The 258,712-nt window shown below is 33.1% G+C and overlaps 17 protein-coding genes across 35 annotated transcripts; 8 read left to right on the top strand and 9 right to left on the bottom strand.

Moving 5' to 3' along the window:
* Positions 1-7,118: 7,118 nt before the first annotated feature.
* LOC130612433 (phosphatidylserine lipase ABHD16A-like) lies at positions 7,119-15,923 on the top strand. Of its 2 annotated transcripts, none has more exons than XM_057433742.1 (20): positions 7,119-7,137; positions 9,373-9,429; positions 9,638-9,704; positions 9,894-9,983; positions 10,181-10,260; positions 10,367-10,524; positions 10,856-10,929; positions 11,013-11,053; positions 11,274-11,375; positions 11,515-11,578; positions 11,649-11,698; positions 12,218-12,382; positions 12,517-12,580; positions 12,676-12,739; positions 13,160-13,216; positions 13,338-13,397; positions 13,834-13,910; positions 14,651-14,746; positions 15,185-15,231; positions 15,558-15,923. In XM_057433742.1, exons 4-20 carry the CDS (start codon positions 9,929-9,931, stop codon positions 15,648-15,650), a joined length of 1,347 nt encoding a protein of 448 aa, XP_057289725.1. In that variant the 5' UTR covers positions 7,119-7,137; positions 9,373-9,429; positions 9,638-9,704; positions 9,894-9,928; the 3' UTR covers positions 15,651-15,923. The 2 variants fall into 2 exon arrangements, with proteins under 2 accessions (XP_057289725.1, XP_057289724.1); XM_057433741.1 differs by lacking the exon at positions 7,119-7,137 and adding an exon at positions 7,179-7,399.
* Positions 15,924-18,964: 3,041 nt separating this feature from the next.
* LOC130612435 (uncharacterized) lies at positions 18,965-21,681 on the bottom strand. Its single transcript, XM_057433744.1, has one exon. It carries the CDS (start codon positions 20,835-20,837, stop codon positions 20,076-20,078), a length of 762 nt encoding a protein of 253 aa, XP_057289727.1. The 5' UTR covers positions 20,838-21,681; the 3' UTR covers positions 18,965-20,075.
* Positions 21,682-22,221: 540 nt separating this feature from the next.
* LOC130612437 (uncharacterized) lies at positions 22,222-29,521 on the bottom strand. 5 transcript variants are annotated; one of them, XM_057433749.1, is made up of 5 exons: positions 27,874-29,277; positions 26,305-26,413; positions 25,506-25,780; positions 24,544-24,628; positions 22,222-22,554 (listed from the first exon to the last, which is right to left on the bottom strand). In XM_057433749.1, exons 2-5 carry the CDS (start codon positions 26,354-26,356, stop codon positions 22,547-22,549), a joined length of 420 nt encoding a protein of 139 aa, XP_057289732.1. In that variant the 5' UTR covers positions 26,357-26,413; positions 27,874-29,277; the 3' UTR covers positions 22,222-22,546. The 5 variants fall into 5 exon arrangements, with proteins under 5 accessions (XP_057289732.1, XP_057289729.1, XP_057289730.1 ...); XM_057433746.1 differs by lacking the exons at positions 22,222-22,554; positions 27,874-29,277 and adding exons at positions 22,655-23,482; positions 29,383-29,521; XM_057433747.1 differs by lacking the exon at positions 22,222-22,554 and adding an exon at positions 22,655-23,109 and having other exon boundaries at positions 27,874-29,293.
* A 6,737-nt stretch (positions 29,522-36,258) lies between these two features.
* On the bottom strand, positions 36,259-45,754 carry LOC130612430 (deoxynucleoside triphosphate triphosphohydrolase SAMHD1-like). Of its 6 annotated transcripts, none has more exons than XM_057433738.1 (5): positions 42,887-43,062; positions 40,399-40,520; positions 39,184-39,407; positions 37,520-38,851; positions 36,259-36,432 (listed from the first exon to the last, which is right to left on the bottom strand). In XM_057433738.1, exons 3-4 carry the CDS (start codon positions 39,389-39,391, stop codon positions 37,542-37,544), a joined length of 1,518 nt encoding a protein of 505 aa, XP_057289721.1. In that variant the 5' UTR covers positions 39,392-39,407; positions 40,399-40,520; positions 42,887-43,062; the 3' UTR covers positions 36,259-36,432; positions 37,520-37,541. The 6 variants fall into 6 exon arrangements, with proteins under 6 accessions (XP_057289721.1, XP_057289722.1, XP_057289717.1 ...); XM_057433739.1 differs by lacking the exon at positions 36,259-36,432 and adding an exon at positions 36,560-37,131; XM_057433734.1 differs by lacking the exon at positions 36,259-36,432 and having other exon boundaries at positions 36,560-38,851; positions 42,887-43,059.
* A 5,730-nt stretch (positions 45,755-51,484) lies between these two features.
* Positions 51,485-55,779, top strand: LOC130612512 (deoxynucleoside triphosphate triphosphohydrolase SAMHD1-like). The gene is made up of 3 exons (XM_057433831.1): positions 51,485-51,592; positions 53,305-53,521; positions 53,931-55,779. The coding sequence occupies exons 2-3, from the start codon at positions 53,326-53,328 to the stop codon at positions 55,313-55,315; spliced, it is 1,581 nt and encodes a 526-aa protein (XP_057289814.1). The 5' UTR covers positions 51,485-51,592; positions 53,305-53,325; the 3' UTR covers positions 55,316-55,779.
* A 1,646-nt stretch (positions 55,780-57,425) lies between these two features.
* Positions 57,426-71,385, top strand: LOC130662774 (potassium voltage-gated channel subfamily A member 1-like). Of its 4 annotated transcripts, none has more exons than XM_057461702.1 (2): positions 57,426-57,589; positions 69,178-71,385. In XM_057461702.1, exons 1-2 carry the CDS (start codon positions 57,523-57,525, stop codon positions 70,548-70,550), a joined length of 1,440 nt encoding a protein of 479 aa, XP_057317685.1. In that variant the 5' UTR covers positions 57,426-57,522; the 3' UTR covers positions 70,551-71,385. The 4 variants fall into 4 exon arrangements, with proteins under 4 accessions (XP_057317685.1, XP_057317688.1, XP_057317687.1 ...); XM_057461705.1 differs by lacking the exon at positions 57,426-57,589 and adding an exon at positions 62,942-63,134; XM_057461704.1 differs by lacking the exon at positions 57,426-57,589 and adding an exon at positions 65,894-65,981.
* A 275-nt stretch (positions 71,386-71,660) lies between these two features.
* Positions 71,661-83,461, bottom strand: LOC130662775 (mitotic checkpoint protein BUB3-like). The gene is made up of 11 exons (XM_057461706.1): positions 83,302-83,461; positions 77,547-77,677; positions 77,114-77,196; positions 76,926-77,017; positions 76,753-76,797; positions 76,266-76,304; positions 76,102-76,177; positions 74,008-74,164; positions 73,400-73,478; positions 72,865-72,965; positions 71,661-71,887 (listed from the first exon to the last, which is right to left on the bottom strand). The coding sequence occupies exons 1-11, from the start codon at positions 83,416-83,418 to the stop codon at positions 71,827-71,829; spliced, it is 981 nt and encodes a 326-aa protein (XP_057317689.1). The 5' UTR covers positions 83,419-83,461; the 3' UTR covers positions 71,661-71,826.
* Positions 83,462-88,175: 4,714 nt separating this feature from the next.
* Positions 88,176-90,483, top strand: LOC130612726 (uncharacterized). The gene has a single exon (XM_057434075.1). The coding sequence runs from the start codon at positions 88,233-88,235 to the stop codon at positions 89,745-89,747; it is 1,515 nt and encodes a 504-aa protein (XP_057290058.1). The 5' UTR covers positions 88,176-88,232; the 3' UTR covers positions 89,748-90,483.
* Positions 90,484-92,346: 1,863 nt separating this feature from the next.
* LOC130612725 (E3 ubiquitin-protein ligase UBR4-like) lies at positions 92,347-160,032 on the top strand. 2 transcript variants are annotated; one of them, XM_057434073.1, is made up of 97 exons: positions 92,347-92,531; positions 98,545-98,648; positions 99,126-99,226; positions 99,349-99,560; positions 99,651-99,824; positions 100,256-100,502; positions 100,673-100,845; positions 100,931-101,165; positions 101,350-101,443; positions 101,891-102,024; positions 102,630-102,857; positions 103,555-103,765; positions 104,380-104,594; positions 105,124-105,312; positions 106,395-106,616; positions 107,047-107,133; positions 110,390-110,715; positions 111,068-111,216; positions 111,372-111,563; positions 112,652-112,961; positions 114,339-114,544; positions 114,739-114,904; positions 115,138-115,341; positions 115,603-115,834; positions 116,587-116,802; positions 116,992-117,186; positions 117,404-117,610; positions 117,827-118,009; positions 118,338-118,649; positions 121,094-121,400; positions 121,804-121,997; positions 122,274-122,476; positions 122,855-123,080; positions 123,586-123,808; positions 124,435-124,621; positions 124,914-125,127; positions 125,533-125,695; positions 125,864-125,965; positions 126,090-126,211; positions 126,533-126,655; positions 127,006-127,192; positions 127,825-128,010; positions 128,140-128,378; positions 128,597-128,701; positions 128,809-128,943; positions 129,365-129,481; positions 129,744-129,845; positions 130,009-130,080; positions 130,993-131,064; positions 131,226-131,273; positions 131,422-131,507; positions 141,680-141,764; positions 141,927-142,005; positions 142,115-142,255; positions 142,551-142,692; positions 142,807-142,957; positions 143,278-143,363; positions 144,127-144,214; positions 144,433-144,561; positions 144,922-144,986; positions 145,074-145,134; positions 145,231-145,302; positions 145,386-145,492; positions 145,676-145,940; positions 146,197-146,691; positions 146,850-147,032; positions 147,343-147,427; positions 147,600-147,721; positions 148,347-148,661; positions 148,846-148,886; positions 149,014-149,155; positions 149,372-149,453; positions 149,565-149,661; positions 149,882-149,958; positions 150,037-150,085; positions 150,415-150,481; positions 150,777-150,930; positions 151,148-151,366; positions 151,631-151,712; positions 151,827-152,100; positions 152,308-152,376; positions 152,577-152,695; positions 152,772-152,844; positions 153,159-153,262; positions 153,399-153,510; positions 153,908-154,039; positions 154,637-154,726; positions 154,965-155,168; positions 156,060-156,212; positions 156,347-156,381; positions 156,677-156,871; positions 157,276-157,360; positions 157,459-157,598; positions 157,992-158,082; positions 158,404-158,496; positions 158,813-158,879; positions 159,315-160,032. In XM_057434073.1, the coding sequence occupies exons 1-97, from the start codon at positions 92,362-92,364 to the stop codon at positions 159,401-159,403; spliced, it is 14,913 nt and encodes a 4,970-aa protein (XP_057290056.1). In that variant the 5' UTR covers positions 92,347-92,361; the 3' UTR covers positions 159,404-160,032. The 2 variants fall into 2 exon arrangements, with proteins under 2 accessions (XP_057290056.1, XP_057290057.1); XM_057434074.1 differs by lacking the exons at positions 92,347-92,531; positions 98,545-98,648; positions 99,126-99,226; ... (4 more) ...; positions 100,931-101,165; positions 101,350-101,443 and adding an exon at positions 101,526-101,582.
* A 1,822-nt stretch (positions 160,033-161,854) lies between these two features.
* LOC130613284 (cytochrome c-like) lies at positions 161,855-164,355 on the bottom strand. The gene is made up of 3 exons (XM_057434633.1): positions 164,199-164,355; positions 162,448-162,768; positions 161,855-162,008 (listed from the first exon to the last, which is right to left on the bottom strand). The coding sequence occupies exons 2-3, from the start codon at positions 162,758-162,760 to the stop codon at positions 161,971-161,973; spliced, it is 351 nt and encodes a 116-aa protein (XP_057290616.1). The 5' UTR covers positions 162,761-162,768; positions 164,199-164,355; the 3' UTR covers positions 161,855-161,970.
* A 2,523-nt stretch (positions 164,356-166,878) lies between these two features.
* On the top strand, positions 166,879-194,335 carry LOC130613277 (centrosome-associated protein 350-like). Its single transcript, XM_057434622.1, has 34 exons — positions 166,879-167,104; positions 167,701-167,744; positions 167,827-167,982; positions 168,462-168,546; positions 170,474-170,662; positions 170,920-170,985; positions 171,660-171,788; positions 177,275-177,439; positions 177,625-177,822; positions 177,915-178,187; positions 178,332-178,448; positions 178,595-178,650; positions 178,719-178,817; positions 178,901-179,008; positions 179,181-179,208; positions 179,319-179,459; positions 180,333-180,467; positions 180,700-180,909; positions 180,984-181,027; positions 181,248-181,637; positions 181,872-181,908; positions 182,875-182,962; positions 183,040-183,107; positions 183,372-183,511; positions 183,587-184,994; positions 185,083-185,267; positions 185,491-185,523; positions 185,797-186,081; positions 186,442-186,597; positions 187,043-187,386; positions 187,744-187,925; positions 188,112-188,555; positions 190,343-190,494; positions 190,834-194,335. Exons 1-34 carry the CDS (start codon positions 167,008-167,010, stop codon positions 193,912-193,914), a joined length of 9,333 nt encoding a protein of 3,110 aa, XP_057290605.1. The 5' UTR covers positions 166,879-167,007; the 3' UTR covers positions 193,915-194,335.
* Positions 194,336-195,640: 1,305 nt separating this feature from the next.
* Positions 195,641-203,627, bottom strand: LOC130613279 (AP-3 complex subunit mu-1-like). The gene is made up of 19 exons (XM_057434624.1): positions 203,349-203,627; positions 201,734-201,812; positions 201,533-201,638; positions 200,636-200,748; positions 200,228-200,349; positions 200,020-200,098; positions 199,896-199,943; positions 199,591-199,623; positions 199,251-199,284; positions 199,090-199,169; positions 198,928-198,998; positions 198,772-198,820; positions 198,628-198,684; positions 198,430-198,496; positions 198,266-198,312; positions 197,731-197,778; positions 197,599-197,649; positions 197,094-197,162; positions 195,641-196,790 (listed from the first exon to the last, which is right to left on the bottom strand). The coding sequence occupies exons 1-19, from the start codon at positions 203,381-203,383 to the stop codon at positions 196,725-196,727; spliced, it is 1,254 nt and encodes a 417-aa protein (XP_057290607.1). The 5' UTR covers positions 203,384-203,627; the 3' UTR covers positions 195,641-196,724.
* A 3,538-nt stretch (positions 203,628-207,165) lies between these two features.
* Positions 207,166-214,459, top strand: LOC130613278 (cell division cycle 7-related protein kinase-like). The gene is made up of 10 exons (XM_057434623.1): positions 207,166-208,050; positions 208,195-208,287; positions 209,432-209,561; positions 210,204-210,297; positions 211,530-211,672; positions 212,275-212,339; positions 212,472-212,595; positions 212,772-212,854; positions 213,147-213,296; positions 213,633-214,459. The coding sequence occupies exons 1-10, from the start codon at positions 207,879-207,881 to the stop codon at positions 214,124-214,126; spliced, it is 1,548 nt and encodes a 515-aa protein (XP_057290606.1). The 5' UTR covers positions 207,166-207,878; the 3' UTR covers positions 214,127-214,459.
* Positions 214,460-215,799: 1,340 nt separating this feature from the next.
* On the top strand, positions 215,800-237,049 carry LOC130613280 (uncharacterized). Of its 5 annotated transcripts, none has more exons than XM_057434627.1 (7): positions 215,800-216,189; positions 234,327-234,465; positions 234,542-234,581; positions 234,728-235,247; positions 235,449-235,651; positions 235,740-235,794; positions 235,933-237,049. In XM_057434627.1, the coding sequence occupies exons 1-7, from the start codon at positions 216,154-216,156 to the stop codon at positions 236,053-236,055; spliced, it is 1,116 nt and encodes a 371-aa protein (XP_057290610.1). In that variant the 5' UTR covers positions 215,800-216,153; the 3' UTR covers positions 236,056-237,049. The 5 variants fall into 5 exon arrangements, with proteins under 5 accessions (XP_057290610.1, XP_057290612.1, XP_057290609.1 ...); XM_057434629.1 differs by lacking the exon at positions 215,800-216,189 and adding an exon at positions 219,137-219,160; XM_057434626.1 differs by lacking the exon at positions 215,800-216,189 and adding an exon at positions 225,105-225,266.
* Positions 237,050-239,153: 2,104 nt separating this feature from the next.
* Positions 239,154-241,607, bottom strand: LOC130613285 (uncharacterized). Its single transcript, XM_057434634.1, has 3 exons — positions 241,448-241,607; positions 240,910-240,999; positions 239,154-239,713 (listed from the first exon to the last, which is right to left on the bottom strand). The coding sequence occupies exons 2-3, from the start codon at positions 240,992-240,994 to the stop codon at positions 239,520-239,522; spliced, it is 279 nt and encodes a 92-aa protein (XP_057290617.1). The 5' UTR covers positions 240,995-240,999; positions 241,448-241,607; the 3' UTR covers positions 239,154-239,519.
* An 896-nt stretch (positions 241,608-242,503) lies between these two features.
* Positions 242,504-242,926, bottom strand: LOC130612840 (uncharacterized). Its single transcript, XM_057434185.1, has one exon. The coding sequence runs from the start codon at positions 242,924-242,926 to the stop codon at positions 242,504-242,506; it is 423 nt and encodes a 140-aa protein (XP_057290168.1).
* Positions 242,927-244,106: 1,180 nt separating this feature from the next.
* Positions 244,107-249,456, bottom strand: LOC130613283 (uncharacterized). Its single transcript, XM_057434632.1, has one exon. The coding sequence runs from the start codon at positions 247,291-247,293 to the stop codon at positions 246,784-246,786; it is 510 nt and encodes a 169-aa protein (XP_057290615.1). The 5' UTR covers positions 247,294-249,456; the 3' UTR covers positions 244,107-246,783.
* Positions 249,457-258,712: the final 9,256 nt, after the last annotated feature.

Here is a 258,712-nt window from a genome sequence, read left to right as displayed (position 1 = left end):
AGTGAAAGTGTTCGTGTATATGTGGTCTTGATACTTGGGTCATAGGCGGAAGCAAAAAAGTCCTTGCTCGGTTTTGGCGCAGACAACTATACAATGAGACAAATCCTGCTACAAAAGTTTGAAAGTATGGTGCTGCGAAGAGAGAATGTAGGGGAAGATATAACACGTTTCCAAAAAGTGCTTTAATACGCTAGAACCCCAGTCAATTTTGCTGTGATGCCCAGCGTGTACATGTTGCCATCAGATATGAATCATCGTATTGGTAAAATTGAGGGTTATAAAAATAATGTCTTGATTGCACCTGCAAATGTAAACGTTGGGGTTCAAGTCGATCTGAATAAGGTGAAGGCTATTGTGAAACCTAGGGCACTCCCGAAGTATCGCCTATCGACTAGTAGCTCCGCAGGAGCACCACAGCTAAGCCATGTAATCCCTAAACATGAGGTAAAGTCGAAGATCGCCTTGAGGTTCCACGGGAGCACTGCGCTAGAAATAGAGGTGGAGCAACACGATAACACTAAGGCTGCGTTGATTTCAACAGAAATAGGTGTTATTTTGCTTTATATGTGGTTCAAAAAGCGTTAGCATAACATGTAGTCTAGTGTGTTTGATCAACAAATTAGACTCTCTCTACTTCTTCCCAACATATGACACAACAATCGCAAGTTTTTTCGCCAGAGATTTGTCATCTCCCTCGATTTGCACCAGCGTGTCTTTAATTGCCTTCAGTTGACCTTGAATCATGGATGATAGTTCACCATAAGCCTCCCATGTTGCTGCTTTTCTATCCTTTAAGTTTTCAATCTCTTCCTTTGCCTTTGCAATGTCATTGTTCCAAATCTCTTGTTGTTCTACAGTCATCTCAGGCAGTGCTTTCTTCCCCTCTAGGCTCTTCACATTAGCTTCAAGCCCCTCTATCTCACTATCATATGAGATTATTTTACTTTTTAATGATTTTAAATTCCCCTCTATGGTTTGGAGTTCATGGTCGAACCCTCTTTTTTCACGTTTCGTAAAGACCTCCCCCTCCCCTTCCCCATTAACGGACGTCTCGGCCATGAGACTTTTTGCTTCATCAACAACAGTCTCATCCGCCTTGTTAGTCTTAGTTAGCTTCTCGATCTTGCTCGATATGTTTTTGGCCATGGCCATGATCCTGTTAGTGGGTGTAGGATTAAACCCTTTACCAGGTGTAGCATAGTCGGTGAACCCTTCATTAGGTGTATTATTGTCGGTAAACCCCATGGCTTTCAGACGAAATTTGACTAACTTCTTATTATTGCACTAGTTTTAAGAAACTCGAGCTCGCCGTATCTGTTTCGTATAAACACTTTGTTTGTTATATCTTCGTCGTTAAGTTTAAACTGACCTTGTTCCATTCCAAAATTATGATATTGTTTGTTGTTTGACATCATTCTCGGGCTTCTTCCTCAGTGCCTCCTCAAGACGTATGCAAAGAGAGTCGATCTCTGATATCTTTACTTCCCCTCCCTGACTTAGTTTGATGTCATTCATCCGGCGCTCTTCCGGTGTTGGCGTTGAGCTGGTGCCAGGCTGGGCCAGGTCGTCACTCCTAGTAAAATCATTATTATCATCAACATCATCAATATTTTTGTAATAGGCAAAATCAACATTATCCATTTTATTTTAACGAAAAACAACTAATAATAAATTATGACTAACATATTTGAAAAAACGCTCGATCCACATACTGAACTTAAAACAATGTTCGCTATAAAAAAAGCAGCGTGTAAAGGTGAGTCATGTCCAATCTACGATCAATCAGAATGACGACTTGTATGTGGATGTTCCCAACATGGGGCAGAATGATATAATTTTTCCAGGGAGCGTTCGGTTATTATTTCATCTGGAGTTGACCGGCACCAATACGAAACGTATTATCTTTCAAATATTGGCAAGAGTCTGGTAGAGAACCTGAAAAAATCACGCTAAATGGAAACGCGATTCAGAGTATCAACGACTACAGAGTATTCGCTATCTATCGCGATATCTGGCTTTCGAAATTTAAACGTGGGAACAACTTCATTATCAATCCCAAGGATGGTACGATCCGTGCCTTGCAACTAGCGATTATGTGGGTACTGATAAAGAAAAGGCGGTTGCAGCACTGTATGGAAACACTTTCTGTATCCCTCTGGGAGAAATGTTTGAACTGACAAGAGATTTACCTTTCTACCAACCAGGATTACACGATCGGTTACAATTCGTGATACATTTTGCATCGTATGGAGATGTTATCAAAGGTTCAGGTACAGCAATATTGCACTAGAGTTTGATAAAGTAAGCCACGACGAGCTTGCAGGTGCTATGGTATCACGCTATAGTCGTTTAGCACCACCCTTTGAGATAGTACTTCGAAGCAAGGTGATAACCATAAAGAAAAAAGATACCAGCTATGATCTTCAAATTAATACGGCTGCGAAAATTTTGAAAGGTGTCCTATTGTTGTTCATAGACCCATCGAAAGTTAATCATTATAGCGGTATTAATGAAAATTTTTATAATCCTAATATTAAAAAATATCAATACCACTGTCGAGGGTGAACCAAATGAACTCTATTCTCATGATATGCTTGGAAAAGATCAATATGAACAAATTGTAAATCTCTTCGGTAAACATGACTTGACAGTCACGATACAGAATTCGCGACTGAAAAATACGCACTTTTTGTAGAATTTCGTTGATCTCTTGGTTATAGTCTTCATGGTTCCGGAAGACCTTTGTAGAGATTGAGTGACGGTATAACTCTGCATATGACGAAGAAAGCTGACGAAACTTGTGATATCCACTGCTACGTCTATCTTCTCGGTAGTGCTCAATTGAACATCTTAGATGGGCGTTTCCATAGCTTAGAGTATTCGCAAATCGCTTTCAAATAATTGACTCTAGATATAGTGAAAGAGCCCCATACGGAAATCTTCACAGGACTGACAAACTGCGGAAAAACACAGCGTGTTCTAGACTTTCTAGAAGGTGAATAAAAGAAACATTTTCACAACATTATTATCCTCTGTCCAACTATACAATGGAATAGCACCTACCTCAAAAGATCCTCGCTTTGGCAAGATGATTATATTTTCTTGATTAATCCCGATTCTCAACTTTTTGTATTGATAGAAAAATTATCGTCGCGACAAGCCGGTCAAGGCACACTCTTTATCGTCGATGATGTGATAGCAAATGAATCTCTCGATAAAAAAGACAACCTTTGTTTGAACTAGCTGTCTCTGGTAGACATCGAGAGCATAGTCTGTGGCTGTTAACACAATCCTATACAGCTTTACCAAAAAATCTTCGAAAACAAAAAAGCAGTTGTTTATGTGGTATCAGACTGCTATACCACATTGATAAAGGCGTGTTATACTCACTTTTCTTTTGCCTTGTTCTATTTCGTAGGCATCGCCAATTTCTTCCTAATCTTCAAAAAATGCCGATCTCAAAGCTTCGTCTACCTTTTTTCATCCATTGTAAAAATTATGTTAGAATGCTGCTCAAGTGACACAATCATTTTACCGTAAAAGTTGTTGGCTTTTAATTTTGACGTATCACCAGCCATCTTTTTATCAAGATCTTGATCTGCTTGCCTTGCTCAGCTACTTCTGCGGGATACCTAGCAAAAGGTCTACCGCGCTTATATTTTAAAAATTGGTGTAAGCCCGTCACTTTTAAACCATGCTCGAGGTACCATTTTAACAGAGGTGTATAAAGTCATATTTTTCCAGCTTTCAATACCCCTAAAAGCTTCCTTCCATCTTTGTTCACTTTGCGTCCTGTCGCTGTAAGGTACTTTTTCATATGCTACGGTACCTTGTCGACAACAAATAGTGGTGCCATTTCGCTAAATTTTTCACGCAGATTTTCAAGCACCTCAATATCCACCTGCGCAAACCTAAATATTGAACCATTTTGAACCCGTCTTGTCAATGAATCAATATTTTGTTGCTGATTTTTTTGATTCTAGTATTTGATCAATTTTCCCTTACCGCATGGAAAGTCATACACCAGGGTAGAAGGGTACAGCATATTAGCATCATACCCTAGTAAAGTCCTCATTATTTTAGATTTTTTACCGTAAATATGTGATCTGATTTGAGTCCTCCCACGTTTGTTGTATCTATAAAATACAGTTGCTGGACCACCTACCATACCTGTTTTTAACAGATCGTAAGCTTAATTTTTGCAACATTTTACGCATTCATTTTTGATTGTTTTACATTGTTTGCATGCCTTGTCCTTGCACTTTTTTTCACATGTGTGTATACACGGGTCACCAGGTGCATACAATTCACATTCAGGGCTCTTCTCTAATGCTTTGTTCAACACGTACCGCATCAAAACCCCAGGGATACTCACCGCATCTTTTAAAATATGAATTTCATCATCGTAGTATTGCTCTCTAGTTTTGTCAAGTGCTTCAATAAAGAGTTCAACGTCGGTAAGATTGTACTGGCGTAGCCAATTCATTATCGTCACGCAGCCACGTTTAAAAAACTTTTTTCTAAAATTTTGATATTCGGTGTGTGAGATGGATTTTTTCTAAGACTGCTGTAAAAGTCACAGTGCTTCACAGTTCTTGCGTGGTTTAACTTAACATAGCTCGTTTACCATTCGTAAGGAATTACTAATTTCTTCTGTCTGCAATCAAGTGATTTACATCACCTATCATAACTCAAGTCTGGTACAGGAAAATTTTTAATATCAAGAAATTTAAACCTTAATGTTGTCAACAACATATAATTATTCGCCTTTGGTGCAACAAAAATATTATCGCTCACTTGCTCATGTTCTTCGTTTTTTTCGGCGATTTTCTCCACAAAGTGTTTTTTTACCAGGTTAAGGTCATATTTTCCAGAATTAAATCCAAATACAGGCACCTGATTTAACCATTCACCCCATGTTTTTTGAACTTCATTTGGTAAAATGTCAAAATCATCAGACTTTGGATAAATTTTTTTCAATTCTGCTAAATCAATTGTTGCCTGCGTTCAAGATCGTCGACAAATTGACCGATCAAGATATTTAGATAATTCATGCATTTCAAGATCATTTATGCATTCCAAGGTTGATTGTATCTAATCCTTGTCGGTGTTGGTTTTGCCCATATATCAACCTCCATGGTGCCTTTTCTGAGCTTGTTTTGGGCTCGTAAATCCTAATGTTGATATTGAATTTTCTAGAAATACCTTCAATATCTACTAACCGCGTTGCACGCACGTTTTTTCTTTTCAACCTGGCCAGTTTCAGTGCATCCTTTGTAACTAGCTTCTTGTAACCTAGATAGTGTAGTGCAAGACATACATAGGTTGTCGGTGCATTCATCTTCTCTATCGATCGCGTAAATGCATCGCTTTTTTCTTAACCAATCTTTTAAAGGCCCGCACCCTAACAGAGGGACATTCGTTATTTTAAGGGCCATTATTTTAATTTGAACATGAATAAAAACGACCTTTCCGCCGTAAGAGTCTGCTGTGTGGATGGTTTCTTCTGCTGAAAGGTGGGCATTGCCCCCAAACTAATAATCATCCAAGTCTAACCGCTGCGTCTCGCATCCTTCAATAAAATCTTCGATCTCCTTGATGGTTGATAGCGACTTTGAGCTCTTGGTCTTATATTAGGTCGCTATTTCGCCTCCTCCTTTGTGTACGACGCATTCAAAACTATAAACTACATTGGTTCTCATGTTAATGTATGGTGTAATTTTTCCCGTTCAAATTCTTGTTGATTCTCTAAGTTTTGATTCGAATTCCATCTTCCAACATCTTCATGTCGTGCCCGTCTTAGATATCTTCGAGATCTTCTTCGGTGTTTACAGTCTTTTCCTGCGAAAATAGATGCTTTTCTTGGTTGTCTTCGGCATCATAATAGTCTTTCTGTGCTTCATATCCAATCTCATCATGTAGTGTTGGATGAATTCGTTTTTTTTTATTGCTTCCTTTATTTTGTTGTAATAATTGGTAACAGTATCCCGCACCAACTGCAATCGAGCGTTAAGAGCATTGGTGGTTGATGCTACTGGAGCTGATACAGCGTTGTATAATTGTGCCATTGCATTTCTGAACCAACTTTTCTCTTTTATTATATTTTTTTAGATTTTTTTTTAAATGGACAGTTTTTGGAATAATGGGATTTCACTTATTCAAACATACACAATGTCCCGATACACCCAGTCGAAATAGTTCTGCTTTTGACCATTTTTTGTTGACGATCCTATACTCAAAGTCAAATTTAAGTTCCTTGCACAGGGACACACTATACCATTGTAATATTTTTCCCGATGTTTTTCTAAGGCATCAGCTTGTAGAATATTAAGGTATTTGATGCACATTTTAGTAGGTTGTCCGTTTTGTTTGATCATGAAATTGTCCATAGATAAAAAGTGCTTACATTTTGAGCATTCCATTCTTCTTTTACACATCTGGAGTAGACAACCTCGAATAAGCGGTCACATTTTGAATAGTGAAATCTCCCTTACTCCACTTGCGCAGGATGCTTTCGTCAGATTCTGTCCGATATCGTTGATATCGATTTATTTTACACAGACGGTTTTGATCCACTGGTTAGAGTATCTGCTAGTACACCCTAACCAGTGCATCAAATTACCGTCAAAAGGAGGTTCCAAGTTGTACTAGGAGAGTAAATAGAGTGGATAACTTTTTTTCCTGGAGGGGGTTCTCAGGCGGACCTTTTTAGCGAACACTTGTACCATTTGAACCCCACAACTGACTGTCACGACACTATAAGCTAGCTAATATAGAAAACGAGGATATTCTTCGAGGATTCAGCTATTCCGATTTTCCAATGGAAAGAGAAATTATGTTGGGTCTTCTGGCTATTTATTTACGTTTTCTCTTTATCATGTTTACGTTTGCAAAATGGTCTGGTCTTCGTTATATATTTTAAATTCAAATATTTGCCTTGCGTTCCGGGTCCCGTGTTCCACCCTCTAAGTTCCCAGGATCTCGGGTCCCACTTTTCCCGTGCGCCAAGTTTTCGCAGAAAGCAATACACCCTCCTACGGTGTTCCTTTGTTTTATTCTCACTGAGATTTAAGGGTATTTATTTCACGAAGTACTACAATTTCGATAGTATTTAATTTTGAAAACTGAAGTAGTCAGGTAAATCTAACTTAAGGATATTGTCATTAGCAATTATCGGAAACAAAACAAAAAATGCATAATTTTTCCCCGTAAAATTTGATACATAAATCAGTACTAAAGAGGCGAGGGAGAACAGTTTAGCTGACTGCTTCTTAGGAAGAAAATGGCCGCGTCTGGGACATTCCTACTTTCAAAGTTTGCTGATATTGGGCAGTATATCTTTGGTCCAAGGCTCTATCGTTTGTATCAACTAAATACACAGACAGCAAGAAGAGTTTTAGTAAGTTAAACAATCAGGGAAAAGTTGTGAACCAGAATACCCAGATTCGGGTGGAGTACTTAGTTTTCGCATGATATATATGCATGAAGGATGGTATCCAGCCAGATAAAGTGTTCGAACACACCATTTTTTATCTACCTTCCTGGTCTTATCAACTATTTTTTTACATCTCAAATTATTTATAGATAGATAGATGTGCATATTTTACATGGCTAGCCTCACAAATATCGAGGGATATACCCTGTCTATTATTTCCAGGAGGGGCCATGGCTTAGATAGAGAGTCCTAGAGTATTTAATGCTCATTTTGAGCGACGCAGACCCAATTAGGGCCCGCGCTCTACTAGACAACTCCGGGCAACATCCAACGGCCCACACAGTGTGCCATTTTCCCAATTTCCCTCACATGGCTTGGGTTAACCCGGGGCTATGGTAACATTCACTCGCCCATGTTGAATCGCTGTCAAGAGGAATCGAACAGTAAGGCAATATGATTGTTTGCTTTCCCTTAAAGGGCTTAAAATAAGTATTTATGGTGCTGTAGCTAACTTTTAGAGACCTTTCAATACACTCAATCATAGTGCTGTGTTTTTCTTGTGCGCACAGAAATGGAGGTAACTTCTCTGCTTAGTTTGTTTACATTTTTACCTCCATTTCTGCACGCTCATCGGGCATTACTTAATCACTTAGATGCATGCGCAAGTAAATATCGGGACTGTGATTCCATGTATTCCCCTTTTGGTAGCAATTTAATATGGGTGAGTGAATGTTACCGTAGCCCTTATTTAACCCAAGCCATGTGAGGGAAATTGGGAAGATAGCACACTGTGTGTGCTATGTTGAGTGTCACAGGGAGTGTCTATAGAGCACTGACCCTGACTGGGTCTGCTTAGTTTAAAATGAGCATTCAATACTCTAGAACACATGGCCCCTCCTGGAAAAAATAGACAAGGTATATCCCTCAATATTTGTCAGGCTAGCTATGTTAAATATGCACATCCATCTTTATTCATGAGAAGGTGATAACTTACAAAGAACTGCTCTATAAGGTTGGGCTCTTAAGGTTTTTTCACAATTTAATTTTCTATCGAGCTTTCTTTCGGGCTACCCTCTTGATAAACAATGTTATTTTTTTTATTGCGTACATTTCAGAAATGTCTTTTTGATTATGGAAGGCATGATATGTTGCCAGTCAATTTGACCTTTCCTTTTTGTATCCAGAGTTTAAAGATGTCAAATTTCAGCGGTCAGCAAGCGTTGACTGGCCGTTATTTTCCAAAAGTTTTGCTGTTTAACGACAAATGATTGGTGCTTCACCCTGTTGAGTATTTGGTTCTTGTATAAATGCTTCTTGCAGAACAACTCTATCCATACAAAATAAAGCATTCCACTAAACACTTCCTTGCTAAGAAATTTATTTATTGGATTATTTGGTTCAAAAATTAAACATGATTTGAGAAAATTGTCTCAATTATTTCGTAAAAATATTTAAAAAAATTCTCTATAAACCTGATCAATTTTGCTATCACATGCCACTTACGAGGTATTAGTTTGACAAATGCTAACTACCCAACATTGTTTGATAGTGTCCAGTTACCCCAATTAATCATTGCAAAATGTTTATGGAGAGTACAAATGCGTGACCATGCCACACTCCTTTTCTGGGTTTTAGTTCTTTAAGTAATTTTTTTTTATCTGTGGCACTTTTGTTAAAGATTATACATGTTAATAGAAAAGACAAACCAACTGCAAAACAAATTTACAGAACAGATTATTTTTCTTCGTATAAAATTATGTGGAGTAACTGCAATCTAAAATTGACCTTTATCTCAGCTTTTCCCTCGGACTGTTAAAGATTATGCTTAAATTTACTTGCTTTTATCTCAACAAAATCATTTCGGTGTAGCTAAATAAAATGCCTTTAAAATACATCAACAGTCAATGTTTATAATCGTAATTATTATTTCATGTTAGGGACGACAATATGTGCTAACAACCCATGAATGGTTGGGAGAATCATTTATCCGAACTGTAAGTGTACAATCCCTTTCATTTTTGTAAATTTTTCTCAGAAGATGCAAGTTATAGCACATGCACATCCCTCCACACCCACACAAATTTATTCAGGTATGCTATTGATAGCGAATGCAAAATGTCAAGTCACCTAAGTCATCTTGAAAAATCCTGAGGCCAGTTTTATGTTTTAAACTGTTATAACAACAATTTTATGTTTTTTTAGGTATCGTATGCATTATCAGTTACTTATTATTTTTCTCCATTCATTGCATATTATGTTTATCAAAAAGGTTTGAACATAATTTATTTCAACTGTTTATTATTTACATTTTTCACATATAATGAATTTGTTATCTCATAGACTCTTATAGTTTAACTGTTAGTCATTTTTTGTATTTGTACAAAATTGTCTCCTGCAAATTTAAAATTATTTCTTTTTTTACCAAGTTTAGATGGTGGCATAAGCGATTTTTTTTTAGGAATTTTCAGCTCAACGGAACAGTTATTATATTACATGAAATTTTGCACTGGTGTAGTTTGTGGGCTGGCCATTGCATATGTTATACGAGGTATATATATATATGCTTTTTACATTACATTCCGGGCTGATCAAACTATTGTGTACTCTAATTTGTTTCTAATTTATGCCATTGTGAGAAAAATAACTATAATGAAAATGTAATAATGCTTTTATGTCTTAAGTGCCCCTTAATGGTGGTTTTTAACATTTTAAGACCTCACGTTTTTACATGTTCTCAATCAAAAGGTTATGGAAGATGGTGCAATAATGACTATAGAATATTCCATGGCATTTTAACACAAGCTCTACGAAATAAGAATGAAAGGGTTAGTGAATTTTCCAATAATAGCAATTCTATATTTAGTATCACTAGATTCACTTCACTCCTATTTACTAAACACATTTTTTGTTTACTTATTTTTTTGCTTATAGGGTATGCTTCAACTGTATGATTTTGAATTCTCAGCATGGCCTGTTGATTTTCGCTATGATGAAAGTGTTATAACAAGCCAAGTCAAATGCAGTGATACAGACGTTTTAAAGTCATCTTTATTTTCAAAATTATTTAAACTACCATATAACGCATTTGAGTAAGTGTAGCGTGAAGGTTTTACCCATTTCTTGTTGATATTTTTTTCTTGCTGATGCTGATGCTCAATGATGCTAAAGAAGCTGAGTTTCTTACAGAGAAGGATTTATGTTATATTTAACAAGAATATGCAATATTGCTTCTACTGCAAGCCAAGAAAACACATTTTGTATTGTAATCGTAATTTTGTTCAAAACATGAGGTTGTTCTGATAATATAATTTTTTTACAAAAAATTTTTCATTGCAATGGTATAATATATGCACACATGCAATGTTTAAATGCTCACAAAGAATATTCAAATTTATGGACTACGGAAATATGTTATTGCAGGTACTTTCTTGCACATGCATTGGCACGACCAATGGCTTTTCCTGGTTCGATTAAGTTGTTACAAGCTGCTATGGGTATGTAATGATTCATCTTGTATAAAAGACCAGTTTTTAATAAAGGTTGAATTACAGCTATATTTTTGTATTTGTGCTTTTAGGTCCTGCTTTATCGCAAGGCCGATGGGCTTTAATAGAAAAGGTACAAGATTTGTCAGTAACTAATTTTGCGATTACAATAGTTACAACCTTTATAGGCATAGTATACTTCATATGTTTAATATTTCATACTAAATTTTTATTCGAACTAACAAGCTGAGCCCAAAGAATTCAAAATCTGAAAACTGAGGTCCTGTTGAGCTACTTAGTCTCTTGGTTAATTTTGCATAGATTTATCATCATGGTCATTTTTTGGTTTATAGAATGGACTGCGTGCAAAGTTGTTGACAAAAGATGGCAATGAAATAGATACAATGTTTATTGATCGGCGAAGTGAACGCAATGACGATGAAGGAAATACGCTGGTAAATAACAGCAATATTTTTCTTTTTTCTTTCAACATATATGTCTTTTGCCTTTAACAAAGTTATCGGTATTAATAAACGCAAAAATAATAGTATTCCTCAAAACAATACCTCAGAAATACCAGCTACTTTTTTTAAGGTGATATGCTGTGAAGGAAACGCAGCATTTTATGAGGTTGGATGCATGGGAACTCCATTAAAAGGTATTGTAATAATAAATTACATTGCATTAAGCGTTTATAACAATATGCTAAGAAACAATTCTGATTATAGGCGGATATTCTGTGCTTGGGTGGAACCATCCTGGTTTTCTAGGAAGCACTGTAAGCATTTTTTGATGTTATCATTTTTTATTTATTTGTTTTCTTCACTTTATTGAACTACACTAGACTCTATAATTCAAATGCTTTGGGAAACAAAAATGGATATAGTTCGAATTATAGAAAGTAAATCCAAGTTTGTAATTTTTGTTAGAGCCAAGGTTCTAGTTTCTATGCATTCAATTCTGTTAACTTGGACTTCTAGTTTGAAAGGGACTTTAAAAATATGAAAATGTTCAAATATTCTCTTCTCAGATTTTTTTATTATCATTCATGTTTTATTTCCTGCAATGTTAGAATTAAATGGAAAAAATACAGAAAAATACTCCTAGAAACAGTAAAAAACGTTCAAAAAGGTGTCCGTATTGTGAAGGTTTAAGTTATAAAAATTCACTTATGAGAGTTTCCTAAAATATTTTCACCATGCCAGAAAAGTTGTTTGAATTAAGTGAAGTCGAATTAGGGAGTTTATTGTAAGAAAAACAAAATACTGGTATTAGTGACGTATACTGTTTATGTTAGGGGCTCCCATTTCCAAACTCTGAAGAGCATGCAATCGATGTTGTTGTACAATATGCCGTGACAAGACTTGGATTTCGTGTTGACAATATTATTATGTTTGCTTGGTCTATTGGTGGCTACACAGCGGCATATGCTGCCATGATGTATCCAGATATTAAAGCTTTGGTAATACTAGTTAATTAAGTTTTTGTTGTGTTCAAATTTCTTGTGACTTTGTTATAGCATTTTCGTTTTGAGGACGGAATTATATATTTGTAAAAACTGTTGAACAGGAATTATATATATATAAATGTTTTTAGATATTAGATGCGACTTTCGATGACATCAATCAGTTAGCTTTAACCAGAATGCCAGCGTTTGCAGGTATAAATCAACTTGTTGCACCTGTTTGTGAATTTCTAGAAGTTACCTATTGTAGATCTTCAGTGTTGTGTAAGTTTTTATTTTATTTTTTTCAGGTGGTATAGTGAAAAGTATTATCCGAAACTACATGTCGTTAAATAACACTAAACATGTTATCAAGTAAGTGTTTGAGAAGTTCTAACAAACACAAAAAATCCAGAAAATGATTTCACTTTTTTTTTAAAGCATGCATAGTCATTATTGGATTGGCTTTAAAATATGTTTATTTGGACGAAACATACAGTGGACGAAACTACACAGTAAAAAAGAATTAAAAGCATAAATGCTGTTAATATCAAGAGTAGATTTGTGCGCGTTTCTTTATCTGTGATCAGCATCCTGAACAACAAAATACTTTGTTGTTGAACACTCGGTGAATGTTAGAGAAACTGCTGAAAACTATTAGAAAAATACCCCAAAATTATATCCTGCTAACCATCTGTTCTTTTTAAAGTTGCACTATTTCAATGTGAAGGGGGAAATTTTGTGGGGGAACGTAAATTGCTTTAATTCAATTACAGAGGAAATAATTGTATATAGGTTTCCTGGTCCCATTCGATTGATACGAAGACAAAGAGAAGAAATTATCACAACTACGTGAGTTCGAAAAATAGTTTTATCAGTCGAGCAATTTGTATTATCTTAATATAAGAATTCAATAGAGATAAATATAAAAAACACGTGAAACTTTCGCTTCTAGCGTGCCACTTTCATTTAGACCAAACGATCCTGGAACTAATCGTGGTAATTTCTTACTGGTAAAATTGTTGATGTACAGGTATCTAATGTGAAAATATTATCATACAATCCAGGGTGCCCAGTCGGTTAGGAAAATTGTAAAAATTAGGCCGTTTTTCTACTCATCTATTAATCTTGATAAATAATATGAGTTCTGCTTTCAAACATCTTCAACACAGTATCAATATGACCAACAAAACTGTCTGCTTTGATTCATGCAAATGTTTTTTTGGTATGCTATTTTAAAACCGTTGCCAATTAAATGATGTTATGCTTAACTTTCACCAAGTAATGAAAATATCTCCTGCCAAAGATTTTATTAAATATCCTAATTCTTTTATATTACTTATATTAATTTACATTTCCTTCCCTTCCCCTAACTTGAAATTTCTGAAATAATATACAGAAGGGAGCGGCTTGTTGAAAGTGAGAGTAAGTAAGAAAAAAATATTTTAAGGAAAGTTATTTGCTTTTAGATATCCACTTATCATTTCAAAAGAAGGCTTAAAAGTATTGTGGCAATATCTTTGCGCAGCTGATGAACCCATGCAAGGTAGATGTGATTTTTATTCAAACGAGTAAATATGTTTTAAAAGAAGATAGACAGTGAATGTTTAAAACTGCTTCTTTGCCTTTACCATACATAAGTAACAATATGATCATTCTTTATATGAAGTCCAGCATAGCAAACTCAAGCATAGTAAAACTACACACATCATAAAAATTCACCTTTGAAAGCAATAAAACATTTGTACTTTTTCAACTCATTCCATATAATGTTGTAGACAAGCATTATGTGGAGCATTGGTGTACAAAGAGTATCTACTACGAAAGTAATTTGTCTTAGCTTTAAATGACCAAGGTTGCTTAGATGTACTATTCTAACCCACGCTTGTCCCGTGTTCTCTTTTAGTTGCGCTAATTTTTATGAACTTCGTTCTGTGCTAAGTTTTGTAAGCAGAACAAGCCGTGTTTAGTTTTTCATATAGAACAAACCGCGTTGAGTTTGGCATATAAAACAAACCGTGTTGAGTTTTGCATAACAAACCGTGTTGAGTTTTGCATATAAAGCAAACCGTGTTGAGTTTTGCATATAGATCAAACCGTGTTGAGTTTTGCATATAGATCAAACCGTGTTAAGTTTTGCATATAGAACAAACCGTGTTGAGTTGCATATAGAACAAACCGTGTTGAGTTTGGCATATAGAACAAACTGTGTTGAGTTTGGCATACAGAACAAACCGTGTTAAGACAATTAGTTACAGATCAAGTCAACATGTTTTCTGTTTCTAGTTGGCATAATACAAAGCATTGGTGGTATAAATGAAGAAGAATGCGAAGCAAAGTTAGCCGTAAAAGATGGCCAAACGTATTACCCTTCAACATTAGGTAGGTCTGCATACTACTGCAAAGTCTCAAAGTGAAATTTGATATTGAAATTATGTTGTAGAACTTAGAAGTTGTTTCATTAAGTTCAACTTAAGTATAGATAAACAAATAGACCCTACACAAATGTACCAACAGAATTATATCCCAAGCTGACTTGCAGTTATGTGCGTGTCATTTTATATATGCGTGGCCTGCATCTTGACCCCTGTAGTATCTACATATGATAAAGCATATCCCTTAGCAGGCCCCGCTTACCGATGACAAAGCATGTCAAAGTTTAATATCGTTTGTCTCACGATTAACAGTTTCGAGATTGTTTAACTGATTCTACACCGCAAAATTGCGCATGATAATAAAAGACAAAATGATTAAAAAAGGAGGAAGAGAATCAAAGTTTAACTAGAAAGTTTAAAAATGTGCAATCGAATTTTGTTTTAGGTCAAGATTGGTCAGAAGAAGAAAAAATAAAAGTCACATTATATTTAGTAAGTACAACCATACACCGATCTCCAGTTATGAATGTGTTCACATTTAATAGTAACGCGGAATTTCTATACAATAACAAACTCATTGAGTAGTGAAATAACGACGTTATGTTCTAAATACTTACAGAATGCAGAGCTGGAACATAAACAAGCTTTACTGTAGTCATAATATTAGGGGAGTGCAAATCCTTTCAAAAAGTTTATCCCCAATGTGTTCGTTCTAATAAGTGCATGGTGTATCAGAATTAGTCTCGTGGACAAAATTGTTTTTTTTTTTTTTTTGCTGAATACGAATTCATCAAAAAAGTTTCATTATTTTTTTTTAGGCAATGAAATATATGGATCACTTTGACGCTACGCATTGCATGCCGCTTCCATATTCTTACTTTCAGTTACCATGGCAACACAGTAACCTGTAAGAAGTCAAAATAATGACACTCACCGTGAAGGTTGATTTCCACGAGATTCTGTGGTTAATTTTTATTTTAACGCGAATTTTTTTCAAGTAAAGTCAAATAAAAAACGCTGCACATTTGGCGGGCAAATTTGTCTTGTGGAGGTCTACCTTGATTGTTTAGAACTAACTTTCGAATTCGAATGTATCTAAACTTATGTCAATTGCATCTGTAAATATTTTTAGGAATAAAATAAATTTTTTGTGAAAGTTTAGAATGAAGAAGTGTGTCAAATTAGGGTACAACTTTTTGCTTATAGTATGTAGCTTATAGTACGTAATAGCCAGCTGAAATATATGATGACAGTGTTGCGAGGGAGGAATAAAAAAAAGGATTTTTGACGAAACTTAAACTTAAAAAAAGGCGGATTTTGTTTGCAAGGTCTTTATAATAATTCCCGTCGCATGTTAAAAAACTGCGTATTTCGGAGTAATTTATTATGCTGACGGGCAAACCCATGAATTACAATGTAACCTCACAGCTTGGGTAAAATGTAATGGATGCCAATTCCCGTGTCACATGGCTTTATGTTGAACAAGCCATGTGTTGTGTTTCAGTGTATGAACAGATAGCTTCATTCTAGAGGTCTGTATGATATTTATCTTTAACACCGTATTTAGTGATACTTGCCATTTTTGCGCTGTGGATATAACTTCAGATACTTTTGACGAAGTCGTAATTAATTTTAAACAGGTTTTTTTAAAATATTATGTACAACCGTGTTTCAGATAGCTTTCGTGCTTGTTTTGCAACATGTCTTTCTAAACGCAACCACCACCGCAAACAATATTACATGAATTCAATAAGAACATTGTGAAAACGTTATTGAGTGTGCAACTTACCAACAACATGGTTGTTTTCCACTTTTTGTTTTTTGTTTTAGTCATCAGTAAAATTTCAGCCGTGAATTTCTAATTTTATTACAATAGGCGCTCGGTATTACGAACCCCCCCGGTATAGCGGCTATCTCTGTATTACAAACTAAAGTCCGTTTCTAACAAAAAGCCTTTGACACGCACCTCGCAAGCTGGGTCTGTGCTTTTGACATCGGGCTTTGTATTTCACAGTACAATATTAAACCGCGCTTGTAAAATTGTGCAGAAAGAAATGACGTAATTATTAAAGAAAAACGTTAATAACAAGAAAGATGGCGCATGAAGTAAAAATAAACTCCGATCTCCATACCGCCTTATCCAAGAGCTGTAACATCTGATAGCATTTTCGTTTCTCTTCAAAATTTTAACAAGAGCTTTGTAAATCATACAGCTTTAAAAAGGTGTGCGGGATTTTTTTTGTTTTTAATTTTTTTTTTGACAGTGGTTAAATGCAGGGTGATATACTGGTGAAATTTCTTTCAAAACAAACACAAGGCTATTGTGAGAAAATATAGAAAAGCAAAAGTTTTCCGCATAATCTTTTGATACGACCAATCCAAGGTTTGTTTTAAAACAGAAGTCAAAAAAATTATGAGGTTGTAAAAAGTTGAACTCGTGAAAGTTACTTTTTTCTTCTTTATTGTGTTTTCATAAATGAGTATAGTAGACTCTCGATATAACAAACCCCCGATATAACGAACACCTCGATTTAAAAAACTAAAGTTCGTTCCTCTTGGATTCTGCCTTAAGATGATAGAAACTCTTATAAATTCCCTCTATATAACGAAACCCCGATATAACGAACCCTCGATTTAGCGAGCCAAATTTTCCGTCCCATGAACTAATAAAACCTCTATATAACGCACTTAAAGTATCAAATGCTACAAAATACGACAAAAAAACCGCTGCAGAAAATTGCACCACGGCAAAAGTACAAACAAAAGCATCGCTGAGGAATATTGTGTCAAGAAAAACACTGTCTCTACCTGGATTGCAAATAAAAAAAAAAAATAACCGAAGCTAAAATATAGTCTTGGCAAAACGCCCTGATCTTTTCTTTTTCAAATGTCCAACTAATTTATCATCTTCTGTTTTGACACAAGCAGCATATTTCTCCACTGGATTTTGAGGCCCTCATTGGATTTTCTCAATTTTTTAACCAATTTTGGCCACCAAATGTTGCTATAAACATGATGTCCTTGTCTTAAATGACATTTCGATCCTCTGCAATTATATAAATACATGCGCAACATCATTTTACTTTGCCTGATGATGGGAGATGGATCTCCCGAAACGTCGCCTATTAAACTGTCATGTTCAAAAAATGATAAACTTTCCACAGTAATCATTATTATTATTGAAATTATTTACCTAGGATACCCTCTTCGGGGTTCCTATTGGTACTGTTAGCAACGAGGGTCTTGCAAAGGGGGTCCTAACGCATTTAAAGGTCCCATTTGAGCTACGAAAGCAGAAAGGATAGATTCATCATCATCATCATCATCATCATCATCATCATCATCATCATCATCATCATCATCATCATCATCATCATCATCATCATCATCATCATCATCATCATCATCATCATCATCATCATCATCATCATCATCATCATCATCATCATCATCATCATCATCATCATCATCATCATCATCATCATCATCATCATCATCATCATCATCATCATCATCATCATCATCATCATCATCATCATCATCATCATCATCATCATCATCATCATCATCATCATCATCATCATCATCATCATCATCATCATCATCATCATCATCATCATCATCATCATCATCATCATCATCATCATCATCATCATCATCATCATCATCATCATCATCATCATCATCATCATCATCATCATCATCATCATCATCATCATCATCATCATCATCATCATCATCATCATCATCATCATCATCATCATCATCATCATCATCATCATCATCATCATCATCATCATCATCATCATCATCATCATCATCATCATCATCATCATCATCATCATCATCATCATCATCATCATCATCATCATCATCATCATCATCATCATCATCATCATCATCATCATCATCATCATCATCATCATCATCATCATCATCATCATCATCATCATCATCATCATCATCATCATCATCATCATCATCATCATCATCATCATCATCATCATCATCATCATCATCATCATCATCATCATCATCATCATCATCATCATCATCATCATCATCATCATCATCATCATCATCATCATCATCATCATCATCATCATCATCATCATCATCATCATCATCATCATCATCATCATCATCATCATCATCATCATCATCATCATCATCATCATCATCATCATCATCATCATCATCATCATCATCATCATCATCATCATCATCATCATCATCATCATCATCATCATCATCATCATCATCATCATCATCATCATCATCATCATCATCATCATCATCATCATCATCATCATCATCATCATCATCATCATCATCATCATCATCATCATCATCATAATCATCATCATCATCATCATCATCATCATCATCATCATCATCATCATCATCATCATCATCATCACCATCACCATCATCACCACCACCATCACTACCACCACCACCACCATCATCATCACCACCACCACCACCACCACCACCATCATCATCATCATTATTATTTAACCATTTTTAGCCTTACTGTTCATATAAAGTTACTAAAGTATGCATTGCTACGCGAAAATGTAAATCTAGAAGAAAAAAAAACACTATAAATTTATTTCACTATATATTTTTGTGGAGCAGCTACCAACTGAAAGTTTATTTACAAAATTGAACTCGCTAATTATATAAACACAGAAACAGGAATTAATTTTTAAACGCAAGCTTTTTAAGAATATCACAATTCCAACCAGGCTGGTCATTATTCATATTTTTTTATTTCTCTATTTTTCTAAACAATAAACCTGTTGTTTTTAATCTGAAATTCCAGCCTGGTGTTCTTATAAAAGTAAAAGCGTGTACTTACATTCTTAACCCCAACCTCGATCACAGAGCCTGTTGTCTTTTTTGTAAGCTCCGGGAAAGGGGTTGTCTTAACACTATATATATTTTTGTTGATTTTGATTTTTTTCCTGACCATCTGTTAACCGATTAGTCACCTTTTAGCAACAGAAGTCACGTCATATCATAATTTTTAGACATATAAAATGGTTTGCTTCCGAAGTTATTACCCCCTCCCCCGCCCCTCCGCTCTCGCGAAAAAGGCTGAATCACGGATGACGTTCGAGGCACATATGAAGTGCTGGAGCTTCGTTTGGCAACGCGTTAGAACTCAATCTATCCAAAGAAACACAAATTTGGGGTTATATCTGACTGGTGATAAAAATCACAAATTCGATCCAAATTTTTTTTAAAGAACAACGCTCTGGTGGTTGATTTTAGAAAACAAAAGCTGGGAACGAGGTTAGCGTTTTTAAGAAAACATGTAAGATTTTGTTTTATTCTGTTAGAAAAATTTTAACAAATTGAGCTGTATTTGCCGTATCTATATCACTAAAACTTAGCAGAGATTTTGTTAACTGTTCATTAGTTAGAATTTTGTGTTCTCTCAAAAATGGTGTTATTCTATGCTTCATAACATCTGTAGTGAATTCTGGATGCCCTTGAGTTGATATGACTCGATTATTCCATAACACCACTTCGTACAAACAAGTTTCAGACCATCCTATAACTTCAGCATCGTCTGGTACATCAAGCACACTTTCACCATGACCTTGCATTATTTTAAAGGCTTGTCTTTCCCCAAAGCATTTCCTAAAGGAAGCAGTTTCGGAAAAATATTTCGAGACATATATCGTCCCTGTTCCAAACACATCATGCCCAATCAAATTTCTGCCAACTTTCCCACCCAGAGCTTTTCCGATAATCTGATGACCAAAACAAATTCCAAATAACTTTGGTCCACATTGCAAATTCATAATGTTCTTAACAAAGTTAATTAAATTTTTAATCCAATCAAAATCATCGTTTACAGAATAATTAGAGCCAGTGATAATAAAGCCTCGATATGATTTCACTTCATTCATATCTGGAAGTTTTTCAGTGATCGCGTATATAGGTTCAAGTAGCATTTCTTCTTTATAATGCTCAAATCTTTTTTTATAAAACCTCCACAAACCAAGTGATCCACCCCAAAGATCTGCATCTTCAACAATGACCACACCCACTTTAGGTGAGGTGTGTGTTGCACCTCTTTCCATATTTGTTTGCAATCTCCGTTAGTCTGAATGATTACGACTGTTTTTATATCGTTTGTTTTTATGAGGGCTTTTTCACTTCTGACAAAGTAGCAGGGTAGTGATTACTAAAGATGTTTTTTATTTCACAAAAAAGCGTAAATTTGTTTCTTCTTTCACTTCGTATATGTGAAAAGCTTCTTATTTTTTACAGGGTTTTTTTCGTTTGTATTTCTTTCTGTTCAATGTTGTAACACTTCCTTCGCTTTGCTATGAAACTTAAAAATATTTGCACAAATTGTTTTAAATTAATTAAACTATTAAATTAGCAATAAAAGTTATATCCATGTGACAGACAGACTGATTTAATTTCCCTCGTGATGACAAGTTCTTGTACATTTCTTAAAAACACCGATACAAAAAATTAGCGATGTTGTGTAAATTTTTATCTATAATAGTTAAAGATATTCGTCTTTATCGAAAGGGAAACATCTAAACTTAGAATCATAGTGCTTAATTAATACACTATTAATAGCAGTATTCCGCATTCCTTGACAAAGCTTTCGGTAAAGCATACTCAATTTTGACTATGGACAGATATACCGTTTTCCATAAATATAACTCTTATTTATTATTCTTAATAAAGTAAAACATTTCAAAATTTAAAAGTGAGAGCTTAAGAACATTTGGGCGTTTCCGCATTAACAGGTAAATTTGGTAACTCGACCCAGTCTACTGTCTTCTAACAGTTTTACAGTGACTAATGAAACTTCAAATTGTTATTATTTGGTCAGATTTCAATAATATCGTCTCATGCATATGTTGAGTTAATTAGGTTAATTATTTTTCATGCATTGTATCCTTATCGTAAATAATTTAGCGCCCGTTCAATCGAATATAATTTGAATTTGAATTCGACTAAGCATAATTAAACTAAACAGTAATTCATTGCGAAGCTAATAAGAACGTGTTTTACGTGTTTTTTTTAATAGTCGCTGCAGTTGCATTGTTTTACATTTAACTATACATTAGTACAAATCAGACTGGTGAACAAGAATCATATTACCAGAAGAGCATAAATACTGCATGCTTGCTGACTATGCTCACGATTCATGTTTGTAGCCAAAATCTTGAAATTAGTTTGTTTAACATTTTTACATGGCTAAAACACGTGATAATTTTTTTTGTCAAAGAGGTAAAGAAGAGACCTCCAAACCTTAACATCACATTGTTTCGTGTTCCTTCGTCAGGATATCGCACCGTGTAAAGCATGCTGTCGTCAGGATACCGGCCTACGTAAAGCCTGCTGTCGTCAGTATACCGGCCCGCGTAAAGCATGCTGATTGGTTATTCGTAAAATCAGGTTTCGTGATTGTTTACTACGCGCGGGTGATGACAACAAATTCAATCAAAACATATCGTATTTGTTATTTCATGCAAATATAAAAATTACGTGTGTGCCCGACACTGCCTTTTTCACACACAGACAGAATACGGATATTAAAAAAGAGGAAATAAACTAATCCATTAAAAGTTATATTCACAGGTTGTCAATATTTTCTCGAAAAAGTGCTCTCTTCATTCTAAAAAAGATGCCAATTCTCGGTTTCTTGGAAAGGTCCTCATTTGAGTAATATTTAATAAACCTAAAATGATACAACCAAGCAACACGGCCAAACTAATTTTATTTTGTAATGAGTGGTTTCGGACGAGTACGTATTTTTTTTGCTCCTTCATTTCGCTAAAAAATATTAAAATTATATCAATGTTAATTGATATAGTTAACGAGCGCCTTCCTGAGTCGCCAATTTAAAGGAGGACTTATTTAAGTGAAAACAGTATGAACACAAAGGAATTTTGTTGCTATAAAATTTAGCTATAACTAAAAAACTTACAATACGTTCACAAAAATTATCAAAATATCTACCGTAAATAATCCATGATACCCTAGGGCTTCAGATCCTTTAAAGGAGGTCGTAACACTAGGCAACTTGGGAACCTTTATAAGTATTTTAAATGTCACTAGAAATAACGTTATTCCAAACGGAATTTAAAACAACGTTTTTGATAAACTACTGTCTGTATCCAGTACAGTATGAGAGTTTCATTGTTTTTTAAGTATAGCACCGTCTAGGATCACTTTTGTTTAAATAAGCATATTATCGAGCTTGATTTTATCATTTTACAGTCGACTATTTATGTCGTAATCTGGTTAGTTCAAATGAAGATGAAGAGGGAACAAACATAGATGTCTCTAATAGCATTTGCACGTTGATTATTTTTTTATTACATAGGTCTAGAAAAAGAAGATATATCATTTTTTTACTTGTTTACACCCTACTGTATAATCGCTTAATGAGTAAGGAGCTTTGAAAATATACTTCTGCATTTTTTGCATCAGCCTATATTAGGGATTTTATGAATGCTTTTTTTTAACTAAGTATTTTAATTCGCTTATGGAAAGTCCTATTAAACTAATTCGGAAGTAAAGACTTATTTGGCAGAAATTAATTAAAAAGTGGGGCCTAATTTAAACGAGTAGGCAGGAGGACTTATTCAGCTTTAACAACAACAACAATAACAACAACATAAAAATATTATTATTATTGGTGCAGCGATGATAGCAAATCTTACACCAACACTTTGAGATTCCCACCAATTCTTCACATCTAAAGAAGTTGAAAAATTCGGCAATACAAAATGAATTCCCCAAATCACAATTATCCACTTAATCATAAATATTTTCCAGAATTTTATCCACTGATTTTTTTACAGTTAAATTAGTGAAGATTAATTTTTTGCGGAATAGGCCTCTTTCCCCAACTTGGTCTGCAAAATAAAAAGTGCGCGAATTCGGTGATACAATTGAATTTTCCTAAAACGGACACGTGTAAGACAACCATTTTGTTTCAGAGAAATTTCGATCTAAAATCTCTTCATAGTCACTAGTAAGAGAGTTACTTAAATTATTTTTTAGTATTGAATTGTACGTTACAGCTTGAAGGAAAAATCCCAGTTAGTCGTAAAAACTATTTCGGAAAGTCGTATGTAATAAAAAAACGTGATAAATTTGATTAACAAATGTTATTTTAACCAAGATTTCACATTGGATAAAGTAAAACATGAAAGCTTTGAAGTTTTAACAGTCATACTCTTTCTAAAACTTACCAAACACAGTAGTAAAGTTAAGTCAATTTAACGTCTCCAGCATCTGAATCACGGAAAATCAAAAAAAAATTTCCCTAGTAAATATTTAACTTAAAGCCTGCTCTCTTGCAAAAAAAAAAATAATAAAATAAATCAAGATTGAAATTTTGTAGACACAAGACAATAAATATCAGAGTTTTTTTATGTAAAAACCGTGAAGGTTAAAGTATAGAAATTATTAAGTAGAAACTAACAAGCTTTTTGCATATTTATAACATAACCATTTAACTTGAAACTTTGGCTGCATCTTTTTTCTGCAGCGAAACTGCAAATAGATTTTATAGCCAAAGGTAAATAGCATTCCAATAGCCATATATTTGCGTCTTTTGCATAACCTGATAACATAAATGTCATTTTTACGCCCTTTTTTTGACAAATATGTATTTTTACCAACGGCGGGTTATTCCATCAGTAACACGCCGTCATTTGTTTTATTTATATTTACTTAAAATATTGCCATTTTCATTTTTGCTGCCTAAACAAACGCATATTTTGCTTCGCAGTATGACTGGAAAATCTATACCTTCGTAGAATGCTGTCTTTTTGACATCACTATCAAAAATTGTTACTCGGAATCTTGTAACCTTCAAATTTGCCACAAGTTGAATCTAAAAAACAATTTTAGGATGACGTTTTAGTCGAGCGTTTGAACCTTATTCACACGATAATTGTTTTAGTGGGTTCTGTAACTTATCAACTACTTTGTTAACAGAAATGTTTGCGGAAAGAAAATTTTGCGGTGTTTAAAAACTTGAAAAAAGATTTCTAGCTCCAAACACCACACATGTTCTAGCACTGCTCCAAAATTTTACAGCTCCACATAGGAGTAATCTCTTCATTAGGGGGTAGTTGCACACCTTTTTTTTCAGTTTTTATTTTTTGACTGTTTTATGACTTATAGTAAATATGTTCATTATTATTTAACTTTTGTTGCAACAAATTATTGTGCGACAAAGCTTTTAAAAGTCGAGGAATCTTTCCCTGCTACTTCGCTGTACACACTGATTCATCACAAGCTTTTAAGCGACAAATCTTTCGACTCTAAGTTGTTTAAGTTTCCTATTTTAAAGGTTAAACCTTTGCTTAGCTTTTTGACTATCCATTTTGAAAGAACAAATTCACGTTGCATGCTTGCTCAGTTAGCTGGCGCGCCAAAATCAAAATTTAATTTCCGCTTACATTACGTTTGTTTTCGTATGACACTTTCTGACTTTTATGGTAAGGAAAGTCTCAGAAACTTTTGTTTTGTTTCTAATCCCTGTTTGTTGTTTTGTTTCGGTTGAAGCTGCCCGTTGATTAGAAGTTGCTGAAGTTTTGAGTCTCATGTTCCTTAGAAGGTGTTGATTATAAGAAAGGAGTATAGGCACTTAAGCAACATGTAAACTTGGAGAATTCAAAAATGTATGTAATACCATACACTAAGTTCAGTGAAATTTAAGCAAGCTGAGGAAGAACTGGAGCGTTTCATGTCTGTTTTATACGTACCTTTAAATGTAATTTCGATTTATCGCTGCTAGGATTCAATTCTACATTCAAGAAAAATCTAACGCCATCGATCACCAATCCAGGAATGAAAATTTCACCTGACACATCAAAACGGTTAACAAAGCTCTTCCCAAATGCAGACAAGGAGATTTTCACAGATGGTGGCACCCGGTTTGGATTAATTTCAATATCGAAACTTAATTTTTCGCCAGAAATTTCGATGGAACATTCATATGAAAATCCATCTTTTTTCGTTACACAATTCGTTGCTACTCCTGCAGATATAAAAGGATTATATGAATCATAACTTTAGCTTGCTTATTTTGTTGAGACATTCTTAGACGTAACTGAAAAAGTATTAAGGCCACGATAAACCTGCAGCGTATATAAGCCATTCATACGGTGATAATTTCCAGACTTTTAAACACATCCAAAACGTAAAAAAAGAAGAAAAAAGTAAAATCTTGATTGCAAATTTAAAAATAATTACTTTTTATAAGTGTGGAATGCTATAAAAACAATCGAAATAACCACAAGATAATTGCTAATATTCACATTAATCCAAAGCTAAAAAAATATCTTATCCTATAGTAAAAAAAACCTATTATTATCAAAATCTTCTTTGAAGCAAACAAATTTGAAATATTGGAAAGAGTTTTTTTTTCCGGCGAGAGATTTTACTGCCTCGTTTTCTGATCTTTTTGTAACTAAGCGGCACTTGGATCAATGTTTGAATGACTTAATTAACATCCTTAAGATCGTCTTTCAATTTTATTGTTTACTATTAGCAACTTCTTACCTGTCAATAAGGTCAGTATAATTACAACAACAATAGCATTTTTGGACGTCATTATTTAGCTTCCTTGTTAGTGATCCAGATAAAAAAACAATGTGATGTTTTATCAAATCTATAAAAGAAATATTAGTTCATAGAATCAAATAATAATCGTGAAATGATCGTCTTTTCAACGTTGATACGACCGACGTTAATTCAACGTCATCTCAACGTTGGGTTCGCAACATCGACTCGACCGACAAAAATCCAACGTCTTTTCAACGTTGGGTTTGCAACGTTGATCCGACCTATGTTAATCTAACGTCTTTTTAACATTTCTCCCGGCCGTGAATTCAACGGTTGCATCATCAACATCTTTTTAACATCGTTTTCTCTCTGTTGTTTCAACCTGAAGTGGTATCAACGTTGATACAGTTAAATACAAGACGTTGTTTTAACGATCATAAAAGATGTTTATTTAACATCGCGTCTGCGAAGATAATTCCACACATCTCTTTAACAGACGATTATAGACTATTCGTATCGCCGTCCCGGAATCAGGAAAAGATACAAGAATCCCTGGGGACGAGGTTGGCGCCAAAGCTGGGGGCGGTAAAGGGCGGTGACCCAAGGTGCAAAACGCCCTCCAAACCCTCAGTTGTCTCTGATGGAACTTATAAGCAATATTTTACACCAGTCAAAAAAAGTCCTGAATCCGCTCCTGCTTGTAAAAGAATATACAATTTTGTATAATTATTTGTGTATAATACATTATAGCGGTGGAAACTACAACCTTGGACCCAGGCCAGGGAGTCTTTTACTTTTTTGACATAGGCACCAAACCCTGGGAACGAGGATGTCGAAGCTACCATTTAGACAGCAAAACCACTGCCCAAGACAGAAAAATAGTTTGTTATAACCAACATGTTCTTATATTGAATGAAAAAGGTGAGTCTAACCTTTTTCTTGGGATACTTATAATGTTTAGGCCTTTTCCGGCCTTAGAAACTATGCTCTTAGAAATATTGTGCCTTTTTAATTGTTTTTTAGGTCTTATCTATACAATGATACGCTAGTTCCGTGTTTCTGAAACAGGCAAAGCGTCGTATAGATCTTGAAAAGCTGATCAAGAAAATGTATAGGATCATGTATTTTTGACAAACGGTATTGGGGTTCAAAGGTTTTTTGATGACGTCATCAACCCGTCCATTCCGAAACGGATTCGGGGACCCAGGTATTTAACAGATATTCAATTTCTAAAAAAAAATCTGTGTTTTGGCGGGTCTTTGCTGACGTCAGCAAAACATCTAAAACAACCTATTTTTCCATTGTCCATCTGCCTAAGTGAATATTTATACGGCCTTATCCACTAGCATATATTATAATATGAAAATATGATAAACCGTGACAAAGCAAAGATAGTATGTTGGCAGTATAATAAAATTTTGATAGAAGGGTGAGAATGTGAGAAAAAACTAAGGAACTACAATAATACCTGTTATAATAGTACAGGAACTGTGTGTGTGTGTCTGTCTGTAACAGGCAAAGAAATTCCATAAAAACAATACATATAAGAAAAAACTTTATTCATACCTTCATTCTTTCATATACCAGGATAAACGCTTCGCATTGGTAAATACCCGTTAATGTCAACTAACTTTGAACTTCACGCAATCTTTAAAAATACTCCAGCAAAAATACAACTTTAAAATTAAAATGGTTGAAAATAATACAACTCATAAATCTTACTGTTGCTTTTGCATACAAAGAGACTGCTCAATCCCCGGTCAGCAAGCATCCGAAGGAAAACAATGCTTCAATAAAAAGCAACTACAAACAGTTTTTTTTAAGCTATGAAAGATCATACATCATCTCTTGACGATTTTAGTATACTCTCTAGGGGTAACAACCGGTATTTGCTAGAGATTAAAGAGAGTTTGTTCATAATGCGGGATAGTCCCCAGTTGAATAACAACATTAGATCTGCTCCATTGTATTTATACAATTAGTATTTAATATGTAACTATGGTTGCTGTTAAACTTGTATATATTTAGGAGAACATTGTACGTTTTTGATTGCTTGAAAATGGGTGTGTGAACATCCGAAACGTCGCGAATAATGTAGTTTCTTTGTTATGAAAGGATTGTATATATAGGTTTAACAAAGCGTTATTTCAATGCAAGAGAAAGAATTTAATTAACACATAAAAGTAATTAACATTTTTTTTTTTTTTTGATAATAAACTAATCTTTTCCAAGTTAATAACTTCAGTTCATATAAATACATCTTTTAGTATTTTTCTCATATCTGATTAAAAATTAATTTTAAAAGACTTAATTTTAAAGCAGTAAATTCGTTCGGGTTATACACATAATCATAATCATATAATGATACACATAATCATATACATTTTCTTGACCAGCGCTTTAAGCTCTACACACAATAGAGGCAACGTGAAAACAAGGTTCTAATTTTTTTGTGTTGATGGGTTGCTGACGTCATCAAAATTAAAAATAAAATGACATATTGGCTTCTTTTTCATTTTATCCTGCCTCAGTGAATTTTTGCCACGGGCTTTATCGACTAGTATATATATTTCCTTAAAAGCGTCTATAATACATCCCCTATAAAAATGTTCTTTGTTTTATAAACATTTTTTTTTACGATTTTGATTGGCTAGAATGTGATAAAATAAAGTCATTTCATTAGTTGGGAATTTATTGCATGATAATTCAAATTCACCGTGACGAGTGCCTTGTTATAAATTATTGTACCAGTAAAGTCACAGTCATTCAACGTGTTATTGTAGTTGTCAATTTCGTTCAAACGTTTTAGTTGATTGTCTGTTTCTTTTAAATGAAATTGACTTGTCTGTTTCTTTTATGATAAAGAAACATGACATAAATTTTATAAGTTCTTAAGTGGACACCTTCACGGGATTTCGTTTATAATGTTTTTTCAGCCTTTTTAACGAAATTATTGACAAACCTTTTGTGATAAAAGCAGAATAAATTTAAGGGGATTTTCCACGGGCTTAAATAACTAGTTTTAAATATTAATATAATATCTCAAATAAAAAATAATTTTGCATAAATACTTACTACAGAGTCTTGTTCCAGCACGCCACAAAATTTTTCTAGCAAAGAATTTTTTGTATAATAAGTATGACCTATGTAACTATTAACTGTGTAGCGATTAACCAATCAGATAAAAGCCTTTTGTCTCTTTCTCAGAAGCGTGTTTATGTGTTTATATATGCTATATTACGCAATGTGTCAATATCCAGTTGTTAAGAGAAATTGTTTATTTTGGCTTTAAGATTGCTCTTTCTTCTTTAATGTTGTTACTTGTTAGGAAAACACGATTGTTTTTGTAGGCGATGTATTTAAAACAGAAACTTTTAATAAATACCATTTTATCATTCTCGTCTGCAGAGCTCTTTTTTCTTCGAGTTTATCTCAAGGATCTCTGAGGTCGAGAAGGGCATTTTATAAAAACTTAACGCGATTCTAGCATAGTCATAAGAAAAAGAGATTTATGATTATAGTAACGGCGGATACTTTTGGGTCTTTCGCGTTTTTTGGTCATTTTCGTCAAAGTTTATGCCTTATAATATTTGTGTTTTTTTCATTCTTTTTTGGTGCTATGAGCATTTTTGGGACATTCCTTTTCCTTGACACAGTAATGGATGCAGACATTTTATCTATCTATTATATTAATGCGAAGAGTGTGTGTTTCTGTCAACCTCGTTCCACCTCCGTCCGGATATAAAAAGTGTTTTATGTTGTTAACTCTTTAAAATGACATGTTCACGCAAGGTTCACGTGAACGTATGTTAATACTTTAAAGAAACATATACATGGTCGTTCAGCATATATATTTTTATGGTAATATTTCGACCTCGGTATTGGAGGCCTTCATCAGACTATCTTTATGTTCTTATAGTGGTCTATTTTTTCCCTACAGCTAGTTGAACTTGTTAAAACGTCTATGCGAGGTTGTGAAGCTCAATCAAGACTTCTAACAAGCCTTTTAATCTACAATAACGTTTACCAGATTCGTTTTCATGATCTAACTTTTGACTTACCAAAAAAGCAAAAATGTTATGAATTTCATTACTATTTAACATCATATATGTAATTTTAACAATGCTTTTACAGATAAGCCGTTTTATAAAGCTACACGATAAATTATTATATACAAGAACATATAAAAATGTACGATAAAAACACACGAAGTTTTTCGTAAGTAAAAATCTTACATCGTCAGGTAAGTAACATTGCTGGACAATAAAACCACTATATATATTATAAAATTTTTGCTGAAACTCTCTAAGTACTGTGAATAATGAGAGGAGGAGAATAGAAAATAAAAATACATTAACGTCGTAATAAGAAAACATATTTTTACGTCATGCTGTTATGAAAAAGCAATCTTTTAGATTCAACTTGTTCGTTAAGAACAGGCCTTAACAACTTTATAAAGAATGTCTCCAAATTTTCTTCTTTAAACAGTTTTTGAAGCGCAACTTAAAATTTTCCAGCTAAAAAAGAGTCCATCATTCGCGACAACATAATTAGCTGGTTCGGACTTCGAAGACAATTTGTTAAGTTCAGACCATTGTGTTTGCGCATTCCGTACTGTTTCACCGATGTAGTTCACACCGCATAAACAGGTACCTTTGTAGATAACGTAAACTCAGTGCTTTATTTTGTCTTTCAAAGGAAAGAGAGACTGAATTGTCTTAGTGTTCCAGAGACAATGGAAATGAAATTATCATTTGTCCAACGATTTATGTTTTAATAAACTTTCTTACGTCTTTTTCATTTCGTTCGCCGTAAGGTAAGGTAATTGTGCTTAGGTTCATTGTGCAGCTAACCAATTCGGGATCAAAAACTCTTCCTTATCTTTATTGAAATCTCTTATCACACTATAGACAAAACCCAGCCTTCGTATACTTACTTTTATATATCAAATTTCTTCTTCTTTTATAGGCTTTGTGTAAACCACCTAGAATCGAATTACGTTTGTAGCGTTTCGGTACAACTGATTTCCAGTGTATAAGTAGTTTGTTCTCTTTTCTATGAACTTTTGTTTTGAAACCGTTGCCAAAGTGAATAATCTCAGTGTCCAGGAAACGAAGGGGGTCTATCTCCATTGTCAGCTTTATGTTTGGGTGATAATTATTAAGAGACTCAAAGAGAGTATCGGGTACATCTTTTTTACTTTTCGCACAAGTGTCGTCTACACAGCGTTTGTAGAGAGCTGGTTTTACTTGATTAACCACATCTTTTTCCATCTTATTCATGTATATATTGGGAAATACAACAGATATAGGGCCATCCAAAGGACAACCATCAATTTGTTTAATTAAACGGTTGTTGAATGCATGAGAGCTTTCGGAGCAGTTTACGAAAAATGTTTTCTTTGCACAACGGTCGTAAGACTTTATTGTGATAAATCTCTTGGCATATGTAGCTGATAGTATCATCAATAGGTATACTTGTAAACAACGATTGAACGTCATATGACACCATTCCTCATCTTCTTAATGACATCTGGGAATTTCATACAATCGTAATCGTAAACAGCTTTGAAAGCTCTCATCTGACTGACAATTTTAAACTGCATAGACTGTAAATGTATAACCACAAGTAAATGCAAATACATTTTCATGTCTCGTATTTGACAGACTTTTCCTGACGTCAGCGATTTTTTATGTCCTATATTGCTAAAAATAGCTTCCGTATCAAAGATAATGTTTATTATTGTTGTTCACCCAGGGTAGTCTAACGATAACGATTCGCACTTTTATAATCTATGGCACGACTCGGCCTGGGTTTGAACCCAAGACCTTCTGTACTGGAGAAGCTACCACAAAGCCACCGGTTAAGATATGCATAACGCAAATAAATATATGCCCAGATTAAAGCTGAAGTCAATTTTTCCCTAGACAAGAGACCCAGCATAACTTTACTTACCACCGGAAAATCAAAATAGTTAAAGTGGAAGAAATTACGCTGCGGCGCAAACAAATTTTCTACGTCAGAATTTTTGATTTGTTACTTCTATTGTCCTTTGCTTACGGGGTCAATATTGAGAAATCCTTTCTCCTTTAATGTTTTAAGCGAGATGGTCTCACTCACCCAAACAAACATAATTTACTGCAGTACTACAGTAGACTCTCGATTTAACGTTCGTTAAATTAAAGTTTGAAAAAATTGCGAATATTTTTACCCAAATATTTATATCCTGTATAAAACCGATGTTTTAAGTTTATAATGTTTTAAGGTTTGGTGTTTTAAGGTGTTTTAAAATGGCTAAGTGTTAAAAATCAAAAAAGTCAGAAATGAGAGATTGCTGCTTCTGGTTGAGAAATGAAATTAAAGTTTGGAAGTAAAAAAGGATCTTGTTGAGAAATTCAGAGAAATTGAGAATTACCAATAGTGACAATAAGTAGTAAAACAGTCAATTTAAGCACTGGTGATGGAATTTAATTTCCTTTTTAATTAAAGTTAACAGGAAGAAACAAATTTGTAAATATTTTAAATAACTTTTCAAAATTAACAAGACGTATGATATACGCAAACAACCTCGCCAAAAAAGTGTATAAAAAGCTGAAGTTAGACACGACATATTTTGCTATTCGGATAGGTAATAATATTGATAAAAAATTTCTCGAATTTTCAACTTTCGTTAGGTCAGTCTGTAAACACGTCCTCGCGGGCGAGATAGTAAAAAGAAAAAAAAAGTAAAAATAGTTACCAAGATGAGATTCGAACACACGACTACTTCCGTGTCGGTGCTCAGAGAGGCAAAAATTTCCATTCTTGTAGGACACATTTGCGTTTTAATACAAGCTCACGAGCTTGTAAAAAACAATTTACACCTGCGTTTCCTTTAGTTCTAATTTACAGCGCTTTTTTTGCTTTGTAGCAAACTTTCTAATCTTTAACTTGTTTTCTGTTGTGTTTAGTGCTTTGAGTTCGTTATGTCGAGGTATTATAGACTCGCTGAAAAAAAAATTAGTTCCTTAAATCAGAAGTTATATATCTATAATTATATCGGGGATTCGTTACCTAGAAGGAATTTAAAAGAATGTCTTAAGGTAACATCCGAGGAGAACGGACTTTGGTTCGTTATATTGTGTTGTTTACTATACATTGGGGTTCGTTATGTCGAGAGTATACTGTATTTAAGAGGCTAAGATGTGGCCATGTTAGCTTTTGGTTTACTCGTTGTTTTAGTTCCGGGTTTACTCTGAGAAAGTATTTTGGGTGCATTGGCGCATTTGAATTGGGAATTCCTCTGACATATTCGTTTGCTTATAAGCTTTCGTATGAAAAGAACTAAATTTTGATATTCTTGATGGAGCTTATTTTACTAAGCTAATTTTACTGATCCTTATAAATATGTAAAATTTACAAAATCGTCCTTGCCCTTTTGTATCTATCAGGAACGTTGTAAAACAGGAAAAAAACATTTTTTCTAATATATGGAACATTCACATGGTTAATGGAGTTAGGAGTTAAATTCATTTTTACGTGTTGACGTATTCCCTTTTATTCCAAACATCGTTGTTCTCCCTCTGATGAGATAAAAATTTATACTGTATTTGCTTTATTTTAATTACAAGAGAATTAATGACGAGAAACTCCCCGTTGGTTTAACACCACAAGAACATCTTGCGGGAGTTATGTTCATGAATCTTTAACTCTTTGAATAGACAAGTTGCACTACTTAACATATAATATATTTGTCCGCAATTCGCAACTGTGCTTGTCAATATATACCACAATCCTTCGCGCCTTATTATCGGAGATGGGAAGGAGATTTTGTCGCAAGAAGGGACAACTCAAAGTGATGATAACCTTACGATTTCCTTCTATGCTTTGAGTACTGTGTTATTGCAAGGACGTTTAAAATTTGCTGCAGATGTGAAGCAGGTATGGTTAGCAGATTATGCAACTGGTGCCGGTAAAATTATCGGCCTGAAAAAGTGGTGGAACGGTGTGATTAAAGACGGAAAAACTACGGTTATTACGTCAGCGAAAGTAAATCATGGATGATTTGTAAAAGTGAAGCGATTGAACTTGAAGCCAGAAAAAAAATTTAGCGATTCGTCAATACAATTTACGACAACAGGAAATCGACGAATTGTTAATTAACAATCAGCTGAATAGGAGTGAGATACGGGCAATGGAACAGAATAGTGAAAAAGGTGCCTCAACCTGGCTTAACGTTTTACCATTAAAGGAACAATGTTTCAATCTTACAAAGAAAGAGTGTCAAGATGCACATGCGCTAAGATACAATCATTTAGTGAAAAATCTTCCAACAAAATGTTATCGCGGAGATGATTTCAATGCCACCCATGCCATGTGCTGCAAAAAAGGTGGTTTTGTGACCATGCGTCACAACAACGTAAGTGATTCCAAAGCGAATTTGAGTTTGTAATGATGTGAAAATCGAGCCAAAGCTACAACAACGATGAATCAAGGCTTGATGTAAAAGCCAAGGGTTTTTGGCGTCCAGGACAATCAGCTTACTTCAATGTACGTTTGACCAATGTAAATGCCCCATCGCAAATTGAAACGTCAATTAGTAAGATATATAAGAAGCATGAAGCTGGAAAGAAACGTAAATACACTTAGCGTGTATTAGATAACGAACATGGCACATTCACTCCACTTGTCTTTTCCATAAACAGGGGAATGAGCAAAGAATGTTCTGTATTTCAGAAATTTCCTTGCAGTAAAAAATTCACAGAAATCCGGCGAACAAAACGATAAAATAATGACTTGGATGAGATATAAACTCTCCTTCGTAATAATGAGATTTCATTATTATGCTTTGCTTTGCCTTAGAGGTTCCAGATCCTTGAATACCAAGTTGCACACAGAGGTGGTCAATGATTTTGATCTTGCCTGTGTAGATGCCAGAATATAAAGTTTTTATTTTATTTAGTCACCAATGCGCACTTCTCTTCTATTCAGTCAAACACTCGCGTGGTTCATAGACTTTGACAATAAAGTTTGACTCTTAACGGTCCTTTCTTTATCAATTTTTATTTTATTTAACCTTAGTTTATTTATATTTCAATTAAAATTTTAATTATTTTTAATGAATATATATATATTATATATATATATATATATATATTCAAAGTCGGTGTATTTAATTAAAGATAATTAAAGAAACGTTAATTAAGAATGGTAAAACAGTTACCGGAAAATTCAGCAGCCGTTAGAAATATAACGTCCTACTTGCTTTTACGGGACTAGCTGCTATAGTTTCTACAGGTAGTGCTACTGCCCGCACGCTAGTAAAGGTTAATTTTGGTAATACTTGGAAGCACCTGTCGGGTGTAGCACTACTTAATGGCTTATAAACCGTTCATTAGGGCGCTGCGGGAAAATAGCGACCGAGTTTGTAACGTCAGAGACGAACACAGGTCCATGCAAATAACTGAGGTTGTTGTTTTCCACGTAGCACTCGACTAGCCGAATTATAAGCTATTTAGTACCTGGTAGCCTGATAAAAATATAGAAATTAAAGTGATCTATAGCCAAAGAAAATCTAACAAAACATTAGCATTTGGATAAAACTAAAATACAATATTTTTTTTTATATAGAAACCAATAGACACGTTCGATCAACTGAAGAAACAGAGTTTTTTTTTGGACACAATGCAAACATTGCTATATTTTTATTCTGAAATAAAAGTCCTATAATTTGGTGTTGCTGTAAAATTGACGAGCAATTTCAGATTGACGTCATAATTTTTAAAAGGTGAAAAGCTTCTGTATTTTAAGTGAAGAGAGTGCAGAGCTAGACACGTTTCGAAGTTTTAAGAACAATGTTACAAATTTGAGCAAAGATAATTTTTTTTGAGCAAAATCTTGATAGCTAAGCATCATTTCCGGACAGATTTTTATTGTGGTTACCTTTCGTTAACTAATTATACTTCTATTTTCACATTTTTTTAGCATTCTTTTCATCTATGAACTAGGTTTGTTTTCACCCAGCAAAAATTTAAAAATGGCGGATGTACCTCAAATATGATTCGTTAATTAAACCAAAGGTCAATCATCACTACGGCAACAACCTGAACTAAATCGTCGAATTGTTGAAATCACCAGAAAAGAAACCTAAAAAAATGTAGAGGCATTAAATTAAACTTGTTTTATTTAAAAGATAATTGAGGATTTGGTATGGTGCTAAGCGGATTTATTATATTGTATATTTCAGCGTGTGTAGGAAGAAGAAGACTAAATATTACAAACAAAAATTATTACGACAAGTATCAACATAAATTAGTACGGCATAAATTAGTACAACATAAATTAATGCGTTATAAATTAGTGTGACAAAATGATTACGACATAAAAATAATGACATAAATTAGTCAATATAAATTATTAATAGTACTTCCAATCTTGTTCCAGGGCTTCTTTTTCGCTTTCTGATATGTGTCTTCTTTCGCACCAGCATGCATATCCAGAAAGCGAAAAAAGCGCTTGGAAACGAGATTGGTAGTACTTCAAGTACACTATTTAAGTTAATCCTTTCAAAATATTGAAGAAAAAATCTCACAACATTTTTAACTTTGATCTCATTTAGTTTCTAAGCAAAATGATGACATGAAAAAAGCAAAGCACAGCTTGAAAACAACTTTTCTCATCTTTTATTTTGTGGGAACAATGCTGCCTTCTTTCTACTTGGAAACACGGCACTTTCCAGCACTTTACTATATGGCTACCGTGGTATTGAAGAGTTAACGGGACTACAAATGGACTGTTGGTGTTTCAGGAATAACCAACGAGCCAGTTTCTCGCGGTGTCGACATGCTAACGAAAGAACAAAAAACGATCTTAATTAGAATGACGAAAACTATTTTAAAAGTCGTGGTGTTGTGGTTTGTAAGTCACTCATTAGTTACTGGAGATAATATCCAAGCGTAAATGTTTCGACTTGAGTATTTGTAGGCTTAAAAACCGATTCTCAGCGAAAAAAGCTCTTTATCACTCCGTTAACGACGACTTATGAAAATTAAAAAGAAAAGTTCTGGTCTTAAAAGAAGACATCCGACTTTAGGTATAGTAAAAAAAATTCCACTTGGTCTACACTTAAAAGTTAAAAAAAAGATAAGACTTCATATAACGTTAGTTTTCCTTTTTTATTAAGATCTGAGAAAATTATCATCCTTAGAATTCTTTCATATATAATTAACAGTACCTCTTTCTACGCTATTGACAGACTATTTTTTCTTCATAAAAATCGCAGAATCTTTACTTTTGCATACGTTAGTAAAATAACCAGCTGTATCACCTTCCAAAGTATTTGGAATTAAGTAACCCTTCTTTCGGCACCACGACTCAAAATTATTTTTAACTTCTTGCTTCTTCTCACGTTTTGTGCAATACACTCGAATGAGCTTTTCAAAAAATGAATTTGGCAATATATCGCTAAGATATTCGCGTCGCAATTTTATTGGTTTTCCATCTTTGGTGAAGAAAATCACTTCTTCGACTGGATTTTGATCTTTCATCCCATATCCAATTGAAATGATATCTACAAACAGATCCTCCCTTTCCAAAGCACCATAACTTGTATCTATGATTGCTTGTGCAATCATATCTTCTTGTAATTCATCAGATTCACGTTTAGTGGAGCTGGAATTAATGCGAGCGCAAAAATACATCATAAAATCTCTTTTCTGTATTCTCTTGATAAGTTCTTGCGCATCCTTTAAATCTTGATCATCATCATTAGATCTCAGAATGTCGTATATTATGGAGTCCGTTAAGTTTGTGTAACTCTCCATATTATCAATCGCAGCCGAGATACCATATTTGTTGTCAACTTTCAGCATCGCTTCACATATCATTTCTTCAATGATTCTTGTTGTCTTGTGTTGATATACTTGGTGATGCAGGGCCCAACGAACGTGAAATAATTCATACAAACTAAACATCTCTTTGTCACGAACACATACTTGTAGCTGTCCGTCTACGGATAAAATGCGTATATTGTGAAAAAAGCGTTGAATGTTGAACGTATTTTTCATTCCAAGATGGTGTGTATCGCGGGCAAAGTAATCAAGTTTATCACAATCGATACCAGTCCTTTTGTTTGACACAATCTCGTAAAGAAATCCTTTTTCAGTGCTTAAGATTTGTTCTCCCTTTATCATCCGCTTAATCAATTCACATTCATTTTCTCTAATACCTCTCTCCGTCAACATTTCTCGTAAACCTTCGTTTACAGCCAACATGTAATCAAATAAATCACACGATCCTTGTTCGTGCGTCCATTTTGTGTCTGGTCGCACACGTTTTATGAATGATCTATCGAACGTGTGCGAAAATGGACCATGTCCTAGATCGTGACACAAGCCAGCAATTTTCACGCAAAGAATTTCTGTCTCTGTTATTTCGACAGCATTATCATACTCGGTGTTGTGAAGTTCTTTTAATGTTTCCAACATGAGACCACACAAGTAAGATGTTCCAATGCAATGTTCGAATCGATTGTGGCATGCTCCTGGAAACACCCAGTAGACTCCAGCTAAACAAAGGAAAAATCAATAAACTAGATATTTGAACACAAAAACAATTGCTTGTTCAAGTTAGAAACAACAAAACCGTACGGTACCATATGACAGCAGAGCTATACCCCATGTACTAAAAATTAATCCATTGTTGATTAAATACGAAGTCATTATTTTATGGGCCTGAAAAATTTTTCATCGCCTAGTAATAGTGAAAATCTGCAAAGGTAAAATACATAGACTCGCGATTCGCATTTTTCTTTCCATTATGGCGCCCGTGAACATTTGATTTAAAGTGTGCCCGCTTTAACTCTTCGACGACCAACACATACGGAATCAAATTTCTTACCGAGTTGTTTTAAGTCTCGCAATCTTTGAAACTGAGGCGTATCGGTAATAGCTACCAACAATGGGTCAATCTTAATGGCTCCGTGTACCGAATCTTGAAACAGACGCGACTTCTGCTCTATATGAGAGTTTCGTCTTTTGTAAGATTTCTGTTGCAGATTTTGAAATACATCTGTATTCTCGTGAGATGGGCTAATATCTTTTGACATGCTTTAACAATGTTATCTAAATGGACAGAGAATTTAAACTTGAAAGGATAGTACACAATCTTTTTACAGTTAGGAGCAAACATTGTTTCCGAACTAGACTCTGACTTTGTCTCTCATATACGTTATTAATATTATTTATATTATTATTAAGAATTACATAGAAGTACACCAAAATTAGGCTTTTTAATTATTTTAAAGGCCATGTTGATAACAAGCGTACTAAAAAGTTTTAGATTTGATGTTGTTGTTTGTCGAACCGTAAGCAAAAACGTGCAGGCATCTTCTTGTGAAACTTTGACGTCATATAATTGCCAAGGTCTAATATGCTCGAACTGACTTAAACTGTTTGAACAATTACGACCAAACACTGACTTGTTTGTTTGTATTCAGTTGTATTTATATCATGATCAAAAGCATACACAACCTCGTCCCTAGGGCATCTTGTATCTTTTCTGACACTCCGATTCGCCGTCCCGATAAAAAAAACAGACGTTGGGAACAAGGTTGAAGCGAACAGATTTAAGCTTGATCGTTTACACTAAAGTCTATTGAGATAGGATTCCACATTTGCTGGCCATGTTCATAGTTTTTGTTGGGCATAAATTTAATTTTGTCTTTGTGTAAAAGGTTTTCTTTAGTGGTAACTTGGTTTCTTCTAATCTTCTCAGCTATACATTAACCAGTATACATACGCACTTTACGTCACATTTCTTCGAAAAGGTCCTGAATAACCTTATAAACATAGATTTTGAATGTTTTTAATCGATATCCTTCCACAGTATGTCGTTATTAAAAATTGTCATATTCTTTTATTATGTCTCTTAATATAAAATGAATGAACCTTACCGATTAAATTTTCGCTAGGTGATGGTGATGATGAAGATTTCACTTAAGTAGCTATGGTAGCAAAAACCTAATGTACGCTTAATAACGCATTGCATTGTGAATCACAACGATTCTTTTGACAACGGTGAGTTGAGAAAAAGAAAGAAAATTATCTTACTCACCGATGAGAATACTTAAACCAAGGTATGGCTCACTATCACGGGGAGTTATTGATTAGTCCGTGCTATGACTGGGCCGAAAACTCTGATGTCGGTAGCAATCAACTGACGATCTTATTATTCAGCTAAATGTTTTAAAGAAAACACAAATATCAATATATTATCATCAATATTTATATATTGGTAGATCACGAGAGTGAGCAATAACAACATGTTCGCTCAAACAAATTGAAATGAAATCTTGAAAGCACTTACATATTAACTAAAACATATTACAGTAAAGCATCAATCAATGAACCAATTTGAGTGTACGATGGAGAAATGGGAGGGAATAGCACATTGATTATTACACACAAAACACGAAAAACATGCTTGTATCGGTCTCTGCACTCATATTCTTTCTAAATAACCTTTTAAATGAGCGTAGCAGAGGAAAATAAGAGTCGAGGAGAAAAGAACGAAGCAGAAGTTGAGGACGAGAGCAGATAAAATCTTCAACTAAAAATTATTGAGGTTTTTGGGAAGAAAATCTTCGAAAGCTCAAATATTTGTGGTCATTTTAGATCTGGAAATTAGTCAAAAGTGACTAAACTATGTCAAAGCTCTCCTCCTAGGTCAAAGTAACCAAGTTTTTTGCCGATTTTTTTTTGTTGCTGATTTTGACGCTTTTTCTATGTAAGTAACATGCACTACGAAATTCTAACAGTTTACTTTTCAATAAAATTTTAAAGTGAGCTAATTTGTGTTGACAGCACGTCCGATTTACACGGACCTTTGTGGGTCGTGGAGCGGGTTGTTCCATAATGTGGGCATTGTGGAAAGTGCAGCTGGCTCATTTTCCCCTGCCAAAGTTAAACTTTTAAAATCTACGGACTGTTGAGTACAAGTTTTGCGATTTCGGAAAATGGTTTAAAAACAGCTTTTGCTAAAATTAATATTTTGTCCGCGATTGTAGCGCTGCTAAAATTACTCTTGTGTAAAATGGACTCCGACAAATTAGGTAGCTTTGGTTGCATTAGCTTTGCGATGACAAGGGCAAGATAAAATGGTGGATTGGAGAGATTTCCAGAAAGCGTAAGCAATACTATGTCAACAAATTTGATGAGTGAATTTCAACTTACTCACAAATTCTGGTGATCAACCATTTAATTCGCATCTATCTTTTTGTAACAAAAGTTTTCTGCAAACCATAAAAAATAACAGATTTTGCGTCATTTTTGACTAAAACAGGATTGTTGAATATCAAAGAATTTTAATATATAGCGCGGGTCGTAAATAGTATTTGCTACATCTCACGCGATGCGAATAATTGTGAAACAAGCTGGTACTTGGTAGGGAGCCGTGCTGTGCACGCGAAACGCAAGTTTGATTATAAAACTTACAATAAATTCTTTTTCTACAGGAGTGAGTTTAATGGCTTCGTAACTGATGAAAATGAAACTCTTGCATTGAAGGTTTAATATACAGAGAAAAAATGGCGCGAATAGATGAGGTGAGTCTTATAATCTTACTTAAAATTGAAACAAAGCTAAATTTTTTAACCTATCAAAGAAATAAGTGCCTTCCTCTGTACTGGAGGCCTCGAAAGTTAGTTCTGAGACGAAATCAGTTTTAGATTGTGTATTTTTGACTTGAAAGAGCATAAGGTAAAGTGATTAAATTACTCGAAAACAACATTTTCTGCATGAGTGAACCTGAGATCGAAAAAAATCGATGAAAAATATACCAATATGCATTCTCGTCCCCAGAGCTCTTTGAGATTAAAACATTGAAAGTAGGTTTATCTCAAAGAGCTCTGGGGTCGAGAATGACCAATATGCCATTGGTGTTTTAATTAAGCAAAGCAACGCGTATGATTTTAACAAGCTAGTAAAAACACATAATGGTATAGAAATTCATTTTGTTTTTATGCATTTTTCAATGTTAAATATCAGAATTTGTCAGAGTCAACATTTAATTCAGGTTAAAAATGTATACATATTATGTTAATCTTAAAAGAAAAGTAATAAAAATTAATGGAATGAGCTTATAGGCTCGGGTACATCTTTTTCATGAATTTTCACCCAATACGGTTAAATGGGTGACGCACAAACAGAAATAGAAAGAATGTCAGCGACAAAATTTTTTTAGATAAACAAAATAATAAAGAAATGTCTCAACCTCTATTCAAGGAGTCTTACTTTTACTCTTTCTTATATCAACGGAGACTGGATAAGTCACGAGTTGTGAATTACGAGTTGCTCGTTACGGCTCGTGTTTTAAAAACTAAAAAATAACTCGCGCAACTCGAACTTGAAACTTGAAAGTTAATAAAACTCTATCACGGTGTCGAGTCGTCGGATTTTTTTTTGATTGCTTCAAATGACTTAAAATAACTCTCCTGAACGTGCTGACAAAAAAATCTTTGCTGGTGAATTAGACTTATCATAGAAGTAATTCTGGTGGAAAAAACATAAAAATCATGTTAGTAAAAAAACTAGCCTTAGCTTACCTGCTAGTTTGTATATCCTTCGTCGATTTAAACTGTTTTTTGCTTTTCTTATTTGAAACATCTGTTAAAAAAAAATTTCCTTTGGTATATGCAATTTTGAATTTCCAAGAAATACAGGATGTTTTGCTTGAGTAAACATAAACAATAACACAAATAAAATAATTTAACTTCCCGATTACTCGTATTTTTGAAAATAATTTTTAAACTTTAAAAAAAAAAATTTTTTGTAAAAAATAAATTTATAAGAATGATCAAATCGCAGTTTCTGAAACACCTGCCAATAAACCTTCCTTTTATAGCTGATATGTCATTGCTATGTTTTTATTAGCTTGCAATTTTAAATTCTAAGAAAAGCAATCTATTTTGAATCGCTTGAATAAACAAAAGCAAAAAAGCTCTGTAGACAATTCTTCTGTATCCTTCAAATAAACGTATGTTTTAGGATCAAATACTATGAGAACATAACTGAAAACTTTCAAAAAGCTTCAGAAATCAGCTGACCTTCGCATGGATTTTTATCTGTAAAATAAAAACATGAATTTCTTTTTTATGAACTATTTACTTGCCAATGTAACGCTTGTAAAAGATTGCAAAAGATAAACTAATCGGATAACAATCTTAAAATACTTAACGTCAATCTCGCTCGATAACATTTAAATCTCCTTTTCTTTAATACATTCAGTAAGAATGCTGGAGAGGAAAGGAAAACAACATTCGATTTATTTTTCTAAATATCAAAATATGCAAAAGTGCAGGAAATGATCGACGAAGGTATTCGAAACGGAAAATATAAGGTTACGAATGAGACTATTTTCAAAGACCTTTCCAGTTTCCCATGTTTTCTTCTTCGTCAATTCAAGGATAATCCACAGTATAAGGACATGCGTCCTTCGAGTAATGAACCTGCGAAGTTTTTTGCTCAAAGATCCATGAGTTTATTCAATTTTCTGAAGTCAACCTTATTCTAAAACTACGTCCATTCATCAACCAAGCTGGTATTGATTTCATAAAGTTAGTAAAGAAATTGCAGGCTAATTAAAACCAATGTCGGAAAACGAATATATCACCCAGGATACTCAAACGTTCCCAAGTTTTTCAAAGGAGTTACCTTCATTAAAACTAAATGAAGAGGAATTGAATTACGAATGTTAAATCTCTTTTGACACGTATTCCTGTTTCCTATACCATAGATTATGTTCCAAAGTTTACGACAATCATAAAGTAAGACCTATACGCCCCAGAGTTACCTTCCGGAAGTCACTGTACAAATTGACCACACAATGTATATTCACTGCTAATGGCAAGTTATTTAAACAAATGATGTTTCGGTGGGTGTCGTGTCTCTCAGTCGTGTTTACTGGTTGCTTCATGAGCAAAGTATAGTTAAGCCATTAGCTCCTTCTCTCTAGAAACGTTATCTTATACAAGACGAAACAAAGATGTCCATGACGAGTTGAATATTAAACTAACTGTAGAAAATAATCCTAAACGTTTTCTTGAAAATTGATCTACTAGAAAATGGTTCTTCTTCGTTTGTGTCCCTCACAAAATTACCGTTTCATTGGTCGTCGAAAGTACCATTGCAATAAAAGAAATTTTATCAACGCAAATCTGAACAGATCTTTCAGAATTGGAAGTTACTTTGACATTGAAGCTGAGAAGATTAAATAAATGTATAGCTATAAAGGCAGGTTATCCAAGTTGTTTCATTGACGCAAAAATTAGCGATTTAAGGTCAGTTAAAGAAGACCAAATTATACCTTCTTGGTTATTTGAAGGTGATGTTCAAATTACCACTTTGCATGAAAAAATGATAAATGTTATGCCCCACTTTGTAATTATGTGGCCCCACTTTGTAATAATACCTACCCCACTTGGTAATAACTGCGTTACTTTTATTACCTGCCCCACTTGGTAATAACTGCCCCACTTTGTAATACCTGCCCCACTTTGTAATAACTTTTACCCAACTTTGTAATTTTGAAGCTGTCCCACTTTGTGATTCATTGTTGCTCCACTTTGTAGTTTTTAAAGTTGCCCCACTTTGAAATACCTGCCCCACTTTGTAATACTGTCTTGTCCTACTTTGTAATACCTGCCCCACTTTGTAATTTTTGGTTTTTTGCATGCTGACCAGTATGCAATTTTTATGACGTCATCTTTTGTTATGTTATCGGTGTTCTGGATGCTCTGTTTTGTTTATTGCGATGAAACGCCTGTCACGTTGTAACGTTCCATGCACTGGCTTTCTTTTTGTGAAAAAATGTACTAGCTGAAGTGTGTTTACATCATATCATAACATAACATATTACAACCGCGTTTCAATAAGATACAAAATATACAGTATAGCTAATGTGTTTTTCGTACTATAACATAACATAAGAAATATAACTTGTGGCAATCTTTAACCTGTTTAACATAACATACACACAAACCGGTTCAAGGTTTTTTACATAACCTCTTTTACTGCAAGGAACGTGACAAAAAGGTTTAGATACATTTAGAGATATACTTCGGGTATTTCTACAAATCAAACTCAGATATTGTAAATCAATACTTCAGCAACCTTAATCACAGTCTTCTCAAGTTTTGATGATAATAAAGACGGACCCGACGTCAGAAATCAACCCGAGGACATTTAATTTACATGATCACAGTATAAATAGAACGTACCTCATTTGCAGTGACTGGTTTAGAAACTGCTTTGCTGTTACTACTTTAATCAGATCACCTTTTTTTCAGAACTCGTTTACCTTGAAAAAAAATTAATCCATTTGAATTTAATGTCAACTCATTCTTTAAACTCCAGTATTTGATGTACGCGCTTTTGTGAGTGACAGTCCTGACTTTCATTAGGATTTTGGATTCACCGTCGTTCCTTATCAACTCCGTTATTATGTCATGCTCATCTTCTCACATGAGACAAATATAACTCAACAATACGACAATGAAATCTCATAATATCAGAATAAGAAATTGCAAAACATGTTTTAATATCTTTTAATGTCAATTCCGGCCTCACAAAAGATAAATATAAAAACGTGTCCGGTCTAAAAACTATTCACAAAATCAAAATCCGGTAAAGCGAGTATAATGTCAATGTCCACAAGGTTATCCTATCCAGTTTAGTTCAAAAAACCAAGTGTATTTGATGTAACTACTTGAATTCTCTTTATGCTGATATTATGCTATCAACTTCTCTTAATCCTGCTGCAACCCAACTAACTTTATCAAAATTCACAGCAGCTTGATTATTTAGAAGTTATTTCATTGTTTCGACTCCTTGAATAATAGAGACACGTCTCGTTGCATAACTCGTAAGAGAATACTAGCTGGTGGTAAGAAATTTTCAAAGAAATACAAACACTTCTACTCCGTTTTCTTTAAGGGGCTACGAAACGGCTGTTGATTTTCGACTTCACTAACTTACACGAAAGTCGAACTAATGGTGGTGGAAAAGTTTATGATCACTGAGGACAAAAACAACAACTGCAATCATCTTGAATATCACATTGGGCATTTAAATATAACTGAAAATGACAGGAAAGTTTCCTACATATATTGGATATCCATGATTTATTTGATATAAGTACATACCTTGCTTTTAACTCAAACTTTTGTAATAAAATAAACTTTAAACCTTAAAATAGCTAGCTAGTTATCTCCTTTGAAATTTTGCATAGAAACATATAAATCTGTTGTACATATGGCCGATCTAAGCAACCACAATAACTTTTTAAAATCTTTTTAGATGTATAATTTACTTTCTTAAAGCTTGTAAAGCATTTTTTAACAAATAACAGCTCCTCCTCTTGTCTCTGTTCCCTCGTCAAAATAAACCTTCGAAAAGCGGACACCATTGGTGCAAAAAAGTGTCCGTCTTATAGAGGTGTCCGCTTTATTATTCATACGCTCTACTTTTATACAAACAAAAGCAAATACGAACTAACAAACACATTGTATTTTATAATCTACTCGCAGAAATCTCGGATTAAAGTTTACTTTATTTTGGATATTTAGAGATCATCCACTTTTTTAGTAACTGATGACAGCATGTCTTGATTTATCTCGTCAATAATAGGGCTGCGACAAATTCTATTTTCACGTGTCCACTTTACACAGAGCTTTTTCACGGGAAATTGTCATTTGCTGCAAGTGTCCGTTTTATAAGGTGTCCGCCTTATAACTGTCCGTCTTATAGAGAGTTTCTTGTGAGAGTTTGACCTGAAATCAGTCCGTTTCAAGGAATGAGATTCCACTGTATTTAACATATTTTATAGACCGTGCCTTATTTTGCCGCAAAAAAGAATACTGAAGGAAAATTTTTCTTTTTTTAAAAAATAAAAATAAACTAGATGCAAAAGTTGTATAAACTATCTTGCGTCGTTTACACAGTTATTAAAATGTCTCCCTTGAAGACCCATCCTCCCATATATGGCGCTAAAAGAACAGATGCAACAAAAAGTTAAGAGTATGAACAACATTGTTAAAAAGGAACCTGCAGAGCTAGTCGCGAAAGGGCGGCAAGAGGGTAAGAACGAGGTTCTGAATAAAATACAATGTGTTCAGCCTGCCAACAGTACATATAGATGATCCGCCTCATTATTCATTTTTGCAGGTTGTGTATTCCTGCAAAACCTTATCTTTACCAATGACCTCTCCCGTATCTTGATCTATCTATGTTTCCTCCAACATAACCGATAATCTCAATTTTCATGTTTGTTTTCGTGGCTGTTCTTCCAACTAGCGTCGGGTAATAGACATACCTATATTATGGCATACGCAACTTCCTGCGTTATACGTGATATATTCTTGATAGATGTATAAATACAGCATTCTACCTTTCCACCAAAGTCTCTGCCATTTACATTCATCATACCGATCAAGTATGCGTTCACAGTCATCGCTTTACTCCATGGACTTTACTGTATGGACTACTTGATAGTCCTGGAAATGTCCACCCAGCTCCACAATTTATCTAGATCCTTCTTCTCATCTTCCGAATAGCACCAGTGTATAACTTTGTCCCAATGCCACGATGCCACGATGCTAACGTCCGATTCTCGGGAAGACCTTGTTGTGCATGCGTAAGTATTTAACGATCTGTGCTAGAAAGTATCAAAACTGTTGTCAACATCGATGTCCGCAGGGTATACATGTTATTAACACTCATATTAGAGCCAATGAATATTGAGTTCCAGGTAGGTGTGTTTTGTTGTTGATATAAGTGTGTTAAGGCTGCCGGTGTGTGGGGTATGGGATAAGTATTGGCCCGGTATACTGGTGAGATTCAGATTAGCCTTAGATTAGAAAGCTCGTCACATTCTCCAAATGTTATCAGTGCTAACTAAGCAGGTAATTTTAACGCACCCTAAAAATTAAAAATGACAAGATGACACAAATACTGGAATAAAAATAGGTATGGCTGTCTGGCACGCTCATTTGTACGCCCATTTGTACGCCCATTTTAGCGCCTATTTTTACGCCTATTCACTACTTGATGATTTTAGAGACAAAGTATACTATTTCAAAATCCAAATTTTTCTGTACGGGAAATAATTTTTTTGCACATGACTCCAATCAATAAATGATATTCAAATATTTACTGGTACATGACTGGTATAACCAGCAATCGACGATCTTAACGGACCATACATCATTTTAGAATAAAAGACGAAAAAAGACATATTTTATATATAGATATTTTATGTTGATGGAAGTCTCTTTGTTGTGTTATAATCATGTTTTTATTATTCATAGTTTAATTAACTTTTACTAATTAGCTGTTTGCTTGTTTTCTTATAAAAAATTGAGTAAAACTGGAAAACCTGTTATATTTATTCACTAGAATTCAACTTTCTCTTGAAGAAAATTAATTTATTGTTTAGTTTATAAAAGATTTATTCGTATAAAGGCTGAAATACACGGTCAGTTTAAAATGATCATTTTAAAATTGACTGGTGTTTTTCGTCATTTTAAAATGATGGAACACCTGAATACACAAGTCATTTTAAAATGATAGAATTTGTAAATAAAAGTTCTTTACACTATGGACTCTGAAGAGGAATGTGCTGCAGCAGTTGTTATAATTGCTAGTACTTTTAGCCTTTGCATCTTTGTTTTTATAAACTGTCAAAGTTACGTTCCACAGACTTTCTTCTTCTCTCCATGCACTTAAAAAATTCTCAGTTGATTCCGTTTTCTGCGCTTTAGTTCCCATCTTGAAAATTATTCTTGTAATATATTAAATTTGTACTCGAAAAAAATTGAAAATGTTTACTATCTTCTATACTCCTTCTGTTTATACAGAATAACTGAAATATACTCAAAAAACTCAATGGCGTCATAGTAAAACAATTCCGTCTAGCAATTTCTATGCAGAAGTTCATCATTTTAAAATGATAAACTTCAAACATATTTAAATGATCATTTTAAAATGATCATTTAAAATGACTGGTATTTTTCGTCATTTTTTGTGAAATACACGGTCAGTTTAAAATGATCATTTTAAAATGATCATTTTAAACTGACCGTGTATTTCAGCCTTAAGAAATAGCTATGGTTCGTTATTAAAATACAGCTACCTACTTTGTCACCTGACCCGAGGCTTTGTAAAATAAAATGAGCTAGCTGCTAGCTAGGTACATTTTCAAAAGTGAACTACGCGGTCTCATGAATTTGTTACAGTTTGCGTGTTGTACAGTCTTGACAATGTGAAAAAACATGACTAATGTAAGTGGTAATGTGAAATCTGTGGACGACAACTTCTAGCAGTGGTTTAGCAGAAGAAGTAAACAAAAAAGTTCTAGAATAATGACAAAATGTACCTACAACGCTATTGTTAGTTACTTTTATGTAGTAACACCATCAAGCATTTTTTGACGCAAAAAAGGAAATAATTATGCGATAAAGTCTTTACACAACTTAAAAGAGCACCACAAAAACCTTTTTGCAGAGAATACAGGAATTGCTGAAATTCTCAGCCAGTTTATTTTGTAAACCTTTTTTATTATAATGGTAAAAATGTAATTTACAGATTGATCTTATTGACAGTCGAAACCGGATCGTAGTTTCCGGTATATTTGTCATATTTGTTGATCATTTTTTTAAGTTTCATGTCCTGTTTCCATTTGTACGCACAACAGCAGAGGAAACTGAAGAAAGGTTTGAGGGTAGTTTTTTTTTCAGAGAATGGCGAAGAGTTCGAACATGGTGTGATGAATTGTGTTGCTGCATTATGACCCGAAAAACCCCACGTTCGTACAACCTTTATCGGGTTCTGTTGTAATTTTGTTCACAGTGCGTTTACTTTTTTCATATATATAAGGCTAAGACTATATATTAAAGAAATGTGTAACTGGCATAATTTATCTCATTTTTATGTGTTTGAAACTTTTCGCGTATTAAAGAGTCCTGAAAATATGGGACAAGCCTTTTTGACCGTTCTGTACTGTATAGAGGAGACACAACAATATGGGACAAGCTTTTATGACCGTCCAGTGTTGTTTAAAAGAGCCACGACAATATGGAACAGTGCCCAACAATATGGGACGGAACAAATTTTAAGACAATATGGAACAGTCAGACAAAATGGGACGAAACACTACGTAGGTTTAGGCGGCGTTTAAGACTTTTAGTGAAATTAACCCGTAGTGAGACTTCAAACTTGGGTGAACGTCGTGCCTGTTTACATGGTAGGGCGTAGTGAGATTTCAACATGGGGCGAAGTATATGCCTGTTTAAATGATGCGCCGTACTGAAAATTCGACGCGCTAAAATTTAAAAATAAAAATTATCAAAATGGCGGCAATAGACGGCTGCAGAAGAAGAAACAATTATGTAGAAAAGGGTTTAATGCAAACTGCTTTTCTTATTACAATGAGTGAAGAGTTAACAGTAGTTTAAGTACAAATGATGAATTTACTCTTGAAAATTCGAAACACGCAACTTAAAGCATTTTCTGCAGCAATTAAAGACAAAGATTTTGCCCTGAAGAAGTACATTACAGAAGTACAATCAAACGGTACATAGCCTGTACACACTAGATAGCTACTCTTCCTTCACTGCCTGTTTGCTTTACTATCTTCATCTTTTATGAAGGTTTGACCTAAAAACACCTTCCCTTTTATTGATTTTGGGAAAATTTTTGGAACGGCTTTTGTAAGACCACCAGCCCTGGAATGGAGATTGCACGATGGGAGGTGGTCTGCAATAAGTATTTTCTAAAGCAGAAAATCTCGATCGGAATGTTATTATGGTCAGCCAAATTCACCGTTAAGAACGATCTTTCTAACATAAGTAATTTTCATCTTGACGACAATTTTTAAAATTTAACAATTAATGGTCTTTAGGGACAGCTGTTGTATCAGACACTTGAAAAAATTTGAACACACTAAACTAGATTTTCACTTGCAATTACTGCGATTTTATTGTTCTGCGAACTCTTGTTTCCGCCCCACTCTGGCCTCACTCTTTTTAAAAATATTTATTTCTAATAAGATTTGAATGAACAACTCTTTCACTGTTGCACAGATTGTTTAAAGTATTTTTTACTATCATCTGGTGTAAGCTGGGCTTAAGTTATGTTTATTAACGAAAAAATAGAACTGATAAATAATTCAATAGATACTGCGGAATAGCCAGCATGTAATATCACTAGCAAAAATTTGAACACCAATACAGTTATACGTTTCTAGAAAACACCATGTGAGTATATTTTAATAGTGCGTATAAAACATTGTTTTTTATTTCAAATAAATTTTAAATTTGTAACTGTATGTAGTAATCCTTTTTATTGTTGTTAAATACAAATACATTTTCTACATTTTTTATAAGCTTTACAAATGTTTAGTCGGCGAGTTTAAAACTTACCGACTATTTTTTGTTGCCAATTTACCCCCACCGACATTTCGTTTATAAACTGGTAATTTTGTATTTAAAAAATGCGACTATAGGTTTGATAAAACCATGGTAAAAGCAAAGAGACTTTCATGTCAAATATATACTTCATCGGTGAAACCTCCAAGTAGTCAGGAGACCCAGTATAATTTTTCTTACCCCGGGAAATCGCAATTGCTAGGGTTGGAAAAATTACGCCGAATTTTTCTGTGGTCAGAATACTGACTGCGCTTTTTAATTGGTTAATTCTATTGGTCTTTGCTGACGTGGTCAATATCTGGAAATCCTTTGTTTTAAGCGCAAATAGCCTCACTAACCTGAACAAATATAATAAATTTTGGAATTATTTAAGAGGGTAAGATGTGACCACGCTGATTTGTGCTGATTGGTAGATTGTAATTCGGGGTTTGAAATGAGGTGGATTTGAATTTTAGGGATTTGTTTCGACATTTGTTTGCGTTTAAGCTTTTGTATGAGAGAAACTGAATTTGATATCCTCGAAGATAGCTTAGTTAACTAGGCTATCCTCCTAAATGAAAATAAGAGAGTGGATTTCGAACCTTTGATTTCGATAGGGGGCGCCATGAACTTCATTTTGGTTTCTTCTCTAGTATTCCCACAAAACATATTTCAATGTTGATTTCATTTCCGTCTAAAAGACACGTTTTTTTCCTATTTTAGAAATTTTGGACGAGGTTTGCCTTTTTCAGTTGTCCTTTTCCCTTTTCCTTTCGCCCAATTCATACCATTCAAAACATATTAGGCTTAGCTTTCACTGTGTTCAGACTACTATCACCATTTGTCTAGAAATTGCTGAACAGGCTGGACGTGATCCTTTTGCACTTTATACAAAGGAGTAAAGGTCTTTTTTCATTATGCAATTTTCTTTCCGTCTATAAACAGTTGTTCTCTGTAGCGTAAATAACGATGATTTTCAAGGGGGATTTCCACTAAGCAAATTAGCTTTTTGGTTTCTTGACGATGCTTTCTTTTTGCTGTTCTTTTAACGTAATATTTGTCATTTTCATTGTCATGAAAATTTTAATCTTGAATTCAATGCTTTTCACTATTTCCCTCGATGTTTATACACGTGATGTATTTCTCGCAATTTTGTTTGGCTGGAAAAATCAAATATATTTCCGTATGAACGCGTCAAAGCTGGTTTTATGGTAAAAAGTAGTTTAAAAAACCCACGCGAATGAATTTTTTAAATCTTTAAATGTATGACTATTTCTACGTAAGCGAAAACTGAAAAGGTTTGACAAAATAAATTAACAAATTTTCTGAGTACACGCGTTGTCGCATCTATAGTTTAATTAAACATTAATCGGCCATATAAATGCACACACTCTTGCGTGTTTTAAAAGCATTTTCCATGTAAAAACCTCTGCCAAGGAGCTCCATAAAGACAACATTCAGTTTCCTTCTTCCCTATTTATTTTTCCTGCAAAAAGCCTTTTTCAAAACACTGGTTTGTAGTACTTAAACATCTTTTTATATATATCTATATATATTTGCAGTTTTAGGGAGACCACGTGAAAATGTCGAAACGATTTGCATCGGACTTAAATTATGGAGATTCAAAGCAAAGAAAAATTGAGAATATTTTCAGTGTTAAAACGAAGAATATTCGTATATTCCAAGATTCTGTGCATGGAGCAGTAAAGATGGATCCACTTCTGGTAGCCATTATTGATACACCTCAGTTTCAAAGATTAAGAGACATCAAACAATTAGGTGATTAGCATTTTTTTAAGGTCGTTAACAAATGATACCGCCATTTTTCTTTCTTGCAAGCTTGATGTAAAAGACGAAATTGGCATCCACGATCATTAAAATCTTTAGTACAATGTATTCTGTCAACATCGCATTTTACGCTTCCGTATCTGCTTGACAGATCCTCTTAGTAGAGACTTGCATCAGTACTTTTTTGCAGACTTTTGGCTGGCTACGTTAGCAACAACTTGATTATTGTACATAACGAAAAACCGATACCTAAAACAGAATACGCACATCGAAAAGCAGTCTCAAATATACCTTGTTCTCTCTAATTATCGGTCTTTTAACCTAAAGAGAAGGAAAATTTCAGTAAAAATGCTGTGAGAAGGTATTAAAATTTTATTGTAACTTTCCTTTCTTTGTGTAGGTTCAAGTTACTGGGTGTTTCCGGGAGCATGCCACAATCGATTCGAACATTGCATTGGAACATCTTACTTGTGTGGTCTCATGTTGGAAACATTAAAAGAACTTCACAACACCGAGTATGATAATGCTGTCGAAATAACAGAGACAGAAATTCTTTGCGTGAAAATTGCTGGCTTGTGTCACGATCTAGGACATGGTCCATTTTCGCACACGTTCGATGGAACATTCATAAAACGTGCACGACTAGACACAAGATGGACGCACGAACAAGGATCGTGTGATTTATTTGATTACATGTTGGATGTAAACGAAGGTTTACGAGAAATATTGACGGAGAGAGGTATTGGGGAAAATGAATGTGAATTGATTAAGCGGATGATAAAGGGAAGAGATCCGAAACAAGACTTCATCGTGGAGACTTGCAACTGTGGAGGAAGAACTGCAGAAAAATGGTTTCTTTACGAGATTGTGTCCAACAAAAGGACTGGTATCGATTGTGATAAACTTGATTACTTTGCCCGTGATACGCATCATCTTGGAATGAAAAACACGTTTGATATTCAACGATATCTTCAAAATATACGCATTTTATCCGTGGACGGACAGCTACAAATATGTGTTCGTGACAAAGAGATGTTTAATTTGTATGAATTATTTCACGTTCGTTGGGCCCTGCATCACCAAGTATATCAACACAAGACAACAAGAATCATTGAAGAAATGATATGTGAAGCGATGCTGAAAGTTGACAACAAATATGGTATCTCAGCTGCGATTGATAATATGGAGAGTTACACAAACCTAACAGACTCCATAATATACGACATTTTGAGATCTAATGATGATGATCAAGATTTAAAGGATGCGCAAGAACTTATCAAGAGAATACAGAAAAGAGATTTTATGATGTATTTTTGCGCTCGCATTAATTCCAGCTCCACTAAACGTGAATCTGATGAATTACAAGAAGATATGATTGCACAAGCAATCATAGATACAAGTTATGGTGCTTTGGAAAGGGAGGATCTGTTTGTAGATATCATTTCAATTGGATATGGGATGAAAGATCAAAATCCAGTCGAAGAAGTGATTTTCTTCACCAAAGATGGAAAACCAATAAAATTACGACGCGAATATCTTAGCGATATATTGCCAAATTCATTTCTTGAAAAGCTCATTCGAGTGTATTGCACAAAACGTGAAAAAAGATTAGCAGTTAAGAATTCCTTTAAGCTTTGGTGCGAAGAAAACGGTTATTTAATACCAAATACGATGGAAGGCGATACGTCTGGCTATTTCACCAATATTTCAAACTCAGAAGCATCAGAAAGTTTTTCAAATATCAGTACAAGTACACCGTGCGATGTGAATAATAATACGAAGTGAACTCAATGGCTAAGAGATATTGCATATTTTTTATGTTTTGTTAAACTTGTTGTATTTTCTCAAATTATCAGTTTCTTTTATATAGCCACGCCCTGAAAACGTGGTAAGAGTCCTACAAGTACCCTATCTACACTGAATAAAACAAATAAAGAAATATCAATAGACCGTAAAGGACGAACATCCATGAACATGAACATCCACCTTGCTTTTTTTTTAGCATCTGTGAAATCCAATTGGTTCTGCTTCTGTTCCTAAATTATTAGACTGAAGTGCTGCTTAGATGATCCTCATTCATACATTTTCTCTTTACTTTATCTAAACATAACACTGAGAAAAATGTGGCTAGCTTCGACCTCTAATAAAGCGACAACGTTTCCTCCTAGGTTTGGGAGACGATATAAAAAACATACCGTATATTATATACTTTATTTTTTTTATTTATTACAATAAATTATTTTATATAATTTAATCGTGTTTATATTTCAAAGCAAATTGTTTTTGTTTTACCGACCGATTCCACGAGGTTTAAAGTATCGGGATGATTTATTGCGTTTTTTTGCTGCGTTTGCAAAAATAAATCTTTGCAAATATGGCAATAGTCACTATTTGCGAAAATAAATATTTGCAGAAAATTTACAAAATTACCCCCTGCTCTTTTTACGCCGCCCCTAAATTAACGCTGGCCTTTCTTTAGGTGGAACAAAAACTACTTTTATTGCATATCTCAAGAAGTAATTCTTTTTAACTCGAGAAAAAATAAAACCTGTACCTTTTCCCCCCAAGATGTATTTAAAGGTCAGACAACAAATACCTTAAAGGAAATCACCTTCATGAAAAATAGATATGTAGTTGAATCTCGTCGCAGGTTTCAGAAATTATTTAAGGCTGCTTCGCAACGTTAGTCAATCTTTGCGAAATATCAGGTTTTTTAGGTGATTCGTAATTATATTGATTGAGAAGATGTTTATTTTCGTTGAGTATGTTTGGCCAAAGTGGTTTGGAACCCTGTATTTTCACTCTTTCCTGACAAAAGACTTGTTCATAACAACGGCCATAGCAAATATTTTCACCGTTTTTGAGTAGCTTTCCAACTACTCTACCTGTATGTAAATGTTTTTCAATCCATACACGGCACTGTCAATGTTCCTGGCATAACCTTTTAGCAACAAGAATATAAATTTAACCAAGCCACGGGTACTCACAAAGACTTATCCTGAAAAATGAACTCCTCGAAGTTTGCAGAGCTATGACTTGGAAATTTAGGTGTAGAGCAAATTGACGAGATTGAACTTGTCCGTTTGCCCGTATCAAGTCGTTCCATCCTTTAAAATGTTTATTTGCGTTTTTCTCAAGATTGCATTTCTACCTTCCTGGTCATAATAACTCGAAAAATATCAATTTGATATGAAATTTTATGGGATTGTTTAGGCAAAGAAGTACTTGTGATATTAAAATTATTTTTTATGATAGGCTTCAAATGAAACGATGTAATATTGCTTACTAGATACTGGATCGAGCTTGGGATTGGCGTGATTTTGGTAATGACGTAACAAGCATAACTTTTTCGCTCGGATGTTCAATTTTTTTTCTCACGTGGTTTTAATATTTTATAGGTAAGGAAATTCAGGCATTTTTGGGATTTTAAATTTATTTTTGTTGTTGTGTTTCCTCTTCTTAATTATTTTTCTTAATCATTCAATTTTTTAGATTTTTAGCTTTTCACTAAAACCAAGTGTTAACCTTTACAAGTTTTTATTTGCGCCTAAATAAATTCATAAATCGAAAATTGTAAAATCATGTTTACAAAAACTGTCACTTTTTTGTATACATAAGTCTTCACCTGCGTTAATTTTTTTACCACTTGAATTTTTTTTCACTCTTTTTAAAATTATTTTTTTGTTTATAGTTTTTATTTAGGGCTGGGAGTCTTTTCTCTCCCCTGAAAGGTTGCACTATACATGATAAGGATAAAAACACTATCAACAACACAGCTTCCCCCAAATAAAAATTATTCTGCATTTTCAAATATCGTATTTCGCTGCCAGATGGTGATTTGTTCTTTCAGAAAACCCGCGCCATCTGCGTGTTGTAGAAAATCTAGAGAATAAAATTTGTTTCACACAATGCCAGCCTTGTGTAGATGCGAAAGATGAAATTAAAAAAATATGAAAAACTAACTAAGGAAGAAACAGTGAAAATTTGTCGATATGTTGATCAGTGGTCGTTCTTCTATGACGCCAAATTGTCTCACTCCGCCCCCACACCACTACAATAGTGAGTAACTTATGTATTTTTTATTTATAACATGTATTCAATGCAACGCAAGGATATTTCTTAAAAGAGAAAAGCAGTTAGATGTAGAAAGTATGCGTTATACATGAGACTCAGTATCTGACTCTTTTTTTCTTTTTTACGAAAAGCGAAACTGACTGTATTGCTTTAAGACTTTCAAATTTAAAATCCGTTTCTGGTTTTTGTGCATGTCTCCAATTTTCATTTGACAGCATTTCCCGCTGGTTGTTTGCGTGTGCACGGTTAGAGCAAATTAGAGATTTTGTCCAAGTGCGCGTGCGCTAACAAAAAAGCGAGTGAACATTTTGCGCTGTAGCGGAAAATGAAAACGAGAGTTCATAACAAGGCAATCTGGTGTGCAGGACGTTTTTTCGTAGTAGAAAAGAGAAGAAGAAAGCGGAAGAAGGAGTTGCCCTATTCATAATGTATACGTATTTTGCAATTTTTATCTCCGTGGAGGATTGGGTATGAATTGCTTAAATTAAAAAAAAAACTCAATAATTTAACAATGAAATCAATCACTTAATATTTTAACAGGAATTCTGACTTGTTTCGCTGTTCTGACTTGTCTCGTTGTTCTGACTTGTCTCGTTGTTCTGACTTGTCTCGTTGTTCTGACTTGTCTCGTTGTTCTGACTTGTCTCGTTGTTCTGACTTGTCTCGTTGTTCTGACTTGTCTCGTTGTTCTGACTTGTCTCGTTGTTCTGACTTGTCTCGTTGTTCTGACTTGTCTCGTTGTTCTGACTTGTCTCGTTGTTCTGACTTGTCTCGTTGTTCTGACTTGTCTCGTTGTTCTGACTTGTCTCGTTGTTCTGACTTGTCTCGTTGTTCTGACTTGTCTCGTTGTTCTGACTTGTTTCACTGTTCTGACTTGTCTCGTTGTTCTGACTTGTCTCGTGCTCTGATTTGGCTTGTTGTTATCACTTGATATAAGCGTACAAATCATTTTTTTTCAGTAAATTATGAATGATGTCCTGTTTTTAATATTTAAAGCTAAATCTTGAAATGGAAATTTTTGAATTTTGTCTGTAGAGAGTTACAGGCCTCGTTTGGAAAGCAGTTTTTTAACTGAAATGACGTTCTGAATAAATATTTCACAAATAAACAAATAAATAATGAATAAATAAATAAATACTCATTCAGTGTTGATGCAAGAGAGACAACTGTCAAGATATCAACTTACCTAAACATTTGGAACACAACACACCATTTGAAAATATATTATTTTATTATAAGAGTACTAGTCATCAAACAACAAAAAATCCCACGGGTTCTTCAGTTCTTAAATTACTGGCCTTTGTAGAATCACTGTTTCGTGCGTTTTTAGCATGGCACCACTTGGTGTGACAGACTGAATAAGGGTAGTTTTAATATAGAGATAGAATGCCTGTAGGACCTGTGTTTTGGGATAAAGATGAAAGTGTACATGTTTCATCCTCATATCCAAAATTGCAGACCCTGGGAAGGAGAGGATTAGGACAAAACGTGACGACTTAAGATGTTTCTTGGAAAGAAATATAATGAGTAAAACCGTTGTTGCGGATTGAACTGACTGCGTGTTTCGTGCATGTTAAAAAGAAACCAAGAAAGCTCTACGAGGTTTTTTCACGTTTTTCCGATAATGCGGTGCTCATAGCGTTTTTTGACGCACACTTCTTCATCTTCTCAATGCCATATATTATATACCTGGGGACGAAACTGCAGCTGTTTGTATTTCAGCTTTCTCGTCGACAAATAGAGTACTATTTGTGAGAAAATAACTCTGCACAATTACTGCTGCTGTAAAATTATTGTCAGCAGATTTTTTTAAGTGTAACTTTCTCTTAAAAAATATACGTATTTACAAGTAAATTGCTCTCCTACATATCCTATGTTGGCCAAGTTTCCAATATATCTGCTCTTCGTAGCAGGTGTTTTTAAAAAAATTTTTACATCGTATTTCAATGACTGCGTATTTTTGTGAAATAAATAAATAAAGTCGTGGAAAAGTTAAATAGAGAGAATGACATTGTGCGTACAACAAGTAATTTCAACAGTTGGTTTGTTCAGGTATAACTTTGCTAATTTTTCTCTTCTTTCGTTAAAGAGACTTCATTTATTATCTGGTAGAGCGTGTTGTTATAATTAGTATTATAAATATAAAATGGCGCTAATACACTATCATTCCAATTTCCACTAACCAAACTTTGTGATCCTTTTTGTTTGTTTGTTTGTTTGTTTGTTTGTTTGTTTGTTTGTTTTTCTTTATTCTTATTTTTATTTCTACTTTATCAACAAACACAGAAATGCCACTGCAAGTAAGTTTTAATAAAGAAATGCTAACATCTAGTAGTCCGGTATTCAATTCGGTTTACGAATAAGTTCCACTATATGGAGAGTCTCGTTTTCCCGCTTAAAAGCAACAGAAAAACGGGTTTCTCCAACTAGGTTGTTGTTACCATTGTTACGTCAGCTTAGTTCAAGAGCATGGGCAACAGCTAATTAACAGACAGAAAATAAAATATTTAAAATATTTAAACACTAAAAAGAAATTATTCATATTATAATACCCGCATGCGTTTGTCCGTCCGTCCGTCCGTCTGTCTGTCACGCAAAATGGTAGCTTAGCTGCGCAGGTATCGAGACGCATGCAATGCGGTATAAAAAGGACGGGCGAACCCGTGGATTTTTCCACGGGCTAACGACTAGTAGTGGAAAAATAGTTAAGGTAACACGTCACATGAAAAATAAAAAAAAAATTTGTAATTTTTTTCTTGACCTTGAAGTACATTTTATACAATTCTCTCCTTTATCACCTATCTCTATGGTAACATTTGTACCTAGACAAAATAAATTTGAACTGAATTTTGGCACAGCTTTTATTCATGAATCGCCAAAATTAATCACTGAAACATTTTTAAAACCAAAATTACAAAAAAAACCCAAGTCGAAAAAAGGGTCTAAAACCGTTTCTTTTTTTTGAAAACACGTGTTTTAGGGTTCATTTGAAAGATACTGAATAGTTTATTAAATAGAAACAAGATCGAAAAAACCATTAAGGGTCAGATGAGTTTTAAAGGTAGTGCAATGATTCTTTTTAAAAACATCTTGTTCATTGTTTAAACAAATCAAATGCATTTCTATCGACCATGTCGTTATTAGAATGCTCTAATGATGGATTCAGCTATTGAACAACCTAAAAAAAGTTTCAACCTGTTTAAAGCAGTTTTTAAAAATTTAAAAGCAGTTCTCACACATTGGTAAAAGTAGGTCTGAAGAAATTTAAATTTATGTTCCCGGAACTAATAAAACCGATAGTTTATCTTAAAGAGTTTTGGTGAAGGAAATGAATTTCTTTTTTTCAAATGAGAATATATGTTTTTTGATTTAGGATTCAAGCTTTACATACTTTTCTTAGTTCTGTCTATGCTGAACTCATACCGGTACAAATCTGATACCGGTCGAAAGGAAAGGTATGAGATTTCGTACCGGTTCTAAATTTTTATGTAAACACGATTTACCCGAATTAAAACTTATTGCGCATGTGCAATTTCCACAAACTCGATAGGGAATACTAGTAGAAACAAAATGTTGATTGTGAAATTACCTTCAGTAAAAATTAGAAACTGGAAAAGGCGGACTCTTTTCTACTGGTGGTAGTTTGTACAATTTATTGCTGTTAGAAATAAGACAAGAAGCCCTGCGGCTTAAAGATTTCCGCCATTAGCAATAATCTGAAAAAAAGATATAAAATCGTGACATACATGTCACGATTTTATAGCTATAATACATTATCTTTCACCAAAAATATCCAGCCTCAACAATTCCTCTTTAAATTAAAATTCATTGATAATTAATTAGTTCTGCTGAATATAGCTTTAGTCTACGTGCTTACAAAATTGTAATACAGAAGGAAATGACGTAATTATATAACATCAAAGATGGCGCATTATAAGACGATCTTCATTATGCTACTCAGCACGGGCTTTAAATTTCGATTATAAACTTTAAAATAAAGTAATTTTCATTGGATAATAAAACAATTTGTTGCACTGTTAGGATTCTTATTGGCTTAAAACTCAATTTAGCCTCGTTTTCAGAAAAAAATCTGTCAAAATGAGGATTTAAGCCTTAGCCTGGATAAGTTTTAGGCGTCCAGGCTCTGGGCTGTCTCTATCTCTCTATCTCTCTATCTGCCCAGGCGATATTAAAGATTCCGCCTTTGCCGACGGAAATCAAAAAATCCAAGGAACAGCTTTTGGCTTTTTAAAATATTCATTTTAGACTTTATTTTAACCTTTTTTTTTCTTTATGACTTATGATATTATTAATTGGCTTATAATACTAATAATATTAGCTTTTGTTTAAACAGGACAAAAATTAAAACATTCCCAAGTTATTGGGTCATCGGAAATAAATTAAGAGGCCTGGAACGAGCACACAAGTGTGATTTTGGAAAACACTTTAAGGTAATTATTCACCTTAGTAATATCTATGCATTGATAAAATTTGAATGCACATCCCTTAGGTCTAAAATAACTGATGACAGAAAATGTCAAATTTGCTATTACTTAAATATATGACATAATAATTTATGCAGCATAATTAATTCTAAAATATGAATACGAAAAAAGCTTTTTAAAAAAATTGAAAAGACTTATTAACTAACTTTTGAAGCTCTACTTTAAGGGCAGAAATTTTCGCGAGGATGAAAAATCGCGAAATTTCGCGAAGTTAATTTTCGCAAATTCTACTTCTGGAAGAAATTTTAAAGAAAAAATTTTCGCGAATTTTCCAAAATCTTCATTTTTGGGAACAAAAACTTTCGCGAATGACAATGAATTTTAATGAAAAAAAAATTATTGTCTGACTCTTCTTTTCGTTTTTTGTCTTGAAATTTGACATTTCTGATACAAAGATATTCAAACCCTTCCGTTTTTCGATTTTTAGCTGAGTCATGCTGCATGCAAACGCCACCTTACGTGATGAAGAAGTAAGAAGCTCCGCCCTTTCTAATTAAAATGGAGAGCTACAAACGCACGCCCCGCTTGCTCAAATATTATAATTTACGACTTTTGTTAAAAATAATCAATGAAAAAAGAAACAATGATGTGAAAATCAAAGACTTTATCAATTTGTGAAAAGATTATAATATTTTTTCCCTTATTCTATTTGAAGTAAAAGTTAGGAAAACAAAGTCTTTCTTGATTTTTTCCTTCAAACATTGATTTTATCTTTTAAAAGGAGAAAACAATAGCATTAATAGAATCGATTCATAAAATACAAACTGATTCCCAGATTACCTGCCCTCAATAAAATGAACACTTCATACAGTAGACCAGAAAGTACTGGTCACTAACTTGCAAGGTTTAATAATTCTTTTTATCGGGGAAAATCGTTATCGAATATTACTACGCCATATTGTTTCTTGATTTTCTAAGAGAATAAATGAGAAGGCTGTTTAAGTTATAAGCAGGTTTAGGAAAAGATCGCGTAAAACAAAGAAGATATTAACATCCAACTTGCAAAATGATATCAAGATCAGGGGGTGAGCGAGTTTGTCTCTTTATTAGTCTTGTGAAGCAGAAAATGATATCGAAAGGGAGCGTTGTTTGTCTAAAAAAAAGCATATTCGTGAACCGAGGTTGGATACCTGCTATCTACAATCAGTGAAAAAAAAGTTGGAACAACGACAGTTTTTTGGGGCATTTTCTCCACTTTTTGACATGCTATAATTACGGAATAATTTGAGTCAGGTGCCACGAAATTTCGAAATATGAGAAAAAAGGGACCATGCTGACGTCAGCAACAACTTGCACAGCTTAAATGTTTTAGGTCCCCTTTAAACATTGATAAATGAACTTTCACTTGATTAAATTGTGTAAATCGAATACAAAAATAGTCTAACTTGCTGCTGGTAAGAACAGAGTCTAAAATTTGTGGTCATGTTTCAAAAAGAAAATAAGAACGTCCCGGATTTTCTTGAATTTCCCATAAAAATAACGTATATATAAATTGCACATTGGTATCTTGAAACGCGACACATGCAATTCTGTAATAGGAAGTACTTATTACTACAATAGTGTGTTCCGAAAAAAAAAATTCTGGTAAAAGAAATGTATTAAACTTAAGAGCTTTGTAAAAATAATTAGCGAGAAACGTCATGAGTGCATTTAATTCCGTACTTTGCTTCTTCTTTTAATGAAAGCTCTGAGAACAAGACGAAGGGAGTTCCCTATTTTGTTGCTTCTTCTTTTAATGAAAGCTCTGAGAACAAAACGAAGGGAGTTCCCTCTTTTGTTGCTTCTTCTTTTAATGAAAGCTCTGAGAACAAGGCGGGATACTAATAATTAGCGAGGAACGTCATGAGTGCATTTAATTCCGTACTTTTAAAAATTTTAAATAAAATTTCTGGCCTTTAAACTAAAGTTGATTTTGGGTAAGCGAGAACACTACATATCTTAAATATAGGGATTAGGGTAAGGAAAAAATGGGAAAAGCAAGTTAAGCGAAGATTTAGTGACTTTTCTTTGGCTGGAATTTTAAAGATTTATTAAAGTTTAATTTATAATAGTCTTAAGGTGGTTCTCCTAAAAAAATGTCTAAATTTCAAGAATTGTCTTTTACCTGTTTTCTGACCACAAATTCATCTTAGAATACGGTGGTAAGTAGCGCTAATTATAAATTTCGGTTTAAAATAATCTTTAAACAAGTTTTTTGCCGTTTAAGTTCGAAATCCACGCGAAACACGAATTCGCAAGACCGAAGCACACACACTTTACAATTTCTTCTGTCGTTGGAGGCATTAGTACCACCTAGTGTTTAAATGAAACCAATATTCAATTCGAAGTTTTGCATTTCAGTCATTTGGTCGAGGTATTGCCAGTTTCGCCTTGTTTTAGCTTTTCTTTCGTCCAAGAAATACCGCATCAGTTCTCCGGAAGACGAGTCAGGCTTACGAAAATGCGTTTCACTTAATCCATACACGTGACCCTTAAAGGAACATGCGGGGCCAAAAAGGCGCTTAAAATAGCGCATATTCACTTATTTGGTTAGGCGTCGAGCAGCACAATGTCATACTTTGCACATACTTTTCCTAGCAACAGGTAACCGTGGCAACCAATCAATTAAATTTTCGACTTAATTTTGTCGCACTGTCACATACTATGACATCCTCATCAAGTATCTTAAGAAATGACAATTCTCTGTGATATACAAAAATGATTAAATAGGCAGTACTGAGGCACCCCTGTTCCTTATCCCTATTAAGAATGTTGAAGCAGCACTCACTTTAGGAGCCAACTTTCTCGGCTGTTGAAGGAGTCGCTCACGTTAGAGGTCTTTTATTGTTAGGGAGAAAAGGGAAGAAGGCAAAGTAAACTAATATGTCTAACCTTGTGAAATTCCAATAGCTTTGCTTTGAGCGTAGCATCAATATAGCGAGGTTTTAAGATGTTAACATACTCAAGCACGGAAGGACGAGAGGGGGGAGGGGGGAGTGCGATAATCTTCTTCATGCCATACTTTTGTAAATAACATAAGAAAGATTATGCCAATGTCCCTTAAACCTTTGGTACCTGATGTTTTGTCCTTTTAAAATAGAAAGACTAAAATATTTTTTGGAAAAATTTTAAGCACTTTTTTTGAATTTCTTGATATATTAAATAGCCTTTTCTCAGAGGGGCCTGGGCCATTTTTCTACTTTTTGATATTTAAAAGGCGTTTCAATATTTTTTTTTTAACTTTTTGTCCAGGTAATCAGTAAATTGATAAATTATGTTTAAATCGTTATGGAAGTAGAGCATTGCCCTCCACCCCCCCCTGAGGTTATCCGGCTTCATTTACCAATACCCGAAAAACGAAAAAAAGAAACATATTAGTGTTTTTTGGGGGAAAGGGGGGGGGGGGGGGAAATAGAACAAATGATCGAATGACGTGATTCTCAAATAAAAATGGTCAAGGTGTTGAAAAAGTTCTAATTAGAGAAAATTAAAGTGTGAAAAAAAATTCGTCACTTTCGAAAACTTTTTATTATTATCCTAAGATAAGTTATTCTGACAACATGTGGAGACTAAGCCTTAAAAAAAAGTCTGCCTCTGCAATGAAGTCTTCCTAAATTGCTTTTTAAATTTTAATAATCCATCTTTTGTTCTTTTACCCCGTGGTTTAATGTAGGCACCTTTGTGAAGAAATACACATCTGCTTATTTTCCTTTTCTTTGTTTTCTTTTTCCTACTACGACATAGCATGATATAGGCACCCTTGTAAATTGAAAACATAAAAAAATGAAGTGAGCCACACGAACGCTGGAGAATGTGTGAAGAATAACGAAGAAGTAGGAAAAATAAAGTTAAATATTGGGGAATAATGGAAGGATTAAATCTTGATAGAGATGGTAATACTGAAAGAAATAATGAATTAATTTTTTTCTTGTTATTTTACATTTTCTCAAATTTTGCATTTTTTGGGACATTGGATTTACAAACTTCGTTCCTAGGGAATTTTGTATAACAAAAATACTCTGAGTACGAAGCTACGTGGAGTTTTATTTGTTTTATCGCCGGGACTAGAGCGAAGTGGATGTTTTGTCACAGCTAACGTAGTCACCTATGTGATCAAAGGTGAGGGGAAGGGGAAGAAGGTGGATTGTAGCGGGGTTAGGGGGTTGTTGTCTTTTATATATGACAAACATAATGGAGGTGGATTCAAATGAAATTATCATAAATTGTGTTTTCCAAAAACTAAAGAATATGAAAAATTAACATCATAAACAATCAAATAAAATAGAAATTAGGAATTAGTTTTATAAAACAAACTTGCACTGTCTTGTTGTTTGTGCACCATGAAGACACTTTGATAGTCGCTATTTCTTCCATGTTGCACGCAAGAGTGTATTAATGCTATTTTCCTAAAAATGAATTGATAAGATTTTATCACAGTGTAAACAAGTACAACGGAGAAGCGACATTTCAGTACTTATGTGGAGTAGATTTAAATAGCTCGATTTTTATGCAATAATCTTTAAATGCCTGCACTTTTTAGACTCGAGAATTGACAACTCGAAAAACATGTCTGATAATTTGTTACGTCTCCCAAGTTTATTATTCTATGTCAAAAATAACACCATAAATATAGCAAAATAACTTACAAGTCTCCTCCCCAGCGCTTTTTTCTCTTTCTGTCGTCGCCCAAGACTGTCAGAAAGGGAAAAACAGCATTGGGGACGAGGTTGACTTATTGTAATTGCAATGTTAAATTTTTTATATAAATATGAAAAATGAAAAATGACAACAGAGAATTTTGAAAGCGTACATTTCTGTGAACATGTGTAATGTGAGGTGCAAATTAAATATCACAACTGATTTCACTAATTTAATTATTCCTTTTACAAAGATTTTAAACAACAATAATTCTTCTTAAATGCTTAGAAAAAAGCGCGCATGCGCATCCGACATATTTCCATTCCGAGATTCTCAAAACAGAGTGTGTTGTAAAAAGACCATAGCTGCCATATGGACATGAATAAATGGGTTAAATAAAGATTTGGTTGGCTGTGTTCTCGTTTAAGTGATCAAAGGGACCATATATATTTTGTTCGAGACAGTATATAAATATAAGAACGTAATAAGATAACACCTGATATTACATTCATGTGCGCTTCTTTCCCTAAGAATCCTAAAAAAATTCACACATTCGCAAATTTTTGTAAGATAATGAAGTAATATTATTGAAAGAAATTAGATTTTTTTATTTATTTTTTATTCCTATAACTTTCTTTAAGATTCTAATTTTTTCGAAACACCTGATTTATATTTCTTATTTCTTTCTAAAATTTATATCTCTAAAACACCTGATTTACCAATCTTGTTTCTAGAGTGTTTCAACTCGTGAAATCAGCTCTTTTACAGAAGACTCCTGGGAAGGAGGTTGCTAATTTTCTACAAGAATAAAAAACTAGATGACATTATCGTGACGTCATTAAAGTTAAGAGCAAGTTGAGAAAATCTTAAGCTTCGCTTGGCTTAAGAACTTTTTTATTCTTAATTCTCCTCAAACGTACATCTTCTCATTCATATTTTCTTTTCCTTTTTTAAAGAAGAAACGTATTATTTATATCATGCGAGACCTTTGCGAGACGTTTAAGGGCGGCACATGCCCAACACTTTTTCTTATTTCCAGATATACGTTTTTATATTTATGAATTAATATATGAACTATAAGAAAATCCCTTATGTAGTGTTCCCAACATTGTAGTGTTCAATTTTTATAAAAAGAACTGACTTGAAGGTTAAAATTTAAAATATATTCCTAGATAACAAGAATATAATGATTTTTTCATATGTTTGCACGAGTTTGCAGTTGGTAGCGCAGATGGTTGAGGGAAAAATCAGAAGACTGTGATAAATATGAAGTGCACGAAAGAATCTTACCGAAAGAATCTTCTCTTTTTGAATACACAGCCTCGTTTATACGAATTTATTTTCAAAGCGAGGTCCAACGAATTTGCAGAGACAGAGACTAAGTTTCAAATTGTTTGTCAAATTAATGCAATGATAAAACAATGAAATGCATTCTTGTTTCTTCATTAATGCAATCTTTGAATGTTTTGATTTTAATTTATATTATCATCTTTTCTATTCATGATATTTCCTATCAATTCTATACTCACTTGATATAGGCATATGCAACCTCGTCCCCAGGGCTTGTTAGGCTTTTTATATTTGGACGGCCGTCCAAATATAAAAAGCCTAACAAGCCCTGGGGACGAGGTTGAGGCATATGTTAATCTATCTATATAAATATCTATGTCTATATAATTTCATATAATACGCGAAGGAAATCGTTTAAAACTAAATTGATACAGAAATATTGTATGCTTCGTGTTTTTAGTAGTTGCTCTTTGAATTGCAACACAGCATGGAAAAAGATTTCGATTAAAACAATCATGAAAAACTGAAGATGTATAATGAACTTCTTTTGAAAGGAGTAAAATCTTATTTGGGGAATGTAAAAGGTTCATTTGTAGTGAAGACCAAGAAATAGTCCTTTATTGCTAGGATTATGGAAAAGCTTGATTTTTTACGGGATGGTATGAAGTTTATATTTTCTTTTGAAGGAAAAAAAAAGTATTTTGAAATGTTTTTCCGATTATTTTTTTTAAATCTTCGAACAACAATCCTGCATGCGCCCAGACTGGCAAAGTATTTATCGTGTTTATGATTGCTTGAGTTATTGAGTTTAAATACATAGACTAGTTAGCATCTGCCTTCTGGAACCGTGACTTATTCATTCATTGGAAACAAAACTTTTTAAAAACTTGACAATGCATAACATTTTTCCTCTTATTGAGACGTCACAGACAGCGCTGTGCTCAAACGTTTCTGAGTTTAACAACTTCACACAAAGTTCATCATTACAACAGCCTTCTTTTTTATGGAAGTTATTTCTGTTTTGTTTTGATTTCTTACAGAAAGCTTCTGCAGGTGCAACCTATATAAAGAAGAAGAAAACGTTTGAAAAACCTTTCTACCGCAAATATGTTTATTTCACTACATTTTCGCTTCAATGATTTATTTTTTTAATTTTAATAGGACCACCATGGAATCCAGGAGTTTTGTTGACATCGCATCTCGCACCAAACGTGCAAACAAGACAGTTAATTAGCTTAAGCACGCAAGACTTGCGTAACGGAAATATGCTTCGATACGCCGAAAGTCCGCGTGTAGCTTACGAGAAAGCATCACCTATCAAAGAGGCAGATCTAGTGTCGATAAATGTATGCGGCATGGTTTACGAGACTCTACAAAGTACGTTGCAAAAATTTCCTAATACATTACTTGGCGATGAAAAAAGGCGCGAAAAGCATTTTGTTAATTCACGAAATATGTATTTCTTCGATCGAAATCGTCAATCATTCGAAGCTATCTTGTATTACTATCAAACTGGTGGGATTTTGATAAGACCGCCGAATGTTCCCATGGTGCTTTTCTCTGAAGAAATCTCCTTCTTTGACCTTGGAGAAGTTGCTTTCATGAAACTACAAGAGGAGGAAGGATACATACCAGACAAGGAGCGTCTTTTACCCAAAAAAGAATGGCAACGAAAAATTTGGGAACTGTTTGAGTTCCCTGACACAAGTACAGCCGCGCGAATATTAGCTGGGTGGTCTATTTTTGTGATCGTGCTTTCTATAACCGTTTTTTGTGTTGAAACTTTGCCTGAATTTTCGAAAGAAGACAGTGAAAATACCACAAGTACTGAGAATAACAGCCGAAATAAATTCACTCAACCGTGGTTTTCATTAGAGCTCGGCTGCATAGTTTGGTTCACTTTTGAATACATTATGCGCTTAATATCTTCTCCACAAAAATGGAAATTCTTAAAATCATTTTTAAATGTTATAGATTTGCTCGCCATTGCTCCATATTTTATAACGTTGTCATTAAGTAATGGCGACACCACACCGTTATCGGTGTTACGTGTCGTACGGCTAGTCAGAGTATTTCGTATATTCAAATTATCAAGACATTCCTTGGGGTTACGTATACTTGGACACACGCTGAAGGCAAGTGTTAGTGAACTAGGTATGTTGATATTCTTTCTGATATTAGGTGTGATTTTATTTTCAAGCGCTATCTTCTACGCCGAGCAAGGCCAGAACGACGAGTTTCAAAGTATACCTGATACTTTTTGGTATTGTCTGGTCACTATGACAACAGTTGGATATGGCGATAAAGTACCGGCAACTTTAATTGGTAAATTAGTCGGCAGTTTGTGTGCAATTGTTGGCGTACTAATGATTGCGTTACCCGTCCCTGTCATTGTCTCAAATTTTGAATTCTTCTACAAACGCGATCGTATGTCATACGATAATCGCACGATCACCGGTGAACCCTTTCGACCGGCATCTGGAACACCAGAAAAGTCCTCCGAGCCGTTACTCAAATGTGAGACAGGCATGTAACAGAGATATTATTTGATCTGAATATATATGCATAGGACTAATGCTTAGTTCAAAAATAAGTCGTTAATAATAAAATAAAATTAATTCATTACTTTAGCATTAGATATACGAGCTTAGGAATGTAGTTTTCATTCTAGACCCCAGAGCGCTTCAAGATAAACCTCGGTTTTAACCTCAAAGAGCTATGGGGACGAGAATTGTAGTGTTCTTTCTCTTGTAAATAAAATATGCTATTTTTTTACGTATTAATATAGAAATGGTGAGTACAATAAAAAGTGTGATAAAACCCTCCTCTTTTGTTGTCATACCAACCTCGTTCCAAGGGCTTGGTAGGTGTTTTTGTATTGGACTGGAATCTGCTATACAACTAACAGGCCCTGGGGGAGGTCGTTAGTATGTAATTTCTATGTAATTATATATGAACAGCAGGGCAGGGATCCTGTCGACATTGTTTTGCAGGAGGAGAAACATGTCGAATGAAAGGTAAAATGTTATAATTGCAAACAGAGAGGCCATATTTTGAATTTGTGATAAGAAAACAAAATTATCTCCAGGCCTTGTTCGTTGCACTATAAAAAAACCCTAAGAAATCCTGGACTGGACACGAAGTTCATAAGATGGTCGTGGGCTTCTATTTTTGACTTAAACCTGCAACAAAGTTCTGGCATTTCATCTTGTTATCAGATTATAATGTGAAGGATAACTTTTTTAACTGCGATGCTAAATTTTACAGCACTTTTATTTTCTCAATTTGACCCTAATCACGAAGTTAAATCTGTGGAAAACGTAAAATTTGCATAAAAAACTCTTCTTAAAAAAAAAGAAAATAAGAAAATGACTTCCATGGCCCTTTAAAACAAACCCATTGACATGATTTGATTGAATTTTATGCATTTTTCCAGCATTTTTCCAGGTGCTTATTTTCAAAATCTTATAACTGAGAAGACTAACTTTCAGTCCTTCCCCCTCACACTAATTTTTTTTTTTTTGCTTTTCACAGCACTGTAATATGGTCTGTAAAATAGACTTAAGCCTTGAAATCACAAAGAAGTTTAGCGATGACTGTGACAAAAATATATGGAAAGAATGGGTGATTAGATGGAAGTGAAGTACAAAACAAAGAACATTTATATTATTTTCAACACGAAATTTACTTACCAAAAAAAATACATATTTACAATAAAAAAATGTTCGTTGCCATTGATGTACTGTTCAGAATTTAGAAGTGACACTACGTCAACCAAGCACGAAATTATTCGTGATGTTTTTTTGAACTTCACTTCGGCTTTGTTTCTGCATCTGATACTTGACGGATATATATTGCATCGTCAGGATGCCTAAAGGAAATTATAAAATGTTTAATGTATAAAAAAATACGTTCTTTTGTAAAAAATAACAAAGCTATGTCCTTTGGAATACCATCTTAACGGTTGGCTCTTCCTTCGACGTTAACTATGTTACAATATTGCCAGAGATACGTATAGCATTGCTCTAACTTGCTTGTCTGCTACACTAGCCTATTAGACAGCTCCAAATGGACAGACAGCAGTGCATTGAAAGTTTATCAGACTCGAACCTGAAGCCTTATGATAACAAGTCGAATGCCAGCACACGATCTCAACTTACCACAAAACTTGCTGAATTGCGACATTATTCATTTGCCAAGAAATACCTTATTCGCTCCATTTCCTTCGCGTATAATGTGTATGCGCCAAAATCAATTTGGATTAAAGTTTTGTAAATAAAATGCCGTAAAATTATCCTAAAATTACCAGACTTATCATACGGAAGAAACATTGCAGGTAAAAGATTCATGACCAAAAATTATGCAGAAATCCCTAAAATTTTCAAAATGCATTTTTATAACATTGCTTGATACAATACACCTTTCCCGAGACTTATTCTTTTGATGTGCCGCAACTTTTTCTGTTGAGTTTTATGATTAACGGACAACAGATTTGAATTCCTTATCAAAAATGTCATAAACAAAGAAAATTTCGAAACAATGCAGCAAGTTAACAACCTGCTATTCTAATTTAAAGATTTGTGGCATGTCCAACCTCTTTTTGAAAACGAGGCGGGACATGGTAACTTGAGCATTAAGAAGACTTTAACTGTGATATATATCTCCTCAAAATAGCACTTTCTGTTGGCATATCAAGTTAAACTTTTACACATAAATTAAACAAACTATGCTGAATTCAAACATTGTATTCATATTATACGAGTTTAAAAAAAGTATGACTCATGGTCTCGGGAAAGGTGTATTCTACAACAAAAATAAACGATTTAAAATGGTATCAAAGACACTTACTCTTTCTCGCCTTCCTCGTTCAAGTACGAGACAGCGATTGCTAAAATACTTCCATCGTTGGAAAAGCTAAGCGACGATATACTACTTGGATAACGGTGAAACTAAAAAACAAAAAAAGTACATTAATAGACGTGCGTTTTTGTCAATTAACCTTCAGGGCCATCTTCATCATAGTCAAACAAATTTTCCGTAACTTAGAAATAGATTTACACATTTACACAAACTAGGATTTGAATTTCTGCTTTATATTAACAAAAGCAGATTCCCCACAATGAGAATTATACAACTATCGCTTGTCATGTGTATGCATCAAACACGATAAAAACACGATAAAAAAAACTGTAAAAAAACATCAGGTCTTTTGGTTTATTGATAAAAAGGAGCTTGATCACACTAACCATCTGATGACAATAAAATTCTCAACGAATGACCTCACTTGAAAACATTGGGCTGTATTTCTTATCATAAGTAATCAACGCATTCAAATTCAAGTTCACTGCGATAAGAGGGACAACAGAGATAAGTTTAAACAAACCTGGCATAATCTTTTTTTATTGAAGCCATCCCATACATTGACAAATCCGTCTGAGCCACCAGTAGCAAAAGTATTGTAACTATAACAGACATGAATGTAAAACGTAAGAACTTGCAAGAAGTAGGCAATGTTTACCTACATGTCACAAAGTGTATAGCAAGTATAGAAATCATCATTTTTATGAAAGCAGTATCTCGATTTTGATACCGCTGATCGACAGGTACACGCTTTTTTTTTTATATAAGATTACCGAAATTTTAACCAGGCTGGTCATTATTTCTCTATTGTTCTAAACAATAGACCTATTGTTTCTAAACCGAAATTCCACCCTGATATTCTTATATAGCAGTTACACGTATAAAACACGTGTAATATAACAAACTAGTCCGTAGTCTGTGGAAAAATCCATTGTGTCAATATTTCGAGAATATTTGACACATTTGGTTTGTACTGTAGCACAGCTTGGTTTTGACGCAAGACAGGAAAAATATAATAAAACATACGATAAAGAAAAAAACGGAAAAATTAAATATTTTAGAACTTAATTGAGACGTGGTTCATGCGGTAGCAAGAGTAAAAGATTTCTAAATGACAAAAAAATGTCTTACCCACTATGGAACGCGATGGCATTCACTGGATAGATATATTCAACTCCCTCTGTTTTTACTCGATGGCATTTAAACGCGTATTTTCGTTTTTGTGCTTCTGGGCTAGGATCAAAATATTCAACTGCGACACGCCCTTCAATCGAACTAAGAACGTAGCCTGAAAAGTTACATATAGTTAAATATAAAAAGTAAGTTTCGCTTTAACAGAATAACAAGAAGCCCTGGAGGCTCTAAGAATTTACGCGCGCTACAAAAATATTTGATGAAAACCTGCTAATTTGTTGTGTTATTGTGCCAAACATTCGAGGGGGTTTGGTGCATGAACCTCTGATGATAAAGCACACTAGTGACATTATATCTTACAACAAACGCAAACAAAACGAAACGTGTCATAGTAAACTCACATTTTAAAAGAAATTGCTAACAAAAAATACAGGCTATCATTCATGGTTGAAAGTCTTGCGATTGAAACGTTTATGGTCTTAAACAGCATTATTTGACAAAAAATCAAAATTTTGATGTGACCATCATTTTCAGCATACTTTTTTTATTAACTGTGTCAATTTTTGTCGAAAATAAAGCAGTTTTAATTTTTGGATAAATTTTGACCTGAAATGACATTTAGGTGACAAAAAATCAAACTTTTGTACCATCATCATTTTCAGCATACTTTATTTGTTAACTGTGCCAGATTTAGCCGAAAATGAAGTGGTTTTAATTTTTGGACCAATTTTGGCCTAAAATGGTATTTAGATGACAAAAATCAAAATTTTGATGTCACAATTATGTTCAGCATACTTTTTTTGTTAACTTTGCCAATTTTTGTTGAAAATGAAGTAGTTTTAATTTTTGGACCAATTTTGGCCTAAAATGACATTTAAGGTTGCAAAAATCAAAATTTTGAGGTCACCATCATGTTCACCATACTTTTTTTGTTAATTGTGCCAAAATTTGTCAAAAATAAAGTAGTTTTAATTTTTGGACCAATTTTGGCCTAAAATGACATTTAGGTAACAAGAAATCAAAATATGATGTCACCATCATGTTCAGCATACTTTATTTGTTTACTGTGCCAAATTTTGTTAAAAATAAAGTAGTTTTAATTTTTGGACCAATTTTGGCCTGAAATGACATTTAGGTAAGAAGAAATCAAAATTTTGATGTCACCATCATTTCAGCATACTTTATTTGTTAACTGTTTCAAATTTTGTTGAAATAAAGTAATTCTAAATTTTTGACCAATTTTGGCCTAAAATGACATTTAGGTGACAAAAATCAAAATTATTATGTCACCATTATGTTCAGCATACTTTTTTTGTTAACTGTGCCAAATTTTGTCGAAAACAAATACCAATTTTGGCCTGAAGCGTCAATACTAGACTTCCCAGTAGTTAAGGAGCTTGGGTACGAAGTTTACATCTGTGACGGACCAACGTGAAATCCCAGGGTCAATTTTTTCTCAAAAAAATGCTCCGAAAGAAAAAAACGACGGTTTTAAAGAATTTCCTACGCCTTCGGGCGCGGAAATTCAATAATATCTAACATAACCCCTACTACTTTACTCCCTTACCCACTCATGTCCCTCGCTTTTATTGCTTTTGACTCAACTTTAATTTAAAAAAAGGAATATTTAACAATTCCTAATATCCTTACGTTTACCAAGTAAGATAAAAAACATTCATGAAAACACTGACATAACATTAAGAAGCAGGCAATAAAGTTGAGAATCACATCAGACAAAAATCAGCACAAAAATATGCACAATGGAAGCAATTGTGTTTAATCGACTTTTGTCTATTTTTTTTATTTCGTGCACCCTGCACACCTTTTGATATTTTGTTCTGGCGTTGAAAATAAAAATTTGGCATACAACTGGAAGAATAGGTAAAAAACAAGGGATGGAAGTAGCTCCACACTATAATTACAATGAAATTACGAAAACTCATTATACTAAAGAAATAATAAAATATTTATTTATTCGTACTAATTTCCGCGCAAGCAGTGTAATTTCACGTTTAATAATTTTCGCGCAATAAGCATTAAGTGTAATTTTGTTTCGCTAATAAGTGTAAATGCCATTTAAGGATCACATACCTTGTTTATTGGGGAAGGTTCGAATACATCTCGTTTGAAATTTCAGGCTGGATTCCCTTCGCTGTTGAACAACATTCTGCAACATAAAAAAACAGAAGCTTTATTGCACAAAAAAATCATCTCACCTATCGCAATGAAAATATATAATAAATACATAACCATACCATATTTCTTAGATCCCATACCATAATTTTACGTCCAGCCTAAAATGGTAACGATGACAGTAAGGTAGGAAGGGTTTATTATGATAAATAAATAAGTTGAGCCTTGTCAATGAAACTTGATAGGAATATTTGCTGAAATCAGCACTTCTCGTATGAAAACATAATTTCTGTAAGAACATGTTTTTGCAGCAGAAAATTCAAACTACAATATATAAGACATTGTGAGAGAGAACAACACGCATGCTATCAATTTAGTGAAAAATATATAGACAATGTCAGCTGATTATGAGATTGGTGTTATGTACCTACACTAACAACAATAGGAAAAAACAGCTTCTTTATATTCCATGTTGAATAAACATTACCAATGTAACTGGAAAGAAATGCTCTGCACAACATGGGGAAAGAAATATCAATGACTACATTGTAATTCTGCGTAAGTGGAAAATTAAAGAAACACATCAATTAACAGTAATCAATAACTTACTGTTCCAACTACAAGTCTTTCTTCAGACAACGCCATTGTGTACACCTTTAAAAGAAGGAGTAAGACCACAGTCATTAAAATTATCAAATACAATGACTTGCTAGAAACACATGTATATGTCATATACACAAGAACATTTAGCTACTCTTCCTTCACAATAATTTACTACTTACCCTTTCATTTTGATCGTATGTACCAATACATTTCTTTGATCGAGGATCCCATAATTTAGCTGTTTGATCCCAACTACCAGTCACTAATATCCCTATCATAAACCAACATGAATAAAACAAATAATGTGGACAAGATAATTTAGGAACAGAAGATTAGTAGCTCTGGTAAGAACTCAGAGAAAACATACCTAGCTCAGGACAGAATTCTACACATTTGATTGGTGCTTGATGTAAACCAATAACAGATTCTTCTGATGTATTAAAATCATACCTGTAAAAGTATCTAGCATTCAAGGCTATCTAGTTTTTTTATTGTTATTTAAATATTTAAACAGAAAACCAAGAATCAGGGGATATATAGATAATTCACAAAAAATGTAACTTAAGCCACATAAATAAAATTTGTATGAGAAAGTTTATCTGTTTTAATGCACTCAAAAATCCTGAGTGCGGGCACTCTCTTAGGATTTTTGAGTGCATTTTTTAAGCCACACAAAACAGATAATCAAATTTTCTTAGCCTTTAAGTTTATATTGCAAAATTACAAAAAAATAAACTTTAACTGAATTGCGTAACAGCTTGAAAAAATTAAAAAATATGAAAAGCTAGCTAAAAAAATACCATTTTAAATTTTTGTTAAGACCACCTGAGTAACCATGCGTTGAGTCAGTAAAACAACAATCCAGAACAGCTGATTCTTGCTCAAAACATAGTCGTTGGCTATTGTTATTGACGTCATACAAACGTGATGTCTATAAAACAAAACAATGTGAAAAATGTTACATTTTCTAACTGCAAACAATTCCTTAGTTTTTTTGTCGTCATATAATTAAAGATTTAATATTCTCAAGTAGCTGTTGGCTGGCTCGTGTATACCAGGTTTATCAATAAGGGGTAGATATCTGGAAACAAAATCTTAAGATCGTAATTATACACATCTTAAAAATGTTGGTTTAAACCGCTAATATTAACGCTTTAGCGCAACATTTAACACTATAACGTTAATAACGCTAATACAAATTTTTTTGTAATGATAATAACGTTAAGACGATCGCACACTTTTAGATCTCAGCATTATTGAATAGTCCTGGTCCATTTAATCCACGAGCAAGCCTATTTATAGCCAACCTGACCATGCTAGCTAATTCACCAACTCCTGACTTAGTTAAAAGAACTACGTAGACATAAATCTCTTTTGCCTGGCCCCTTCGTCGTTGGTAACCAGGTCTTACATAAGAAATCCAGCCATACGGTTCTTAACTAATGTGGAGGTGAACGCTGACGGGGCACGGATGAAGCAAGTCTGCAAATCTTTGATAATAATGGAATTTTTTTTAAGTTTAATGATCTGTCGTTAGCGTTGTCATTATGAGCCGCCGTTAAACTTTCCCTAATTTAATTTATATATAAAAATATTGTAGTCCCAAAGTTTTACATGAGCGTGAAAATAGCCAGAACTTGTATCATGCTTTTTCCCATGGCAAAACAGCAACCTATGTGGTGTACATGAGCAAAGGAATTTTGTTACTTCACTTTTTTATACAAAATAGGAAAAATTTCCACAGATCCTCTTTGTTAATTCACTTCACCAAGTTTTCCCAATGATGTGTTTACTTTTGGAGCAATAGAAAGATATACATCCAGGGATCTGATTTTTTATAAAGTTTGTCCTAATTAGGCGATTTTTTATCTTTTTTCAAAGATACATCTTGACTACCACCAATTTCAGACAGGTGTCCAAAAAATGTTTTACTAAAATATTGACAATTTATCTGAGATTATAATATAAAAAAGAACATATAAAAGTTACAATAAAATACATGAAGCTTTTCGTAAATAAAACTTTACATCTTCAGGGAAGTAATACTGCTAATACAATAAAGCCACTATATATATACTAAATTTTTGCTGAAACTCTCAAAGGACTGTGAATAATGAGATGAGTAGAATAGAAAATAAAATACATTAACATTAATAAGAAATTATATTTTTACGTCACGTCGTTATGGAAAAGTAATAATCTTTTAGATTCAATTTGTTCGTTAAGAACAGGCCTTAACGACTTTATATGGAATGCCTCCAAAATTCTCCGCCTTAAACAGTTTTTAGGAGCGCAACTTAAAATTTTCCAACAAATAGAGTGTCCATCATTCGTGACAACATGATTAGCTGGTTCGGACAAGACATTTTTTTATGTTCAGACCATCGTGTTTGCGCATTTCGTACTGTTTCACCAATGTAGTTCACACCGCATGAACAAGTACCTTCGTAGATAACGCATGCTAAGTGCTTTATTTTGTCTTTCAATGATAAAAGAGAGACTGGATTTTCTTAGTGCTCCAGAACACAATGAAAATGAATTTCTTATTTGTCCAACAATTTAAGTTATTAATAAAACATTTTACGTCTTCTTCATTTCGTTGGCAGTAAGGTAAGGTGAAATAAATCTTTTTTCTTTCAAATAACCAATCCGGGATTAAAAACTCTTCCTTATCTTTGTTGCAATCTCTTATCACACTATAGACAAAACCATGAGGATACCCAGCTTTCTTATACTCAAATTTAATGTATTCAATTTCTTCTTGAAAATAATCAAAAATTTTTTAGGCTCTCTGTAAGTCACCTAGAATCGAATTACGTTTATAGCGTTTCGGTACAGCGATTTCCAGTGTATAGTTTGTTTTCTTTTCTATGAACTTTCGTTTTGAAACCGTTGCCAAAGTGAATAATTTAAGTGTCCAGGAAACGAAGGGGGTCTATCTCCATTGTCAGCTTTATGTTTGGGTGATAATTATTAAGAGACTCAAAAAGAGTATCGGGCACATCTTTTTTACGTTTCGCACGTGTCGTCTACATAGCGTTTGTAGAGAGCTGGTTTTACAAGATCAACCACATCTTTTTCCATCTTATTCATGTATATATTGGGAAATACAACAGACATAGGGCCACATAGGACAACCATCAATTTGTTTAATTAAACGGTTGTTGACAGAAAAAATGCAGTCAGATGAGAGCTTTCGAAGCAGTTTACGAAAAATGCTTTCTTTGCACAACGGTGGTAAAACTTTACTTTGATAAATCTCTTGGCATATGTAGCTGATAGTATCATCAATAGGTATGCTCGTAAACAATGATTCAACATGACAGCAATTCCTCATCTTCTTCTTTTCAATTTCATACTATCGTCTATAACGTAATCATTTTTAGTTAATGGTTGCAGATATTTTGATATAACTTTAGACGCATTATATGTCACTGTACCAGTTTGATCAATTATTGGTCTCAGTTTCAGTGTATCTAATTTGATCTCTTGAACAGTTTGGAACTTGTGAGGTTTAGCAGTGGCAAAAAATCGAGCTGGTTGATTTGATTGTGGACCCATGTTGTCAAACTCAGGATGCTTTTTAAAATGTCTATAAAGGAAATTTTGAAAACTTGCTAAGTCCTTGTGTAGTATCTGCTGTTTGTTCGTAAACTCCTTTTGAAATACCTTCATTAATCATTTGTTATTTCTCAGTTTAATTAGTTTCATGAACATGTCGTCTTTGGTGTGATAAATATTATTAGTAAAACAGGTACTCCAAGACCTTAAGTATTCATGAATATTTTCTCTGTTTCGAGAATCGATGGACGAAGCTATTTTTAATGCAATGGTCTCCATTTCTAATGAAAGGTTTCTCTTAATAAACTTGTTTTTATCGGTAAAACAATGGTTTAAACCATAACTCAAGGGTCAAGTGTTTAAGAAAAAATTCGGATAAATTGACAACAGGGACATACGGTAAAAAATGATTTCTGTTAACAGCCAATTTTGCTACTTTCTTGTTTTTATTAGCGAGTTGTTGAATATTGTTTCTGCGTATCAAATTAACCGTTGAATCTATTATGAACTTCGTCAGTAAATTACCACACCTTGAATTTATTTCATTGAGTAAATTATTCAATTGCGTAATAATGATCTTTTGTTGATATTCATGATTCCATAAACTAGATGACAAAATTAATCTAACAGCTTTCCACTCAACTTTGTTATTCTGGAATTGTCCTTTAACTTTAGCAAAAGTTGGTATAAGTCTGTGATATACCTTATTACACGAAATTAACGCTGTGTGGTTATTAACGCGGTTGATTTCCAACCGCGTTAATAAAAACCGCCCTTAATTTCTGGTCAAACCGACCTTAATTTCTGGTCCGTGTTAATTAAACCATCCTTAATTTGTGATCTAAAAAAACGAAAAAAGATTAAAAACTGCCTAGTGTATACATACATTATCATATACATCATATACATACAATTTTTTTCCTCAATTAAAATTTGTTTCCTCGCATCAATTAAATTTCAAGGCTATTTCTCGCAGAGGTATGGTAACCTGAAAAGAACAAGAGGGATACTAGATGTTCAATCAAAGTAGATTTAAAGTTGTCTACGTTGAAACCGTATCATGCCAAAGTGATGGTTGAGGCGTACGAGTTCCTCCAACCAAAAAAAGGAGTTAGTATTATAAAGAATGGTTGGCGCTGTTGAAAATACTCGGGAAATAGGTACAAATTATATTCATTTGAACCCATTCGATGCCATGGAGTAGACATTTCTACTAACTTTTGCATTGAATTGTTGTTGAATAAAAAATGTTTAGTCACATGAAAATTGTTAAAACTTGTCTCTAACCGCGTTAATTTCCACACACTTAAACTAGGTCTTCTCAAGCAACCGTGTTAATTAATGACCTGTCATTTTTAACCGCGTTAATATCCACATAGCGTTAATTTCGTGTAATAAGGTAGTGCTTGTTTAACAAAGCCGATGTCTGATGATGTTTTTTGTAGCTTTTGTCGCTTTACGTCTTTAGCAGTGGTGGTGATTTGTTCTGGTAAAATCTTTAAAATTGTTTTCTTCTGAGATTAATATTCTTTTTACAGAATACAAAAATCTTATTTCGTTCTTGAGATATCCTGTTTCAACTGAGAGGGAACATATAACAAATTGTATTTTCCTAACATTTTTTTCTGCCACAAAACAGCTGTATGGTGAAATTTAGATTGATTAATTACTTGATCATGTGGAAATTGTGGCCTTGTTTACTTTATTTTTGCTTAGTTGTCATAAGGGAAGTTGTACAGTCAAAATCATCAAGTTACGTAGCAAGCGCAGTTGCCATATCAAAACCAAGCCATTTGTTAATATAATCACGTAAAGGAAGGTATACACTTAGCTATAACTAGCTCAAATACACCTCTTCACAGTTTAAGTTGTTTGCTCATTTTCTGTACTGAAAAGCAGAGTGAATGTAATAAGGCTTTGACCATGGGTATAATGAACATTTCTCATTTTTTGAAGAAATAATTAGTCTCGAGGCATGAGAATTAAAACATATGTTGCGTACGGTCGTATAAGTTCACCAAGCAGGTAAGTTCACCAGCTATCTATATGATAGCAGTTGGATTTCTAGGTAAGTTTCTCTGAAATTGTGGCAAACTTATACGACCGTACACTAAAGGAAATGTAACTTTTCTATTCAAAATATTTAAAAAAAAATATTTCACTTTTAGTCATGGTAAAAGTCTTCTCAATTCATAACAGTTTACTCCATTTCTTTCAATTCTTAATAAGAGCATCAAAATAAATGAAAGATTTATTTCAACAATAGACCTTTTTGAATGATGAGGGTACTGACTCGCCAGAAACGGTGCAAAAACCACGGGGCTGTCGAACAACTTCCGGCGTATTAGAAACCTGAATCAACCCAAAACAACATTTTTTAAACATTTATTTCCATGTATAATTTATCATAGATACTAAAAGTAGGAACTAGCAGTAAGCAACAGTAACCAGCAGTATTTTGAAGTAACCAGACGGGTCCAGGCATTTCCGGGCAGTTACAAACCAAAAAAAACGAAAAAACATCTGTGGCCTCCCTCCCATATAGGGTGTTTTCGGCGAGTCGGCCCTCTTATTTTGAATGTTTACATTTTCTGCGGTAAGCCCTTCTAACTCTAATAACTGCGTGGCAGGCAGAAAGATGCGAAAGCTTGCTTAAGAAGGATATTTTTCAGCCCATTTCTTTCTACTGAAACATTTTTGAGGCTTTAAACTATAATCGAATATATTTGATGGTGGCGGCTGTTTCATAGCGGACAAAAATGCTATGAAAAAATAATTTGATTTACACTCTTGACATATATTCAAAGTGGTAATGATACCTTCGTGCGAAGAAACAGACAAACAGCAATTGTTAAAGCCCAAAAGGCTTACCGCTGAAAATGTAAACATTCAAAAAGGTCTATGGTTTAGAGCTGAAATTGTGAACTCGTGTATTATAGAAAGGCTTAACCGCAGATAAAAATCTTTCTTAAAAAGCAATAAAAAAATACCTACACAATCCCAAGATGTCACGAACAAGAAATTTGATGATGCAGGACTAAATTTAACAGACGAGATAGTGTCTTTTGGTGGTTCTTTTAATACAGTTTCGTTCGCATGATCGGAAGCCATTTTAATATTTTTAAAGAGCGAGCGGGAAATGGATATATTTTGCATAACAATGTCAACCTTTAAGTCCGTAACTTCCACGGCAAGTTTGCCGATATAATGTCCCTAATTTCCCCCAACTAACCTCAGTTGTAAAGTGCATTTTTGTAATGGAAATCCTTTAAAAATGAAATTTAGGTTCTAGAATTTATAATACACGTTTTTTAAACTTGTAAGCAACATCCAGTCTAACTAGGTAGATAGATGTGCATATTTTGCATGGCTAGCCTCACAAATATCGAGGGATATACCTTGTCTATTATTTCCAGGAGTGGCCATGGTTTAGATAGAGAGTCCTAGAGTATTTTTAATGCTCCTTTTGAGCTACGCAAACCCAATTAGGGCCCACCCTCTCTACTAGACAACTCCCGGCAACATCAAACGGCCCACATAGTGTGCAACCTCCCCAATTTACCACACATGGCTTGGCTTAACCCCGGGCTATGGTTACTCGCCCATGTTGAATCGCCGTTAAAGAGGAATCGAACACCGGTCTCCCGGACAGAGTACGAGAGCTATAACCACGGCGGCGCCATTAACTGAATACAAAAACAAATAACAGGAATTAAAGACAAAGAAAAATTGCTTTCTTATTCATTTCCAATAAAATGGCTCCTAATCCAAATAAAATTAATTACAAATAAAATACAAATAACTAGTAAATAAAATATAATAAAAGAAATAGAACAGGAGAGTCAAAAGAAAATCACAACAGATAATTCATCAGCATGAAATGAGCTGCACGAGAAACTAGCACACAAGACAAGGGGCAAAATGCATAGGCAGAAAAAATAAACAAACAAAAGAAGTATTTATATCAATTTCCGTTGCAAGGTATCTTGTCGTTGCAAGGTAGGTTTTTGCAAAGTTGAGTTGAACGTCTTTTAGTCTTGATGGTAGTTCATTATAAGAATTATTGGCCAAGTCTTGAAACGATCCTGATACAGTTGGACGGTTCCACCCTGATATCGATGTTACCTAATAATCTTGTTACATTTTAACACCTATAACTGACATGTAGAAGGCCAGTATGTAGTTTTTAACAAGTTAAAAGTTCTACACTTTTTAATTGGTAGCCATTTTAATATAATATTATCCTCCAGTTTACAAAATCTTCCAAAAACTAATCTACATGCTGCTTTCTGAAAAAAACGCTGTTACATACATAGTCGTTGTAATCTATTTTTGACATGACTAAGCTTCCATTCAGTTGTTTTCGAAGAACTAAGTATGTGTAGTTCTTCAATTTACGTAGGGCTGACATGACAGAAAAAAATTCTTCAAATGACTCTCCCATGCTAGGTGGTCGTCAATTGTAAATCAAGTTTGTTCTCTTTGTAAAGTTGAATTGTTAAACAATATGTTGGATGAGTATTCATCTAAATTGTGCAATGAAGATAATCTACTTGATGAACACACTATGTATTTAGTTTTGGCAAAATTAAAACGTAGTTTATTTGCCGTTAACCATATCAAATAATCATGAAGATGTGTATTGATTTCACCTTCATTTTTATTAACTGAGCAGGATTTATAAATTGTTATTTATGTTTTGCGATTTGTTTACATACAAGAGGCCCGGTCCTAAGGGAACTCCGTTTTCAATGTGGAATGTTTCTACCTAGACGATAATTGACTTGTACAAATTATCTTCGCTGTGAAGAATTTAAAGAAACTGTTTTGAGAATTACTTATTTTTTTTATTTTCTTAATTAATATATTATGACATATGATGTCAAATACTTTGAGAAGTCAACCCTAACCAATAGCGTTACTTCACCTGCTTGATTTAGTTTGTATTTTTTCCGATCCAGGAAAATTTTTCAATCAGTACATTATTGTTTAATTATCTTATTTAACATAATAAAAGTTCTAAAACAATTATTCCAATAATATTTGTTATAGTAAAGATTTTCAGAAAAGTTAAACAAATGTAATATTTTTTCCTCGAAAAATTTGTTTTTATTTCGAAAAAAATGTTCAACATATTATTTTTGTATAAAAATTACCAATTCTTTTGATTTTTTTTTGTTTTATTATTTTATAAAATTGCTTTAAACTTGAAAAGATTGTATATTTAAAACAAAGTTAGTCAGGCTACATGACTTTGTAAGATGGTGACGTAGGTTATACTAATATTTTAAGTATGCTTTTTTAATTGACTGTATTAACCCGAAACGTTGTATTTCGTAGTGCAGACTGTTTGATTTCGACACCTAATAGATCAAATATTTTAGGGAATTAGGTCTCTTTAAAAATGGTATTTGTTATTATTTTTTTTGACTTAAAAGTGTCAAACGTCGCACTTTTTTGAGAATGGCTCTTTCATCGCTTTTTTTTATCATCTCTGAGTTTGGGTGAAGCAGTGACAGTACTATAATTTTTGTTTAACCCAATTTATAGTCTCTTTATAGATAGTATTATTTTCAGTGAAGACAGAAGTTGTTATAATATAATCTTTTCATAGATTTTTCATAGACAAGGCAATATAGAAATAGGTCGATAATCTGGACAAACTACTTGGATTTTGGACTTTGTTGACCGGTTGTATATTCGAGCCGACTTCCATTATGCACAAAAATGATTGTGTTTGTGCAACTGTTGAAGATGTGCGTAAGTGGAGAAGAAATATACTGAACAGCTTTTTTCAAATACTTCTGGAGTTTTATCGGGACCGGTAGATATGTCATTTCGTAATCATGTGATAATCCTCTACACTTGTGCATATTTTGTAAGTTGCAAAGAAAAGATATCATTATGAATCTCAACGTTTTCAATGAATGATAATGTATCTACATAGTTGCCACAAAATTTCTATTCAAATCACTTGGTTTACTTTAAATTTGGTTTGTTGTTGGATTTAAAACCGAATTAAAACTTCCCAAACATAGTTCGTTTATTTCTATAATCGTTGTTCGTATCGAAATGTCTTACATCCACAGGAGGACGTGTCATTTTTTTAATAGGACGTGTTTACTCAAACATGATTTGAATAGATTAGTGAAAATATCAAGCTTAGTTTCAGGATCATCTTTTGAAAAAACAAAACTGAAAGGTACAAGAGAAATATATTTTGCTGATGATATCTTTTCTCGAAAGGGGGGACGAAAAATGGGTCGATTTAAAAAATGTTCAAGTTTTCCAAGGTTCGAGTTAATGGGAGTTTTTTATAAAAAAAGTTTTAACGAAAGTTCAAGGGGCACAAGAGAATGGTTTGAGATAATGAAAGTTCGAGTCATCCAGTGTTTGAGTTACCAGGAGGTAACTGTATTTCAACATCTCCGGATAATATCAATTTGAATGTAGCGGTAGGGTGTCGGTGCCTGTTGTCTTAATAAATCTTTCATTCCTTCAGTTAATTGTTGATTGTAATATATCGTTTGCGACTGGCAGTAGTAAGTTAGTAAAGTATCAAGAAAACGGAAAATTTTATTAGGCTGGTTTCTATCTATATAGGCAATTGTAAGAGATAACATTTAAACCTTTTTAATATTATTCGTACAATAACTCTTGCAGACTTTTAGTAGAGTAAAATAAGTAAAACAAAATTAGTACGTAAGTGAGTAAACCAAGAATCAAAATAAATGAAGAGATCATGTAAATAAGCCAGTAATTTGTTTCTCTTAGTAATATGTTCCACTTGTCGTTCAATCACAATCTACGTCTGCTCTCATCAATTCCCATTTTATATAATCTCAAACGCACGAGTTTGTGATGGAATCCGATCTTATTTTTATTTTCAATTCTTTCTTTTAAAGAAACAAAACAGGCCACGTATCGAAAATGCAAAAAAGTTGTACTACAGAATTCGAATTTAAAGTTTATGTTCAAGTTATTACTTTTCACTTTTTTACAATTTCAAACAATTCTGTGAGAAAAACCTGGTAGAGTGGAGTCGCTTTATCTCGATCATGCGCTATCTCGAACTTCGCGCTATTTCAAAGAGATTTTTAGTCCCTTGGGACAAATTGCAATCTTTACTTTAAACGTTCTATAAAATACTGCTGATAGAAACCAGTTTTGTTTTTCTTCGAACGCTATATCACTTTCAAAATTCGAACGCTTTACAGAATGGTTTTTCTTTTCAGCTTTTCTAATTTTTTTTTTATTTTTTTCTTTGCGTCGGCAATTAGCCATTTCACTTAAAAAAAATGCCGGCGTGAATTTTTGTTTTTATGGTTCGGTGTCTGACGTGGGCAAATCACATTTTGAATTCGAATGAATTTAAACTGGTATGACGTACTCGGGAGACCAAACAGAATAATACCGCTCTTAACGAGGTCTGGTCACGTTCTTGTTATTTTATACACTAAATTTTATTTTCATGTATTTGCCTTCTGACATAATTAAAAGCGGTATTCTTTTGTTTTGTCTCCTGAGTAAACCACAGATATCATGTCATTTAGCGGGAATGGTAGCCTGGTTTTTTTACAAAATTGTTTTTGCACTCTCGGTAAGCTTATAGATACTGAAGTAGAGCATGATCCTTTTGCGTCCAAAAATTGTACGTAAATTACTCACTTCCGCAGTTTGACCCACAAAATACTTTTTAGTGTAAAAAAAAAATCAGGAGCATTGAACTTTCTTAATGAATGCTTGAGACGGTATACATCGAACGTTCTCATAAATTAATCAACAAAACATTATGAAGTTAATAGAAACCATGCTATTGCGCTATTGCGAGGTTATTCAGTTTTCGCATTTATTTAAAAGAGAAAAAGTTAAACAAACACGTTTCATGCATAACAGGAAAAATATTCCGAGCTTAAAACGTGATTATGTTGGAGTGGGTCCAATCCAAGATGCTTTCATACTTAAAAAGTGTGTTTGATGTGGTGTTAACTATAGTTCTGTGGTTGATTTTACTTGCGATTCTCCTTCCAATTTTTCCGATACTAGTTGCAGTGGTAATCGCAAGAAATGTTGAAACATTTATTTATCGTATTTTATACAATGCAACAGCTTTTAAAAGTGAGGATGTGCTATGGCTAATGGATACACCTAAAAACCGGTATGTTATAAACGGATTGACAATACTAGATGGTGTCCAAGATATGAAGAAACTAAGATATGTAATAACATCTTCCTTGCTTTTACCTGTCAATGAACAAGGTCAAAAGCTATATCCTAAAGCTACCCAACATCTTTTTCCTGGCTGGGTAAATCACTATTGGATTGAAGATTCAAATTTTGCTATTGAAAAGCACGTGTTTCAAATGCAGGATGCCGTTGTTAAATCAGAAAGAGATTTACAGAAGTTAATAAGCTACCACTGCAGTAAGGACTTACTATCTGATCGTAATTCATCGCCGTGGGAATTTATTTCTATCCCTTATGAAGAAAAAGGTGTTCGTAAAACTGCGTTGCTTCTTCGTATGTCGCATGCAATCGCGGATGGCTCCTCTCTTTTTTATTACCTTACGCACCATCTAGCAGATGGCTTCGTGTTGTCTTCAGAAAATGTGAAGAAATTTTCACAACGCCAGCGCAAATTAATGATACTTGAAGGATTGTTCTATCTTCCACTAACATATGTGAAAATGATGTTCCTTCCATCTGATCAGCACGCTCTTCATTGTGATGATGTGACGGGTAACAAAAACATGTCATGGACAAAACCGATCAACCTAACGCTAGTGAAAAAGATTAAAAACAAGTTAAAAGTTACGGTACACGATGTGTTAATTGGCTGTTTAGCAGTTGCACTTCACAATTATTTCAAGAAGAAGAAATATCTCGTACCGAAAGACCTCACAATGTTAATACCAGTCGATATTCGCTCGAACACTGAAGATGCAAAAACATTTCAAAATAACATAGCAACATTGATGTTACAATTGCCAAGTGGCATGAAACACTCAATGCAAGCGATTCAGGAGACAAAGAAACGCACGAACTTGCTAAAAAATTCCGGCGAAGCTTTCAGTATTGATATTGGTTGGAAATTTGCTTCGTATTTCCTTCCGCTTGTGGTTGCGAAGTGGTTTATTTATGACATGGTTGATAAAACAACGGGCATTGTCTCGAGTGTGATTGGTCCGCAAGAGCCAATCAAAATTGATGGTCATAAGATTGAGCTGATCACGTTTTGGCCACCGCAATCACACAACGCAGGAATAGGAATCTCTTTCTGTAGCTACAACGGTACTCTTCGAGTAGGAATCGAAACAGATGATGTTCTCACAAAATCTCCGAAACAGTTATGTGATAATTTCGAAACTGTATTCCATGAAGCCGCTCAAGCTATTTTATATATGGAGAATCACAGAAAGGGAATATTAAATGGAATGTAACTTTTTAGCCTAATGCTTTACGCTGATTTATTACCAAGACATTTGTATTTTAAATTATGTATTTAGAACCAGACTGCGTACATATATTTTGTTTATATTTTGTTTAATGTTAATATATGTTTTTATAGCTAATCCCACGTTTACACATGACAATTGTTTGAATAAAGGGTTTCCATACATGATCATTAAAGAAAAGTTATGAGCAATTATATTTACACCGCCCTAAGACACAATGTTCTACTGTTCAGTGTGATTAGCAAATTGTCGCAGCGGCACTTCTAACTTTTCTTTTAACACGTACGTATTTTTACACTATTAGAGGAAGTGTAAGCAATAATTTCCTATTTCTAGGCTATACCAGCCGGGTTTTTCTTTACGTTTAAAAGCGATTTGTTTTCAAATGCCTTATGTGCCAGCATTCCTGATCTAGTCGTTTTTCTCTAACTTTTCATGGATTTATGAATAATAATTATAATAGTAATTCTACCTTCATGTTTCTTCTGCGTGCAGCAAAACATTTAATATGTCCGTCTACCAAAACCATCAGTATAATTATGAAGGCCTTACAACTCCAACGCGGAAGCAGGTTCAGTTCAAGTAAAACATGAAAGGACATAGGAATTGAATATAGTCATTGTAGTGGAGATGCTAAGCATGTGTTAGATGGTAAAGAAATTACTGGACGTCATGCTTTAATGAGCTAACAAAGATACGGTTGAGTGCTGGAGTAATAATGCTCCATTACTATTGGTGATCGCTAAAGATGTACATTCTCAGTTGCAGATAAAAGGACATGGTAGAAACGTTAGCAATGATTTCATATCTAAAATGCAAATGTGGATATAGAGGTAAGGTTATCATCACCTGTTGATAAACATCAAAAATGATTGGTTAATTTTTTTTTGTGAAGAGGAAGCTAATTTGAGAAATTCAAGCACTCCAAGATCAATTAAAAGACAAATCAGTTAGTAAAAATGGAAAATTATAAAAAAAATGTGTTACCAAAACAATTTTCTTGGCTTACTACCCATTCTTTATACATTACGTAACCATGACAGTTAATCTCCATTTTAATTGCTAACAAAAGTTGACTGACAAATCAGTTTGGACCCTCTACTTCTACTTGATAAGTGATTTTACTGTCATTCCATGACATTTCATACACTCTTAGTAGTCAGAATTGGATGAAATTACGGTATATAATCAGTGCAAAAGAGCCTTCTACTTGTAGAAAGAATTACCAAGGGGTGACCACCTTCTTACCGTGCTCATTGTTGACAAATAATTTGTTCGTTATACATGGAGAATCCATGTATAACGAACAGCATCCTTAAAAACAAAAACAGAAAATACATTTCCCGCCCCTTTGTAGTCTGGGGTCTCAGAAATTTCCTTAATGATGGAGATACGGCTAACACTTTACCTTGTTTGTTTTGAGCAGTCATGGTCACAGTTCCTAAAACAGCAAAAAATGGTTGATATGTACCAAGATTGTGTATTTAAATTTAAAGAGTGAATAAATTCCCGTCGTTAAATTATTGTTCACCCAATTACTGCGTTGGCTGATATCATTGTCAATGAGTCTGGCAGTAATTTCTTTAAACCAACCTCGATCCTGCTTGTAGCGTTTTTTGATTTGAGTAAATGCGTATACTTATATAAAAACGCTACAGGACCTAGGGTCGAGGTTGTTCTCTAGATGTATCTACAGCTGTTGTACAACATTGTAGAAACTGATCTCAGTCTTCAACAATGTTACTGATGGAAATAATAGCTTGTTTATCTGAACATGTACATGTCCACCAATGATTGCTTCTTCGAATCCATTGACTTTAACGTGTAGTTCTCTATATATTCCATATTGTGTATTTATGTTTGTGTTAGAAGTTATTGGTATAGCGTGACAGCTCCGATTTCAATGTTAGTACACTAAAATTAATATATGTCCTTGGCTTGCACCCTTCTTCCCAGCAATTATTTATGAAACACCGTTTGCAGTGGCATAGATTCAGTATACAGCGCTCAATTAGCTGAAATAATCCATTCGTTTTCAAATCGTACTCATTGGCTGAATAAATACAATGCTTATTTGGCATGCATTACATCATTGTATACTAAATCTACAACACTGTTTTTTGAATTTACGGCACTAGATAGATAGATGTGCATATTTTACATAGCTAGCCTCATAAATATCGAGGGATATACCCTGCCTATTATTTCCAATAGGGGCCATGGCGTAGATGGAGAGTCCTAGAGTATTTAATGCTCATTTTGAGCTACGCAGACCCAATTAGAACCCGCGCTCTACTAGACAACTCCCGGCAACATCCAACGGCCCACACAGTGTGCCATCTTCCCTCACATGGCTTGGGTTAACCCGGGGCTATGGTAACATTCACTCGCCCATGTTGAATCGCCGTCAAGAGGAATCGAACCCCGGTCTCCCGCACACAGTGCGAGAGCTATAACCACTAATCTACGGCGCCACAACTGTATACTGAATCTACTGTAACTATAAATAGCTACTCACTAAATCCTGGGGGTGTTGATGAAAGCGCGTGGATTTAGGCCTTACATCTCCTTAGGTTTACCCTGGGCGTAGGTGGGCCCCATGTACAGGGCCGTAGAAAGAACACCACAAACAAACAAGATGGCGGATGACATTGAAGGTTGGAGCAATCTGCCTGAGATACTAAAAAGATTGTCATCAACCACTTCTTCATCTAGTGATGAAGCTTGGAAGAAGAATTTTTTCAAGATATGCTACGTTATCACTACATCGTAAGACTCATAATTTAGATCTGTGTTAAACATAGTCTGGCGTGTGTAAGCTCTGAGGCAAAACAGACGACTTCCAATGTAAGCTAGCTAGCTAGCTATACAAAAGTTTAAAAGTTTTTTGCACAAATCACAGTAATCAAAGAATTTCATCTAAAGAAAATAAATATTTGCCTAAATTTAGAATTTTGTGCACTGTTTTAAGAAGTTAAAATTTAATTCCAGCTCCTCCTCCCCCAGTTAGCTAGGGACAACTGCAAATTAGACTATTTCTCCTAAGTAAGCTAGTAGCTGAATTAGGAGATTTTTAATACTTTACTTGGAGAGAATATTCTATTTAGGAGATGGAAAATTTTAATCGACGATATCTTCGCATTCTTTGTTGGTCGCGCTACTATTTTTCCTGTACTACTTGCTGACTTAGTCAGCTTTGCTTAGGTCAAATTTCATAGAATTTGCATGGCGAATATAAAAGTTATACATGTGAACGTGCCCACCAACCAAACTTGTTTCCAATCGACTAGAACAAAGTCTGGGGCGAGATTGTCCAAGTAGCTTATTTTGTCTATGATAATTAGGATATAATAGCCTAACCATGCGCCATCTTTTTTTAAATCAAAATAGTCTATTTCGGCGGTTTTTTAGAACGCCGGAAAAAAATGTTGTGCGCATGCGGATTAGCAGCAAAACAAATTAAAAGCAATATCTTCAAAACGCACCATAACATTTAGGAAAATAATACTTCTACATCCGAGGGAGGTTTGTTAGATTATATTTAACCTTAAGGATCAGTGCGACCACGGACCAGAAGGCTGTAATAAGGAAATTTAATGTTGATAGACTAGTTAGGAGATAAATTTCGCTTAATTTGTCTATCATAGGCTATTTAGGCAGAATAGTCTAATTTGCAGTTGTCCCTAACTGCCCCTTCCCCCTCCCCCCCGCTCTGCTGGATCCTTTGTGTTAACTAGATACACAAGACCATTTTTCGCCACCATGTAAACTGCCAGTAGTCACAGGAGGGTCCTAAAGGAATTAATTTTTACCGAAATTAATTTTCGCGAGTTTTTGTCAATTTTGCATAAATTAGTTCTGGGAAAAAAAATTTTCTTTTTGAAAAATATATCACGAAATTTTTTCCCGGTCTTTTTCCGACTTACCGACTCGGGTTTTTATTACCAAAAGTGAGTCCGTCGGAGGACGCGAACACAACATATTTTCAATGACGGCCTAAAAAACTATTTGCCTATAGAAAAAAATGTAAACAAAGATTATAGCAAGTCATCTATAGAAAATGAAAGTGGCTAGCTAGCTAGCTAGCGTTGTAGGTCCACTCGCACGGACGTGGGGGTTCTGTTCACAACGCACACAACACAGTTTTGATGATGATCGTGTAACGTAATGTTCAAACTAAAAATATTAAAATGATTACAAAGATTAACTAACCTAAAGACCCGACAAACACTGAAAGGGCAAAGACACACAAAACCTGCAAAAAGCGAAAAGAGACAAACAAGAAAAACACGAAAAACCTACCAGCTGGCCAAGAGTGTGTGCTGGAATAGTGAGCCAGTGAGAAAAATTGAAACTTGATTGATTCGACTACTTCATAGTCAACTAGTGACTGAACGAAAAATGAGAAAAAACGTAGGCCTTATATAGAAAAAAAAAATGATATAAAAACTAGTTTGACAAGATACAGAAACAATGCTACATAAAACCCTAGAGAAATAAAAACTAATTGAATGGCTAACATGCGTGAAAATAAATTAGTGATTAGTTGATAAACCGCGGAACGAAATGATAATTCACTAAAAACATGAGACAAATACACAAGGGATGAATATTGCTTTTTTACGTAATCGTCGATCACTTTACAAGCGTATACCGACCAAATTCCATGAACGTCTTAATTCTGTGATTTCACCATTCTCGGCAACTTTCTCTTTTTAATGACAACAATGACTGGCTATGGCATGATATCTTGGGCCTTACGTCCATCATGTACCATATTAATATTTTCACCGGCACTGAAACTTGACACTTTATGAACAGTCAGCCCAAACATCGCTTTGGTAGATCACGCAGGAGAAAATTTTTGTGCAATGAGGGTATCAGGGAATTCCACAAAGAAAACAACATGTGTGCTACACATCGCACGCGTAAATCTATTTTAGAATATTTGCGCATGAGTTTTTTCCGATTTTTTCCCTGGTTTATTTCACTCTTATCAGTCCCTTGAGTGTTCTTTAAGTGGTGTAAAAGTGCTAAATATATTAACAAAACACCTTGGTTCATTGTAGGAAGTAATTTATAATAGGTAAATACCATATAATTAAATTTAAACAGTGGATGAAGAGACGCTGACACGTGCCACACGTTGCCCTTACTGCAATGGTCTGCCATTTTGTTTGTAGTGCTATTATTCCCAACCTTGTTCCCAGGGTTATATTTTCTCCGTTATTATCTATAACAATGGTAAAAATGGGAGTCATTTTTTATATATTGAGGGTAGTCATTTTTTATATATTAAGGTTTCAAGTTTTGTTTGTTAACTTTTGGGAGACGGCTTGTTTGGAATAGTTTAAAGTTGTTTTTAGATTTTTAGATTTTTAAAAGTAAAACAAGAAAAAGACATTCCCGAAAAAGTCTATCTGTTACGTAGTACAAAATTACAAAACAACTTCTTCTAAATCTTGAAATAAGGTCTCAAATGAAATTTATTTAAAAAACCAGTGACAATGCAGAAGGTTTATTTGAAGTCACAGGTGTTCATATTGTATCAAATATAAAGCCGATCCCTCGAGAGCTGGTGGCAACAATTAAATTATATGCAAAAAAAATGAATGAAATCATTCACATTTTCACACATTTTTTCCTCTCTTCGAAATTAAGAAAAAAAAGATTTAAAAATTTCTCACAGGAGTATGTTATGTTCTTTTATACAGTTAAGAATTTTAAAATAAAATGTGCAACACATTTAATTTCACACAGGCAGAAAAAAACACATTTAATTTAAACACGGGGAAAAAAACCACAGCATTTAATTAACTTTTTTTTAAAAAATTTAATTTAACCACAAGTGGTTATAAACTGTTTTTAATGATACAGTTGAAGCTGTCTTTGTAATCATTCATGAAACTAGAAAGGCTGGAGAATATTTTTAATAAAAAAAATTTATTTCGTGTGCTCTCTTCCCTTTGGTAATTAACGTCACTAATGCCAGGCTTTGAGCAAAGGTACATTTCGATGTTTCAAGCCAGCTACTAGCTCCATTTAAGACAAGTCGTTAAGTATTCCAACCATTTTGATCATAAAATAGACTTTACAGGTATATAAATCCAGTAGATCTCACATTAGAAAAAACACATCACCAAGTTAAGACACAAATCACAGAAATAGGGCGTTTTTGATGGCTTCGTTTTCGCTCAGCCTTGCAGAAACACTCGCCTTGTTTCCGGCCTTTTTGCAAATTTGTTTTTATGGATGGCCTATAGTCCAAACCATAAAGTTATATATGTGGCAAGTGGAGTTGCCAGTTCATCGCTAGAGCTGTTTGTTTAGATAATCATGTAAATAGGACGGTATACGCTATATGTTTTTTATGGGCATTTAAATATTTTGGTTAATAGCTAATCTGACAATATTTTCTGGATCTGATGTATAGTGATCCACAACGCTCATCTACTTACACTCCCATGATACGCCATTTTGGAATTAACACAGCCTTTTCAATTTACCTGCAAGTGTATCAAGTTAAACTCACGTTCTCTGTAGTGAAGCCTACAGACACTTCTAAAATTATAATTTATGCAGCATAATTAAATATGAATTTTTTCCTAATGAAATGAACATTTTTAAAAAAAGACATTTTAGGCTCTATAAATATCATTGTATACAATGACGTATTCAGAGTTTTTTTGGGACTACCATTTTCTTATACCCAACTTTTGCTCAGGTGAGTATCTCTGCGAGGCACCAGCACGGTTGGTGCAGAAGGGGAAATTCTGGGTTTTAAGATCCATAGATCGCTGGGAAAATGGCTTTGTGGCACTCAAAACAGCAAAATTTTGTACAATCATTACTTGCATTTTATTACATAATTTTGTATATTTTTTGTTCTTAGTCTTTGTTGCTGATAAATACCTGTAAAACTTTCTTCACAGAAATAATACTTACAATAAAAATATATAGGCCACCTGTTAGTTTCCTGTTTTTTATATAATGGCAACACAATACTGTTCGTTGTAGATTTATTCGAACCTGTTCAAAGTCACATTCCATATTTTTCTTCACTGTTTTACAGTAGTGATGGTTTATTAAACTCGCAAAGGGAAAAAAGAAAACTTGCACATGTTTCATAACCTGTAAGGGGTTCAGCAAACTTGCGAAGGGAAAGAGGAAATTTGGACGCGTTTCGAAAAGGTTTTGAACCATTTACCATGTGTACGAGGCCTCGAAATTGTGATTATCAATCTTTCCCCCAGGGCTGTATTGATTTCGACAGGAAACTGTTCACTAGCCTACGTTCACAGACGTAGCGTTGGGTCTATAACATAGACTGAAGCTATCATTCACTCGATTTATCTTGAAATGGCGGAGTGAGTAAAGCAGGTGGTTGGCTTGTGAATTTAAAACATTCAAATGTTACGAAAGTGATTGCATGCATGTCAAATCCAACAAGTTTAATCGTTTTGAAGGATCGCAAATTTGCTGAAGAAAAACATACTACTTACAGCTTTTAGTTAATTTACTTTTTTTTTTTTTTGCATTTCTTATTTTTTTGGGATAAGAATTTGGGATCCCATACCGGTAAACCGGTAGCAAAACCTCTCTGGATACGTTGGTGGTAAACTACTGGATCTCTTTTTTTTCAATTTTAAAACAAGAAAACATTTATACTTACCCAACAGAATACTAACATTGAGTCAATTTAACACCTTAATTTGCAGTGTGAATGGCATGCAAACCTGTAAAATGTTATAAAGTTTTATTTTTGACTAGTAAACATTTGACTTCAGACATTTTTATTTTATAGTCTGCTGTTTTTAATATACCAAAGATGAATAAAAATAAAATGACAAGAATGTAAGCACAAGGCACTAACGAGGGAAAAAGAACTAAGTATTTTGTGGGACTATAAAGAACTCATTGAGTCAAACTAAAAGATAAACATTCTGAATGTTTTTTTGCATTATTATTTCATAAACATATCTTCCTTAAAATTTGGCTATATGTTAAAGTTTAGCTAGTTTTTTTAATATTTTTCCCTATTATTTTTTTCTGTAATCAACTTATGAAAAAACTTCATAACCAAAGCTAAATAGCATAAATTCAATATATATATATATGTATACAGGCCATTTCGAGAGAGGCGTGCGATCGCATGCGCACGCCCCTACACACGTGCAGACTTGTTTAGGCGTGCGATTCGTCGCACACGCAACACGTTGCTGTAATTAAAAGCTGTAAGCTCTCCTTTTTGAGAATTTAAAAGAAATTCAGCATTATTTAAGTTGAAATAACTAAAAGATAATATAACTAATAAGAAAGAAAAACTTCTTTAATAACGAAATATTCTTTTAAATAATAATTTTTCTGATTCATCGAACATAAGGTTTATTAAATATTATTATTAGCGGCCGTTCGACTTTCCGTAATTTAATTTAATTTAAATATCTGTTTGCCCCACAAGTAATAACAAAGTTTAATTAACAAGTCTGCTTACGACTTCTTCGTATATGGGTTGAAATTCCTTGTTGTACATTGTTGGTACTTGCACTTTGTTTGTTCCTTAAGCTAAAACAGCAGAATGTATGAGGCGTGTGATCTCCCGCACGCCTGCCTAAAATCTTACGAAATGGCCTGTGTATATATATTTGTATGGCTGGCAATAAGATAATTGTCATTTTGTTGTTCTTTTTTATGAACAAAACATTTGTTTATAAACCAGTGTCCACTTAAAATGAACGTTGTATAACGTTGTAATTGTAATACATCAATTTTTAAATTTTAGTGAAGAGAAGATTTTATCTGTTGACAATGGTGAAGAGGAAAGCAAGTTTATTTCTCAAGTGATAGGATTATCAGCAAATTTGGTGGCTGTAGTTGGAGATTCGTGTAGGAATATATAACTTTTTTTACTTTATGTAGATAGAGGGCGTAATGAATATGAAATTTTGTCATAAAAGAATTCAGAAAAGCATTTTTCAGACACCAATTCAAGCAATCATATTTTTATCACATTTTGTGTCCACTTGAAAAGGGTAACTTTCCACCCAAGGGTAGCTGTTTCAAAAAGTATTTAGTGTCAGCACTACGGCCATCACCTCTCTTTCCATAGCTTTTTTAGCTTTAACAAACTGAAAAGAAAAAAGGAAATTTTCATATATTTTATTATCTGTGATTAACATAACAACTTACATCATTGTCAAAGAACGTGTGATATTTTCTTACTTGCAACTTTTTTAGCCTAGTATTGTGTATTCTCAAGCTAAATTGGCGTAACGTAACTATAAAATGCTAGATTATATATACACTTGTAGCAAAAAGTTGTTTGTTGCTTGATCTTAATTTTTGTTTTTGTGTTTACTTCAGTTTATAAGGGTGAAGCTATTGTAAAAAAGACATACAGAGTTATTCTTCTCTACTGTCTGAATCATTTGAAAAATGGAACATCTGGTTTGTTACTGTCTCAAGTGAGTAATCTTTACAATATGGAATACTTGGTTGTGTACTTTTTTTGTTTTGCACAACCCAATGTTCTTATTTTTCTGTCGATTGTCATATTGTCATCATGTTGTCTTTTGTTTTTCCTTAGTTTCAGTTGTTGCAAATTGCAGAAGGATTGTTAAAGTTTCATGCCTGCTTTTCAAAAGACGAGTTGGTGGCTCTTCAATGTAAGGAATTAGATGTTCCATCTACTTTCAGAGACATTAAAGTTGATCTGCCACCAGCACCTTGTGATATAAAAGATCTGTATCAAGCATTCATGCCACCAAAAACACCTGCAAGCTTTCTCTTGCAAGACAGGTAATCTTATTATGCAGCCATTTAGCATACAGCTGTTAAATAACCAGTATAAAACTATAACATTTAATTGGTATTTTTAAAACTCTTCAGCCTTGGTGAATCTTCCAGTTTTAAAGAATTCATAAGTGAAATGTTGCGTGAAGGTAAAAACTTGGGAACTTTGTTATCTGGAATGACAAAAATGGAATGTATAAATGAGATGGCATCAAACTATGACAAAGTGTTCAACACTAACTACACATCTGTAAAAATCATAATTGAAAGGTATTTTGTCACATGACACATGATATAAATCTTACTGTTCACTTTAACAATATTGTTATGATTTATAAGTATGATGTTTTTATGAATACAAACACGGGCATGTATTTCCCAATGCATAAAATCACGATAAATAGTAAAAAGCTAGTTTATACTATGGAACGGTAGTTTAGTAACGGCTTTAGGTGTTTAATCCATGTTTTACAGTAAGCAAAGAATTGACTGTAAATAAAGTAAAAATGAAATATTGAGAAGTGATAGGAAAAAAAGAGGATTTAAAAAGAGTAACTATAGTCACTTAGTAATTAAAGTTAAAAATTAAGTTTCTTTGGCCTGTTGTATATCAGAGCTAATTGTTGTGCTAAAAAATACATTTATGTGAGTGAAATCAGCATGTTTTCTAACAAACTTCTGATTTTTATTACTACTTGTAGGTTATCAGAGCTTTCAGAAGAATTAAACTTGACACGGGAATTTATCACAATGCAAATAATGGAATCACTGACAAATGACAGTTTAAACATTCTTTTTCAACTTGTTGAAAGTTGTTTAAAAGCAGCCTTGTTTGTGGCATCTGGTTACTACACTGTTGATAAAACTGAAGTTTCCTTGCTAAATGGGACTACCTTGAGCTCGGAGGACTTTTGTAGGAAATTTGGTTGGAAAGCAACAGAGCACAGTGTAAGTTAACTGATGAATTTTTTAAAACATCTCAACCAATTACCAATAATAAATATGAATTGTAATCTTTTGTTTTAAAAATTTAAAGTAGTGACGACAGTTAAAATATAATGTTAGTTTAACACAACTCAATATAACAAATTTGTGTGGCTTTTTTAATGTATTTGTAGTTGGCAATCTTCGACAATGTATCTTCAATCTTATCCATGTCGCCAAGACTAGACAATTATATCAGTCGAAACTTAGAAGTCAAAACAGTTGTGATCATATTAAATAGCTTAAAGTGCATGATTAATGTTGATTTTAAAACAAAAAAAGATGAAGTTAATTCCAACTGGAAATGGTAAGAACATTGTTTTTATAACTTGCATAAACAATTTTCATAGTTTCAAAGTTCTTTTAATTAATTTCTCTTGCTTTGTTAATAGGTTTGAAGGTTTAAACATTATGCTAGTCACCATGACGTCTCGCGTCATTCTGTTACTGTCAAATCTTGCTGACGAATTGAAAATAGAAGCAACTGGAGATTCTATTATTTCTACAAAACAGGAAACTTTTGATGTTTTTGCAAAGACTGGAGCTGTGCAGCGACTTCAATTCATATTAACATTAATTCCTATTCCAGAGTTATTGCTTGACCTTTTCTTTGCTGCAAATGAAAAAGTATGTCTTACATTGATGCTCAGGAGATGTTATATGTTGTTCATATTTTTGTGCAATATTTTTCAAATCAGTTCGAATACAAAATGTCAGTTGTTTCTAATTCAAATCTCTTTTTGCTAAAAACAAGTTTGCATGTATTTTAAATCACACTTTTACTTCATCACTGAATTGAAATTCATTTTAGGGAATTGTGTTATCAAAGCTTGCGAATCAGTTGGAGACAGAAGAAAGTATTGATAAATCAGGAAAAAATAAGAAGACTGATAATAGCAGTGAAGGTTTGATTTTTTGCCTATCGTATCAAGTTAAGAAATTCACTCAGGCAGTATTTACAATCACAATGCAAAATACTGCTATTAGATCCCCTCTCAAAATTTACATTGAAAAAGTGATTAACATTTGGTCACCTTGCATAAGGTATCAATTTCATAGATTTATTTTATTGTTTGTATGTTCTATTTGTAGTTGCATTGTTTCAGACTAGCTATAAACTCAAATATTACAGTTTTATTTACCATATCTGCATTTTTTATTATTTTTTATTATATTTTATATCCATTTTAAGGTTTGATTCTCTACTATGGTTCAGTCATTTTTTGGAAAACAGATTTCAATATACCTTTCACCTTTATTGAACTATTGTAATTTCAAAAGAAGAGTGGGTTGTAAAATTATAGAGTGTAATAAAATATTATAGTCTAAGTCTGTTAATATTATGCTTATAGAAGAAAGTTCTGCAGAGGAAGGCTCAATGCTTGGAAATTTCTTTGTACAGTCGATCTCTGATCCAGACAAAACCTTAGATGATACTTCCAGTGAAATGAAGAAAGAAGATGCATTTGCCCAGTCTGGTGAAATTGTGAGTGCCTGAAGGTTTCAGTAATTTTTTTTTGACTGGTCAAATTAGCCATGGGTTTTGTCATATTATTGTTATTGAAGAACATGTTGCAGGGTTCGAATTAGCAGTTCGCAATTCGCAATTTGTGAATCGAAATGCCACTTTTGCGAATCACTTTGCAAAGAAAATGATAAAATTGTGAATCGAATATTTTTAAGTGATGATTGAAATGCTTTCTTAGATCGCATTTTAAAAGTTAAAGAAGGAAGAATGATAGAAAAGCTATTTTAGATTGCATTTCAAAGTTTAAGAACAAAGAATGGCGATCTAGATGGTGGTTTACTTCGTTACAGAGCGTTGAAATTTTTGCAAACCGACTTTACTTTTCTAATTCGAACCCTGTGTTGGAAAATATTAACAGTCATTTCAATGCACAACTTATGACATTACAATGGTATAGCCAAGTTTTTAAACTGCCGAAAAACCATTAGTTTGTTTGACAATGTTTTGCTGAACAAGATTTGATTAAGTTGGTAATAATAATGTGTTTTAACATTGGCGTATTTTCTGTAGATTTGAATTTAATCAAAAATCTTAATAATTAACATTTATTCAAATTTTTATAGTTCACGTTGCTTGCTGGCAGTTTATTGGATTTTACTATCAAGTTCTTTCCTATCTGCAGCACAAGTGGTTTTAAGGAGACGATAACATCCGCATTTTCTGAGCAAAAAATAACAAAACTAGCCAATCTCCTGAAAGAAAGTGACAACGAGAAGAATGAGGTTGTTGCACATGTCACAAAAATGCTTTGTACTATCATTACAGATAAAGATCTTGATGATACCAACTTGGTAAAACTATTTTTTGTTTGGTTATTTTTTGTGAATGGAAGTAAACAATCCTGGTTGGGCCACCCGTAGTTACAAAGGTTAAATATCCTCATATTTTTCGTAAAAAAGCAACATTCCAAACTTCAGTGTATTTTGTTACAAAATTGTAGAAATACTTTGTATTTTAGAGTTGCTGTAAATTGTTATAAAATTGTCCAGCAGTTTTTGCTTTAACATATTTATAACCACACTTGTCCTGCTAATGATAGGATTGTTATTACCTTGAAGTTTTGGTATCAAAAATTTTTGAAATAATCAATATTGTGTGCCATGTGGAAGTGCAAGGTCTTGTCCTATATTCCTTTTATTCTAATCCTGATGCATAATAATATCTAATCTATATAATATAATCTTGATATATAATAAAAACATTAGTCTTGATCACATAACTTTTATCAGATGCACATGTTTTATCACCAGTAAATAGTATTGGAAGTTCAGTACACACATTTCATTCTTAACATGTTCTACCCTTTAAAATTATAACTTTTAACACTGCTGACAGAAAAATAAGATAATTTTTATTAATATTGACATTATAAACCTCTAAGATGTCTCTTTAAAGTCTAACTACCCAGAAATGATTTAAATGATTTAATTCATTTAAATCATTTAATTAATTTTTCTTTTAATTTTCATTAATTATTTCATCCTACAGAAGAAGTTTTTGAGAGTACTAAGTCTGGATCCATCTCAACCTGACACATGGCCATTAAAGTTTAGCAGATATGTGCTGTCAATTTTTGCAAGAGTTGCGTTACTGGAGCTTGCAAACAAAGAAAAATCTGAAAAACGACTTTATGCAACTCAAGCTTGGAACTTGTTCCTAACATCTTTGATCAATGCAGTGAGCGAAAACAACAAAAATTGTATGTTTATTGTTTTTAATATGTTCAAACTTCTTACGTGTGTTCTTTATCAGGATTACAAATAACCTGGAAATTTTACAATTTAGGAAAATAATGAAGTAAATCTGAAGTAATATTATAAAATGTTATTGAGTTACTTTACTTGTGATGTATATGAAATCCATTTTTTATAAATAAAATGCAATTGCATATTTCTCATATTTTTGGTTTTTTATTGCTCTAGAAATTTTGAATTCTTGGAACAAATTGGTGAATTTTCATTTTTTTGTTCTTGATGATAACTTTTTAATTACTCTCTGGTGCTAATAGATTTCCTCCCAGCTAAATAATTTATGATTTTTTTTTACATCTTATTCCACCCCTTTCCCATTACAGTTTGAGATGAGTTACCAACCCCATATAATAGGCCCCCATAATTGACAGAAAAACAACTAAATAATGCAGATAGCTTCCTTTGTGTTTTATTTCATATCTACCCCTTTTTCCTGTCCTTCAACATATTCCGTTATATAAAGTAAAAATTAAATTTATATGTTAACAACTTACAAGACAAGAAATTCTTATAATGCATCTACAAAAACTGTTACTGCTAACAATTTTTTTTTTCTTCATAGATGTCAACGTTGAATACATGCAAGTATTGTGTCTTTTATTCCAATTACTTCCAGCAAGCGACAAAAAAGAAATCTTTTTACAATGCTTGAGAGGAGTTACATTACTGGCAGAAAATATCATTGTATCTCCACCACATTGTAGTTATTTGATGTTGATTTTTAATTTCTTCATACATCATTATTCAGAACCACCATCTGATATTTTATCCACACAGGTAATGTTTGTTTAAAATTAGCTTTTTTTATATATAATGAAAACTATGCTAATATATAATAAACAATAATGAGTGGCTTTGAACTTTCTGTTTGACTCTCAGGATGGGGGAATATTTTTTTGAAGAAGACCATGTAAGAAGACCATGCCATGTTTTAAGACGAATCTTCAATCCTTTAAGATTTAGTTGAAATCTAATAAAACAAAGAGAAAGTAAATCTTAAAAACAAAAATTTCAATTTAGAAAAATATATTTCTCTGTGATTTTTTGTAATTGAAATGTTTTCCTAGCCTTATAGTGAGGAACTATTAAAAATTTTTTAATTAAATTAGCTTCTTCAAATTTTTTCCCTGTTTTACAAGAAACTCTAAGGTGAAAAGTGATAATGCTTGCTACAATGCACATGAAACCTAAACTAATGTACAAAGATTTAGACTTTTTTGAATTGTTCAAAAATCTGTATTCTGGATTTGCAAATTTGTCTTCAAAAGTGTTTATGTCTCTTTTCTATCGTCCTTTTTTTTGCTAGGTTCAACATAATGTTTTATCGTATGACACATCAGAGGAGAAGTACATGCCTATGTATGCAGAAAGTTTTTTTGGCGAGCATGAGATTTTCAAAAATAACTTGATCAAGAGTCCTGAAGTCATGCCAGATAATCCGAATCCGTATTTCTACGATGTTTTTATAGGCAATCGAGTTAATTTAGATATTGAGGTAAGAATGATGTGTACAAATGTTTACAAACTTTTGTTTTAGGATAAACCTGTGCAACTTTTTTTTGTCAATTTTTTTTTCTGTCAGACCATGAAAACCTTGAAATCAGACTAGACTTGAAAATCTTTAAAGGGAATCTTAGGTATAAAATGATGTTAGACTTACGTTATAGGTTCCCTTTAAGTCAGACTAGGTGTACTTAAAAACCTTTTAAGTTAGTACCCTTTTTTTAGCTGTGCAAACAGCTGCATTATTTACTCAGTGTTTTATGTATGGAATTCTTCACTATTTCTTGAAAATATGGACCTTAAGTTGTGTAAAAATGATTTGGACTTATTATCTAAAATGCTGAGTCAGCAGAAGTTTACAGTTAAAAATGTATGATAAATAAGAAACAAAAATTGCTTTGACGAGCTCTAGCTTCATACTACCTTGTGATTCTTCATCTGCTTCTGTTTTAAAATGAACTTTATTTAACCAAATCCAGAAGTTGCAGTGGGTACTATGTGAGTCATGATAAATTTCTGTTGTTTTTGATGTTATTATTAATGTTCTTCTTTAATTATTACGTCATCTTTTCTGTGTAATTTTACATGTACGTAGCATAATCAGCTGAAATAATTATTTTTGATGTTTAGACTTTAAAAAGGAATTGTTGAAGCTGAATAGTTTTAGCGAAAGATAATAGTATTATATTAAAATCGTGACAAGAGGGTTATAATAGAAAAATATTGATATAGTCTGAAAATAATGTTTAACCTTTTTTAGAAGGGTTATTGCCACCTTTAATACCTTAAAATATTTTGGTGTTATAAAATTAAAATTTTTTACTAATAATTCTAAGAAAACTTCACTAAACAAAATTTTTTTCAAACTAGAATTGTTGAAAAAAAATTGTGTACCCAATTAATACCCATATTTTTTCTATTTAAAATGATTGCACACAGACTTATTTTGGATCCCTTAAAGAATAATTCAAAAATACACTTAGAATGCACAAAAATATCTTGTAAATTCTTCCACAGACTAATCTATGTTAAATCTAATGAACACTTAATTATTAAAGAGTCTTAATCTTTTAGGCCACAAATCTACTGCTGCATTCATCAGAGAATGATTACATCTCGTTTTATTACGCGTTTATGAAGCTCACAACGAATATACTAGCAGAAGTTAGTGATCAGAGTTGCGATCAGTTAGTTCATGTTTTGGGTACACGAAACACATTCTTGCGTATGTGGGAGATGTTGAAAAAATTACCTGTACCAGCAACAACATTATTAGCAATAAAGGATTTCACGGAGGTATCATGTTTTTCTGTGCTATCATTTAAAACTGTTTAGCATGTTACTGCAACATCAGCTAAGAATAACATATAGATGTTCACAGCTAAAAATAATACCTAATGCATTATTGGATTCTAGTTGCGAGTAGCACAAAATAATTTCAATGCTGCGTAATTTTTTTAACATAAAATTACCTTCAAATGCGGCAAGTATAAATTTTTCTAACATTCTCTAATAGGAACAGATGATGCTTAGAACTTAACATTATTATATTATGCAGTACCTGCTTAATTAGCTAATTGATTGACAACTCATCTAATTATTGAAAGCATTTATTGAAAACAAATATTGACAATAGGGGAGACTTTGTAATCCCAAAATAACAAAAAAGTTAATTTAAAAATAAGTCAAATTGTTTTTTAAAAAAAATGTGCATCTCTTATTTTAGCTTTCAGTGGATCAGGAACCCTACTTACAGTATCTCAAATGGATGCCATATTTGCAGCTTTTAAAAGAAGATATAGCTACTATTAATGTATGTATTAATGCTTTCCAGTTGTCTTTCATATTTCAAGAGTATGGTACTACATGTAAACAACGTGAAACTGATGCCAGCATAAAGTTTATGTACTGATCACCGACGTATCCAGAGAGGTTTTGCTACTGGTTTACCGGTATGGGATCCCAAATTCTTATCCCAAAAAAATAAAAAATGCAAAGAAAAAAACTAGTAAATTAAGTAAATATAAACTCTAAGTAGTATTTTTTTCTTCAGCAAATTGGCGAACCTTCAAAACAATTAAACTGCTTGTACCGTAAATCTCCAAATAAACACCTGGGGCGTTTATTTAATTTTCTGAGTTTTGAGGGGGCGTTTATTAGAGGCGTTTAAAGGAGGGAGGCGTTTATTTAATTTCAGTTATATTTCTTAACCACAACATTTAAAAAATCATCTTCTTCTTCATCTTCATCTAGAAGATTACCAGGATCATTCGCATCCTCGATGTCAGAATCGGTAGGTTTGAATGGATTAATTTCATTAGCATTGGTATTATTTACCACCTTAGTTTGGTCTTCCAAAACTGATGCACTGGCAGAACAAGGTTGGGTACTTTTAAAGCAATGAATCTTGTTGTCTTCACTCCCGTCGTTTTTTAGATTTAGGGCACAACCTTTAAATGAATCAGTAATGAGATCTTTTTTTATCATTTCCCAAGCACATAAAATCCATTCTACAACTGTACGTCGGGGGGATTGTTTCATGTTTCCTCCTACCGTATATTGGTGGACACCTTTAGCCAACGATTCATCGTACATATCAGAAATAAACCCTTTAAACGGTTTATTCCAGTACACATCTGGGGCCTGAATGTACTTTGCACACCCACCTGGAATTAGAGCACTTTCGACTTTCATTTTTTTCAATGAAACTTTAACCTCGTCGGTCATATGAGCTTCGAATGTATCCCACACAAGATGCCTTTTACCGAAGGAGAAAGATCCAACAACTTGTTTGCACCACTGTAGCGTAAGTTCCTCGTTCATCTAACCATTGCCTGATGATGCAACGATACATTTTGTTTTGAACTCTTCATTTAATGCAGCTGACTCTTGTTTAGCTCTGGAAAAAACGATATATGGTTTCAATTTGATACCGTCTATCATTTTTTGAACGCTGACCCAAACAACTTTATAAATGTGACAGTGATGAGTAAACGTAAGCACAAAATTGGTTTGGTCGTTTCTGGTAAATTTGATTGTTTCACCAAATCCAAACGGATTTCATGTGTGTTGGACGAGCAGCTACATCAATGAAAGGACATTTACAAAACCTTGGAACTTATTCACCAAAAAAAGTCTTTATACCAGAAGTTTCCTGTAATTTCTTAAAAAAAAAAATTCGTCATTAATTGGTTTCTATTCCTTCTCTTGTATCATCTATAAGCTATTACATAATAGGGGTTGACCCCTTTGCCAGTAGGGATTTATTAAGGGGTTTATTAAAAGTGCTTCTATAAAACGCCCCTCTCGAGGGAGGGCGTTTAATAGAGTGGGGCGTTTAAAAGAGGGGGGCATTTATAAAATATTTCGGATTTTAAGGGGGGCGTTTATTAGAGGGAGGCGTTTAAAAGATGGGATGCGTTTATTTGGAGATTTACGATATTTGATGTACATGGGATCACATTCGTAACATTTGAATGTTTTGAATTCACGAGCCTACCACCATCTTTACTCACTCGGCCATTTCAAAATAAGTCGAGTGAACAATAGCTTCAGCCTATGATATAGACCCATCGCTACCTCGAACGTAGGCTAGTGAACGGTTTTTCCTTGAAATCAATACAGCCCTGGAGATTAAACAGGATTAAACAAAAGTAAACAGGATTTTTATTATCTATTTTGTACACGATGTTCAAAATTGGTCAAATAAAAATTTTGCAGCTTTGTTCTTTCCTGACGTTTACGTCTCCTCTTTTTCCCAGTTAAACATTAGGAGAAAAAAGTCCTGGAAACAAGTTTGGCAAATGTAGCAGATTTAATAACACTTTATATTGACCACCATTTTGAGGCCTTGACACGTGGTAAATGGTTAAAAACCTTTTCGAAACACCTCCAAATTTTCTCTTTTCCTTTGCAAGTTTGCTGAACCCCTTACAGGTTATGAAACATGGGAAGTTTTCTTTTTTCCTTTAGCGAGTTTAATAAACCATCACTACCGTAAGAGAGTAAAGAAAAATATGGAATATGACTTTGAACAGGTTCTCAAATAAATCTACAATGAACAGACCGTGTTGTGTCGTGTTGTGTCCCCATTATATAAATAACAGGTGGCTTATATATTTATATTGTAAGTATTAATTCTGTGAACAGGTATTTATCAGCAACAAAGACTAAAAACGAAAAATATAAAAAATTATATAATAGAATGCAAGTAATAACTGTACAAAATTTTGCTGTTTTGAGTGCCGCAAAGCCATTTTTCAGCGATTTAGGAACCTCAAACCCCACAATTTTCACTTTGGCACCAACCATGGTCGTATCTCACGGGCATAATAACCTAACCAAAAGTTGGGTATAAGAAATCGGTAGTCCCAAAAATACTCTGGATACGTCATTGCCGATATAGAATTCATGCTGGCGCTTTTATTCCGTCTGATTAATATCATTTTTGGGTGCGAAATCCTTCCAAAGTTATGATGATGTTGCAGCACAATACCATATTGTACAGGTTACAACACAAGCTGCAGCGTAAACAACTTTTGGAATGATCTGCCAAGATGAAAGTATAATATTGAAATATATGCAAAAATCTGTTATATTCATGCTGGCATAAGATTTAATGCCCGTTCTGAAGACAGTCACTAGATCTTGCTTGCATGAAATGTCATGTCATCTGAAACATGTAACCTGTTACAGAAGCATGAAATTTCTCGCTGCTATGGTATTTTATTCAGAAATAAGTTTCATGTCGCTTATGTGTAATACACTAAGTATTTTGTTACCCTATATTGTCACATCTGTAACTCCCAAACTGGATATGTTTATTTCCTTTTTTTTCTATTTGTTATCTTTTTTGATATTAGGAAAATTAAGTATTTTTTAAGGTGATTGATTACACTGTAGTGCAATAGTACATACATTTTTTCACCAATTTAAGACATAGTCTACCATCACAATGATATTAAAGAGAAATGCGAAGGAATTTTATTAGTATCAGTGTAGATTGATAATGTATGAAGCATTATTTAAAAAAAATCACCTTTCACTTTTTTTTATGTTTTCTTTTTTAGATTGCACATTCTAATGATATCTCTGAAGAGGACAAAGCAAAAGAACTAAATAATATTTCAAATGTAATGCCGAGTGTTTCCGAAGATCCGAATACTGTTATTCGTTTCTGCTCTGACTTGATAACACTTGTCACAAAACTCTTCAGTTGCGAGAATGCTCTGCATTTTACCCCATACATGGTTGCAGATGGGTTGGTTATGTTCTTGTGGTTGTTAATTAAAAAGTATGTACTGGAACAGAAGGAGAAAATCACCAATGGAGAAGGGCTGAAAACACTTCTCCTTGATATCATTTACTTGTTGCAAGTTGAAGTCGAAAAGTCAAAGTATGTATTTTTCTACTATCTACCATATTTTTTCTGGGTGTTGTCAAGACTTTGTAAATCTGATGCTCAACCTCTATAACTTATGCCCAGGTGATGTTTTGTTCATAAAACTTGCCAATAATGGACCACGTGATGATATTTATATAACGTTGTCAAAAATTTTCGAGGGCGGTTGTTAGGTAACCTACAATTCTGCAATATGATGTGCTCATTATTAGAACATGCATTAATTATTATAAGAATAAATTTTCAATAATTATTATTTAATAATGTCAAAAAATATCAGTTTGTTTGTTTTTTCAGTTTTTTACCTATTTTATTTCTTATACATGTTTTACACTTTTCTTGCCAGAGAGCTAATAATCAAGCAAGCAACATTTGACGAGGGGGATTTATCTGAAGAGCAGTTTGAATTTTACATGGATATTGTTGGGATTGATTTGCCTGAACCAGAAACTGGACTGAATAGTTCACACGAAACCACTAATGGTCTTATAAAGGGTATGCTATATGCATTTTCTTTATGTTCTGTTGTTGTTGTTTTTTTTAAGAAAGAAAAACAGAAAGAAAAAAAAACTTATAAACAGTTGACAAGTAATCAACCAGTAGTCACCAAGGTTACAATATTTAAATCAAAACTATTTTGTTTTCATTAGTTTTACCAGTTGGTTTTAAGGAAGCCATGAAGAAATGGAATCAGCTTGAAGCTAAAACAAATTCCGCTTTTATACCCTTATTATTTCATGAATTAACAATATATGCTGGTAAAAAGAATGCACACATCGCAGAGATGATTACAGCTGGTATAAGCAATGTTGTTTCTTCCCATCTGGATATCACTTGTAATGGTAAGAATTAAATATAAACTTCATAATCTTTGTATTATTTTCATGAGTTGAGGCAGAGCATTCACTTAACATGCACATGTTTTTACATTAGTGTTGAGAGTCTAGTGAAGCACTTGTTTAATCATGCCGTGTCTCTCTACACATTTAAAATAGACAAAATTGAGGTCCTTCAAAATTTGATTTTGATTTCTAAATTATATCAACAAATTTAGTTAAAAAAATAGTGGCTCTTGCTTATTCTTAAGCTTGTTTAAAAGTTAGCTTGACTTTAAACTCAACAATATTTAATGTTTACTTACACTCTTGTGAGACAAACAAAATTTTATTTACTTAATACGTGAACACATTTTCAGGACGACCACACCTCCTAAAATCTACTAAAATTGTATATGGCAGCATTGATTTTTTGTGTTTATGTTTTATGTGACAACGGCCTCTGACATTCAGAGAGGAAAGGCTTGATTAGCAGTAGCTCTTCATTTCCTTCTAATATTTTGACAAAATTTCCTAAAATCTTACCCTATTAACTCCTAAATTCTCCTAAAATTATGACGTTTTGAATCTGTGCCACCCTAATCTTTGATGTAATCATTTTTAAATATGCGATGAAAAAAAGTAAGTTTGACCTGGGTTTTTGGGAAATAAATTATGCACAACCCTCAAATTAACTTTATGTGCCTGCATCAAGATTTTTTTTTACGTAACTGATACACCAGTTTTTTATTTCAACCTACTTTTCAGTTGTTTACTGTTGCTCATCTTCTTAACTTAATGATATTGTGACCATGAGGTTTATTATTATTTACCTTATAACCTTAAAAAAATTTTTTTTTGCTTTGCTCACTGGTCATGGAATTTTTTCAAAGCTTCTGTTGCCACTCTCGTAAAAATCAAATTCTATACATTTTACACATTCTATAAAGTTTAATTAATTAACAATTTATTTTCTCAGGATTGATATAACAAAATTTTAATTACTGCTGCAGGGAGGCTGATTCCCCAATTTAATTTCCAGAACAGCACCAGCCGTTGATCTCTTTAAAGGTTTTTTTCGTATTTTAATAATTTTTATCACTCTTTCCAATTAGAGCCACCATTTATAACATATGCAGCTTCGTTAAAACGTTCTATCCGAACCTTGGCTGATATCTGTGCTGAGTTACTACCATGGATGCAAGAAAATTTTCAGACAGAGTTTGAAAATTTGAAAGCGGTTGGAAAATCAACCTTTTGTTTATTCTGGGTAGATCATGTTGCCTCCCATATCTCAAACCATTCTGAAATGTTGACGTTATTATGTTGTGACCAACCGGGTCAGGATAAACTAGAAATTGTTGTCTTTATACGAATGCTAGAGGTTATTGATAAATGGATGGTTAGGGAAATTGTGGATGGAAGGTAAGTTTTCAACAAACCCCTTGGTGTGCTACCAAAACTTCTAATATTTTTTATTTTTATAACCTTTGACCTGCACAATGCTATACATTCAATCTTTATTAATTGTTATAATGTAGAGACGAAATTAAAACATTTTTAAAATGGTGCTGGTTTACACCATTGTACCTGGCCTTGTGACTTTTTGCTAAACACCTTGCAATTTTGAATTTGTTAGTTGGCTTGCAAAAAAACTTTCAATAATACATACTATTTATTATTTATTTCCCAATACAGCTTAAAGGGACTCTAAAGGTACTTTTACAAGTTGAACTTAAGGATTTGTATGAGAAATTCTCAATGATAAATCCACTTTTTATTCACACTTAGTGTGACTTCAGATATGATGTTTGTTTGTTTTAATAAAAATCCCCCCCTAGTTGTTAGCCAGTAGAAAAATCCATAAGTCTTTTTCCATCTTGCTAATCACGGTTACTATTTAGGCGTCTTCGTTTTGTGTAGCTAAGCCTTTTAAAGAATATACCCAACTGAAACTCGGTTTCAAAACATCTACTTTAAGTGCAAAAACTTTTGTAGGCAGAAACTTTCTTGTTTTTCACGTCATTTTCGCAATTTCTCTCGACATTATAAATAAGCAATATATGAAAGTTTTTTCACCCAGAAAAAGAACTTTTATTTCTTATCTAATCATCGACTACAGTAACGTTTGCTGTGTTCATACTTCTTTGGTGCTACAAACGTTTCTTGAATATCCTGATTCCTTGAAACGGTAATAGATGCTAACTTTTGATTTCTAATAGCAAGAGAAAAGAAGAAGAAAAGAAGAATTGTTGCCATTTGCGAGGTTTTTCCTCGCAAACAAAGTGATTTTTAATTTTCAGGAAGGTTTTTTACGCAAAATTGTGTTTGATGCAAGTTTTTGTAAACCTTTTTCCCCTAAAGTAATTTGCCCAACGTCCTTGTTATATAACTTAGTGGGTACACACCCTTCTCGCAACACTTAAAAAAAGAAACTTTCATTGGAAGAAACTTTTGTGGTAACAAAGCAAGCACAAAGTCTTTTGGAAAATTATACCTAGCCCAGGTTATAGATTGGTAGGTTATAGATCAGTAAATTTCAAAACCTGTTTCTCCATATAAATTCTTTTTAATTTGACTCACAAAATCATGCACACACCTGTTGCTAATATCCTAAAGTTTTATCTTGGGACACATGAACTTTTAACAAAAAATTTCTCATGTTAATCTTTTAAAAAAGTACCTTGAGACTTAATTTGATGTTTAGCATTTTGTTAATTTGGTGGACACTTTGACAGTATGTTAACTCCTCCATGTAGATTTTATCACAACAATGTATCATATGTATCATTGTATTTTTAGCGTGGTTCAAGAAGAAGTGTTGATAAGTTGGATGCAGTTCATGGGACGGTTAATTGATCATACAAAAACGGTTGTCATCTTTCTTCAATATTTTAAACAACATGAGGACAGTTTCTATAAGATCTTTAAATCTGCAGTTGAAGACTCCTTCTCAGAAGAATACCTTGTTGCTTATGTCAACCTGTTCACTAAACTTTTTAATTTAAGTAAGTATAAAAATGAAATATAGATGAATGTGTTTTCAGCTGCTATAAAATTTCTTTAAATATGTTGCATTGTTGCATCATTGTTGATGTTGTTGTCATTAATATCCTTGTGATGCTTTCAAAATATGCTTTTAAAATACTTATGGCAGATTTATTCCTAATGTTGGATGGCATTGTTAATTTAAATATTCTAGATGAAAAAAACGCAGACCAAAATCTCAAACTATGTTTGTTGAAGCTCTTTAAAGAAAGTGAAGCTGTGCAAATTACTTGGATTCAAAAGTTAATTTTACTGAAAAAAGCACCAGCAGAGGGATGTGCTCTAGTAAGAATGTTCATCAACTTCGGAATACAGAACAGGTAATCATTAGAGCCTTTCAGTTTTTTTGTCGTAGCAACTGGTAAAAGATGCTGATAACTGTCACAACAACATAAACTACAATTTTTTCCACTAACACATGAGACAATTTTTCAAAAATTTTCCTTTATTTATCAGACTATAAAGTGATATAATTTTTGTACAAGGAATTTGCCACGCCTGAAATCATTGTAATTAGTATTCTGTCAACATGTTACCAAATACTTTCTTCTAGTGCGTCATTGGAGAAGATGTTGTCTTGCCTCTTTAATTTTTGCTTACATGTTGTGAACAAAATAACAAGCCAAGATGAAACGTCAATAACATTGAAGTTTTCGTTTTCAAATTTTTTCGATGTTATTGTGACAACGGCTACAGCTTGTGGTGAACTAGGCCATCTTAATTTACTGGAGAATGCACTACAATGGGTCATCATACAGTATGTTGTTTAGTTGATAATGTGTGGGAACTGTTTAAATTCTAATTTCCCCATTTTACAGTTCTTTTATTTTAATTTCAAAGTCCAGGTTTGTTTCAGCTTTTCCAAAGCAAAGTTTTTCAATTTTTAGTGGTAAACTTCTTTTCTGGAATCAAATTTTTGTTTCCATCAGAATTTGTGGTTCAAGAAAGTTTCTAAGTGAATATCTTTATGCAGCGTTAATTCATGAGGATATACAAACTGTATTTTTATTTTTTATAGCAATGATACTTGGTTAAAACATATCAGTACCGAAACAGCATTTTCTAATCATATCAGAGAATGCTGTAATGCGATCACTCTATATATTACAAAGGTTGTTTCTACCCTATCTAATGAAACACAAAGTGCATTAAAAGACACCATGCTTGAAAAAGATGCTTTCGATCTGACAAATTTTTCTGATGTATTGAATGACACGCATGAAGATGAAGATACAAATGATGAAGAATCTGTAAGTATTAACACTAAAATACACTACAATAATTTCAAATGTTATAATTTTACCATTTCGGGTTTTTGACAGTTGTTTTACTCCTGATTAAGTGATGACATTGAAATTTAGAAATGATAGTATGCTTCAGACCTAAGCTTAGAATGTGCACTTAGAAATTGTCTTTAATTCTTTCTAACAATTTTAGTAAGTGGGAGTGGGATCAAATCAATTGCTGCAGACATAGTTAGTCAAAGTCTATCAATGGTTTTAACAAGAATTTTTAACTGTGAATAGAATGTATTATCTAGACTAAATAGACACATGATAATACATCAATAACCCCTCTGATGCTTACTGAATTTTCAATGATTTAGATTGGACTCTTATTTAAGGGGAACATTTATAGGGAACGTAAGGAAAAAAGGTCAATATTAAGGGGAAATGGGATTTTAAAAAAATGTGTTATAGTAATGTTTAGTAGTTTCTAAAACAGAATCGTGGGAGACTTTTTTGTTTTTAACATAATGAATGCTGTTGATTTCATTTTCATTAAGTAAAAAACTAAATTAAGTGCTAGTGAGCTTATTTAAATTTTAAGATAGACTTTTATTCCGTTAGGTACTTATTTGAATTGCTTTTTGTGACCATTGAGCCTTATAATGCATTATGTAACAAAATAAAGCAATTCTTCATTTCCCTGTATGATATTGTAATAAAAAATGATATTTTAAAACGTTTGTAACTTACCCCAAAAAAACCTTTTTCGATAGGATGATGATACTTCAGGTAAAGTCTGTACATTCACAATCACACAAAGAGACTACATGAATCAACACTGGTATCATTGCCACACATGCAAGATGAGTGATGGTGTGGGGTGTTGTACAGTGTGTGCAAAGGTTTGTCATAAAGGTCACGATGTCACATATTCTAAGCATGGTTCCTTTTTTTGTGATTGTGGTGCTAAAGAAGATGGCAGTTGTAAGGTATGAAAATTTAGACAGGTAAACACCAGAAGTGTATCAAATTTAGTATTAATAATAAAGTAGAAACAGTGTCCTGAGTTTTTGAATTTGTCTTTGATGACTATAAGCCATCGTGTTCAGTATTTTTAAGCTTGTTGAATCTTTATTTATATGATGTCAAATTAAAATCAACTAATTGTTATTCTACAGGCAATGGCAAAAAAGTCCTCTGGATCTGACCTGTCAAATAAATCATCGAAAAATTTGTCGCCATTTACAGCTTGGGGTGAACTTACAAGCAAACCTTCAAAAAAATCTGGCGGGACTGCTCAATCATCAAAACATGAACCAGTGTCTGTTAACAACCTTGGAGAAGATATTTTCCTCCTAAGGAAAGTTTTAAAGGTGCTCTTACATTTTTGTTTCTATTATTTTATTTTTTTATTCTTTTTTAGATTTAGTGTAAAGTGAAGGCTATAATATGTGTAAGACAAAGGACGATTTAACTGGATATTTTTGGGGATTTTGGGACTTTGGCAGAGTTTAACTACATAAAGTATAAGCTATGTTGTACTTTTTACTTCATGATTATTGTACATCATTGTTGTTTTGTTTTAAACAGGATGCAAAAGGTGATGTTCTGAAACTTTTGAAAAAGAGTTACATCTCTGATATACTCTTAAAACTACTGTCAGCTGCAAATAGTGCATTTAACCGTGAAGTGGAAAAACAGAAAGAAAAATGTAGAACCGTGAAAGAAGATTTGAATCACAAAATGCAGTTGCTTTACACACAGGACAAAGAATGTTTGATCAGTGATGCCTTAATGGTAAGTGACTCTGTTGGAGTATTCAGAATAATTATCATGACATAAGTGTTTTTTTAAACAAAGGGAATGTTACTTAGCTCCTTAATAATAACATCATAATTTAGCGGGTTTTTTATTTATAATATAATTTAGTTTTATATTGTATGCGGATGGAGAGCAGAGGTTTTTAGTCTCTTAAAATGTCCTTTTGAACCAAAAATATGTTTTGTGTTATAGAGTGCCGTATCTGGTTCTCAAGAAGGAGCATTTGAGAATATTAAACTAAATTATGGTGGTGATCAAGGCCAGACATTACGTCAATTAATGTTGGCTCATGCTGTCCATCACAAAGCCATGTGTTTAATTGCATCACCCCGTGGCAGACGACAACACCTAGCAGTTGCACACGAGAAGGGAAAAGTTAGTTTAATATTTGAACATTCTTAAGCTTAAAATGCGTAATAAATTTAAACTAGTGAATCCTTGTACAGTTAAATTAAAAATTCTATGCTTAAGTCTAAAGAACAGGCAAACAAGGCTGCCTGACAAAATTTAACGAAAGGATAGATTAACAATATTCCATATTTGTTTATATGTTTCGTAATAGAAAATCGAATTTAAAAATTTGTTTATTTTATTGTTATCATCTGCCATTTAGGATTTTTGTATTTTTTGTAATTATTATGTAAATTATGTGTTTGATTTATTTGTTTCTTACAAGCTAATTAGTCAATGCTTCTTTCTTCAGGTCACAATTCTACAATTATCCGGGTTACTTAAGCAACCAGAAGTTAACCAAAAAAAGATGACTCTAAATCGTCTATCATCCACCATAATGCCATTTACTGTATTGCATATGGCTAGCAATCCAATGAATGATGATTTTCTGGCAGTCACAGGACTGAAGGATTGTCATATCTTGATCCTTGGCCATTCTGGATCTAGTTTAAATCATCTGGCACTTTCTTCTAAACTTGATACTGGAAATTTTATAATCAAACCAATTTGGGTTCCAGGCTCTCAAACACAACTGGCACTATTAACAGCTGATTTTGTAAAGGTAAATTGGTTATTAGTGTGTGATGTTAGTCTTATAAAAAAGAAATTTTATTTGCTTCTGAAATGAAAATATTTAATTCAACTTTTCTTTTTCTGAAACTTCAGAGAGAGAAAATAATTTACAAGACAAATGTAATGTGTTTTTATGGAGGCATAAAAAACAAGGAGATAAATTTTCTCTAGAGCTATTAAAATCATGCATGATACGTAAATAGGTGCCACATTCAAAGAAATGAACTCAGCTTTATATTTGCCCGCAGGAAGTTAGTTTGATTGTTTAAATGCGAATTGTGATTGGCCAATTTGGACCTTCTGTCAATCAATTTAAAATATGCAAGGAGTCACAGTTGTACAGACTGTTTAAAAGGAACAAAGCTCATAGATTATATCGCTAGATTTAAAAACATTATAATAAATACAAATGTGAAAACTTTGAAATCCTTCACTCTATGTTGACATTAAACATTTTACCAAGGCTAGTAATACCCGGTAATTTTGGATACATTTCTAAAAATCATCTCTTTTCACATGCTTTCTTTGTGACAAGTTTTCAAATAAACAAAACTTTATTAATCATATGGAAATGAAACAAAATAATTATTCAGCGAATAAAAATATTTATAGTTGTTTTTAACAGATATTTTGCTTAAAAATATGTTAAGAATAAAAGCCTATGAACTATGCAAGCATCGAGGGATTTTAAAAAGCATTTTTCTAATCATTCATTGTGCCTTAGGAAAAGTAATTCTTCTGACTTGACAATGTCTGAGATAGACCGAAGTCTTAATAACTCGGACTTTTTTGAAAAGTACGACTTCACTGAAGATCTCCACTGCGTAAAAACCATGTTAAAATTAAAAAAATGGATGCTCTCAGGAAATTGTGTGATTTCAAATGAATTCGAATCATTTGACATATGGTTTTTAGAATGTCCAAGTTACATTAGGTTTTTTTACTAATAAGGTACGACTTAGCGTTTGCCCAAGATATCCATGGTACAACTCAAGGGAGGTATTATGGCTTCATTTGAGTTGTCAAATCCAAGGGGAATAAGAAGGCCGCACGACTTAACGACAGTCTTTTTCAGGAATATTTGAGTAGGTGTGCGATGATTCGCACATGTAATCAGGTAACGCATACGATGTAAAACGCATGTGCAAAGAATGTTGCGCATGCCATACGGGCTTCGAGGTTATTTTTGTTGCGCATTCATTTTGCGGTAGAAAAGTGGGGGACATTTTAAATCGTGAACCTTAAACACGATGATCGAGCGTCTACTGTTATAGCGACTCTCAATCTTAACTTCCTTTTCGACATGTCCGAAAAAGTATCCATGACTATACTGTCATTTTTATATTTATTGTTTATTTTTCAGGTCATCACAATCAAATAGGCAAAAATATGTTTTGTTTTTAAATTAAAACAGTCTTTATCCATGTGGCTTAAATAAAACTTCAAAATTCATTCAGAATGTTCAGTTTTTACAGGCCTAAAGAAAAAATCCATTAAATTGGGACCAGCTGTGGTTTCCAATTGTTTTGTCAAATGAAGAATTTATCTACAATTAAATCCATGATAAAATGTCTATTCCACATGTAAGTGCAGTTTTGCAGACTAGCTTCATCCGTGCTCCCGCGTTCACCTCTGCAACCGCATGGCTGGATTTCTTGTGTAAGACCTGGTCACCAATGACGAGGGGGCCAGGCAAAAGAGATTTATGTACGTAGTTCTTTTAACTAAATCAGGAGTCGGTGAATTAGCTAGGATGGTCAGGTTGGCTATGAATAGGCTTGCTCGTGGATTAAAAGGACCAGGACTATTCAATAATTTCTGAGATCTGAAAGTGTCTGACCAAGACGGAAATCTTTTGTCTAACAAGTCTCTAAAATTATTTCGAGGGCTGGCATCTCACGCTACAAAATGGATTTTATAGGTTGATTTTGAAAACTCAATATTTATTTTTTAGGCGTGCGATTAATAACACGCCTGAAACGATTTAGGCGTGTGCCAAGGCGTGTGCGTGCGATCGCACGCCTTTCTTGAAAAAGACTGTAGCGAATGTTGGAGTTACTCTAAAGATGATTTAATTAGAATCTTAATGCAAGCTTTGTTAATTGTATCTTCTTCGCTTTTATACCTCCATGGTTTTTTAAGTAATTTCAAAATAACCAGAATAAACAGTATATAATATCATGTAGTAAATAAGGTTTCTATTTTTAAAAATTAACTTACCTTTACCATAACTTTAAAAATTAAATTTTTCTTTCATGCTCATTGTTGTAGTGTACCATAGATGCACTATGGAATGTATTTATTTTATTTAAAATAATTCCTGATTTTTTAAATAAAACAGTTCTACTAAAATGTTGTATTGATACACATGTGTTTTATTGTTAAAATGTATATTATGATGGTTTTGCTAAAATAATGTTCTTTATTCCACAGGTGTATGACTTGTCAGTTAGTGAAAAAGAACCAACACATCATTTTGTGCTCCCCAGTGGCAAGGCTCGAGACGCTACCTTTATTCAAACAGATACTAACGTGATTATATCTATTATGTCATCACAAGGATACATTTACACAGAGGTTTTGAACGAGGCAAGTAGCTCAGGTCCCTTTTACATGATGAATGTTGTTGCAGTGAATCATCCAGATTTAGAAGATTCTGGACAAGAGTTAGTTAATGGTGGTGGTGTATCGGTGTATTATTCCCACCTTATGAAACTGATGTTCTTTAGTTACAATAAAGGTAGGAATGTTTTTTATTCCTTTGTTAATAAAGAAACGTGTTATTAAAATGTTATTAAAGCTAAAAGCAAGATACTAGTTTAGTAATTACTAACTAATAAACTAACTGATAAATAATTTTATGATTTATATGCCATCATAAACTGTTGTAGTATATAGTACATAAGAGAAATGATTTTAAATGATTTTTTAATTGATTTAAAGAAGATCTTTTTCATCTTGTAGATGAGCTACATTTATCATCGTTTGGATTGATAGACAGGATACTTTTTATCTACATGGTTTATATTTTTTTATTAAAAACTCCCCTACTTAGAATCTTTTTGTAAACATTTGTAAACATTTGGCACCTAGCAGAAATATTCACTTTTATCCTAATTATTCTGTTCTTTCTTTGACAACAGGAAAAACATTTGCTGGCGTTCTTGACAAAACTGTGTCAACATTCACAAAGATATTTGCTATCAAAACATCAATCACATCTTCTTCACCGTTAATTCAATGGTGTGAGGTGCCTGGTCAACTTGGATTGATACATTGTATTCATCAGAACTCTGGCAATGTTGTGGTGCTGGCTATTAAAACTGATAAAATACTTGTAAGTTTGCAACACGGTTTCCACTTGGTTAGTAAAAGTAAGTGAAATAAACATCAGGCAAAATAAGGAAATTTTCATGTTTCCTTGATATGAAAGTCTTTATTTTAGTTTTTTTACCTCGATTACTTTTATTATATCTAAACTACTGTTACTTCTCCTGGTATTTGTCAACATAAAATGGTCAATATATAAGAACTGACATTGTAAGTACTCCAACTATCGACTGCCTGATACTCTCATGAGATATTTCATGTTGTTATAATGCATCTTTTTTAGATGCAAGAAATCAAAAGCCCGTCTAAATCTTCTAAAGTTCAAAGTGCTGTTTGCTGTCACCATTCTTCAATAGAAGCCAAACCTAACACTGTGAACTATCGAACAACACTTATTGTGTTGTTAGATGATGGCAGCTTGCGTATTTACAATACAAAACAGGACCAAGTACAATTTGCACAACAGTCAACCTACTTTCCTATCAAGTAAGTTTTTTCATTTAACCTCAAAGATAATAATTTTCTTATTTTCTTTATCTTCTGCGTGATTTGTCTATGGCTAATTTCAACTAAATTTCTTTTGTTTTTCATACAAAACCATTGAATGCAACATATTTTAGGTTGGATTACACTGTAGATTAAATTGGGTCAAGGTTTTTTTTTTTGTTAAAAATTCACACATTAGATTCAGTGACAAAAATATCCCTGTAATAGATAAAAAGTAAAAGTCCAGAAATCTCTGGAAAAGCTTTTAGCAAAGAACAATGGGGTAGTATAAATAACCCTTCCTCATCTTCTCCCCTCCCAAGGCCAATTCACAGTCTGGTTTGAACAAGCTATTATACTTTGCTTTAAATAATTTAGACCTAGGTTAACCACAGAAATCGTGCAGAAGAAAGAAACAGCTGCAAAGCAACATGGTAAAGTTACTAAAAGAAACAGCAGTACGAAGTTCCCAATAGATTTTTTTGAGCACTGCCATCCAACAAACGATGTTGAATTTGGTGGGGTGGATGTGTTACATGTATATAATACAAACCAAGTAAAAACGCGATTAAATGCTGCTGGTATGTACATAGCCAACACAAAGGTAAGTAAAAGTTTATACTTTAATTTTTTGGAATCACGAGCTTTGAAAAGTACTAATCCTAGCCCTGTTGAAAAATCCATGGAAATTTAACTGTGGGAAAATCCACAGGAATTGACCCTTCGCTACTGGCTGCCATCATGGTTGGATCACAGACACAAACATAATACAGATGAGGGTTGCCACACTTTTCTTTAAGTCTTCATTACATTGGTTGTTTTTAACTTTTTATAAGTGCAGAGAATGTTTTTTGGAAATTTCACCTTGCTTTAAGAAAATGTGCAAATTTTTCTGTGTTTCAAAATTTTTCTTGTTGCTGCTCAACTGGTTTTTGATCACCCATCTGAAAATAGCCCAGAGTAAAATAAAAACACCTAGGGTGCTTACTAGAAATGTTTTTATGTTATATGATTATGTAGAAAGGTCTTAGCAGGCCTGTACAAATTTTCAACATCTGCACATCATTATTGTCAAACAAGACATCGTCTTGCACTTTATTTTTTTATAGCCATCAGGATTTAAACTCGAAATCGTGCTCACATCAACATCAAATGTTATGGTAGGCATGAGAATTCAAGTTGGTGTTCAATCAATGGAACGATCCCCTCAGTATGTGGAGTTTCTAGGACGTCTTGTACATATGAGAATGGCAAAGAATCGTTGGTTTGATATCCCATTTACACGTGAAGAATCAATCTTAATGTCTGAGAAAAATAAACTAACAGTAACCTGTGAGTATTTTTGGACCAAGCTGAGAATATATGGCACAAATAAAGTTAGCCTTGAGGACACATTAAACACCTATTACCAATGATAAAATTTAAAAATACAAAAATTTCCAAATTTAGAAAAAACAATTTACTGGGGACTCAAACTTTAAAGGGATGCAAAAAAGATTGATAAAGCAAGAATTGGTCAAGGGGTGCATTTAGGGTTTTTTAAGGACTGAGTCAGAGGAGATGTAATCGATAATTCACCGTATATGAAAATATTTATTTTCTGAAAGGTTGATAACTTTTCTGTAAACATGTTTAAAATTATTAAACATGTTTTTCTGAGTCTTGGACCTTGAAGTTACAAGCATTCAAAACTAATCACACCAAAGACACTTCATCTATATTATAATACCAGTATAATTTGTTAGTCACGCAAAATGGTACCACAATTAGCGAGACACACACAATGCGATATAAAAAAGACGGCGAACCCGTGGATTTTTCCATATGCCACCGACTAGTTTAATTCTATTTTTTGTGAGCACTAAAACAATGTCAGTTTTCTTTTAATTTATATCATTTTTTTATGAGCTGAAATAGTTAGGATTGTTGTTGTTTATTAACTAAAAATTAATTTTTAGTTGGACCATCGTCAGACCCTTACGGCCTGAGTATTGTTGATTCAGTTAAAATTTACACAAAATCAAAAGAGGCTTTTGGATTTCCTGACGAAGTTGGTGAAGCACCATCTAGTGTACCAGAAACCACTAGTTCAAGTGCAACAGTCGTAAATGTGGAACAAAAAAGACCATGCTCTTATTCTGAAATGTAGGTGGTTTAATCAATATTATTTTAGCCAATTATACAGTCATGAAATATTTAGTGCTGTTAAAGAGAATTTGTGGTTTGCTGTTATTAAGGTTAATTTGAGTTCCACAGCTTGGTACAGAATGTATACACTTACTTGTTTGCGTACAAAATTATATTTGTTAGCATAAGGATGTATGAATACTTTTTTTTTTGACTTATATACTTACTTTTTTTTATCTTGTGTGGTATTCATTCAAGGGTTTGCCTGTACAAAAAGAGTAGACATAGTCCTGCTTGTACTTATGTTTAGATTGCTTACATCCTTGCTGTCTGCAATCAACAGGTGTTTACCTGTGCTTGAGTTAAAAGACAACCCTATTATATTCTCATCATTGTTATCGGTATCCGCTAACTTATTGACAACAGAGCCACAGTTTTGTGGACAGCCCACCATTGTTAGCTACCAAATGCTTCAGCTTTTACGTCATTTATATGCTGAGGATACCAAATTTTACTACAAAAAGGTCTGTATTTTATGTTTTCATTGGGCTGCCTTACTTGCTTAGAAACATGTTGTGTAACATTCACCTTTGTGATTTAGCTTTTAGTACAATAACTTTTCATATTTTGGAGTGAAAGGCTTTTAAATTTAAAAAAAATACTGTGAAACCTGATGATTGATCAGGTAAAGGTAGCATGCTTACCCTTTTTAAAAAAATACTCGGAATTACTTGGATCATTTCCTTATTTTCTCTGTCTGTTCACTTGGGAATTGAATATGGAAACCAGACACAATTTTTTATTTTACCATATAAACTTCTCTTTCTTTCATTTTATTGATATCTCCATGTGTCAAATCAGATTTAAATTCAGGTAGGTTATTGGGATTGAAAGTTATATTTTATCAAAGCAATTAAATCTCATTTTAGGATGAGATACGGATTTCATATATGTTGAATCTTTTCCAAAATGCAAGCAATGAAGCTAAAGCAAACCAACAAGTCATTGATATTGAAATGTTTGCATTGGTGCTAAATATTGCACAATCAGTTGGTAATGATCGACCAGAGAATTTTGTGAAATTTGTGGAAGGTTTGATAAATTTTTTTTTTTTCCATTATCCTGTTCTCAACTCCATAAGCTTTTGTGTTAAAGTTATATAAAGAAGGAAGCATCCAGAATATTCCATTTCGATTAGAATGTTTACCTAAAATATAGTGGGCATAATTCATTCTTAAATTATAACTTATTTTCTTTTAGATGCTTATTCGCTTCCTGTATTTGCAGAGAAATTAATTGAAACATTTTGGACACTTCATGCAGCATTCACTGCAGAATCAAATTCAGTTATAGCTAAAAGAGGTAAATCTGCCCTTTTGTTTTACATTCATATTCTACTAACTAAATATCCTTGTCATACTGCATGCTTTTATAAATTTTGCTGTATTTTTCTTTTTGCTTACTTTTTGTATTTAAAAATGTGTAGATATGACACAACTTAGTCATCTTGTGGAGATGGTTGTCGAAATATTGTTTGCCGTTATGTTGGGAAATTCAGAGCAAATCAACAGCATGGCTAAATTTATTATTGGTCTGCTTGTTGTAAAGGTATTTTCTAATTGAAAACGTTTTTGGAATAATATTAAAAATTGAAGATATTATGAAGGGAAACACATTGGTTGCAATTAACTAAAAAATGTTTATGTCAAAAAATAATCTTTAGTTCACGATTGATTTGAATTTTATAACAAGTATGCGAGTTAACATGATGAGCAGATAGATATAAATCGTTGTAACATATTTGTTATAAACTTTTTATTGGTTGATAAAAAAATTGAAATATTTTCTAAGAAACTATCCTAAAGCATTTCTTTACTCTTGGTTTTTAAATTACAGTTGGTTATTTTTACATTGTGTATAATTGTACAGGATCAATGTGTAAGCTTTGCTGCAAAACAAGGATTAATCAATGCCCTTCAATCAAGACAGAAAGTGACAAAGCTAGATGAAAAACCAAGTGCCATAACTAAAGAAGAGAAGAAGGATAACAAGGTTTGTACTGGTGAAATTTTTAAATGCAGAACATCTACTGTCTTTCTTGCAATGAGTTTGTCACTTAAGGCTTATTTGACCCTTTAAGGTAAGTCCTCTTTACAGCTGAAATATTTGTTGGTTGCACTATATTTTATAACAATTTAGGAATATAGTGAGAATTGATAATAAATTTCTACACACAATAACATTTGTATTATAGGAAACAGATTCATGAAATAGAACAGCAATTAACATCTTTTTTCAAACAATACCCTACCATTAATCTACTCATCCTACCATTAATTTTTAGATCATACTGTCAATCTACACTTTTTTTTTTCATTGAGTAATTTTTTTCGTTTTCTTAGGAAGAAGAACAAGCCACTACACCTGTTCCTGAAACTTCACCTGAAGAGCAAGTTGAGCAGCAGCATGTAGCTGTTATTGAAGATGCAAACAATGACAACATTGGGGACGAGGAAGAGGATGACGATGGCATTGTAATCGAGGAAAGTGACATTGTAAATAACGAGAATTTACAGATGTTGTTAGATGGTATTTATTATTTGTTATTTCTCTTCTTTTTGTACTTAAATACTAGTGGTGATGCGAATTCCTATTTATCCTATTCTTAAAATTAATTTAGAAGAAACATTCATAGGTTATTCATTAACGTAAGTTTTAAACAATGACACAAATTTCTTAACAAAACTAGTATTTTAAAAATTCTCTTACTTGACCTATAGACCTTGACCTCTAATGACCAGAATTTTGTGAAGAGATAGATAAAAAGTATTATTGTATTTTTAATAAAATCAAACCAGAAATTAGGAAAAGTCACAAAATGAATAAAGGATTTTTAGTAACTGATAAAAAGTTAGTACAAACAAGGATATAATCCGCATCATTATTATTATCTTGCTCCATTCTTTTCTGCTAAAATAACTTGGTTAACATCCACTGTTAATTAAAATAGTCTGCTCCGAATAATTTTGTATAAATAAGATCTTCTGGTATGTCCTGAGAATTATCAAGCCTCCACACATTATCCAATTATTTTCTTTTATCCTAAATGCGTAATTTTAATTCTGTTTGACAAACACTTAGCAATACATGTTACAATTTTTAGCACTGAAAATTACTAGTAAATAAAAAACAAACCCTGAAAAAAGAGTTCTTACTTTTAGATGATAATGCTATGATGGAGATTGCATTGGCTCTTAGTTTACAAAACCAAAATGGTGAAAATGTTGGCGATACTGAGCATGAATTAGAACAAATGCCATTAGTTTCAGGAGAAGAAGCGGAGGAAGAAGGTGATGATGAAGAAGAGTTTGAAGAAGAACTTGAGGATGAGTTTACTACAGATCAAGGTAGACACACATTGTTCAGGCATATCAAATGATTTTTTTTACTATTTTTATCCAGTTGTAGTCCAGTATTTCATAATTATTAATTAACTTGTACCTTTTGGAATAATACTGTACAATCTGTTATTTTAGATGAACCACAAGAAATACAGCCTGATGAAGTGGATGAAGGGGATGCTGAGCTATCAGATGTTGGTCAAGAATCTTTTTCAGAATCACCACGTTTTATTGAAACATCGCAGCTAATCAATTCAACAGATAAACAAGATAAATCGTTTACAATATTGTGGGGTCGTTTGCTTGAAATGTTTAAAGACAAAATAGTTGATCTACTAGAGTTGGATGGTTTACAAGCTATTCCTCTCCTACAGGTATGCATAGTTATTTTATCCTCAAGAAAGGCTGTAATACGCTAATAAAAAAAGTAGAGGTTTGAAAAACGAAATGCAAATATTTCGTCCTGTTATTTCAATTTGCAACATTATTGCAAATCTCTTCCTTAAAACATCAGTTTATTATTTATTAGTCAATTTTTAAATGTTTTATGCTGAGTGCTGAAAAGTGTTACACTGAAGTTTTTATGCATTAGGTGTTGTTGACACTTTGCTTGAATCTTACCGATTCAACAGAGGACAAAGAGGTTTTGCGAGGTGTTGTGGCAGCATGTGTACAACCTCTTGAAATTCAGAGACAGGTATGTGAGGTAGAATGTTATTGGTTGTAAGGTGTCAAATTATTAGCTTATTTTATTGTTTTTGTTATTGTGAAATACTGAAATGTAGATATGATACATTGTTTTAGGATCACAAAAATGTTGCTGAACGAAATGCTAAAAGTGAAGTGAAGCTGGTTTTGATGAGATTTTTAAGTGTTCTAATGTCTCGCTGTAGTGCCAACAAGCAGACATCTGGAACAGAAGAGAATAAGCTAGGCGAGGTAAATTTTTGCATGTCCTTGATTTTGAATCAAGAGACTAGGGTGAGTGTAGTGGACAGTCTACAATATTATCTGTATTATCCTGTGGTGCCTTATTTGTGGTACTTTTACTGCCAATAAGGCACCACTTTAAGATACGGGTGATATCTTAAAGTGGTTAATCTTATCAGTATTTTCATTGATTTGTTTTATTTTGCTGTTTGATAGTTTAGTTTGTTTAATCATGTACAAGACACCACCAATATATGTATTTGATTGAGTTGTATTTAGGTTCTCCTTTTCTAAAAAAAAAAACGTGAAATTTATAACAATATATTTTTAAGATTATGGTTTGAAAAAATTTAGAAGAGTTATATCACTTATTCTAGCAATGTAATTAATTTCAGTAATTATATTTGCGAGAAAATTTTGTATAACGTAGGTAAAATCATTTGATGCTCATGTTGCTCAGTTGTTGTGTGAGTTTGGTTTGATTGATCATTGTTTACATCTTTTAAAAAGTCTGCATCTGTATTGGCAAAATGTAAAAACATTGGAGGTAAATGTTTTCTGTATTTATGTTTTATTTTTTGTGAGAGAGGAGGGAGGAGGGGGGGGGGGGGAATCTTGTCTCTAATTTTGTGCTACAGGTTTCGGAAGTTATCTTGGTATTGGTAATGTAAAGTTGGTCAAACCTTTTCAGTGACATTTTTTTCAACTGCGACAATTGAGTTATAGAGTTATAGATTGTAAAAAACTTTAAGAAAAAGTCTACTGACAACGATGTTGAAATTTCTCAATAAACATTGTAAAATTTTTAGAATGAGCCAACCAGCACTCCCGAGTCACTACATTTGTTAAAAATAAAACCATCATTTCCAACGCCAGATATGATGCCATTTTTTATGGAGCAGTATGTTAAGGTGAGATTAGTTTCAGAGATTACAGCTGCTGCATGTTTTTTTTCTGCAAAATTTCACATTGTCTTGCCAGTTGTTACAAAAATCTCTTTAATTGTTATTAATACCAAAATTCACTTCAAAGCCACATTCAATATCACTATAATATATATTTTCCATCTTTTAGAGTCATGCATTAGATCTGTTTGAAGCATTTCCACAATTAGTGACCGAAATGATTCTTAGAGTCCCTTATCAGGTAATTTATTTTATTTTATTTTCTCACCTGTAATGAAGTGTGGAAAGAGTGGCATTATGTATTGCTTTTTTGCAAATTATATTCAGTCTAGTTATTTTCTTTTTCTTTCATGTCATCTTTTTGCTTAAAATTATTATTTGACATATCATTTTTATTAGGAACTTATAGTTAGATTAAAGTTAGTTGATCTAGTTATGAACAGTTATTAAAAGAGTAATATTGTTTAGGGAAAGATCTTTGTGTAGGCGCGGGTTTCTTTAATCCATAGCGTAGCACTAAAAACATTATATTATTATGCAGACAGTTGCGGGAAAAGTACTTGGAAAAGTAAAAGAATCTTTGCACATTTGATGAAGCTTTTGTGAGGGTTCCACAGGAGGTAGTATTGTGAGCCATGAGAAAATTAGGTCTAGACAAGGTGGCTAGTTAAGATTATGCTGTTTATTTGTACAAATAAAGTTAGGCAGGGATAATGATTTTTTTGGTGTGATGGTTTGTGTTCATCTGTGTTGATACTCTCATAAACTTTGTTAATAGAACAGGATGTCAATCAGGAAAATCTAGCTTTTGTTGCATAGTCTATTTGGGAATTATTTAAAAGTTTATGAAGTTTGTAAAAAGGACAAGGGATAAGGGAACAAGCGTGAATGCTTTGTTCTGGTGGTGTTAAAAGGTGCCAAATAGAAAAGATGTATATAAGTATTTTATATGTTGACAGATGTAAGTGAGGTGCCATGTATCCTTTTATGTTAATATTTATTTTTACAGTATTACAGATTGTGAGAGCGAGTAGCTTTTATGTATAATGCTGGAAACATATCCATCTTTAGTTATCTTTAATTGGTGAAACATCATCAGATTATGTTTTACATGTAAAGATTAAATTATAAACTTAATTGTCATTTTCTGTAGATCCATAAATTGATGGATTCATCTGCAGAGGAAAAGTATTTCAGTAAAGACTGGACATATATTTTATGTGAGGTACAATTTGTTAAGTGTTTTAGGTATAAATACAACATCCATTGAAATCGACGAACTGTATAATCATTATATGTTGAAAGAAGATTTTTGTTTACCAATTTATCAAAATTTACTTTTTTGTAAATATGAAAATGAATGCAGTATTTTTTCCCTCTCTTTAGTACATGCTTACTCCACATACTCCATTTGTACGAAGACAAGTTCGAAAGGTTAGTAATAAAGATAGATAAAACTCAAATAAAATTAACTTTATTTGTCTAATCCTTAAACCAGCTGGGATTAGAAGTTACTATGTATTGGTTTTTCTTCCTGCAGTAAAAGTTTCTTAGTTTCTAAATATTCAAATGTTTTGATTAGCTATTGCTTGCCTTGTGTGGTTCAAAAGAGAAATATCGTTATGTTAAAGACCTACACAACCTTCGTTCACATCTGTCAAATCTAAGGTATGCTTTTAATATGACTAATCTATTTGCTGTTTCTATGTCCTGCCTATGTTATTGATATACATGCGTTTATGCAATCTCCCAGCCATTCAATTTATTTCATGTATACAAAAATTTGCCTACAACAGCAAACTTCTGTTTCACATCAGCAATTCATATTTTGTTTTGCAATTGCATGCTTGAAGTTACACCATGTTGACACCAAAATTTTTGTCAACATTTGCTTTGACAATTGCTGACTTGAGTTACAAAGTCTCTCTGCATTCCCTTTTCATGATAAAAAATTCTAAAAGCAGAACAGAACAGAAAAAGCAATAACAGGTCTAGGATGTTCTAGCCTTTTTGATATTTTTAATTTTTTCAGAGCTTATCAAATATTATATGAGGCATATAAGATTAAGCATTATATACCACAATACTTTGTTTAACAAATAGAACCATCCATTAATTTTTCTCCTAATGAGGAGGCTTGCATTCGTTTTAAAATAAACTGTTTGTGTGTAAGAATAAGTTGAAGTAGAGGCATATGTTAGGGGTGCATTTAGCACGGGCTGTTGTTTAATTAATGCTTGGACTAACCGAGTCATGCCAGGGACTATAAAAGTGTGAATCTTACCTTTCTGCTTAGCGCTCAGCACAAGAATAGTATTGATATCTTAAGCGGTTGTGTAGTTAAGTGATTGCTGTGCTTGCACGACTTTCATAGCTCAAATGGGAGCTTTAAATGCATAAGGACCCTTTTGCAGGATCCTCGTGGAAAGCAGTACCAATAGGAACTGAAGACACTATCCTGGGTAAATAATTTCAATAATAATATTATTAATAAGTAAACGCAGTACAAAATATTATGATAATATTTTCATGCCAAATAAAAAAAACCTTCGAAATGCAAAACACAACATTAAGATATATCTTGTGTTTGAAAGAAGCTTTCCATTGTCCTTGCTCTGAACTCTTTTAAAGTATTTTGCTCTGGGTGCATGAATATAATCCACAATCGATAACCATACATAATAAATAAAGTACTGAAATTTGAAATGTGGATAAATGTTGTGATGAAAAATATATACTTCTCCTCTCGATTAAATGTTAATGGAAGAGGTGCCAATAAAAACATTGTTAATGCAAACATTGAGTATGTTATGAACTTTGACTCGTTATAATTGTCTGGAAGATTTCTTGCGCGTATTCCTTGAACAGCACATATGATGGAAAACAAGGTTATATAACAAATTTGTACAAATAATGGTACTTTGATTTTACAGGACACAAACTTTGTTATTTTCAAAACATCTGCGTGCTCTTTTATTGTGTTTAAGTTTGTTAAGTAATACGCAGTAGCCAGTGTTGATTGAACAGAGACCAATAAGATAACAGTCAATGCTTCAGTTGATTTTGTTATGAACATCTCTCTTTGTGTTATTCTCAATTTTTGGTTAAATACAAAAAGCAACTGCATGGTTTTTATCAGTGTCATGGAACAAATGATTGTGAACAGAAATCCAGTAAGAAAAGGGTAGATCATGCATTTGGTGTTTGTTGCTTCCCCAATTAAGAGAATTGGTGTATTAAACAAAGCACAATGACAAACAAATTGAACAATGGAATTCTTCATGCATGATGAGCGAACCAGCGGTGTATCTCTGTAATAAATGTATGTTGCAATGATAAATATACATGCAAAATTACCAAGTGCTGTAATGACAAGAGTTATTTTTGCAAACATGTTTGTTAATGTGAAATATTGATTAGTGAATGGAATACAGTGTGTTTTGTTTGAAACTGTATTGTATGGACACATGGATCATTTTGTGCTGTTTTTATTGAATGTTCCTTCAGCACATGGGATACAATATGAACAGCATGGTTTGTCTAAATATTGTAACTTATAATAACCTGCCATGCATTGTGAGATACATTCAGACTTTGGTGGAGAAGACTTCCATCCAATCCATGTAAAGTTGATGTCATATACTTCAAAGATGTTTATTAGGTTTAATATTCGAAAGGTTCTTGCAAATATCTTATGAGAGATTTGTTTATTTACTTGGTTGTATTGAGCACTCGTAAGATATACAGCATGTGATAAAGTAAAAAATGATTTGAAGCTTTTTTTTACTGAGTAGTATTTCTGTACTAACTTCTTAAATGTCTTTGTATTTACACTCATGTTGTAGCTAGTAAATTGTTCTATTAGGTGTTTAAAATAATAAGTGTATGCTTTTACAGACTTAATAACATCGCATGCCATTTTTAGAGAAGCATGAGAAAATATAGGTTTGACTTGGTGAAAAGTTACATTTTTATTTGTTACGTTATTGCACAAAAAGAAATCGCGCAATGAATTTCCTTTACCGTCAGACTTCAGACTCAAAACATAGTTATGTATTGACTGCTCGAAATAATAACAAATTCCCTTTTCGAATATGACACCTATTAAACCATGACTTAGCCTTGGAGTGAGGTGAGTAATAATGGGATGTTTTGTCCACAATGGACTTCCAATTATTGTTTTGTTCAGATTTAAACTATCAGCCATACTTAAAAACTGTGTTGCATCTTGCACTGATACCCAGAGTATTACAACTTCTAAAAATATATTACTTTTCATTGATACAATTAGTTTTTTTAGTGGTTTTCTATCCTTTGGCATGTATGTGCCAATTGCTATGCATATGTTTTGTGCTTTCATATTTTCAGTAATTAAACTGTAAGTGTACTTGCTATATTCATTTTCTGAGGCTATGACACTGATATATTTCCACTTGTAATGTAATGCTAACTTTATCAATATATTTGCCTGGTCTTCTGGTATAGGATTTGTCCAATAAAAGTCAGGATAAATCTTATTATCAAGGGTAGGGGTACTTGGATGAATGCTTATGATAGGCGTTTTGTATGCGACTAATAAATTTGCCAACATTGTTGTTAATTTCCATGGTAGTGCGGAGATAATTCCTAAAATAACACTTAGTAGCTGACTTGTTTGACATGGACACTTCTGTGTTACAAGGTTTATTGCAAGATCTGCTACAATCCTTTCATCACCTTTCACATTGTATATCTTATAACCTGTTGAAATATTAACATTTTGACCCACTTCAATCTGTCGATGGTTGAATTCATCATTATAGTACTGCACAGAATACTTCATGGTTTCCACCATACGCAGTGTGTCACCATCTTTGCATGATTTAAAACTAAATAAACCAATAATTATGTAATCGCCATCCATAGAATCTATTGGTTGCATTTGCTTACTACAATCTGATGCTGTGGTCAGTACCAAGACTAGTAGTAGGTTTATTTTCATTATTTTAAAGAGGCGTGTAGCTTACAATGATTTTATCTGTTTTTAACAAAATTTACCAACTGTTGGAAACTTTTTTACTAAACCTTGCACACTTAATCAACATATTGCTTCGCTTTAATTGATAATAGTAAGAAAAAAATAATTCCACCATGGAGATCTTTTACCTAATAAAGTTTCTTTTTAACTATACAATCCTTTTATTTATTTTTTGTTTAATAAGTTTAATTTATGCTTTATGTGTTATTTTATGGTATAAATTTGCACCTTAGTGTATTTAATTTATATTCAGTTCTTTAAAAAAATAGATATCAAAGCAAACTAATGTATAATGTTTTCTTTGTTTTTTTTTTGTTTTTTTCATTTTTATTTTCTTTTATTTGCTAAAAAAATTCACCTGGCCTAAATTTATTTACATTTTCTTGTAGCTTTAAAAATTACATTTTCGACACCTTTTCTTTATTTTTGTTTTAATATTTGTAAACAATCTGATACATATGAATGAACACACATATAAAGAAATGCATATCTACAACTTACGTTTCTATTGAGAATTGATAATACCTATACTTCGAAAAATGGGTAACATAAAATACATAAAAACTTACAGTACCAATTTTTGTAAGAGTTTTATTTTTGTAAAATTATGAACTTTTTTTCAAAATTGAGCAGTTTGTACTTAACGAATACTGACCAGTTTTGATTTTATACTGCAAAATACAAAGCCAGAGGTCAAAAGTACAGACTGAACTTGCGAGGTCTGTGCCCTTGACCGAGGGTATTGTATTTTACAGTGCAACATCAAAACCGGCCAGTATCTGTTTTATAACCTGACTGTATCTGGTCTGCAAATAAATATTCCTTTCTGAACAAAACAAACATAGCTTTATTTAAGTTTCTATTTCCAAGGCAACAAGGAAGAAAAAACGCATGTTCGATTTTCCTACTTTTCGAATTCAAGATCGTTCGATTTTAAAAATTTGTAAGTACACAAAACAAATTCGAATCATTGTTTATGTGAATTGAAACGAAAAGATGGTTTTAAGTGAACCACTTTTATATTTTTTGTGTGCTATGAAAATGTTTTTTCTTTGTTTACGTTTTTATGTTACCATTTTTATAATGGCTTCCAAAACCGGTTAGTATGGCTTCATACAAAGACCTGTTAAAATAAGCCGTAAACCAATTAAATCATCAGATTTTTTCATACTAACGGGATTTTTGTATCAGTCAGGTAATAATGGGTATTATCAGTTTTTTCATCAGGTTTAAAATATTTTGTATGCCCGGCTGAAAAAACAAAGTTGAGTATTTGTTGACACATTCAACAGGATGAATAATAAGCTTTTCCAGTAATTCTTGTCTGTATCTTACACCATGGATACTTAATCATAAATTATAGATACTCTTTTAAATGTCCATTAAACTCCTTTCAACATTCTTCAGATCTGACCCCCATCTATGTATAGTGTTAAAATAACTTTAATTACAGTACTAATGAAGTTTTTCATCACCTGCAATAAATTTCTATTTCACTTATCACAGTTCAACACCAGCAGAAATAGTCCAATTCGGTAGTTAACAGATAATAGGCAGGCTAAAGGAATGCAAGCAGTTTAATCATGACGTCTATTTATTTACCTTACTTATGCTCAAGTTGCTTCAATCTAAAATTCATACAGAACTTGCATCAGTTTTACTGCTTCTAATTGACACAAGACACCGAGTTTGTCAAAATGCTCCTGCAATTCATTCTTTGTCAGAATGTTTGATGCAATCTAAAATTGCAGATCAACTGTACACTTCAATTTATGCTACTTGCCCTTACAGCACAAAATACTCTATAGGGATGGTTTAAAACATACATACTAAAGGGATAACTCATAGATTGTATATATAGAAGTATGCATTCCGCAGTGTATTTTTTCTTTGTTAGCTATCCTTCCTGTGTTTTAGAATTCAGGTATTTTTAAAGACACTGATCGGATAAATATTTATAGTTTGAAAAGTATAACGACATAAGTATATTTTTTTGCACAATGATTCTTTGAGGTCCATCTACATGGAAACATTTTAGACACAATGAGCATGTTATATTTTTAGATTCCACTTTAAGTACTTAGACCATTCACATCCCTTAAAATGGCATGAAATAATAAGTAAGGTTCCTACAATTTCTAGCAATTTATTTTTATAAAGAACCTTTTTCTCTTGTTGTTATTAAAATTAAAGCAATACCCAATTGTAGCTAAAATTGTAATTAGAATGTCGTGAAAATCAATCAACCTCGGATCCCCTGAATAAGCTGTGTTAACTAACACGTAATAATAGAAGATGCACAAGCTTTCATGCTGCAACGAAAGCATATGGCCAGCTACTGACAAATATCTTCACGTATTACTTTATTTTTAAATTATGTTTTACCATCTTCTACATTTTGTCTACAGATAAATTTTGTCATCGCAGCATGCTGCTTTGTGACAGGTGAACATCTGCTCTTATTGGTTTAATCTTCTTTATTTTTATTATCGAAGTTAATGTTGATTCTTTTCCTCTCTAACTTTGACATAAAAATGATTGTTTACAAAGATATTTGTGAGTAGAGTAGTACTTGATATATACCATACATATTTACAAGTTTGTAACAAATAAATGAATCATAAATTTAATTCTAAATTTTTTAACTTTTCTTGTTTTCTTATTAAGCCGTGCAGAATCTTTTTCAAGCAAATTTGAAAAACTAGTTTGTTGCCCGTGGAAAATTGCACAGGTTCACCTATCACTTTTTATACCGCATTGTGTGTGTCTCAATACTAGCAGTACCATTTTGTGTGACAGATGTATGCAGGTATTTTTATGTAGATGAAAATTTGTAAGAACAACTTATTGTGTATATAACTTTTTGTTAGTAATTTAAAAGAAACTGAGTTAACATAAAACATTTTGTTTTTTAACTTTTGTAATAAATCAAAAGCAATATTTTTAATGTAAAATAGCTGGTTTTTGAGCAAAAATGTGCTTCATTTAATTCTAATGTTACCTAAGATTATGTACAGCAAGCTCTAAACCGAGCTATGATCAGTTTTTTTTAAAAGTGCTTAAAACACTTTGCGCAGCTTTTGCTTTAAACACTTTCAAAGTATTTTGCTCTGGATGCATGAATATAATCCACAATCGATAACCATACATAATAAATAAAGTACTGAAATTTGAAATGTGGATAAAAGTTGTGATCGAAAATATATACTTCTCCTCTTGATTAAATGTTAATGGAAGAGGTGCCAATAAAAACATTGTTAATGCAAACATTGAGTATGTTATGAACTTTGACTCATTATAATTGTCTGGAAGATTTCTTGCGCGTATTCCTTGAACAGCACATATGATGGAAAGCAAGGTTATATAACAAATTTGTAAAAATAATGGTACTTTGATTTTACAGGACACAAATTTTGTTATTGTCAAAACATCAGCATGTTCTTTTATTGTGTTTGAGTTTGTTAAGTAATACGCAGCAGCCAATGTTGATTGAACAGAGACCAGTAAAAAAACTGTCAATGCTTCAGTTGATTTTGTTATGAACATCTCTCTTTGTGTTATTCTCAATTTTTGGTTAAATACAAAAAGCAACTGCATGGTTTTTATCAATGTCATGGAACAAATGATTGTGAACAGAAATCCAGTAAGAAAAGGGTAGATCATGCATTTGGTGTTTGTTGGTTCCCCAATTAAGAGAATTGGTGTATTAAACAAAGCACAATGACAAACAAATTGAACAATGGAATTCTTCATACATGATGAGCGAACCAGCGGTGTATCTCTGTAATAAATGTATGTTGCAATGATAAATATACATGCAAAATTACCAAGTGCTGTAATGACAAGAGTTATTTTTGCAAACATATTTGTTAATGTGAAATATTGATTAGTGAACGGAATACAGTGTGTTTTGTTTGAAACTGTATTGTATGGACACATGGAGCATTTTGTGCTGTTTTTATTGAATGTTCCTTCAGCACATGGGATACAATATGAACAGCATGGTTTGTCTAAATATTGTAACTTATAATAACCTGCCATGCATTGTGAGATACATTCAGACTTTGGTGGAGTAGACTTCCATCCAATCCATGTAAAATTGATGTCATATACTTCAAAGAGGTTTATTAGATGTAATATTCGAAAAGCTCTTGCGAATATTTTATGAGAGATTTGTTTTTTTGCTTGATTGTATTGAGCAATCGTAAGAAATACATTTGTTGAAAAACCAAAAAAGTATTCAATGTAGATCTTCGGTGTGTAGTAATTTGAAACTGTCTGCTGAAAACTTTGTGTAGTGACAACGATGTTGGCATGCGTTAAATGCTGTATGAGCCATCCGAAGTAATACGTATACGATTTTACGGCGTTTGCTATATCGCACCCCATCATCAATGCTTCGTAGGAAAATTTATGTTCAAAGGTTTGAAGTGTAATGTTCGTATTATTTTGACTTATGTTTTGACAGAGAAAGAAATTGTGGAGCATTTTTCCATTTGAATTTGCGTTCAAGTTCCAAAAGTGGTCATGTATTGATCTTTCGAAATAGCGACATCTACCATCATCAAATGTGACACCTAGTAAGCCTTGACTAAGGCCTGGACTAAGTTGATTGATAAAAGGGTGTTTTGTCCAGGATGGGCTTCCTACTAATGTCTTGTTCAAATTCATCTCATCAGCCATCTTCACAAACCATTTGGCATCTTGCACTGATACCCAGAGTATTACAACTTCTAAAAATATATTACTTTTCATTGATACAATTAGATTTTTTAGTGATTTTCTATCCTTTGGCATGTATGTGCCAATTGCTATGCATATGTTTTGTGCTTTCATATTTTCAGTAATTAAACTGTAAGTGTACTTGCTATATTCATTTTCTGAGGCTATGACACTGATATATTTCCACTTGTAATGTAATGCTAACTTTATCAATATATTTGCCTGGTCTTCTGGTATAGGATTTGTCCGATAAAAGTCAGGATAAATTTTATTATCAAGGGTAGGTGTACTTGGACGGATACTTATGATTGGTGTTTTATATGCGACTAATAAATTTGCCAACATTGTTGTTAATTTCCATGGTAGTCCAGAGATAATTCCTAAAATAACACTTGGTAGCTGACTTGTTTGACATGGACACTTCTGTGTTACAAGGTTTATTGCAAGATCTGCTACAATCCTTTCATCACCTTTTACATCATATATCTTATAACCTGTTGAAATATTAACATTTTGACCCACTTCAATCTGTCGATGGTTGAATTCATTGTTGTAGTGTTGCACAGAATGTTTCATAGTTTCGACCATAAGCAAAGTATCACTGTCTTCGCACGTTTCTGAACTAAACAGACCAATTATTATATAGTTACCATCCATAGATTCTATTGGTTCAAACTGTGTGATTCCATCGCTGGTTTGTACCAATAAAAGAAGCAGCATTAAACGAATGATCGATTCGACCGCATTCGGTTGAGTGGAAACCCGCCTTATCATTTTTTTAACCAAATGTTAAATTTCTTCTGAGCTTTAGTAAGTTGGTGGCAGTATGTTGTGTTGTGATTTGTTATTGCAAGAATTAAGCCAGTCAAAGCTACTGAATCCCAATGCAAATGCAATATTTCACTTTTGATGGCTGCATGGTATTTGTATTTTTGATACAACTCTCCAAATAAACCTTTATATAAGGCGTTTCTAGGGGTAGGAAATTTCGCATTTCTTCCTGGCTGTTTTAAATGAATTCATTCCAATATTTGTGTGTTTACTATTAAATATATTATTTGTAAGCTTTGCACCTGAGTTTAAAAACAAATATTCAAATTGAATTTTGTTTTTATACACCCAGCTTGTCTTATATAAGTTCTTTCATTGCGTTTCAATTTGATCTAATTTTTCATTATAATTATTATTTCACTATAATTCTATAAATATTTCAATACTAATTAATTTTTCAATTAAAGTTGTTTAGCATGAATAAAATCTTGTTTTTCTCTGTGTTATTTATATATTGTAAAAATATGCAGAAAATATACAAAAAATATATTTTGGTAAAAGTATTACGTGTTTCATAGGAAATACGTACTCGTTGATATCTAACTTTAAGTTCTAATGTTTTCTCTTCTTATTTTAAAAACTATTCAGAACATTCAAGTCAAAACTGTTTTGTACTATAAAAACGTTTTTGTTTCCCTTGTCTTATTGTTTTGTTGTAAGTTTTCACCTGTCACCAGGTAGAATGTTTTTTGCATTGTAACACAAATAATGTCACCGCAAGGGTCTGTTAGGTGATTAATAACATATATTTATCTTATTCATAAGAGACAAACAACATGAATTTTATAGCTCTACATTCTATTAATATTATTGCTATTATTATTTTCCCAGGATAGTCTCTTCAGTTCCTTGTGGTACTGTTGTCAATAAAGGTCCTGCATTTAAAGCTTGCATTTGAGCTAGGGAGAGGATGCAAGGAAAACAATCGCTCAACTAGATAACTGCCTAAGATATTAGTCCTATTCTCCTCCTAAACTCACACTTTTATAGTTTCTGGCATGACTCAGCTGGCGTTTGAACCATAGACCTTTTACACTGAAGGCGAACGCTCTACCATAAGGCCACCAGGCTCTAATTCCCAGGCTATGATTTTTTTTATTTGTTGAATTTCAACCCTTTTGAAAGCTTGTTACTTTTCTATTACTATAAATATACTATATTAAACACACACTTAACAATTGATTATTTCCAAAGACAAAAATAATTTTTAAAAATTTTATAATAAAATATATTACATTAAATAACACTTCTGTTGGTAATTTTTTCTTAGGGAGTTACTTCAATTATCTGGAATTACTTTGGATGATCTACCCAGTAGAAATGTATTGCTGACGTACGAAGAAACAGTGTCATTGGTAAGTCACAATCAAACGTGTCTTTCTTTAAAATCAACGTACCAAGATTCTTATAGTATATTGGTTTGTGATGGTTCTTGTAATGCTAATTTTGTATTTTACTGTTTTTATGACCGTGTCCTAATTATTTACTCCGTTTTGTATCTTTTATAAAAAAATTAGACTGAGAATATTAATGGTTGTATTGATATCGCTGCATCAAGAAATGATAATTGGCAATCCTTTTGTAAGAAAGAGAAAGGTAGGTAACTGTTGTTATCACACCAATTTAATTAGATTTGTTTTTAATTATCTAATATTTATTTGTTATAATTTTTTAGGCCACCTAATATTTATTATTATTTTTTTAGCTATCCTGCCCTTCTTGGTACAAGCAAGCTATCAAGTAAACGACCATGTATCCGCGAAAATTATTGAGTTGATTATTCTGGCATTGACAAGTCATTCAACCAAGAAACATGAGAAATCTGAGAAGAAAGAAAAACAGAAAAGTAGGTTAATTCATCTGAAAATGGTAGGGGAGATAATATGTGAGTTCTAAAACTTAAAGTCATTGGGGATGAAGAAATAAAGGCATGAGAAGATCATCATATTTCATCATTCGTAAACGTTTGACGTGACCTTCGAGATAATATATAAACAAATCTAAGATTCACTAAAAGTAACAGAAAGAAAATTGTAAAAATCATCTAACATATTTTTTTAATTATCTTATATTTATTTGTTATATTTTAATTTTGATATGTTTCTCTTTTTCTTTTTGATAAAGTGCGTATAAATTTTCAGCATTTGCAGTAGAATTGATACAGCATGTATTTTCCCGATGTTTTGGTCCAATCTTGGTATCTTTTATGAAACATTTCTTATTGGAATCAAACTCAACACAGCTAAGATGGAGAGTTCACGATCTCATCCACACAATTTACTTGTAAGTGCTTCCTATACATGTATTTGATTTAAAAGATCCACCTGCTCTCCTCCTTGCTTTCTTTAGGTTGAATTACCCATTAGTTTCTGAATTTTTATCTTCTTTTTTCTTAAGAAACATCAAGCCAGAGCAACAATCTCAGCTAATCGAGCAAATGTGGAATTTATGGGAAAGTCTTCCAAGTTATGGTCATAGGGCGTCACAATTTATTGATCTGTTTGGGTTTTTCATACTGAAAACATCACATAACTCCCTCACTGACAAGGCAGGAGAAAGTTTTATTTTTTTGTATTATTTCTAATTTAATTCGTCAAAAATGTTGTTTATATTTTATTTCCTGTTTTTTATTGTCAGATCTGTAGCTAGCAGTCAAAATCCTGATTTTAAGCAACTTTCTACAGCTTTTTCACTCTAAAATATCATATTTATATATATAAATCTCATTTGATTTGCAATTTTAAGTACTAATTTTAGTTGTCAAACTAAGATCTTTTTTATACATGTATGAATGATTCAATATTGATTAGTATTCAACCTTTACTTTCTATTATATTATAATTTATAGTATCTCTTTTTATTTTGTAGATTAAGGATTTTGCGTCAGGTGTGATGTCTATGTTAAAAGAAGGAAACAATATGTTGATGAAGCATCCAAATGCTAGCTTATACAGGTTATTAATTGTACTTTTCATTTTTCTTAATGACTTACTACTTATTGTTTATTAAACAGTAAATTTTATTATTTCTGTCATTCTCATATTATTTTTTATATTATTTTTTATATTATTTTTTATATTATTTTTTATATTATATTTTATATAATATTTTTTATTTTTTTATATTATTTTTTATATTATTTGTATATTATTTTCATATTTTTTTATATTATTTTTTATATTATTTGTATATTATTTTCATATTTTTTTATATTATTTTTTATGTTTTTTTTATATTTTTTTATATTATTTTCATATTATTTTCATATTATTTTTATATTATTTTTTATGTTATTTTTATATTTTTTTATATTATTTTTTATGTTATTTTCATATTTTTTTAATATTATTTTTTATGGTATTTTTATATTTTTGTATATTATTTTCATATTATTTTTATATTTTTTTATATTATTTTTTATGTTATTTTTATATTTTTTTAATATTATTTTTTATGTTATTTTTATATTTTTTTATATTATTTTCATATTATTTTTATATTATTTTCATATTATTTTATATTATTTTCATATTATTTTCATATTATTTTTATATTATTTTTTATGTTATTTTTATATTTTTTTATATTATTTTCATATTATTTTTATATTATTTTCATATTATTTTCATATTATTTTTATATTATTTTTATATTATTTTTATATTATTTTCATATTATTTTTGTATTATTTTTATATTATTTTTATTAATCTTTTAGAAAGTTGCAAAGCTATGTGGAATTGGATGGGTATTATTTGGAAAGTGATCCTTGTGTGATATGTAACAATCCGGAAGTTGCATTTAATGTAGGCCATTTTATACAGTTCGTTATAATGAAGAAGATTACTGTTTCTTTATTAATACTTATGACCTGTTATTATTCCAGATTTTTTAAGGTGCTAAGGTCCTACTTATCTCAATGAAACAAATTCTCCAACTCGAAATGTCAACCAACCAGCTGTAAGAACACTTTACTTTACTCTGTAAATTAACTGTTCAAAAGAAATGTGGATTTCTTTTTTAGAACTACAAATTATCCTCATTGAAGTCAGATGTTAGATATACCACAAAATCACAGATCATCAAGTTGTCAGCAAATCACGCCATTTCGAAATTCAATTTAAAAATATCAGATATTAAAAGGGCTAAAATGGTAAGAATTTTCTTCGTAACGAACCTAAAAGGGTAAAAATTTGTTTGTCAATAAACCCAGTCAACAAACGTTGCTGGGAGTGCTAAATTGGTGATTGGCGTGTGCGCGAGACTATAGTTTGCCTAAAAACTTAAAATCAATAATCGCAATCAAGTCCTCTTGTATTTCGAGTCATACATTCTGTATGGCCTAATAAGAGGAGAGTATGGTGAATTTTACTATGGTTACAGCATACTGCGTGGTAGTGAATGTTTTCTAGCTGTGTTTTTTTGTGAAAAGGATCAGTTTGTTAAATATCTAAAAAAACCAGTTTGTAACTATTTTTATTGAGGTAAAAACTTTCCCTGTTCTTTCTTTTAGGTTAAAACAATCAATTTATTTTATAACAACAAACCTGTTCCATCAGTTGTTGAATTAAAGAATAAGTATGTTTATAAAAATAATATGTGTGCCTGCCTGTATGTTTTGTTTGTTTGTTTACTTCATGCTCAATAATTTATACTTTTATATAGGTCTGGCATATGGCAAAAAGCAAAGAAAATAACTTTAACTCAAGGTCAAACTGAAGTCAAGGTAAATGTGTGGTGTATTAGTACCTTTAACTGTTACCAACGTTCGAAGTATATTGGACTGTGAACTATTGAATTTTTTTGTTTTGTTTTGTTGCAGGTGGAATTGGCTTTTCCTATTACAGCATACAATCTAATGATCGAGTTTGCTGAATTTTACGACAATGCCCAAGTTTGTCTTACTTCTTTCCTTTATTGTTTGATTTTCAATTTTTGTTATTTAAATATCATTAATTAATGTTTCTTTTTTTTCAGTTTTCTTCAGAAACACTCCAATGTCCAAGGTGCAGCGCTAGTGTTCCTGCACATCCTGGTGTGTGTAGCAATTGTGGTGAAAATGTCTACCAATGTCATAAATGCAGGTTTGTTTGTTAGTCTCTTTACTGTCAACTCTTCAGCATGAAAATTTTATTTTAAAAAAAACTTCTTTATAAATGTGACAGAGCCATCGTGGCATGCCCTTAAGGAAAGGTTATGTATCTTCCATATTGTAATATTAGTATTAATTGTAACCTCACTTATGTGTTATCAACTTGCATTGTTAGGGCAATCAATTATGATGAACGAGACCCATTTCTTTGCACTTCTTGTGGATTTTGCAAGTATGCGAAGTTTGAATTCACGTTGAATTCGCATCCATGCACATCAGTTGAAGCCATTAATAATGAGGAAGACAGAGGCAAGGCATTGAAGGCGGTCAACAATGCTTTAGATAAAGCAGATCAGTATTATCAACAACTTTCAGGACATCGTCATGCATTGGAGTCATTATTAAAGTCTGCATATAATCAGAATACTGGAAATGGAAAGGTAATGAGGGATGAGAAAATACATGTTTTTAAGACTTTATTGGATTCTAAGTTAAATTATTATTTAAAAATTGTAAACAAAACGTGGTATTGTATTAGCAACTATTGTAATCACAAAACCCTTTCTATTAAAAAATGCTTTATAATATTTTTATATCAACGAAGTAACAGTGTAGAAAGTATTGCGTGTAGTAGATTGTCTGATATTTCTGATATTTCTCTGTTTGTCTGATTTCTAACTTGATTTTCTTTAATAGAAAGCAGTTGGTTCCACTAGTAGCATGGTATGGAATATTTCTTCCCTGACAGGCAATGCCAACTCTCAAACGACGTCATCATCAGCTATAGCAATGTCATCAATCAATCAATCAATTCAGGGCGTGGCACAGCGATATTGTGTTGACTGTAAGACAGCATTTGAAGAAATGAGCAAAGTCACTCAAACGGTTATTGCAACACGTAAGGAACTTGCGCAATATGATGTGAAGCAACAAGAAACATTATCACAAGCATTATATGCAAGCCCAGATTTTGTAGCATCACCATCAAGTTCTATTGGTCAACCATCATTCCATCGTTTACCATCATTTAGTGGAGTTACAGAGATTTCTCCCTTGGCTCAGGACATAGAACGAGCTCCCACTGGAATAAGCAAATGCTATGGGTGTGCGTTATCAACAGTTCATCACTGTTTGACTTTGCTGAGAGCTTTCTCCACTATTGAACTTACTCATGAGTATTTGCTAAAAGAGGTCAGTCAGACTTTATTATTTTTTAACGAACTAAGTTGTCATTAAGCAATTCTAAGTCTTTGCTCGTTTCCTGAAGACTGAAGTTTGTGAAATCGAATTTAACAAAAAAGTTATTATCAGCTTGTAAACAACATTTCAAATTGTTTAACGTTTTATAGGGATTGTTGCAAGAACTGATTGAGCACAACTTGCAGCAGAGACAACCAGATGTTGTTTTACTTGCTCAAACTTTGTTGATCAAGCTTACTTCAGAAAACAAAGCTGCAAATGCAGAATTGAACTCGATTATATGCAATCGCATCACATTGTGTTTATCTACCCAAGCTGCAAACATGGTGTCGGTGAGTTACGAAGCCCTCCTGTTTCATCTTGTTTATAAAAAGTACTCAATCAAGCAATTGAGAGAAATTGAATAATCTTCAGTGGATATAGGTCAGATATAATCACAGGGTTCATAAAAGTTCTGGAAACGTCATTGTTTTATTTGAGTTTTACAGAGACATAAGTTCGTAACTCGTAACAAATTTTAGTCTTGCGTTGGTTCGTTAATATTTGTCATGTGTCTCTCATTAACATGTAAGCTTAAGTCATTACAATTCAGGAGTTTAAAGCATACTCATGTCTACTGAAATAATTTTTGTTTACATTTAGGAAATTTCATTAGACAGTGAACTGTCAGTGTTGAGGGAATCTATTGCATGTGGTGATAATCTGTGGGAAGAAAGATTTAGATGTGGTATGTGAGCATTATTTTATGGCCTACTTTGGCCAGATGTAGTGACCGGTACACTAAGATTGTAATGATGAATTGGCTGTTGACTCTAAATTACAATTATCAATTTTGTTCGGCAAAAGCCCTACCTAATACCTTTTAGCTAGAAACAAACGTACTTTTTCACTTTTTTTAGTATTCAAGTTATTTCTCGATTCACTTCAACATACAAGTCCAGACGTAATGGAAGCTGTTACATTGCCTTGCTTAGATATCATTAATTCATGCATGAAGACGAAACAAAAAGAAAACAGAAAGGTTGGCATGTTGTTTACATGTGTTTTGGAAACGCAGATATAATGTATAGAATTTTGAAAAATGTGTAACCGCTTCCTAGCAGGATCTTTCGCGTTTTGTGAGAGAGTTAGTTTAGAATGATATAGGCGAATCAATGGACAATGACATGTCCAGGATATGGTCACTTTCTCAGGAAAATCGGAAAATTGTCAATAATTTTCAGGAAAAATCAGGAACTGCAACTTCTTTGATACGTAAGGAAAATGTGAGAAATTTCAGGTTTCATTGGGTCATGAAAACTATTTTATTTTATTTTATAGAAATATTAGTAAGGATTGACTTTCAGATCTTTTTGTAATCAGCATTAATTTTTTTTACATCTGTTATATCAATATCCTTGTAATTAAATTTGCAATATTAATCCAATCTAAATTAGAATACTTTTCCTGGTTAAATGTAGCTGAAAAATAAGGAATCATCTTGTCAAGAAATGTCAAGAACTTTAGGGGTTAATTATTAAGTAGATACCCTGTTTAATAAACAATATCTTCCACTAACCAACATGTCGGATATCCTGCCCTGTATCTTAAAAAGTATTATTTAAATATTTTTTCCACATATGCAACAAACGTGATGAATTTTTTAGGTGATAACTGTGAACAAACCGACTTTATCTCCACCACCTGTGAGCGCCTTAAAATGGCTGCAAGAAAGTGCAAGCAATTCGTTTGAAGCATGGAAAATGACGTCACATGTCAACGACGTAGAACTTAGGAAAAGTTACCTGATGAAGAAATATGGTATGACGTGGCTTTATAATGCAGGTCTTAGAAAGAAACAACCAGTGGCATCAGTACGAAGTGTGTTTGCTATGAATGGATGGTTGCGTTTGTTGTTGTTCATGCCATCGTCGAGAGCTATGAGACAGATTGTCTGTACAGTGTTGGAAACACTAGCCGAGGTTAGTCCACTCAAGAAAATTTTGGTAAACATTTTTAGCATCTTTGTCTTGTTTGGTTTCATGTTTAATAGAGTTGGTGCATATACGGAAAAAAATATCAAATGTGTTTTTGTTTTTTTTGCAGGCCTTAAAATGAAAGAATTTTAAAGAAAAAAAGAATTTTAACATTTATTTATTTTCATAGTCTTCAGAAAAGAAGAGAATGATTTTACACTTGCTGATGAGGTATAGAAAATTTGTATTTTTTAGTTTTGGAACGCTTGTTGCTTTTATTCTGATTCTGTCTCCTTCCATGGAGTTCGGTTTCCTTCCTAACATAACCATTTTTATGCTGTTATCTGTCCTACTACAGTTATCTAAATGAATTGCATACCTCTGGTGAAAACGCTGCCGAATTTATCAGTCTCGTGAAAAAGATGTTGAAAAGCAGTGAAGGAAAAGTTTACATGTGTCGGTTCGGTATACTTGATACACTGTGCGATTTGTTGAGCAAGGTGAGTAACTTTTTGTGAAATGTTTTCTAAAGCTATGTTTGTGACATACACACAAGAGACTAATGCTCCGGTAACTTCTTTAGTAAAGTAAGATTTCCCTTTTGTTACCGGGAAGTGGTTTTAAAACTCAAGAACGAATACTCTGCGTATTCTCCACCACTGTTCAGTAACAAAACACGTTGATAAATGGAATGTTATTTATTTAATTTTTAACAGGAGGTGGACTATCTATCTTCACTAGAGAGTTCAACAATAAATTTTGATTTGGCACAGGGATACGCCCTAAATGCTTTTGCTGGTAAGTGTTACTCATCTTCGTTATTTCTTGTACATGATTCCTCAGACTATTGTTCCAATGGCCTAAATAAAAAAGATATTCTAAACTGTTTTGTTTGTTTCGTTTTTTTAGAGTTGTTGAAATCATTTTTGGAGGATGAAGAAGTAAAAGTTTTGTATCGTGGAAGATTTATCGCGGAAGTGTTGCAATGTTATCTTGCATTGAGAAAGTAAGAAATGAATTTATGTTGTATTAAATATTGCACTTTATTTTTCTTTCGTATTTTATTGAAGTAACATGACATCCTGGAAACTTACCCAGATTATTTCTGAAAGTTAGAGTGCACGCAAGTGGATTGAATTGTTAGCATTCTCAAGACATTCTAAGTAAAATAGCTGTGGTAGATATTGTAAAAAAGTTTAACATATGTTAAAATGTTTTTGTAATAGACTGGTTGTTCAACGAACTAAACTGGTGGATGAAACTCAAGAAATTCTTCTAGCTTTACTACGTCAATTGACATCAGGTAAGTGCGGCCACGCAGATAGTAGGATTTTTTTGTTTAGCAAGTGAATTAACTTATCTAATATATCTCTCGTGTTAGGAACGGAAGAATCTGCGTTTATGAAGACATGTGTGGACACGTTAAAAAAGTAAGTAAAACATTTTCATATAGGTAAATATTTATCATAGCACATCCGTATTTCATTCTCAACAGAGAATGTTTCACCCCGATCAGACCTCTGATCATGACGGGCGAGTATAATGCGTGTAAGTCATATTGAAGAAGAACTACTTTGTTCATCACTAACATACTGCCAAGCAGTGAGCGGGATTCGATCCGCGGTCCCCAGAATCCCGCTCACTGCTTGGCAGTATGTTAGTGATGAACAAAGTAGTTCTTCTTCAATATAAAACTTTTCAATTTTCAACAGTTTTCAACTCGTTATAGTTTCTTCACTTGTTATTTTTCTTTGTTTAGATGTCCTGTCAACGACATCAGAACGCCTGTGTTTATATTTGAACAACTATGCAATGCTATTCACAAGGTAGGATAGTTGCGTGTAAGAGTTCTTTAAGCGAATGTAAAACATTTTCACTTGCTTTGTTCATTGAAGATTTCTGCAAGTGCTTTGGGTTGTTTTTCTGATATAAAGCGGGATGAATTTTAGGAAAATAAAATACATTTTTTGTTGGGACAAATAATTTTTCAGAATTGTTTTCTCGATTATGACAAATTACGTAAAGTACCAAATTAAATAAATATATGTCAAAGGATACAAATTTCCACATTCTTTAGCCTAATAATTTCTGTCTAATAAACATTTTTATTTTTTGTGATAGGAAGAAGAAGAAACAAGCGAGTTCTTTTTATCACTTGAAAAAGATCCTCAACAAGAAGACTTTTTGCAAGGAAGAATGCAAGGCAATCCTTACAGCTCAAAAGAAAGCGGTTTGGGCCCGTTGATGAGAGATCTGAAGAACAAGATTTGTACAGGTAGTTTGTTGTGGAATGTTTGTCTTACCTTTCTTTTTACAATGCAAGAAAAGGAATGGCGCAATTACTTTAAAACGAAATATGTTTATTATTCCCCCATATGGTCGGATTTCTAAACACGATGTTTTACTAAACATAGAAACTCTAGTGAACATAGAAGCGCCCATAAAAGTGTTACAACAGCTTCGAGTTGCTTAACATTTGTTTATGTTTATAGAGTGTGAACTGGTAGCTCTTCTAGAAGACGATACTGGCATGGAATTGTTAGTGAATAACAAAATTATTAGTCTCGATTTACCAGTCGATCAAGTGTATCGCAAAATATGGTGCAGTGGTAAAAACGATAGCAAAGAACCGATGAAAGTCATATATCGAATGAGAGGACTGTTAGGTGATGCTACTGAAGATATGATTGAAAGCTTGAACTCTGATAAAGGTACATATTTGTTGTTGTTGTTGTTGTTGTTGTTGTTGTTTGCGCTGTCATTGTCATTGTCGCTATTGTCGTTGTCCTCATTTTTATTGTCGTTGTCGCTGTTGTTTTTGTTGTGACTAATTTCATTGTCGTTCTTTGTTGCGTTTAGTTCTTTGTGGTTTTCTCTAAACGTTATTTTGAATCATTGCCAACAACATTGTCATTTTTGTTGTCTGTTGTTGATGTGTTTATTGAATAGCTTATCTTGAAAATTGTCTCTTGTAGAAGAAGATGTTGATGAAGAACATGAGTACCAAACAGCTGGCATTATGGTAGAAATTGGTGGTTTGGAAGTTGTGCTCAAACGGTACGTTCAACGCTCCATGTCAGAAGTTTTTTATTACCTGTTGAATATTTTAAATTGACAGAAATAAAAAAAAAATTCCGCCTAAATGAGAAATTTTTTTCTATATTTGCGTAGTTTATCCTTCATCCGAGATTTATCTCGTGCACAGCAACTTATGTCTGTTATTCTCAAACTTCTCGAGTACTGCGTGAAAGTGAAAGTAAATCGTCAATACTTAAATCAGCCATCAGTGAACGCGATGAAGATTATGTTAGCTACTTTGAACCTTGCATTACGACTTGAACGTGACCATGGTTCTACCAGTGGTGGTGCGATGATTGCTGAACGCGTGCTGAAAATTATGGAGATAATATTACATGAAGCAACAACTGAAGCTGAGATTAAGCAGGTAATATTTGTGATTGTACTTAATGTATAAAAACCATACGAAAATGCGTTGTCGGACTAATAATCGTCTAAACGGTTGTGGAGGACCTAACCACGACATTTATTTATTGGATAGCATTGTGATGCATTTATGGTGTAGTTTATCAAGATATTAAGTTTACATTGAAAATGATCTATACGCGACTATGTTGTTTTATTTGATTTTCAGGTTGTTGTGCTACCTGGGGAAGAATCACAGCTTGAACTTTTACTAAACCACATTTCCAGTCCATACGTTGTAAGTGTGAACTTACTTATCGCATGTGCGTCACGCTATTATGTGTTATCCTGTCGCACGTGGTGTTATGTGTTGCGATAATTTTTTGTAAACTTTTAGACGATATTTTGAAAGCATTTTGAATTTTTTTTTTCTGTAACAAGATTTGCGTATCGTTTGTTGTTGATGTCGTTTTACGATGTTTTCATCTTCGTGTTTAGCGCTCCAATCCGAATGTGTTACAAGCGATGATGCGACTGACCCCATTCTTGACATTTGGAAGTGAAAACACCATGCATATGTTGATTGATCATTTTATGCCATTTTTTGATTTCGAAAGGTAAGTTCGAACTCATTACTCTTAACACATCTTCATTCAGTCTTCGAAAATATGGATTTGACTCTTTATACTATAGTTTTGATCGTGAAAAGTCTCCGGACGCCATTTTACATTTGGATTGCTTTTCAATGATTGCTAGCGGAATTTCAGTAAGTTAGTTTACCAAAATATTTTTGATGACAATTGTGTAAAAAGCCTTGCTGGATTGTTTTCACCTAAAGAAATTTCCTAAATAATTCACTTACATCATCCATGTTACATGGCATGACGTTCATGTTGCTTCATATATAAGTTACATTACATGTTTGTTTCTTTTTCTAGTATATTTTTTTTTGTACTTACGTGACGAAAACTAAGGAAAAATTCTAAAATTTATAAGAATCACAACGCTCAAGGATGTTAGGAAAAAGAGACATCCTTAAGTTTTTTTTTAGCTGTTCATTATTATTTTTACTTGTTATAGGACAGTGCAAGCGGTTCAAAGTTGAAAGATTTAATACTCACCAAAGGCATGGTTTCAAAAGCTTTGCAATATTTGCATTCACTGGCACCTCCTAAGTCGTTCAGGTATGTTTGAATATTTGCTGTTGGTATGTTATGGAGAGGGGTTGACCCAAACCATTCATAGGGTTTTTGGTAAAAATATATAGACCGTACTAAATTGTACAGCGATGGTGAATCATCTCCTACTCGCTTTATTTAGAGCGTCTGGCATACTGGACAGTGCAAAGTGGAAAGATTTTGTCGCCAAACCTTCGTTACCTTACATACTTCGTGTACTTACTGGTCTCATCAATGCACATCCAGGAACACAGGTAATGCAAAATATTTTATAATAAAATTAATGAAGACTGGTAACTAAGTTGTTCAAAGCATGTTAACCAATGTAAGTGCTTTTATTTACCGGGATCCCCTTGTATGCCCCTCATTAATAGTAGTACCAATAGAAAAGCTTATTCTAGGTAATTGGTAAAAATTAGTAAGGTGCAAATTTCTGATCCCTGATGTTTTATTTCTGAATAAAGAAATGTTAATGCATTTCCAACTTCAGAGATATAGTGTAAAGTAAAATCTACTGGTATCACTAGGTTTGTGTTATAAAGTTTGTGTTCAGCGTACTTCAATTCAGTATCGTATCATGGTAGTTGTATTTCTCTCCCCCATCTGGTGCCATAGTCGTACAATGTGAGGTAAACGTACTTATATATTCAGGCTATTTTGGTGACTGATGAAAATGTTGGGCTGTTACATCATCTCGAGCAAGTTTCTTCAGAAGAAATGGTTGGCTCACTAGCAGAAAATCTCATGGAAGCTTTACGTGTTTTTCCTGCAGGAAAGAAAAAGGTATGTGAATTTATTTATTTATTTTATCCTGTACTTTAATACGCAGACAAGGAAATCAGCTTGTGGATTTTGTGTGGAACTGTCTTGTGGATAAAGAAAATTTTAAGTCACGTGTTTATATGGTCCTTTGCCGCAGTGAAAGCAGTTCACACGATGATTTATCAAGCAAATGTCTAGTAGTCTAGGTTTCATGATTTTTATTACCAAGAGAACAGGTTTACTAAGAATAAAGGAATAATTTATGTAAACATCATTGTATCGTTAACTCACTAATTTTGTTACATATTAAGTATATCCTTTCACAAAGAAGAAAGTTTGTAATTAAATCTTCGTGGTTGGTGAAGAACACCAGAAAACAAAATATATTTCACCTGTTTCTTCTAAAAGTTTCATAATTTTTTGAGCTCTTAGTGCTCGGTTTCTTATGAACGAATTTCTTACAACAAACGTGTAAACTAACGGTTTGTTTCTCACGGCTATAGTTTCTTTCCATACCCCTTTGTTTTAATCTTAACAGCGATTTTGGTGTTCTCTTTCTTTTAACGAAGCAGCATTTAAACGAAGGTTTGTTGATGATGATTACAATTTGATGTGTAGGTTGCTGAAGTGCGTCGTCAGACAAGAAACGAGAAAAAAATGCTAGCCATGGCTATGAGACAGAAGCAGTTAGAATCTTTGGGCATGGAAGTAAGTATGCAATGCATTTTTGTCTTGAATATTCAAAACGTTTCTCCCATAAAGCCTTTTTTATTTTTGCGGAGCGAAGCGGAATCTATTTGGCATTTAATTTATTGATTGATCTGACGAAATTTAACCCATGTATTGGCTGAAAATTATATTTTTCCAAAAGTTTGTGCAATAATGTTTTTATTTTCGCTATTCATATCTGAATGACTTGATTACCCAAACTATTTTTTTCACCTAGGTGAACAGCAGCGGATTTATCAAAGCCAAACTAACGTCGGCAACAAAAGAAATGGAGGATTTACTTGAGGAGAAGGAACAACGTATGGTGTGTTCCATATGTAGAGAAGGCTACAAATTTTATCCAAACAAAGTGTTGGGAATTTACACATACACATCACGCTGTGTCCTAGATCAATTTGAAAATAAACCAAAGAGAACACAAGTAAGATTTTTTTATAACAACCTGTACCTCATAAATTATGTCAACTTTGTCTCAGCACTCTGAGTAACAATTAGCCAGGAGATCCAGCATAATTTTTATTAATACCAGGAAATCGGAATAGCTAAGGTGGAAAAAATTACGCTGATTCCCAAACGATTTTTCTGCACTTAGATTGCTTACAGCACTTTGTGATTGATTAATTCTTTTTTTCTTTGTTCTCGTGGTCAATATCGGGAAAAGATTTTGTTTTCGGGTGGCTGAGGCCATTATCGCCTCACCCACCCGAACAAATATAATTAATTTGTGTATTATTTAAGAGGGTACGTGTGACCACGCCGACTTTGTGCTCATTGGTTGACTGTAATTTGAGGTTTGCTTATTAGGTGGATTTGAATTTTACGGTTTTGCTCTGACATTTACTTGCGTCTAAGCTTTCGTTTGAGAGAAACTGATTTTGATATCCTCAAAAATAGCTTAGTTAACCAAGCTAAGTAATATTATGATCAAAACATTATATTTGTTAGTACAGTAAATTAAAATTTTTGATGTCCATGTTTTAAAGATTATAGCAGGGTTTTTAGAAAAGTCTTGTTTGGTATGTCGGCTTAAATCTTCGGAACTATATCTGAAATATTTATCAAAATATTAACAAGGATTAAATTTCGCGTCTGCTCTTAAACAATTAGAATTAATTTATTATAATGTACTTGTGCCAATTTAACGTTTTTTAGTGAAATTAGCAACTTTATTAAAATCTCTGTATAAATATAAAAATTTTTTGTCAAAAAATGTCAGGAATGTGAAAGTAAATATTGAGGGGGTACCCTATGTAATGTTACATTGGGTGTGGTTACCACGCCCAAATGCAGTACAGTGTAATTTGTTTTTTAGGGTTACACAACTGTGTCGCATTTCAACGTCATTCATTTCGATTGTCATTTGGAAGCCGTGCGACATGCTAGATCACGTGATGAATGGGAGAGTGCTGCTTTACAGAATGGAAACACGAAATGCAACGGACTTTTACCGTTATGGGGACCTGAGGTATTGTGTATATTTATGTGATTGACCTTTTCTTACAAATGTTTTTGTAAAGATATCAAATCCAAATGTCAGTTCTGTCTAAAATGTTTCTCTGAGAAAATCCCTCGTTGATTATTTTATGTACTGCTGTTTAGGTTTCGGAGTCTTCATTTGCAAGCTGTTTAGCCAGGTAAAGATATTAGAATATTTACTCCTAAATATAAATTTTTTTGTGTGATGAAATAGATAGAATAAGACGTATAGATGACTGACTACCATAAAGAATTTGAGCTGGTATCATGAAGTGACGAAAGAGGTCGACGCAGTGACAACTAGTTAGAAAGCTCCTATCATGAATTTATTAACCACTCTCGTTCTTATTAGCGTCGTAGTAGATGAGTGTTAGGTTGTAGGAGACAGTGATTTTTGAGGAATTTTAAAAGCATTATTTTGATTGGTTAGTCACCGCCTTCTTTTTGCTTCAGACACAACAACTACGTGCAAGAATCTACAGGGTTTCGTGAACCAACATTCCACTCCACCGTTCATGATATTCGCCTGATGCTACTTCGATTTGCCCATCAACGCTCGTTCAGTAAAGAAACAGGTGGTGGAGGGAAGCATAGCAACATGTATCTGTTACCCTACATGATTCATATCGCTCTTTATGTGCTTAACACGTAAGTCTGTCTGTCTGTCTGTCTGTCTGTCTGTCTGTCTGTCTGTCTGTCTGTCTGCCTGTTTGTCTGTAAAAAAACTGAGATTATGTTCATTGTGTATTATAAAAGATAGAAGATTAGTACCTAAACCTTTTTAAAGGAAGTATCGACCGAATTTAGAACCTTACCCCCACAAAATGTATTGAGACAATTCTTAAGTAACTAAAAAACAAGTTTTGTTCCTAATTGTCCTCTGTCTAATTGTTAAAGTTACGAATTTTTTGGAGAAATTTAGCCTAAATGATATATACCTCTTCTGATATTATATTTTTACAAAATTTTTGCTAACGTTTTTGTTTTGTTTACAAATCACTATTTGTATTTAACATGAATAAAATATTTTTATGAGTGTACTTTTACTGCAGGACGCGTCAACGATTAAGTGAAGAACAACTCTTCAAATCTTTCCTTGATGCTGACGTAAACACGTGGATTGCTTCATGTTATGATGTAAGCAAATGTCTTGTTTTACTTTAAAGTTAAGTGATCAGTCTAGATCGTATTTTTTAAGTGATCATGAGTATGGCATTATAATTTTTCTTGTTTAGATCAACGGACCATTATTCTCAAGCGTGTTGAGTCTTTTCATTGTACCGCTCAGCGAATGGAAGTCTGCAAGGATAGTGTATTTGAAAAGATTGTTGTTATTGGCACACGTTCGAAATCTTTCATCTGTCCCTATGAACAAGTAAGTGTTCATTTTTTTCGTTCATTTTATAATTTATTCGTTTGAGCATAACGTATCGCTCAGCCATTTTACGACGAAGAAACATGAAGATATTTCTTCATTTCTTGCCGACAATCTCTCGTCGTTGAACGCGTTTTCTGGCCACCTTTCACTTCAAAATTGGTCGAGTTTGGCACTGCTGGAAAGAGAATTTAATCCTCTTTCATATGGGCAACCATTTTGATATTTTAACTGGTCACGTGTTACGGAAAAAAAGATTTCACGTCGGTATTTCGGCCTAGCTCTAACGTAAATGTACGTCGTTTGGCGTTTAAGGGTTAATCTATATTTGTTTTAACATTAACGATATTACCCTTACACCCTTCACACCCTTCACAATGTTGTTATTTTTAGGCTGGTGAACACAGAGATTAAAGAATATTCAGTGTACAAGCCTGTCTTGATGTTTTTTTTCTTGATCGACCAACTTCATCAGCTATGCAAGGTAAGCAGTGCACACGTGCAAAGTTTTTTTGTGTCAATTGAATCGATTGTTTGTTTTGTTGTTGTTTTTTTAATTTAAGATTAACCTCATTGCTCCTTCTTGCGACAATTTTGATGGCGTTAGTTTATATAAGGCGCTATGAAACGTCGAAAGTTGATAACTAATTGCTCACAGATAGAAAGAATGGGACGAAGAAAGGCCGCATCGGACAAAAATACCGGATATGGTACTGCGAATGCGTCGCATAAGCTGGCTTATAAGTCATCAAAGAAATTACAGCAGTAACTAATTATATGTGCACCGCTAATGATTTTGTTATAGGGTAAACTTTCAGCGGGAGAGGAGGACTGGGCACAAGCTATGTCAACATTCTTGCGTAATAATGATGACGTCATCCTCAAGGAGGCTGATAAGGTTAGTAATAACAATAACAATTTTTGATATGGTTTAAGATGGTGCGGATGAGAAATTCTGATCATTAGTTGTTTGTAATATATTTTCCGTAATTTTTCTCCCCCCCCCCCCTACACGAATACGTAAACTTCAGTTGAGCGTCTCGGGAAAAAAATATTTATGAATAAAATAAAGCTAAATGACATCAATTCTTAAAACCTTTCAGATTCAAGTCAATTGACAATCACGTTGATCGATAGCTGCCGTACTTATTTATACCAAATAATTTTTCTTGGTGTTGAATCAGATATTACTTAAGCACTGCCACATTCTTTAGATTCTTAAAACATTCGATGAAGATGTGGCTTCATGTGAATCGTTTACAGAATTTTGCGATGTCGCTGGTAAGTCATTCTTTCTCTTTCGTATTACCTTAGAAATAAATAAGTAAATAGATATTCTCTGTTATACTTATGCTTTAAATGAGCAGTTTTAAACGCGCACCTTTTTAAATAATATACGGGCACCTTGTGTTTTTTTAATGCAAAATTGACCTCCCGGATTGCACTTTAACCTTTTCATAGCTAACCACACTCTTTAATCTTTTTAAGACACGTAAACGATAAGAAGCATAAAGAAACAATATTTCTTTCAAGTATACTACAAAATAAGTTTAATATAATTTTACTGCTAACTAAGTTGAACATTTTGAAAAAAGAGCACGCCAAAAATGCTTTCTTTTAAACCACTATTGACACTTCCCGCCCAATTCCCCACTGCTGGAGTAAAGTAAAAGAGAATGTCTATTACTTTTGTGTGATTCTTCCCTTTTCATTTAGATTTGCTAGGAGATATTCCCGATGGTACAAAGTTCATCAATGATTTGCTGGCTCCGTATAGTGCAGAGGGAAACGAAGTTTTTTGTTAATGTTTCTTAAATTCTTACAATTTTATGAGTAAATTTAAATTTTTTTGTTTTGTACAACTGTATTTTTCAATGTTGATTTAAGTTTTACGAATGCTATTTGAAATGAAGTGCGCATTCTTTTAAAAATCTTCCATATAGATAAAGATGAAAAGAGTGACAACACTTTTTTAGAAACTCTTTCCTAGCTGCTTACTCTCGGGTCCCCAGTAGTAGAAAGAGGACACTTTCCGAAAAATAACTAGCAGTGGATGAAGTTGGAGGGGCTGTGGTGGACTCGAAACACTTAAAATCTTTAAAATCAACAACATTTTGATTGGTTCAAATATAACATAATATACTTAAACAGTAACAAGTAAGATTATAAGCGTTTATTAAACCTAATCGCTTCATTTTATGTTAGAAAATAAAGTTAACGATAGGTAATCAAAAAACTAAGATTGTACTGGAAAAATCAATAGTAGGAGTGTGTGAAATGAGATTGTAGTTCTAGTTGGAAAAAAAATTACTGGTTCGGGGGAGCACTATTGGAGACTTTAGAGTACGTGCTCCTCAAGTTTATTTTCTTAATTTTTAGTAAGAATGTTATTGTAATAGTTTCTCTTTAGAGTAATTAAATTTGTGTTTGTTGACGATTTTGTTCCATCTTCGCTTAATAACACCCAATACCATTCTGTTTACAATAGTTTTTCATAAGCTACCGAGTTGTCAGGTCAGTGGCAGAGACAAGCAAAGGCTTAACATTCATAATGTAACAAACAAACCGTTCTTTAAAAGAAAAATTGTTTTTAATACATCATAAAGCGGGAAATTGCCAAAATGACACTCATTTACTCGTCCCAGGCCTCATAATTTTTTGCTGACGACCCCAAAACTTAGGATCTACCCACCCAGAAAATTTTATCTATATTATAATACTCGTATACGTCTTTCTGTCTGTCTGTCACGCAAAATGGTAGCTTAGCTGCGCAGTAGCGAGAAGCACGCAATGCGGTATAAAAAGGACGGGCGAACCCGTGGATTTTCCACGGGCTAACGACTAGTTATTATTATTATTCCAACGAATCAGTTTGTTATTAGTGTCTATATGTGCCATAGGTGATAGGTTATATCGTATACTCTCCTTCCCAACCTTTTTTTTCTTGCATAACACTAATGTATTTAATCCACTTGATGGATGAAAACTCCTAAATCGTAACCGTTTTACGTAAAACCCTTTCGTATATCGCCGCCGTTATCTTTCGTCAATTAAATTTTCCAGTAAAACTTTTGGAATTTAAAACTTTGTACCTGACTTTCGAAGTTAAAAAGTTCCAAATTTTATACACTTTATGCTATCGAATTGATTTATCGAATAAAAAATCATTCGATAAATCAATTCGATAGCATAAAGTGTATAAAATTTGGAACTTTTTAACTTCGAAAGTCAGGTACAAAGTTTTAAATTCCAAAAGTTTTACTAGAAAATTTAATTGACGAAAGATAACGGCGGCGATATGAATTAACGAATGAGTTTATTGATAATCAAAAAGTTCATCGCATAATTGAATAAATTTATAGAAAACCGAACAAGTTCATCGCGTAATCGAATAAGTTTGTAGAAAACCGAACAAGTTCATCGCGTAATGAAAAAGCCTTTTCGCAATTGCATCAATTAATCGAATATATCTCAAAAAGGAGTATTGACGTTCAATGTTTACATGGAAATCTCGCAACTGTTTGAAATTTCACTGCGGTCACTTAGACTGTTGTTGTAAAACTCTTGCAAACACTTCTAAGAAATACACCGCGGACGAAAGTGTTTGCGACCAGTTTGAGTTTACCTCTGGTCACATGTAGCAGGCACTTGTGTGAATTTTCGAAACGTGCTGTCGCGAAATCAAATTTACATACTTCGCGGGAATTTATTTTGTGCTCTCCCCGTAACTAACTCAAAGAAAGTTAAAATAAAAAATAAATGTTTTGGAACAACAGATGACTATGCAATTATTAAATACTTGACATTTAGCCTTGGTGAGAATTTTTAGCAAAACTAATTTTGCAGTACAATTTGGATATTTGCTCGCAATAATTTCCGACATTAACGTAGTTTCGAAGCATGGATAAGCGTAAATACCGCAAACTAAATAAAATTCTCGACAACTGCTACATGGCATATAAACATGGGAAGGTCATCATAAATGTTAGTTGTCATTGAAAAATGCCTGTTTAATACGCTGAGATTATTTCATGACCTTTTTATTGTTTATAGGAAATTACTTGTACAATTTTCGTGACAAATGGCACATTATAACCTCAGATCTGTCAGTATTAATGCCTGCGTAAGTGACGAGTCACTGCTGTGGAATCTCCACACGCTTTTGCACTACCACACACAGTCAACTAATAGTCAATCGTTACATGCTGCTTGCTAAACATACAGAGTAGAACAACTCAGCACAATAAAACAGACACTTGACATTCGTGCTGATTTTTAAAAACGGATTTTAAGTGCTATAAAATTTCACAAAACATTTATAATATTCACACAACATATAAACGAGTATACATTTTTTTCATTCTGGTGTCTACTATTTTGTAGTAGTTTCCTCTAGGTACGCGATCAGATCTAAAAAAGAAGGAAAAATAATAATTCGATCTACCACAAAAAATTAGTTACAGACGACCTTATGAATATTCAGTAAAGGTAAAAACATAATATAAATTACGTCGATTTTATTATTCTAATCAATAATGTATTTATCTCCTAGTAAACGGAAATATATGTCTAATTCATTCATTTAAGTTCAAAACTCCAGTTTGGAAAATCCCATAAAATGCATTTTTTTTAAGAAATGCAATTTTGAGAAACAAAGGCTAATATTATGGTATTTTTAACTGTTATTGAAAACGTACATTCATAGGTTTTTTCTGAAAGCATTTTAGGGGTATAAAATAGGACCAGGCTTTAACAATTTTTGGAAACACTAAAGTTTTAAAAATATTCAGGCTAAACGTTTTATGACACAAATGTGCAGGATAAATGTGAGAATGTGAAATCAAATCACCTGCTCGCTCCGCTTTCTTTTTTATGCCTGCAAACACCATTTTAGTGCCAGGTATGTATTTCGCAGGATTCTCTAAATACACCCACAAAGTTTCGCGTGCCCAGGTGATTCCTTTTGCCTTATTGGCTTCAGTATAACTAAATCCAGACATTTGACCAGTTTTACGTCCAATAAGTCCATGTAAATTGGGTCCAGTTTTATGTTTACCACCAGCTTCTACAGTATGACACTGGGAACATCTTTGTTTGAAAACTTTGGCTCCTTTAGTTGCATCACCAGCTGGAATTGTGTCATCACCCTTCTTCTTACCCATTATGTTTTCTAAAGTAAAACCAGAAGTTCAGAAAATAATACTTAAAAGAGCATGGAAGTTGTAAATGACTCAATAGTCGCTTATTTTAAGGTCACCAATCACTATAATGTGGTAATCGAAGCAATTGCAATTCCTCTTCAGGCCACTATGTTTCTATTTACATGTTCTTCTCTCAGCTAAAATATAATAAAACAGGACCCATTGCCTTGAAACTAACTTCTTTGCAGCACTCACTTACCATGTTTTCTTGCTGGCCCTTCGGCTATGTTGACTACTAAATTTGACTCAATGGCCTGTTAACTTTTTGCTTATGCTGGTGCATTGTATATGTCGTAGAAAGGTTATCGTTGGCTCACTCTTCAAATTTATTAAAGGGTCATCATTATTTTTATTATTACTATTATTATTCCAAATATTTATACATATAGCCACTTCAGTGTTGGAAACACTGTTATCAATGTGGGTCTTGTGTTCGTAATGTATAAACTAAGTATACCTAATCAATTTTCCTCACATGCCATAGGTTGACCCATAGCTGTGGTGAAGGCACTTGCTAACGTGCCCACGCTGTGGACCAAACCTCAGACCTTGTGATTGCAAAGAGAACTCCATAACCACAAGACCACGCACCTGTATCGATACAGATTTTTATCCTATGAATTTCTTTGTTTACATTTTTAGCAGTAAGCTTTTTTAGCTCTGACATCTGCAAGGCAGGAAATAAAATAAAGGTGATAGGTGGAGTAAACTTATTATCAGTCTATTTCATCACACAAAGACATTATTAGGACTTTAATGTATTCAAATAAAACAGAAGGTTTCAATCTAATACACTTGATAGTTTAAAACCTTAAAATATGTTTCCACATTAGAAATCTACAGGTAAGACCCTTCTTTACCAAATCCTAAGGTCTTTTCCAGCTACGCAAATGCTATACCACTAAAAATTAAACAAATAACGTCACACTGGAATTCAGTCATAGTTTCATCAACAAAGCTAAGTTACTCCTTCCATTAAAATACAAAACTTGATGCGACCAGGGAATAAAAGCCGTAATTAGCATTCAAAATATAACATAGCATAGTTATGCTGGGATTCGCTTGTTAGCTTCATGGCTAAAACCTTATGAAATTCTACACAATATTGACATAATCTAGAGCTAGCCCCCCTTTCCCCCAGCTACTAAGTTGATGTGGAAACAAGACCAGCTGCTTATCTCAACTGTGTACATAGGGGAAAGGTAGATATAACAGAAAATTCCAAAGGTTTTAGCCATGATTGTAGTTGTATTAGACGTTTAATTTGTACTTAACAGCATATTTAAAAGTTTTTTCGTCGTAATATAAAAAACTGTCTTTAGCCTAATAACTTGTTTTACGTAATCTGAAGGCTATAGCTGTACCTGTATTTGTAAACAAAAAAACTGTAAACACTTACTGTCGACAAGTCCAAGTTACGTGTTTCTCGTATTTCGAGATTTTTAAAAAGACAGATGTACTTTAAGTTTTAACGGTAACCGTTAACTAATTTATTGAGGTACAAAGTCTAAACTGGACAGCTGGACAGTAGCGTTTCTTTATGCAGGTCATGTGTGCGCGCTGCGCTGTTCTCTAAGACTTAATTCTTATTTAAAAAAAAATTGATAATCATATTTATATCTGTTTACAAAATCGATACCAAATAAATCGTATTCAAGATAACATTAAAAAAGAACCATCCAAGATATTTTCTCATCCAGAAAATGTCCTGACGAAAGAAACGTCCCAAAACATTGTGATTGCGTAAGCTTTTACGTCAATACCACAATGCAACTCGAAATCTGGCGGAAAAATACGAAACAAACATGGCTACTGTTATATGATCAATCTGAACTACTTTTAATGTTCTTTTTTTGTCCCATATTTAAGATTATGTTCACCCCAAAAGCACTCGTATTTAAGGCACAGTTTTACAATGTTATCCACAAATGCGCGAGATAGCTAAAAATTTAGCGCGATGAACATTAATTTACTGTGAAGAGATTGATGAAATTGTGCAAAAAATATAGCAACAAAAATATCGCTAGCTAGCTAGAATAAACGAGTTTGCAAAGGCTTTTATAACGTTCTGTACATGTGTGTGCATCTTTTCAGACAAAAAAGAAGGAGCACATAAAGCAATTCAAAACCTATCAACTTTTTTTTAAGAGTTTGAATAGACCTTTCCCGAATTTCCTAATTATGCCAAACTCAATTGAAGAGGTCGATACCAAAAATGATTCTTATCCCTAAGTTCCTCAGCAGAAGGTAGAACAAATTACCTAATTGTAATATTGTATTCAGGGTGGGATTGCAAAGAAAGAGACAAGTATGAATGTATAAGAACACTTAACTTTGTGTGTTTACATTGCCATCTTGGTTACGTGAGTGAGGGTCATATAAACATACGCACAAAACGAAAAAGGTCGTGCAGAGAATACAACACTAATTTCGTAACTATTTCTGTTTGTTAATTGCCTTAAGTGCCCCAATTCCAAGCTGAAAGTTACGGTCAAACCCTTCTTCATATACCCGAGCTTTCCAAGAATAGCCTCGCTTTCAAAATAATTAATTTTTTCAAATCTAAATAAAATCCAACCAGACTATTATATTGCTCTAAAAAAGTAATATTTGTCATGATAATTTAATATTATATCTGAATATCCTTGGTTAGAAGAGCACAGAACTATTATAAAATTTTAGATGACGTCATAATTATTATAATTTATGAAATTCTGATAGATAGATAGATGTGCATATTTTACATGGCTAGCCTCACAAATATCGAGGGATATACCCTGTCTATTATTTCCAGGAGGGGCCATGGCTTAGATGGAGAGTCCTAGAGTATTTAATGCTCATTTTGAGCTACGCAGACCCAATTAGTAGGGCCCACGCTCTACTAGACAACTCCCGGCAACATCCAACGGCCCACACAGTGTGCCATCTCCCCAATTTCCCTCACATGGCTTGGGTTAACCCGGGGCTATGGTAACATTCACTCGCCCATGTTGAATCGCCGTCAAGAGGAATCGAACCCCGGTCTCCCGCACAGAGTACGAAAGCTATAACCACTAATCTACAGCGCCACAAATCTGGAAAGGTGTATTAGATAGATGTGTATATTTTACATGGCTAGCCTCACAAATATTGGGGGATATACCCTGTCTATTACTTCCAGGAGAGGCCATGGCTTTGATTAGGAGTCCTGGAGTATTTAATGCTCTCTTTGAGCTACGCAAACCCAATTAGGGTCAGTGCTCTGCCAGACAACTCCCTGCCACATCTAATGGCCCACACGCCATCTCCCCAATTTCCCTTACATGGCATGGGTTAACCCGTGGCTATGGTACAAAGTACCAGAGTGATAACCACTAAACTAAAGTCATACCTAAAAATTTAACATTTATTAGGAAACATTTGAAATAGTAAAGCAAATATAAAGCCACCTTTTCTTGTATATACAACATGCTCCCTGGTCGAAAGATGCGATTCTGTTTATAGTAAAAAAATTTTTGAATTAAACCTAGTTTGACTTAATCTCCGGGATGGAAAAAAACAGGTTCTTAGCCATGTTGCAGCAAAACCCATTAACCAAAACTCAGAAAAAAGGACGAACAAACAACTGTCATTTTGGTAAAAGATTTTATGTTAATCAATTCACCTTTATAATATCTATGCATTGATAAAGTTTGAATGTACGTCACTCAACAGGTCTAAAATTACTGATGACAGAAAATGTTAAAATTTGCTGTTACTTAAATCTGACATCATAATTCATTCAGTATAATTAAATTTGAAATTCTTTGAATGTGAATATCTGGAGAACAAAAAAGCTTTTTGAAAAATTTAAAAAGACTTGTTAACCAACCTTTTAAGCTCTGTAATATAAGTCCAACATCATTTTGTACCTTGGGTTCCCTTTAAGGGAAAACCTAATATATTTATTTTTTATTTTGCATTTTATGTTCAAAGTGTTTATTCCTATCATTTTTTGCTTCTTCATTCAAGCTATATATCGAGTAGCAAAAGTATTTTTTTATTAGTGACTTTAAAAATTTAACTTGCCCTGGGGGACTGAAAAAAGCTAATTTTTATTTTAAAATAATAAAAGCTAGGCTTTAAATGTTTGTAATGTGCTGCCTGATATACTTTATATAACTATTTTATTTTAACTTTTGAACAGACATTTCAAATGAGGTGTCTGTCCAACCAGATGCAAAGACAAAATGAGCTCAAGTTACTTCAAAGCTCGAAAGGTTCATGACCCTAGTTTATATGTGCATGATGGAGAATATCAGAATAGATACGGATCGTCTTTGGCAGGTAAGCATGATTTCATGACATAATGACATGTAATAACTAGTTGTATGTGTTATTGTTTGCTTTCATTGAATCCTATATCATAACAATAAAAAGGTATATCATTGACTAGGATAAAAATTAATAATTGTTGTAAGCTTGTTGAACAATTAGCAAATAAATTTTTCATTCACAAGAAACATGATACAACAGATTGTGTTACACTTATGGTTGCTAGGCAGCTAATGTAACAGTTGCATGCAGAAGGTCTACTTTACTTGTTTTACTTGTTTTTACAACTGAAGTTATATAAAAAAAAATGACGTTGGGTACTACCCTTGTTGGGAATGTCTGCTAAAATGACCAAAATAAATGTGTTAGTATACATTATATCAGCTTTTGGTTGCATACTGCAAATAATTAGGTTTGCTTTGTATCAATACAACTTTCCTGATCATAAAATGTAAAAACCTAACTATTACAATTGCAAATGTGTGCAATGATTTGATTAGAAAAATATTATACCCATGCAATGCATAAGCTTGTAAAACATTCTTTTTTTAGCAATTGTCTGTAGGAGTATGATACTCTTTGTCATTAATGATGTTGTCTTTTTATAGCATTAAATGATGCTTGGTCTTCAGTTACAGCTGCAAAGAAAGAGGTAGTTTTTGTAAACAAATACACTGTTTACACGATGTATAATCGGTACTAGGTATCAATTACAATTACTTTTTTTTATTTAGCTCACAAAGGTCCATACAAGAATTCGCCAGTCTGTAGAAAGTCCTATCTACGATCCAAAGAATGTTCAATTTACTGATTTTCCTCCTCCTCCAGCTAGAAAAAGCAAAGACAATCCTCACATTGAAAGAAGATTGGTTTATGAAAATCCTCAAGAGGTAACTGAATGTTTTCTTTTCTTCTCAGTGACTAAACTAGCTTTTGGAAAAATCATACTTTTCTACTCCAACAACCTGATTATATGACAAAAACCTTTTTGACATTTTAAGAGTATTAAAAATCTCTATAATTTAAGTATTACTCCCTCTACATTGAAACCTATCACCCTAATTTTTATATAACTCAGTCTGAAGTAGATGTTTTTACGAAATAAGGACATTACATGACAAAATATTCAACAATAAGAAGTCTTCAGTTATCAAGTTCAACATTCAGCATTTTCATTATATGGTCTTTGAAAGATTTGCAATTTTATCTGATTTTCTTATATATTTTTGTTGTTTTATTAAATTGTTACTTAAGTACAAGCAAATGGGAAAACAACATTTGAAATTTAGAAAAAAAAACAATGTATGTGTGCATCCAATATGGATATCATTGTCACTTTTAGTACTACCACCTGTATTTTTATTTATAGGTACGATATCGCAAAGAAAATATACCTCCATTGAGTTATCCAGAGCCAAGTTTTAAAGCTACAGAGTATTTGCAAAAACAAAAAGGTAACATAATATTTGGAGAATTTAGTTTATAGTTCTAAATGTCTACTACTTTGAGGGCCATAATCAACAAGTCTAGAGAAAGTAAAAGTATAATTAGACTAAAACTATATTGTCAATTAACAACCTAGTATGTAAAGTTTGGAAGCAAACCTGCAAGAAATAAAAGAAAGAGAGCAGGATGTTATAAATGCCCTAAAATTCCATTTTTTCTATTGTTAAAAACTAATTAAAATTATGTATTTCATATTCTTTTATAATATTTTTGATTTTAGCCCTATGTCAAATACTTGTACTGTAGTTTTTAGGATCAGGCAAATAACTAATAGATGAGTTGCGGCGTTCCATATTGTTTTAATTTTGCATCAGTAACAACGGACATGTACCTGCCTTTTTGCCTGCCTGCGCATTATACAGATATTTGTAAACATCCACAACTTATACTGCCTTTAATGGAGTCGTTGTATTTCATCAAATAATAACACATCTTTTTTCTGTTTCTTTTTTTTACTAGACTTTCTTTAAGACAGTGTTAAAGCGTCCATTAAATAACAGAAAAGTCTTCGATTGTAAAACATAATTTATGAGAAAATAGCAGGGTTCGAATTAGAAAGGTAAAGTTGGTTCGCAAAAATTTCGGCACTCTGTAACAAAGATGTGGCCTGGGAACACCGTAGATCAATGGCCGTTGTCTTGTTCATTAGTAGCTACTTGTTTTTCAACAAGAATTTGTATTTTTTGTGACCTGCGAGTTTTATGCCCTTCCCTGCGTTATTTTTTTTTTATGTTGGAGACAAGTGGGAGATGTTTAAACTTGTAAACCCCAAACACGAGAACTGAGTGTCTGAGCTAGCGACTCTCTCAGTTTTAATTTTCTTGTCTCCGATAGCCGAAATAACGTTGCAAAAATAAATAAGTTATTTTAAACTACAGCCAACACTATAAAACCATAAATTACCTTCTATCCAGGATGCTGTGAAAAGTGTTGTTCATATTTTTTACACAGACCACAACGTATTTTTTTCACTTTTACTCCACATAAATCTTTTTCTTATAAGCAATTTAACACAGCCTACCATTTATTTACTGTTTTTACAGAGGCTGTAAATTCTGATATTTTTCTGCGTTAAAAAGCTCTAACTGCACTGAAAATAAGAACACTGATTTTCTGTTAAAAACACTTTCGATCTACCTGTGCTATTCTTATTTTATTTTTTTCTTTGTGCTTGCAACTTTACTTATAAAAAGTTAATAATATTAGTTAAACTATTTGCCGATATTGAAACTGAAAACTTTGAAGAAAAAAACACATTTTAAATGGCCTTATGATAAATTAACATGTAAATATTATACCCAATCATTTATAATGAGCTGCACTTGGCTTTTCAGAAACAAATGTTCTGAAACTTGATCACTTATTTTCAGTCAAAACTTCAATAAATATGTACAAGTGAAATACGCTAACGGAAAGGGTTATTATTTTTTCTCCCGGCATAAAATAATCAAGCAAAACGTGAGAATTAAATAGAATCACAACAAAAAAAAGAAGGAATGATTAATTTTTAATGTGGCAAAAAAAACAAGGAAGTGATACAAAAATATTTGATTCACAATTTTATCATTTTCTTTGCAAAGTGATTCGCAAAAATGGCATTTCAAATTGCAAATTGTGAACTGCTAATTCCAACCCTAAATAGAACAGATTTAAAGTGCCTCAATTTTATTGCAAAGCTTATGTGTTTATATGTTTAAAATAAAAGAGTTAAAAATCAACAGCTAAAATTTGCATAAAAAGCAGAACCTTAAGAAAAGAATTTAAATGTTGCATTTATTTCACTTTTCACTTAATTTGTTTGTTTTCACACATATAATTCTACCCAAGAAAATACTTTATTTTAACATTACATGTTTTGTTTTGTTGTTGACACAGATCTACAGATCAATACACTTAACAAGTTTATCCCAACACGTAAAGAACTGTACGATGTAAGGAAGCCAGATGCCAATTTCAATGCTCCTGATTTTAATTATAACCTTGATCAATTTCAACCAAGAGACAAAAGTCACATTAATTCCTCACTCCTTGGAAGGTCACTGCTGTCAAATCAACAAAAGAGTCGTACGTATTCAGGAATTTTATAAATTAAATTCTGTGCAATTGGATTATTATAAACTGCACCTGTGTATGCGTTAGCACAGTTCATTTTACATGGATTTGTGACTGACTTCTTGTAATGATGAGGTTCATTTAGATGTTTTTATGCTTAAGTTTGTAGTACGTCAGTGCTTTTTTTGTGCATAGCATTATTTTTAAAAACCTTATTTCCTGGATTTTACAGTGTTTCCAATAATTTTAATATGTTTTTCTATTTGTAGATGCTTTGGTAAAACTAAAGGAAAAAATAAATCAACAAAAGTTAAACTCAAGTGTTTCTTCAAACGGTAATATATTACTCTTACACAACAGTTTGCGGTAACACTCGTCTGTTCACAGAGGAGTTCATTTATTTATTCGATTTTTTTCATATTTCAATTTTTTATCTGTTGGCCATTTAAAAATTTCATTTTTAAGACAATATGAAGTTTTAAACTTTTAAAGCTCTTGTTTGGTAAGGAATTCTTGGAGTATTTTCTGAGCTAATATTTTTCTTTGTTTTTTTTTAATTAAAAGGTTACAAGTGAGTTTATGCTCTGCTTTATTCTTTCTGATGATTAACCATATTTGATAAGGGGTTTTTCAAACATTATAAATGGGCTGGATAGGGTTGTTTGTTTGGGCTGACTTCTCCTCTTACCTAACATGACCTTCAATAGTTTAACAAAAAATTACCAACATGTAAAATCTAGCAGGACAGAAGTATGAACTACTGTTGCTAATTGGAACTGGCAAACATTCTAAACAATTACATTGTAAAGTATTTTTAATGAAAACTGTGTAGCAAACATTGATATTATAATACCTGTATACATCTGTCTGTCAGGCAAAATGATAAGCGCAGTAGCCAGACACATGAAATGTGGTAAAAAAGGACGGAAGGATGAACCCATGGATTTATCTACAAGAGCCCCGACTAGTTCTATAATAATGCTAACCAATTTTTCCCACATTTTTTTAGATTCTATATTTCCTGAAAAGAAAAATCATACAGAAAGTGATCCTGTTCAAAGAACAGATAATGCAGTTAATACACAAGGACATATGCATAGAAAAATTACTACTGCTCCATCTGCTCCAACTTACAAAGGTGATTATTCTTTTGATGTACATGTTTTTTATTACAGTTTGTTTGGTCTATTGGCTATTTGTTCATCATTATTAAATTTTAAAAAACAAGTTAAATGATTCTTACCTTGATGAGGTAACTTGAAGGCTTCACCAGTCTCTAATACTATTGTATTGGTTACTGAAAGATAACAACAGAATTAACACAAATCGCAATATCAACATTGCCACCAGTAACACAATTTTAAAGCCAACACAAGTAGAATATCAAATTGCATGCTGCAACTGTTTGTCATAGTCAACATGACAAACAAATTAAAATCATCAAAAAAAAACACAACGGTAATCACTACAATCAATTATTGTAGAGATATTTTGGATGTCTCCAAAACCTCAAGCAACTTGTTTGGAGACGCTCCATGTTTTGTCAAGCAGTCGGCTAATTGGTGTTTTCCTTCAACCCACTTGACAGTAATCTCATCTTGTTCCACCATCTGCCTCAATCTGGCTATATCAACTCGCAATCTCAAATCCTTTGTGACATTTGTCGTTTTCAAGGTTTCAAATAATGACTTGTTGTCGATAATACAAGTGATCTTTGGAACCTTCGTCAACTTGCAGATTTGCTGTATGACATTGGCCAAATAAAAACTAGCATCAGCTCCTTCACTCAGAGCAAGTGTTTCCGAAGCAATTGGGCTTTTGGTTACCCTTTGTAGTTTTTTTGATTGCCAGCAGATTGGTATAACTTCGCTCAGGTGTTTCACAAATATGATGAATGCACCTTGTGATGATCCACACTTCAAACTGGCATGAGTTGCATCTGTGTAGCAAATAATTTCACAATTTTTCATATTTGCAATTTTGGCAATGGTTATTGCAACATGCTTGCTCTTAATTTTTCGAATAATCTTGTTGGCATCTTTCAAATTTTGAACTGTAGGTTCCTTGCCATAATTAGACGTTTGGCAACTATCATAAGCCACATCAGGGCGGGTTTGTCCGGCCACCCAAGCAATTTGCCCACTCAACGATCTCAGCATGGTCTTTTCCTTGCTAGTCAATTTTCGTTCATTGTTAACATCATTTTCAATATTAACAGTTATCAAAGACTCTATATAGCTCACTTGATTAATCTTAATTTTGCTTTTAAATTGATCCACATCTAATCCTAGATACTTGAAGGTTGAGCTTGATTGCGTACTGATTTTGAACGTTTCGAAAAGTTTAGCAATAACTTCTTTGTGGAAAGCTGGACTACCACCATACACAAAGTCATCAACATGGCAAACAAGAATTCCAGTGATTTGCTTGACTCTATACCAGTAAAACACAGCAGGGTCGTAGGTACACATTTCACCACCAAGTTTCAACATTTCACTTCTCACTCGTTTGTACCATGCTCTAGATGCATCGTTTAACCCATACAAACATCTCTTTAGTTTCCACACTGTTCCCAATGACAATGTGTCTTTTGGTGGTTGTAGAAACAGTTCTCTTTCAATAGCATCTCCCTGAAGAAAAGCTGCAGTGATATCAAGTGAATTGATCTGCCAATCATTGCTAACTATGATAGCCATAGCAAGTCGAAGACTTTGTTTGCCACAAGTTGGAGAATCTGTTCTCAACGATTGTGAATTTTCTTCAAAGCCTCTAGCCACCAATCTAGCTTTCACAACCCTTTTTTCACCTTTGAACTTCTCAGTTATGACCCATTTGCTTGATACAGTTGTTTGACCAGTGTCTGGAACTTCTTCGAAGACATCATTTTCTTTTAAATTCTGCAATTCTCTCTCCTTCGCATCAACTACTTCCTGTGAAAACATATCGACATCACACATATAGACAGGGAATTCCGGATTTTCCAGCTCGACCCATTTGGACACATCATTCCAATTGATGCTTTTTGGCTTTCTATCACCATCATTAGACACATTAACCCAATTTTTATAAGTGCCACTTCTTTTGGGTTGTGCTGAGAGAACTCTTGCACGATACCATCTTCCATTTAGATTGTATTTGATGTATGATTTTGCTTTTGGTTTCGATTCAACTTTCTTGGATTCTGTAGATGGTCTTCTGAAAATGTCACTTGTACAACCACTACCTTCGTCTTCTTCAGTTTCATTATTTTTATGAGTATCCCTGTTTTCCTCAACTTCATTTTCACTTGTGCCAGAATCTTCTTGGTCATTTTCGTCTACATTTCTAGCTTGTTCTTGATGATATTGCTCTACATCTTCAGAATCATCATAAACATCTATCACATTCTTATCAGCTGTGTCATCATCATCATCATCATCATTATCATAATCATCACCACCATCATCATCATCATCATTATCACAATCATTGACGCTATCGTTCATATCACACAACTTATTCAAATGGCTTTCCTTCCTTTTGACATGATCTGACTTGAATTCACTAACTTTACAATTTTGGCTATGTTTCATCAACTGACAGGGATGCACTCGGTAAAAGTTACCACCATGTCTGACAAGCACCATTTGACCATCTTGTCCCAAAACCACACCTGGACCTTTCCAACCCTTGGTGTTTTTGCGCTTGTAGAAGACTTTTTCTCCATTCAAATACGTCTCATCAGAATATGTTCTAACATTATGTCTCAGCGCTCTTTTAATTCTCTCACTGGATTCTGCTTTAATGAAATTCTCCCTTGCCTTATGCAGAGCAGATAGATTTTTTCTCACTATTTCACTTGACGTAGTTGGCTCCAATGCTGGTAAATGATCTGTCAGAATAGTGGGTGTGTTCACATTATGGCCAAATACCAATTGGTTTGGGCTGTAGCCACCATGATTCTGTAAAGAATTCTTTGCGCTGAGGGCCCATGCTAGTGCTACGTCTGGTTCACACTTCGTATCTTCAATTGTCTTGAACATGGTCTCTGCCAGAATTTTATTATGTCTTTCCACAATACCATTGCTGAAAGGAGATTTGCCTGCTGTTGTTTTTGTCTCAATATTGAGCTTTTCATTCATTTCTTGTAAAACCTCATTCGAGAATTTACCACCATTGTCAGTCAAGATTGTACTTGGTGATCCGAAGTATGCAATCCAAAATCTAAACACTCTACTGACAATGACATCTTTATGTTTCGATTTGATAAGACATCCAGCAGAGTAACGAGTTGCAGCATCAATGATATGTAAGATGTGTTGTTTATTATGTTCATAAACCTTTAAATCCATACATATTACTTGATTAAAAGTGTTTGTTAGAGGTATACCCACAACTGGTCTACTGTATGGCCTTTTATATTTGTGACATATTTCACAATCATTGCAACATTCTTCGATGCATGACAAAAATTCCTTGTCATACAAATTACTATCCTTTACAAGTTTGAGTAGCTTATCTTTGCCAGCATGAGCGAATTGGCGGTGCAGTTTCATAGCTTTCTTCATTTTCTCTGTCTTACTAATATTTTTCAAATTTTCTCCATGTAGAATGATTTTTGTTCCTTTTTGAGCATCAAGATCACAATGTGTTAGTGGAAGACAATAGTGTCCTGTTGTGGTACATATTAAGTTAATTCTTTCCTTCCCAATAAGGGCCAAGTCACTGGTAAAATCTAACTTCATACTGAGAGACTTCATGGTACTACGACTAATCAGTAGTGGTATTTCAATCTCTACTATGTCAACAGACAATTTATACTTGTTGCCACCTAGAATAACTGGTATTATTAGATTTCTTGTAGCTTTCACTTCCTTTCCATCACCAAATCTATATATAGAATCAGTACTATTTGAAACTACAGCATTTTTATCTGATTCAGAGAGAGTCCCAAGATATTCATCCATCCATTTCTCCCCAGCCACTGTCTTTGTACAGCCAGAATCCAAGACACCTCTACCAAAGGATTCTCCAACAAGACAATATTGCCTTTGGTCTGGAGAGGCTGCAAAAAGGGTGATATGGATCTCATTTACATCTTGTTTCTTTTCTGTAGGTCTATTGTTCTGTGATCTGAAACCTCTTTGCTCTTGATTTCTATGAGGACATTTATTAGCAAAATGTCTTGTTGAATCACATTCATGGCACCTCATGAGTTTCCCATCCTTATCAACAGGATTCATTCTTGAACGTGTATTCCTTGACAAGCTGTCCTTGGTATCAGCATGAAGATTTCCATATAAGCATTCTTGTTTCACAGGAAGAGCTCCCAAATGTGCAGCGTCTTCTGCTGTGTTCAGTTCTCCAAATATCTTCATGATTGTGTCCTTCATATTCTTATACTTGAGTTCTGCACAAGTTGTACGAGCCAGTTTTTCATTTTCTTCAGACATATTCGCAGCTGTGAGAAGAAAATATGCCCTGACAGCTTCAGGCAATGCCATATCATATTTGGATATCTTATTGTAAAGCTTCTCAAACTGCACAATAAAATCAGGAAATTTGTCTCCACTATTCCTCTTATAGTCATAAAACTCTTTAAAAGCAATAAATGCTCTTGTGCTTTCATCTTTCAAATATATTGAATCTAGCTTAGATATAATCTTGTCCAAACCATCATCTGATCCCACTTCTGCAGGTGTCAGGTCGCGTACTGCCTCCCGTGCCCGACCAGTCAGTGACAGGTATACAGCTGGACCTTGCTTTTTCTTTGGTAGTTCTGTAAACATCTGCCAGATCTCCAAATCGTTCTTCCAACTGCTATAGTCATCATCCTCTTTAAACGCTGGTGGAGCCTTCAATGTTGTTGTTGCCATTGTTCACAAACCACTTCACTAATTGGTTTGCACACACACGTGTCAACAAATAGCCAACAAAAGGGAAAGTTATCTCTCTTACCTCAAGGAACACATCCGGGTGTGTGCCCTCAATTGCTTTCTTTCAACTCAAATGTCACTCGCACAATGATCATAAATACCAGGCCAGTTGATCTGTACCTTTTAACTCTGCTTCCATTGTTAAATGATTCTTACCTTGATGAGGTAACTTGAAGGCTTCACCAGTCTCTAATACTATTGTATTGGTTACTGAAAGATAACAACAGAATTAACACAAATCGCAATTTCAACAAAACATACTTCATTATTGTCCTGCATAACAGAGTAATCTGGCATAAACATTGGTTTGACTGGACTAATTCAAAAATTTCTTAGAAGGATTGCATAGCCAGCATGCAGCATAAATTTGCACCACACCGTCTTGATTTTTAACTTTTCAGCATTCTTTTATACTCTTGTAGTAAACAAAGATATTCTTGTGAGTGTGTTACAAACTAATGTATCTTCCAACTAACAGAGTTTGTACTACCACGTACTTTTATGAAAATATTTCTAATGTACTAATAATTTAAATTGTTTTTTTTAAATTATCTATTTTAATTGTCAGCAATAACATTGTAAATGAGGTGATTGTTGTACACAACAGCATTATTGCCACATTGCAATATAGTCAGAACTAAGAAGAGAAGGTTTTCTTTGTCAGTTAAATAACAAAATAGAAATGTTTATTATGTTAACTTCTTTTCAGGATTTAATGAACCAGATGCCACCATCACTAAGGCAAAAACTACCCACTTAGTAAGAAAACAAAGACAGATTGATGCTGAAGGGAAAGGTACAAAACAGAAAATTCAAAAACGAAATGACACAAAAGTTAAAAAACATACAAAAGAAAAGCAGTCAAAAACTAAAAGTATTATTCTATTTATTTATATATGAAATATATAGTTTTCTAACTCCCATTTTGTGTATCTAGATTTTTAAAATAACTTCCTCCAAATTGTAATAATAGTGAACAGTGAATTTTAATAACAGTTCGACTATTATCACTGTTAGAACCTTATTATTTTTATTTTTTATTTTTTTTTAAAAAAAAAGGTAAGACAAAGAGAATCACTGCTTCAAGTAAAACAGCATCATCAACAAATCCTATTTCTACTTCCTCATGGAGAGTTGGGCAAGAGATACGAAAAAAGGTTTTGGAAGACATGAAAAAATCTAGCAAAAAAATTGAGTCTGAAATTGAATGCTCCCCTGAAGCCAGTGATCAGCCTGTCCAAAATGAAGCGATGTCAGGTATTATTCTACTTCTTTCTTGTTTGCATGCTTTGTATTCACCACAAAATTGGTTTGATATACCTATGTCGTTTTTACCAAAAAAAAAACAGGTGGTGATAATCATGACAGTGTGAGAGTTGTGAGCGGCACAGATAAAAAAGAAAACTCCAAACTTAATAATGACAATACGGTGGAAGAAGATACAGACAATGAACTAGAGGAACAATTCCTTGATGATCCCCTAGTTAGTGATGATGTGGAACAAAAAAATGAAGAAAAATTCAAAGAGAGCAAGGATGACGATTTTGCTAAACTTACAAAGAATAAAATATTACCTAAAAGTGCAAAAGAGGTACTACAGGAAATGGATATGTCAAGTAAAGGTAATAAAATGACATTGTAAGGTGATAAAGTTTGAATTAGCTATTGATGCTTTACTAACATAGTGACCCATCTGCCAAATCTTATTGCCATTTTAACAGAACTAACTTTGCAGAGTTGTTTATTGTATAAATATGTCTATTAAGAGTCGACCCACAGTCCTTACAGCAAAAAGGTTGTCACAGCTGTTATTGACACTGGTTTGAAAAAGTCTCAAAAGATAAAGCTTTGCAAGACTTCACCACCAGTTAAAAGGAAACTGGGTATGATAAAGATTATATCTTAAATTTAACGTTACACAATATGCATTTGAAAACGAAATCTAGGAACAATTTCAGCAATTATTTGTTTACACTGAAAGGTATTAAAAGGTTCAGACTGTGTTGTACTAAAATGTATTGTCTTCCAGAAGAAGATATGTATCCAAAGCGAAAAATTCGGCACTATAACCAAGATGAAGTCAAGGTATGCCATATAAAATTCATGTTTCTGTCTTTTTTTACAATGCCTCAAGTCATTTTATTTCCTGTTAGAAATACATGGCTAAACAACAAAAAGAACGAAAACGTAAGCAACTTGATGAAAAATATAAACAGCAAATTTTAAAAGACGCACAACAAAAAAAGCTACAGGTGAAGATTAGTCAACTGTATTAAAGTTTACTTTTTGTTTTTAATGATGTTACTTTTTACTAAATTTGTTTAAATTGTTTAAGGAGTTATATGATAAACAAAAGCAATCTGTCAAAGAAAGTCTTGATGCCAGAAAACGTCATATGTATGGTGACACTTTCATTAAACATAGACCTACTAAGAAAGCAGTGGTATGTACTTATGTTGATGTGTTAAAGTATATATTTTACCTTTGCTTTTCTGCATAGTAATGTTTATAAACACTTTAGTTCAGTGCAATAAACATATTTCACATGTTTTATTAACTATTGGGTTTCCTTTTAATTATTGTTTTAACGTTGTTCGAAATTTTGTTTGATTTAGGATGCAAGGGAGATGACAAAGAGACCAGGTAATGCTGAAATATATCAATTTTTAGAAATTGTGAAACTCTACACAATAGTCAATAATTAATTTGACACAACCAAATCTATGTTTTTTATTATGTTATGCTTAATTCAGGTGTCAGTAAATTACAAGGCAACAAGTTCCATGAAAAAGAATTGACACCAAATGAATTTTTTAATGATTCGCTAGATGAGCAAAAGTTTGCTGGTCTTACTGAAGTTGTGATTACAGGAAAAAATGGATTACTATCTGAAGGTAACTATTATTATTCCCTTTCCAAGTGGATGTTGTTTACTGGATAAAAGAATATGCATATACTGGATAAAAGAATATGCAAATTTGACAAAATAAGTCTAATTGGTTTATTGGCTATTTAAACATTACATCCTAAATAATTGACATCATCTCCTGTGTGGATAACTAGGGACCACCTTAGACCAAAATGGGACTAATTTCTAAAGCTGAGTCAACCCATCTGTTTCAGAACAGATGGAGTAATGGCTTAATTAAGAAACCTTGACAGCAGTTTACCGCCATCTTTTAAGCGTCCATCAACAGTACATGATCCTATACATTATTTTGATCAGAATTTCAAGCTCTAACTAAAGAGGCAACTGGTAAACAAAGTTCTAAAAAACAATTAGTGCATATTTTCAGGTCTTTGCCAATGTCAAAAAAAATTTTGAAACCTCACATCTTTTCAACCGTTTGTTAAAAACACATTATTCTATGCATTATTTTGATCAGCATTTTTAGCTTTACACAATACAGGCAACAGGTAAATAAAGTTCCAAAAAAAGTTTTATGTATTGTCAGTTCCTTGCTGGCATCATTAAAATTTAAGTGACAATTTTTTTTAAATGTTTTTCTGCCTAAGTGGTTTCCAGGAACCCTTTATAAAGCTATGTTTAATTTCAGTTATGAGTCTTTTACAACTTCATTTTACGCAAATTAGACTTCAAAAATCTGTGGAAAAGAAATGTGATTCCTTGTATATAGTTATAGTTCATAGATTCAATAGCTATAGCTCATTAAATTGTGAATTTGTATGTTTTTAATTTGTTGTGTAAAACATAATGTAAATGCATCGACTGAAACGATTACTTTTGTATTTTTGTAAAATTTTAGATCAAGTACTGGATTCTGAATCGTCTGGTTCTGCACTAACAACAAGACGTCACCCAGCTTCTATGAGTGGGAGGTCTAGTAGTTCTTATTATGAATTACCACATGAGCTTTCAAGTGGGAAATTTGACAGTGAATGTGAGTGGATCGTTCTGTCTTCCTGAGTAGCAGTAGTATTTAGACTAACCAAAGGTTTATACCATAATCAAATTAAATATAACTGAAAAGTCTGATTTGGACTTTTGTATTATTATGTAAAGTAGCCTTGTTGTTAGGCTTAGTAGAGAAATTTATGATCAAGTAAACAAATCTTTGACCTTTAATTTCTGTCATAGGTTTGATACATTTACCTGCTACTTTTAAAATTTAGATATCCAACCACCTGTCGGAGTAAACAAAAGCAAAGCAGATCGTGTTGCTGCCATTCGAGCAACTGCAGCTGCACTTAAACAACGTCTAGATATGGAAGCTAAAAGACTAAGCAATTTGGTGCATAATAAACAAGAAGAAACCAGATGGGCACATCCTATAATTTTTGATGAAGAGAATACAAATGCTGATACGCTTGGTGAGATTCCAGGTTAGTGGTTTGTTATTAACTTGATATTTTTTATTTGAGATATTCAACTGATGGATTTCCTCTGTTTGTCTCAGGTATAAGAAACATTGACGAACAAGCCTCATTAAATGATAAATTGGTAAGTTTATTAAATGTTTATAAATTTTATTGGCGCTTTATATGCCCCACCTTTCGATAGAACATTTGAAGACTCAATACCATCAATCTTCTAATAAAACTAATTTGGGCTTAAAAATAGTTGTTTGGCGTATTACTTAACCACATTTGTTCGATACTTTCAAATGAACTTGATTTACTGAGACAGATCTTTTTAACCAAGATTTTTTCTTTTTTCAAAGAAAAAAATGGATGAAGCTGCAAAGAAAATTCAAGCCCTGTACAGGGGTCACACAGTCAGGGCAAGTAAAAATTGGCCACTGTCTTCAGGAAAGTCGTTGTACCAAACTTTAGAGGAAGGGCGTAGGAGAGCATTTTTGGCTGATATGAAGTCTGAATTACCTGTACAACTTGCAAGTCAAAATTATCCATCAATCGCGATTGGTGAAAAGGCAGTTGATTATAGCTCCGATAGTGTTTCATTCTCTTTGGAACATTCATCAAAGAAGATAGCATCTACCGCTTCTCTGATAGATAGCGCATTGCATAATTCAAACGTCTTGTTATCTGATGCAGAAAAATCAGTATCAAATATAAGAAGTAAAAGTTCTAAACGTTCATCAACTTTCGAGGTATGTGTAAAATAATTACATATATAATTTCTTTAAGATGCGTCCAACAATAAATCTGTCTACAGTTTACAGATCTGTATTGTACAGATTTGTTTATGGTGGGAACTATACCATTAATAAGAGTTAGGCAGAAGTTTACATAATTTTTTAGTTTTATCCTGAAAATTGCAAATTTGATTAACACTATAATTCGTTTTAAGCAAAAAACTCATGTAATTTTGTGTATGTTACTAGGATACAAGTAAAGATTCATTTCCAACTTATGGCATGGGTATGTTGTTTAATATTACTATTTAATAACTACAAGATGAATGTGAGGTAGATGGGAAGAGATCAAAACATCCTTGTAAATTTGAATTGTATTTGAAAGTGCAATCTTATAATATCTGCAGGGGGGTTGGGTACAAAGTGCCTGTGGCCTGTTTAATTAGACATAACAAATTTTGTTGGGCATATTACATTTTTGTGAATTTTATAAAGTATGGACATCAATGGAGAGCGTGTTAGAATGTTGTATTTGTTATATAAATATTTATTACATGTATGTTCATCATCAGGTAGCTAACTAACGACATAACTAGGGATAAAATACATACTAGATTTAAAGGAAATATTAATCCCATATAATGACGTCATTTTCATCCCTTTGACGTCATTATATTGCTTTACCTCAAACATCTTTAAATGCGATATTCTACAGTTGTACCATGTTTAATGACATAAGCATTGATATTTCTGGAAAAGTGGAACTTTTTATCTGCATCAGCAAAATTTCATGCAGATATGAAGGTATTTTTTATGCTGATGACATCTTTAAAACCAATTTTATCCAATGCCTATTCATTTTTTGGTTCACAGTTCCCATATCTAACAAGAATCAAGGTTGTAGCATCAGTGAGATATTAAATTATATTTAAAATGAAGAAAATGACCTATTTTAGCTAAGTTTGACATTATGTCTGATCCCTGTGACGTCACTAAATTATCATTATATTTTACCCCTAGAGTTAAAAAGCTTAGGTATAATAGGGTTAAACACTTTTCTGGTTAGATTTAAAAAATGCAAAAAACGTTACAAATAATATTACACTTTTATAGTTTTTATAAATATCATTTCATTTTGATCAACAAACAAAGACATAACGCGGGTGTATTTGAACACTTAAGTTTTCTACAAATTACATAAAATGCCCTTTTTTGTTTGATGAAAGTAGAAACTCTGATGTTTCTTTGTTAGAGGAAATAAAATCACCACAGACCAAGAAATACGACGGTGAAAAATTGAGAAATATACTTGAGAAACATAAAAATACTGCTGCAGACAGGTATTTTACTTACTAACTACATTTTAAAATTTTATTTCATCGGTTATGTTGAGTATAATCCAATTTTTTTGTTGTAGGTACTCAGTGATCAATATATTTGCAAGAAACTATCCTAATTTACATCGACAACAACATCACAAAAATGGTATGTCTCTTCATGTCCTTTTGTGGTTAATTTTAGTTACAGACGTAGTATATAAGTAAAAGTTATACGTAGGAAGTCAGATTCGTACGTTATAGTTTTAAATCTGTCCATATTGTATTAGCCTTTTTATTAGCCTTTAAAAGTCAAGTTCCCTGTGAACAATAACAGGGGAACTTATAGAATTTCACAGTGGTTGTATCCAATATAAGAAATGCGTGGGTGTGGCCATCTTCTCAAAATATTTTGCTTGTATTTTTTTTGTAGTGCTCAACTCAACTGGAACTGAAACTGAAAAAATATTAGCAGATGCGTATGAACATGAAGTTAGAACAAGTGCTGAACCTTCATCTCTAGAAGAATCTTTAAGTGAACCAAGCTATAAAGACATTTTTGACTCCTCTAAGGTAAGTTAAAACGTACAAGTATTTCTAAGCTTGTGTTTGTTAAACTTTCTTAATATCAACCTCTCTGCTATTTAGGCAGCACAGCCTGTCCCAACAGTAACTACCACAACTGTTGCTGAATTGCCAATTGTGGATAAAACGCCAGCACAGCGCATGTTGATGTCACCTAACTTTACTCGTTCAGGCTCCGACGCATCTGAGAAGCTTTTTTCACCGTGTTCTCCGAGACAGGCAACTTTGACTCCAGAAAAGGAACCTCAAGCCACTAAAGAGTCTTTAAAGACTCCAGCTTCTGTGGTGTATTCTTTTACTGAGTCTGAAAGCTCAGAAAATTCTACTCTTGTATCTTCTGCGAAACACACACCTGTGTCATTCAGCGATATAGACCACCATGCGTTGAATCCTGTGTTGACATCAACAAAACGTTCGCCAACGTCTCACGAAAAAGAAAACCAATCAGAAACTCCTTTGTCTCATATTGAAAAGACATCAGCGACTGATAAAAGTAATCGAATGTCTCCCAACACGTTGGAACGACGGTTGCGCGCAGAAATAAATATGTTTGATGCAGTTGGTGACTCTTTGCAACAATTGAATGAAATGGAACGTGTTAGAAATATCGTACAAGCTCAGCAGGAGACAGTCTCTCTTGCTCAAGTTCTCAAATCTCGTCACTTAGCTCATCAACAGGACTTAGAAAAATTATCACTTGATGCTAAAGAAAAAGCTAGGACATCAGCCAAGGAGGTTGAAACTGCGAGACTTGCCACTGCAGAAGCATCAGCTAATGCAATGAAGGCCATTGCTGAAATAAAATCAAAAGCGTCAGAAGATGTTACAACCTTTGCTAAACAGTTAACCGATACTCAACAGCAAGCAACTGCGACCACTTTAGAAGCTGTAAACCGGATTGAGAATGCTAGGCAAGCTGCTGCAGACGCTTACAAATTAGCGGTTGATCGGCAAATAACTGATGTGGAGAAGGTTGCAACAGCAGCTGCTACGGCTGCATCTTCAACAGCTGTTGAAGTTGCATTGCAGCATCACAAACTTCAACTTGAAAAACTTCGCAAAAGTGCATTCCAGAAAATATCACGCACTTATTCGTCTGACTTTTCAAGATCAAAAAATACCTCAAATACTCTAACCTCAGAGGTAACCAAATCTAGTTACTCTGATGACTTTGAAAAGGATCCTGGAACATCTGTAAAATCCTCAACAGAAACCATACCTGACGAAGCCCCGTCGAGCAGTGGTGATAGTACAACACCAAGAGTTGCTTCACAAAAGGATTCGTTAAACTCGCCTGAAACATATACCGAAACTCCAAAAAGCTCTACCCCGAAAAACACTGAGAACATTAGCATCTCTGAAGCCAGTTCGTCAGTTAAAAAGAAGACCGCCACAACTGAAAAAATTTCAGAAGATTTGTCGAGTGAAGACAAAGAATTGTCTGAGGCGTTGTTTAATGTTGAAAAGAAAGGTAGGTTGGTGTTTTGTGTAAACTTTTAATACGATTAAAGAAGGAAAGTTAATTCTGTTAACATTGTCTTTCTGTGTTTTATCGTTAGGGTCGTCAGTAATTGTACCTGAGGAGGAGAGCATACACAGCATACCTGAGGAGGAGAAATTCCATTCGTCGTTCGCCGAGGAAGAGTTAAAACATGATTTCCGCATGGTGTTACCATCAGAGAATCACCGTCGAAAAAGTTTCGGCCAAAAAGAGTATATAATTTCTGGTTGTGAGTCGTCATCAGTAAGTACATAAGTAAGATACGTGAAAAGATTTTCTCAGTTTATAAACAAAGTATTAATTTGGAACACGAATCTCATACAACTGTAGTTTTCCTTATGATTGATCGTAATTTCTTTCCTCGTTATGTTATCGAAAAAACTTTTTGTACCTTGTTTTCCTGTATCTTACGTAATTTGCTCGTTTTTGATTGATACGAGTTCTACTTTATGCTTTTTTATCTTAGGATGAATTGTTGACACCAAGAACTGTTTCAAAGGTAAAAACATTACGTGGTTCCGTCTTCGTTGGTGGAACCCTCAATCATTTTCATGATTTCTTATTCTAGGCTAGACACCCAAGATAACTTTCTTTATAATGTTTTATTTTATATAAAAAATCATCGTTTATTAGCTGGTTATTTATTCCAAGTGAAGCACCTAATTCTCAATCCGTACATTGAAGTACTAATTCCATTTAATATAATTCAAGAAAGTGATTTTCCTCCATTTTGTAGTTTTCGTGTTCAATATTTACATCGTTTGTATTTCAGTGGACAAAGAAACGTTCGTCAAATTCACCATTCGTCGACGAGAATACGTTTGCAAACTTCACTGTAGACATGGTGCGACAATACGTTCAAGAACAAGAAGTACGAGCGAAACATCAAGCAGCATTGTTGGAACTTCGTGAGAAAGCCATTATTGAGAAGACAAAGGCCGAAATGACGTTTTTGGAAATGCAGAAGAAAAGTTTGAAGAACAAAGGTAGCGACGAAAAAATGCCGCCTATTACGAAGAAACAGCGTGCATTATTGATGAAGCTACAAGCTGAACAGGTATCAGTTTGCGATTGATTTATCAGTTAGCAACAGTATGTCCTTCTTCAGTTTTCACGCCTCCTTTGATGTTCCCAGATCTTCTACGTTTTAAATTCCTGCCTCAAAACTCCTAAAAAAATATTCCAAAATAATCTAGGAGATTTGGAATGCTTCACTAGTGTCTGTTTTTTTTAGACTTTTTGGAAGCATCATTTGCCTTATTGTTTTTGCATATTCTTACTATATTACGTGAATTACGTTGCACTGTGGATTTTTTACAAGAGGATTTTTTCGGTGTTTTGTTTTAAGTTTTACAGCGTTAGCACTTTGGCTGCCTACATGAGCAAAATAATAACTTATTTTTTGCTTTTCTCTTAGAACGAGATACGAAGGTTAAAAGACGCACACAAGAAGGCCAGTTATGAAAGAAAAGCACTTCTGCATCAGGAAAAGGAAATTCAAAGAATAAGAGAGTCTACACAAAAGATTTGGAATAAAATGGATAATCTTGATTCATCACAACAAGGAACCAAGGTACTGTGTTAACAAGAATCAGTCATACTGCAAAAAATACGCTCTTTTTTATGAGCTAATGATTTTTAAGATTTTTAAGATTTTTTCCTTGTTTCTAATAACCGTTAAAATATAAACCCTGTTAAATATATAAAAAGAATAGAAAAAAATATATATAATTTTTTTTCCATATAATGGGCTAATCGAGAAGTTCAGGGATAATGTTGACATGCAATTTTCATTTTTTGAGAGCTACTAACTTTTTTGTTTTAAATTTTTGAAAAACTCTTACTCTTTTCTACAAACTCTATGTTAACCGCTAATGCTTTATTTTTGGGGTGGTTTTTTCGTAAGTTGTTGCCGGCAAGTTCGATTTTGTCATAATGATGATTTAACTAACGGAAATAAATTGTATAAATACTATCCGAACTATGTGAAAAGTGTATACGATGTTCTTTTCGTATAGCTCAGTGTAAGTGGTTCTGTCATATCTGTTGGTACGCCACGTCCCGACTTTAAGGGAGAAACTGATGACTCGATTTCTGAAAATTTCGAAGCTGTTGTGTCAGATGAAATATCTGAAGAAGTTCCCGTAGCTACTGAAAGCATATCAGAAGCTGTGTCGAAGCACTCTTCCACCAAATCCAAGTCTTCAACCACACAAAGCAAAAAAAATGATACAAGCGCTGTATCACCTGAAGATATACCCACAGAACACACATCTTCGATGTACCCAACACGTGGTATTACCTCTGATGCATCCAGCGTGACACAAGATCTAAAAAAGTTGAAGTATATGGCTAGCAAAAGGTAATATTATATGAATGTGTGAATGTGTATCTTTTAGATGAGCAATCAGAAGTGAAATATTATGATGCTTTCAGTATTCACGTCTATACCCAAAAAATGACCAATCAGTAATTAGAATATGAAAATAAGAAGCACCTATCAATTTTTCGGAAAAGCATACTAAAAATGTTTGTGTCGACTAACCAACGTTTTAATGCCACACTGAAAGTGTGGAAACTTTCACTTATCGTCAAACACATTAGTGCGGACAAAAAGATCGGAGTATGCCTTAAGACTGACTCAGTAAAGTCTGTAAATAACTTATTGGCGGTGCACCGGAAATAAAATACTGACTGAATTTATTGATGCTGTTTTTAGATATTTGACAGAACGCGAGAAGAAAGTGCAAATGAGAAAACAACAATTCCATGAAATTATTGAACGAAGGAGCAAGCTAAAAAGTTGGAAACAGCAAATTATCGACGAGGAACAAAAACTAAAAGCTCAAATTAAAAGAGTATTAAAGAAGGGAGACGATAAACTCGAATCTTCGAACCAAGGTACGTCTTGTTGATTTTGAAATGAAATGTAAATGTATTTTTTAGTTTTTGAAATTGATTTGCGAGCATCTTTTGAGATAATAGCGAAACATCCCTCAGATTAATTTTTCGCGACAAGGAAAAGAGGAAAAACCAAGTCTGAAGTTTTTTATGTAGAGTTAATAAAAGCTTTTTAAAAATCTTTAGAATCAGAAGGAGATAGAACATTAACAGAACGTTCTGTGTTACCCAAACCGTCACAAAAACAAGGAAAAAAGGTGTCACCTCGTGAAAAAAATTCCGAAACAGACACTTCAGTTGGTGAATATGCTTCATCTATTGCTGAAGATTATTCATCTGGAAAAGATTCGAGAGATACCAGTGTGGTTGAATTAATTAGTAAACCAGACTCCAAATCATCAAGCTCGCATACGAAATCTGCATCGGACGCGTCGAGAGGGACCTCTAAGATAGTGAAATCATCTAAGGTGGAGAGTGGCAGTAAATTACCTGCGTCTTCTAAAGTATCTCCTCTGTCGTACGAATATTCAAATGATACGTTTGAAGAGACTAGTAAAACACCAAGCAAGAAGAAGAGTTCGAGTACAAGCAGGAAAGAAAGACGGAGGAGTGACGAAGATTCATTTACAGGTGTGTTGAAATACCTTTGAACTTTATTTCGATGTTTTAATGTGTTCTATGAAGTTACTTTGTAGTGTGTTCTCGCTAAAATTTAAGATTACAAGGTTGACTATGGAAGGGAACTGTTTGTACCGAAGACCTGGTCTAAGTCTAATGCATGTTTTTTTCATAAAAACACTCGAGAATAATAAAGAGCACATGCTTGTTTTACACTAAATATCAGTTTGAATTATTCTTAAGATGCTCTTGCCAAAACATGTACTCGTCTTCTACAATGGTGTAACTGAAGCTTACATAAGGGAAGAAAAAAATTGATAACGTTGGCGTTATTTTGAATAGACCCACACTTTGCACAAAAAATTCTTTTCATAGTATTCTCTTTCTTATTTCTTCCGAATTTTTACCAAGCCTTGTTATATGAACTATAAAAAAGATATTTTCATCTTCGTGTAAATAGCAATCTGCTTACGGATAGAAGAACACTTTTTGTTAACATTTTTTAATCTGAATTATTTTTATATTCCTTTTTGTACAGTGTTAGCAATGCGAGGTGAATATACAAGAAAAAAAACATTATGAAATATTATGACTAATACAAAAATATAACTTTTGTGCTTAGTCGCCTAAAAAGATCTCGCTTTAATATTCGCACCACTTTAATTTTTGAAAAAAGCCATTCAATCTTTATTTACTTGGATGTCGAAAGTTAATGTTTATCGTGTAAACAATGCTTTAATAATTCATAACTGTTTATGTTCCTACTTTAACTTTGTAAGGGTGAGGTAACTAAGTTGTTTCACTAATGAAAGAAAAAATGTTTTTTATATCGGATCAATGATTAAATTCTCATTACCACAGCTTTTTAATTTTATATGCTAACGAAACAGGACTAAGCTGATGTTTTTATTTTAATAGCCTTGTTTAATGTAAGCTATTAAAAAACATGTTAATTAATGACGCTTATGTTTTGTTGTCGACGTCATAATGTATGCTTGTGCCCAGCCCTTTTTTAAAAAAAAATTCCTGAGATGTTTATTAAGTTAAATATTCGTGATCACATATCAGCTCAATATCAGCTGATAGGCTCTTGGAGAGAATAGAAGAAATGGAGTGGAATTTACTTCAATGTTTTCTCCACTTTATCGGGTTCACCCGCAGAGGTAATAAAAAATATTCGCAATCTTTTTTGTGGTTGTATCTAGCTGTATTAAAATTCTGCTGCGGAGAGTATACCCCCTTTAGTTAGGGAATGAGGACGGGTTATAGGGAGGTGTGACTTGGCAGGGAGTCTGTACTAAAGTGGGTCATTGACTCCGCGCTAACGTATCTTATCCATTAACATTTTCTTCTGTTATACGCTCCTTTTTTTGATTTTTGACTAAAAGAGTAAGATATGATTTTAAACATTTAGTTTCACAATTGTATAATTCAAAGTTAATGAAACCATTTATTGGTTCGCTTAATATTTTTTTTTCTTCTAATTGTTACCATTTATTTATTAGCTTTATTATATAAAATGTTTACTTAACATTCAAAGTAATTTGGGAGCCGTTTAAAAACCACTTTGTTAAATACGCAAGATGTTCTTCCGATACGAAACTTTCAATGTTTATTTTAACGTTATATTGCTTGTTTGCTTGCTAGTTTGTTTGTTTGTTTGTTTGTTTGTTTGTTTGTTTGTTTGTTTGTTTGTTTGTTTGTTTGTTTGTTTGTTTTTTTGTTTTGTTTGTTTGTTTACTACTTTGCTAATTTATTCTTTATTAATTTGTTATTTGTTTTTTTGTTTGTTATTATAGAGGGTACTTCCGATGCAAGCGATATCGAGCAGCGTTTAAAAGGCTTGGAAAGTGAATTGCATAAAAGGAAAAATGAATTGGAGCATTTACGAAGGAAAAAAGAAAAGGAGAATTTGCGACGCAAGGAGCAAGAGCTTCGTAGAGAGCTTATGGTAAGCATGTGAATACTTCCTCTATTTTGTTGATTGGCTACATAGCTACTTTTGTGTGTTGTTTTTCAGAAACGTGACAATGGTTTGTATTTTGGGGATTTGATAAAGCAAATTTATTTTTGTTTCTTCGTACACTGTGTTCTTTTTTGAGCCTTTCTGCACCTTCCAGAGTCGTAAATTTATTGATACGATATATTCCAATAGCATATACTGAATAATATAATAATAAAGTGATCGACCTTTTAGGAAAAACTCACTGCACCAAAAAACATGTCTATAATATCTCTTTCAGCGTGTAACAAGCGTGTTTCTATGTCCGTTTTTTTGCTACATTTATAGGCTGTCGAGCAGCAAATCAATCGTGAAAACAAAGAAAACGTCCCAGAAAACGGTGCGAGAGTACAACAACCACGAGTACTCTCACCTCGAAATAGCCTCGATTCCATAATACTACCTGAAAAGATTAAATTTCCAAGTGAGAAGGAATCTCGGCGAAGTTTAGACTTCTCTGATAGAGAATCTGATAACGACAGAACGTTAACCGACCAAACAAACGTCGACGTTAAATTAAATCGACATATTACGTCGAAGTCGGACGCCAGTGGTGCTCTTTTAACTAAAAAAGATGCGTCCGAAAAAGCTAAAGATACGTCAAAGTTTGTTTCTACTACGCCAGAACCCGTTGAAGAGGCGTCTTTAATAATACCTCCGCCTAAACAAATTGCGGATGAAGAAGGGCCTAGCACAGCTAGTGAAAAATCAACACCAATTTCCTCTATTTCAGAAAATGCACCTACTGAAAAAGAAGAGACTTCAAAAATTTCGATCGCTGAAGAACTATCTGTGAAAGAAACAGTAAACAAAATAGTTGAAGATATATACGACGACGACTTTTTCGACAGTAATTTATCTTCTAAACCAAAGGTTAGATCGACATGTTTATGCGACGCCGACGACGACGGCGGTGTTTACGAGGATGACTTTGAAGAGACGGATGCTCTTTCCGTTAAATATTCAAGTCCTGAAAGTTTGTCGGAAAGTCGAAAATTGGGAGAATACAAACGAACTGAAAATGACCAAAATGACATTCTAAATGAAGTTGTATCCAGCCGTAGTATCGTTGAGCAAATATCAGAAGTGTTGGATAACCTGTCTGAGAAATCCGACAGTAGCCTCGCTTCAAAGTCCTCAGGTGGTCGCTCTTCGTTTAGTAAACACTCGAGTAAAATTAACGGCGTTCTTAAAACCGAAACAAAACAAGTCTTACCGACAGAGGACGAATCTAGTATTCAAACATCCTTGTCGACCAGTAAGTCCAGCAGACGTCCGACATCAAATGCAAGTGATGTTCCCTCTCAACGTGAGATCAAAACAACAGTTAAACCCGATAAGGATCAGGCGTCTTCACATTCAAAAAGTAGTTCCACATCAAAGGCCACATCGACTAGCAGTTCTGCTGTAATCCAACCTGATGCATTCTCTAAATCGAACGCCAGCTCAGCATTTGGTTTCCACGTAAACGATCGTGTGTTAGTTGAGAAAACTATGCCAGGAACCATAAGGTATCTCGGTAAAACTTCATTTTCACCTGTTCTTGTGGCAGGAATTGAATTAGATAAGGCTATGGGAACGAATAATGGAACCTTCCAAGGTAAAAAATATTTCGAGTGTCCGGAAGATTTTGGATTATTTACGACAATTGAACGGATTGAATTAGAAATTGGTGAAGAGAAAGCAACTAACAAAGACGACTCCACGTTAAGTGAAACCTCCACGGTTGAAGATATTGAGGAATCGCTAAATCATCGCACTCTTACACCAGAAGTTGATTACGATGACGATTTTGAAAAGTCAAGTAGGTCTGCGTCAAATAAAAACGAAATTAAGGATGAAGAATCTTTCTCTAAATCTAGTACATCTGTTAAATCCAGTGAGAAATCGTCTCTCAAATCATCTCAATCATCGTCTTCCGTAAAGTTAGGAGTGACGGATGCGACTTCCGTAAAGTCAGAAGATGTGCGCGAAGCTGTTCAATCTGCATCAGAATCGATCGAATCCTTTTTCAGGGATAAAAATCTTGACATCAATGGACATAAGTTAGGTTTGTTAGATTTAGAACTAAAATCGCGATCGTCATCAGATGTTGAATCACTCGATGGTGAAATACCTTCACCGGAAAAACTCGATTTAACCCCTCTTGCAGACAGTATAACTGACAGTATAATGAAGTCTCTACTGGTTGAATCAATGAAAGCAACGGTGCAAACTTACTCCGCTCAAGCAGACACTGCTAAAAAACAAGATATTTTGGGAATGCCTGAAAAAATGTTAGAAACATCAGAAGCGTATGTTACACCGAAAGCAACAGAAGAATTAAATGACGTAAAAACGATAGAGGATGAAGTTCAAGTACAACCGACGAGAGTTAAAGACGTTGTCCCGACCGATGAACTTTTGAAAGATGCCATATCAGTCATGCTGCGTGTTAAAAACGAGAAGCAAGAAAAACTGAACCAACAAGAAAATTCAGAGAGCGAAACAACTGCTAACGAAATTGCTCGTCCACGAGAACAGAACTTTTTGTCTTTGATCACTGATAAGGATGATGTGGCACAAAGTCCTCCAGAGTTGAGCCATGCTAAGAAGAAAGAAGACGTCGATTCGAAATTACTTGCAGAAAAATTAAACCAATTAAAAAATGTGCATGACCAATTAGGAGCTTTAATAGGCGATGACGAAGACGATATGGATGATGATGAAGATGATATAGATGATGAATTGAAATTTTCCCCGGATGAGGACTTTCTTCTCCCTCCGAGAGGTTTTGAAACAGACATACCTGCGTTACAGATACCATTTACTGAAGAGACCACACGCCAACTGACATATAATGCGTTAGATAAACTACTAAAACGAGAATCTACATTTGAAGCCACGAATGATGTAGTAGATTTCGGTGATAATGAAAATTTAGACGAAGCTAGTACTCAATTATATCAAGAACTAATATTCGATGTTACGAAATCACTTCTGTATGATATAAAAGACTTTAGAGACTTACAGCTAAAACGACGACCTAAGTGGATGAAAATACCACGAAAAACTTTTTCAAAATTTACTCGAAGAACTCATGCACTTAGTGAAGAAGACTTACGTGAAGTGTTAGCCAACCATGTTTGTTCTTCCTTAGACTTAACTTCAGGTCGACCTTCTCTTGAACAATTAAAACGAAGATTACCGTTGAATCTGTCAAAGAAAGATTACGTTGACGCTGTGTTAGTGGATGAGTTGCGCGAAGAAGAAGCACAATGGGTTAATTACGATGAGGACGAATTAAGAGTGAAATACCAACTCGCTGACTCGATTTTAGACAGTCTAATTAATGAAACTGTTCAAATTTTGTCAGCCATACTACTTTAAATTATTTTCTTTTTCCTTTCTTTTAAATGTTTAGACTCACTTCGCTTTGTTAAACTTGCACCGCAAAATTTTTACTCTTTAATTTTTTCTCCTGTTGATTATCAAAAAGCTCCTTAAAACCTAGTGTACTTGATGTCCGTCTTATCAAATAAAGGTTAGAACAAGCAATTCTAATGTCCTAATTTTTTTCTTGATCGAGACACTGGACAAAAAAGATTTTTTACCTTCTCCTAGCCTCTTGTAACAGATGTTAACCATATTTCTGTGCGAAACATTGATACTACCAAGTTTTTCTTTAAACACATGTACAGTATCACCAGGTACAATACAAGTAGTTCATTTATTCATAGATTTTGTATATAAAATAGGTGGATAGTTTTATTATTAAATTATTTCTTAAAATACACCAAATTAATCTTTAGTTTTTTTTGGAAATGCAAAACGTTACAATGAACTGATATTTTTCGCGTGGTCTTAATTTCGCGAGTATTGACTTAATTTTTGCAAAAATGCAATACTTATTACTTCGTTTGTTCGTTCCTAACGTTAAAATGGTAAACCGAATGACCATTTAAGGATCAAATGTAGTTTTGAAACACCTGAGCTTTTTTTTAAACTGCAGATAAACTTTCGACGCCCAGGGCGTTATCGGTACTTACAGAGCACGAAAACTAACAAACTGTAAAAATGAAATAAAAAGTGAAAAAAATGCAGGCACTTCAGTAAGACGATACAGAGAGCGTAAATAGCAAATGACGTAACTGTTTGAGTTATTATTATGGTATGAACAGGAATTTTAAAAATTTTAATAATAGTGCATTAAAAACGGGCGTGGCATACCACCTCTTAAATCTTTCTTTTTTTTTGTTTTGTTTTGTTTGTTTTATTCTAAAATGATAAAAATAAGTTTCCATAATTTTTGTTTTATCACCGGGCTTGCAAAAATAAATCTTCGCGAAATTACTAAGTTTATTTTCGCTAAAATAAACTTCCTGAAATTTTTGGGAAAAAAGGCTTATCACATTTATGAAACTTTTTTATAGCACATTAAAACAGTATATTTTCAGTGCATACATGTCTTTCTTTTTTTTTGTTTTTTTTTTTTTTTTTTATAAAAACAAGTTTATTGAGGCAGAGATTATAGGTACTTTTTTTCAATTCCGGGTTGCCACGTCAAATTTGAGGAGGGCTTTTGGAGTAGACGATTGCTGCATTTTCAGGAATATGAAGACATTTTTATATTATTGAAAATATTACTTAGACTTGTCTGTTCCGTATTCATATTATTGTGGAAATATATGTTCAACAAATTATAACTTTCCACAATAAAACGACATTTTCACACTGTTTTAAAAAAATTGAGAATATTTGAGATTCGTCACCAAGTAAAGTACAAATTATTTCTGTACCCATGTAGCATTTCTATGCATTTTAAATAAAAATATTTGACAAACCATAGAGTTAGTTTTGCTAAAAGAAAATTAAGAAGATTTGACAAGAAAGTTCAAAGATATCTAGTTTGAGAAAATGTTTTAAAAATTGAGGAGAATTGGAGTTTTAAAGAAGGCGTGACAGTCCTGCAACTGCTAACCAACCTATCAGAGTTTTTGCTGAAAAAATTTAAGTGTTGTCAAAACAAAGACTAAATTTCTTCTTGAAAGAAATTTCTCGAAGGTTTCTAATTTAAAAAAAGAACATCTTCGAATGAGACTTAAGGTGAATAAGGGAAAAACAAAGAAAAACATTGTTTCGTTTTATAGACTGTTACATGAAATTGAATTCCCAACACAGAGGTTGTGTAGATAAATTATTACCTAACGAAAAAATCTATCCAAATGTTAATCGGACATAATGTAAAATTCCTACTAATACAAAAATAAGCTGGACATCAAGACTAGAAATTTGGAGAGTAAGGCAACCAAACCAAGCGGCGACTAACATGACGAGTGCAAAATTAAAGGGATCATGTCTGAATCATAATATTGTCACGCGTGTTTAATTTTGGCGAGTTAAAGAACGCGTCGAGTAATTTTTTCGTTAATTGTTTTAATCTTGCATTTTCGTGGTGTTTCGTTATATTTATTTTCGCGTTTTGAAAACAATAATGATTACATCCGAAAAATTATTTAAGATAAAAAGTTAAAGTTTGCCTTATGGCCAAAGAATAATTGTTTGCGGGAGAGAAGATTGCAGAATTAAGTTTACCAATAGGATCTGGAGCCTATTTTTAAAAGATTGAGGTATTGATTTGCTTATTTTGCATATATATGCCTAAAGTGAATTTTAAGGCGAACTTACAGAAAAATTGCAAACAAAACTGAAATAAGGTAATATAAGAAAGAAAATGAGGAATTTAAGTTTCGGATACAGGGCAAATTGGAAAACATTAATTCCGCCTTCTTTTCTTCCGCCATTTTTCATTTCGCGTTTAAGGTGGTATAAAATTAGATTTCGTATCTAAACTCCAACAAAACTAGCATTACAAAACCACAAGCTATGATAAATCATAACAAAAAACGAAATAGCAAGAAGAAATAAAAAATCATAACCTACAAATTTAAACTCTTCACATCAGTTCCTTCGATTTCATTTGAAAAATAACCTTTGCGAAGGAGCGTGATAAGAAGCGTAAACGGCGAAAAACAGGTGCTAAAATTCGCTCCGAAATTCAAAAATTACACAAACATGGCGGACTCTTTTCGCACAGTTTATAATATCAAGAGTGCTCTCACTAGTTTATTGGCAATTCATTGTTTTCGTATATACATTTAGTAAAAAAGTAATTTCTGTTAATTTGGTTGACTTCTGCGTTACGTTCTCACTTGAAATTTGCCAGCCTTTGTGACGTATTTCACCCCCTTAAACGGTTTGTAGCGCTAGAAACAAGATAAATAATATGTTAATTCACTTATCAGCTTCCTCTTCAGCAAATATTTGCAAGTTAAGCATTCTGGAAACCTTGTCATGTTGAAAAAAAAAGAGTTTAAAGTAAGAACATTCACATAAACCCACGGATTCCATCCACAATAAAATGTTATGGATTTTTTTATCGAGTTGTGCAAAATGAAATCAACCAATAAGGCAATTATGGAGACCACGTTAGAAATCAAAATAAAATTTCTCAAATGAATATACAAGTGAAGGCTGCATATAAAATCACTAGTAATAAGAAAACATACCTCTCCATATATATCTAATCGATTTACTTTTATTCCAGATACAGCATACTGTCCAATACGAAACTCCAACTACAATAAGTAACAAAATAACAAAATAGGTGAGAATGAAAAGTTAACAGCTTTCGAGGGCCATTTTCTTAGCACTCAGTAAAACTCAATACCTGCGCTAATTTGAACTAAAACGCCTATAATGTATATTTTTAATTTCAGGACCCATTTTAAACAAAAACACTGCTCAAATTAAAATTTAAATGTCTTTATTACTAGACTAGAAAATTCCACAATCGAGAAAATGATAAAAAAGGTGTTTTGGAAATATTTCACAGTGTGCCAATTTGATCAGAATTTGGCAGGAAGTTGAGCAAGGTGTCCGGTAAAGGGACCTGTATAGGATTTTCTTTACAACAGGTTTGAATGTAAGGACAAAATTTAAAAATTATCCTTGTTCGTGTTTAATAAAATGATGGTTAAATACAGATGACAGTCACTAGAAACTTTTTTGTACCGTGATTGTTGGCATATCCTCAGGGGGCGGTGCGCCAGTAACTAATGTTATCTAAAACAACAAAGCAAGGTGAAAAAAACCCAGTTTTTTGTGCATTTATCGTGTATATATAGCAGAAGTTTGTGCTCTTACATTTCCTCTTAGCGTTGGTAAGTTTTTCTGCGGGTTGATTTTTCCGATCTAAAATTAAGATGAGATATTAACTTGATAATAAAAAGTTAGATATTTTTAAGATGGGAGGTGAGTTTTGCGTTTTACTACAGGTATAAGGATAAAAAGGATTGATCTATAGAATTGCAGTGTCGAAAAATTCTAGTGCGATAAACTTTAGCGAGTTAAATTTTGGAATGGTTTCGCAAGATAAACTTTCGCAAAGAAATAATAAAATTGCATAAATTCAAATAAAAAAATAGTTTTTTAGAACAAAAGGGTAAGTATTGGGAACCTCCTAAAATATATCTATAAACATAATCAATTCGACAATGTTATCTTTAAAAATAATTTCCTACTAAAAGAAATCCGTTAAAAAAAGGGAATTTGGATTCTATTAAAATAACAATTATTCAAAATCTCATTTTTCGGTTAAAATGAATAACATTCGATTGGGAAAGAAGTGGTGGTGGCGAAGAAAAAGTTGGTTTGCGAGCGAATAAAAAAACTAACTTACTTCCCAACGTAAGATTTTTTTGACAGGATCAAAAGATGTACTACCAACTAAAATATAATAATTAAAATTAATTCACATCACAAGTTTCATCCCATAAGAGACAGTCAACCTTGACTAAAGAACTAAAATCATATGAAGCATAGTTACAAATCATCTCTTCATACCTGCAGGAGTAAGATTACAATTTAAAACTTGTCTTGGCATCTGTATAATTGCAACAACCTTTTCTATCTATAAAAAAACATGAAAGAAAAACTAAATCTTTCTTTAGCTCGCGCGTCACGTCCAAGGAGAGTAGTTTATTTCGTGGACGGAACTAGATTCGAGATAACACACAACACAGCAGCAAAATCAATACTTACATTTTTTCCTAAATTTGCTTTTTGACCAATTGTTAAATCAAAACGACCACTGCTTCCCTACAAGTTACAAAATGTATTCAATACGATTTAGAGCGAACTTTTAGAGGGTGAGTGAGTGATTGAGTAAGTGAAATCTAAACTTACAGAAATAAAAGATATCTGTGGTCGCACATACAATGGAAGTTGGATCATTCTAGAAAGAAACGGATAGTTTGTGAAAAAACAGTGTGCAAAAAAAATTAATCATAAATTCAATTTTAAATGAAGATTCAAGTAAAAAAAAAGCATTTTGAATCTCACCCTCCTGATATATGATATGTCAACAGCTTAAACTGGCCATCAGGAGGCATGAATGATAATACTTTCTCGTTCTAAATGCAAACAATAACAACGCTAACTGATGCAGACTGTCGGTGATTCTACAGTGTTTCAGTAGTGAAATGTAAAAAGGGTTATACCAACCTCCCATCGTTTTAGTCGAACACAGGGGTGGAAACTAACATCATCTAGTAGTCGTGGATTCATAAAAGTTAAACTTAAATCTAAAAGAGAATTGAAGTATTTCTTTACACTTCACATTTTTTTAAGCCAGCACTTCATAGATTTAAAGATTTTTTATTTACCTGGCATTCCAGATAGTCGAGTATAAGAATCAATCTAAAAGCAATCAAGTTTTTACAAAACCTAATGACAGTTCTCTTTTAAATTAAGGTGCTTTTGAAATGAAACAAGTTGTTGGGAATTATTTTTCATCTGTTTGTATTTATACATAAGCTTGATTTTGAGACTGATAAAGATTTTTAAACCCTTTTTAGCAAGAATTCAGCCTTGTGTTTCTTGAGATAAAAGTATTGGAATAAGAAAGCAGAAAAAAGATAAGAAAGCGAAATATATGGTCACTGTAAACATTTATGAAGTTTTAATTAAACAAGTCATCGCAGATAGTGACAGTTAACAACTTACATAGCCTTGAATTTCGATATTGATTATTGAACCCTGCAAAGAAAAGTGAAAAACCTCAATACAAACATAAAGATTCATCTACATTTGTACAGAAAATTGAGAAAGATCTCTTCCTCTTAAATCTGAATGATGCTGCTTTTCCTATGAGCCTAATTGGTACTTAAATGCTTAGTATGGCACCGATTATGCTGACATATAGTAAAGACAGTTTACTTATCAAGTATGTGTCATACTATACAAGTATGTTATCAAGTATGTGTCATACTATACACTATTTTGTTCAACCCAAATGAGAAAAAAATTACCTGTTTATCTATAATGCAGTCGATTTCTTCAGTAACGTCAAAATACACCTGGAATAAAGGACAAAAAAAGATTCGGGTTAGCAACAAAAAATTTCAAAAATTTAATGATTTTAACATATCTTACTTCATTGTTAGGATATTTAACACCTGAACGTCTCCATGGAACATTTGATAACGATCCAGTTGGTAGCTCGCTACTGACACTAAAAATGCATGATTAAATTCTTCATTAACTGGTTGGGTCATTCTCTGGAATATTTAGATGTTTAGAGCATGTCTGGTAAAGTACTATAGTAAATACAAAAAAAGTGATCAATTTTTTAAAGTCATACTTTGAAGCACCTGTCACAGTATTTACAACTCTATTAAGTATGTTGGGAGGTTTTATTAATTCTTTGAGTATATTGCTCTCTGTTGCCAATGGAAACCCGTTGTCCAGCATTTCTTCCAATAACTACAAACAAAAAAATAATGAGAATTTGTGTGGGGACTAGAAATGAGGACCTTAGTGCCAAATATATACTTTAGATATAAACGAAGTCAGAGATATTATATTTCAGGAAAATAAAAAAGTAAAAATGCTATGCCATGTGTATTCAATGACTTAGGATTCACATGATTTTTAAAAGTAAGTTTTGGGTTATGGCAACAAATAATAATTTATTTAGCCCAGAGAAAATACAGGAGGCAAAGTGAAACTATATTATATAGTGTATTGACAAAATTGGTTGGTACTTTACCTCATACACAACAACGATATGATCATTTATAGCTTGTTCGTTACATTCCGAAAAGTAATCAGTAAACGTATCACACACGCGATGGAGAAATTCAATCACAAATAAAGGTGGCACTAAAACAAAGCAAAGTATAATGTCAAAAAATAAAACAGAAGTAGAAATAAAAATAAAAAATGTTCTACCTTACAAAAAAATACATATAATGTACAACTGATAAATTATGTTATGCTGGGATTCTAACCCAACCCCAACCAAGAACAGAACATTCCAAGGTAAACATGGAAGTATGTCTTGGAGGCGATTACATGAGAACCGAAGTGAAATTTACCTGAAGTGAAATTTTAATCCGCAGTAAAAAATGCGATTGTTTACATGTTCACTGCAGGTGTAATTTCACTTTGGGTGGTCTGTGCCAAAATGCCGTCAAATGATAAAGAAAACTATTTTTAAGATGGGAGAAAGTAAAGATACATTCATTCATCCTGGCATTTCAATTTTTGGATCAATTTGTTACATGAAGCAATGCCTGAGTAAGAATGGGGATTTGATTTGCATATGTTTGAAAATACTGTTTTGCAGGAGTTTGTTTATATGCATGCTAAATGTCGATGTGAACCAGTTTTACTTTAGCATGTTCATATAAACACAACAGGTGATTTCTTTACACACAGACGTGTGGACTTAACACTTCCGTTGAAGTGAAATCTACATGTAAACACCGTTATACACCAACAAGATATGTGTTGTCTTATTTTTATTAAATAAAATTTTCTGCTGTTATTCTTCTTCCTATTAGACCAATCATTTTTTTTTAAAAAAGATTTTTAAAGTCAACGGCCATGCAAGAAGTGTTAATTGTGTCAATTACACTCTACAAAAAAGCAATGTTAACAGTACCTTCACTTTGTGCAACAGCAACATAAAATATGTCACTTCTATAAACACTAATTAAATAATGATGAGGTGTTGCAATGACTGGAGGAACATCTGTAGGTTCAGAGACCTGCAAACAAACAAGATAAAGTAAAGATTCTAGATAGAAAAATTCCTAATAAAAAAATTTAATTTAATTTAAAAAATGAAAAATTGTGCTGTTACCTTTCTTTGAACTTCAAAAAAATAATCACATATTGTCTGAGGTACAACACTCTTCCAATGCTTCTCCAGAAAGATATCCCTATTAAAAAATAAAGGATTCTTATTCTCCCGTAAATAGAACAACAAGGAAATGTCATTTAAACTTCCTTTCCCATAAACAAGTCATAAAGAAAAAGAAACATTTTAGCAAAGAGGTTGAGGCACAAGAAATTCTAAGAAGAATATGAAACTTTTAATTAAAAAGGACACACATCAGAAAAGTTGCAAAATGACAACAGACAAAAAGGCAAATTAGAACTGTGGGCATTTCACGCAACAGCTATCCAGGCAATGATTCATCGCACCTGCTAAATATGCTCTTTATTAGCGTAAAAAACTCCTTTCTTTGTGGAATTCCCTGACAATGTGATTCATCACACCTGCTAAATATGCTCTTTACTAGCATACACAGCTCTTTTCTTTGTGGAATTCCCTGACAATTCACAAGCAGCTACCATATTTGTTTATATATTGGTAACATATGTTTACATTAACACTTATGTGTTTCAAGCCAGTAATATGGCACCTATGTTTGCTGTGCCTGCTGTGAAGTGCTTAGCTTTAAGAATATTAGCCTATCTTAATAAATGACACATTTAGGGAAAACAAAAGAATGTGGGTTACTGCAAACATGGTATTTGTCCAAATAGTGCCCGTAAAGTGGTACCCAATAGCCAAACCCATTAGGTTTGAAGTAAAAGTATTTAAATTTCTGCTACTTTTCTATATACCCATTCGTTAAATGGTTATAGCCATGATGATTGACATTTAGCTTAACTCAGGCATCACCCAGAATGGAGTGCAATTTCGCACACACCCACCCACCTGCCATAATTTGTTTTTGTGTGGCATAATAACGCCAAAAAACATACTGTACCACTTAAATGTAATGTAAAAAGGAATAAAGTTCATGTCTCGCTCATAAACTTTAATTAGCAGAGGGTGCCGATAAGCAGCATACGCCGTAAAAAGTGTGGGCGTTTGCAGGTGAGTTTGACGTTTTGAAAAAAAAATCAAGTATTCACCCAAAAAAACCTCTATAGACCCGAACAAAAAACACTCAAAGATTCACCACAAATGATGCAAAAAACTATAAAAAATGAAACAAATTACAATTTGGTAGCAAGTTTTTGATGGTTTTTGATAAGATTAACTTGACAAATAACTTATATATATATATATATAAACTTTATTAACTCCTTTCTCTTTAAGTGCCTTTTTCTTTTCTTTGTATCTATTTCTTTTAAATTTTCTGGAAACGTTAATAATAATGAGATAGAACTTACATGTACTTTTCATTAAAAACGTGGCAAAAAAAGTCATCACGAAAAAACGTGTTATCTCCCTAATAAACTCTTATAAAAGTGTGATGTTTACCTCCTCCTGATTGCGAAATAAGCTGCAATGCGATGGGAGGGTTAGTTTTCCCAAATTATCCTAAAGGTGTATTCTGAAAAATGTTGTAAATTTTAAAGCAGCAAAAAAAAATAATGCCTAGAACAATACAGGTAGCTAGTTAGTTGCTAGCTAGCTACATATTTAGCTAAAAATTAATATAATTCAGCATTAAACATACCCAGAATTGTTTATCAGGAAAAGGCTATGAATCATCTTTATTAGAAATACTTTGAAATACGCACTGCAATGAACATTAGACTCTCCAGTGCACTGACATAACAAATATGGCTAGTTAGGTTTGTAAAAAACAATACAAGGGTAGCCAGCTATGAAGTCAGAGGGTCAGGAAAAATCTACCATTTTGTCAATTTCATCTCCATGTTTCTACGCCAGCCGACTAAATAAAATTGCCTGAAAATCGGCAACATGTTAAATCGTTTACCGGTGTTTTATTTGCATAATTCACCCTCCATCTCTGAGACTACGACTGACTAACAAACAACGCTGTTGTGAAGTGAAGAGCCACAATTTTACATTTTAATTTTCAAATTTGCCGCCTTTTTACGAGCTTTAATGTGTTGTTTTGATCTTGCACAAACGTATTTCTTATACATCGTAGCTGTAGTGGGGTGAAAAACAGAGTTGGAGGAATTTCTCATTTAGTGGAATTTCTTTTTTGGTTGACAACAATCCCACCCCTTCCTCCTTTCTCCTGTCTCTCTCTTCCCGCAGCAGAAGTTGACCATTCTCTGATAATGTGTTTAACATATTTACCTGGATTAATTAATAATGAAATCAAGCAGTTTAATTGTTTAAAAGCTATTCAATTATTGTACGAACTAGTTATTAATTGCCAATGATGAATGCTAAAAAGTTAGCATTTTTTACATGATTTTCAAACAAACAGTTCTAGTGCCAATTTGGTGACTCTGCTTGCCATATAACTTTATGTTATATGACAAGCATTCCTCCCTTAATAAACAGCTTTGAAATATGCTGCCGAACAAGGAGTGCATTTTCACAGATAAACTATTTCTAGGTCCCTAAGTTTAAGGGCAATTAAAGGCTGAGTATAAGATCAAGATAGATAGATAGAGATGTGGTAAATGTAAGGATGTGGGTAGTGCACCAGTACCAGTTCTTAAAGTTCCAAATCGCTTAGAGAACCGGTAAATTTAAAAATGATGTGTGCGACAATATTTAAGAAATTGTCATGACATTTGACAACTGAACTTAAGTATATTCCACCATCTGGATCTTAACAATGCATTTTTTTTCAAAATAATCAACGTGAGTGGTGTATAAAAGCTACCAGTGCTTTAAGCTAAGAATACTTAAACAGACAGTAGTTTTTTTCGTAAGAGACAGTAGACTTAGAGCGATGTTTTTTTGCAGACATTCTTGGAGCACGGGTATTTTTCGGAAGGGTCAGTGGACTTATAGAGCCAGGTTTTTTTAGTAAGATACTCGTTACACTTAAAGTGCCAGTTTTTTGCAGAGAACTTAGCAGTTTTTCTGAAGACATGTGAGCCAGGTTTTTTCGTAAGAGACTCGTTAAATTTAGAGCTTTTTTTTAGAGATACTTAAGGTGCTTTTTTTTGCTAAGAACTTAGAGTGGCAGGGTTTTTGTAAGAGACAGTGGAGTTGAAGCAGTCCTGGTCATATGAATTTTAGTAGCTGAGTGATACTTCACTCGCCTCGATTGTCGTAGGTATGTGATGAATTTAATGCGTCTTGCCTTAATTGAAGAGATTGATTATTCAGTTTTCATAATTTAAGGTGCGTGATATCACATATGAAAATTGTGGTTGTCTGGTAGGCCTACTGAGTAATTGAATGTAAGGTATCGAGAACATTAAAGTCGGCCCCTTTCCTTCATGCTGACACTCTTATGCTTGGCTGGTGCATTACACTGAGACTCGAACGAAAGACAGAAGACCATTTGGAACCATGCCACAAGTCAGTCCGACCTTCATCGTCACAGATAATACTGCGAGAAGAGTGTGCACCCATGCAAGTTAAATATAACCAGAACTTGGGAGAGGTTAGGTGTCCTGTTCCTTAATATAGCTTTCAGACGAATTTTCTCGTGAATAAAACATGATGAATAAAGTTTAAAAAATCTTTTTAAAAGGGGAAAGAGAAATCAAATATGTTTAGTAATAATAATCCAAACAATTGTATATCGTAATAAAAAGAAGTCCAGAAGTTCTGTCTCCCACACGACACGGCAGGCAATAAGTCAGCCCTGCCCTCATTTTTGGGAAAAGAGATGTTCTGTGAAGACTCTAACAATTGGGTCTCCTGTACAGTTTTGCTTCATGTTAAGCTGTGCCAGTGACAAGCATTTTCGAAGCATGCCACCGGCAACTTCTGCGATATACAACCTAATGATGCCCTAAACTAATGAATTCATCTCGAAACATAAAAAGCCATTAACAAACTGGAACTCATTTTATTACTTTCTTCCTTTTCTTTCATGTTTTTCTTTCATATTTTGCTGTGCCACTTAAAAATAGTTAATTATTAATAACGTGAGCACTTTTCTGCACATTCCAGGTGCGCATTATTGAAGTGACTAAAATGTTTTGATGCGTGACTGAAAACACTCCTCCATTGTTGCAGGAGTGTGCGAAGGTCCGGGGCGCGATCGCACACCTCAAAAGACCAGGCTTGTAGAGTGCCAGTTTTTTGCAGACATATTAGAACACCGGCTTCTTTCTAAGAGGTTTGGTTGAAGAGACTTTTTTTAGGAAAGATATTAAAACATAGCTTTTTTCATTAGAATTCTAGTGACTTAAAAACATATTTATTCACTTATTTGCAATATTTCCAGATACTGCTTGTGCACACTATCTGCACAAACCAAAGTGGCATGATCAAAGAGAGGCATTGGCTTTGGTCCTATTAACTCCTGTCAGGATTTGAACCTGGATCCCTTGTGAAATTTTTAACAAGAATCTTACCTTTAGACCACAAGAGTTTTACACAATTCGTAACAAACTGTGAGAACTGCATTAAAAACCTTTTTACTGATATTGTTATACATCTACACACTTAGGAATGTCTGCAATTTATATGCTGCTTATTGACACCTTGTCTATATATTTCAGCAGGACCAATGTCAGCTCTTAGGGGTGCCTTCCATATTATACTTTTCACATATTTAATTAGACTTCATTGTTAAAAACTCCTGCCCTCTCACACAAAGCCACAAAGTTTAGCAAAAATACTCTGAACATGTTATAGATCAATAAACACAGAAACCATGTTGCAGCCAGTCAGTATTATATCCATAACCAGAAGTATGGCAAAAAAATTTAGTGCGATAAAGCTCTTAATGATTAAATTCTGTAGTGTCATGGTCATAACCTCACCTCAAAACATTCAAAGTTAAGTTTCCATCAGAAGTATTGGAGGGGAAATAAGAGACAAAACTAATTCTTGAAAAAATACATAAACTAAAAAACACTCACAATGATAAAGTTCACATTTTTGATCCAAAAGATTTAACTCTTAATGATTAAGATTGAATCCTGCATTGCATCCACAATACAATAATAAATATATTTCTGCAAATTTTAAAAAGAAATCGCCACTGCGTGTGTGCCATAGTATTGTCAAACTATAACCATGTGACCAAAAAGTTTACTGTTTTTTTAGTTAAAAAGATGGTACTGGTTCTTTAACTAAAGCTACAGTACTTGTTCTTTAGCCACACCGTATTTGTAGAAGTCTGGATGATAGTTAAATAGACCTAAACTATATTACCAATTCGTTAAATTCAGATTTTATTAAAAAAAACAGGTAATAATTCATACATACTACTTTTTTAGTGCATTGTCGGAGAATATTGACCTCTGCCAACGTTAGCCCTATCAAGCTCAGGCAACACTTTTCAATATTTTCTGGTAATGCTCTCATAAACAATTAGTATAGGCTTGGCGAAAATATGGAATAAATATAGAGTTGATTTAAATAAACTTTTTTGTCATCTGATTTAAGCTTTAAGTCTTGTATTTCCTATTTTACAAAAAGAAACATTAATACTGTAAAAATTACTTGAACGAATGAAAAGGCTACAATAACTGTAGCTTGTTAATAAGGATATTTGAAGAGAAAAATCATTTGATGAGGCAAACACTTACAGGGACATATTTTGATAAGGTCACCAATGACCCGTCCATACTAAACAATTCTCTAAAAAAATTCAACCTGCTTGCTCATTGTACAGAACTTAGAAACACTTATCAAACATGCTTTCGTTTTACGGTTGAGGTGGTATTAGGGATTTGTGATGACTTCATTAGCCAGTTTTTTTCGAAAAAAATTAAAAGCAATTTATATACCTGGCTATTGCCAGCGCGAATGTCGACTTGATAAAAAAACAGGCATTAAAAAATTTATTAAAATGACTCTGTATGTTGACTACGTCTCGTGCTAATTAATTACAAAGCATACTACAGTTTATTGTTTACTAAATAGTTTTACAAATTTTTGTTTTCAGTCTCAGAAGTATGCACAACACTGAGTTGCTTAAAAACTGTGCAAAGAGCTGTTGGTTTTAGCATGTGAAACTCTTTCATTTTGGTCAATTAGCAAATGTGACATTTTTGACCCAGCTTGCAACACTAGTTGTCCCAGGTAGAATTTAACTGATTTCTGTATAAACCTCATTTGTTTAACCTTCCTAGTAAATTAACGACAGATGGAACAAGCAGAAATGATGTCACCTACTAGAGAACGTTTGTTTCGTGCTTGTAAGTCTCCTCTCAAAGGTGTCAAACTAAGTCCTAATGATACTGGAAAACCACAACTCAATGGTGATATTGCACTATTACAAACGAAAAAGAAGAAAGCAAAAAGACATAGCTTTGGAGGTTGGTGTTTAATAAAACATTTCATATTCAAAATCATTTAGACAAAATTTTCTGTATCCATGGAAGGGTTTTTTACACAAAAATATCAGAACTTGCACTTGATACCATGTGATAACTAGTAATTGTGTATGTTTGCTTTTTTAGTTAAGAAAGAAGACAAAAATATAGCTGGAGATTTATTAGAAAAGTTCCCGCTTATCAAGAATAATTTTCAAATTGTGAAGAAAGTGGGAGAAGGTGTGTGGCCATGTTTACTTGTGTCAATTTATTCCAAGCTATGTTGATAAAAAGCTTCATCTTTTATTATTTTAATTAGAATATATTTCATCTATACATTTACTTTCCTAGCGTTTTTATAATAATGCAGAAACTGACTGCTTTTTTTTAATGTGAGCTAATAATGAATATTGTTATGTAAAGGGAAATTCCAGAAAAAACTTCACTGAAAGCACCAAAATTACCAGAAAAAAATATTTTATAGGGTGATATTGGCATGACAAAATTACATTGGTTACTTATATACTATCTATTTATACTGGTGGATGAATCCACTTATTTTTTTAAAAGTTCAAATTGCTTCTTATCACAAAAGGGTTTGTTGTTGTTTCAAAGACTAAATCAAACATTTTAAACGAAATCGACATCAGCAAATGCCAATCTTTCATTGTTTGCAACTTTTCCCTTACATGACAAAGCGATTACATTCCCCATTGTACCACAAATTAGAATACAATAAAAAAATTCTTAGCTAATGAAATTATTTCATTTCATCACATGATTTGTTCTAGCCAATTAAAAAAGCAAACAAAACTTTTATAAAAATACAGAACATTTAACAGAGGGTGTTTTATAGGTGCTTCTAAAGTAAAGTGTAGAAAATATAATTGACTTTGATAGTCGTAATAAAATAATAGATGGGATTTGGGTTATAGTAACATGTTGTGTTTTTACTGTTTTAAATTATCAACTTCCATTGGTTTAAGTTTTCAGCACTGACATTTCCTTGTGTCTGTGCATCAGAGCCTTGAGCAATTGCATTAATTAAAACACCCAAATAGGAATAGCCAAAAAAAAATTTCTTTTATTCTTATATTTATTCTTCTATTCTCCATCTGTTGATTATAAATCAGCATTATTCCTAAAATTATCTATCTAGTGATTCTAATGAAAAAGTATAGATAAATATAAGCAAGCAATATAAAATTTCATGAAAGGAATCTGGGTTTGAATTAGCAGTTTGCAATCCACAAAGAGATTTTCTTCTCTACAGTTGTAACATTTTTGCAAACTGACTTTGTTTTTAATTTGAACCCTGGGAATCTATTAAATTACTTAGTTACTCGTTGTGATTTGTCTTTAATGTTAATTTTTTGTGCATCAGGTACATTCAGTAAAGTCTATTTGGCAAGTTTCAATGAAGATTCAACTGAAATGATTGCATTGAAACATCTGGTGCCAACAAGTTCACCTGGCAGGATTGAAATTGAGTTGAATTGCTTGCAAACGCTTGGGTAATCATGTTTGTTTGTTTTGTTAGAGAAGTGTGAATAGAAGTAACATGTAACATGTTACATATTAATGTTGCATGAACTAAAATCTATAAGATGAACGGAAATATATATTCTATTTATAATTTTTAATTCTTGTTACTTTAAAACTTTTGCCATTAGTTATTTTAAGGAACGGTAAAAAATTTGTATGTTTTATGTCTTGATTTTTAAGCTGCATCATAATATCTGTTTTACACCAGTATTTGTAAAGTAGCAGTAAGCTAAATTAAATATATTTGATTTTCTAAAAAAACTTGTACTATGAGAAAACTCTATTTTGATCTTTGTGAATCCAGACTTTTTTGTAAATGAAAACTCAAATTTCAACATTTATTAGGATCATGCAAAATAATATTAGAGTGGAAAATATAAGAAGAAGAATAACAGAAAAATATAGAAATTTTGTTTTTTATTAAGTCGTTTTTACATAAATTGTTATTATAAAAACATCTGTTATTGCTGTAACAAGACATCTGATAGGTATTAATGCATAGAGAGCAAAGTTAAAAATGTTAATGCTTCTATCTCGTCTAAAAAATTGAGCATACTGTTAGTTTTTTACCATCATCAATGTATTCTCATTCACGGCGTTTTTCGTTTTAGCGGCACCAACAACGTCCTTGCTGTCAAAAGTGTGTTGCGCAATGATGATCATATTGTTTTTATACTACCATACTTTCCACATACAAAATTTGCGGTAAGATAATTTTACAAACAAAAAAGAGTTTAATTTTTTAGTAAAACGATATCTGGTTGAAAATGGAGATGGGCAGAAGTGAATGTGCTTCTTGTTAATGGGAAATTTAATAAACTTCTTGTCAATAGAAAAATTTTTCACTTAAATGGGTATTTATAAAGATCAATAAATTTTAACTTGATCATTGCATTGCATTAAGAGGACATTTAATTGAGGGTCGTTTATTAGGAGGGGTTGTTTATTATGGTATGCACCTTTATGTAAAAGTATAAAATACAAAAAAACATTCGCTTATATCTAAGGCTTGATTTATGCCTGTTTATTTTTTTATTTTTCTTGAGTTCTTAAAAGAATATAAATACAAATCTTACAATTTAATAAGCTATCAAAAGCTTTCATATGAAGCGTAAACAATGCAGTATTTTGTAGGGTTTCTAAAAAAAGAAGAAGTGTAGTCATGATTTCTTATGCAAAACTAAAAAATTATATCTTTTTAGGTAGCCTTGGACCCCACATAAAATTTACCTGAAAAGAGATTTGTGTAAACTGCACATGCCTCATAACTTTGTACGCATGCGCAAAAACTTTTTGAACGTGCGAAATAACTTTGTACCCATGCGAAGTAACTTTGTACCCATACGCATTAACTTTGTACCCATACGCATTAACTTTGTACCCATGCGAAATAACTTTGTACCCATGCGAAATAACTCTTTAAACATACGAACTAACTTCATTTTAGGTAAATCATGTATACAATAATATTGTGAGAGCGAAATAAAAATCTCATTTCAGTCCTTTTAGACTGACACGAGACCAAAATCATGTAAACAATTATAAAGGCTGGAGAAAGAGACGGCAATGAAATTTTCATTTTGATTCTAAATTAAACTTTATGTGAAGGCTGCCTCAGGAATTACTTATGGTGCTTGCAGTACATAGCTTTAGGACTGTATGCTGCATATAGAGATTCAAAGTTATGTTGCATCCAATTTTTTGGTTTGTGTAGCCACCCCAATTTCTGGAAATATTTTTTTTATAACGTCATTATGTTGTCATATTGTGTAACCTTGTGTAACCTTAATACATCATAGAAAAAAAATTTATGTATGCCTTAGTCAGAGAAAGCCTTTAGCTTGGATCCGTGAGTTGAAATTCATAAAATACGGCTATAAAGTAATGTCCTTATTTTTTTACCTAATACATCAGCACAACGTGTTCTTCTGGTTTAGGATTTTGTGCGTAGTATGACATTGAATGATGTCAGAAATTACATGCATAATTTATTTATCGCATTGAAGCATGTGCATCGTCAGCAGATTATCCATCGTGATGTCAAACCTAGTAATTTCTTGTACTGTAAAGAACAAAACAGGTATTTTTCTATTTTTGGTACATCTAAGGTGATCTTGCTATATACCAGGTGTTTCCACTTTTTAGAAAGAAAAAAAGAAACAAAATGTGCTTGAATAAACAAGTCGAAATTAATTGATTCCGTTTAATATTAAAGCTAATAAACAAACTTTAACAGATAATACACTTTTTTTTTCAAACGTTACTTTCTTGCACCAACCATCTGCATGCACTAAAAGAATTTTTTTTTTCCGTTATGGTTATAATTTTAAAAATTTGAACATCTGATGTTACATGAGATGTTCAAATTTTTCGTGACTGTTTTGTTTTTGAGACAATAACTATCCCCGTAAACATGATTTAGTTAATTACGAAAAATTTTCCCCTCAAGAAATTGACAGTTTAAGGTGTACCTTATTCGGTAACGATATCTTAAAAGAAATTAAGTTATATATTCTCGACATAAACAAAAGTTATACTTTGAAGGTTTTCCCGTTGGTCTCGACCTAGTCTTAAAATTTTGAAAACGTTTTATCTGCAGAATTTTTGATGTAAGCATCACAAATATAAATTTAATGATTTCTTAAATAAAAAAGATGAGTGATAAAAAGTTATTAATTCTAGGTATTCCTTAATTGATTTTGGTCTTGCGATGCCAGTACCAGGAAGCAAATCCAGCTTGTTAACAGGTTTATTATTTGTTTTAACATTCTCATCATGGACAGATAGAAAGAAGTCCTTTTTCCTTTCTTGTTTAACGCCCACACTTAATTCTTGGGGAGATTAAGACAACTTAATCAAACTTTTATTTTATTTTTTAGATTACACTTCAAACGCGTCTTCTCGCTCACTTCGTGTCGCGGCAGCTAACCAGAAGAGTAGATCGTCGTCATCAAACGCATGCAAACATCCCAACAACCATATATGTAGTATCTGTAAAGCGAGGTAGTGTGTGATACTATATCGTGTTTATTTGTTACAGTAAAATTTGGTATATTCTAAGTGCTTCGTATTTGCTCTTCACTCTTTTAACTATACATACAGAACATGGACGTATTGCGGTTCTTTATTCACGAAGATGGCACACGACTAATACACTCTGATTTTGTTTATTTTTAAAGGTCTCGACAAAGTGTACCTAGAGCTGGAACGCCTGGGTTTAGATCTCCTGAAGTTCTGTTGCGTTACCCTCATCAAACTACAGGTATGTAGCTTCTATCTTCCACCAACATGTCTTACAACAGAAGCCTTGGTGAAACTTCTAGGACGACCGTAGGAAGAAATAGAATTAAAGAAAACCTAAGTTTAGAATTAGTCAAAATTGTCGCCGACTTCGTACGTGAAGTTGAGAAAATAAGCAAAAACACGCAACAAATGTTGCGAACTTCGTTTAATATTTGTCTCCTTGATTCTATTTCATTTTTCTATTTCAACTTTGTTTAAACATCTCACTGTTTTACATCAACTTGATCATTATTGTATACATCTATTTTTAGCTGTCGACATGTGGTCAGCTGGAGTGATTCTATTATGTATATTAAGTGGGAGGTATCCTTTCTTCAAAGCAAGAGATGACATGGATGCTTTGGCTCAACTTGTTGCTTTGTTTGGAACTGAGAAAATTAAAAATATGGCAAATGAAATTGGTATGTAAAGATTTAATTTGCTTGTAGTTCACAAAATACGAATAAAATAAAGAGGGGCATAATACTATTTAAGTTTCAATACGAATTTATGTTCCAAAGCTATTTTTACTAGTTATTTCATTTATTCCGTGTTGTGCCTTCTTGAACTGCCCATAGAGCTTTTTAACGCGCCAATGACGTCGGTAGTTCCAATTGCATTATTATTACTGTGCAATGCATTAGGTAATTGAAAAACAGTTTGTATGTTATGAAAATTCATTTTGATTATTTTTAAGCAACCATTGTTTGTGTTACATTGCACTTTAGAAAGCCATCTGTTTCTTTGTCTTTTAATAGGTAAAGATTTTATTTCTTCACCTGTTATTGAGAAAGTTGACGATTTAAAAACACTTTGTCGGAAATTGTCGCAAAGAGTGTGTTCGGTTCATGACAAACAAACCGACTCCAGTCATCGCAGAAGCAAACGAAAACGTAAAAACGAAGAAAACGAATCGACGTATTCGCCTGTAAAGAACACCAAGAGACCGTTAAATAACACATCGGCGCCAAGCTTATATAACAACGATACAATTCAGTCAGATATAATTAAATGCAGGAATTTATCGAACGCCAGCAGGGACAGTGTGACCATGGATCTCTCAATTAACAATACATGTGAGAAATGTAGTTGGGAGAATTCTTGTTGTGAACACAAAGAAGAAAGTTCAATGATATGTACTTGCTTACCAGACTCTTCTTACGATTTACTAGAAAAACTTTTGGAGTTGAATCCGCACAAACGAATCACTGCAGCAGAAGCCTTAAAGCATTCTTTCATCAAGAGCAGGTAGCATAACCTGTTAAAATTTGTCCTAAACTTAGCCTGGATTCTCACCTGTACATAAGACCGAAAAACTGTAAATTTGACTCGCTCATTGATCTTATCTTTTGTTCATCTTTAATTGTATATGACTGTGCTTTGATTTTTGGATAGAATGCTCTAATAAACTTAACTTCATATGCATGAGTGATTTTTAACGGACGCAATTCAAGAAGAATCTGAATCTTGTGTTACTTTAGAAATCTTAAACGTGACTTCAAATTTTTACTTTTTAATCAATGTTTTGTTCTGTACCATGTTTCAACGTGAAGACGATATTTTATATGTTAGTTATTTTTTTATACATCGTGTTTGTGACATATTGATTTTAATTTATTGAATATACACGACTTTAAACAGTTCTTTTTTTCTGGTTTAATTCACATGAATTTAATTTTGCCATCACACGAGTCTGGTGAAATAAAAAAAAGTTGCTGCATACATTTTGTATACCAGGAAAATTATTTTCCAGCAGCTACGTTACATCAATATATTTGCGTTTATCTTTCAGTAAATTGCAAATTTTGTCTACCAGCTACGCAACCATGGTACCATCTTGGATATTTCTTTATTTTCATAATCTCCGGAATATCTTTCCAAACAATCCAAAAACCTTATTTACGTGCGTTTTAATTCTTCTATACCAATGAAGCCGAAACACAAAGCATTTTATAATCAAATAAAGTGAAAGAAAAAATGGAAATTATTTATTTAATTGTGTTGCGATATTTTTGTTATCAGCTGAACATGTTAATCCTGTGTGACATGATTTAGAAGTATTTAAAGGTTAAGAAAAGAAAAGAAGCGTAGTGAAAGGATTTGTTGGGAGCTACAACGTAAGCAATATTTGTTTATTTTTTGATTAACATATCTTATATCAGAATTAAGATTTTAAGTAAAAAAAATAGAGCGAAGGAACACCTTTTCGATCACTCGTTACTTATACCCGAAGAAAAATATTAATTGTTTTAAAGTTCTGTAGCGTCGCTTCAGCAAACAAGGAAAATGTCCAGTATAAAAACCAGAAATAAATGTTTTCCTTGACTGTGAAAAGGGTCCAATCTCCATTCGAGTCCACTTGATTGCTCTTGCGCAACATAAACCATTCGTTTTTGTTACTCCACAGAAAAATGTACTGAACATCGTTATTTCCTGAATTTTTAACACAGTTTGGCAGCCATTTTGAACAGGACGTAGTATAAAATTTTTAAAAAAAATTACGATTTTTGGTTTTGAGACTTGATGTAAATGACTCAATCTAGTTCCCAGTTCGCTTTCTGTTACGTAGCCACTAGAAAGCGAAAGAAACTCTAGGGACGAGATTGTTGATAGCTAGGTCTATTTGAACTAAAATTATTCTTCATATTTGAAGTACTTGTACACCGCAATTCATTGTTTTAGGTAAATATTTTTGAGGGGCAAACAATGCTCAACACAGATGGTTATCAACCTCAACCCCTGGGCTCCTTTGTCCCTTCTCAGATCAACCAAGGTTGGATGGTTGTTTTAAATTCTTTGAATATGATTCCAAGCTTAACCTGATTCTCACAAATTTTCAATTTTAGGAGTTTTAACATAGTATTGATATCCAAAATTTCAACATATAAGAACATATGATCATGGCATTAAGAGTGGAAAACTGTGTGCTTTTTCTATTCGTTTTATGTTTTTTACATTTTGAGTAACAAAAGAAAAATCTCTTAAAGAGAACGAAACTTCACAATGGAGATAAATTATGACACAAAAGAAACTGAAATGTGTTGATTGGTGATGATAATGACATTATGAGTAAACTGATTATAAGCCATTCATTAGATACGTTCTTTTGTGGTGTTCAGTTTGCTGTTATCTTTTAGCTGGCTCTCCTGTTTTCGTAGGATCAGAAAGAAAAAGAAGAAGATAAGAAAGATAATTTCTATAAAGTTAGAATACGTAAAAACAGAGAGAGAAAAAGATCGCGCTTCCTACAGATACGAAATTTTTATATGACAAAAAATCATGCAGGATACTAAAAGTACCATTATCAAACCGAAAGTAGGTTTGAATTTATTTATTTTTTTGTTTTGGTTTTTGTTTATTCAATTTTTACTGCGTAAATTACTTTCCTTTCGCCTGTGATCTACAAAGAAGACACTTGTAACGAAGTTTTTTGTACTAAAATATACTACTGGTTTAATGTATTTTTGTTTATTTTCATCTTGTTTGTTGTTTTTGTAATTAATCGTGTTTACACGCGTGAAACTATACAATGAGGTAAAGTACTGACTTTGTATAAGCTTTTCATTTTTATAGACTGAAGCGTAGGGAACGTTTACAGCGCTGCAATTGTTTTATGGGCGGAGGGACCGCTTGAGGTGGTTATGTTCGTGTGAATTAATTTTCAAATCAAAATAACACCACCCTTCAGTACAAATCGCCCTTTAAGAGATCAAAATTTAAATTTTTTAAAGTATTGAGAAAATTTCTTCAAACGAAAATTGATTTCTTTTAGTGGTAGCTTTAGTTAGGAATTAATTGTCTCTGTGCGTATGTTTGTGTATCCGTACAAATAAATAACAACCCAAAAACAGGAGTGTTAAAGTGACTTATAAGGTGAAAGAAGTTTTGATGTTAAATGTTTTGCGTCAGGAATTGAGAACATATGCAAACATATCTTTCACTTTTACAAAACACCTTTTTAATAATAACATACTAGTCCAATTATAAGGTAAAAACTCTGCTTATCATAGCAAATTCTTTCTGCAATACTAACCTTACTGTAACTCACTTTCAAATATTGCTAGATGTTCACACCTATGTTGTCTTGGCAACCGATGAATAGTTTTGTTCATTGCTCTCCTCGCACCTTTAATATATATATAAAATATTAATGTGTATAGAAATTATCAATGTGCCAGGAAACCATTCAAAATATTTTTTAAAAATTTTACCCAACCTGCTTACTAATATTATAAAGAACGCTAGCATGAAGAAGACATGCATAAGCCAGATTGGTTTAAATATAAAATAAATAGATATCTATTTAACGTGTAATTTGTTTATGATGATATAGTTAATGTATCGCGAGAAAGAAAATAATTCGTATTTTCATCTGCTGATCAAAAAAAGCTAGATAAGTTAGAAGTTACAGATTTTTAAGTGATTACAAAGTAATTAACAAGGTAGGTATTTAACAACATGAATGGATTACAACTAAGACATGTGTAAACCATTTTGTCGCATATGAACGGGTTACAAAGTGCGATAGGATTAAAAACTGTACACTACACACGTTTCGTGCTTTCACACATGAATTGGACACAAATTTTTATTTCATAAACTGCTTTACTAAGGTACTTTTGATTAAAATTCTTTTCTTGTCAATAAAATAACAAAAAAAATATGTTATGTGGCTGGGATATTTCAGGTATCTGATAGCCTTTTACTTTTAAAAGTAAAAGCTGGCCCTGTAGAAAAGCTGTGGGCGAAGATTGAGTATTAAATTCCAAGTAAAAAACCTTGTTAAAAATTTTGAACATTGTGAATGCCTATTCTTCCTTAAAATCCTTTTAATTCCGAAAGCGTTTTTTCAATCGTCATATTTTCCAACTTCTTGTCCAAAAATTTTGTAAAAGTATTTTGAACAAACGAATTTAACCAATCAATCAACTGGTATTTAACTTTCCCTCTGTTTGGGGACAAAATCAACCTTATTCCTAAGGCCTTTTTGGCTATTTACCGTTCTCAAGAGGTAGCGGTCTCTGAGCAAAGTGGGTGGTCCCTATGGACATGACTGGTGTCAACTCGCACTTGATCAGGCTGGTATAGCAAATATACATAGCAAAAAACAATCAAAAATATATTAAAGTTAAACATGCATAAGCCGATTATTAGGATTAGCTAGCATAATAAATCAATAATCCATCACACTTAGTTTTCAACCCTTTTAAATTCACGTATGTGCCTTTACGCACCGTTAAACATGGTAAGGAGGTTTATCGCAAAAATTTTAAAATATGTTTTTAACAAATATTTAAAATTGGGAATTACTACATTAACAGAATTTTTGAAATACAATGGTATTCTTCTCCTTACGTGTTTTTCTGTTTTTTAAAAACATGTGCTTTTTCTCGAAAGTGCATACGTGTACGCTTTTAGGGTCGATTTCAGAAAATACCGTAATTTTAAACATCCATCTCAATGTAAGTTTCGGCAATAAAAAGCAAAACCAAAAAAGATTTGTACGGTGTATTGTAAAGTATCGCCAACTTAACAGAAAGTAGACTATATTGACTTTTTGTCTTCATTTTCATTAAAAAATTCAATATTTTTGACTTTTTCTTTTGAACTTAGTTCCGACTTACCTACGCATATCACGTAAGCAAATTTTACCCAAAATGTCAAGTGATTTGCAAAAATGGGTTAAGCATATCTCTTAGTACATGTAAACAGACTGAAATACCGTTATCTTGAACCATAATAAGCATGCGCAAATAAACCATTCGTTCGTTGCGATTTCATCTTGACCTCTTGACATTAAGCTTGTTTGTTGTCACTAGTGCCAAATCACACATGGTGACATTTAAAGGCTTGTGGATGCGTGGCATAATGAGGAGATGCTCAGTGTTTGAATGGTTTATCCCATTGGTCGGCTGGTTGTTAGTTTTTGTTTGGTTTTAATGGCTTTGGCACAAGTTATAAATTTCTTAAAATATAAAAAATCAACATCATTTTTCATTCCACTTCGGCGAGTCACTGCGCAATATAATAAATAATAGACTCTATGGGGAAGTGCTTGCGTAAATATTGTTCATGAAATATCCGTTACATAACCACAAAGTGATTAAGATGTACGCAATATCAAATTCAATCAACTCGACAGCCTTGCACAAAAAGTCATTCGTCAACTCGTCGATGTACACACCGAAAGGATTTAATATCGATTTAAAATTAATTTAGCAACCTGTTAGAATTTCCGCCAAAGAATTGATTATACTTTAAGAACACTTTACGAACAATGAACGAGGTATTTAATTGACTACTTTTGATTGTATGACGTCGTATAGTTTCACTTCAATTTTTTTGTCTGATTTTTTAAACAAGTATTTCTGTCATAGGAATACGCTTTATAAGCGAATTTTATAAGCAACACGAGGTGTAAATCCCTAAAAAACAAAGCAACTTGTTAGCAACAGCCAGCCTTTATCAGAAAAACAAAAGAAAAAAAAGAACTAACAAAAGGGATTATAAAAAAGGGATAGTATCCGAAACAAGTCATGTGTCATGCAACGACGTAATGAAAACGGTTTGATTTCGATTGGTGCAACTAGATAGCGCAACTAAATACACAAACAATTTTAGTCTCCCAAATAGATAAACAACAAGCATCAATTAAGCAACAGTCGAAGCCTATATACAGTTACTTAAACAACTGAGCCTCGGCCGAAATTTTATGTTGCATGCATGAAAAATCGCGTATTTTGTTTTGGGTAATCATATATTTCTTGCTCAAAATTGTAGTTTGAATTTTGTGGAAGTGTAGCAGCTTATAATTTCAAGCAAGACGAAGAATTTTACCAAATTCTTTTTTATCTCTCCACTATTTTAGGGAGAAGAAAATCGCTTAACTGCGGAACTGTTGCAGAATTCTAAGTTTTATTTTTATCCAGCAAATAAGCGTCCTATGACTAATAAATAGGTTCCGTTTCCCTTAAGCAATACTTTATTATATTACGACTTATAATATATAATTACCGCTTAGATTTGTTTCCAATGAGGAAATCAAATTTAATATAGCTGGCTTTAAAATCAGTTATTTCTTGAAATAAAATCAGTGAGTCATGGTTAGACTTTCTACAATTTAATTAAGTCGAAATTACGGATGCGTACAGGCCGGTCACAGGTATTGTATTGTCATATAACCTTTAGCTTTTAATTCATTATTAGCCATACCAAAATACAAGCTCTCATATAGAACAATGCGTAACCGCAAAAGCCTATTATGGAATTATTATTGAAATTATTTACCCAGAATAGTCTCTTCAGTTCCTACTGTTATCAATGAGGTCCCTGCAAAGATAGTCCTAGTGCATTTAGAGCTCGCGTTTAAGCAACGAAAGTCGTGCAAGCAGAGGAGCCACATAACTATTCAACCGTATAGGATATGAATTCGATTCGCGTGCTGAACGTTAAGCTGAAAGGACTCGGCCGGGGCTTTTCTGCGATAGAAGCGGATATTAAGATATTCTTAAAAGTAACCATATACTTGCCTCTCTGACTATATATACTTATATGGTCTTTGAAAACGTTTGCTATGGTTTTTTATAAACTATTCCATACATTCCGGATCGATATAAATCACCGGGAAATGAATTCACCGGAACCATTAATTGCTTTAAAAAGAATATAAGAACAACCGGGTGATTTTTTTATATTTGACCTGGATGAAGACTTGTGGTTTTTATATTGTCTTAATTCTAAGCAAAGAGATGCAATATAAAATATATAGATTGTAATTTTCCGGAATGCGGACGGATGGCTTTTATTTATTTGTTTATCTAAGAGACCAATTGTATTCATTGTTCACTTGCACTCCAGCAACATTTTTCAAGAATTAGGTTTAATTATATTTCAAGATTATAATACGAGCCCTGGGGAAGGTAGAAGTATTAGAGAAGTGATACACCTGAAAATAACAAATGATTTTTACTAAACATCGAAGGAGATATACAGTGCGGTTTAAACTATGCTGGATCTTAAAACCCTTGAAAATAAATGTCCTTGAAAACCTTCAAAATCCATCTAGAAAAAAAAAATCTGTTTACTTTAATTGTCATGTAAAATGTTGGGTTTCTAATATAATTTCCATTAATCGCAAAAACATTTTACAATTATTTCTACATTTGTGTGACAAGATTATATAAATAAACTCCTAAAGAACAGTCAAAAATGGAGAGAAAAAGTCCTAAAAACCTGAACAATATTCAGAGCCATCAACGCTGGGTAGAGGGGTATTTTTGCACCGATAAGGTTTTACTCTTATTGTGATACCTGTAACAACAAACATAAATGCTGAAGAAATGAACAATTTAGGCTGGGTTAAAGTCTCATAAAATGAGGCAGTAAAGTTCCTTTTTTGCCATTCTAAAATTAATTTTTTTAAAAATTTCTCTGGCGTGTAAGACCCAACTATGATGGATTTCCCAACGTAACTAAAACGCATCTCCACGGATGTTGGAGACACATTAACAATGTAAAAAAACTGGGAACGAGTTTGGTTGTTCCACCAGACAAAATTAGATCACACCAACGCAAAGCGGAAAAACTAAATCCTTTTGCAGCGTCTATGTAAACAAGCCTTCACGTGTTGCGCAAAAAATATTTTCATTTAAATCTCTGTATACAAACATATATAACATAATGGCAGCCATTGTTACATAGTTCTAAAACATTGTCAGCCTTTGCTACATATGTATAGAACATAATGGCAGCCTTTGATACATATGTATAGAACATAATGGCAGACTTTGCTACATATGTATAGAACATAATGACAGCCTTTGCTACATGTGTATAGAACATAATGACAGACTTTGCTACATGTGTATAGAACATAATGGCAGCCTTTGATACATATGTATAGAACATAATGACAGCCTTTGCTACATGTGTATAGAACATGATGACAGACTTTGCTACATGTGTAAAGAACATAATGGCAGAATTTGCTACATGTGTATAGAATATAATGGCAGACTTTGCTACATGTGTATAGAACATAATGCCAGCCGTTACTGCATACATTAGGACATAATTTCTAGTTTCTACATACGTATAAAAAAATAATGGCAGCTGTTGCTACATACGTATAAAAACATAATGGCAGCTCTTTTTACATACGTATAGAAAGATAATGGCAGCCTTTGACGTTTGGAACTTTCAAGTTATTTTTGGAACTTCACCCATGTTTATTTATTTATGATGTAATCATATAAGTGCTAAATAAAATATTAATAGAAAACTACATGGTCGATTATTTTGCATAACTTGCCTAAGTTTGAAATGCAATTGGAGATTTTCGGTTCCGTATTTGATGCATTCGGCAAATTACCTATTTTACGCGAACAAATTGCTGGCAACCTCGTTCCCAAAGTTTTCCTTTCTTTTTAAAACGAAATTCGCTACTATTGGATAAAAAAAGCCTGGAATCTTAGTTGTGCGATAGAGCTGAATGTTTTGTTAGAAAATGACGTCAGCTCTTGCGTGTGTAAAAATTGGCCATATGGAAATTTACTTAACTTGAAACGCTTTAGTTATATATTTCTTATATTCTTTTATTTAAAATAATATATTATATAACAATGGTAATATATTTTCTCAAAAGTCTTGGTGAACTTCTATCCCGATTAGGGCGGTATCTTCGTCTTTTCTAATAACAATGAGAAGCACGCGAAAAAATGATCAAAACCAAGTTTAAAAACACGATGTGAAGTTTTAGTTTGTTTAATATTTTTCTTAAGATGTTATCATTTTGATTTGGGTACAGGTGCAAACACAAGTTACATAATTTTAGCAAAGAAAGGAAGTAGTAAATTTCGAACCATGTTAATAACTATAAATGTCCAAATATTTGATAGCGAAGTGAACGTTCAGAGAACGTATTTACCTGGGACGTTTAATCCCTCACATTTCATAATTTTACACAGGCGAAGTAAGAAGTGCTGTAACTATTATTTACAGCGCTAACTGCATAAGCATGAAATGCTAAATCTATTTGATTTCCGTATTTTGTTTTAAAAATGGACTGTTCAGCAGAGCACTATTTACCGTGCATTCCGACAAGTCTTTACTTGCTTAGCTCAGGTAATCGCACGACCGCGTCACAAACGAACATATGTTCCGACTTATTTAGAATCTCTTGTCTAGGCAATATAGGGATGTGACAACGTGACAAGCTCAGTTCCACGTGAGTTAGAATGTTTGATGTAAGTGGAGACTTGCAAACAAAATTATCTCTAATCTTCGATAAGCTTTATTTAGACAGTGACGTCACAAACAACATGTTGCAAAAAAGTTTTACCCAGTTTTACTCAACCTCAATCCCAGGGCCTGTAGCGTTTTTAATATGACAATGAAACGCGTATATAAAAACGCTACAGACCCTGGGATCGGGGTTGAGTTTTAGTTAAACCATCATATAATATATATGCTTCCTTCGACAAAATCTAAGTTACTTTTATTTTTTGAAATCATGACATGATAAATCACAACACGTGGGAGGTTTCGTGTAACCGACGCACGTTTTATTTAATGTAAAAATTAATTGGAATTGTGGCGAAAGTAAAAAGTACGCACGCGACCAGGATTGTTTTTTTCTTGTCTAAAAATGAACATTTGCTCCGGCTTAAGAAGTGTGTTTTATCTTATTACTCTTCTCACAGTTTAAGTTGCGCACGTTCTGGTTGGTTGGCATGGTGATGAGTCATTTTGTCCCTTTATGACTTCCTTTCATTACCATCGCTTCGCCTTTCATCTTGCAATGCCATATGCTGATTATATAAGTTGGATAAAATGCTAATCATAAGCTGAGGTTAATGCAAAATAAACAATAGAAATAAAAATTAATTATGCAAAAATATCACATTACTTTAACGTCAATGCTTAAGAGAAATAACATTTCTGGATAGTGTTTCAATTCAAAACACACAAAAAAATTCCCAAACAAGCAAAAACGTGTTTTTTAAATTGAATTGGTGGTCAGTAAAAAAGCGAGTTTCAAATCACTGAAAAGTGCACGAATTTTTTTTTATTTAATCTGGTCTGCAAAATAGCACAAAGCAACCTATAAACCTGAAAAACATTAATTCATAAATCTTAGGTATATTTGGATCTAAAATTGGTATCAAGGAATTTTCTAGCACAAGGTGGTATCGTAGCAAAATATAAACAACTGTATTTACTTTGTTTTTATAACTTTGAAAAAGTGGAGAAATAAAATAATTTTTGCTCCATTCCAACCAAGCAGTGAAAAGGCCCTAGCACAAGCTGGTCACATGATCGCTTATAATTTATGATAATTTTTGAAGAATAATTTTGATTATATTAACCGATTGGGACAAAAAATGACTTGAACGCATGCTCGAGTTACTTTATGAACCGTCGTCATTGTAACTCATGACTCCCCCGCTATATAATAGCTCTCAAAGGTTAAATTTCCTGGAAAATCTTAACTACCATCACCCTTCCTTCCCCTTCCAGTAAATTTTACCTCCCAAGGAAATTCAAGATTTTCGCCCCATATGCCATTTGTTGGCTTGAAGAAGTACTAATGACTGTCTTGTTGAAATATATATATAGGTATGTCTGGATAAGTATTTACGATCGATGGAGAATATGCATCACATTATAAAATTAGAGATAACGAAAAAAAAAACATTAAATCTTCTGTTTCTACGAAATTTTTGATGTCACTTATGTATTTGCAATTTTATGTCCCAAATTAAATGTCCGATATTAAAAAAGTCCGAAATTTTTAGTATTTATGGTAACTGATAAGCATATGGCTAACACTTTTAAAAATGGCAAATTCATATTTTCGAATAAATCTTTACACCCTGGTACTCCCTTTAAACTATCGTATTATAACTGAGGGAGTTATAATTTCCAGGGGGGTAAAAAAACTCTACTACACCATTCATAAATATTTTCTTCATAAATTAGTCATATAGTGTTCATATAGTATTTTTATAGGGTTGTCATATATGACATAAAAAAGAAAAAGAGAAGACATCAGTTACATCGTATTTTTACAATATATTTATAGTTTATTTTTTTATTAATTTTTTTAATGGATTTTCGTGCGGACATGTTTTTATTGTCGTTGAAATCACGCATAATTAAGAACAATAGAAAACGTTATTTTAATTGTTACATGTGACAGTAAAAATATTAAAAAGGTTTCGCAATCGTCTTGGTTTAAAAGTTGACAAACTGAAGCAGTAAGCGATTCTTTGTAAAGTGTGTTCTCAACGCTAAGAGCGAAAGTGGGAAAATAAAATTTTATATTTTTAATGTGCCATACTATGCCGCCATTTTATTTCGACTATTCTGATTGGAGAAGAAGACAAGAAACAGTATGTCCTTATTTATTTGTTTATTTGTTTTTTGTAATATTATGTGTCTTGTTTGTTTGTTTTGTTGATCGCTGTATGCAGTAAGAAAGGTAGACACTGGTTTGATGGTAAAATGAAACTTTCCATATATCGACACTAAAAAATATAGATTTCTTCTCATTGATGATAAAGAGCGGCATGTATAATAGCCCTTAAACCTTTTCAATCTTTTTGGTCCAGTTTTTAACTAGCTCTTGACAAGGCTTAACAAAAAAGCAAGAAAAAATACGGGTAGACGCGGTCAACCTCGTCCGCGGGGTCTTGTGGCCCTTTTCGCCGCTATCACGAGAAACACATTCCCTTGCGTCTAACCCTACATCAGCAGATTATACAAGAACATTTTTTTATTATATCTTTATATTTTGATAGCTACTAGTGACACCAGTTTCTAAATTCTTTGTTTTTCAAATGATGTCCAATGACTACTCTCAGCGAAATGATACAACAGCAATGTATTTCTAATACACTCCGAACTAGATTACCAGGTCTTTGAGGTGGTAAACAGCGAATACTTTAATTTCTCACCAAAGGGGGTAATGACGACATGCTTGATATTTCTGTGTAGCTGTGAGGTTATTTATGTAAAAGGCGCATCACCTGAGTGGACTACATATATTACTTCCTACATAGGAATTTTTCTAGTTTGAAAGATGTCTACGAAAAATTCAAGATCTGATGAGCCAAGGTGCGCATGTTATGGAAAAGTCATAAGAGCGCGAGCGCGAAAACGTTTACCTTTAGGGAAACACAAAATATTGTAGCAGTATAAATCCACTTTGCTTCAAAGAATCTAGCTTGCTTTTTTCGCTTGCAAAAGAATAAAACAGTGCACAAATATTAAAGAGTTTCAAAAACGCTAGCACGCATAGGAAAAATGTACGATGTATGGTAATCTTAGTTAAAAATATGCCAACAATTTTTCTTCTCATACTTTCAGACTTCAATCAGCTACACTAAAATATACTTTGTGAGAGCTTCGCGGTCAGTAAAACAACATTAACTTCAACCACAACCTATGTTTCTTTGAAATTGCTCCAAGTCTTTATTTTATTCACGCTTCGTTGATTATCACGAAATGAAAACCGCAAACTCTCATTAACAGCGATTAAAGCGATGTTTGTCTATAAGTATGTGACCACGGACATTTTAATAAACGTCACACGTGGAAAGAATTGTCATTTTGTCACAGTGTTTTATTGGTTACTTGGTTGCATTGATTACTATTAATCGTTGTAGGATTTACAGCCTTTAATCTTCAAACTAGTTTTGTCATTATTTCGACGGGTTGCACATCCGGTTATACATCCGGTAATTTTGAGTTATGATCCTAACTCCACCGGATCAAGTGCTACATGTTATCACAAATGAAGGCGGTATAATTTGATGTGATATCGGTTAAAGGATGCTGTAGGGTTCAACTACATGTCATTATATATGAAAGGTTGTGTGTTGTGACAAAATGCAGGAAGGATGAATGACGTTGGGTTTGAAAAAACCACTTTTCTTCATACTTTAACAATATTGAACACTGTTTTGCTATTGAAATGGACTAAAATTTTATAATTTTAAATATTTTTCTAACACAAGCGAGAAAAAAAAATAGTAAAGAGAAAACAATACCTCTACCGTATTCCTTTGTATAAACGTACAAGGTGTGAGTATTTTTAATGTTTTAACTATATTTAACAGTGCTTACTGAAAGGATACCTTAATTTAAGAAGAAGATATTATCTACCTTATGGGAATTAATTTTTGTCAATTTAGTTCCCGCGAAAATTGTTTGGAAAATTAATTCCCGGAAAATTTAGGGTTTTTTTCTCGTAGACTACATATAGCTACTATATATGTGAATTTAAAGTCGACATAAAAGACCTTGAAAACCGTTTATGAATACACCTTTCCCGAATTTCATAAATTATAATCATTATGACGTCATCCAAAATTTTATAATGATTCTGTGCTCTTCAAATAAGGATATTAAGATTGAATAATAAATTATTATGATAAAAATGAAGTTTTTAGAGCAATATAATATTCTGGTTGGATTTCATTTAGATTTAAAGAAAATAATTATTTTGAAAACGAGGCTATTCTTAAGAATCTCGGGTATATGAGGGTTTGACCTTTAGGGTTTAACTTTTAGTTGGAATTGAGGCACTTAATGAACAGAAATATTTACGAAATTAGGTAATTTGTTATACTTTTTGCTAAGGAACTTAAGGATAAAAATCATTTTTAGTATCGACCTCTTTAATTGAGTTTGGCATATCGAATTTATTTTTTTTATTATTTTTTTAACTTATCGAATCTGGTTGTTTATAAATGTTTTCTTTTTATCAGGAGCGTTAAAAGTGGGAGATTTAAAAAGTTTAGTGAGGGGAGTTTATTTGAAGGAACATTTCTAAAATTCATGAAAACTTCCAACGAGAATATGTTTAGCATTAATGTTATGTGTGAAAGTCAATAAAAACGTAGCTAGCTACTTAATGTCAACCATGGTAATGTAATGATATAAGTAATTGATTTAAACCTCCCTTCAATGTGGAAACATTTAAATGTCAATAAATATTAATGACAACATCATTTGTGAGTGGAGTGTGGCAGTCAGAAAGTTACTTCATTTTTCAACAAAGCTTCTTATTAGTAACAGGTTAGTGCCCAAACAAAATGTTTGTAAATTTTATTATAAATTTTGCTGAAAGAAACGTTAATTTTGTTGCCAAACCTGCTCTGGGAATGGGAAAAAATCAATCTGAGATAGGGTTTGCTTCGGTATACTCTTCATTATTTGTTAGTTTTAAGTTGGTTTTCTACGTTTTTTTGCTTTTTTGTTTTTCAACATACACTTTAGCTTTTTTATGGTTTTGTGAGTATATAATCAATTTATAAAAAAACGTCTGGTCTACCACTCCTCACTAAAACATCTGTAGATGAATTGACGTCATTTGTGTGTTTTTCGTCAATTCGTCAATTCAGCAACGATACAACGTTATTTTGCCATGAATCATAGTTTTGAAAGATAACTCTCCAGAAATCACACGTGGTTTGCCATTTTTCTAGAGTCTGTCAAATAAAAATTGGAACGCGTTCTTTTACTTATTTGAATAATTCCGTGTTGTTTTACTACAGGAAATAGATGTCCTGTTCCTGAGTTCATTGTTGTTGTTATTATTATTGTTGTTGTTGTCGTTGTTGTTGTTATTATTGTTGTTGTTATTGTCGTTGTTGTTGTTATTATTGTTGTTGCTATAGCGATTTTTAATAAGATCGTTACTAAAGTTATGTTTCTTTTACCTAAAAATTATTGCAAAATTAATTTTTGAAATTCTTTTATCCCGTTGAAAGAGCCAGAAAAGGCACAATTTTCTGTAGACTTCTAGCCAACATAAGGGTACATAAAGTGATAAAAGCGATAGCCAAATAAGGAAGCTGAGTAATAACCATTCAATTGTGACCAATTAATACATGTAGTCGTTGAAGTCCTAACATTTAATGCAAGGTCTAACTTACTAAAAAATGTATAGATTAAAGTTGCTGTTAAAGTTTCCAGGTAAAACTATGCAATAAAAGCACAAAGGATTTCATGCTCAACGTAAGATGTACGTAAATGATTATGATTGTTTTTATGAATCATACTTCATACAACGCACGCGAAACGTGGTGCGCATAAAAGAAAACGGTTTGGGATTTCGAAAACAATTTTGTGTTCAAATTCGGTGATTTTATCATTTCTCGTGGGCTATTTCAGGTCGCACATTGACGTTAGAAAGTTTGATACTTTTCAAAAGTTACTCACGATCATTAAAATAATAGATTTACAACATTGGTGTTTTGATTAACATCGTAACACGCGTCCGTAATCGAAAGAAATCGAAAGAAATCGATGTGAATGTAATTTTTTTTAGTTTATGAGAAACAACAGGAGATTCTACTTTCACAGCTATTTGTAGTCAGTCTTAAAGTGATTTTTTTCCTACTTTTGCAAATTCAGCAAATTTCTTGGTAACTGAAAAAATCTTATTGAAAAGTCTAATTTTTTTGGATTAAAATTTGACTAGCGCATTAAGGTCTCATTTAAAATGTTTATTAACGCAGAGGAATTTTGATTGTCCAATTTAGATCGACCAGAGTAGTATATGATAAATGTAGTTTTTGATGTTGTCAATAAAACTATAATTCCGTACAGAGCAAAGCAATTTCAGAAGAAAGCGCAGCGTGTGTGAGTGCTGAAACAGTTTGCTAGCTGACCGAAGCTTGAAGCTAGTTGATCTAACAAGTAACCCACAAACAGTTCTATAGGCTTTTTCTAAGTGACAAGCTAAATCTTAAAAAATACTCTTCTTAGCAACTTTTAGGGTCAAACCAAACTTTTGCTCAAAATATATGGAGTTGCTCATAAAAAATGTGTAGTTTCAAGTATAGAGATTGAAATGGATTGTTGGTGCCGACATTGCATACGCATGTCTCAAATTCTGACGTATTTTAGCGTAAAAAAGAAACGATTGACGCAAACGAAGAATTTTTTACGTATATGGATTTAAGGTTAATTAACACACGCACACAAGTAAGCAATTTCACGATGGATAACATTGAGCAGATTGACGTAAAATATACAGGGTGTAACAGAAACCTTTTTACGTTTTTATATTTGTACCTTCTAGAAATGTACATGAAATAAAAGGTTGAAGCCGATCTCATGCTATGTTTCGGTAAGTTGTTAACCCACGGTCTAGGACAACGCCTGAAAACCCATCGTGAAGCAATTTTTTTAAAGGAAAATCGTAAATTGTTTATCATGTTTCGCTTCATGTTCATTTTTCGCTTTTATTGAGAAGTAATAAATGATGTTAAAAGTGAAAAAATGATGTTGAGAGTGACAAACGATGTTGAAAGTGACAAACGATGTTGAAAGTGACAAACGATGTTGAAATTACAAGTTGTTGAAGGTAAACACTACTAAAAGAATCAAAATATGTAGAGTTAGTTGGAAAAGGAAACAATATGAACGAGAATACAATATAAAACGTTTCCACAGATTCGTTTTAACTACAAAAAAATCCTTTTTTTAAGGATTTTACCCCTAGCGAGAAAGCAAATAGTTTTAACAGCTTATTCATATTTTGTTCTCTATAAAAACACGAAGAGAGTACCGCGAGAAATCGGTTTGATTTATTAACGTGAAAAGAATTTAACAGCATCGTGTATACACAAAGTTCTAAGGTATTAAAACACTTAATAGCATGAAATAAATTATATGAAATAAAAGTTATAAATAATTACTCAAAGCATAAAAATCTTATTGAGTTGCTGGAAAAACCCACCATACACTAAACACGTCATGTGTATTCGTTTATGAAAATTGGGTAGGTTTCAGTTTTGTGGTTTGAATACTTCCGCGTAGGTACAGTTATCGAAAAAGACAGAGATTTAGAGAAAGAAGTTAAGGTTGGACCAGGCTGAATCATAATCGTGTTTTTTTTATCAAAAATGTAAGTCAAATTTTTTTACCGTAAAAGAATTTATTTTTGCTGAATTTGCTTTTTCTAACTCAAGGTCGAAATGGATGCTGTGCTTAAAACCCCTTGTTGAATAGCTATCCATAGCAATACATATTCTCTCAATGTGCTATTTAAGAAATTCTGAAAAAGAATGGAATTTGGGTTTTGTGGAAAACTATTGTGCATATTAGAACCTGTTATAAATAACGTATGAGATAATTAATTACGTTCGGGTCAATGACGTTATCAATTTTCTCTTGCTGTGTACAATAAATCTCAATTCAAATCGATGCTATTTTTGAACTCTTTCCCAGTGCTTTCTTTAGCCTAGCATATCAACACTCCTGTATCCGAGGAGAACGCTAGCTCATTTTCTTATAACTTGCTTTACTAAAAATTATGTGTTATATACCTTCAAAAAAAATTCAATTTTTTGATCGTTTGGTACATTAAATTTTTTGATAAAATCTTTGCTTTAATATTTTATTGTTCAAAAATATTTCCCCTGGAGTTCAAATGTGTTACGTTGCTGCTACAATCAATGACGTCATTTAATCATTAAAATTCATATATATATATATTGTTATTATCAGCTTTTTTCATTAGTATTCATTTCTATGACGTTGTTATAGCAAGCAAAAAAAGACATCAATATTTTTCCTGAGTGAAAAGTTGTATTAGTGTTCACATGTGAGCAACGATTTAATATTACAAGAAGAGCTATATAGTAGAACATTCTTTCAAAGAAGAAATTGAGTGTTTTAATATCAAGTGAAAAAATTCATTATACGTCTGCGAAGAAAACAACAATATTGTTTGTGCTATGGTGCGGATAACCAACGCGAGAGTGGGTGGACAGACACTAACTTTTTCTGAACTTCTTCTGAACAAGAAGAGTAATGATTGTTCGCAGGTGAGGTTATTTTTGCTTTTAAGCAAATGAGTGAAAATTATCTGAAAGAAATAAGGAAAATAGCAAGGCTGAGGTGTTTCTTTTTCTCCTTAAAAACATGTAATTATATTTCAAGGTAGATTTTTTTTGCAGAATCCATGGTTGGAATTTGAGAAACTTAATTTGGGGTCGTAATTTGAGAAACTTAATTTTGGGTTTTAACAAGGTTTTAAAATATATAAATACAAAATAAGAATTTCAGGCTCAACATGTTAGAAAATAAGAACACCTTACGGTCAGGGAAAATTTCCTGGTTCTTTTTAAAAAAGTGTATCACATGAAACCAACTTCTCCCCCAGGAGTTAAGTTTTTACATCTAAATGTAAAAAACCTAAAACGCCCTAGTGACGAGGTTGCCTTGAGATATGGATGAATACTTTTTATCTGGGTCGCGTGCTGTTTTTTTTAGTTGTCTTGCGTGATGTGGTGAAGGTACGATGTTAAAGAAAACAACTCAAATTTGGGTTGAAAAGGGAAGGTACAGATCACAAAGAAAATGCCAATGCCGCCACCCCCCCCCCACCCCCCCTTAAAAAAGCGTCCCCGGGAGGAGTTAACCTGTTTGCATTTGTTGGTTGCCAGAGCGAGCTCAAATGAGACATATTTGCGAGACATTTTTACTTGTTTGTATTTCTGCACAATTTTCTTCAAAACAAAACTCGTAGTAAGCCTGTTTTAACGTCAGAACTATAGCTTCTGTGAAATATACCAAATAAATTATTTATAAATGGTTCATTTGACGATATTTTATTCATGAAATATGTGAACTAACACAATATTAGCTAGCTAGCTAGCTAGCTAGAAGTAAACCAAAAGCAGGTGGGTTTTATATAGCTACTAAAAAGAAGTTTTGAAAACAATGGAAAAAAGAATGGAAAAAACAATACCAGTACGTGACATTAAAGTAAAATTTAAAGTTAAAATATTGAGCTAATATCTTTTGCAGCTATAGCCAGCCTAGAATAGAAAGAAGAGGGGAGGGAGGGGGTGGACTCTAGAGCTCTCTAGTAGCTACCTAATTGTGTAGTTTTGGAGGTCAACAAAATTTTTGTGCAACCTGACTGTGCAACACACTAATGTCATCCTACCTTTTTTCATGTTAATCATATATAGCTAGTCAGGATCTAAGCATTGATAAAAATTCGAATACATAAAAAGGTAAGACCACAGATGTGTGTGATATATATTTTATGTGGTTAGCCTTAGTAATTTCAAGAGGGAATACACCTTGTTTTTGGGACCACAAAAAGGTTATCCCTAAATGTGATGACAGGAAATTTCAAAGTCTGCCGCTTTCTTGAACATTCCAGTTCATGCAGCATAACTTCGTGTAAAACAGGAAGTTAGAGCTTTCTAGAAATTGTTAAAACTTTTTGAGTAACGTTTTTTCACTTAGGCTTCAATAATAATATCAACAATGCAAATTAAAATATAGAAATATAATTTTATATTTTTTTTATATTTTTTATATGACAATAAATTTTGTGGCTCATATACAGAGTAAAATATGGTGGTGTGAACATTTTAATTATTTCCATACTAGTAATAATTATTGTGCTAAATGAAAAGAAGTGTAAAAGAAATACAACACTGTTGTCTAATGTCTTTGTGATACAACAAATAAATGAGGTTTTTGAGCATAGGGAATTAAAAAAATAAAAAGAGTGTTATTGTATGAATTATTGATTTAATCAAAATAAACAACATTACATATTTTAAAAAGTATATATGTGTGATATGCACTAAATAAACACTTTCTGTACTGTTACATACATCCTTGTTGACTTAATGAAAAAAGATTAGATGATATAATGTACCTGCCCTTTACTTTCTATTGAAATTTGTTGTGAAAAGTGTTCTGTCTGTCTGTTGCTCAGTACAGACATTACTCAGTGTACAGTTATGGAGTGGTAAGCTGGCGTTTTTTCAATGGAAATGGCTGTTTATTGTATTTTGTGAATTGGTTTTAAAATACGTATTTAATTGCTTTATCATCAATAGCATAGATACATAATAATATCATTAACAAAAGTGTAAATGTAGAGGAAGGTTAAACAATCTTACATAATTAAAATCTTGACATGTTTTTATGGTTGTTTTTAAAGTTAAAATGTTTTTTAGGATAAAAAGTGAAGTTGTTTTGAAATTAAACACCTAGATGTGTTTACATAACTTTCTGTAAATATCTAAAGATTTTGTGTTAAACTTTGCTATAGTAAGTTTAGAAAATGTACAATTTTTTGGCTATACATGTGTGTGCGTGTGTGTGTGTGGGTGCAAGGAGAGAACTTTTACTATTGATCTGTTCAGTGTTTTTGTAATATACATAAGGATGTAATTGTTTATGTAAGCTTGCCCAAAAGTCTTATTAATTAGTTTTGTTTATTGTTTGTTCTGAGACGTGGTTATATGTACACTTTTGACACTTTCTTCCTGTTACTAGTAACAAACTTTCATTGTTTCTCACAGAAATTCTAATCCATTAATGGATATTAAAATGTGTGAGAGAAACGAAAGTATGATATCAATAAAAGAAAGGAAGTATGAAAAGTTTAAATTTTTGTCACTTAGGATCCAATAAAACGATTTGAACATCTAAGGAATGCTAAGCCATCATCAGTCATGATTCGAGCAACACCTAACTCTGTTCGATGGGATGAAATCAATCGTGTGCAATACAGATTCCAAGCACTAAATTTTCATAGTGATGGTAAGTAATATTAAATATGCTTAAAGTACCACCTTGTACAGTGTTTTTTTTATATACATTCTTGTTTTTATTTTAGTTTTGGAAGCATTAATACACAACTCACCACCTCTTTCCAGGTACGTGCTAAGTGTTTCACAAGTGTTTCATATGAATTCAGAAATCCAAATTTTTATCACCATGTTTTTATATTCAGAATTTTGTTTTCCAAAAAATATCAAAATTTTTGTATTTATACTTATTCTTTTGTTGTTGGTATATTTAGAAGGGAGCGAGCATTGACATCCCCTTCCAAGAAAGTGAACCAAAGTAGCAGCTGCAGCAATGAAGCAGATGCCGAATCTGATAAAAAGGACCTTGCAATGCATGCCCGTGTAAGATGCATTCGACGAAGTGCATCTTTCGATGCCTCTAACACATTAAAAAACGATTATTTAAGTAAACGAAAAGGTTCTGTAGTACAGATATTAAAAGACGATACAAGTGATTATAACAGCGATGAGGACGTATTTCCAAAATCCGAAAGTGGCTCCTTGGAAAAAATAAACTATAATGCAACACTTTGTCATGTTGAGAATAGACATATAACAGAGACAACCCAGATACAAGTGACACATGTTATACCTGAAGAAAGAAGCAATACAAATGCAAGTTTCACTTCTTCACCTGATACAGTGGATGTACATCAACCTGTGTTTATTCCAACTGTAACTCATGTAACAGCGTGCTGTCATTCTAATGTGGAGCAAACAAATGTGGAGAATGAAGACTTAGCTGAAAAATCAGTAAGCTTTAGTACATTTTGTATGTAGGTAAATTCTTCACAATGTATGAAAAAAAACCTGAGCTTAATCAATGCAATTCCTGTACATAGTCTTTGGCAATTATTGTTTAAGTTATAGGAAGTGATTTTTAATTTCTCAACGAGTTTTTAATGGATTTTAAATAAGTTGTTTTGCCAATGTAACCCTTTTGTTTTGTTTTAGAAGGAGGAGTTGATTATGATGGTAAAAAAGTTGCAGGGGCAGCTTAGTCATACAGAAAATGAAACTACATCAAACACTTTCTTGCCAACTGTGCAATTACAAACACCTTGTTCACCTGAATCAACTGAAAAACAAGAAAATGATGTTGACGAAAGCCCTAAATTTTCAGTCTCTGTGCTGATTAATAATTTTGAAAAGCCCAAGTAAGTGTAACCATCACTTTGACAGGTGTACAAGAAAAATAAGGTTTTGTTCTTAATTGGTTTTAATTTGGATTTATGTTCTTTTTAGGAATGTAAATACAAAATCAAATGTAACTCAACTTCAGATTTCACCTATGTCACCAGTAAGTTGCTTGCATATGCTGTAGAAATTTTAGTATTTCATGCAAACGTTCTCAGGGAGAATTTGACAAACTGTTTGTCGTGATCATTCTGTGAATTTAAAAAAATTTACTAGATGTAACGTTTTGATTTTGTTTTAGAGTGGTCGTGTTAGAACTTTATCTGCTAATTTTGAAGAAGAATTTAAAAAAACTTCTAGTGTACCAACCTCACCAGTAGTTGGTAAGCGACTACAAAATAGACCTTTTCACAATGTACCATGATTTACATTCAGTTGTAATTGATGACGGATAAAGCAGAAGAGTATGAAGATTCACATATCGAGTGGGTGTATTCTTTGGAAGATAAGAAGTGTTAATCACAAGATACTATAAAACTTTCGTTTCTTGAAAGTTGTAAATTTGATCTTATGTAAAATTGTAATTAATAAATTGTATCTACAAGAATTTATGTTCTATAAAAATTGTTATAGCGTTATTGACAACTCGGTTTTTTACTGATAAAATTCTGTTATTTTTTGTTGTTTTTACGTTTTGTTTTGGAACTATTTTTCACGTTAACCCCGGGTAACAACCGTTCTTGCGCATAAAAATTAGTTTATGTTGTCTGTAAAATCTGAAACTTTAAACAGAGAGAAGGGACAGTTTTGTTAATTCAACCAAATTCTCCTTTATGCTGGGCATAAAGGTGAATTTGGTATGATATATGACAAAATTGAGCCTTTAAACTGTTATAGGCTGAATGACAGTGTACAATGCAGAAAAAACTTCTGTGGTGTAATTTACTATTTTTGTATTTTATAGGGATTTGAATTTGTTCATTTTACTTTTTTTATGATGTTAATTATTTCAACAATGATGGCTGATGGAAATGCTTACAAAAGTATTTCAAAAATTTACATTGTGCTCAACTTTTTGTTGCTTTAAAAAGAAGTTGTTATATTTCAAAATATATACATACCTTTTAGACGTAAAAACCAGCGTCACTTTCTCAGGTATTTCAGTTCTGACGCCAATTTATTACCGTCATTTTATTGCCGTCATTTTATTGCCGTCATTTTATTGGCGTCGTCTCACCACATTGTAATTTATGATTAGTCTTTATTATGTTCTTGGACAAAGTCAATGATATATAGTGGTGGAAAAATATTTATGTGTACTCACGTGGTTATATATAGAATCCTCTTGATTATGACGTTTTATTAAAACATATTGTACATAAAGTTGACACAAATAGAAGAATTTTTCATATATTAAACATTATTCTTTTTCTATGCCTTCCCGCAGTTACACGGTTACCGTTGTCAAAATTTTAAATGAAATTAAAACTAAAAATTTGGGGAAAGGTCGCTTGCAAAAACATGGGACGCTATAACCTGTGGACGGAAAATCAAATCTACTACAACTATTTATCTGACATGCATTATTTTTTATTGCTATTATTAACCCAGTATAGCATCTTCAGTTCCTAATAGAACTACCATCAACGAGCGTCTGCAAAAAAAGTCCTAGTATATTTAAAGCTCCCATTTGAGCTACGAAAATCGTGCAAACACAGAAATTGCTCAACTAGTCTACCGCCTAAGAATCAATCCTATTCACATGCTAAACGTTAACCAGAAAGAATGATTTGCACTTTTATAGTCTGTGGGATAACTCGGCCGGGGTTTAAACCCAAGGCCTTTCGCACTGGAGGCGAACGCCACCAGTCGAACTTCTTAAGTTTCGTAAAATGGAATCGTTTTTTTAATTTTATTTACAAAGCGAAATTCCAAAATAGAATAGTAGCATTTCGAATTTATGGCCACCTTGAAGTCAAAAGTCACAGAGGAGGAGTTCGTGTTTATATCTGTGTAGTTTTTTTCGTCAGCATAAAACTTGTGTTTATAGCTGCTGGCATCACTACCCGACGTAGTTTGGCAGCGGCCAGTGATAGTGAAAGGCCAATCGTTCTCATGACGTCTTTTGCTTTCTGGTATGCCACATTGGAGAGCTTAAAAGAAGTTCTGGGGCGCACACTTGACGTTTTTGTCAAGACATTTGATTGGTTACCTCGTCCCAAGGGCCTCGTGTTTTTTACTGACCCTCAACTACTCAAGCCATCCTCTCGTCCGGCAGTAATTAATCGAGGAAGCACTGTGTTCGGAGTTCTTTAAAAAACAAGTAAAAAATGCAAAAGGGTCACGAAAATGTTAAAAGAATTTTTTGTGACGTATTTCACATGTTTTTGCTGATAACAAAGCAGAAATGACCGGAGCGCTGTGTTGAGATTAGTTGGCAAAGAAATACGTCACTGAACAACAACAAAGTTAAAGATCTAGTGACTGTTTCCTTTTTTAACTTGTTACGCAATTCCTGGGACAGACTTTAATTTTTTTTGCACACAGAGTATAGAATAAATAAAGTATAATTGTCAGCGAGCTTTACCGCCTTTTTTTATCTATTCTATTCTACACGAAAGAAATTTATTTTTATTGTTACAGTGTGAACACGACGTCTGCAAAACTAGGGTGCCCACTTAATATGAATTCTTTATTACCCTAAAAATTTAATTTCGATACAAACATATAATTAGAATCAGAATTTATTGACATTCACTACTTACGTCTTCCTGACAATTGTTTTCGAGTTATTTTTTTAAAAAAAGCTGTAATTTTACCTTATTTTTCAGCACACAAAAAACCCATAGGTCCAGCTACGACAATTAAAAAAGGTCCAAAAAAGGTCCAAAAGAGCCCTACCAAAGAACCACGCAGAAACGTTGACATAGTTTAATTTCTAAGTTTTCAAGGTCCAGCACACTAATGCGATATGAAAGCCATTGCAAAACGATATCTATCCGCAACGTGAAACATGGTAGGACTCCTCCATGCCGGTGGCCGAGCACCAATGGCATACAGCAAGATGGCGGAAATATTTAATGCGCCTATGCATTTTTATATACAGCTTTATATAATGGAGATTTGCCAGCAAGTATTAATCTACAACATATGACATCAATCGACATACGTGGAAGGATACAAAAACATTGGAAGTTGACATGACGTAAAATAAAATTTATCCTAAATTAATATAAGGATTATCTGGATATCATTTGAAAATTCTATATATCCTTCAAAGAATACTCATGTTCAATGTTCGAAAACTTCGTACACATATACCTTATTACACAAAATTAACGAATGATAATATTAACGCTAAAATATTAACGCGAGAAAAAATTAACATGGTCGAAACCTCATTTTGCTTTAAAACTGACAAAATTAATGCAGTTTCCTGAATTTTTACCTATCGAAGCAGAAAATTAAAGCGGTTTCCTGAATTTTTACCTATCGAAGAAGAAAATTAAAGCGGTTAGGGAATTTTTGTTGATTTATATTTTCTCTTTAAAAACACTTTTCTGTAAATATTACAATTAAAAGTTAAATTTTTTAAATTCGTTAATTTTGTAGTTGATCTTACTAATGAAAACGAAATCTTATAAAACGTCCATTTTTCTTGTATCATTTCAGAAGGACGTTAATAAAATCGCATGCCTTCTCACAGTTCGTCGCGAATATGATGCTTATTATCATGCTAGGGTTTTTCAATATTCTATTTTGATTAGAGGAATATTATGGAAGAAAAAAGAAATTTGACTTATTGGGAATAAAATTAATATCTTCTAAAACAAATAAATTAGTGCGTATGAAATAATTCGTATTAAATATTATCTATATGTGGATTATTTATTTCTTTTCTTTGTTCGTCTTCGCTTCTTCTGTTTTCTGCGTTTTACCGTGTTCTTCCCGAGCTTGTTGGTTTTGTTCCCGTGATTCTTTTAAAAACTCTGCAACTTTTCCTTGCAGAGAGTTACTCCAGTTTTCGATTTTGTCTAGAGCTGAGTCTAATTTGTCAAGTTCTTTGTCCAACTGAGCGATATCTACAGACAAGAAAACAATAGCAATCAGAATAAACAACTTCCTTCCCAGACCATTTATTTTTTGATGCTTGATACAGATAGCAATTTAATTTTTTATAAAAATCTGATACTCCCCTCTCTACAATTTAACCTGATTGAATTATTTTTTTAAACTTCATTCTTCTTTATTTTTTCATAATACTTTTCTGTTTGACTTTTTTTTACTTCGTACTTTTCTATGACGGCCAACATTTTTCTTTTATTTGACTCAAGGCAAATTGTGGTTGAAAGAAATCGAAAAACATCCCTAGTTTAAGCTTTAGTTAAAAAGGGAACATCTTTCATAACTTCCTCAATTTTCAAAAAGAAGAAGAATTTTGTCAAAAACTTTGAAACATTTCAAATTTGCTATTCCGGGAACAGGAATAACAGATTTTAGGAGAAAATACTAAAAAAATATGAAAACCATTCCATTTTCGAGATTTTTCACAAAATTTTACGAGGAAATAAAAAATCACTATTAATCAAGTCTTTCCTAAATATAAATTAGTTCTCATTTTCAAAACGTGATAATCAAAAGTCACTACTTAGAAATAAAATAGATATATAATAATATACAATTTCAGGAGAATTTAGGAATCAGTTTGTAGCTATTTTAGGGGACTTTAAGAGAAGTGGACACCTGAATAAAAAATTGATCCTCCGCAAGAGCACTAGGTACTTTATCCGTTTGCAAGTTGTGAAATGTCTTCATATCTTTAAAACAACATACTACTTTTTAGGGATGAGGTCACAAAAAAAAACATTCTCGAATATAAATATATTCCATTCCACCACTTAACGAAGAAATATATAAAGTATGATGACGTCTTTACCAATTTTAAATTTAAGAAAAGACAAATGGAAACGATCATTTACTATCATTTCATTTAAGAGAAGACAAGCTGAAGACAATACGATAGCTATACTGTTTTTGTCATGAATCTGATATATATTACTAGTATCAGTTATTAATTATAGTATTTGCGCAAAAATAAAATCTGAAAATTAGTATACAATTGTAACGGGCAGGACATCTTTATTTCCCCAAAAACAATTTTAAAAATATGGTCTTGCACAAAAATTAATACGCCAAAAAACAAAGAATACGCCCCCTCTCTGCGCCACAACTTCCCCCTCAATTCCTTATGACACTGGTTTACTTGTGGTTTTATTACCTTCTATACCGTCTTCACCCTCTATTGGTATGTCGTCGACACTGTCAGCAATACCACTCTCTGCATGGCCATTTGTTTTCGACATGTCAACTAAAAAAATTAAAGAGCGGTTAAATCTAAACATTTTTTCACCTTCAGATTTGTAGCCGAGGGTACGATGTGTGCAGGGTAGCAGTAATTTTAGTGATCTGAGGCGATTTAGGAGATTAAGGGGTCAAATTTTAGGGGAAAATACTAAAAAAACGCATAAAACAAATTTATTTTAAAAAAATTTTAGGAAATTAAAATTTTTCAATAATAAATCTGATCGTTTTTAAGAATGTGTAATAAAATATAAATATTTTAAAAGAAAAAACAATTGTGCAATTCCATAAACAAATTTTAATTTTTTATAATTTTTTAGGTCATTTAAATATTACTTTTCCAGCATTTTAATATAATATATGCAAAATTAGTGTGATAAAAATATAAATAAATAAACTTAAATGTTACAAAAAGAACACCAAGGCAAAACTTTGACATGTAAACAGAGCCTTACCTGCAGTTAACTGTTTGCTAGATACTTCTTGAATATGTTTATCATATCCTTAAAAATACCGCAAATTACTTTTTTACAAAGGAGAAAATGAAACAGAGTTTATACTTCAGGCACAACAATCCTCATGCTACATAAATAAACAAGCAACACTCTTTGTCATGTTAAAACTTCAAATTACCTAACTGTGTGCAAGTAACTTAATTTCACCTGAGAAAAGTTGTAAAATCGAAGAAAAACGAAATTTAATTCTGAAACACCAGATAATAATAACTATAAAAAATATAGTATTTGTACAATACCTTAAACCTACTCAATTTTAAAAGCAAAAATTCGTACCAGCATAGTGAGGTGCATTTCATACAAGAATAAACAAAAACTTAGAATTATTGAAGAATTATATAATAATATTCCCAACGAGAACAATCCTGGGTAACAACACAAAATACTCTTTTGAAATAATAGACTTTATTACAATCATATAAAATTATGTGGCGGTAAACACCCCTGATTACTTCTGCTACTGTAAATGATGGTGCATAAGATGCATGCAATTCAAAATTTACAGCTCTCGTGGACCAAAATAGAACTAGCAGCCAGTGTTTTTCTTTTACAATTCATACATAATGCGTTTTCAGGATTGTAAATCTAAACTTTAATATTAAATATCAATAATTCGGCATAAAGCTGATTTATAATAATAATTGAAACACTGCAATAATTTACAGAATAGTGTATTTTAATTTGATATTTCCCAAATCTTCTTCCTATTGGGAAACCCCCGCACTTTACCCGACAATAGCAGATGACTCAACACAACTTAAAATTTAGCCTGACATGTACATGCGACCTGTGGGTCTGCATATTAAAATATACTAAGAATATTCCAAACTCAAATTCACTGGTTACTAAGAATATTTAGATTGAACTACAAAGCATATAAGAAACTGTATATAGTATAAAAATTTCGTTCAAAATTTAAAATATTTTCATTCTCTGCATTTGCAACTGAGACCAGCTCATAAATCATCAACAGACAGATACACAACATAAAGAGCATCATGTATACAACAATGGTGCAATTTCTTCATGAATATTTTTACTGATCAAAACGTTACAAAGTGGACAAGTATTTTTTCGAAGTATCCATTTTTTAATACACTCTCTATGGTAACCATGACCACAGGGGCAAAGCATTAACTCCTCACCGTCTTCATAATCTTCTAAACAAACAGTACACGAAACATTTTTACTAGTCATTAACCTCCTACAACAAAGACATATCACTTTCTCAGTGTTGAATTGTATAGTTTTGCATCGGTGGAATATGATAACGGAATCTATCATCTGTGTTGTTGGTTTACGACAACAACAGCAAAAACGAAGGCATCGTATCCACATCAATTGACGATAAGAGATAATGAAATACACCACAATAACAGCTATGATAACCGCAAGTGGCCACGCAGATGTGTTGAACATTGTTTGATGCTGTTGTTGTCTCTTTTTTTATTTAATTTATTTCCGATCTTATATATGTGTACATTTGCACGTCTTTAAGTTTCAAACATCAATACCTTTTTACAGTCTTGTTGAGCAGCCTACCCACAATATCTTTTCTCAGGTGTGTATATTATTTCTTTAAGTTATCATTTCTCTTTAGGCTGATTTATATTGTGTGTCTACTTGTAACCTTTTGTAATTATAGGAATCAGTAGTGGTTTTTACCTTCTTTTGTAAAGGGAACGCATATATAACACCTCTTACATACAGGCAGATTGAACAACATAATTCCAATGTTTGGTTTAAATAACATGGATTACAAGTACATAAACAAAACATGAGCCACCTGAGAAGCTAAATGTTTGTTTCATGACTTATATAAACAACACAAATATGTGATTTTTTACCCACATTGTTTTCATGAGGTTTTACACTCTCAGTTTGTACAAGTTTTACCTCGATAACAGAGATAGTTAATTTGACAGCCAACCTGTATAAAAAACAGTTTATAACACAATACAAGTATAAGAGAGATGTCAGATTGTTTTTGTAAACTTTAAACATCTAGATTTGCCACCTTTAACTTATGCCAGCCATAATCATAAGAGTGTATAAAAATCCTAATGTATAGCAACAAAAATAAATCAACTTATGGCTTAAGTTAAAATGTTGGTTAAAAACATATTCTTTTGCAAGTAAGAAATATTGTGGCAAAAGGAGGAAATGCTTTCTTCCGGTGATGAAAAAAACAGTCGTTCATCAAAATGACAAATCGTTTTTATATATTGGTCTCACAAGTTAAAGACGAAATAAAGGAAGAGCCCAAACAAAAATTCCTAATCAGTCTAAAATAATCAGTACATCAAAACTTTATTACGACTATGTAAAATTTCCTGATAAAATTTACTAATTTACAAAATCAAAATACGAAGTAAAGACAAAATATATAATTTACAAATTCTTTCCATATGCACATTAATATACAACTAATTTAGGACAAGAACACACAAAAACTCTTGTCAAGACAATATAATAACAATAGAACAAAAAAGAGCACACAAAAATATTATAAATTATGTATACAATAAAGGTGCCCGTTCATTCTGCCATCTTTTACTAATATGATCTTTACATAAAGGGCATGTATTTTTTCTGCGTATCCATTCCTTAATACAATTTCTATGGTAACCATGACCACAAGGGCACAACATTACATCCTCTCCACTAACGAAATCTAATAAACATACTGTACACGAAGGATTCTTGCAGGCAAGTGTCCTCTTAAAACAGAAGCATTTCACCTTCTTTGTATTGTATTGTATAACTTCACAGCCATCAAACATAATGGCTGATTCATTGCGCTGCATAGTTTGAGATATACAACAAGTACAACTGAAGATTAAATCATGATAAGACACGATTAAAATTAACACGATTAAACATAGAACACCAATTATTACCCAAACATATAGGTTTGATGCCGCATCTATCATCACTTTCTACATGATTACTCTCTGAATGAAATTAAAAATCAATCACTCATTTGCTAACATGGTTCAATAAGTTTCTTAGTGACAAATATTAGTCACGTCCTCTTTTTCTGGTCCTACATCTACAACTACTACTTTTAAATAAAGTCTGGCAAAATAGGCAAATTTTGTCAAAATAGGCAAATTTTGTCAAAATAGACAAATTTTGCCAAAATAGACAAATTTTGTCAAAATAGGCGAATTGACACTAAATTAAAACAATCAAACATTCACAAAAATAAATGCACATCAAATTTGAAATAATTGGTCTTCAGAGAGTTAAAATTACACTAAAGTAAGAAAATTTGCATTTTTCAGCTACTTTCTTAGTAAATAAAATTTTATCCAATGAAAGTACATATACCTAATGTTTTCAATAGATGAAAGTTTTTGTTCAAATCTTAATTAGCTGATAAGCAAAACTAATTTCTCTGTTAAAACCTACCTACGTTAAATCTTAAGGGTTTATAGTGAACACTTACATAAAAAAACTTAATTTGTTTGATTTTTGAAAATTTCTATCAATTTGTAAAACTAAATTCTCTCACAAATGCACAAAATTTTGCAAATGAAACCCTTCAAAAAATTTCTGTCATTAATTTATTTTATAGCTGCAGTAAGTTCAAATCTTTAATTTAGGTGTATATAAATATATTGAAATATATACTCTATTCTGTTACCACAAAGTAGAATATTTCAGCAATAAACTTTTATAGTAACATAAAATCTATGTAAACTATCTTTGGCTTATAATTTTTGTAAATGTCACAAGCAAACACATATTTATTAAAACAAAATAAACATTTTGTTTCATAACATCCACTTGTCCTCTGAAAAAAAACAATAAAAAAACTAAATCCTTTTTGTGTATGTATATACAAGTTGTAAAAGTGGTACTGAAATAAAATATATTATACAATGTTAAAAGACTGAGTCTTTCACCTCGACTTTTTTCTATTAGTTGTTACAACAAAAGATAAAAAAGTGATACATGTTTTTACACTATTTGTTCATTTGATTTGTGGTACTGTGTTTTTTGACTGTTATTATACAAAATAAATTCCTTGCAAAAAACGTTTCTTCCTTATAGATAAATCCTTGGGTTTTGTTTCCTCAAGATTATATGAAAATATAAGAGTCTATGGTTGCAAAAATTGTAAAATTATTTTTCAGACAAATATTTCAGTCAACACAAACCTAGGAAAAAACATAAACATAGCACATATTATTATAATTCTTAATATGATTATTATTTATTACAGTTATTTATAATGTCTATTTAACATATGTAAATACTGTTGTCAATAGAGTTTTTATCCATGTTATACATATGAAAAAATCAGATTCAACATTAAATTAAAACGGTAATTATATATTATTATTTTTAGTGTTTTTATTTTGTGCAAAAGTTTTAACTCTGCTTACTACAAAAAATACAAATATACAAACATCGCACTATTTCAAAACAAATTTAGGGTATAGGTATCCTGTCATAATTATAAAGACCTAACTCTAATCATTAAAAAACAAAATAAAAGAACAAATGCTGATCGTTAAAATTGTTCCAAATTTCTGCTAAGAAACCACAGGGAAATTTTTGTAACAATTTTAAGCATTTATTTAACAAGTCACGAACCAAGCCAAAAATCAAGTTGTGCATAAAAATATGTTTCTTTACCAGAAAAAAGCATAATTTAAAAGTTATGATACAACAAAAGACAAATGATATCTTTTTACTCATATAACAAATCACAAACATACCAGAATGTCAAAAAATATTTATTTTCGTGTTCACACACAGGAAAAGCAAGTTTAGTAATTTTTCGATGTATTTGATTAATTTTAAGAGTTTGAAATTCAAACTTTTAAGTTCATAAAAAACCATGATGACAAAAATTGCTGACACAACATTATGAAAATTAAAAGGAAAAAGCAGCATATTGACAATATTTAAATGTTATCATAAATAAGAAAGGTTACACATGTAATGTATCTTGTTTTTAATCTACAGCAAAGTTAAGATGAAAAAAGTTTTAGGGTACGCAAATATTTACAAATTTTTTTCCAACAGTCTTTTTTAAGGATTTTTATTCTTACTAACGTCACAAAACAACTTAAAAAAAGCCAGACCATGAAAAATATGAAACCTGCAAAATGTGGAAAAATGGATCTTTCATCAAAAACACTATGCTTAACAAAACTCTGTTATTTTTATACTGAGTATTATAATGTATAAAAATATTTTGGTGTATGTATGTACAGTATAAACAAACTTTGGAGCAAAAAATATTAAAACGCTCCAGTAGGTCAACCATACAATAACGGTGTCCTTTCGTTTACTGCAATTCTTCTATTCACGTTCATCTTACACAGTGGACAGACATTTTTTACTCTCAACCAACCTTTTATACATTTTTTGTGATAGCAGTGACCGCATGGACACATGATGAGATTTTCACCAGGTATATAGTCATCCAAACAAATTGTGCACACAGAGTTTTGGCATGTTCTTTTTTTGCGAATGCAACACCAAACTGTTTTTTCCAAATTATACTGCACTATTTTACAATCTCGAAACACAGTACCTGCTTCCATCTGTCTCAAAGGTACATTTCGACATCCACAACACACCAAACTTTCCTGGAATGCAGTATCTCGCTCTAAGCAACCACAAAAAACTTCAACTCTTTCAAAACATCCACAAAAACAATTGTATGAATGACAGAAAGCAATAAAACAAACCAAAACTGAAATCACAGTGAATGCAATCAGAACGTAGAAAAAGATATTCCAAATTTCTTCTACTGTTTCTTCCATGCTATTAAAACTGTTTTCACATGTATATAAGTATCTAGTACACAAAACATGTATACAAGGTTTTTATGATATTTATTGGTAACATCCACCAACAATTAACAATTTCTCTAAACAGAAATTACCCATACTCCTCGAAGCTTACCTCGCACTTCAAAACAACATATAATTTCCAAACATTTAACATATGTGTTATATGTTAGAAGTTAAAATTCTAGCTTTTACAATAATATATGCAAAATAATGCTCTTTTTTGTTATATACCAATATGTTATGAATATTTTAAGAGCAAGATATATAATCTTCTAAAGTCCTACAAGATAATTTTCTGCTTAAGTTTTCCATATTTACTATGTATTTGCAACAATAAACCTTAACATAGTAAACTTTCTTTTGTTGTTAGTATAGTATTTACTATTGACAATGAACAAAGAGTACAAAAACATTGTTGGCTCGACGCCCCAGATGATTAGCCGTAATAAACCTGCAGTCCATATTTCAAAATCCAGGATAACTGTTCCGGAACCAGAGCAACTTCAAGTAACATTCTGTCTAAGCATCATAACTGTTTTACAGCACACTCTACATTATTCTGCATACATATTTTTTTCACATTGTTTACATATTGTTAAATTATTTCCTTAAATTAATACAACTACAATGAAGACTCTCTATAAGTGACTGACTAAAAGCAAACCAATTATTCTGTAAACTAAAAATATTCACCATTATTATTTTTATTTTTATTGTTATTCGTACTTTTTCCACTGTATTAAAGTATTTTTTGTGCCTGTATTCTATTATACATTTGGCCAAAAAAAAGTTGCATAATTTTAACAGGACAACAATTTCAATAGGAGATTTCTGAAACACAAGAGAATCTCTGTCTATGATGATGACTTTTAAAATACACTTTTTTTGGTTTAACTTTTTTTGTCAGTAAGACTGTTAAATAATACTGAGAGATAAGTTGGCACATAAATAGCATATCAGATTGGTGACGATAACACAAAAAGAAACGTAATTTTGGCTATAGCATAAAAAGCACTAGAATGAAAAAAGAGATATGTGCATATTTTACATGGCTAGCCTCGCAAATATCAACGGATATATATATCCTGAGTGTTATTTCCAGGAGGATCCATGGGGAGTCCTAGAGTATTTAATGCTCATTCTGAGCTAAAGCAGATCCAATTAGGGATCCAATGCTCTGCCAATTTACCTTACATGATTTGGATTAACCCAGGGCTATGGTAACATTCACTTGTCCATATTGAATCATTGCCAAGGAGAATGGAACCTGGCAGCGATGTGTCCAGGATTTTTTTAGGATACCAGACTGCCGGAACAAAACACCAGGGGTCTGGGGTGGCTGTGACGGCCCCAGTGGGTCCATGGGTTTCTTCTTCACGCACATGACCAAGGCTAAACTTGATTTATCTAATGAAATAAACATGGTTGCAACACTACTAAGAATTTGATCGTTTTTTGTCTTGCTTTTTGGATTTGATTTAACGACAGTGTTAAGTAGAAAATGAAGACTGGTTTGCTATTTGCCTATAAAATAATACCATAGTATCACAACGGGTGCAATAAAACATCATTTTGAGAGAAATTTCATCTTAAAAATTCATCTTTTTGGCGTCTGAGTTTGGGAGCCCATACCGCTTTACCGGTATCCAATTCCCACTGGATATGTCAAAAAATTATTAAAAAAAACAAACTGCTGCTGTAAATAAAAGATTAAGACCTATTATAATTATATGTTGAAGACAGAAAAAATAGGGAATGTTTCAAAGAAAAAGAAAATGTAGAAAAGAAAACTTTTTCAAGAGAGACGTTCGAAAGGGTTGTATGCAATTTTGATAAAAGATCTCATGTTCTTCGATCATAAATACTTTTTCAAAGCCTTTAGAATGTCACAAACTCATGTTGGAAAATTACTATCCTAGGTTGCTTCTTTTATTGTAAAATCGTCTCGTTTTCGTGACGTTACAGATCCCAGTAAATGCTTATGCATCCACTATGGTATCAAGTGGAGATGCTTGATTATCAATTGTATGTACCTTTCGAGTAAGTCCGCCAACTGTCAGTAGAATTATCCAGGAAACTTGGAACAAGATAATGTGTTGTGGATATGTTGATGTGCCAGATATAGAATATAATTCTAATTTTGTCAAAGTGCACTCGCTATAGCTGAAAATCTAGACAAATGGAAACGAGCCCCTATAATCACTAAGTTACGCACAATTAAGCAAAATAAAACCTGGATATAAAAACCTAAACAGAACAACATGAATACAGTTGGCTAACTAGCTGAACATGCTCTGCCCCTCATAATCTATGTTTGTAGTCAAAATAGCCTCTTTTTTATTATTTTTCCTAAATAGTATGTATTACTTTGGTGAAAGTTATTGTAGCTAGCCTATTTTCAAACATATAAAATAATGATAACAAAGGAGAGTGTTACAACAATAATAATCTGTCTTGTTTTTCACTTTTATTATAAATATTTTAGCAAAAGTAGCTAATTTTTGTTATAAATCATATAAATATCCAGACATTTGTTTTGTTTAACCACGTGACTAATTTACTACAAAAAAATATAATTGACCTGATTTTCAAAAATAATGAATAATGAGTGCATTGCACATTTTAGTTTCATCTTAAAAAATATCATAAAAAAAATCAACTGTAAGTGGTCCAAATTTTTCATCTTTTGAATAACACATATATTTCAAATACATTGAATTTTAACATCACTCTAATTCATCTTTGTTGGTATTGAGCACTTTCTCAACAGAAATAAATTTTGAAAACTAACACATTACATTATCACTAAGTCTCACAGATCAGTTGTGGACACTCACAGATTCTCTTATTAGAATAAATTTCACGGCTAGATAATTTAATAAGCTTGACATCTCACAGGTTTTTTTGCGATTGACAAACACAGAATTCTTGAAACAGGGATCGTAGCTGTGTCACTCTTCCAAATGGCACCTTATTATACTCATAAAAGTTTTTTTGCAATCATTTTTGAAAAATGATTGCCAGACCCCACAACAAAGAACAGCTCCTAAAATTAGCGTCAGCATTCGGCACTGCCGACGTTATAAGCCGACGTAAAATGAGAAAATACCGTAGTTGCGTCGGCAAAAAAATTGCCGACGTAATTTTGTTGTGAAATTTTTAAAAACAACAACTCATTTTCAACATTAATGAAGAAAAAAATTAACAAAGAATTAATTTTTATTTTGGCGGACTTTTAAGAACATATTTCTCTCGTACCTGCTCACGTATTATAACCTTGTTTCTACTACCATTTTTTTTGAAAAACAAACTTTTCAACTGATCACATGTTATTCTTTGTAATATTAAAGCCTTTGTGGTGAATTTTTACATCACATTTTCTCTGGCGTAATATGAAAACTGGCATACATTTTTTCTCGAGTTCCTTATCCTAAAAGAAACCAGGTCTCCACATGGGAATGCACACGGGAATTCATACAGTATTCGGCGGTTTATTTATTCATTCGAAACTGACGGATGGAATAAATTCCTGAATTCACGAAAATAAAATAAAATAAAAAAGTAAACATGGTGAAAAACAAAACAGTTCTTTTGTGGAATTTTCCTGAGTTAGGGTTTGAATCGGAAAATGACTCTAATGAAATTGCTAAAGTCCTTTGCAAAGTTTGTAGATGTCATTATCAAAACAACAAAAATAATGAAAATTTGAAAGGAACTGTGGCAAGCAGAATCAAATAATGTTAATTGTGATATTGTTTGAGCTTCCCCCACTCATTGCGACTGAAGAATAATTACACTCGATTTTCAGTAAGTTAGGTCATTATCACTAAAATTATTCACATTACAGAAATACCGTGGTGCCATTCGATTCGTAATAACAATAATCAAAAAATTGTATATCGTATTAAAAAGAAGTCCGGTAGTTCTCTCTCCCACACGACACATCAGGCGATAAGTCAGCCCTGCCCTCGGTTTTGTGAGGAGAGCTGTTCTGCGAAGACTCTATAAATTGAGTTTCCTGTACAGTTTTGCTTCATAGTGAACTGTGCCGGTGACAAGCATTTTCGAAACATGTCACCGGCGACTTCTGCGATATACAACTTATTCAATGCCCTGACCTTCAGTTCGTAAATAGCACGAGTACAACGTACTTTCTAATGAGTTCGTCTCGAAACATATAGAAAGCCAGTTGGCAGTGAACTATTAACTTAACGAATTACACCATCAGGAAAGTAGATCATGAAACTTGTAGTCCGTTTCCATTTGTCTTCGTCTTAGGAAATCAATACATCGAATTTATGTGAGGTCTAGCCCCAATACAAGGTGAATGACGAAATTTTTTGCCAGCTGAAAAATTTTACTACAAAAAAAAATACCGACGCAACACCGACGCAAATCAGTTGAAATGTATCTCACGTCGGCAATAAAACTTAAAAGCCGACGTAAAAAAATTCTAATTTTGAGGGCTAAAGAAAACAAAATTTGTAAAGTAAGAAGAATGGGCATTAACTTACCCTATTGGTCTAGTGAATGGAAATCTGCAAGCTTACTGCATACCTTGTATGCAAGAAAAGTACTTTTTAAGGTCCGTCAAGATATTGTACAGATATTAGCTAAAAGTAGTTTCTTCACACCCCAATCACATGTTGGAGCGCAGATTTGTAGACATTTTAAGATCACAGATAAAAAATTTAAAAGTTGGCAATTACAAGACAGATCAGAACAAAAACAAAATATAAAATTGGGGTAATTTATGCCCCACAAGGAGACAAACTAAAGATAACAGAGATCAGAAGAAAATACAGAAACATTGAAGAAGAGATAAATAAGAGCCCTGATGATGGGGAAAAATTAATAGTAATGGGAGATTTCAATGCAGAAGTAGGAGATAAAATAAGAGGAGGAAGCAACAATGTTAATAGAGGTGGTAAAGAATTAATAGAAATGGCTAGGAGAAGCAGAATGAGGATAATAAACACGCTTGAGGTGGCAAAAGAAGAAGAAATCTACAATTCATTTTATGATGATAGAAGGGGAGAAGGAGAAAGTTGAAATATTTAAAATTGATGAGTGTGAGGAACATACTGTTGATCTTCTATCTAGGCGATTACTAATAAGAATCACTTGGTGGTGGGGTTTTAATTGTGTTGAACCAGTATCATTGGTAATTCGTTGTGTTTAGTCAGAGTGGTGTTCAATAGTGTTGAGTTGAATCAATCACACTAATTTAGCGTTGCGTTATACACAGAAAGAACTATTGCGAAGATAACCTACAGGTTAGTCTTATATATATATTCCTATTTAACAATGGTAGCAGAGGAATAAAAGTGAAATGTCAAAAAGTTGGGTCCCCCCACCATCATTAGACAAAGAGACGAGTTACAAAGATTGGAAAAAAGAAGTGCAAATATGGCAAGCACTGACAGAATTAAAGGCAGAAAAACAAGGGCCAGCTATATTCATGGGCTTAAGAGGGAAAGCTAAAGAATCAGTTCTAGAATTAGACATTGAACAGATAAGTGCAGCAACTGGAGTAAAAGCCATTACTAACAGATTGGACAAAATATATTTAAAAGATGAGAATCAAACTGCTTACCTAGCTTATGAAACCTTTGAAAAATTTAAGCGACCGCCTGAGATGAGTATGAATGACTATCTTATAGAGTTTGAACGGTTATACCATAAGATCCAAGGACATAATATGGTACTTCCTGATGGAGTGTTGGCATATAGAGTTCTACAAAGTGCCAACCTTACACCAGAGCAGCAACAGTTAGCAAGAGCAACTTTAAATGAACTACGGTATGATGCAATGGTACGGCAGTTAAAGAAAATATTTGGGGATACGGTGGCCTCATTAGGAACAAATACTGAAGTAAAGATAGAACCAGTTCTTCAGGCAAGTGCAGATACAATTGAGCAAAATTACTTCACTCAAAGAGGGGGATATCAACGCTCAAGGTTTAGAAGAGGAAGACCTGCAACTGCTTCAAATCAGAGATATGCAGGAAGAAAAACCAGACCCAACAATAGAAGAATGAATCCATCCGATCAATCTGGAAGTCCATCAAGATGCAATATTTGCCAATCTATATATCACTGGGCTTCAAACTGTCCACACTCTTATGAGAACCAGGAACCTGAGGATGTTAGAAAAGAGGACAGTCATTCTAAGGTTACGTTTTTTGCAAAAATCAGAGAAGATGAAATGCAGTCTCTGGTCGGCGAAACTCTGTCATGTGCAGTTTTAGACTGTGGTTGCACAAAGACCGTTTGCGGTAATACTTGGTATCAATGTTTTATTGATAATCTTGAAAATGATAGATTGCCCGAAGAGCATCCCAGCCAAATAAGATTTAAATTTGGAGATAGTGAAGCAGTTTGTTCTATGAAAAGAGTGTTCTTACCTGTAATTATTGGCTCAAAAGAAGTTTATCTGGAGACAGAAATTGTCCCAAACGAAATTCCTTTGTTACTGAGTCAAGTTTCCATGAAAAAAGCAGAGGCAGTTTTAGATTTTATCAACGATTCGGTTACAATGTTTGGAGAACACCATCCTTTAAAATTTACCACTACAGGTCATTATTGCATACCTTTGAACAACAACATAATAGAGATGGATGGAAAGAAACATGACCACTTGTTACCCCAGGTTGCCTTTGTTTGTGCAAGTACAAAATCAAGAAAAAGTAAGATTATCAAACTTCATCGTCAATTTTGCCATCCAAGTGCTGAAAAATTAAAATCTCTCATCAAAGCATCTAATTCCTTCTTAAATGACCGAAGTGAAGTTATGAAAGTCATCGATGAAGTATCAAACTCTTGTGAAGTGTGCATCAAATACAGAAAACCAAGACCGCGCCCTATTGTTGGCTTACCAATGTCATCAGAATTTAACCAGTGTGTGGCTCTAGATCTTGTGCAACTTTCGCAATCATTATGGTTTATCCATATCATAGATGTTTTTACCAGATTTTCATCAGCAAAATTGACAAAGACGAAAGACAAAGATGTAATAACAGATATTATCTTTGAAATTTGGTTAGCCCGATTTGGTCAACCAAGGAAGTTTCTAGCTGATAATGGTGGAGAATTTGTTAACAAAGTGTATGAAGAAATGTGTGAGCAGTTTAACATAGAGTTTTCAACAACTGCAGCTGAAAGTCCTTGGTCAAATGGACTATGTGAACGACACAATGGTATGATTAAGGAAATGCTGAAAAAAATTATTGAAGACACAAAATGTACACACAATCGGGCGCTATTCTGGGCTATAAGTGCAAAGAATTCTTTATCAAACAACAAGGGATTCTCACCAAATCAACTTGTTTATGGTAAAAATCACGACTATCCCTGCATCCTCACTGATCATTTGCCAGCTATGAATGACACAGTTTCAAGCAAAACCGTGGCCCATAACCTTGCTGTAATGCATGCATCACGAAGAGCCTTTATAGCAGCAGAGTCTTCTGAGCGTATACGAAGAGCATTGAGACATAATGTTCAGTGTTACAATGATGAGCGATATATCAATGGAGATAGAGTTTTTTATAAGAGAAAAGACAGTGAAAAATGGCATGGACCAGGCACTGTAATTGGACAGGAGAATAAGCAAGTCCTTGTAAAACATGGTGGAAGTTATGTTAGAGTACACATGTGTCGCTTGCAGAAGTTGGACCAAGTTTTGCATTCACAAAAACCTTTACAAGACACGGAAAGGAGTACTGAAGTGACAACTACACAAGTGAACAATTGCATTCCGCTTGAACGTGATGATGTTTTTGGTGAATATGTTGGTGCAGATGATTTTGACAGTAACAATACAGAAGAACCAGAAAATGAGAAAACAACAAATTTACAAACAACAAAAGAAACAACATCAGACGGTGCCTCAATGAATGAAACAACAACACACAAGATATCAACAAATGAAATCACAACCAATCGAAATGTTAGCAATTCGTCAACAGTCCAAGGAATACCAAAGTTGAAGACAAAAATCATTTACAAGCTAACTCCCGACAGTGAATGGACAAGGGGATTAGTCCACAGCAGAGCAGGAAAAGTGAGCAGAAAAGGAAAAGAAGGCAGACAGTATGGTAGCTGTTTAAATGTCCAAAATGAAGACACAGGTGAAATAAATTGGTTAGATTTCAAAAGATGTGTGAGTGACTGGCAACCTGTTGTTGAGACAAACGAAACTGAAGAAGTACTATTATCGACTCAAGCAACTGTTACAGATGAGGTCCTAAATGCAAAGTATAAAGAATTAGCCAATTGGGAAGACAACAAAGTTTTCTCCACCATAGAAGATAAGGGTCAATCTCCAATATCCACAAGATGGGTGGTCACAACAAAGAATATAGAGGGATACAAAACAGTTAAAGCTCGTTTGGTCATAAGAGGTTTTGAAGAAGAAGAGGTCAAAAATCTGACTAAGGACTCCCCAACTTTTTCAAAAGAAAGTCTTCGCATTGTACTTACGATGTTAGCAACCTATGAATGGGAATGTCACACCTTAGATGTCAAGACGGCATTTCTTCAAGGCAACCAGATTGACAGAGAGGTTATCATAAAGCCACCAAAGGAAGCAAATACAACAGGTGTGCTCTGGAAACTAAATAAAGTTGTATACGGCCTTGCTGATGCTTCAAGAGCTTGGTATCTACGTGTGAAGGAAGAGCTAATCGGCTTGGGGTTGAGAATGTCTTTATTTGATGAAGCATTATTTTATTGGATTCAAGATGACTGCTGCCAAGGACTGATTGTAATACATGTTGATGATTTTCTATGGGGAGGATCCCATGATTTTCAAGTGAAGGTCATTTCGCCTATCAGAGAAACTTTTCTCATTGGATCTGAAGATTACTCCAATTTCAAATATGTTGGTGTCAATATACAACAATCTAATGGTTCAATTAACTATGACCAAAAGAACTATGTGGCAGGTATGGAACTGGTCAAGATTCAAAACACAACAGACAGACATCGTCAACTATCACATGAAGAACAATCAAACTTCCGATGTATATGTGGGCAACTAAACTGGATGTCATCGCAATCAAGGCCTGACATTTCATTTGATGTGTGCCAGCTAAGCACAAAACTAAACTGTGCAGTAGTTGATGATGTCATGAGAGCCAATAAAGTGGTAAAGAAGTTGAAATTGGATCCCAACATTTCCTTGAAATTTTGGAAACTTAAGCTTCCATTACAACTGATCTTATATTCTGATGCTTCATTTGGGAACCTTCAAGATGGCAGCTCTCAAAGTGGAATTTTTATTTTCCTGAAAGGTGTTGAGAATCTTATGGCACCTATCACATGGCAGTCTAAAAAGATTAAGAGAGTTGCGCGTAGCACTCTTGCTGCTGAGACACTAGCTCTTGTTAATGGTATTGATACATGCATATGGGTGAAGAATGTGATAAATGAAGTGTTGAATACTAATCTAGAAGGCATCTTATGTCATACAGATAACAAATCATTGTTTGAAGCTGCCCATTCAACAAAATCTTTGGAAGACAAACGGTTAAGGGTTGATATGGCTTCCCTTAGACAGAGTATCAATCAGAAAGAGATTGAATTGAAGTGGATTTCTACCAAACATCAGTTAGCAGACGTGTTAACAAAACAAGGAGCAAATAGCACACTCTTAATGAATGTGCTACAGAGGGGTCATGAAGAATAATAGTGACCAATTAAATGTTGAGTTATGAAAATTTGAATATTGTGTTCAAAAATTAAGTTTTTTTGAGTTTTTATCTTTTAGAATTTTTATGTTTAAATTCCACACAAGTAATCACACGAAGAAAGAGAGATACATGTAGTGATGTCTTAACCAAGACTAGTACAGTAGAGGGTTTTGGTGAAAAGCCAGTTTTGCCCCTAGACCACTGTACTAAGCGAGTAGGAGTCGCTATAAATTCCTCTCAACATTCGAATAACCAACTGAACGCCAAACAGAAAGAAAATAGAGGGAGATTGTTGATCTTCTATCTAGGCGATTACTAATAAGAATCACTTGGTGGTGGGGTTTTAATTGTGTTGAACCAGTATCATTGGTAATTCGTTGTGTTTAGTCAGAGTGGTGTTCAATAGTGTTGAGTTGAATCAATCACACTAATTTAGCGTTGCGTTATACACAGAAAGAACTATTGCGAAGATAACCTACAGGTTAGTCTTATATATATATTCCTATTTAACACATACTCCATACCACATTAAAAAAGATGGAGACAAATTAAAAGAAGTATACAGTGATCATAACGCGATAATAGAAAAAATAAACTGGGAAACTTATGACAAACAAGAACTAAGAAAGCAAAGATGGATGATGAAGAAAAAGAGTTATGCGAGGTACAGACAAAAAGTTAATAAAGGTAAAATATCGGAGATGTTAACTAGACCAGAGAAGACATAGCAAGGAATATACAATGAATGGGCAAAAACTGTGTTTGAAATGAAGAGCAGATGCCAAGTAGAAATAAGCGAGAAAAGAGAGAATAGAATAGTTAGAAAGTTATTGAGGTTGAAAAGAAATTTAAAAAGGGAAAAGAGAGATAATATGATAATTAACAGAAATAAATAGATCAATCATCATATATATGAAGAAAAGAAAGGAGGGTATGCAAGAAAATTCACAAAGTTGTTGAAGAACTAAGAAGGAATGGAGGTGGGATGAAAGAGGAGAGTTTTTGGGAATTTAGAAGGGAATTGATAGGGAGGAAGAAGGACACTGGGACACAAATGAAAGACAACAAGGAAAATATAAAGTCAGTCCCAGAGGAGATAAAAAAAGGTGTATACAGAATTTTACCAATAATTGTGTACAAAACCTATAAAAGAAGAAAAATCAGAAAAATGGGTAAAACAAAATGTAATACAAAAAGCAGAGGATATTGTGACAGAGCAAAACAGGCAAGACCCAATGAGAGTCAAGATTGAAACAGTAGAGAGTGATAAAGATGCTGAAAAGAAGAAAGGCTGGAGACTGTGCAGAGTGGTGTGACAAAATGATAAAAGATATCGGAAATAAAATGGTGAAATCAATATGGATACTGACTAACAATATATTGGAAACATTGGAAGTACCTCAACATTGGGAAGAAATGCAAATTAAATCTGCACACAAGAACAAAGGACAGAAAACATTAATGAAGAACAGGAGAGGGATATTTTTGACAAGTATACTAGGTAAGATTTTAGAAAAGATAGTATTGAAAGAAGTACAGGGAAAATTGAGAAACAATAAGCACCAAAACGGAGGAAGAAAAAAGAGATCGACGAAAGATAACTGTGATAAAGGCTGTAATTGACTTGAACAGGGAAATAAAGAAAGACACCTGTATGCTTTTTGCAGATGCTGAGAAATGCTTCGACAAATTGT

Source organism: Hydractinia symbiolongicarpus, chromosome 10 (assembly GCF_029227915.1).
Source record: "Hydractinia symbiolongicarpus strain clone_291-10 chromosome 10, HSymV2.1, whole genome shotgun sequence".
Taxonomy (NCBI): Eukaryota; Metazoa; Cnidaria; class Hydrozoa; order Anthoathecata; family Hydractiniidae; genus Hydractinia; species Hydractinia symbiolongicarpus.
Note: the sequence above shows the minus strand (reverse complement) of the source record. Positions and strands in the feature narration are given on the sequence as shown.

What these genes read in the sequence shown, in the direction of transcription:
- LOC130612433 (XM_057433741.1), top strand. Translation starts at nt 7,283, where the DNA reads ATGGCCGCGTCTGGGACATTCCTACTTTCAAAGTTTGCTGATATTGGG. An exon ending in AGACAGCAAGAAGAGTTTTA is followed by an intron (nt 7,400 to 9,372) that starts GTAAGTTAAACA and finishes ATTTCATGTTAG; the next exon opens with GGACGACAATATGTGCTAAC. An exon ending in CAGAATGCCAGCGTTTGCAG is followed by an intron (nt 12,581 to 12,675) that starts GTATAAATCAAC and finishes TATTTTTTTCAG; the next exon opens with GTGGTATAGTGAAAAGTATT.
- LOC130612435 (XM_057433744.1), bottom strand. Translation starts at nt 20,837, where the DNA reads ATGGAAAGAGGTGCAACACACACCTCACCTAAAGTGGGTGTGGTCATT.
- LOC130612437 (XM_057433746.1), bottom strand. Translation starts at nt 26,356, where the DNA reads ATGACGTCCAAAAATGCTATTGTTGTTGTAATTATACTGACCTTATTG. An exon ending in TATACTGACCTTATTGACAG is followed by an intron (nt 25,781 to 26,304) that starts GTAAGAAGTTGC and finishes TTATATCTGCAG; the next exon opens with GAGTAGCAACGAATTGTGTA. An exon ending in AATCGAAATTACATTTAAAG is followed by an intron (nt 24,629 to 25,505) that starts GTACGTATAAAA and finishes ATTGTTTTTTAG; the next exon opens with ATTCAACTTGTGGCAAATTT.
- LOC130612430 (XM_057433737.1), bottom strand. Translation starts at nt 39,391, where the DNA reads ATGTCAAAAGATATTAGCCCATCTCACGAGAATACAGATGTATTTCAA. An exon ending in GCGAGACTTAAAACAACTCG is followed by an intron (nt 38,852 to 39,183) that starts GTAAGAAATTTG and finishes TCCTTTGTTTAG; the next exon opens with CTGGAGTCTACTGGGTGTTT.
- LOC130612512 (XM_057433831.1), top strand. Translation starts at nt 53,326, where the DNA reads ATGTCGAAACGATTTGCATCGGACTTAAATTATGGAGATTCAAAGCAA. An exon ending in AAGAGACATCAAACAATTAG is followed by an intron (nt 53,522 to 53,930) that starts GTGATTAGCATT and finishes TTCTTTGTGTAG; the next exon opens with GTTCAAGTTACTGGGTGTTT.
- LOC130662774 (XM_057461702.1), top strand. Translation starts at nt 57,523, where the DNA reads ATGTTGATCAGTGGTCGTTCTTCTATGACGCCAAATTGTCTCACTCCG. An exon ending in GCCCCCACACCACTACAATA is followed by an intron (nt 57,590 to 69,177) that starts GTGAGTAACTTA and finishes TAATTTTAATAG; the next exon opens with GACCACCATGGAATCCAGGA.
- LOC130662775 (XM_057461706.1), bottom strand. Translation starts at nt 83,418, where the DNA reads ATGGCTTCCGATCATGCGAACGAAACTGTATTAAAAGAACCACCAAAA. An exon ending in CTTAACAAAAATTTAAAATG is followed by an intron (nt 77,197 to 77,546) that starts GTATTTTTTTAG and finishes ATACTTTTACAG; the next exon opens with GTATGATTTTAATACATCAG. An exon ending in CATACGATCAAAATGAAAGG is followed by an intron (nt 76,798 to 76,925) that starts GTAAGTAGTAAA and finishes CTTCTTTTAAAG; the next exon opens with GTGTACACAATGGCGTTGTC.
- LOC130612726 (XM_057434075.1), top strand. Translation starts at nt 88,233, where the DNA reads ATGTTGGAGTGGGTCCAATCCAAGATGCTTTCATACTTAAAAAGTGTG.
- LOC130612725 (XM_057434073.1), top strand. Translation starts at nt 92,362, where the DNA reads ATGTACAGGGCCGTAGAAAGAACACCACAAACAAACAAGATGGCGGAT. An exon ending in GAGTTAATTTAGATATTGAG is followed by an intron (nt 105,313 to 106,394) that starts GTAAGAATGATG and finishes TTAATCTTTTAG; the next exon opens with GCCACAAATCTACTGCTGCA. An exon ending in GAAGAACAAGATTTGTACAG is followed by an intron (nt 150,931 to 151,147) that starts GTAGTTTGTTGT and finishes TTATGTTTATAG; the next exon opens with AGTGTGAACTGGTAGCTCTT.
- LOC130613284 (XM_057434633.1), bottom strand. Translation starts at nt 162,760, where the DNA reads ATGGGTAAGAAGAAGGGTGATGACACAATTCCAGCTGGTGATGCAACT. An exon ending in AAAGAAAGCGGAGCGAGCAG is followed by an intron (nt 162,009 to 162,447) that starts GTGATTTGATTT and finishes CTTCTTTTTTAG; the next exon opens with ATCTGATCGCGTACCTAGAG.
- LOC130613277 (XM_057434622.1), top strand. Translation starts at nt 167,008, where the DNA reads ATGAGCTCAAGTTACTTCAAAGCTCGAAAGGTTCATGACCCTAGTTTA. An exon ending in AATGGATATGTCAAGTAAAG is followed by an intron (nt 178,188 to 178,331) that starts GTAATAAAATGA and finishes ATGTCTATTAAG; the next exon opens with AGTCGACCCACAGTCCTTAC. An exon ending in GTTTAATGTTGAAAAGAAAG is followed by an intron (nt 184,995 to 185,082) that starts GTAGGTTGGTGT and finishes TTTTATCGTTAG; the next exon opens with GGTCGTCAGTAATTGTACCT.
- LOC130613279 (XM_057434624.1), bottom strand. Translation starts at nt 203,383, where the DNA reads ATGATTCATAGCCTTTTCCTGATAAACAATTCTGG. An exon ending in ATATCGTTGTTGTGTATGAG is followed by an intron (nt 200,350 to 200,635) that starts GTAAAGTACCAA and finishes TTTTGTTTGTAG; the next exon opens with TTATTGGAAGAAATGCTGGA. An exon ending in CACAGATATCTTTTATTTCT is followed by an intron (nt 198,685 to 198,771) that starts GTAAGTTTAGAT and finishes TGTAACTTGTAG; the next exon opens with GGAAGCAGTGGTCGTTTTGA.
- LOC130613278 (XM_057434623.1), top strand. Translation starts at nt 207,879, where the DNA reads ATGGAACAAGCAGAAATGATGTCACCTACTAGAGAACGTTTGTTTCGT. An exon ending in AAAAAGACATAGCTTTGGAG is followed by an intron (nt 208,051 to 208,194) that starts GTTGGTGTTTAA and finishes TTGCTTTTTTAG; the next exon opens with TTAAGAAAGAAGACAAAAAT. An exon ending in TTACCCTCATCAAACTACAG is followed by an intron (nt 212,855 to 213,146) that starts GTATGTAGCTTC and finishes ATCTATTTTTAG; the next exon opens with CTGTCGACATGTGGTCAGCT.
- LOC130613280 (XM_057434625.1), top strand. Translation starts at nt 231,627, where the DNA reads ATGGTGCGGATAACCAACGCGAGAGTGGGTGGACAGACACTAACTTTT. An exon ending in AACTCACCACCTCTTTCCAG is followed by an intron (nt 234,582 to 234,727) that starts GTACGTGCTAAG and finishes TGGTATATTTAG; the next exon opens with AAGGGAGCGAGCATTGACAT. An exon ending in AGATTTCACCTATGTCACCA is followed by an intron (nt 235,795 to 235,932) that starts GTAAGTTGCTTG and finishes ATTTTGTTTTAG; the next exon opens with AGTGGTCGTGTTAGAACTTT.
- LOC130613285 (XM_057434634.1), bottom strand. Translation starts at nt 240,994, where the DNA reads ATGTCGAAAACAAATGGCCATGCAGAGAGTGGTATTGCTGACAGTGTC. An exon ending in GGGTGAAGACGGTATAGAAG is followed by an intron (nt 239,714 to 240,909) that starts GTAATAAAACCA and finishes TCTTGTCTGTAG; the next exon opens with ATATCGCTCAGTTGGACAAA.
- LOC130612840 (XM_057434185.1), bottom strand. Translation starts at nt 242,926, where the DNA reads ATGTTCAACACATCTGCGTGGCCACTTGCGGTTATCATAGCTGTTATT.
- LOC130613283 (XM_057434632.1), bottom strand. Translation starts at nt 247,293, where the DNA reads ATGGAAGAAACAGTAGAAGAAATTTGGAATATCTTTTTCTACGTTCTG.